The following is a 259,840-nucleotide window of genomic DNA, read 5'->3' as shown; positions in this document are numbered from 1 at the left end:
CTAAAATTTTCGATTCCCTGAAATGTAGATTTCCATCATCACTTCCAGAGAAATATTCCAGATCTTCAGAACAGTTGAATTTCCTATCGAATCTATTCAAAATCGCACCCTTTCCTACAAATAACAAAAAAAAAATCATCTCCAAATCGCACCCTTTTTACGAAGGACAAAAAAATAATTTGCAAAACAAAGATATGAGTCGTTCTAAATTTTACGAAGATGGAAAAAATAAAAATAAAATAATAACAAAAAATGGAAGGTGGATTTAGCGACATTTTTAGGTTTTTTCGAAATTTCTAACTTCACAAAAGCCTCGTTAGCGGAGCTACCAATAAGAACCACTCGTGAATGTTTTTGCAAATTCGGAATTGATCTTATTTTCCTGGATTCTTTGCAAAAGCCAGTCGCACTCTGCAGCTGAAATGAACCACGAAATCAATTTTTAGGGAAACACATGGTTTTTTTGCTGGTTCTATGGGTTTCTATGGCTCCACATTTTTTGATTAAAAATAATCCAAATTTTTTCACGAATACAAAATGTCTATAGCATCCGAAAAAAATGTCGCTAAAAAATCTTGTGCACATATGTGTAAAGTCCAGATGTTGACTTTCTTGTTGAAACTATGCGTAAAAATTTTCATTCGTTCATCTCAAAGTCCAACTGGAGTCGAAGACCGATTTAACGAACAAAAATTTATTAATAATTAATAATTTTTAAGGGAAATGTTTTGTTTCCAACAAATCTATCCACAAACTTATCTCGCACAAAAATTATTTAATTATATTCTATATCATAATTGTATATGTGTATTAAGGAAGATGTTTTGTTTGCAACAACTCTGTCTCACTAACTTATCTCTTAGCTCAGTTCTTGGGCGGCAAAAAAAAAAAAAAACTGGATTCGAGAAGAATCCAGTAAAAAATTGAGTTGAATGAAACTTAGGACCTGACCAGCTGATTTGACAGAGCAGATTATTTCCCATGAAGTTGGTAAAAGAAGGAAATTCTCCGATTTTGTCAGGTGAGATTTTGTTGTAGCGTAAACTTTCCTCATACCTCCTTCACAAAAACCAAAAAAAAAGAGGTTAAATCCTCCCCAAGGAAAAGAAATTCCATCGGTTCTCCTCTAATTCCCTAGATACTTTGCTAATGGCTTGATTTAAAAAAAAAATCACGAAGTAAAAAAAAAGGATTGAAATGCGAGGAGTTTGCCCGAATACGACGGATACAGTAGCTAGGTTGGAGAACTTAGTAGGTGAAAGTAGACCTCCCGTTCATGAACAAAGCAAGTAAGTAGAAAATGTGAGAAAAAACATCAATTTTAGCTACTTTTTTGATTTTTTCTTTTTTTTTCTCTTGTAATTATCCATAAGTTATATAGTCAACCAGTTTATCGCTGTACAACAAAAAATGTGTCGCTGACATCGACAGAAACTCCAGGTCCAGGTCCTGAATGGAAATTCTCTATTATTTCTCTATAAATTAAATTTCTCTATACTACAAGTATGAAGTGCTAACCATATATGTGTTTGCGTTTAGCCCTTAAGTATAATACATAGTCAGCGCTCCTGGACAAAAAAAAAATTGCATAAGACTGAGAAATTTTTCGGGAACCTCTAAAGCCTGAATGTAGCCACTTGTAACTCAGTTTTTTTCATACTTGGTTATTATTTCTTTTATTTTTCTACTTCTTTTATTTTTCGCATCCTTATTCTTATTTCAACTGCTGGTAGCTCAACTAATAATGAATTCCGTGAAACACAGGGAAAACCAACAACGAGAATCCATGCATTGCTATTAGAATTGGAAATCCGTCTGGATGCGAAAGCTACTCGTTTGATGATGAAATTTCGTTACATTTCAAATTATGATAATAATAATAATAATAATAATAATAATAATAATAATAATAATAATAATAATAATAATAATAATAATAATAATAATAATAATAATATCGAATTGATTCATTCCACCACATCATCAATTTCGTTATTACTGTTTTTATTCGATTGTATCACTCACAACAATAATAATTTGCAGTAAAAAACTAATATATACTAAGAAGTGAAGAACCATTTTAATAATAAAAATAAAGTAAAAAAGAAATTAAATAAATAGAATAAAATAGAATACTAGTGGAATTGTGAGCATTCACCTTCAGAACTACCTTACAAGACTTGGTGAATTCCTCGAATCATTTGAAATGAAAAAAATGAAAAAAAAATTGAAATTGAAATGCAAGATAAGTCAAATTTTATTCCGTTAAAATTTAGAAGAATCATGGGATCAGTTTTAATTCTAATTGTTATAGTCCAGGCAATAGAGTATTTTTTCATAAAGAATTTAAAAAATCGGCTCAGGTTCAGGATCAGCGAGTTCCTATTGAGGTCTGCTCCCTACCTTACGCAGCTAAGAAAGTGCGAGTGATGCAGAAACAAAGCAATTAGTTTGAAAAAAGAAGAAGAATCCTACCACGACAATTACAGTAATATAAATGTGATTGTAGGTGACTATAGTGAAGCAGCAGCAGTAACCAACCTTGATTCCGGTCAGCAGTTGTTATTTAGGAATGTGGATTAGCGGGGGCTTAGATGGAAACCCACAATAGGCGATTGCATAGCGAGATGAAATCAAAGCACCTACCGCCGTCTATTACTCCGGAACTCAGGATAAAGGTGTTTAGAGCCTATTCCTATTCCTTTTGGGATACGGTAACAACAAACAATGGTAGTGGCACATGAATTTCGCTGTAATTCAATGTAATTCATAGGCATTGATTGATCATTTCGCTCCGGGCCAATCATCAAGTACACATATCATTTTACATTTTTGCATGTTTATTTATTAATATTATTATTTTGCGTTTTTGCATAAACTTTTACAGTTACATTTTTTAATTTTTTAAAATTTTATTTATTTGTATTTTTATTTATTCTTTTTTTTACATATTGTTAGTACCCAAATGGGACCCCGTTATCAAAATCTCCTATGGAATAAGCTAGGCAAAGGACATTGATTGATCATTTTTGCTCCGGACCAATCATCAAGTACACATATTATTTTACATTTTTACACTTTTATTATTGATCAATATTATTATTTTACGTTTTTACATAAATTTTCACATTTACATATTTTTAAATCTTTTAATTTAACTTTTTTTTGCTTATATTTATTTTTTTACATATTTATAGTAGCACCCAAATGGGTGCCCCACTATCAAAATCTCCTATGGAATAAGCTAGAAATTGTTGTTGTTGATGAAAACATTCGGGGATGTTTGTAAATAAGCTGCTTTACGAAGAAATAAGTCTTATATACGTATGTGCTGCGCTCCATTGCACATTCACGACCTGGAGGTGGAGACAAACATCCAGAGAAATGCATGGGATTCGAAGGCAGTAGCAGTGACGGGCTCGTATGAAATTCTAGTGATCACTTAAAAAATTTGGAATTCGTGAAAAAAAATTGAAAAAATTCGTTCGCATCGGCTAAAGCGAAGCGCGCGTGAATTAAAACTTTTCCCAAGGAAAAAAAAATCCATGGAGCAGGGAGTTTCAATTAAGCTATGGAATTCAACACAGCACCCACACACCCACAGCAAAGCAATCACTAACCCAAGGGCCACCTAAACAAAACAACAACATAAACAAACGTCTAACGTCCATATGAGAGGTAAAACAACGAAAAAAAAAACGAAAATAAAAATATTCGAGAAAAAAAGTGAAGCTATGAACTAATAAGCACCGTTTTATTGAGCATCAGAAAACTTCTCCGTAGATACGTACGAATTAGAAGAACAAGGAGAAAAAGTAAACAACAAAATTTGTAGGTAAACAATTATGTCACTTAAAATAGATCTTAATCTCTAATGATTCACTAGTTTCATAACTAAGCACTTAGAGCACTTCTGATATGTTGGAAAGATTTAAGGATTTTTGAACCGCTGAGCAAAAAAATATGATTTTACAAAATACTATAAAGTAATCTAGAAGAGCGAAAAGTAATAAAGTATATACATAAAGTTTAAATATAAATATTAAAAAAAATCCAAATAATTTAACACAATATAATATAATATATGAATGAAAATAAAACAATAATAATAAATATAATTTATAATATGTAATACAATATATAAATAAAAATAAAATAATAATAATAAAATAGCAATGTAGGTAAAATAATAATAAAAAACTTAAATAATGATATAAATAAAAAATCAAAATTTGCAGAGGATATTGCGCTCTGCTCCGATTGAAATTCGAAAATTTGAAATCTGCAAATTCTGAAAAGGAGAAAAGAAAAGCATTACTGCTGCTAAGAATCCTGCTCAGCTCCTCACTTAAGCTGTGTCCTTGAGACGCCAGGAGAAAAGGAACACGCCGAAAAAAAAACCTTAACGTGGAAAAACTGGGGCAGCTCAGTTTCCAATCTCGAGAGAAACGTCCACAAATTTCTGGCAAAACGACGTGCATGCGACCAGGGAATTTGTCATAGTGTCAGGACATAAGTTTTTTTTTCTGAAGTGATTGCTGAAGATAATTACATAGTTCTTTTCTTTTGTACTTCACCTCAAAAATTCGAACGAAATGTCAATGCGAGGAAGTGTGAGGAGAGACAGGAGATCTTTTGGAAAAAAAAAGTCTTTCATGTGAAAAATTTATTGAAAAATTTAGATTAGTATCGCCAACAATTTTGGACCATGTCCTGGTTGAACGTAGGTGTCTCTTACGTGAACCCGAGACCCATTTCTATTTTATTCTATTTTCCTTTTTTTCATTTATTAACAATGCCTGGTCCGTGGCGAAGAAGTCGAAGCAGGAGGTCCAGAAGCCGAAGAACACGCAGGAGAAAAAGTGCATCAATGAAGAGATACGGTAGATCAGGATCACGAAGATCAATAAGCTGGTCTCGTTCAATTAGATTAGTATTATCTGAACAACGATGGTGTCAAGATCCAGAGAAGTTATTTCGATTTAATTAATTTAAAAGTAGTCCGACCGTGCATATCAAAAAAAAAATACTGGCATATTAAAAATTATACATTATTACATATTAGAAATTCATATGTTAAATATTAACAGTTCAAATATGTAGCTTGGTATTCTTCGAAGTTTTAAAAGTAAAGAGTTTGTCCTTAGTCAAATAATTCCTAAACAAATTCTTTCAAACTTTTCCGCCAAGTAATTTCCCCAACATTCTCCTTCACTCTTAGTAGAATTTTCTTCGAAAACGTGAAGCATAATTATTCTCTCGCAAAAAATTCACCACTTAAAAGTAGCTGGCTTTTAAATTTGTTAGCATCCTAAAAAAAAACTTCACTTAATTTAAAACTTAACCTATAATTTTATAAACCTTTTACTCTCTCTCTCCTTTGTTTCTAAAATGAATATTTTTACTTTTAAAGATACCGAAAGGACACTGAGAGACGAAAGAAAAAATTACTCAAGGATTTGGGTAAAAATAAGATAATAAGATAGAAGATAAGCATTTCGGCCAAATGAGACTTCTAGCAAGTTCAAGAAAATGCTAAGAAAAAAGGGAGAAAAAACAGACTTTCTTCTAACGCTACCCACACAAAATTCATTTTAAGGGGAAGAAATATTGAAATTAGCCGTTGACACAAACACAGCTGGACTCAACGTTTTTTTCCCCTTTCTGCTAAATTGAAATGGAATAACGTTAACACTGAAAGAATGTAAACAAAGCTCCATCTATCCGGATTTGAGAATCCTAGCCATCTAGCAGCAAAAAGTTTTTTTTTCTCATCCATGCCAGCCGAGGCATTTCGTTCTCATAGATGTAGCTTTAGAAAATTGTAGCCACATACATACATCTACGACAACAAATTTGAAGTGAGTTTGGAAATCCTTCGTGAACAAAAAAAAACTAATAAATAATAAAAGTAAGAATAAAAGGAGCAATCAATAATAAAAATTAAAAATAAATTTGGGAGAGTTGTTTTCTTGGGATGACCGAAAACCTGCAATGAGAGTATCAGAAAAAAAATGAGAGGATTAGCATTTGCGTCATAAGAATGAGAAGCTGGAATGATCCAGAGCTCCGCCTACTTTGGGAATGTGTTAGAAAAACAGTGTGGATGATTTAATTTATTTTATTATTTTGCATTATTTTATCTTACTTAGAATTAACGATTTAAACTTCAAGGGAAATCAGAAAATCCAACGATCCGACTCCGTTTTACGTTCCAATGAGCAACATTTAATTTATTTTATTATGTTGCATTATTTTATCTTACTTAGAATTAACGATTTAAACTTCAAGGGAAATCAGAAAATCCAACGATCCGACTCGGTTTTACGTTCCAATGAGCAACATGAAATCCACAAAAACGATGAACGACGATGAGCGGAAACGAGAGGAAAAAAACTGAAGGAAAAACGATGAAAATGATGAGCGAAAACGAGAGAAAAGAAGAAAAAGAGCCCTTGAATCAGGGAATAATTTGTTAAATAGCTACGTAGAGGAGAAGAAAGAGTGATATCCACCTATGTAGGCTCAGGATTCATTCCCATATTACTGCCCCGGAGCGCGGTCGGCGCTTATTGGGGCTCTCTAAAACGTTGTTCATTCATATTTAAGTGCTCTCTACGGGCACCTCTATTCCACGCCTTTCCAGTCTTTTCAAAAATATACTGGAAAGACCTACGGAAAAAAGAAGTATAACTGGCAGGAAAAAGGAAATTTCACAAAATTACACCCTAACATTTGTAATAATTTGACACTGTTGGGCGAAAATCTCAAAATTCTCTTCACTTTTCGGATCACGAAAACTGAAAACTAACTTCTCTAATATTCGTGGAAAAGCACAAGAAATTCACAAGAAAATGCATTCCTGATTTTCTAATTTTGATTTCGATTTTGATTTTAATTTTGATTTTCAGAAACATAAAGTCCTACGGCTACGGTAAATATGGAGGAGTTGTTAATAGTAGTATCCACAGGAAGTCACATCCACGCTAGGACCTAACATCCATCAAACAAATATTCCACAAACATTTTTTCGAAAGTTGAATTATTGGAAACGGATATAAAAAAAACCAGCATTTCACCGGATAGGTAATTTGTTAATGGAACTAGAAAATTCCCGTCGAGAAAATGTCTCGTCGTTTTTTTTTTGTTCACGTTTTTTTTTTTCATAACACTACAATTCTAAAATTGCTGAGTGGATTGGTACGTTCATGCAGAGAATATGAAGCATAATTGAGCCTGTTTTTAACGTGCGACATGTTCGCGTCAGGACCATCGAACATTGTAAGGATAACGCTAAAAAAACGTTTGTGAACGTTTTTCGCTTGTGCGTGTGTTTGTGTTGTTTTACAGTTCAAAGAGGCTCAACTTAAATCTCATCTTTTATTTCTTTTTTTTAATTTTCTTTTCTTTGTTATTCCTATCTTATTTCCTACGTGAACTGATCTATTAAAACAAGTTATCTTTCCTCGCTTTTAGTGACTCAGGAGTGATAAAAGGTTTAGTTGGCCTTGAGCGGAGTCGAACTCGAAAGGTCCCTTCTCAGCACTGCAGAATAAACAGTTTCCTACCAGATAATTTTTTCTCTGAGGAGAATCACTTGGATAAAAAGAAAACTACATAGAGTAGCTTTACTGCAAAACATTTTTATTTTATTTCATTTTTTTATTTTTTCTACGTATTCACCGTTAATTTCTATTTCAATACATAAAAATCTGCAACAATCCTGAAAATTTCAGTGTACTTTTTAAACAGAATAAGTGAAAAAAATAAGGTCGTAACGATGTGACCCAAATAAACAAAAATAAACAAAGGCCTTAGAAGACAGGGTTTTCGAACGTAAAACAATTGAACAAAAATGAGCGCTGTGAACCAAAGAAAAAACGTAGACGGTCTCATAAAACGAAGATTTTGAATCCAGAAACATAAACATGGATTTGGTTTTAGTGGATAGAAGAGATTCGAATGTTTCAGACTCCCGCCAATTTCAATTTCTGTCGAGAGGATCCATTAATCATTAGCTAGTGATGACTGGCTACTTGGATTTCCACCTAGAATTATTTTCTTCTCAAGGGGGCGCATCTAACGACAATAAAAAAAAAACGAAGGATTTTTTTAAAAGGAATTTTCTATAACAGCTTTCCTTATTTTTAGAAGAGATGATTTAATGATGCTGGATTTTTGATAGATTTTTTTATTGACACATTGTGAGCAGATCCGAGATCCGTGCCAGATCTGTTAATTCTGGCCACCTTGAAGAAAATAGAGGCTAAACAGCTCTCGTTTCAATCTGCATGCTATGATTTAAACTAAAAAAAACAAAAAAAAAATCTTTTTGTGAAAAATTCGAAACCTATGCACCTAGGAATCCGCCTCAGGAACTTTCCGCGAACATTCTGCAGTAACCCTCAAACAAGCACTCAACACAAATGTGAATTTGTCCATCGGCTCGCGATTAAATTACATGTACTATATTGTATACACATTTAAAAAATGCCATAAAAAATACTGTCAATTAGGCCAGCCTCAGTACTAACCTCATTATACATGAGGTTATCTCAATTATTTTTGCAAATTGGTGTAAGGTTAACAGCATTTCCCATAATGGAAAGTGCCATCTTTTTGATTTTCATGTTTTTTCTACCGTTGGAATACGATTTTTAGTCCGCCAACGGGGTAAAAGTGCCTCAGAAAACGTTATTGAGGGGAAAAAAAAGAAGTGAGAGATTCTTTGTATTATTTTCCTCGCCTACAAATGTTATCGTTGAGTTAAAAACATTGACAGAGTCATAAAGCAATCGCCTTTGTCTCTACTTCACCGTAAATTGTGCCCTCTTGTACCGCTGTACAATTGGTAATAACAGTGACGTTTTCAGGAAGAGAATGGAATCCTGAAATACATTCCCTTAAAAGTAGCGTATCACTGAATTGACGTAGTGTGGAAACATAATGGAATACATAGAGTTAGGTACGTAGGTTATAAGTATCAGCGTGGCCCCACTTATTCCTCCCTTGATCGACCTAAAAAACGAGGTTTACTCCTGAGAGGCACGTTTTCCTACCGAGACCGGGTACCGCTCCGATCACTTCATCAGTCTTTTAATTCGTTTCACTCAATTAGGCTGCCGAGGAGACCCCATTGATCTTCGGCCGCTCGCTCCTGGACGCGGCGCGTGCACAACGGCGGAGCGGTTTCACGTACCTCATAGGAACAAACGCAATTTCCCACGCCGTTTCTTGGGAAGATTAGGAGGAATTTAGAGGGGTCGTGCTCAAATTTTACCGCATGTTTATCACATCTATGTTTTCCTACAGGTTCCCATCTATGTCTATTTCATGGTACGGTGCCTTTAAATTATGGAGTGCACGAATTTCACAAGAATAGAGTCCGGGACCAAGGCTCGTTCCAGGCCAACCCTGGCGTGATCCACCGCCGGAGGCGCAGGTTCTCAAGCCAGTACTATGTACAACCACGGTGATCCATATATCAAGGATCTACTGTTGCATTATTATTGTATTTATCCATTTATTGTGTACATAATGTGGTTGTTATGTGCGAAGTATTTTATTCGTAGTATTCGCTGGTTGTAAACCGAGGTTAATCCATTATATTCTATTCTATAGTAGTGTCTTAGTATGGTATACCTAATTATACTGTAATATTCCCTCAAGGATAAAGCTGTACGTCGCATGATGTACCATATGATACCGAGACCGCGGGACCAACCAGCTTCATCGTGGTGAGGGAGGTGGAAGGGAAGAGGATTCGGCGGTAACAGAGACGTTGTATCGAGGACTAACCTTAAGGCCGACAAGATCCACAAAGCATGTGGATCCAGGAGCCCCGGCTATACGCCCGTATGGGTCCTGAGGAGTTAGGACAGTGTAGGCTTTTCTGGACCAGAGTGCTGTTGTCACCGGGTTTCGCCTTCGATATCCACTAACTAACATTGAAGCGGTCCCGGCGCGACGCGATCGTGGAACTCTTCCCTCTCTAAATGTTGCACTCAGAGACATCTAATTGCTACTCACATATTAATATTAACGAGTGGGGTGTGGCGCAGTCGGTTAGAGGTCCGTTGTAGCCACACGGTCGTTGGTTCGAAACCGCTCTGGTGCTCACGAAGCCTTTCATCCATCCGGGTTTGATAAATTGGCGTCAGACCTACCTGGGAGGATAAAAACACTGACTTGACACAAAAATTGTATGGGCCAGTTACACATTCGTAAACCTCAAACGATCCTGAATTGAAGTGAAGGTGGTGGTGGATCCCAAGCGGATTGATACGTCAGCGGCTATATCCTTTATAAATCCTTTCTCTTCTTTATTTATATTAGTGATCCAGCTAGTGGTGATTCAAGTTTTCTATCGGGGGTACTGTACTTAAATTCAAAGTTATTGTAGTTAGTAACGAAATGATTTACTCAAAAATGTAAGTTGTGGGCTCTGCTGAGAAATTCTCACCATTTTTTCTTATTCGATGTAGATATCAACAAATTACGAGGAGGCGACAATTCTGTGTACTTGCACGTTTAATTTCCTCTGATTTGTACCTTTTCAGGAAAACTCACTTACTCAGTTCGAGGGAATGTTGTGCTGTGCTTTGTTTTTGTACATCACGTGCCGCTCAGTCTCCGCTTAGTTTCCTGACCTTGTCGTAGGAATTTTTTTCTATGTTTACATGGCTTCAAATTAGGAAAAGTAAGGGAAAATAATTTTTTTCCAGAAAAACCTCCCTTATAATCAGGGTTTAGATATCTAATGATTTTTTCCAGAGAAACTTCCCTTATAATTAGGGTTTCCCCTTCCAGAAACCTCCTCCTCTATCGATCGATCGGCCGAATCAACAGTAAAACGAAGAAAAAAAAAACAAAGACAGTAAGACAAAAAAAGGCACTATCATATGGGGTGAATCCCTGGAACCATGGACGAACCGAAGAAACCGTCTTTGCATACAGGAATGTAATAATTCTAAGAACTATACCGAACTTTTCTTTTATTATTCGAACATTTCAAAGAATATTGCAGAAGTACACATACCAAATTATGATATGTGCATAGAATTATGTTCAAATAAAATGAGACCGGTTTCTGTGTTCTAGGATTTTGCAGAGAGACAATGAAAAATGACTGTGTCTACATACCGCGCGACGTCTAAAGTTCTCTCGCCGCTGTATGATGTGCTGATTGTGTTTGTATATGTATGTTCGCCAAGGAAGAGGTCACGGACCAAAAAAATCCAGGATATCCCTACAGGTATCGAAACTACCTCAAATTTTGAGAATTATTTCAAGAGAGAGAAAGTGAAGAAGAAAATAAAAGAAAGAAAACGTAAAAAAAAATATGGAAAATATCGTAGTTATATAGGTGAAAAAGACAAAAACACGTACCGAAACTACCTCAAATTTAAGAACTAATTTTAAGAAAGAGAAGGTGAAAAAGAAAATAAAAGAAGGAAAATAAAAGAAAATAATGTAGTTTTAGGTGAAAAAGACAAGACAAGACCGATCCGTTCCCCCAAAATCAAAATCAAACTCAAAATTTCTAGGATTTCCTAAGAACGATTCCATATTCCAACGACAACGACTTCGGGCGCAGGATTCATTACCATTCCACAATCACGTGATCACGATCCATTTAAAACTACAATGATATGAAATTCGCGCGTGGGACACGAGCACAAGGCATTAAAAATAATGGAGTGCATTGAGGGCGACGCGGCGGGAAGCTCGACGATGAGTTTAATCGGGCGTGAACTCCGTACGAAACGTACGTGGAGGGCGAGTAATTTATTAGGGACCGTTGCAATGGATGGAATTGAAGATTATGCCGAAAAAACTGAAAGGAATAATTTCTTTTATAAAATAAATAAATAAAATAAATCCTCGTCGACAATTTCATTGGGGAAATTTTTTTTTAAATTACTAAAATTTCCATCAAATACATCTTCTTATTGTTTCCCGCCTGTTTCAACCACCATCCGGTGGATGAGTTGACTTGGGTGGAATTCAGGCAAGATCCACCACGTATCAGACCTCCTATGCGAAATTTATGACCGTAAAAAATTTAAATTTGAGTTAAATTAAATACAATAAATTGAATTCAATAAATTCAATATAATAAATTTGTAAATTCTGGATCATGCCTTGACTAATTCTGCATTCTGCAAATCTATGCACATTTATTTCTGGCGTCATTTTCTGTTTTGCTCTGGACAAATTTCCCTTCATCCACCATCCGAGTTCTTCCCAGTTATGTTGAGTGTGTTCGATAAGGTGACTTTTTGAGAAGTTCGCCCTTTCAGCGAATTCAGCAAATGTTATACCGTTCTTTGAACTTGTGAAAAAGTTCTGGGGGAAAAAAATGTCTAACGATTTTGTTGATGACGGTATTAACGTTATATAGGCAATTATTCAACGAGAACGATCTATGCACCACGATAACGATAAAAAGAATGAATTTAAAGAAGAATTAATGAATTAATTTAATGACGAAGAAAAAGAATGAATAGAATGTAATTTTTCCAGAACAGTTTTTAATCGGCTAAAATAAACATTAACAGTTTATTGTTGTTTTCCTCAGTTGATCGAATTCAGTGTCGTTTCATGTTCCCATTCTCATCGATGGCCACAAAAGTAGAGGCAAAAATAGAGGTCCCACTGTACGTACAACGAATTCTCATTCAATAAAATCAATAAATCAAGAATAAAAATTGATAATCTAAAGGATATTGCTATGAGGATATAGTGAACATTCTCTTGAACATTTTGAACTTCTACAATAATAATTCTCATTTTTTATTTTTCTTCATTTTTATTATTTATTACAATTATTATTTTATTATTTATTATTATATTTATTCATATATCAGTTATTAGTATATTTATTTATATTTTAATTATTAATTCATTATTTATGATTATATTTATTTATTTTTCAATTATTACTTTATTATTTATTGTTATATTTATTTATTCAATTATTGTTATTTTTAATTTTCTAATTTTTTTCTGGGCTGGAACGGCGTAGGCGTAGTTCTGTGACTTTTGCAGTTCTCTGAAAAAAAAAACAACAAACATATAAACAGAGCAGACGACAGAACAATATAGATCGCGAGACCAAACGAGATCTCTTTGAAGGTCCCATGATCAACGAATAGAAATGAGGTTGTGGTTTGTTGCCATCGGATTTCTATGAAATGACTATTACCGTGGAAAAGAAACGGTTTGGTATAAAATTACCTACTCACCGATTCGGAAGCGATTGAGGTATATCGCGCATCTCCGGGCGCTCATCCGGGTTTGTCCGTTGTACTCAGCCCCCCTCCCCCCCCCCCCACCTCTCCGCGAGCCCCGAGTTACTTCTTCTTTCTTACCGTAAACGTCTTGACGTCTGGCTGGCTGGCAATGACATTGAGGCGATAATTTATAATAGGACTGTGCGGACCGACTGTTTCACTTATTTTTCCTATTCACATACAAAAGAGAACCCTGCTACCTGTTACACAGCGTTACTGTACACATTTCAGGTGCAGGTCCTCGAGCGAAAAGAAATCTCTATTGTTTTCCACTAAACAATAAGGTTATAATTGCGAGATTTTAATTTTTTTTACCGTATCTTTTTGTTGTATCATCAAATGGTGTTTGAGTTACAATTTAAATTAAAGAAATTGAAGAATTAAATACTAATTAAAGAATTACAAATTTTTTGCTCAGCCTGATAATAATTCAGTGGGTTAGAAATATGTTTTTTGAAAAAAGTTTTAAAAAACTTCAAAAAACGTTTAAAAGCCGATGATTTACTACTGGACTATTCACATGCAGTTTATAAAACCCTATATACTATATGTTAAATATTATTTCCTGATATAGTGCTAAGGATTACACAACTGTACCTCCTTTTTTGGATCTAAGCGATACTTATAAGAAAAGAAAAGAAAAACGAAATTCCTCCGGCTTTTCCCCGAATTTGCCGATTCAAACAAAATTCTTCCAGAGGAAAGGCAGTGGAACTTTGTAATGTGTTCCAACGAGAACGAGAAATGAAATCGATACTTCTGGCTATTTTTACCGTTACCGGCCGAGAACTTTTCCCTATGTCATAAAGTCGAACGACTTTCAGTTTTGTGGAACCAATGAGGTAGTCAAAGGGCGACCTTAACGTTTTTAATTAATTTAATTTGAAAATTTCTTTCATAACTTCCTCCGATGACACAGGAGGAATTCACTAGTAGTCGATTCGTTAAATTGCACTTAGTTTGAAAAATATAAAAGGGAAAAAGAGAAAAAAAAAGAAAATGCTAAAAAGGATAGATTTCTTGGTCTAAAAAAGTTTCTGCAAGTTAAAAAAGTGAGCGAGTTTGAAAAAAAAATATTTTTTTTTATTAAATAACAAAAAATTTCTCAGAACTGTAAACAAAGGGTAGCATAATTCATTGGGCAATATTTAGGGCTGCAAAATTTTGTGTTATTATTTATTATTATACTTTACTTTTAGTTTTTATTTCTTATTACAATAATGAGTATAATAATATAATATAATTATAATTAATAACAATTTTTCGTTCATCTATAGCGAACAGATAAAGAATTTGAAAGAAAAAAATTTAAAAAAAAAATAATTTTATTGGATAACATATCTCAGAACTATAAACAAAGTGTAGCATAGTTTATTGGGGAAATATTTAGGGCTGCAAAATTTTGCCCTATTATTTATTATTATAATAATATAGTTAATAGTAAAGTATAATTATAATTAATAGAAAATTTTCGTTAATTTGTAGCCAAGAGATGAACATAAAATGCTGTTTAGTTTCTGTTCTGCCCCGTTAACAGTGCAAATTCTCTAAAGAGAAGAGGAGGGATTGGTTTTTTTTTCTCTTCAAAGGGCGCAGAAAAAAAAAGAAACACTGTGGGCATGTCCAAGTAGTTCTCTAACTGGTTTTCTCAAAGGCATGTTCCAGAAGTGTTGAAACGTTGTGTAACACACTGTTCAGCGAGGACATTCCTCTTCATCGTATCACATACGGTCAGAACTCTCTGTTTTGAACTGTTTTTCCATCATAATTCACCTCTCCTATCCTTAAATACTGACTGTGTTACTGTATTAACAAATTTGTTAGTTTTTCCCGCTATTTTAATCGCTTTTATATAATCTCCCGAAAGTGATTTCACTTGGCTTCTTCCAGAAATTCGCGCAAAGGGACACGGCACGGGAAGTTCTTATGTCATTCTTTCACAGTTCATCTAAAAATCCACCTCTTCTCTTCTATCTTACGAGAAGAAGAAAAAACTAGCGGAATCATTTTGATGGATTACTCCGATCGCTTTACTGCTAGATACTGGATTTTTTCTCCGTACCTTTTCCTGAACTCATTTTTACTATATAATAAACCAAATAAAGTCGCATGCCGTGTGTTTTCATACCTAAACTTTGACTGTATATCGAAAAATAAAACTATAAAACTATAACAAAAAAACTATAATAAAACTATTTACTACATATACTAACTATGTAAAAGTATAATAAAACTATTTAAAAATAAAACTATCCGCATAAGGACGGAAACCATACCCATCTTTTCTCGCTTTTCACAATATTTGAAGAGGAGTACTCACGGTAAAACCAGCAATGAAAAAAGCTAGCAGGACAAAAAACGATAAAATTTGAAGGATGATTTTTTTAGTGTGGAATTTTTCGCAATATTCACTTAATTTCTGGGACGCACGGTGCTTGACAAGGATCTTTTCCAGTTTTTCTTTGCATTTCCCCTCGGGTTTTCTTTTGTTCAAAAGCAAAATTCAATTACAATTCTATCTATGTATTTGGAATATTTTTTATAAATAGAAGGCTGCAGTTAGGCGGGGGTACGTCGAGAACAGGTGCTGCCTTCGTGGATTTGCGGACTGGGGGCGGTGGAAAGGACTGCAGACTTTCAGTGTCACCAGTGGTCCGAGACATAATTTTTAAAGTTGGCTTTTTTTTCTACGACATATGAAATTCTATCTCTACTTACTGTTTTCGGTCTATGAAAAGAAGATCTATAAAAAATAAACTCAAAAAATAAAATTAAAAGATTTGGGACAAAATGGGATTTTTTCCAGAATTCTTCACACCCATCGCATTTAAAAACAACCCTTCCGTTTTTGAACAAAAACAGACAACCATTAAAAGTAAGAAATAAAAAAGATAGAGGCTAAATTGAAAAGGTGGATCGTTTCGCCTCATAAATTTTTAAAAAAAAACTTGAGGACTTGCCTCATTCTCAAATGCTCACTGGTCTATTTGCTGCTGTACTTTGACTCCTTAAATGAACTTTCAACAATTACGCCTGCAATTTGAAAGGAGAAGATTAGGACGCACACACACACACACAAGTTTTCCGCGTGATTTCTCTTACCTCAGAAATTGTGGAGACATTTTTCTCAAATTCTTAAACGCTCCTAACATTTATGACTTCTAGTTTTAGTATCGTCCTTTGGTCCTACCATATTTTCTGCTAAGAGAATGGAAAATTTCTTTTTTTCTTTTTGTTGCAGGCGATGCGGTACTGTTTATTGTTGCTTTTCGCCGTCAATGCTCATGCAGCCAAATCGTCAAGACTTGACAAGGTTTTGTTTTTTTCCCATCGTTGGATTTTTAATTAAATTCAAATGAAATGTAGGAAAATTCCCGAAGAGTTTAGCTGACCGAAAGTGCAATGGAAATTTTGGCAACAGCCACATCAGGTACGACAGTTCGTCAATGTTCATGTGCCGAAGATGCACAATGTGTGAAGGTCATGCAGGCTCAGGTGAGGGTGTTGGACTCCTTTTTTCCTGAAATCCTATGTAGGTTTTTTTTTTCTAATTTATAGGATTTTTCCATGTGAACGTTTTCTCTGTTGCACAAAATCCAGATCACAGCAGATCGCGAACAAATCTGGAACTTTATTCCCTAATTTTTTTCTTCCTTCCGCCCTCATTCCCCCCCCCCTGACCATCTGAGCTGTTTATTCCAGCGACGAAATGTACTTGAGGGAACACTTGAGGGGATTTTCATCCCTCTTCCTCTAAATCAAAGGAGTTCCATATTATTTATTTGTTCTCTGAGGTTTCCACCTGTTTTTCGCATAACGCGTCCTCGTTTCAACTTTTTTATTCTCCGGAAATTTCTTTGGTAAATTTATGTAATCATGGGGAAAATGGTGTAAAAAGTTTAGTTGATAGGTTGTTCGCATAAAAATGTCTACTCTCAAAAATTCAAGGACAAGGAACTTTACGACATCCTTCAATTTTCTTAAAGTAATCGTAACATGGACCCAAAGGTTACTCCATCCGTTAACATTACATTTAATTTTGTTTTTACTCTATTGAGTTTTTTCATTCACTTTTAGTATATAAAATTTTTTATTCTGTTGGCTTAGCCTTGTAGAAAAATATATCAAAATAAAATAAAATAATATAAAAAATAAACAAAAAATAAATAAAAAAATAAATAAGTAAAAAATAAAAACAAAACATATATAGAATAAAATATATATATATAGTATATAAAAATGTTTATTCTGTTGGCTCGGCCTTGTAGAAAAAAAAAGAATGAAAAAAAAACAGAATGGTCCAATTATTTCCGCATGTGCAGCCCCATTCCTTTAATTTTCCGTACAAAATTTGGTACCTTTAGTTCCAGGAACCCCGTACGCTTTTAAATTCACTAATAGCTTGAAAGTAATAAGAAAGAATTTGGGAAAATTAGTTTGAAAAAAGAAGAATGGTCACAATTCTTTCTTGCAAAAAAAACAACCTTATTTTTCAAGCATTTTTCAAACGAATTAGCTTTTTACATTGAAAATAAAAGTGCAATTTTTACAGCAACATATCTGGTAATATTTTATTACTTTTTACTTTATGTATACTTTTTTGTTGCTCTACTATTTTTCACGAGAATAGTAATCAGATCTTTAGAGAATTGCTAAAATTGCTGAGATCGAGGTGGGACCCTTATTTGCACCACTCACCGATGCAGTTCGCGATGGTCCCACCTCGATTCCAACCGTCAGCTCCACCGCGTCGCTTCGCTACGCAACAGCTTGCGTGTCTGCACTGAGCTTTGCGTCATTTTGAACCGACTGTAGCGCCAAATTTCCATAAATTTTCTGTCACTGTTACGGTACTTCAAAAAGATTCAGATTTCCGGATTACGATAATTGTTCTCATTTCAAAAAGATTTGAATTTTCCGACAACGTTAGCTTCTCTCACATCTCCTTGCATTTTCGTGATCGCCGTAAATTGTGGGAAAAGCAAGGAGTCCTTCCACAATTTTTTTAAGATTTTTCAAGGTTTTTTTTTTCAACTTTACTGTTTTTGTTAGAGTCTACTTAGTTCAATAGTTCTCTCTTTTCAGGCTAAGGATTGTGCAGATCATTGTTGGAGCGCATTTTCTGAGGTGAACGAAATATTTACACTCGTATAAATCGCGTAAATAAATCCTGAACCATTGTATTGCAGATCACCAGAAATCCACAACAGCTTTACAGTTGTGTCTCATCAAAAATGCCAGTGGTTAGTACGTTCATCCGTTGTATAAGCAGTCACCTGAAAAGGTTAGTTTTATTCTAGAGTTTAACAGTTTTCTTATAATTTTCCAACGAAAAAAAAAATAAGAAAAAAAGATTTATCGCTTATACGGATTGTCTGGAAGATGATGTACTGGACCCTCTCCAATATTTTCATGGATCGTGTAAAAGCGTAGGTGAAACGGTTGCTAGCCGCCCTAAAATTGGACTCCTATCCCTAAATCTTAAAATCCCAAAAAAAAAATCAAAAAAAGAAAAAATAGAAAAAAAGAAATTTCATGGGGCAGTTTCTTTTCTCGAACTGGCAAAACCAACTTACTACATACTCAACGTACAACGCAACGTACGTAAACGCAAAGTCGAATACTGTAAGGCGTATGCTGAACGTATTTCAATGCGCTACGAATTCGTTGGGCACGTTAGAAAATTTCTGGAAATTCGATGCGCAGAGAATTTGCGGATCTCTTGAAGTTGTTTCACCCACCAAATGGCAGTCCTGAAAATGGAAATATGAACATCGTACGAAAAAGAAAAGACGAAGACAAAGAAAAAAAGGGAAGAAAGGAGTGTGATGTGTTGAGAATCGAGAAAAGAAAATATAAGACCTCAGCAATATTTTAGTACAGAATAGGTATTGATTCCTAAACAAAAATATCGTAGAAAAAAGAAAGAGAACAAGAAAAAGAAAACAAGAAAAGAAAGAGATGTGATGTGCTGAGAATCGAACAAAAAAAAACCTTAAGACCTCTCAATACGAGGATAGTCAGGACATAGGACAGGATAGATAGTGATCAGAACAAAAGGAAGGAATTTCAAAGAAATGTTGAAAAAAACCCTTTCAAGAAAACTTTTCGGATACCAAATGATTTGGAAAAAACTTAAAGTGTATGAATACAGCAGCAACATTCCAAAAATTTCACTGCAGAGCAAAAAAAAAATCCTTCAAGCATTTTTATCGGAAATTTCAGTTGTGTGAACACACCAACTGGTCCAATGATCCCAAAGGTTGATCTACGTATAATGTTTGACAATGGGGAGCAAAAGTTGCTCGCAAGTCGCGCCGAGATCCTCAACAGTTTGGTTGGAGGCAGTATGAGGTAAGTGTAGTGTTTGAGATTTGAGAAAAAAAAAATAATTTAATAAAAAAAATTCTATTCAACCCGGGAATTTTAGACCTATCGCTGAAGCTGCTATGAAATTTGGTGGATGTGTCAAGCAATGTTTCGTGTACGAGAAAAATTCTCATGGTTTCTGTTATGATGGAAAGAGGTGGGATTTTTTTCTGGACGAAGGGGCGGGTGTCGAAATGTGATGGCCATCATCGTTTTATTATCAAATTACAGTTGTCAACCGCTGATCACTCAAAAAAATCTTCGATTTGCGTTAAGGACGTGCCTATCGCAATCCAGTTGGAAGAATCATGCGTACGATTTATGCGAATGCGCTAAACATGCAGGAGTGGAGTGAGTATCCGTGGTTTTCCCAATCTCTAGACACTTATTATTCGATCCTCGACGAGAAAAAAAACATTATTCGAACCTCAATCAAAGAAAAAATTCGGAAAAAAAATCGTTCCCGATTCATAATACCTTCAGAAACACAGATCACATTCATCTTCTCTCTTCTTTTTATCTCTAAATTTTCCCAATCTCTGCATTTCCTAAAACACAAATCCGAGATTTTTTTTCCTGCACTCGCACCATTCTATCATTCTTTCTATTAGCAATTAAAATCCTAATCGAGACAGATCCTAGCAAATATTCTAGGTGTTAAGAATTATTTTCTATTTTTTTCTTTCCAATTTTCAGCGATTCGGATTCCACTAACAGCTCAGCGAAAACTCCAAGTTTCCGGAAAAAGTGAGAGTAAAAGAAACCTTATTGATTCCTTAACGATTATTAGAAGACTCCTACTCCATACGACCTTAGGACTCACCTTTCACAAAGTGAAGCATTAACTGCCAAACAAATTATCTAAGATCATATAAATTAAAAAGATATGTCCTCTAAATAAATTAATTTGTTTGTTACAATTATAATTTTGTTTTTTTTGTTTTTTATTACAATTTTACATTTTATTATTTTTTGTCACAATTTTTTTTTGTTATAATCACAATAAAAAAAATTAATTTAAACTAAAAAATTATTGGAATATATTTTGTCCTTTATTTTTCTCCCTTTCCAAAAAAGTATCTTCTCTAAAGAAATTAAATTTTTCGAATAATTAAAATAATTTATACTAAAATTTGCAAAAATGATTTTCTAATTTTCTTTTTTTTGTTTGATTATTCTTAAAATTTAGTTTAATAAAAATTGATTCTATTGTTGAATTATCCGCTCAATATTCCGTGTTAAGGGGCCTAAACGACGTATGCTCGCTACTGAATGCTGTTCGAAACGGATAGTTCGTGGATTCGCGCTACGTAATCCTTCCTTTCTTGTACACATCGAGTTTTAATCGAGCTGTATTAACAACACGATTCGATGAGATAATAAATATTTGTAGTACAAAAGAGGAGAAAAAAAAGCATTCAATATTACCGTATTCGCATCCTAAAACATTGCACACAGTTCAAACATACATACATAACATACATACTTTTTCGAAGTGGCAGAAATGCGCCCACAAATGCAGTTCCTTAACGTTATCCAGACACAAGTACTTAAAGGCATCATATTAGATTATGGAGAGGATAGAGGAAAGGCATTAGATTATGGAGAGAAGGGTGATTCCGTCCGTTTCTTCCTAATCGCCGTAAAAAAACGGCCCGGGAGATGCGGCGCCGTACAAGGCTGGCGCGCTCCAGTCGAACTCCTTGTAGAAAATGGCTCCCCGGAACGCCTGAAGCCGTATCTTCCAGGCGGTTTTTTACGGTAATTAGGAAGAAATGGACGGAATCACTCTCCTCTCCATAATCTACGATCCCCTATAAGAATACTCCACCTGAAATCCGTACCATCACAGATTCGTGGAGTGATGCCTTTAAGGATACAGTGCGTAGATCTCATTCGCCTTGGTTTACCAGAACCCCACTAGTTGGTGAAAGTGGTCAGTTGTTTTCCTTTTTGAAGGTCTTGCCTTGATGTACTTGGAACAATATCGAGGCATCGAGGCCTGGCGAGGAGAGAGGAGGAATTTGATGGGTTTGATGCATGGTATCAGAGACCTCGAACCATTTTCAGGCCTCTGAAAAAGAGGAGGAGTTTGTCGAAACGTCAGGCCAATAGAAAAAAGTTCCACCTAAACCTCGTTGGGATAACAAGGAAACATAAACACGAAGAAACAGAGACTATTCTCATGAATAATGATGTTGAAGTGAGTCGTTAATGAGAAGAGAGGAGGGGAAAAAAGTACATTGGTCACAGAAACATGACGAATCCATCTTGTTCCTGAAAAGAAAATTATGGTCGAATGGCGGGAAATACTTTATATGCGTTCCCCAATGTACTTTGTTTTACATGGGGAAATAAAATGATATGTTACAGTTTGATGGTTAGGAAGAATTGTTGTATTGTACTTTCCCCTGGATGAGAACAACAGAGAAACTCTGGAAACCAGGGATATAATAGGAAAACTGTTAGTTTGAAGAATCACAGAAAGATTTTTCGATTCCCTCGGGTTTTTTTTCTGGAAAAAAAGTTCTTAGTGGCTACATCTAATCTACTTTTTCACCTTTGTTTTTTTACGATACGGTTTGCCGTCCTCTAAGGATAAGGATAAAGTGTCTGATTTTAATCAATCCGCTTGGGATCCCACGGACTCACTTCAATTCAGGATCGTTTGAGGTTTAGGAAAGTGTTACTAACCATAGAATGATTTGCGAGGGCTAGCCCATGAGTCAGGTCAGTGTTTTTATCCTCCCAGACAGGTCTGGCACAGCTTTATCGACGCCGGAGGGATGAAAGGATTGGTTGGCACTAAGGCGGAATCGAACCTTCGATCTATCCCTCATCAGACAGGCTATCCCCTAAGTACATAAAAATTAACATCACATGTGGCCGAACATGCTGATCATCCCGTATTTCCCTCAGAAAAATAGAACGGAATCGTTCCTCATTTCTCTCTTTTCCGAATATCTTGAAAGAAAAGTATTGCACGAGGTATTAGCGCATGTAGATAGTTTTTATTCAAATAGTTAACTCTAAAAAGGTTGTTATAATGAGTAAGTAAGTACTATTATAGTAAAAGCAGTTAACGTAATATTAATATAATATTGTACCGTTGTAATATCGTTACAATAAAATAAAAAACAATAAATAAAAAATATAAAAATAATAAAAATAAAAAAATAAATTCGCTGTAAGAATTGTAATATCGTTGTGAATCGTTTTCTGAAAAAAAAAACATTTTACCCTTATTTTATGTCCGTTTATTAAATTAAGAACTGCCTCTTTTCTGGATTTCTTCGCGTCGTTTACAAATACAGGGTTACGCTGCACCACTCAGCGAAGCATTCTTCATACCATCAATTTTTGCGTTGACCTTTACTGAGGTGGTCCCAACATTTTTTTTTGTAACAAGAACTGGGTCCTGCAAAGAATTCGTAATGATGCTAATTCACAAAGCCTTCAATGATGTAGTATTCATTCAGGAATCCGCAGCCAGTTATCCGAAAACACCATTTTTAGCGACGATTTCTAAATCGATAATTTTTTTGATGCTGCTGAAATTTTTTTGTAGATTTTTCAAAATATTTTTTAAAGGTTTAGCCTCTTATCTTCATATTTTTCCTCTTCGATAACTCTTTTTAAACGAAACTTTTAAATGGAAAAATAAGCTGACATCAATACTTCTGTAAAATATCTTCACATTTTAAAATTATTCTTCTACTCAGACATGAATTCCCTTGTTTAGGTTTTTCCATAGAATTTCCTATCACCATATCTTCCCCTTATTGGAAAGCATAAGATGGCTAGGGATCACATAAACAAATGTTGTTTTTTCCCCCGGCATGTTCCGAAATTAACCACTGAGTCAGTGTTGATTAGCCTAGCGCCTGTGCTAATTACGTTAGATCATAATCAAGTCATGGGAACTGCTGAAGAAGAGACGCAGGCGGATCGTGTCGTCCAGAATTTGATGCCGGAGAAATTCAAATGAGAATTCGACTCTCACATCAACCAATTCCCTTTTTGTTTCATGATTACTTTAATTTGTTTTTACTATTGTTTATTTTTTATTTTTTATTATTATTCCATTATTCGGCTAAATCAAGTTATTTTTTTAAACAAACTGATCCATGAAGTGATTGATGTTTTAGGTCAGCCCTTTCGGAAGCATCGCGTTCCTCTTCAATTCAGAATCTTCTGGAACTTCCTGAGCACGGAAATAGCCGAAAAAGTGATTTGTGTGGGCCGCCAGCAAGTCTATCAAGTGAGTGGATTTGTCCTCTCGTAGAAAATTCCGATTCATCCTCCCAGAAGGAATAAACCCTTGGTTTTACAGGGTCGGCTTCCACCCACGAGGAAACGCTGTAGAACATTTCACCACTGCCCTACACCCCTTTTTCTTGAACCGTAAATCATTTCAGTGAATGTTTAAAAGTTAAAAAAATATCCAGAAAAAAATTTCGATTTACAAACGAAGAACACGGGAATAACTTCGATTGAATTTAACCGGCTACTGTTTCGCTGAGAAAGTTTTCCAAACGCTTTTTTTAGGATTCAGTCCTAGAAGGTTCAGTCTTCCCATCGAAAGATTTTTCAATCAACAATTGTGTAAATGTAGATTGAAAAATGTTTAACAGTTAAATTTTTAAAATCTTTTTAATTTTTCAAGACTTCACATCCTAGTCTTTTCATAGTTAGCCAATCTCAGAATAAATTAATTTTTAGAACGAAGCAACCAAAAAACAAAAAACAACTCACATCTGCTTACAATAGAATTGCGGTGAAAACATAGAGGAAAGTTTCTGCCTGATATTAATAATTATAAAAAATTTTTCTTAACTAATAATTCCAGTAACTAGTAATTCTTTACTGTTTATTGCTATAAAAATTCAATCTAGATTCAGGAAATCCACGTCAGGCGCTTTCAATCAGCATCCATCATCATTACGAGTCAAAACGCATGCTATTCTTTCTTATAACTCAAAAATAGTAAGAGAACAATTTTTTTTTCCTTGTTTTCAAAGCTGCAGAATATATTCGTAAGGTCCATGGAGCTACAGTATCATTGTCTTAACAACGTACTCAACAGCTGAGTTGCTACGCAACCTATCGTCAATTATTTTCTTATATTTGTTAAAACATCCACGAATTCCATTATATTCACTGTGATATTTGAAAAATATTTAAAAAAAAATCTGTAGCTTATGTCAATTTTATGTGTGTAGTGATCGCAAATCGTTATTGATCGGAAATCCCCATATTTTCTCTTTTTTTTGACGTTTCTCATGTTCTTTTTCCATGTTCTTTTGTTCCTCCGTCAAATATTATGATTTTTGCAAAACACACTGAAAATTTTCATTGCCGACGAAGCACGTGATAGAAAAATGCGAGAAAATCGTTAAGAAAAGTTATGTTAGAAGTAGATCAAAATTTATTTTCAATATGGATATATCAAATTTCCAGAATTTCAGATTTACTGCTTATTTCTGTGCTAAAAGCTTTATTTCATCCATATATCCGATTGATTTGGATAAAATCGATAAGAAAAAATAAGAAGTGAAATCAAACAATTAAAGAAATCAGTTTGTCTCATGAGAAAAATGGTGGATGCAGTCAATCCGACTTGTTGGATCTACTGAATATGAACTAATTACGAGAAAAGAAGAAGCGGTTCATTCAAGGATTATTATTTTAATATTGTTATTTTTTAGATTTTATCCTAGGACATAGGAAATTTTTCCCAGATTTTTTCGCGAATTATAAACGCTTTTGATTTTTTTTATGGGTCAAAGTCAGCAGAAAAAGCAATATCCACTGGTTTATTTCAACGCAACATCAACGCGATCAAATAGCTATTTAGTGCGTGTTTTCCCGGCAATCTCAGCCTTTTAGTGCTTTCAGGATAATGAGGCGAAACGTTGGAGAAATCGAATTCGTCCTCTAATCTAACACCGCTCGGACCCGTTCGCTTTTTGCACTCATTTAGACGATATCTCATTTCTCCGCGCCCCCACCCCCTCATTCATTCCAAGCTCCCCTATTTCGTTTTCCAGTTAATAGAAACTTTCCCTCCGGATCATGTTATCCGCTTATTTTACGGATAGCTATGGACAACTAACGCTTCCCGGAAGTGTTTTTTGAATTCATTAGGACGACTTTAGCGCCTAAACGACAGCCGAAAAGAATAGAATTCGAAACCAACGAGGCAGTTTGAAATGCAGCACGTATGAATTTATTCATGATTCCTGAATATTTACCCGGATCCCGTTGTCAACCGCTCCTATGTGCCATCCTTGAAATCCTACGACAAGAGGAAAAAATTAGAATTTCGGATGGTTATTTCGTTCACACAAGATCTTTTTTTTTTGTTCGTAAGATTCTCTAAATCAGACAAGGTATGTTCCGTTTTCTATCTTTCTTTTCTGGTGCACCATTGGTGTATGTGAATAAATAAATAAATAAACCTTTTATCACAGTCCTCGGGCTCCGAGATCAATCCCTCCTTTCCTCAATGAGTTTTTCTAATGAAATTTCTTCAGCTCTTTACGATTTTGACCTCACATTCCCTAACAAAATAACAAAAACTTCACCTTTTTGGATAAAACTGTCCGGGAAAAAATTTAATGTTGGATGTGTCGCTAAATAAATAATAATATAATATGGTTTTTTTTTTTTTTTTTTTTTTTTTTTTTTTAAATTTTTTTTTAAAATTAAAAGGGTTGGTTTGGGGGGGGTTTTAAACCTCCGTTCGTTTTTTCAGGGGGGGGACCTCTTGTGAAGCCACACCACCCAATAATATAATACTACAAAAATATTGCAAATGATGTTACCAGCAAAGTTCACCTGCTAGAATATTTTAACGAATTTATTTTTTCACGAATTTAAAAGGTAAGTTATTTTGTGATCAAACTAATTGTTAAATTAATTAAGTTTAAATGTAGAGTAATTGATTAACAAATTAGCTTGTGTTCAAATTAAGCAATCATCTAATTTTTCTTTTTTTTTTAACCTCTGAAATCGACTTCCTTAAATTTTGTACTGAACGTGAACTGAAATTATGAAAAATATCGTGAAGAACTTTTTTAGGTCTATAATCGTAGAGGATCGTAGATTAGCCTCAAAAAAATAAAAAAAGGAACTTAATATGACTGTATATCTAAATAATATCCATTAAATAAAAATTATAGTGAAGTTAAATTCACGGAAATAAGATTTTTTTCAGGATTTTCTACAGTCATATTTGCTAGCTTCGGAAGAAAGCTTTGAAATTCCAATTCCTTCGGAGAACATGCAGTTTTTTTTTTATATTATATTGATTATTACGCTCTTGATTGTGGAAAAGGAAGTTGAAATATTTCAGGATTTTTTCAGGAGCTCGACGGCTTAAAGGCAATAAGCAAAGAAAGAATAATATGCCTTTAAAAACAAAAATTAAAAATTAAAAAATTAAAAAATTAAAAATAAAAAGTGAAAATATAGGAATATAAAATAAAAATAAAACAAAAAAAACTTTCTAGAAAAATAACTAGCTGATTTATAGGGACCTTTAACTGATCCTCAGTGTTGTTTAATCCCACAACTTCTACACGGGGTTACTCGGTTAAGAAATCCATTATGTCATATAATAGGTGTTTGAGCTATTAAAACTGGGTCGATGTGGTCCTTAAGTCTCGAGGGCGGGGCGAGGTCACGATGTCGTCTAAGTGTTACTATTTTTATGACACCGAAATGTTTTGTGCACTTATGACCCTCATTTTCTGAATAAACCGTTTCCTCTTTTTCTACATTTTTCTCCTCAACCTCAATTTTCAAAATTAGTTTACTTAAATAGTTTCTCAATATTTTCTGAGAGCACAGAAAATTTGTCAACCGATTGTGCGACGGTTACGGAACCTATCAAGAAAGATTGGTTTTCCAGAATAGCGCCTGGATAAATTGCATTTTCGTTCATTTAGCAATATGAACTAACGAGAATTTCCCTATTATCTTTTTCAAGGAAACATTTTTGTCTCAAAAACCGCCTTGAACCTAATTCTTCGAAGGGTGCTCGTATTTTTATGTCTTTTTTTATTTTGTAACGATACCCTATTATTACTATTATTATTATTATTATTATTATTATTATTATTATCATTATTATTATTAAATCCTATCAAATCCATGAATCCTTCTCCTACATCCTTTCGAGGTCTGGAAAATTTTTCAAATAATTAGCAAGAAAAAAAGAAGAGGATTTGGAATTTTTCCGTAAAAAAAGGCAAGCACCTACAGGTTCACTCATGATCCCCTCGTTACTGTACATAGTTCGGAAATTCACGCAAAATAACCGAGAAAATCGCAGATTTCTGGATAATTGGTACCGGTCGTCATTAGCGAACGTTTAGATGGTACGGTACGAACGTAAGTACGTAGTGCGTAGTGGTGATGGGTGATCTCTTTTGTATATTGAAAAAAAGAATAAATCTATTAATATCCACCACCATCACATGTCGCTGAAAACCTCAGACATCTCCTCTCCGCTCTCACACTCTCCATACAAATTAATAGAATCCCGAAAAACACCGGTGTTGTGTGGTGAAATGTGCCAGTTCCATTTCACCATTGGTTTTCGATCCACAATCGCATCTCATTCATATTCCCCTTTCTTGAAATAAGAAAAAAAACGTTCCTCAGCGTCATCGCTCCTCTATCCGTTATCCTGTGAATTGATATATTATTTTCGTTGCTGTAACACTCGAAAACTTCTATTTTAAAGTGATATTTTTGATGAGACGACCATTTGTCAAAGATTTTCTTGAAATTATCATCTAAGAAGTTCTAATAGTGCAATTAAATATATTATAAGAAGTAAAAAGTTCTGAAAAAGTAAAAAAAAAAATTTCGCTAGATGTCCATAGTGAGCCATATTCAACAACGTAAACATCAACATCATGAGATTTTCAAATTTCCATCAAAATGGACAAAATTTATCCAGAAAAAACGACGCATATTTGATTTAAAAAAAAGGTCAGTCCTGACTAATTCTAATTTCTAATTTCTAGTTTCTTTTTTTCTAATTTTCCTGTCGAAATAAAGCGAAAAAACAATAAGAACTTTTTACTTCACCTGATATTTTAGCTGCTTTACTTTGTTGCTGTTTTTTTTCCCTCAAATAAATGCCACACACATTCTGAAATGAAAAAAGCACTAACGGTCGTTTTTTTATCTTTTTCTTAAATATATTTTAAAGAATGGAGTTTTTTTTAACAAATTAAAGTTAAATCACCACTTGCGGACCCAAATTCCTAATCCCGGAATAGTAAAATATGTATTTGATTGCTTTAAACACTACGATGCTCAGTCGAAATTTTAGGAAAAATTACTTGAATTCCGAGAAATTTAGTGATTTTTCTAAGGAGTAGAGTCATGAGTGAATGCCATTTTTTTCAGGGCAAACCAACGTTTAAGATTCGAATGATTTTTTCAATGAACGGATACGTCAAATTTTCTCATCTACATAGTTTACTAGGGAAGAACTTAAGAAAGATTGCTAGGGACCCTATTGCTGTATCGCTACAATTGATGGATTGCTTCATCCTAACCTAGATCCATACAGCATAGAAATTCGTTAATGCCTCAGGAGGGAAGGAAACGAATAAACCTCATTTTGACCTAAAATAATCATTCTTTCTTGAATATTCATTAAATTTCTAATGACAGTAAGGTAATTTACTTTAATTCCTTTCTTTTCATCTATAGTTTCTGAACTAATTTCTCGGTAGTTTAGATCCCTAAACGAGTCGAAATTAGCTCAGGAAGCGATTCAACGAGCAACACCTTTCAAATAAATTGCATTTTGTCTCGTTTTTCCGTCCCGGCTTCGGCTTAGTCTCCGCCGCCACAGCAAAACATTACGGTGACTGATCGACTGGCCGTTCGTTTAAGAGCACTTTGAACCTTTGAACCATGATATTAAGAGGATTATCGTCTAATCGCCTTCTTCTCATCTTTTTCGGATTGATTGCGATAACAAATTTGTGGAAGTCGCAAAGTTTTTAACCTCACGATCGAAAATATAAGCACAAATTTTAGTGGATACTTATACAGGATGAGTTCCATGTAGTTCCATTTGTATACAGGAAGGATTTCCAGTAATTCTTCCAATCGAATCTTCTTTTGTAGACCTAGTTTTCTCATTTAAAGACATTATCCCACAAATGTGGGGTGGTACGGGTTTCAGGTCGGTTGCCTTTAGGGGGACGTAGATGATGTGCACTAGGGTGAGATGGTACGGATTTCAAGTGGAGTTTTTTTTTTATACAGGATAATAGATTACGGAGAGGGGGTGATTCCGTCCATTTCTTCCTAATTGCTGTAAAAAACGGCCTGGAAGATGCGGTGCATGCACAAGGCTGGCGTGCTCCAATCGAACTCGTTGTAGAAAATAGCGCGCCGGAACGCTCGAAGCCACATCTTCCGGGCAGTTTTTTTTTACGGGAATTGGGAAGAAATGAACGAAATCACCCTTCTCTCCATAATCTACGATCCCGTATACGAATACTCCACCTGAAATCTGTACCACCTCAGATCCGAGGGGCGATGCCTTTAAGTTTCGTTAAAAAAAAAACTACGAAAACATTTACTGAGAAAATAAGAAGGGAAATCTCATCGTTCTTCTGGAAATTAAACGTACATTTCACATTCCACGTTTCTTCTTCAAGGATTTGCTGGAACTTTCTTGCCTGCTTCCTTCCTGAATCGCTTCAGGGGATAATTACTGATGTTTTGTGATTTAATTAGCTTCCTTTGAATATTTTCTAAGCTCTTCTTTTTTACGATAAACAAGTTTACATACATACACGCTACATACCATGGCTTTAATGTCTTTATATTATTCTAGGATCATGTATGTTTTTTTCACACGCATTTACTCTCCGTTAAGGGATCAAGTAACGTCTAAGAATAACAGGGATAACAGGAATAGCAGCAGTAATAACTAGATTGAATCCTCGCAGAGCTTATTGTCAAATTCTTTTCTTCCCTTAAACCATTTTCTCCGGCTTTCAGAAGTGATGTGGATATTTTCGCTCCACAGAAAAAAACTACTTAGCAGTCAAGCAGTAGTACCGTGTTGCAATATAATCGTAGAGTTCTACGAGATTTTAAAAGACTTAGTTGTTTAAAATGGTTATTCATGGGAAAAAAAATTCCATGTCCGATAGAAAGCTGGAAATCTGGAATCACATAATTCCTAACCTCTATATATAAGAAAATTCCTAAGAGATTACAACCACTTTTTCGTCTTACAGCCACTTTTTCGTCTCCACTAATTTCTGGATTTTCATGGATTAAGTCGTGAAATTTTCCTGTGGGCAAACAACAAAAAATGCTTCATGCACTAACGTCAAATGTTGTTCAAACAACAATGAAATCTAATGATTTCCAATAAATTACCAGAATTAAAAAGCAGAAAAAGATATTCGCAGCTAAATGATAAGACGAAAAACGCCCAACATCGGAGTGCCTGCTCAAAAATCATTCGGTTTCTGGAAAAACCGTTCACGTTATCGGTTCCCGTCTATTTGTCGACGCCATTCAAATTTTTTCTTTGTATTCTTTTGGGTCTATTTTTGTAAAACTCTGAAGGAAATCATATAGGAAAAGAGTTTCCATTTTTCCGCCCTCTTTGATTTAGCTAATAATCGGTATTTCTTATGCACTTATGTACATCCAGATTCATTCCCATAAATATCCTAAACCCAAGTTCTCGCTGTCCCGCAGATTTCCCTCAATCAGGTCTTCTTCTTTCTCTTCTTTATACAATTTTTTTTTCTATCCAATGTACCTACTGTATATAAGCAAGTCATTTACCAGATGTTCCTCTCCAGAATTTCTATTTTGTTTTGAATTTAATCAAATTTATCACTGACTACCTAATGATTTTGAAAGGAATATTACACATTTTCGTAGTTTTTCTTGCGATAGGTGTATTCTACTTCGAAGTATTCGAGATACAACATGGATTTAACGGATTTGGAGAGGATGTGGTTCCTCTAATTTATTTACGTTTTAAGACCGATGTGTCCACAAAAATTGAGCTCACTCACGAAATCCATAAGCGCTTAGGTGTCCGCGAAACTCTTCGCTACAAAAAAGGATAGAGGATAAAGTTTCTGGCGTTAGTCAATCCCCTTGGGACCCACCACCACGTCTACTTCAATTCACAATTGTTTGAGGTTTACGAACGTGTAACTGGCCCACACAATGACGTGCGGAGGCCACACCGATGTGTCAAGTCAGTGTTTTTATCTTCTCAGACAAGTCTGGTACCAATTTATCGACCACGGAGGGATGAAAGGCTTGGTGAGCACTAGGGCGGATTCGAACCTCCGATCGATCGTGCAGGTAGCGGAACCTCTAACCACTACACTACACCCGTCCCACGAATATGACAATAATATGGAAATATGTATTTTTCCACTTTTGTACTACAAATATTTATTAGCTCAGTTATGATTAGCTGCTATTCTTCGAATATGGAAGAGAATTGAACTTAAAAACAAAGAATTCTTCTGTGCTACGATCCTGTACGGGTCCAGGATCGTACTGAAATAATACGGAAAAAGGTGTTAAAATAAAATATATTAAATGATATATTAAAAATATTGATGTTGAAGATAAGAGAAGCAATAAAAGCTACACAAACAGCAGCGTACGCACCCACTGAACACAAGGATCAACGATCACTCCGGCTGCCGCCCTATCCCGAGCCTTTCCCAGGTTTTCCAGAAGATCCATTGACACTGATCGATCAGAATACTTCGGAAACTGAGATTTTTTTCCCGAATCTCATCTCTTTCCCGTAGAACTGACCACAGCAACATCGGGACCAGGGGGAAAGTGATGTGGTGGAATCCAGAAAAGCGTTATCACCGCTTCCACTGCAATCATCCCTCTGCCTTATCGTTCCCATTTCAATAACGGCCATAACGGTCGTGGACGTGTAATGTCGCGTGACAAAAATCAGTCCCTATGGATCACGTAGTCGTTCATTTTATCGCCTTCGTTTTCTTTTTTTTTTCCATTTGCTCGATTTTCTTTTTCCTGTACTTTTGCGTACACTCTTTTATCGCTACCGTCTCCTTGTCACCTGGGGTTTTTTTTCTTCCCTAAAACGAATTCTATGGTCGTTTATGGTGGTTAGGGCACGTGATAGACAAGGAAGTGACTGACATCGTTGCGCCGTTTATTTATTTATTACTCACCGAAACTTCTGGATTCATTCCTGAGGCTTTGTTTCACTTTTCTGGATCAAAAATCAGTTATTTCTCTTCTTAGAACTAAGAAATGGTGGAAGGCTGTCGTTCTTCACAGTAGTCACTAGTAATTTTCTCCTTAGAAAAAAAGAAAAAAAGTTGAGCAGAGGTTTTTTTTGTGGGGAAAATCAGGCAGCAAAGGTGGTTATACTGTTAAGCTCAATGTTAAATTCAATGAATAAAAAACCCAATAAATCAATAAAAAGGAATTCAATGAACGATTTTTTTTCTTCAGAATTAAGCCTTTACACCGTCCAGAATTTGCCTTTCTCTGAGTTCGGCCCACATTTTTCTACAGCGTTACAAATTTTCGATTTTGAAGACTTCAAAACTTTTAAGACAAAGATTTTAAGAGAACTCTGGAAAGAGGTGTGAATTCCTTCCAATTTCCTTCTTTTCCTAGACGAAAAATAAGAAAAAGTCCCTGATAATGGAAAAATTTACAAGAATGGCTGAGAAGGTAAAGAATTTTCTGTAAAAACTGTTACGAATTCCATGAAATACGCTATCTGCGCGACTTGGCCGAAACCAATGAGTCCTAGGACCCGGGATGAGGGTAGTATGTGAGTTCCTAAATCATGTCGGTTGGTCTCAATGCTCCTTCCTTAATTAACACCTGGTTCTTAATCTTTAAATTCCCCTTGATATATAAAAAAAATAAAAAGACTCGTCAGAAATGAAAATATTTGCACTTCAATGCAGCTGATTAACTAAAGATTACTGTAACCAACTTTAGGTCACTATAGCATTAGTGATTTAAAAGGAGAATCGCTGAGTACGGTAGTAGCCTTTCGAAAAAAAAAGTTCCACTGTTAAAAGAAGGACTTCATGAAAAAATGCCGGATTTCCACATCAAAAATGCTATTATCTCATAATTTTTGCATCTGCAGCAGCCGATTGGAAAGTGCTTCGAATTTTTGTCGGCATAAATTCTTCCCGAATTCACTTTTTTCCTGAATTTTTCGCTCTGCACTCCGTTACGAGAACGAGTCGTCATTATGGCTGTATAACTGTCTGAATTTTATATGGAAAATTGTGTGGAAAACTTTCTTTGACCTTAAATCCCAGGGAAACAATTTGTGCTGGATTCTTTTTGAGAAATTTCTAACATACTAAAAATATGGATTTCATAGTTCCGCGTTTGAAAAATATGTACTCTTGATCCAGACAAATGGTTTTTAGAGATTTTTCTTCATCCAATTAGTTGCATACTGTATGTATGTATATCCAATCAGTATTCTATTTAAGAAATAAATATAAGAAATCCTGTCGCGTTATTAAATAGTTCATTAAATTCTCTATTATTTATCTAATATTCCAAGTAGAATATGAAAAGATTTATTACATATCTACATCTTAAAACAGACAACAATTTATTGTTTTTTTTTCGAATCAACATCTGAATTTGAGATTTAAATTTGCACCTTCAATCAAATAGCTGTTTATTGTTTTTTTTCGAATCAATATCTGAATCTGAGGACATTTCACAACAAATTTTCAAATGCAAAAGCGAAGGTGAAAGGTCCACGAATTTTTTCATGTTAAAAAATATATATAAAAAGTAAAAATAAGAATATAAAAATAGAAATATAAAAATAATAAATACTAATATAAAATAAAGAGTCCGCTGAAGCTGTCAGCAGATATTTCTCAGATATCTCCAGGAATGATTTAAAATAATTTTCAATGAAAATCTTATAAAGCGTAATATTTAATGATGAGATGTAATATGAGATTTTTAAAAGAGTTTTTAATTTTTGTATCCGAAAAAGGAGTGAAAAAGAAGAAGAAGAAAGGTAATGAGCCTGAAATTCAATTTTTTTTCTGTATACGTCCCTGTCAAAGCTATACAGTTGTATTTACATACGCAAACATATGTGGAGCGGTATTATCCCCATGAGATTTCCGCTTACTCATTTTCTTGTTGATTGTTTTTGACGAAGCGAAATAATAGATTAGTCAGAGGAGAGAGAGAGGAAAAAAACAACAAAACATCTTCTACAAAAATAGAATTAATTCATGCCTTAACAAAAATATTTCAAGGGATCATGACGATTCTAAAAATAATATGCATTTTATAAATTCAGACACTGATAAACGCATGTTTCCTTCATCTTTCCTTTTTCTTTCTTCATCTTTTCTTTTCCTTTCCTCATTTTTTCTCTGTTTTCTTCGTTTTTACTTTCACGCTTTTAAAAATATGAGCATTACACATTTAAATTTTAATCTATGCATTTTCTCAACTAAACTTACCTATCTTATTCTTTGTTTTATTCAGTAAATTTATAGCACATTAAAAATTTTTCAGCACTGGTATTTAATAAAATAAAAATTTCCAGAAATAAACTAAAATAAGGCTGAAACTAAAATAAACTAAACTAAAATTTTTAGCTTACAGAAATCTTGCTTACACAAAGAAAAAAGTCCAAATCCATGGTTTTCTTAGTTCATCGTAACTTTATTTCTCTATTCCTGTATCCAAGTCCATGCCATAGTGAATGTCAAATATTTTCCGGTCTCCGGATATATTTTCTCTGATTTATTTTCTCTATACTTACTATTTATTCATGTCAACATCGTGTTCTTTATTCTACTGACAACATGACTGATTCTTTTGCTGTCAATTCCTTTCTTCTTGTGCTATGTTCCAGAACAACGAAAAATCCAACCTATTTGCTTTGTTTGTTTTGTAAATAACACCACCATCCACACTTTGCTATAACAAATAATCTTATATAGGGATTTTATCCTTGAGAAATCTTAGCCTCATTTGCATGAACGCGTGTTCAGGATGAAACGCTTCGAAGTGGGACGAGAAAATTCTCGTACACCAATAATTTACAATTTGTGGAAAAAACATCACACAGTTCGTATCAACAACAGTATCCTCTGGACTATAAATCTTTTATACTCTAAAAAATTCTTTTTAAAAAATGTTCTCTAAAAAATATGATGCGTTTTCTCGGAACAACAACATTTTGATTGGAATTGTGCGTCTTTTTATGCTCTTGCAGAGGGAAGAAAGTTTTGTAACTATAAAAAAGGAAAGATAATTTCTCCAGAATGGAAATATGATTAACACCGTAAAAGAATGATATCTTATCTTTTATCTTTTTGCCCTACAAGTACAACTAATAATTTTTACGGAATATAAATGCCCTTATCTTACTAAATGGTGAGGTCCATGAGAAAGGCGCAAGTTGCCACATCCTTGAGAAAAATTGAGTCCGATGTGAAAGCGCGTTAAAGTCATCACTCCACGAATCTGAGGTGGTACGGATTTCTGGTGGAGTATTCGTATACGGGATAGTAGACAATAGAGAGAAGAGTGATTCCGTTCATTTCTTCCTAATTCCCGTAAAAAATGGTCTGGAAGATACGGCTTCAGGCGTTTTGGCGCACTATTTTCTACTGGGAGCTCGATTGGAGCGCGCCTGCATTGTGCGGCGCCGCATCTTCCGGGCCGTTTTTTTACGTGAATTCGGAAGAAATGGACGGAATCACCCTCCTCTCCATAATCTACTATTCCTTATAAGAATACTCCACTTGAAATTCGTACCACTTCAGATTCGTGGGGTGATGCTTTTAAAAAATTGAGTCTAATGAAAGTGCATGGTACAGGTGCGACTGTATTGGAGTGCACTCCCAGTTAAAACCTTCAGTTCAATCATTCACATTTTCGTATCCTTATTACTACTTTATATTTACTCTTTTACATTTTATTCTACTTTCATTCATTATTTGCCGAACTTTCATCCACTGCTTGCTTTATAGGGCGAAAAAGAAGAAGAACAATCCTCTCAGTCGTTCGAAGTGCTTCTTTATGCTCTCGGCAACCAATAGAATGCAAAAATCCTCATCTTACTGGGTAATTTCTGCCCAATTTACTTTCTCAAACTTTCGTTTAAAAAAAAGTTTTCTAATTTCAAATAATTTCTTATTTTTCTAATTTTCTAAATTCGGGACATTTAAAGGAAGCAATAGAATTAGGGTCTCACCAAAAAAAAGATATGGTTAAAGGTATAGTTTACGAGTATAAGCGTGACGACTCAATTTTTTTTCTTTCAATTAATTCTTAAGGTCAATTTTTCCTAGGCGTCCCAAAAAACAGCGTGGGTAAAACGACGTTCTTCATCGAATATTCTCCTACGATGCACCTCATAACGCCACCGTGACATTTCCCTTAACAGCCTATCCATTGTTTTTACTTGAGTATGGTGCGAAAATACAGTAATACCATATCGTGATTATCGTCCGCTAGCTAGCAAGCGATGCGACGTGTGCGCAGAGACGGTGTGTTACAAGGTGCCTCGTAGTGGAATTAGTACAGAAAGGTGATTTCTCACGCCTGTTTCCTTAAAGGCGAAGGGAAACAACGCTGTTACGCTCATACTCACAATATATGTACTCGTAATCCTATCTTTTTCTGGAATGATCGTCTATATGGTCTGTTTCGTGGTGCTTTCGGAGAAAAAAGACCTTAAATTACATAGGATGTAATAAAATAGGAAAATGAGAGAATAAGCGTTAATGAAGGTCAAGATAAGTATAAATATATGTAAAAAAAACAAAAGAGCAGACAATTACGCTGCCAAATGACGCACGTGATTTTTTTCTTCCTGATTCGCTTCATTTTTCTTTACGCTCTCTCCGATGACGTATATGAAGTATGGATTCGAAATCCTACCCTCTGGATCTCGAGTTAAATTTCTTTGCTCCAAGGAATGAATTCCCCAATTTCAGCAAATCTATTCCTTCTAGAACTTCTCAAATTGTCACAACACCTCAACTTTCGTGGGAAAATGAGTCACATTAAGGAAATTTGCAGCCGATTGAGCACCTCTCGGCTCTGCTGGTAAAGTTTCCGCCGATACACTTAATTTCGGTCCCAATTTGAAAGCTAGAAATAATCAGTTAGTTTTAAAAAAATAAAAATGATCAGCTGATTTTAAAAACTAAAAATTTCAGCTTGAAAGTCAATTGAGAGCTGGAATTCGCGAATTAAAAAGCTAAAAAAAAATAAATAAATAGGGAGAAAAATAAAAAATAGTAAGAAAAGCAAAATCCTATGTTATTTCCTTTGTTACCACTTTTTTGAATAGGAATTCCTAACTTTCTTAACGTTGTTTCCTTGGAAAAAATTCTTCTTAAAAAAAATTAAAGATGAGATTTACTCACCTGCATGGAAATTTATAAAATTTGCTCCATTGATTTTCTTTTTTAATGTCACTAATATTTTTCTAAACTGTCCTTTAGTGATTTTTCTTTACGCTCTTTCGTCTTTATCATTTAATTTTAATTGAATTTTCGATTTCCTTTTTTTGTATCGTGCGCACTTCAAGTGTATTCAAGTAGATGATTAAAAGTGGGACCCACTTCATTCACCACATCTAAAACTATTGAAATGAAGCTCGTTTCTCCAGGATTCCCTCACGGCCGAATAGATTGAATGTCCGAATGAATTTTTTTGCTCGATGTATTTCGCGCGTCTATGGATCTTCAGCTGTCTCTTGAGGCGATTTCTTTTCGGGACGTCATTGAATCCGTGATGAATGTTTGAATACGTGTGCATTGAATTTTTCCAGAGATTTCCAGCGCTGATTTCTCTCCCAGAATAATAGCCTTCTTCCTCTATCCGTGGATCGGTAATCAGGATAGTCTACGGATACCTTATAGCTCTTTTTTAATTCTGTAGCCTATCCGTAAGACAGCTTGATAGGAAAAATTTGGAAAATCCACTACAATAGCTTGTCTTGTTAGTTATTTTCTTTCTGGATTCGTCTGATTGAATGGATGGAGGAATGAAAATTAGCAAAATTTTGTATTGATTGACAGCGGCGAATGCTCTTTTTCCACTTTTTCCCGTTATTCAGAGAAAAAGAACTCATCTGGTGAGGTGTGAGGTACCTAGGTGTGCTCTAAGAATAAAAACAGAATATGAAATGAATAGGGGAATGTGTTTGAGGAGGTGCTTTTTCCCGGGGAAACAAATCTTCAACTTTATTTTTATTTTAGTTTCAATTTTTTCCCATAATTTTTAGAAAACGAAAGACCTATTGTTTTCAAATACGCCTGGGAATTTTTGCTCACTTTTTATGCCTATAGATAAAAATACATGGGCTTATATTTATCTGCCAGCATTTTATGATTCCTCTTTTTAAAGAAAAAAGTCTTTTGTTCCGTAAAACACCTAAAAATCCTCATTGTCCAGGAGATAACTCAGATTTCTATCCATTTCTGCATTCCGTTATTATTGGAAACATATTCGTCTGGGATAGAAATAATATAGAAACCGCATGATAGTCGTTAAACAGGGCTAAAGTTCGTTTTTCCTGTATATTTATGTAGGTCCTATATCGACATGCATACTGTACTTACGTTCCGGGAAAAAATTCAAAAGCTAAGAGCAAATTTCAGAGAAAAAAAACCGGAATGACTGCGGTGAATGCTATATCGTTACCTACCTTTTCTGGATTTATGTTATCGTTGTACGTTTCTCTTTCGCCATAATGAAAATATATCGGTAAACCCTGAAAATTAATGAAATCCTGCATGAGTATTTCGTATTTATTATATTTTTATTTTATATTTATTATATTATATATTATTTTTATTCACATATTTTGTTATATATATATTTATTATTATTTTTATTATTTTATTTTTATTTTTACGTGTATTTTTATTTACATTATACACTGCTATAAAGTTGTTATTACATTTATTACATCTATTTTTTTCTTCTAAATTGTTCCTCTTCTAATCTTTTTTGTGCTTTCGCTGCATTTCAGATGAATATTCGATCTATTCGAAACAAAAATTAAAAGGATTGTACGAAAATGTCCAGTCAATCAGTTAGCAACAAGCCGATAAAACCAGTCTTTGCCAAGGAAATTTTGTTAAACTCGGAAGAAAATGAGAATCCTGAATTTAGTGACGATCTGGATCATGAAATCTTTGAAATTTTCTTATTTATTCATATATTTATTTATTTATTTACTTTATTTACTTATTTCACTACATAATTCGTCCGTTGAATACTTCTGAGAATCCATCATAACGACATTAACCGTAGCACGAAAACAGAATTTTGTGCAAAATTGTGCAAATTTTTGTTGTGCGTCGTCCTGAAGATTAGATTCTGCAGCAGAACAGCTCATCCTCTATTTTGATTCCTCCTCGAATCCATTTGCTTCTTTTTTTCCCGTATCCATAACCTTTATCCTTGTGTTTGCGTTACGTTTTTTCTATCACACCCATAAGCGCATGGATGATCCTATAATTGCCGTTCTCAGGATCTCGAACTTCTCACGGATATCAACAGCGTTACGTCGTTTCTCTGGGTTTTTTTTTATGTTTACACCATTAGAGAATGAACTGTTCTTATTCGAACGTGAACATCATTACAGTACTGTTCCTTACAGTACCCAAGGGAATTGAGTGAGGTTTCACAAGAGAATCCCACACTTTGTGAAAGGCTCAAAGCTGTATCGGGATTTCAGAAAACAATTGCTTGTTTTTCTTACGTTTAATTTAGTGTTCTATACTACCAGAAAATTGAAATAAATTTTCAAAAAAAAATCCAAAATGAATATAAAATTACGACCATAAGGCGAAATAAGAACGTTTTTAAAAAGTAAAAAAAAGAGAAAAATAGAAGTAAAGGTAAAAAATCCGTAAAAATAGAATACTAAGTAATATAATGCTACCAAAAAAGAATTAACGTAAATTTTCAAGAAAAATCCACGAATATAGAAACATTACTAAAAGGACACAGGACTTGAGCACAATAAGAACGTTTTTTAAAAAGCAGAAAAAAAAGAGAAAAATAGAGGTAAAAGTAAAAAGTACGTAAAAATAGATTACTACGTAATATAAGGCAGTAATAAGGACGTGTTTTAAAAAGTCGCCGATCAGCTGAATAGGAGCACTAGAAATAGTATAAATGTATATGTATATCACATTATTACGGTAAATAACATTTTGATAAAGTTACCGTAACGAATTAAGGGCAAAACTCGTGATAAATGTAATGTCTTGTCTTTCTAGTGTAGAAATAGTCACTGACTTATATTATATACTTATTATATTTATATATAAATGTATAATATATATTTTATTATGCATTGTCTTATTTTTACATCTTGTTTCGTGGTAATATAAATTAGATACTGTAAAAGTAATAGTTAACGATGTTTAGGTAAGAAATGTTTCATCTTTTTGGACTTTTCTGTAAAAATTTATGGACATTAATGAAGCAATAATGTGGAAATATAGAGTGAAATTTCTGGAATTTTTTGATCTGCTAGGATTTGGTTTTCGTTGAGGAGCTACGTAACGTTAATGACTGTTTGCACTACACTTAAGTTACGGTCATACTGTAGATGTGCATGTCAGACAAAATGAAGGAGTCCAGTACAATAGTTCGGGTAATTTTCCTCAGTTCTGTCTTCAACGTTTTTTCTTTTTGGAACTCCTCTCGCACCTCACCAGAATATTTGCTTTTACTTCTTTCTCTTCACTTCGATCATCGCATCGTCGACAGGTGCCATTTCTTTTTCCCCGTCTCAACGTTTGGTCTTTCATTTTTGTTTCTGGATCCGGCTCGTTCGGGGGATTTTCATGGGTTTTTCATTTTCATGGATTAGACTAGGATGTGAGCACGTCTTCAATGCTAGGATTTTCAAAATATGCATTTGCGGCCTTGGCTCCTATCTTCGCTCTCATTCCATTTCATCTCTCACTTTTTCTTATTTATTTCCCCTTTATCTGCTCTCAGCTCAAATAGGAGAAATTCTTTTTTTCCCGGATTTAATACTCTCGCACAAGTCCAAATACACAGAAAATTAATGAGTTCCGCAGATTTAGGTCTGAGATGTGTCCGAGAGAGGGAGGCGAAACGACGTTGCTATCTTCAAACTCTCATTATTCTTCCTTTTTTCCCTCACCCAGAGAGGCCACAAATAAGGGCACATTGCTATTTCCTCAACGGGAACAACGCGGATTTTCGAATGAAATATATTTCTAACTAGCACTTTAGAGCCGAAATTCAAAAAAAAATAGCGATTTTCGTTTGAAATACATTTTTAGCTGAAATTAAAAAAAAACAACGATTTCCGTATGAAATATAATTCTAGCTAGCACTTTAGAGCTGAAATTCAAAAAAAAACAATAGCAATTTTCGCGTGAAATATATTTATAGGTGAAATTCATTTAGAAAAAAAAAAGATTTTCGTATGAAATATATTTCTAGCTAGCACGTTAGAGCTGAAATTCAAAAAATAACTATTTTCGCATAAAATATAGTTCTAGGTGAAATTCAAATTTCCAGCTAACACGTTAGAGCTGAAATTCAAAAAAAAAATACGACTTTCGCATAAAATATATTTCTAGGTGAAATTCAAAAAAAACAACGATTTCCGTATGAAATATAATTCTAGCTAGCACTTTAGAGCTGAAATTCAAAAAAAAAAACAATAGCGATTTTCGCGTGAAATATATTTATAGGTGAAATTCATTTAGAAAAAAAAAAAGATTTTCGTATGAAATATATTTCTAGCTAGCACGTTAGAGCTGAAATTCAAAAAAAAATACTTTTGCATAAAATATATTTCTATGTGAAATTCGAAAAAAAACAACGATTTTCGTATGAAATATATTTCTAGCTAGCACGTTAGAGCTGAAATTCAGAAAAAAAAAACAACGATTTGATGAAAAAAAAAGAATTTTTCACCATCGAATCGTTTTTTTCCCCGTTTCATCGCATATATAAATAAACACTAAGAGTGCTTATTCTCTGGTCGCTATGTTTCGTGATGTATTCCTTTCTACAGTTCGGCTTCTTGTCCCCAGATATCCATAGAATTCCGTACAACTTTTTTTTTTCGTATTTATTTCTTATTGCATCTAATTAACTTTATGCTAAGAAATGAGAAGGCGAGACATTTTCGCGGAACTAAACGTGTTTGTTCTGCCATTTTCATGAGAAAATCCTTATTTCTTGAGTAATTGTTTATAGAAGTAGTGGTATAGGTCTTGTCTGACGAAGCGGATACGATTCCCGTTGTCCACGACTTATTTTGCGAGTAAGTTCATTTCTTGAAGATTTTAAAAGTCCGAATATGCGAACTAATTGCGCCTAAAAGTATTTATGGGGGAGTTTAACTCAAAGCAGAAGCAAAAGCCATTTTTTTTTTCAAACAAACCAAAGAGTTTTGTTTCGAGAAAGGAAAACCATGGAAAATCATAGTTCTTTTCTATAATTCTCTGACTCAGACAAAGTGTGTTCCATTTTTTTTTTGTCTTTCTTTTCTGGTGCACCATTTGTCTATGTGAATAAATAAATAAGTAAATAAACTATGGATTTTTCTTGGAAGAGTGGTTAGACACTTTTTTTGCGCTTTTTTGCTTTTTTTCTCGACCAAAAACTTTTATACTTCGAGTACCGAAGTACCCCGAAGTGAAATAAATCATCGAAATACTGTCACAAATTTAGTAAAAGGAGTATTTCATGGAAATAGGTCAGCTGAGTTGAATTTTCCCGCTCTTTTGATGTTGGTTTAATTTTACCAAAAAGAAATTCGGTTTCTATCGGATTGCATAAGTTTTCTCATCTGCCAGGATCATCCCTGCCCAAGAAGTCTTACGTTTTCCCCTGGAAATTTCAGGGAACCATCCAATTTTAGCAAAAATGTCTCTCATCTAAATTAAAACCGAAGAGTCTTTCCTCCATTTCTAGTTTTTGAACTACATTAAGCTTGATTTGCCTTTTTCACGCCGATCTCGCATTTTCCAATTGTAAATAAAATTTTTAGCATCATTATTTGAGTTCCAAGACACTATGTATAGCCTCAGCAGAGGTTCATTTGAGTTTGTCGTGAACCCAAATAGGTAACCACATTTTTTCTTAAATCTTCAACTATGGTTACTTTCTTAAAGGCCCTTAAAGGATTTCTATGTATAACAAACTTATAGAGCGGAGTGAATCCTTTGAAATTCATGGATTACTCACTTTGTGTAGTTGTGTAGCATAAAAAGAAGGATTGGAGTACAACTACGGAATATGGAATGTACTTTTAATTTCCAGAAAAACGATAAGATTTCCTTTCTTATTTCTTCAGTAACTTTTTTCTTAGCTTTTTTTCATGCAACTTAAAGGCATCATCCCACAAATCTGAGGTGGTACGGATATCAGGTAGATTATGGAGAGAAGGGTGTTCCCGTTCAATTCTTTCTAATTGCCGTAAAAATTCGTAAAATTCTGAAATCCGTACCACCTCAGATTCGTGGGGTGATGCCTTTAATATTCATCAACGGGTTTTTGGTATCACATTCTGGAATATTCGAATTTTCCCATTACACTTCCAGCGAGATAAATTTGCTTAGGATCTTCAAATTTTTTTCGGTACCTCCTCGTCCTAGCTCCTAGAATCACGAACACCTCAGCAGTCCACCTGAATTTCTGATGCATACTGGCTGAATGGGCCGGATGCAGCTCTGTTCCGCTGTGGCTACGCGATTGATCGGAAGTTCAAATCCACTCCACTGCCAACAGAGCCTTTCATCCGTCTTAGGATCGATAAATTTGGTGCTAAACCCCTAAGACTTAAGAGGAGACAAACGCTAGCTTCACACATCCGTAGGTCATCGTAAGTTCATGCGTTCATAAACCTCAAATGGCTCTAAATTAAACTTGAACTCGTAGCCGCATTCTCCATAGGAATTGATCTACGTCGTGCACTTTATCCATAACCTTTCAATGGCGAATAAAACCATAGTAATTAGATTTGGTTGGATTTAAAGGTTGAGAGGATGATTTCTACCTTATTTTCTGTGTCCCATAGAAATAATAAAATGAAACTACGCTAAAAAAATCCCGGAAGTTCTCGTCTTTCCTCGAAAATCCCATGTTTTCTATTTTTGTTTGCAAGACAGGTTCCTTTAGTAGGGATGTTTTTGTGATCTTTGATTAACGTCAACCGATAATTGGCGATTATTTCGCCTATTTTGAGCCACAACCCTCGCCCTTCAAAGGATTGAACGACTCTTATGTTCCTTTTTCAAACATCTCCCTCATAATCGTTGAGAAAGGAAAGGATATTTTGACTTTTTTTTCCTAGTCGTCCCAGTATTTTTCGTTGTTTTTTCTCGTTGTCATGGATTTCTTTCGATTTTGCACTTTACCACAAAGTACAAAGTAATTTCCAGCCACTAGAAGATTTATGGTGATTTCTTATAGCTTTTTCTTTTGCAAATGGGCTTGCAGCCAGGATTGAGAAGGACAAGCAGAAGTGAATTTCGGAATTTTTTGAATATTTCATAGTCAGGGTCATTTACCTATCCATCCAGATTCCCTTTATTGTCATTTTCCAAGTAAAATAGCGTTGTATTTTGCTCAAAACCTAATTTATATGGTGTTAATGATCAAGTACAGTTCATTTTTAACCTTTTTCAGTCGTTTTTTATGGCTGGATATGATTTTTCTGTGGTCGGGCGCGTTTTGGAATTCGTCTATTTCTTCTGAATCATTTATTTCATCTTGATATCTCAGAAAGGTTTTTTTTGACATTTGACGTTATTGGTAAGAGGTTCGGCTGTGACTGCACGATCGATCGATGGATCGAATCCGCCCCAACACCAACTAAACTAATCATTGCACTGATATCATAAAACCATCATAAAATCATTTTAAAAAAATCACACATCATAAAAATACTGATCCACTACATTGGATAGCGCAAGTAATTCTGTAGGCGTTTCAGAACTTCAACGATTAAAAATTGCCGAAGGACACGTTCGCGCATCCCAAACGGATTGATACCGTATACTTTATCTTTTATAAACATAGATCATGTTCGAAACATTGCTCTCCTTATAGAATTCTTCCAATTTCAGGATTTCACTAACGATCTGATGACCGGGTCTCATTTTGTGTTCATTAAAAGTGAATACTTGTATTAAATCACGATAAATCTACTATTCAGGATATTTCTCGGATAAATTCATTCCTATTTATTTGTTTATTTATTTATTGAAAACACTTGCAGGTGTGCCATGAAACAAAGCAAAAAACAAACAAGATGGAACAGAGCTCACTAGAATTTCGCCTGAATTTTACACAACAAGACTGGCCCTTCATTACTATTTTATTATTTTATAAGATAAAAGATAAGATTTTATAAGATTATATATATTATATTATATTATTTTATTTTATAGGATTATTTTATTTATATCTTCGCACACAACTGTACATCCGCATCCCAAGCGGATCCATTAACGCCCCGGACAATTTATCCTTGATCACATGACTTCCTCGCTGACGATGGGCTGAAATTAATGGCTAAAGGAATGAGACGGATTCGGATTCGAAGAATCAGGATTCTTCGGAAGAATTCCGGGATCACGAACTGTGTGGTCGGTGTGTGTATGGTGGTCTTCACAATTGCACCCACTGACGCCGCCATTCGTGGCGCCGTTCCTCTGTGATTATCGCAAAATTGGTTGTCATCGGCGACATTTATGGGTCATGTGAATCCTAGAGCGGCTATCATAACGTTTTTAGGACTATCTTACTTAGTTCTTACAGTTCTTACAGTTCCGCTTTACTCCTTCCGACGTTTTTTTCGACTACAGTATTCTCTGTGCTCCATGTACATTTCGAACGGAAAGTAATCGAGGTGAGTTCAGTTAGAAATTTCTGGAAGTTCCGAAAAAAAGAACAGATAGAAATAAAAAAAGAAAAAACAAAAGTAGAAGGCCAATAGATTAACGGACTTTTGAACCTTTATACGTATTCTAAAATGCGAAATCTCTAAAATAAAATAAATAATTCTTCTGATCAAATCCAAGTATGTACAGATCCGGGTTTTTCTTAATTGTACAAAACCTGGTCTCTCCGCCACATCTAATCCTTTATTTAGATTTTTGTTTGATTTAAATTATTTAATTTAAATCAAACAAAAATTATTATTATTATTATTTAATTTTATTTTAAATTAACTCATATTATTATTTTGTTCCACATTATTATTTTATTTTAATTTTCTCTTGAATTTTAATTAATTTTTTCCCCTTTTAAAGCAGATATCCTCCAAGATAATCGTCTAGTGCATTTTCATGGAAAAAAAAACAGCTTTTGAGTTTGATTCACTCGAATTCCAAGAGTATCAGTGCTGTGCGGATACCAAATGCAACCAATCCAAGCAATTATTTCATGAGCGAAGAAATTTCTCCTCTTTTGCTTCAATTTTAGCAAATTTTTAAAAATCATTTAGGCGTGAATGAGAGCGGTTGCAGCACGAGCTAGCAGCAGCGAACCGGTTTGCAGAACTTTTTCTTGTTTTTTTTTTTGTTTATCCACTTCGATTCAATATTTTATATGTTAACTGCACTCATATAGCAAACATTTCCCGCATGCCCAACTTCACAAATTTTCGAATTGGCATTTTGCCAGAGTCATTTTATCGACCTTATATGGAATTATTTGTTTTTTTTTCCCGGACTCCTAACTGCTCTTTCTCTTTCAAATGTGCATCTGTTTGCATTCCGGAAAAGGGAAAAAAGGGAAAAATAATGCTCGTTGAAAGATGAATTCCTAACAAACAAAAACCAGAAGCAGGAAAAGCATTTGATTCCACTTTGTAGTTTTTTTCCTATTCAATTAAATAAATTTGATGTCCTTTCTGACTTTTTCTTGCACATTCCACCGAAATTACCAAAAGTACACAAATTTTCTAGTTTGAACACACAGAGAGAGAGCCTATTTAGCAGAATTTTTTTGCTAGGATACATCAATAAATTTGTGTGGAAATGCCATCATTTAATATATAATAATATAATTTAATTTAAATTTAATATATATCATGAAATTATCCATTCCTTTTTCATAGTTTTCCAGTTTTCCATCTGAGATATACGAATATCCAGCTCAGTTACTCCGGTTACTCCATCTTCCACACTTCTTGTACTTGTTTACCTTACCTTTTCATGAATATTTTTTTCATATCCTAAAATACAAAATATCTAAAATAAAATAAACTATTCTTTTGATTAAGGACTCGTATGTACAGATCGTGTTTTTTTTTTCTTTTATTGTACAAAAACTGGTCTCTCCGTCACATATAATCCTTTATTCATTTTTTAATTTAAATTACTCATTTCTAATTTAAATTAAATCATATTATTATTTTATTTTTTTAGAAGCTCATGTTCTCTACAGCTTCTCTACATCAAAATCTCTTCTTCATCCATACCTACCCTTTATCCGGTTTTTGCTCCTCATCATGTTGTTGATTCATTTCCTTCTTCTTATTGTTCCTCTCGCTAACAATTTTTGTTTTTCTCTTTCAGTCAAGATTCAATATTTTTTTATTCGAATCATTTAAGTCTTGATTAAAGGATAAAGGATAAAGTGTTTGGCGTCAGTCAATCCGCTTGGGACCTTCGCTAACACGTTCACTTTAATTCAGAATCGTTTGAGGCTCACGGAAGTGTGACTCAAATCAGTGTTTTTATCCTCGCAGACAAGTCTGATACCAATTTATCGACCCCGGAGAGATGAAAGGTTTGGTGAGCGCTAGGGCGGACTCGAACCTTCGATCGACCCTGCAGTGACAGCGGAACCTCTTTCTAACTGCGCTACATCAGCCCTTAAGATCTCTTTACAACACTGAGAATAAAGAAAAATATCTTGTTAACATGTGTTTTTTTCCATTTTCTCGCCTGATATTGGGCCCTTCATTAATTGCTTAAATCAGTTTTAATCAAATAAGTAAAAATACTCTTCAGAAATAAAAATGTGGACTCGGGACATAGAAAACAGCAAACGTCAGACTGAATCCATTCAAAAGTGGCAGACTTCCTTCAGTTACGTCAAATATTTATTGACAAATGATGTTAGGAAAACAAAACAAAGCAAAAACATGTTTGGCAGCTGAACTGACTGTTGAAAGTAGTTTTTGCGAAGCAAAATATACATATTTTGAAATTCAAATATTAAAATTTGAGATATGTGTCGCATTGTTTATTTAGGAGATCAAACTGAAAAACAGGATTTTCGAACCTCTTCTTTTTTTTTCCTACGCAACCATCTATGAATTATTCAAGAAGGATTAATTAGCGTTCATCTACGTCATGTTCTTAGCATTCACTGAGGACTGGGAGAAAACCTGGTAATCCTCTTTCTTTTCCCTCCTACTCTTTGTGTTTTCTACTGTAACTTCAAGTCTGCAGATATTTTTTGAATAGCATTAACATGTGATCTGACCGTTATTAAATACAACAAGGGAAAAAATTGCTACCGTATTCCATGCTGTAGCAGCACCCCGCAGAAAATAAGCTGATAAGCGGTTCTGGGAGCTGCTAGTAGAATTATTGCTACATCTGGATCACGACGGAAACTTATACGGAAAGTTTCACGGATTTAGGATGAGCCCTTAACGCTTTTTAATCTTAACTCTTTTAATTTTTTTCTATAGATGGATCTAAGATCCTCAAAAGTGATTTGAATTCCAAATTTTCGGCCGCTAGCTGTCCGCGAGTCGCGAAAGCTCATCTTTAATTATTCTTCATGGTCGGATGACGATAGAAATTTACACGAGCACAAGGATTTCTCTTCCTTTCTTCTTTCGCTTTTCAATTTTTCCCTCCATTCCTCAGCTGTCGTTACGGAAGCCGAAAACATGTTTTTCTAATAGAAAATAATGGTGATGGTTGATCTGATGTGGTTTTATCAGAAAATCCATGGATTCTCAGCTTAATACGTAGGATTATGAGGAAAATAAGCCAAAATCAAGAGCTCCTATGTCATCCGCTGCTAATTCTCGATGCAATCTTCCCTTATTTGGTTTCCTAACTTTAATCCACAAATGGGGAAATTTTTCCCGTCCCCGTAAATCATCCTTAGAAGTGGGCTTACAGTCAAAAAACTACAATTTTTATCTGCCCGGTTCCCAGTGCTTCACAAATTTTTTCGTCGAATATATTTCAATAGGGAAAGTTTTTAAAAACTCTCATATTCTCTATATGAACTCCTTTTTTCCTTTTCCTCTTTCCTCCTTTATCGAAAACGTTTTGGTACTACAGAGCATTAATCTTTAGCGGACAATTTTTCTCTTCCATTCAACAAAAACCTCCCGTTCTTGAGAAAATTTTGTTAAAAAATCGTTTTTTTTTTCTCGCGTCGGTGAATGAAATCACGTGACTGAACTGACGTGATGCTGCTGTTTACTTTTCATATTTAGACTCTTGGAGCTTTCCTTCGTTGAAAAATAAACAAAGAGAATTAGAGTTCGTGAAATTTTCTGACTGAATTTTCTGCCTATTCTAAAAAGAATTAACTTCTTGAAAAAAAAAAAACACAAACCGAGTGGCGAATTCTGCCTGAATTTAAATGATAAAAATTTCCAAACGGCCCAAATATGTGATATTTCGTACAAAAATATGACCGCATATTTGATAAGAAAAAATCTCATATTTAAAGGAAATTGTTTAGAATAACTCATAATTTACAAGGAACTAATTTAAAGAGCAAAAAAAAATTCGGAAAATTATTGGTTTATTCAGCGTTCGCTATTCGCTCGGAAAAAAAAACCTCAAGCTGTTTCTTTTCGCTCCGCAACGTTTTACGGTATGTGCACTAACGAACACCACCTTCGTTGGGTACCTCAGGTACACTTCATCGGACCACTTATATTTCCACTCGAGTCAATTCTAACCGAACAATTAAAGGGCAATCGTATCACATTCTCCATCCGTAGGCCCATTAAAACACATTTATGACGAAGTGCACACGTGCCTCTGAAGTTTTTTGCCCTTTTTTTCTTTTGGAGGGGAAAATTTTTACTGGAGAATATTTAATGGGGTCCTGGCTTCTGATAAGGGCTAAGCACTTCTGTTCGGGCGGGTACACATTAAAGTCTCTTGCGCTGCCTTTACGATGCGATTATCGGGTGCTCACAAAATCGTTCCTGATTTTCAAATTCCCGGATTTAACCCCGGAATTTTTAGCGGAGAAAATTCTGGAAAATTCGTTATTTGGAAAATTATAATTTTACTCATTTAACTGGAATTGCTAAAAGCGTCGTTCAAATGATTGTCCGTAGAATTTATAGGATTTATATCACTGTCGCTGTCGCTTATATGGTCCAATACGGTTCTTCAACTATTGCGGTAGTTCGGATTTCTTCCGAACACTTTTGTCTTCCGGACGTTGTTCCGGACGTACTTCCGCATTCCTTCAGCCACTAATCTCTTTACTTACATCATACCGTACTTTATTTTTTAGTGAATCCGCAAATTTTTAAGATTTTGATTTGCGATAGCGCGCCATTTCGCTATATGTGTTGCCGATTTTAGCAAACTACTGCGGTAGTTCCCATTTCTCCAAGACATTTTTGTCCCTGTTATGATCCTTAAACTGAGATTTCTCGTTTTCTTCCTGGTTTTTGAGTCATTTAACCGTGGAATTCCGCTTTTAATAATCCGTTATTTTCTGCAAAATGCGCATTTTGCTGTGTGGCGCTTATCTTCGATTGTTTTGTTCAGCCGTTTCATTTGGGACCTTTTTATTCGTCTGGCAGATGCCCTCATTTCAACGCGGTGCTGTTTCAGTTTTCCTCATTCCATACTTAAAATCTACGTAGGTCTGGATAGTGTAATTGAGATATCGTATGTCGGTGAATACAACAATAATTCCAAGACATCTGATATCCAAGATATGTTAGAATTGAATTTGTGGCTCTTCTCATGAGTCAGGCAGTCTCGTCCTCCTCATTCCATCATTTCCTTCTCGAAATTTTCCTCTATTACATAGAATTGGAATCGCATTACAATCTCAAAACGGAACCTGCCACTCCTTCTGTCTTTATAATTATTTGGGTGGGTTCCTTACGGTTAATTACATGGATCTGAGTGTTAATTATGTCCGGACAAGATGTGTGTGTGTGTGGTTCGTGAGAAAAACATGTTTGCCGCCGTTACACCATATTTCAACGCCATTAAAGCAATAGAGAAATCCTTACAAATTTCTCTGCTTATCCCTCCTTTACTGGATAAAATTATCCCTGAATTCATGGAAACAACTATGGATCACCCGACGCTGGCGCTGCTGAAAAATTATTATCAGATCCAAAAGTTTTCTTTTCTTGAAAACTCAGCATTCTTCTGTCGATATTTTCTAATAATGTGCCTGCGGGGTTTCTGGTATTTTTACTATTTACCGTTTGTTTACCTTTTTACTACTTAAACGTGTATGGTCCCGTTTTCAATACCTAAAACGATTATCGGAACACTGACCCGGGGATGGTGTGAAACTTGAGAGAATAAAGAATAAAGAAAGAAGAAAAGACTAAATAAAATGAATAAATGAATAAAGAATAGCATTTTTCTAATTAAACTCTATTTGATCCTCTAAAGACGGAGAGAAATCCAAAACGTCAAGCGAATAGAGGTCCCATCTCCATAAAACCTCGCAATGACAGTATTAGAAAATATCATCGGATCGTCTATGTGTTTACTAGACCACACCAGACATTATTCAGGTTTCAGAAAACTGAAAATGGTTTACAAGCTTCTTTTTATTGAAATTTTTATACAAATAAGATCATCACTAAGGTCATCGGAGCCTAATTTTTACAGTATTCTGATAGGAATAACGTCTCTTGGATACAATCTGCCGCATACAAATTAAACAAAATGTGTACTTTTCATCGATATTATCGACTAAGTAAAAGCAAAATAAATAGAACAGTAAACAACAGTAAACAAAAGCAAAACAAAGCAAAATAAACAGCAAAATAATAGGTTTATAAATGAGCAACAATATAATATTGTAATAATAAAATATAATACACTTTAAACTATTTTGTGTACCAAAATTTTGGCGAAGTTCTCTATTTTGGTTAAATGCGTAACTCAATTCGGCTTACGTAGACAACAAGAAAAAAAGCTGGAATAATGAATGATTGAAATCCCTGTCTATGAACGCGAAAAGTAAAGAAGTACTGCGTTCGATCAACTTTTTACTTTTTCATGTGATCGCTTAACAACTGCACCCCCGCACCTCCCCAATTTATCATTCATCTCATTTCCATTTTTTTGTTCTCTTCGGGAACTACTGATGAAAAATTGCGGTCCACGTGAATGTGAAAAAAGTTAGATCCGAACAATAAAACCGGTTCGTTACGATAGCGATTTAGTTTTTCATTCCATCTTCATTAGTTTCTTCTTTTTTTTTTGCTCTCTTTCACATTTCTTTTAACATCCGAGAATGGATGCTAACATTTTTAACGGTTTTAATGGTTTTAAATCACTAGAAATTATCCAGTGGGTGAACATCTCTAAATTATTTCACGGAAAATTTTGGCCATTTGAAATTTACTTCTCAACCTCATCTTTCTATTTTTTTTCTACATATCAAAATCGATTTCTCTGAAAATTCTTAGCTCTTGAGAAATAAAAGACAGACACCATCATTCATTTATGAGAATAGGAATGTCTCATCCAGCAACAAACTAAAAATACTTCTAGAAATTTGTGATTTCTTATTCATTTCGATTCGAAAGAAAATAATTCGCTTTTTTCATGTTTCTCTGCGGTATTTCTATTTACATTTTCAGATCCAGTGTATATCACTAAAAATACTCCCGGATGCTACTTTTTGTTGACTAGTCACGTGGTAATTTGAGAAATTTCCCGGAGTTGTTCGCGGGGATCTCCCCGGATCCTTTTCACCTCGAATAACATGACACTTCTGTTTCTCACTTCTTTTTGCTTTCGCCAAAACGACCATTAGTGATTTTTCCAGAACTTTTAATTCTGTTCCTCAGCTCCTCTTTTAACGAAGAATTCTCATGGAAATTTCTGTTTAATAACACAGGTTCTAATACAAAACTACAATGAAATTCTCCTCATTCTAACATTTCTCTCTTCTTTTTTCCTCAAACCCTCCCATATTTTTCTTTTTAGAGAAGGAGAGAGAGAGAGGAAAAAATATCCGTTTTTAAAAGTCTTACTCTCAGTCTTTGGTCTATTTTGTAGTTAACTTCTTCTTTTTATTAGAAAGATTTTTATATTTTTTTTATTTATTATTTATTTTTTAGTAGATTTATGCGTGTGCCCCCAAACCAGAGAACCTGTTCGACAAAATATTTAGAGGAGTAACTGTTTTAAGGTTTGTTTTGAAAGGAAGAATTTCTTTTTCTTTCACTAAAATTGGTAATAGCAGCCATTTTTCTTCACCGTCTCTTGTCATTTTGTGTTTTGGAGTTCCATAACTTGTTCTCTGGTGCATGACGAGTGAGAACTCGTGATGCAGTGCACTTCTATCTTTCCTTCATTTATCACCCTATTACTTTTAGTGAACCTCCGAGTTGTTGACGTTTATTTTTGTCTTATGATTCTAGCGCCAACCTGTTTTAGGGAATTTTAGAAGATTTCATTGTAATTTGACTCCTTCGCATGATTCAGAAATAAGATTTGATGAGTCAGATGAAGAAAGAAAAGACAAACGAAGTAAGCTATAATTTTGAGATTTTCGGCAAACAATTGCAAAAACAGTACATTTGTCTTTTTAGGATTGATCTCATTTATAATATTAGAAACTGGTAAAACAACAAGAAAAAAACTGTAGATGCTGGAAGAAGGGAAAAAACAAGGGTCAAAACGTATTAGATGCGTGAAAGAGAAGTTGAGCAGATTCATTCAATCGAAACATTCTGCGAAAAAAAAGAAAGAAAAGTAAAGGTTTTGAGGCAATGAACCTCAAAGTTCTACACTTCTTTTGTTACTGGCTAACAATTGTTTTTCTCTTTTTACGCATCAACAAACACAAACAATTTTTTCCCTTGTGTTTATTTTTTCATTCTTCTTATATCCAAGAAGAGAAGCGTTTCCTCCGAATAAGAAAACGTTCGTTTTTCCTGATATAAGAAGGTACGTCGGGCTAGGATCAATTTCCATGTATGTTCCCAGGAACTCCTTCATTCACTAGTACTGGCTGAGAATTTTTCTCTTATTTACAATGGAAGTTTTTCGTTTCTTATCGTTCTTTTTTTTGTTTTACAATGGAATTTTTTCGTTGTGACCCTCTTATGTCCACGAGGACCAGCATTTTTCGGGATAAGAAAACATTCGTTTTTCCTGATACAAGAAGGAACGTTGCGTTAGGGACCCATTTCTTTGTATTTGTCCTCAGGAAGTCCTTGTTTCAATATGTAACTGGCAATGAAATTTTTTCGTTTCTTCTGGTTTTTTTTGTGTTAGACAATGGAATTTTTTCGTTATGACCTTCCAACAAGCTTTTTTTTCCTCTTCTTCCATGTCGCGTTACTTACGATTTATTTCTACGTCCCCAGGAACTTTCCTCTCGTTTCAATGGTGCTCGTTCAGTATTGCAAATGAGCGTCTTGTTTGCCTCTAGGGCTCGATTTCCGCTGTGAAATTTGTTCCTGAGTATGTAGGATGCGAGATACGTCGTGACGGGACACCGATGTCATCGAGGCCGGGAATGATCCTCGATCCTTGTTTTGTTATTCGAACTCTTTCACTCGTTTCCGTTCTAGGAATATATGAGCGAATACTTTTTTCCATCTTTTTTTTTCTTTTTTATCCATTTTTTAATGTTAATTATTTTCAAATTTAATGTTTAATGTTAATGAAAATTACTGAACTACTAATTTTAAAGGACTCTTAGCTATTCATCCGGTAAAACGTTCGTCTCACTGACATATCCGGACCCATTTCCCCTTCCGTTTCATATCGGCATAAGGGCATCGCTACGATGTGTAGCGGCACCAATTTTGAAAGCATCGATTCCCCTTCTTATCGAAAATCTTGTCCGATTATTTGATCGTACTGCCCCCTAATTCTTTCTTCTTCTTTTTTTTTCGAGGAAAATTTTGTTTTTCATGGTTAACTAACAATTACTAAAGGATATAATTTACTCGATACGTGTTCCATATTCAATTAAAGTTGTCGCAAAGATCTGAAGACGTTTTTAGACGAAAAATAAACATTTTGGACGGGAAAAAAGAGAAAAGTTGTTTAGATATTGTTAGAATCCGTTAACTAGAAATATCCAGAAACAAGCGGAATAAAACTTAGTCCAGGTTTTGCTGGAGTGCTCCTCCTTCAATTTTTTTTCTGAAAAAAAGTGGTTGAAAACGATTTTTTTTCTTAATAAAATAGAAAACTGGTGACTAAGCGATATAACCTTTAACATTTTCATTCCCTTTTGTTATTTTTTATTTTTTTATTTCGTTTTTTTTGCAAATTTTAAATTACATTTCCATGATTTTTTTCTATTTAAAAATGCACATACCTGGATTCTGTGCAGTTCTCGCGTGGATCTTTTAATTCCAAGTACGGGTGCAGAGTAAAATCATCCATTTTTCACCATGCATCATCCGTCAATCCAGTGCTTAAGCGTCTCCGATCCTTTCAAAAACGAGGTGGGCAGATTCAGGGGAGTATTCGCATACGGATGGGAGACTACGAGGTGGAGGGATTCCGTCCATTTCTTGCTAATTGCCGAAAAAACGGCCCGGAAGATGCGGCGCCGCACAAGACTGGCGCGCTCCAATCGAACCTCCTGCACAAAATGGTGCGCCAAAACGAATGAAGCCGTATCTTCCGGGCCGTTTTTTACGGCAATTAGGAAGAAATGGACGGAATCACCTCCCTCTCCGTAGTCTCCCATCCCGTATACGAATACTCCACCTGAAATCTGCACCACCTCAGATTCGTGGGGTGATGCCTTTAAGAATTTGTCAAGGAACGCTCTAAACGCTAAACGTTGCAAGTGAGGAAAATATAAATGGTTTAACCTCCTCTCCTCGAAAAAACGAACTCAAAATTGAAGTGGAAAATACGATTCTCAATTTCATTACCGCCATTATATATGGATGGAAGAGACTTCCTAAGATCGAATTTCTCACATTTATATCCAAAAACGCGTTTGTGATTTCCCATTCTGCAAGATGAATCCGTTCCTTCCGGATACGAGAAAAAAATTCTCATAACTTTCGCATTACTCCAGTAATTGGATTCCTCAGGTCGCTCATTTTCTCATTTCCTTACGTCAACAGCTGAACGTTTCGTTACTTGCTCTTATTGGTCTCGATTTAGATGATGGTCTCAGATCGTCATCAGGATAACGCGGTCAGATTCCGGAGCATCATTTGATTTCTTGGACTACATACATACTTAGCAAGCGTGTTAAGTACATATGTATTTATTCCGTGTGCTACTTTATTTATTTATTTATTTATTTATTTATTTAAAAACACCCATAGGTGTGTCATAAAACAGAACTAAGAAGGAATGGAGCTAGGATTTAGGAGTTTGTTAGGTTTTAAAAGTTTTATTCTCAATTTTCATTTTTAGTTTTTCAAAATTGGCCTTTTATAGCATATTTTGTAATTTTATTATATTCCTATTATTTATTAACAATTATTTTTATTATTATATTATATCTTATTTTTTTACAATTTTTTTTTTCGTATTCTCTTATGGAGATATGCAGCGTTGAAAACGATGCGAGTTTTTTTTGTGCAAAAATGCAATGAGGGCTGCTCTTTTTCGGGTATTTTTGGTTTTTTTTGGACAAAACTGCGATGAGAATGGCTTACTTTTGGGGATTTTTTAACAGTATCATTTTTTCCGGTTTTTTTTTTCTGGATGCACTAAGTATCGAGCGCAGTATGTTCCCATTTTTGCTGAAAATCCTTCTCCTCGGGAAACACTGATGGGTATCTGCACTTTTCTCGTATTTTTTTTTCTCTTGTCCTTTTTGACTACGAGAATTCTATTTTCACAGACGAAAGGAATAGGACAAAATTGACTTTTTAGGATTTCTTCGTCTCAAAATTTTCCTTTTTTCTACTGATAATAAAATCAGTGGTGCAATGTCAGTTTCCTTCTATGTTTATCGATGCGAAAGTACTTCCGGATAACACCATTACACACGTCCACGAAACAAATCACATTAATTTTTCACACACACTATTTTGGGAAAATTTTCTCTCGCCGGCAAAGTTTTGCAAAACTGCATAACTCTACGGCACAGGCTACGTGTTTCTAACTTCCCTAATTTTTTTTTAAACCTAGTTATAGAGAAGGTAATTTTTTCAATATTTTTGAATTTTATATATATATACGTTGATTCAACAGATACAAAAAAATAATGGTGCTGAGTTAATTTTTCGTTGAAAAAATGCCGACAACCCTAATCACCTCCAAAAATATCCATTAGAATTATTTAACATTTTTATTGTCAGTTTTTTCCCCGAGTTTAAGTGCATTAATCAACTAACGACTGCGAAGTTTTTATTTCACAAAAGCACTTAGAGCCGGGAAAAATTTGTAATTTGACCAACACCAACGCTGCTTCAGTTAGCATTTATGAAAAAAAATTGTGGTATTTGATGAAAAGCAAAAAAAAAAACACTTCCTGAAATATGTCACTAAAATTAACAAAGTGCTAGGCTCGTAGCCGAACCTATTAGGAACATTTGAAGGGAGCTTTCATGGAATTTCCTCCATTCCGTGAGGACCCGCAAGTAATTTTTATTGCTGTTTTTATCACATTACTGTTGTTTGTATATTACTGATTTTTTACATGATTTTTTTATTACTGATTTAATGGCGAATGAGTGAGATGAGCGGTTTTTTGTGAATTTTTTTTGCATTATTTTTTCTTGTGAAATATATTTTTTAGTTGTGAATTATCTTTCAAACTTTATCTACTGTTTAAGAGACCGTGAACTCGCAAAGTCTCCTTTGAGCTCTCTTTAAAAAATGCAAAGAAAAAAAACATAAAGAACAAAAAATAAAATAAAATAAATGACAAAAATAATTATAATATAAAAAGTCGACTGTTTTTCCTTTGTTATTGGTTGATTTATTGTCCCTCACGAGAGTTTCAATCAACTGAAATTCTACTGTTCCTCTCCGGGTGCAGCTGGACTTCTAAGAATCACAATTCTTGCTAAGCTGCAATATAATTCTGCACATTTCCACCATTTCCCATTAATTAAACCTACCAAGTACTACTAGTAAGTTCAGGATAAGAACAAATAATAGATCCTTGTAATTTGTTAAGGATATTCTTTGTATTTGTATTTGCAAAAGTGCAGAATTTCATTAACGCCGGGCCGGGTGTGTAATTCTCTCACAATCTTTACCCTAAGCTGGGAACTGCTCTGTGCAGAGTTGATAAATTGTTTTCCGGGAATTTTATCCGGAGTGCAAAGTGAAGGGACGCATATACGTATTTTTTCCCAGTATATTATTTCTCTCACAATCTTTATCCTGAATATTTTTCAATTTCAAATCTTTATCCTGAGTATTTTTCCTCTTCCAAACTAAACCGTCTGCCCTTTCAATGGCCTTATTCATCCGTAATTTCTTTCTTGTCTCTTCTGGGCGCCCAACTGATTTTTCACTTGTCAGGTGAATCCGGGGAACCAGTTCCCATTGCTCCTTCCATAATTTTTATATTTTTTAAAATTGCTCTTTTTTTCCTTACATCTCTGAACTGGTTTCCCTTCTTCACGATCTCCTTGGGCTCTAATTTTGATGGAATACAAGTCCACGGCAAGGGAACGTGACTTCCCAGTTCTATGGTATCTCGTCTGGACAAATTTAGTTCCCATGACAGAAAATTACTGAAATCGTTTGCCTGCACGTAGTTTAAACTTAAAAAAAGATAATTTATTATTTGATTAATACATCAGTTCTCTGGATTTTGATTACTCCAGAAAAAAATGACTTAAGGATTAATTTATTTTCATATTTTCCAGAGTGTAAATAGAAAAAATCAAATGTTGTTTGATTCTATCAAGAACAGTTTTTTCGACTTTCGATTCGATTTGCCTCAGAGGATGAAGCATCGCTAGGATTTTTGCAAGAACATTGCGAGTTGACGACCTCGATCAAATCCAAAAAAAAGTTTCCGAATCTCCATGTCAGCTGTCTCCATGTCTTAAATATATCGTTCACTATTGTAAAAATCCACGGATATAAAAATGGAAAAATGTGAAAGAAATGCAAAAAAAAAAGAAAAATGTACTAGCCTCTAGTTTTTTTCCTAATATGAAGGTATATTGTTTTATTGTGGAATTCAGTTTCAATACCAGTTTTTATTACTAAATTTTCATTAAAAAATAATAATTTCTCGTAGCAACTCCAATAAAAATTTAAAAAAAAACTTCTTCCGCAGAGAACTGAAAGTCTGTGCTCGACGTGGATCAGTCCCTTGGGATGTGTTCATGCGTTCGAATTTAATCGACGGGTTAAGTCAGCATTTTTGTCCTCGAAGACAAGTCTCGTGCTTCGATCAGATCAAAAAGAGATGAGGATATGACAGACCCCAGAGTGATAAAAAGCTAGGTTGGCTCGGAGAGGCTTCGAACCATTGACCATCCCGACGCCGGTAGCGATACACCCATTCCACCTACGTCTTCCTTCCTAGATTTATTATTCCCCAAATAATCATTCGTTCCGCTACCGCTTCACGAGAATTCCATCCAGGATATCTGTTGACTTTAAGCCAACCTATGCTGCCTCCTGAGAATTCAGTGCCAATGTATCCAGGATTATTCTGAGATAAAAACATAGAATTATAGATTTTGTTTGCGCAACAGGCAAGATAAGCTTCGAGCGATCAGATAAATGCTTGGCGCTGTTAATTCTCGGATAACGTTCGGATTTCTGGTACTTTTGGAGGAAATACCATTGTGAGAATCCTTTTGAAACTTCAAAAAAATGTCTGAAAATAAAAGTCAATAAATCAACAATGAATAAAAAAATATGCGCAGAAACTCGTTTGTTATATCTTCTTCCGGAACTAGGCAACTAATTTTTTTCTCATTTCTTTGTTGTTGAGAACTTTTAAAGGAGAAAATTATTAATAATGTGACTTTAACTCAGGATATGTTTTCTAATTTTGATGTAATTATATAAAAATTAAAAGTGGTTACCAGAATAATGCATCCGGGTATGAAGTAAATGACCGGAGTCCTCTACAGCTGAAATGAGTAACGCTCACAGAGTCATTTCGAACTCCTGTGATATGAAAAAAATCTAAAAATCTCGTCTTATTTTCCTTGTTTTTCCTACTTTTTTCACACTTGGAAACTTTCTAGGACATGAGGATTTTTCTCAGGATGATGCGGATTTTTACCGTAATCTTCCGTAAAGTCCTTTTCCCCAAAGCCGTACGAAATTCGCCGAGGAAATTGCAAATTCTGAAGATGTTTGTGAGCTTTTGCTGATTCTTTTCTACTATCAATCACCGTTCATTGCCTGTCAGTCATTCTGTCTGATCTCTTAAGCTCTTCTGTCACATTTTTTGGGTATGGAATGTGTTTGTTTGTTAGTCAGTTGCCTATTTGTGTCTTCGCACTTCTCACCTCTTCCTTTTTTGGTCATATTTCTTTTTTTATTGAGCGACGGTCGCTTTTATTGACTGCCCAGACATCCATACGACCGCCTTTAGCTCCTTATTTTTCCTTTTCGAAAAAAAAACATCTCCTTCTATTCAAGACTTTTCCCTCTCTTTCCCTTTCCTTTCTCAATTTATTCAAGTCCTAGCTTAGCTGTAAACTGTAATCCAGTATAGTAACTCGTTAAAATCGCAACCAGTCATTTGCTTAATGGTTCAGATGAAATTAAATTTTATTTTCAATTAAATTTTAGATACTTCTAGCAAATAAACCAAACTTTTCACTCCTTTATATCACATTTTCTTTTCTTACTTTCTTACCATACCATATTTCCATAGTTACTTTGTACTTTTATAGTTTTTCCCTACCTACAACCGTTTATATTTATGTTTTTTTTTAATTTTTTCGAATTTATATCTCCTCGTATGTTTTTTTTAATGGCAGATTTGTAGTTAAATTGTAGCTGGATTCCCTGTTTACTTTTGTGGTTAGTTTTTAGAGCGAAAGTGATACTTGGCATAAGATTTTTTTAATCATAATCTCTTCGCTTGACGGTGCCACTTAATCGTTCTGTAATGTGGAGTTTCGCGACAGAAATCTGCAAATGGCAAAAAAATGCATGTTTTTTTGATAGATATGAATCATTTCTGGATAAGTGGAAAAAAGACGGATATGCCTTCAGGAATATAGGATAACGATCGGGTACAAATGAAGAAATCAAAAATTCAAAAAGAACAAAGATTAAAAAAATCAAAAAAAAAAAGATCTTAAAAAAAGGAATCAAAAAGAACTTCAAAAATTGATGATATTTTATGTGACAGTACTGTTCCTTTCTATTCTATTATTTTGAGAAGCCATTCAAATTTTATTTTTTACTAATAATAATATTAATAATACTAATAATACTAAATAAACAGTAATTTTTCTATGTAGATATGACTAGATTGTGATTTAATTTTAGAAAAATGTAAAATAGAAAAAGAATTAATCATGGTTTCTTTTTGAAAAAATTTCGTTACATTGATTTTGGTTCACAGTGATTTTAATCGTAAAAATTCAACGTACCCCTAATTAATGAATTCCTCAGTAGAATCACATTTCTCATGTCTTCTCGGATTCAGTTTTCCTGGGTGGAATATATAAGAAGTATATAAATTAAAATAGATAAATAAATATGATACAATAATATATAAGAAAAATAGTATTTAATAATATATATATTAAGTATATAAATAAATATAAATAAAGAAGTATCTAAGTCGAACATAAACTTCCACTCCTCCACAATTTATTAGCTGATGTAGAAACTTTCCACGTTCCATATCTGCTCTGATAAAAAATCATTCTAACAATATTTTTTTCTTTTTTTTTCAACACAATATTTTTTTTGGAATAATTTTACTAGATACTACCTGACCCATTTTGTTCCCCGATGAATCAATGAGTTGAGCAGCCACGTTCCGTTTTTTTTTCCCCTAAGCACTTTCTATAGAAGTGACAAGTCTTACAAATTCATTAATTGGTACATAAAATATTGTAGCCCCTAATTTTTTCTTCTCCTTACCTTTGGTCATAAGACGAACTCCTCAAGACTACCAAAATAAGAGTATTATTTTTATATACTTTATATTCTATATTTTTTATATTTTTTTATTTTTGACTTCAAAACTAAGGGGGAAACTTTGACATCAGGCGAACTTCATCGATAATTCAGAAAAATGGTGATGAAATGAAAATGTGCCGCCCGATTGGTGAATATTAATTTGAAAAATAGAATATTAATTTTTCTACGCAGAAGATAATTTTTTTAATCATTCACGTGGCCTCATCAGTAATATCGATTGGTCATCTCGAATATTTCATCAATTTCCAAAACTGTTACTGTAAAAGGAAATGGTAATCGATGAAGAAACTTCAGAAAAAAAGAGAAGAAGTAAAGAAATAATGTTTTCAAAGTAATTTTTAAAAAAAGAGTAGTAGCTAGCAATAGCTGTATTTATTCAATTTGTTGGGATTTAATTGCATAAGTTCTACCGTATGTAAATGGGTTACTTCACAAAACAAATAAAATTCCAGAAGAGAAAAACAAAAACGACTGCAAAATTCTTTTCCATGCAACAATTATACCGTAGTTCTTGGTAATTATCGACACTTTAATGGGATTTTTTTCCAGGCACATATTTATCGAAAGCATACGTCAAGCGTTTAGAAATGAACCAACGAAAATTGCTTAGAAATGTTTTTTTTCTCGTACTTGCACAGCTTAGATTTTCTAGTCTGCTCAAATAATCGAAGTTTTATCCTAGAAATTTGGACTTTTTCTATAATCAGCGAAAATGACAGCAACCTTCAGTGAAAACCATAAAATTTTCTTGTTTTGGAGTTTAGAACTGAAAAATTTAACATATTTGTTAATTTAATAAAAAAAAATTATACCCCGCTATCTCACTATTATTATCTACAGTGCAATTATTTCCTGTTGAACAAGTATTTGAATCAATAAATAAATTATTTTTTTCTTTTTTCCACTAATATAAACGATATTTAAAAATTGTCGGAGGTTTTACTTCTAGTATTTGTCCTAGAACTTAGTCGTAAATGTCGTTAGCGCATTTATTTGCACTAAGCCTTACTATTGATATTATTCACGGTTTTTTCTCCAGCCAAGTAGTTATACGGTAATAGCCGGTTATTTTCCGAAATTTGATTGCTTGGAAATGTCTGCAATTGCACTCTGTGTGTGTGCAAATTCACCTCAAAGCGAAAACATAGTAATAAATTTCCAAGAGCGTAGTCTATCGCTCCAACCCACCATCTGTGGAAAAAAAACGTGGTGGTAGTGGTTTCCGATTTCTTTCTCTCATCCCGACATTATTCAACGAATTACCTGTTATTCTCATTTTTTTCATTGTAATTAATAGCTTTCGGACGGGTTCTTTTCCTCGGCTCCGCCCACGCCTTCGTCTCTACAGTCGCGGTATCGATGTTGAACGCGGTCGCTTCTCCTGCCTGTAATTCGCTTCGTGATTTCTTGGCGCGGAGCCTGGAAATTCTCGGATAAGCGTGACCGGAAATTATCCGAGATTTTAATTTCGCCCCGTCTCCATCCAATACGTCTTCGATTCGTCCGGCACATTCCTGTTTTCGTAAGTATGCGCTTCCGCGTTAGCGCTAATTACTGCATTTCTACATTTTATTTTTCAGAGAGAGATAGATTAGCTTCAACTTTTGATAAAGTTGTTTTCTCAATTTTCTTTTTTTTTTTTTCTTTTTCGACATTAAAAGAGCAACGCGTCAATCAATCATTTTCTTCCTCGTGCCCTTTTTTTCTTTTTTTTTCTACAGAAGTGTCTTTAACAGTTTCCTCCTTAGAAAAATTTGTTGATAACCATATTATGTATTCATACCATTTTTCCTTTTAAAGGATATAATTTACAACAATTATAACCTGAAAATGCCAACAAAAGCAAAGTAATAATTGAATTTAAACTTTTCGAAGTGTTCACGTGTTGCGAATGTGGGAAATAAAATTGCACGAAAAGATTGAACCAAGGGAAAATAGCACCTATCCAGTACTGGTATAGAGCGCTCTATGGATGCTACTCTGATCTTTTGAGAGGTGGATAAACATACAACCATTCATCCACTAAGAGCCTACGGTTTTTTTTTTCTAAAAAGATCCCTTCCGCTTTGAATTGAAAAAAAATATTTGCTCGATCGTCAAAGAGCTGCTTTTTTCCCTGAATGGAAAATCCTGTATTGAAACCCTGTAGGTTTAGAGAAATTTTTTGAAGTTAGCGTTTTTCTATTTCCAGGTGGAGTTTCGATCCCAATTTTCGATTGTCAGAGACAAAAGGCCTCGTAATATGCAGAAGTCCTATGATCGACGTCGGGAACAGATCTCAATGTGTCAAACGATGCAACTTTTTACATCCGTAGGATTGACAAAGTAGGATCAAATAGTTAAGAGTTTATTACTTGTACGAGTGTAATTTTCTAAGACCACTTTGGGAAAAAAACTCTTAACACCCTTAGAAAAGAACTAAAGTGTTGGATAAAAAAACTTTTAAAAATTAAGCTAATTTTAAAAAATGTCAGATCTCAGCAATCTATGAATTAGAAGTCTCGCAGGTAAATTTGATGATGATGGGACCCTACCAGTAATTTCTAGTATCGTGGGATGTGAACTTTGGCGTTTTGTCAATCCGCTTTTCGTTTTTCTAATACCTCCCTCCTCCATCCTATAACTTAAGTTCTTGAGGCAAAATCAATCCCTGAATACAGTGGATATTGCATTAGGATACCAAGAAATTTTCTAGCATCCAGCACGTAGTTTTTTTTTGCCGAGAGATATTGATCCTGGTGGTTGGTGTAGAGATCATAACCCAACTAATATTAAAAATATTGGTGAATTTCACTTTCACTCCTTTTCATTTAATTTAGAAATTCTGAGACGTTATTGTTGAATTCGGGATTTGACGTAGTACATTCAAATGATTCGTTTATAAACAATTTATTATTTTTGTTTATTTTTTGTTTATTTTTTTATTTCCTTTTTTTTCAGCCTCAGGCAACTGTCATTCAAAATTTCATTCTCCGTTTTTACTACATTGGACGATTCTCGAAACATTGAGCCAGGGTAATGTGGAAATTGACAAAATAAACGTAGAATGGTTCGAATTAACCTCAAAATTTAAAAAAAAAATTGAAAAATTTAACTAAAAAAATTAAATAACTAAGTGAATTTAAATAAATTAAAAGAAAAAAATAAAATTTAGGCCTCTGAAGACTCCGAAAACACGTCAGATAAATAAAGGTTCCATCCAGAAAAAAAAATTCGTTGGCACACTATAAGAAAACATGGACAAAAGTATGTATGTTGAGGTTTCAAGACGTTCAAGAACGTTTGAGTTGTCGTTGGAAGTGTTTTTTGAACTTTTCTTCTAACTTTTCCTGAACTTTTTTCCTTTTCTTTTTCCATCAATTCATTTTATTTCTGCCGAATTCGTCTTGGACTCCGGCAGAGATTCTTCGATCTACCGCAATGTACTTGATCACTGAATCCTCCTTGCTCTTATCTGTTCCGAGTTGTTCGCCGAGTCAGCGTCGAGCTGACGCCATGGCGATTAGCAAATGCTGATTTCTTGTCGTGTAGTTGTAGCAGCAGGAGAACTCGTCCACTAGATCGTAGTAAATTAATGGATCAAAAAATCCCTAATCTTACTCCTATTCTCTACATGTTTTTCTCGTCTCCTTTGGAATGCGTCAGATGTTTTCTAGCCGTAATTAGCAGCGAGGATCAACTGGTATTTTTCACTACTATTGTGGCTTTGTTTTCTGAACACAGAGAGACGTGAAAGCAGATCTGGTCTGTTGGTCTCTGATATTTTCTGGATACCTTCTGTGTTACTCATCTCTGCCTCATCTTTGTTGAAACTTCCTCAAAGTTTAGCTGATGTCTGCGGCTAAAAGGGACCAGCCATGAATCTCCATTCGCGATTCATGCGTAGTCTCCGAGATTTCATTGAGTAAACAAAACCAGACCTAGGCGTAGGCTTTGGACAATATATGATGTATGCAGATATGAAATATGATAGCACTATGTGAAAGATCAGCGAGGAAATTACAAATTTTCCGGACCAGCACACGATATGGATGAGCAAAGATGCTCGCGATCTTCTCAGTCAGACTCTTCTCACTCCGGAATCGCTTCCGAACGTTTCTCTGCGTTTTGTTTGAGTAGATAGAAATTTTTATGCATGTATTTAATAGAATCATTATGTATAAATTGAATTCCCCGAAAATTTCTCATACTTCTGAGAAACCATATTTAATTTCACCTATGGAAAAGGTCAGGATTTATCATCACATACTGAGAAAATATTACCTACAGTGGCGTTGGAAACAAGTGCTCGCCTAAATCTGGCGTACAAAGGATTTAATTTACTGGAATTTATTATTTACTTTCTTGGAAAAGAGGATTTAATCTACTGAATTTTCTCGGAAAACAATTTTTCACCTGCTCTCACTTACTCCTTTTACTCATTTTACTTGTAGAATAATGATAAATAATAAGGTATTTAGTAACTGTTCTTTTTGATGGAGTTTGACGCAGTCATAAGGGAAAACTCCAAGGCCGTTCATGGTTAATTTTTGCAAAGAATCGCTTGCCGCTCGCTGCGCTTTGCGGAGAAATTTCCTTAAAGTTTTTTAATGGCGATTATTTCCCCGTATTCTCCAAACATCTAGCTTTTTTTAGCAGATGCATTTAATAGTTTTTAAAGTAAATATTTTTAAATATGGTGATAATTGCATAATTAAATTAGTAGTAGTATAATAAATAAATTTTTAATATTTTCAAAGAAAAATAAATAACAATAAAGTTTTTTTGCTAAATATTCAGCTTTCTTTCACCTTATAGCCCAATCGATTATCTTATCTGTTCCTGAAGTTTCTTTTTACTTCGTTTTCGGACTGATTTATTACTCCTTCTCCTCCCCTCTTTTTTTCTTTATTTGTAATTTTATGACCTCTACACCGTTCGAACATCTTTCATCGTTCATCTGAACGTTCTACGCTTCCATCTAAAGTTTTCTTCTAAAGACAGAAATCAAGGAATTTCGCCAACATCTCCGGTGTATTGATTCCTTCTCTTCGAGACCTATCGAAGATCCAGTGAATTTCATTGGTTTCATGCCAACACACACACACGAATTCTCAAGGACGTATTCATTTGTTTGTTGTCCGACCACCGACCACAATCACATTGTTGCTCACAGTTCACTCCGATATGCGTCTTTGTGTTAGATGTCCAAGATAGTAGCTGCACACTGTAGCCACCGTATCTCCGTGTTCTATTTATTTTCGACGTTCTTTCAGGGTTTAAAAAATTGTAACCATATGTATCTTACAGGAAAGGGAAAAACCTGGATATCAGAATTGCTTCTAAAATCAAATCTGCACTCAAGTCAAACGAGCCACCATAATTCACACACGTAAAAAATCGGTTAGTGATTTTTTTTTTGCTCCTGAAATTTTCTCCTAGCGTTTCTTTTTTTCCAGCTGAAATATTTCTGAATTTTTACTTGAAGAAATCATGCCCCATAATTATTTATTTGACTATGTGTTTAATTCCCGATGCGAGTTTACCAACACTGATCGCTGGCCAACTAATCAGTTCGTAATCAAATAAACCGCATTTTTTTCCTCATTTTGTGCCAGTTGTCCTAGTTACCACGTAGAGTTCGTTGAGAATTTTTGAGTATCACTCGAAAAAAAAAATACAGAGAAAGCAGTAGTAAAAACATTGGAACTGAGTTTTAAGTTGCATGTGTTATCTAATTAAATATTTCTTTGAAATTTCTTACATCCGCTCACTTCATGGAAATTTTATCGTTTAAACCACTACACCTGCTCTCAGCAACTTTCTGTATGTATACTGTATGAAACCGTAACATACAATTGGCTACTGAATTGATAAGACCCTCTTCTTGTCATATATTTTTCTCGATCCGATCCAATTTTTCTCAAGAACAAGAATTTTCTTTTTTTTCCCCTTGGACAAAAATGCAATAACCTTTCTCTTTGATGTCAAAATTTCGGAGGTTAAAAGTCATCGTTTCGGAGAGAGTTAAATAATTCTGTCCTATTCGTCGATTCGATCTTCTCTTCCAGGGATCTCTCGCATTCCTTTTTTTTATTATTTCCTTATTCTTTATAATTCACATAGACGTTTCTCCCACTTTTCTTGCTGCTCCCAAGTTCCTTGCAAATCATATTATATATATATATATTGCAAATCATATATACAAATCATGGTCAACGCTTCTGCCAACTTTTTGGATTTTTGCCTATTTAACCTATTCCATAACATTTACTACTTTGAGCAGTTTTTTAAGTAAGTAAATGCTGGTGGGGCGGTGTAGTGTAGCGGTTAAAGGTTCCGCTGCCTGCACGATCGATCGGAGGTTCGAATCCGCCCCGGTGCTCACCAAGCCTTTCATCCCTCCGGGGTCGATAAATTGGTGCCAGACTTGTCTGGGAGGATAAAAACACTGACTTGACACATTGGCTAGCCACCGCAAATCCTTGTATAAGCCAGATACACGTTCGTGAAGCTCAAACGATTCTGAATTGTGGTGGAGGTGGTGGCGGATCCCAAGCGGATTGATTAACCCCAGACACTTTATCCTTTTCCCACTTCATACCTACAATAATTATGTTTACACAAATGTGGGCGGTGTCCGGAGCCCGTACTGTCGTCACCGTTATAATGGTAGTGTGTTGACTGTCCACATCGTCTCACACAGTCCGCTTATCTGTTCCATGACACATCTGCAAATAACGTTTTATGCCGTGAAACCTGTCTGAACAGCGGTCATATGTATCACTTCAAGCACCACCCACGCATACATCATCCCTGGAAAACATCCATACTTTATTTGTCTATTTATTTATTTTTTACATGGCAATCCGTGTGTTTACGAATGAAGTATACAATGAATAACAAATAGTACACAAATATGTATCATATGTATCACTTCAAGCACCACCCACGCATACATCTGACTTTTGCATCATCTCTGGAAATTATCCATACTTTAGCTACTTGTTTGTTTATTTGTTTATTTATTTATTTATTCTTTACATGGCAATCCGTGTGTTTACGAATAGAGTATACAATGAACAACAAATAGCAAACAAATAACACCTGCAAAGCAATGGTAATGTGTAGATACATAGGCTACTGATTATAAAGGATAAAGTCCCTGACGTCAATTAATCCGCTTGGAACCATCGCCACCACGTTCACTTCAATTCAGAATCGTTTGAGGTTTACGAACGTGTAATTGGCCTACAGAATGACTTCTGGTGGCTACACGATGAGTCAAGTCAGTGTTTTTATCCTCCCAAACAAGTCTGGTACCAATTTATCGACGCCGGAGTGATGAAAGGCTTGGTGAGCGCCGGGGCGGATTCGAACCTGCGATCGATCGTGCAGGAAGCGGAACCTCTAACCGACTGCGCTACACCCACCTCCTACCTCACCACTACACCCTTAACTTTATCCTTAATCATATAAACGTTTTGCGCTTCCCTCTGGGTTACTAAAGAAACCTCTAATTACCTGTTTCCTTAAGGAATCTGTTAGAAGCTTTCTTTAATACTGAAAATTTATTGGAAATGGGTATTTTTAGGAAACAGTAGGAGTAGTCCGAGCCAACTCTCTTCTGACGAAAAAGTGTTTTCTCCATATACCTCATTATTCCTCTTTTTTTAACTGTTTTTTTTAATTTCATTCATCATCGCTGAAGATATGAAAATTTTAGAAAATGCTCAATTTGACGAACATCACTAAGGTGGTCGAAGAAGACTGGATGGACCTGTGCGAAGAAGGATCGTTGCTTGATCAAAACGCAGTACGACTCCCATTGATTTTGATCTACCTATTTGTTTTCACCGTGTGTCTTCTTGGTGAGTTTTCTGTAAATTCTCTCTTCAAAAAAAAAATGTGCTGAGCATCGGAAAAACGCTGTGGTAGAATTGTTGGCGCTAAAGTTAAAGTGGGGCTCGTAAAAAAATAAAATGAATGAGGTGCTATTTATTTTCCTCCACCTGTTATTGACTCATGACCAGATCACGTGATTCACGAACGTCTCTTCGATTTTTCTCGAAAACTTTGGGATCATTGAGACCTATTTTTGGATCTATCTAGACTTTTTTCTTTACTCAGTTAACTTTTTGTGAGTTTAAACCATATTATTTTGTTTCTGGAAGGATTTGTTAGGAATTTAGAAACGTTTTCTGTTCACATATACACAGATTCTCTCCTGAATCGAGATCCTCTGTTGATGAAAATGTTTAATTAGTCGTTAGCCGTTTATTTTTATACTATATGAGCTCCGCTATCTATGAGATTCTGGAAAAAAATGTACATGCAGCTAGATATGGTAGTGTATGTATAATGTATGTACTTGAGGAATTGGAAAAAACGAGGAATAAGAATCCTTCGGGGTAGAAACGAAATATTTTCCACACTTCCTACAGCAATAATTTTTCTTAGCTTTCTCATACTTCTCTACTCCTACTTCTATGCGGTGTATGTACGGCGCCAGAATAAAAATTATGTATCATTTGTCTTTAAACTAGTTAGCTCTGTTTAATCACACTTTACGGATTTCTTTTGCTCACATCCAGAACCACAAACAATAGAGATTTTTTTTCTGTGTTTCAATATACTATTATTAATTTTTATCATATTGTTGTTGCTTATTTCTTTATTCTAATTTTATTTTCTGATATTTTCCGTGGGAACATTGTCCGGATGCAATCACTGTGCAGGACTCTGTCGTCTGTCTCCATACAGACACTAATCACTAAAACGTGGTCCGCTTTGTTTTGAAGCGTATTCGTAAGAATTATCCAGGACCTTATTCTATTACTGTGTGACCATTAGGTTACCTTAGCTACGCATAGTGGGGAAATTTTAACGTCTTCTCGCCTCATTCACTCTAAAAAGCTTCTCTACAAATGTTATGGATGCGAAATTCAAGATACTATGTACTCGAATCTAAATTTCTAATCCTCTTATTGAATTTTCACATATTCTCATGAATATATGACGCTAGTTTTCAATTTAGGGTCCTTATTACCTTTAATCAAAGTGATTTACTAACAAATTCTGGTATTAATTAATTTTTAAATTAATTCTGGTATAAATTAAATTAGGATACCATTTTAGCCCGTATTTTTCGACGTGCTCATCCTTTTTTTTCACCTTTTTAAAGTGTTTCAACTGTTTCTTCGGTACGTTTGCATCCTTCACATTATCGATTTCAGCACAATAATCCGAATCCACTCGCCCCCCCCCCCCCTTCCATTGAGCCTCATTGAGGAAAGCACTTTTGCGAGAGTGAAGAGGGCTAATGATACCTGCATATGTACCTTCTCGGGTAACAGAACACATGGAGAATAAAAAGAAAATGTGTGCTTTTTTGAACTCGAATAGAACTGTTGTTATTTTAAAAAAAATAACTAATAAGTAATAAATCAATAAATTGTCGTTATTAACAAAATAATTAATAACATTTAATCTCATCAATAAATTGTTGTTATTAAAAAACAATTTTTGATTTCTTTTGATTTTTGATTTTGATTTTTTTTCCCTGAATTCTGGAAATCTACTGATACGAGCTTTTTCTTGCAGTTTTCATGCATCCGTTCTCAAAATGGACTCAGTTTCATTTTTATTTCACAAGAAGTAAAACTTCTAAGTATTAAATATAGGATAGTATACTGTAAGGAGTTGCGTCTGCATTATCGTCATACCTTTTAATATAATTTTTTCTTACGTTTAAAAAGGAGCATTCACTTGCGCAGTGCCTGAATTTCAGGGAACTTCTTCACTATTGTCGTCATTGTGTTGCACCCAACTATGCGTACTGGAACGAATTACTTCCTGGCGAACTTGGCATTGGCTGACTTATTGGTTGCTGCCTTCTGTATTTTGCAGAATATGGTTCATATTGTAGGATTTGACCACGGGAATTGGACTCTAGGTATGATCTATCAATGCGGATGTTTGTGATGTGCCCGATGTTTTTATTTTACAGCTATTTTTTTCGGTTTTATTTTTATTTTGTAAATATTTTTATTGAAGTGTTCCCCAGATATTGGTGGAATGAATTGAGTAAGAAGTAAAAGTTTTAAAAAATCTTATAAATCATCAACACTTGCTATGGTCAAAATAATATTTTCGCTCAAAAATTATCTGCACCTTGTCTTGTCGAAAAAATAGAACCATTGGTGTAAATATTGGATCACTTGGAAAGAAACTGTTCAAGAATTTTATAAAAGGTAGAATTACAATTATATTAATTATATTATTATATTAAAGTACATTATTCGGGCCAAACTTTCGTCCACGATGAGGTGTGGATTTTTTTTTACACAAGAAAAGTTCTTGTTGATGTCAATCCTTTTCCCTCTAAAAGATAGATTTAAATTTCAACTAATCAAGGACTATTTCGTGACGGGACCTCATCGTAGTCATTTTCAATACTGTTTTGTGTACTGTTTTTGTACTGATGGCACTAATATGAGGTTCCGCGAAATTTTTCACGAGGCACAATGAGGTCACGCACGCTACGCTTGTGTCCAAAAATTTTCCGCTATCTCTAGATTTTTTTCTTCTCCGATACTGCGCCACTTCTCTAAAAAGCTCTAGAAATATCGTGGGCAGATGCTAAAATCAATATATCGATTTTTAGGTGAGGCTATGTGTTACATCTACGTTTTTATGCTTCATTTCATACCATGTCTAAGCGTTGGGATATTGGTATGCGTATCGATCGAGAAATATTTAGGTAATCTTTACTTCTCTACGGGAGAATTTTTGACATTTTTTTCCTGAATTGTGGAAATCTATTGATGCGAGTTTCTTTTGTTTTTGCAGTTTTCATGCATCCGTTCTCAAAATGGACTCAGCAGATCCTACGTCGCCGAGTTCGCTTCATGATGACCATGGCCACATGGGCGTTAAGTGTCGCCTCCAACATACCGTACGCTCTGAACACCCGTCTTTATCGGTTCAGTGATACCGCAGCCGCATGCGGTCGAACGGACACGTAAGCAACGATCGCGTGGTTGACGTAGAGTCGTGGATCTGGCCCCGAATATCCATGATTTCAGGCTACGAGTTTGGGTTACGGTATCGTTTATCCTCTGGTACATTTTACCGTTAACCGTTCTTGCACTGATGTACACGAATATTGGTATGATGCTATGGAGAAGTGGAAGCTGCGTGATTACAGTAACTCGACCGAGTACTGGTAAGTTAACGAGAATTTTTTAACTCAGAGAAGGTCAAATGCAAATTAATGCAAATTTTTCAATTTAGAAGAGATCATCAACGAATTTTTTCAAGAAAATCAAGTAATTAAATGGATTATCGTTGAGAAGTTTATTTTGCTAAACAAATAAATAACATAAATTAGTGGTGCCACTAGTTATTGTTTGGAGGTCTCTTGATTTAATGTTGCTTATTTTCCTCAAATTCGAATTTGAACTAAACAAACGTAATATACAAAATAATCTATTATTTAATAGTTAATAATATACAACTAATACATATTTATTTTTTTCTTAACCTCAGTATTCTAATTCATTAGCAATTATTTGCTACTTGTTCCTACTCGGATCTGTAGAACAAATTGGATTTAATTTTTAAAAAAATCCCGGATTTGGCACAAGTGAAAAATAATAAAAATAATAATCTTCACCCAGGGCCTCATTTAAATATAAATCTATCTACTCACAAGCCATGATTTTATCAATATCGTGAGAAAATTGGTCTCCTTCCTCCATGCCATTTACTCATGACGGATCGAGATCAGGTTCTAATTTTCTTTGATTCGCCCACGCATTTTTTTCCATTGTAGACGTTCTACGTAAATATTAGTGAAAACTGCTAGAAGATCTAGAAAAAAAAACTAAAAATGAAGAATGAGAAACTGCCGAAATTCAACTACCGAAAAATTGTTTTTTTTTGTCTCCGTCCACATTTTGGTGCGAAACACCAATCCACCAGTGTAGTTAACTAGACTTTAGCATTGGATAAAATATAAGAATTAAATATTAAAGCTTTGGCTCCACATTTTTTTAAATGAAGAACCACTCAAATCCACTTTACAAAGATCCAAACTGGATCACATTTTCTTATGGGACCTTTCAAAAGTACCACAAGTTCATTCTCTACATCACTAAGTCTATTTTCTCCTTTAATATCGGAATTTTATGGAAAAACTTATTCAGATTCACAAGGTAGCGCTCAAACTGGTACATCATGGCAATTATCAAACGGAAGAACAATCATCTACAAACAAGATTCCCTGCTTCAAGTTCCAGAAGATCCACAAGTGAAAAAACGACAGCGGGATTTGACGGAAAGTCGCCGAAAGGTTGTGTATATGCCGCCTGCACTTCGGTACTACGATAGTGCTACACCTGCATGGGTTCGTTGTTGTGTTGTGTCACCTCACTAACACCGTAACTCACTTCAATCCACATGTAGCAGCCACATGGCATGGCCAATTCTCACCGTGCTCTTCTGCATGCGTGATTTTTTTTCTTTCTGTAAATTTGACAAATTTAATTTCGAGGACTGTAACATAAAGGCATCACTCCACGAATCTGAGGTGGTACGGATTTCACGTGGAGTATTCTTATACGGGATCGTAGTTTGAAAAAACGGCCCGGAAGCTACGGCTTCAGGCGTTCTGGCGCACTATTTTCTACGAGGAGTTCGATTGGAGCGCGCCAGCCTTGTGCACATGCCGCATCTTTCAGGCCGTTTTTTCGCGACAATTAGGAAGAAATGGACGGAATCACCTTCCTCTCCACAATCTACTATCCCTTATAAGAATACTCCACCTGAAATCTGCACCAACTCAGATTCATGGGGTGATGCCTTTAACAGTTGAATTTTTATTTTTTAATTCCTAATTTTTTTAATGTTTAATTTCTTCTCTTTTACGATTGATGAGGGAGATAGATTTCATTTTTTTCCATGACTATGACTGCATGTTCGCACGGGATCACCACACTATCTTCTCTTTTCCAAAATTTGTTCCGACATTCGCCTCGGAACTACTATTTCTATTCTTTCTTCCTCGTACCTCTATCCTGTATTATGTTGTTTTTTTTTCTTTTTTTCCTCTCACCGGAATCTTTCTTTACTGAAACAACAAAGTAATAGTAGAGCCCACTCAAATTGACTTTTTGCCAAAGGTGATGGGTCGGCAATCGAATGTAGAAAGAATTTTCATCGCGTACACTGATATGCCTTCGTTTTAATTGATTTCGTAGCTTTTACAGTGAGATTTAGTTTCCGGAAGCAGATATAGTCCGCGTCGGCGTATCGTGTCAAGCCCTCTTGGGTCCCTTTCTTCCTCTCGATAGGACGATGACACCAATGCGCTTTTCCCAGCAACTTTTTTTTAAAATAGATTTTCGCTTTTTTTTTCTTGATAGTGAATGAAAAGAAATACGTTGTATCAGCAAATTTTTTCGTTAGTTTTGTACTTTTTTTAGTAGTCAGGACTTTTCCTCAGAGATTCTTGGATTTCAAATTGCAGTTTGTAGAAAAAGAACTTCTTTCCTCTTAAAAGAGTACGATCTAACAAGAAAGCATTTTCCTAAGATTACAATTATTATCATTGTTCATCGTGGACAATTGCAAATGGAAAGATTGGAAAAATGTTGCAGAAATCCTATTCCTACAAAATGAGATCTTAGAGGCGCCTGAACAATGAGTCAAATGGTAAAAGAAGAATTTTGCTGGAACTTTTAAGTCTTATCTATCCATGGTTACCCAGTAAAAGAAAGAAATTTATCAAAATTAAGAGAAAAAGCGCCGGAGAAGTTTGCTGTCGTCATCGTCCTATCGATCACAGGAGGCACCCTGTGCTCGGCAGAGGACAGAGTAACCCACTATCCCGACAGAAAACATCTGACGCCTACCACAGAATCGCGTTGCTGTCGCTGGTAGTGACATCGAGATAGATGAGGGTCCACTAAACTCGCAGGGGTTTGTGGATTCCCTCGTGGGGGGTATGGATAACCTAGTAAAAATCGATGATGTTTGTAACGCTGTGATCCTCGAAAACCACTTCGTAAATAGAGAACGAATAAAAAATCGCATTTTGCTTTACCTCCTGATGCATGTGCATGTGTTTTAATTTCTATAAATGTGACTTATACATGAAATGATTGTAGTGTCATTTGGAATGTCGTCGCATGGAATGAGCGCTAATTTTTTAAATTTTTACAGGTAGTTCGTTTGTTGATTGTCCTCGTTGCTTCCTTCGCAATCTTGACGCTTCCTCATCATGCTCGTCTACTTCATACAGTAAGTACTGTTAGCTCCTAAACGAAATAAATTAGTCGGGGTTTGGGGAATTCGTGGATTTCGTTATGAAGACAAAATTCTGGATAATTAGTTATGTCCGACGTCAACGTCCAGAAGGAATTCTAGAGAAGAACAGGGTTTGTGCTTCGATGTGTTTTTTTTTTCAAGTAAAATTAAAGCAAGGATTTGAAGTGATCATTTGAATACATCTTTCTCCAGTTCGAACCGATCGTATCACAACAGTGCGCATCCGTTCACATTTTAATTTCACTCGGTATTGAACTTCTGCTAGTTTTAAGGCAGCGAGGAGATCACAAAACTCACGATCTAGGGGCCTCAGCGGCCACATACAGTGTTCGGGATGTGGATTACGTCGGATATGAGCATGGCCCCTCAGAGTTTCCTCTGATCCTACTAAAAAACGGCGTAGGAGCCGCCTTAGTTCCTGCGAGATGCGTTAAAAAGTGCACTTTATAACACATTCCGGCTCCTCCAGCAGCTTATTCACTGATTTTACATGAATAAGCTGTTGAGGTGACTTCATTGATTTTCCAACGCTCGCTCATTAATGCGGCGCGTCCGCAATTGTGGCGCTTTTTGGTGTACCTCGTAGGTATAAATGCCGATACGCTGTCTATTTTTTAGGTATATCAGAATCACTTCGCACTCTATAACACCAGTTTCGTGACACTCTTGGTTTGAACATTCTAAAATGCATTCATTTATCTGTGAAGATCTTAAAAGTTTGAGTTTGGAGGTAATGACCGAGTTGTGATGTTCATTATGTAGGCCTGGAGATGGCAGGAAGATCTTAGAAACAAAAGAAATGGAAGTACAGTTTTCTTCCGCTTTATAAGTGTTGCAGAGCAAATTGTTCTAAAGGTGTAAAACATCGTCCCAACCATTGTGATGTGGAAAAATTGCTGGATATTCCAGGATTAAACATGCCATCCAATATTAGTTTAGAATTATTTATTATTAGTTTACTCTTATATACGTATGCAGTCCGCACATCATTTCCTGTACGCATTTCCGTTACGTCACCGCTCATAAAAATATTAGCGATGCTTAAGGGCATCACCCCGCGAATTTGACGTGGTAGGGATTTCAGGTGGAGTATTCGTATACAGATTATGGAAAGGAGGGTGATTCCGTTCATTTCTTGCTAATTGACGTAAAAAAACGGCCCGGAAGATGCGGCGTGTGCACACGGTTGGCGCGCTCCAATCGAACTCGTCGTAGAAAATAGAGCGCCGGAACGCTCGAAGCTTATCTTCCGAGCCGTTTTTTACGGCAATTAGAAAGAAATGAACGGAATCACCTCCCTCTTCTTATTCTACGATCCCGTATACGAATACTCCATCTAGAATCCGTACCACCTCAGATTCGTGGAGTGATTCCTTTAATTTGAGCGCATTTTCTAGGGTTGCTATTGCTTCATATTATGGATTGTGAAACAATTCCCACTCAATGCTGAATATTTCAGATGTGGTCCACGACTCCACAATGCAATAACGACTGGTCAATACTGTTACAACCTCTCAGCTACATCTTCTTGTTCCTCTCAAGCGCCATCAATCCAATCCTATACGCATTTTTATCGAAACGATTCCGCGAAGCTGCTAGCGATATCTTCCACTGCAAGTGAGCCAGATTCAGAAATTTCTCGGCATTCGAATTTGCATAGTTTTCTATCAGATTTCCCGTAATTTCCATTTCATCATCTAGAACTTCTATTAGATTCGTTTCCTGTTTAGGACACATATTCAAGGATAGGAAGCTATTAACCCTATCTAAAACTCAAACCTCAAAATCACCAAAAACAACCCTCCATATGTAGCCATGTTCGCTGCTCAATTTAAATCACCACATCAAAGCCATTCACCCTGTTCCTATTAGCGTTAATATCAATCTGAAATGCAATACACAGATAAAAAGAACCACATTTCGAGAGTTGTTCAAATTTACACCGTTCTCAAAATCCCAGAGATAAAAAAAAATTGGGATTAATAGAAGCGAATTAATTTCGTCCTCTTCTTCGACAATTCCCATCAGTCGATGAATCAATTAGATCGAGATATACGGTATTTTGTGGTATATATAGTCCTAAACCTCAACTGCTCTTGAGAAGTCCTTTACTAGGCCCATTTTGTCAATGAAATCCAATCCTATAGCACCAGACCGCAAACCCAGGGGTTTTTTGTGAGCCGATCGAAGTGACGGCTCGACTTTCAGGAGAGCTGTGGACTACCGCTGTCGCCGCCGTCACTCGTCGGCATATTTAAACGTTCAGATAGGAGCCGCATCCAAAGAAGAGCGCGGTCCACGTAGGTGACATTGGTGTGGTGATTGAGTGTCAGCTTCTTACGGGAAACACGACACGTCCCATAAGTAGCTCGATCATATCATGCGCCACTTATGGGACAGTATGCATGCTAACGCACATGTAGAATAGTTCTTAATGTTCTGTAAAAATCTATAAAGTAATTTTATAGATTTTTTAGTTCATTGTTCTTTTAGGAAAGGTCTCCTATCACATCTCAGCCGTTCACGATCACGAACAAGAACAATCGTCTCTGATTTACCGGAGGATTCGCGAGCTTTGAATCCATCAGGCGGTACGATTCGTATGAATCGCTTACGGTAGTGCATATCAGCGCGAAATTCTTGTTGTGCATTTGCTTGTGTTTCAGGTTTTTGAACATATCACTAGATAATCTCCTAAACCACATATCGATTTGTTGTGTGTGTGTATCTGCCAGGAATTTATCTTAAATTAGGACAAACAACTTACGCGTCTAGTCAACTGTGGTCTTCGATTAACAGCACTTTTTGAGATATTTGTTGAAGTAAAGTCCGTCTTTTCCAAATATTTTAGAATCTCTAAATTTCCAGCGGCTTGTATACATTTTTCCATATCAATCCGTACCTCAAATCTCATTCACCTGCCCTTTTTATGATTTCATCGTACCTTAATTTCTGTTTTTTTTTACTCATTTGTGATCCCCTTTCTCATTTTTTCTCAATTTGTGATTCGAGTACATACATATGAACTATTGCTTGAAGAGAGCTTAAAGAAGAAAAAAGAGGTACTATTAAAGTTGTGGATAATGTCTGATTTTTTTTAATGGGTATATTTTTGAATACTTAGTTTTCGAATATAATTTGTGCACATATTTCGTCCTATTTCCTAGCAATTCAGTTGTAGCTTACTCCTATCGTACTCAATTTGGTGAAGACAATCAAAATTGATTTGAATTTCCTTGATTAATTATTGATGATCAATTATTTTCCTGGTAGTATAGAACGCCATATCCGACAGAGATCTATGTGATTTATTGCCCCGGGTGACTTTGTTGTGTTTCTTTTTCTGTTTTGTGACTGTATAAATGCATATATTTGTGGTCGAGTTGTTCGTGAAGATAAACATATTCTCAGGAAAAAATTTCTAACAAACTCTTTTATTAAAAAAAAGAATAACAAAACAGTAAGAGTTGAATGTGAACCGTCCACACATTCAAATGAACTTATCGTGCCCCCGGTCCGCTCTAAGAAGGAGCGCCAGGCATCGGTGGGTCGTACTCGAGACCGTCTGCTGGATCCACAGGAAGTCGTCCTGGGCTAGCTATTACAGCCCTAGCCACTCCGAACCCTGTGAGCTCGCGCCCAGGATCCCGCCCCTCTTCCCCCCCCCCTCTTCCCACCCCTGTGAGGCCTCGGTACTGCCCTCTGATCCCATGCCCCAACCTTTATGGCCTGCGGATCAGGTGATATACTGTGGTAAAACGCGGTTTATAAATTTCGTTTACCCTAATGACAGCAACGCACAGCAACAGCAATATACACGACATCACAGATGGATCAATAGGGACCTGTCAGTTGGCTACGTGGCTGTAGCTCCCGGCCCTAAGATGGATAGCGCTGGCGGTTCGGATACGCAGCACCCAGCCGCGGTATTGCGCCTTTAAATGGTATTGCGCCTTTAGATGGTGAATGGCGAGCGATCGAATACAAAACACGAGAGAAGAACGCGCACCATAAAACGGAAGAAAAGAAAACTACATCCCGACTGCTCAGAGCCAGCCCTTGTCTACAGCGGCTGGCGCGGGAGCGCAACCGTATTACTTTGCCGTTGGCAATGTTTCCCATGTGCCGCATGAGAAAACGTGCCGGCTAGCTGGAAACATCGTGCATGGAACGACAGAACTGAGAGATATTGCCAAAAACTCATCAAATACAAAATGAGGGAGGTGCATCTATTTTGGAAGTTCATCCAGCATAGTAGTACCAAAAACAATCAAAGTGACCGTCGAGACGACAGCGAGCCACAAATAACTTTTTTCTCTCACCGATGTTATTGTTCCGGAAAAATTATTGAACAAATCTACAGCTGTAGGGAGCATCAAATATTTTCAAAAGCCCCATTTGAAGTACTTAATCGTTCAAATGGGGCTTTACTTCAATCAATTAAGAACTTTTGATTTCCTCTTCGAAAAATGCAAATAAACATTTCTACACTTTTTTTTCGTGGAATGAATAGGTGAACTTTGCCCCGATTTTATAATTTTGATTCGGAAGTTGAGTTAGATGGATTTGAATCCTGAATCAACTCATAAATGTTTGGATTTGATATAAGCTCTCATTTGCAAAACATGACATAAAGATAAGTGTTTTTAAATTTTTCGCTAGTTTTGCTAGTTTTTTTTTAAATAATATTCGGATAAGCGGATAAGATACTGAATACGTCGCTGAATGTCCCTGAATAGTTTTTTTTTAATAAAAGGAGGTAGGTTAACTCGTCTTGCTGGGATTGGTTATTGTCCTGAAGTTAAAATTTATGTAAAAAAACTTAATTCAGGTCTAAGGCCCTAGAGCTGTTTGTGTTTTTAATACCTTGACAGTATCAATCGATAAAAAATAAGTGCGTTGCTTAGATAACAAAGGCTTTCCCATACGTACATTTAATTTTAAGCTTATAAGCTTCTCCAAGGAGATACTTCAATGATAAGGGGAAAATTGCACGGGATGTTTGAAATAAAATAAAATCTGACGATGATAGACGATTCTAAGATCCATAAACAAATCTAAGATCCATAAACATGGGTGACAAGACTCTTCGGCAAAAGACATATGCCAAAGAGATCTTCAAAGCGGCTTGAAAGATCTGAACTGTTCTGGACCGCTCTTCGTTGATAGCAGTTATCAGCCTAATCACCCTTATCGCAAAATACGTTTCGCTGCCCTAGCGTATTGCGCCTATTTACAGATGCGTTCACAGAAATTTTTATTTACTTTACGCCGCTTTACCTCACTTCACTTTTTTGTATTTCTCTAAAATTCTAATTTGTTTAGGATGCGGGCATGGATCGCCTACCTAATTCTAGCCGTAGGCGTTGCGTTCATCATTGCCGGTTCAGTAATGTTAGGAATAGGGATCTCAAAGTACAATTCGTCTAAAAATCTTAAGAACACCACACCGTCTATCCGTGTACCAACCTCAACTACATCAGCCACTACACCAGGTACTCCATCAACCACTACTACATCAGCTACTACAGCAACCACCGCTACTACATGTAAAAATTTTTAAAAATTTTTAAAATTAAATACTTAATTTAATCAATTGTAATTAATTTTTTTTCTGAAAAAATCTTAATTAAACGTCTACGTCTTAAAAGAAAGGACGTACAGGTGATACAGAAACTTTCCAGCTCTGTTGAAAAATCTTTTTCACTCAGATTCTCAGAACACAGAGCCGATTTCGCAAAAGATCCAGAACAACATCGATCCAGCAGAGATCAAGAAAAATCTCCATGACTTCACCGCATCACCACATATGGCCGGAACGTCAGCGAATGCAAAGGTTGCAGATTCTATTGTTGCTAAATGGATAGCGGCAGGATTAGAAAGTGAGTATAAATCCTAGAAAACCATCTGCTTAAGTAGCACCATAAACTGATGATTAAGAATGGAAATGAAATTTTCATATAAAAATCATTTATGGATATTTGGATTTCTAAGGAGGATAAATGACTTCGATGTCCGTTAACTAGAAGATAATCCAGAATAAAAACCTTAAATTTTTAAAGTTCCCACAAAATCAACGTACCGCTCAATCGATTCAGCATCATGAAGTGGAAATTAATTAAGTAATTAAGTAGATCACGAAGTTAAAACTAAAGTTTATCATTTTACTTAGTAAATTCGCTAAGAAAAAAGAAATATTCTTTACAAAAAAAAGTACGAATAGGTTATTATGGATGTACATAATGCTCTAATTCATATATGAGTGTAATTTTAAAGTAAATTTAAAGTAAATTTAAAGTGTAAAAAAATATTTCGAATATTTTTTTCTTGCCAAACCTAAATTCACAGTTAGGATATCGGATGAAAAAAATAGTCGAAGTTAAGACTTTACTCGAACATTTCCAAAACCTTAGCTAAAATTAGTGTTTACCTAAGTAGATACTTACGCGTATGTGGTATTCTGTTCATTTATATACATATGTATCTGTTCCGTTATTTTTTAAAAGTTGTTCCTCTATTGTTTATATAATTTACTCATTTATTTTCATTTTTTCATTCACTCATTCATTTATTTCCGTAATTTATTCAAGTTGCTCTCTGTCTTCACCCTTAATAACCCATTTCTTCATCAATCTTCTCCAATCTCGTAACGTTTTATATTTTACAAAGTTTTTGAAAGAAACTTCCCTACTTCTGTACCTGAGAATCGTAAAATTACAGTACCTCAAGGATTAACTGCAATTCCACAATTGCAGCAATTCATATTTTTCATACTTCCCTCATCAATAATGGGACCTTGAGCTCTCGAATAATTATTGTCCTAGTTAGATTCCATCAAAAAAAATCAATAAACCGATCTAAAACGCTTCCAGATGTGCACAAGGTTGAGTACAACGTGCTGTTATCCTACCCGTCAAATACGACGAATCCTAACTATATGACTATTGAGTACCATAATGGGACAACCTTCTACAGAAGTGAAGGAATCAGTCCACCAATTATTAAAAACGAGCAAAGCGACGAAGGTAAGGTCTGTTACAATTTTTTTAAAATTTGTACTTTATTTTAAAAAAATCCTTTGTTAAAATATTACGTTGGCAGAGGCTGGAATGCAGTGGCTTGCTTTTTCACCAAGCGGCAATGTGGCAGGAGATATTGTTTATTGTGGATTTGCTACCGAGAAGGAATTCCAGACTCTTCAAAGTCTTGGGATAACACTGACGGTCAGGTTTGGTTCAGGGATATTTACTCACACATATATTTTTCTCAATCTGCTGTTTTTTTTTCTGTTATTGTATTTATATTTCTTTTATTTATTCTTTTCTACCTGCACCCTGCTCCTTTTTTTGAAAAAAAAACAACGATATCAAATAATTCCTTCATTCTCAAAATATCCTCCTTAGAAGGTTTCTTTTTCTGGATATGTGTATTCCACCTTGCTTTCCTCAGCCAATACCTCTCTTTCTTCTCAATCTGTCCTAGAACTTTGAGTTTTTACCAACGTTTCAGAGCCGAATAGCTTTAATCCGTTACGGCGGCACATTCCGAGCCGATAAGGTGGCGCTGGCGCAGAAATATGGTGCTATTGGTGCAATTCTGTACTCTGACCCAGCGGAGGTGGCGCCATATGGAATCCAAGACGGTTTCTACAGTAATTTCACACAGCAAATATGCCCCCACATTCTTTTTTTGAATTCCAGGTGATGTTTATCCGAATACGGTCTATATGCCGGCGAATGCTGTTCAACGTGGAACACTATATACTGGAACCGGTGATGTACGTTCACCTCTGTATGCTTCGAAGACAAATTTATGGAAAGCTGGATCGGTTCAGGAGGTATCGATTATGTAATCCTGGCCCCACCTTAGGGTTTAAGGTGCTGCGTTTAGGCTCTGCGACATGGGATACTTCCTTCGATACCGGCGATCCCGATTTCCTATCATTCAGCTCAACAACTGATCTCTCGATTGGATGGACCTCCAGCGCCTGCAACATGGAAAGGTCCCATTAATTGAGAATTTTTGTTTGTTGATTGAAAAAATGCTTTTGACGTTCTGGAAAAATCGATTATCGACTGCCTTCCGTTCACCTTATTATAGGAGGATTTAATTTCACCTACAATCTTGGGCCTGGGCTTAGAGACGGCTTGAGCACACGAGTTACTGTAAACAACTATTCTGCAAACAGGTACATTACTGTAAACAACCATCTTGTAAACAGGTACAGACTACAATTTCGAGGAACAGCAGATGTAAAAATAATCTTTTTTTTTTCTCATTGCTGAGTCAATTACTGTAAATTTCTCCAGACAAATCCAAAATGTTATCGGCTACATAAATGGTGTCGAGGAACCGGAACGTTATGTGATCCTAGGAAATCATTACGATGCATGGACATACGGTGCTATGGATCCGAACGCAGGAACCGCTGTTCTGGCAGAAGTTGCCAGATCTACAATGAAGGTGATTAACGAGACCGGATGGCGACCAGGTATACAGAATATGAAAATGTGCTCCAATCTCAAGATCGGATACTGTATTTTTCAGCACGAACGCTTATGTTTGCCGCATGGGACGCTGAAGAGTTCGGTTTGATTGGATCGACGGAGTTTGTCGAGGAGTTCACAGAAATCCTCACAAGACGTGCGGTCGCTTACTTGAACATGGATTGCCTTAAGGGAAACCAAACCATGTAGGCAGTCCCGGTTTCTTACTTCTTTAGGAGTTTTTTTTTTACTTCTTTCCTTCTTTTTCTTCATTTTCTTCTTTTCTCTTTTTTCTTGCTTCCTTGAAAATAGTTAGTGGATTTTTCCAGATACGTGCAATCCTCACCGTCACTACAAGATCAGGTTGTACTCGCTAGCATGCACGTCGCAAATCCGAGAAAGGATGAAATCAAAGCGAACCGCACAACCGTCTACGACACATGGTGATCAATATTAATCGATTATTGATTCTAGCGTCGTTTATAAAGTGTAAAATTAAGGATAAGTTTAATGAAAGACACAGAGTATCTTGGCGTTCCTGACATTCCCATTCCAATGGGCGGTTCGGATCAGAAGCCGTTCCTGGACTACCTAGGCGAGTTCATCGTACGTCAATCAATTTATCGATTTTTATACGTCCCGTTTATTCACGCTTATTTAATTCTGAACAAAACGAATGCAACAGCAACACATATACTTTATTTCCAGGATTTTTTGGAATAAAAGTAGAAAAAAACCGACAAACCGACAAGCGCAACCACATAAACTCAGCAGTTTTCCGGAAAATTTCAAGGATTCAAGGATTATTTTAGGTGTTCCCTCTGTGAATTTTGCATGGATTGATATGGACAAGCATCACACCTATCCCTTATATCATACTCTCTACGAAACACCCTTTGCAAGCGAACATCTGATGGACGTTGATAATTTTGCGGTACATACCATCATGGGACGGGCACGCCCATTTCTGTTTTTTTTTCGTTTGCACGACAGACACCTATTCAGATTCATCGTGCTATTGGACAGTATTGGATTGAGTTAGCTGTTCGCTTTGCTGATGCACCCACGATACCGTACAGGTGAGTGGTTATCGTATCCTCCAATTTTCTGGATTAGTAAGGATTATGGCGAAGTTTGTGCCTGGTAGTTACTGTAATTTCAACTGTAGCTGTGACATTTCAGCTTGTCTACGCTTTCAATGAGAATTCAGAGGGATTACATTCCGGCACTGGCTGATTCGATTCAATCACTTAATATGACCGCTTACACCACTAGCGGATATAATCAACTCCAAGAGATGGCGAAAGTAGCTGCTGTGGGTGATTTTTCAAGGATTTCTATCAATTCCTCCCTTCATTTTCCATTTCTCCTACGCCCACGTCTTGAAAACCTTAGCCCAGGCACAGTCTCTGACGTTCCTGGTCTCTTGGACGTCATATTCTCGATAAAATTTTGTCCCACCGCTCTCCCACCCATGCGCTATTCCCGAAAACGTTCCCATGATTTTAGGATCTTATAACCGTCACCGTAAATCTTGAGAGTCAAGAACTTCCCAGAAATATCGATCGATTATGGAGGAGTCGTTACAATGATCGGCTGATCAAGTACGATACGAGGGGCTTTGATAGAGACCTAATCGAACTGTGCATCAAACAGGATTTTTCCAGCTTTGAACGATGTTTCGTGAATCCACGCGGGAGCCCGGATGACGCTGCGGCTCGACATGTGCTCTTCTCTACCAGTAAAACAGACAGTTATTCTGGAGAAGTTATGCAACAAGTCTATAAAGTGGTAAGTCTCCTTAAAATTAAGCTATTTATTATGGATTTGGAAAAATATACGCACAATAATAAAAAAATAGAATAAAATGTTTAAAAAGCTTACAAAATGTTTTTTTTTTTCAGTTGGACGATATGGTTGATGCTCAAACAAGTCAGTTAGGATCACTTAGTGACGAATTGGCTAATCAAATATCGATTGTTCAGAGCTCATTACAGTGTGCACTTAATGTTCTTGCAGACTATATTTAGTGTAATTGTATTTGATGCTCAATTTTTTGCTATTTCCATGGATAATGGTGGATCAAATTAAATCTATCAGCAACCTTAAAACATTTGAAGAGGTTCAATTTGAGAAAAATAACCAAAAAAAAACTGATAAAATAAATAAGAAAAAATAGATACAAATATCTCTTCTAAAAAAAAAGACTTTCCACATTTTCATCAGGAGAAATCAACTTGAGTATACTGTCGAAATCGTGTTTAGTTTTCTTTTTTTTTAATTGGCATGGAATAAAAAAAGGAATCTTCACGAAAGGACACTTTTTTTCTAGACACTTTCTCTTTGTATTAATCTACTCAAAGATGAACATCACATCTTAGATTTGTTAGAAAATTAGACTGGAAGGATTCCAGGAGAGGAATTTTTCAGCTATCAGCTATCTCATAGGAATTAGGCGGACATAATTTCTATGATAGCTATTAAAAAAATTAGCAAACAACAATCGTAATTCATCTATAAGAAATTTCGTCAAGCAAATCCACTCGGTTCCACTAACATTTCAATATTTTAAAGCAGGAATCTACCAGAAGAGACAAATTTCATAGCGGAATGTGTGTTCTACGGAGCCCGAAATGGATGTGGATCCAAAAAAACAACGTGTTACACATTAGTTGGAAAAAATAAGATTTAGAGGGGATGATTGTTCTGGAAAAAAAACTGCACTTAGTAATCGTTCGAAAATATTCGCAAAATTTAAAATTATTGCAGCAGTATACTTCAAATCTAATAATGTATACGAGAGAAAATGGGCTATTATTTACGCTAGTAAAGTAAGTTGTTAAAGTATTTTCGCTAAAGGGTCCCATTTAATGTGTCGAAAACATTTTTTAACAATCTCGAACACAAAAATGATCCGAAAAATGGTGTCTCTTCATCCGCTGTAAGCAGCGGAAATCCGAAGAAAACACGGAAATTTGCTGTGCGGCGCGTCACAACAATTCTCCTCGTGTGGGAACTCGTCCGCACCGCAATCATTCGACCCTATAAAATCCTCGGCGCAATCTCTGACACCACAAGGAATCATTTAACCATATGGTTTCATATTCAGGATATTGACAAGTGTAAGAAATTTTATAGCCGAGCCGTCAAACAAAAGCGGTTGGAATCCACCTCGGCGGCAAGAATCCATCATATTTTTTTAGAGAAAAAAGGTGTTTGGTGGGTGTACGGTAGGGAGAAGCACGTACACAGAAACGTGCACAAATGGTATTCGTGAATAAAGTACGGTATTCTGAACTGCAAAGCTTACCGTATTCCCAGGTGCTCGAAAAACGCTTGAGTAGTTGTTTCTTCTCAAAAATAGAAGAGAAATCCACCTTGTATAGCAAAGGGTGCGAATACAGTAAAATAAACAAAGTTAAATTTTTTTCAAAAATGAGATTTTTTTCACTGTTTAGTTTCCTCCCTTTTTCTCTTGTTGCTAGTTCTTCCTCTTTTTTGTTTGTTTCTTCTTCTCGAAACTTTTGGGATAAACGGAACGGTGCCACATGCACATAATTTTTATTTTATTTTTTATTTTATTATAATACCACAACAATACCATAATATTTTTTTTTACTTTAATTTCTTTATTTTGTTATATTTTTTTACTCACTATTTATCATACTATTTATTATTTATTTAGTTTGTGCTGCATTTTTTGTGCAAAAAAAGAAGAAAATTGGCGATGTTTTTCAAAAAAAAAATACTTGAAAATACTTCTAAAAAAAAATAAAAAATAACGAAAACACTTCACAAATTTCCTCTTCCCTTGCAAATGTTTGGCAAAGGAACTCTGAAATGAATTTTGCAGTTTATTTTATTATTAGTGTAGTTAATAGTATTATTACATTGTTATATTATTATATTAATAGTTGCCGAAAATTATTATCATTATAATATTATATTATATAGTATTATTATTATATTATTATCATATTATTATTAGTATAGTTAATAGTATTATTACATTATTATATTATTAGTTGCCGAAAATTTTTGTAATATTATTATTGCTGAGAATTCCCTCAACACTAAAACCTAATAATAATAATACTAATTACTAACTAATAATATAATAATCTTCTAAAAAGAATGTTGAGGAAATTTTCGGCAAATTTCAAAGAAATTCTTCAGGATTCTCAAAGTCGTCACGTCTCTTTTCAACGTTTCTTCTCATCACTCGACATATGTCACAAGGAATGCGGTTTCGAAAGAACACTAACAACTGTTCCAGGGCCTGGATCAGGAAGACTATGTAGTGTATCCACTGATCGTTTTGCACTTTTCATGAGTATTTTGCAAAAATACTGCAAATCTCCCCCGGAATCACGCGAGAAATGCGAGAAACGGGAAGCGCCTCTGGGAATTCGCCCCGAGAAAGTCAACACACAACAAACGCCACCTGTTTAATGACACTTGTTGGCTGAGTGTGAGAGAAAAATGCGGACCAAAAGGACTTTGCGGCCGTGGATTGCGGTGTGATAAGAGTATTAGGCGAATAAACAATGGATAAGCGTTCTGGGATGGGTCTGGATCTGAATGTACTATGATGATTTTCTTGGAAAGTTTGTTTGTTATCGACTGAGAAACGAATGTTGTCTTACTTTTTTCCTCATCATTGTCGCACATGACATGTCAGTTGACGTATCAACGATCATATTTTGTTGTTTACCTTGAAATTTCGGCACGAAAAAATAAAAAAACTCGGAAAGCTCAGCGATGGATCCCGAGGAAAATTCACTTGCTTCAACTTTGCCTTTAAATATTTTATTTGACCCAACTTTGGCTTATTTTAGAGGTTTGCTTCGTCGTTTAAAAAAATCAAATCGGAAAGTCACAGATGTGTACCTTTGGCGAATAAAACTATGGAAAATTTCATTGTCTTTTGATTTTTTTTTTGAATTTCTAGTATGCAGTTCCTTATTCTCTCGGATTCTTTAGGCAAAATCATGCATCATGTAACTGGTAAAAATTGGTAATAAGTAACTGTAATTTTTATTATTTATTAGTCCCCTGAACATCATGTTACTACATTTCTCTCTATATTTCCGACTTAGTGTTAGGATCAAATAAATCTTAATCACGATCAGCGTTAGGATCTAATTAATCTTAATCACGATCCGGAAAATTTTCACAATCCAACAATTTGCCAGAAATTCCTGCAGCTCTGATAGGATTGATAAAGAAGTTTGAGTTCCACCCTTATCCACCGTATCTCGGATCCGCGTTCAATACAGGAACGAGCTCACACCGACTGGAACAGTATCTTGGATTCCTCGATGAGATTTCGGGAATTTTTCCCACTCCATGATCCCCATTTGGAGCAGTAGGGAAATAGAAGTATCAACACCGCAAGGCTGTTTATCATTGTGCTCAAAAAAAAAATTGGATCCCCAGGAAAAATTCCTTCACATTCCCATTGTTACCACCACGAAAATCGATTATCTTTTTCCGAGACATTCTTGACGATACCCGGATGAGATAATCCGTCGCAATGTGCACTTGCCCGAGAGCGCTTTATCCATATCCGAGAAAAAAAAAACTAACGGAAGATCATGGATTGTGTACATGTTGTAAACTTCTTTTTCGATCCAGCGTATTTTCCGTCGTTTCTCAGTCACTCAGACCATGTGACCACAGCTTCTACTATGTGTAATATACGCTCTGGCTTTGGCTCAGCGCCAACAAATAACTCATTCTCTCCACACTCATCTCATCCCTTCCTCCTTCTATACGTTTTATCTACGACTATCTACTGTAACAATGAATAGAGACTGTAAACGATCGATCAGCATTCCTTTCGGCAAAAAATGCTGGTGATCTCTTTTCTTTTTTTCTTTCTGGATTTGCGCAGGCGGTTGCCATTTGTTTCGCACCCCACTACAAGTGGTGTTCTCGTTCGCAGCGAAACGCACGTACGGCGGCCGGCAGCCCAGGACGGGTTTAAAACAAATCCGACGACATTGTGGATAATCAACTTCGCTTATTTTTCGAAGAATTTTAAGACTTGGGCTTAAAATATTATATTATAAATCCCCATAAATAATGTAATATATCATAATGTTATAAAATTATTATATTAAAATATTATCGCGGATGTGGATACACGCGAAAGTGCTTGTTGATCCAGAAAAAGTGTACAGTTTACATTGAAAGCACGTGAAAGTTATACCGATCGTGTGGTGCTTGCTATCACATTGGAACTCTGTGAGGTCTTGTTAGCTGAGGTATCCTATGATAAGTACATAGTTGTCTCACTGGGAGAAATAATCGAAATCCATGTGAGAGCAGTGAATATACTGAAGCTGACACTACTGTACAGTCCAAATCACATCGCTCAAATTACTCCAGAATTCCAAATTCTCCTATTTCAGCCGCAAAAAAAAAGATTCCGGATAAAAAATGGAATTTTTATCAGGATTGGAGAGAATATCATTGCGTTCTTAACCCCTTATTGATGTTCCCTTATTCAATACACGTAAAAAACTCATTCAAATAATTTTTTTCAATAATTTGTCAAATACTCATTTATAAGAGTCGCCTTTCAGCAGATCCAGGCTGAAAGAAAAGAAGTTGACAGTGGATTTTGTATCATAAAGTAGTATATTTAGGGTATTCATTCCGTTTTTTTTTCCAGCTTTTTTCCCCCGTTTTTTCCAGCTTTGTTGACAAACAAATCCTTTACTTTATAATCAGTGCAGAAATTTCCTGCTTGCCATATATGTTAGTCCCGTTTTCTTTCTTCAAAAATGTGAGTTTCCAACTGTGAAAAAAAACAATCAATAAGCAAAGTAACAGCTCTCCGTTAACCTTCGTTTTTTTTTTTTTTGAAAGTAAATTTACACAGACTTTGAGAGCAAACCAGCAGAGGTGGTCGGGAATGCGAAATGAGAAAAATGAGGAAATTATAATCACCTATGTGGTTAAGATCCAAAGAGATCCATTAAGATAAAATCTTCTAAGACATTTATAATACCTTTAATCATTAAAAAAATACCCGAAATTCTAAGTTTTTGTACAGAAATCTATTCAATTTCTCGTACAACCGTCAAAAAAAAATATTGATACGAGCGCTAAGGATGACGGACAACTAGACTTACAAATAAAACGCCTTTCATTTTTATTGTTTTTTTTTAAATGAAACATATTTCTGCAGATGAAAAGCAACTGAAAGGAAAAAAGTAAAATCTCCGAAACTTTGATTGATATGGGAAAACAGCTGTGCAACTGTTGATTAAACAATGCAATCCACCAATCCTGCAATAGCGGAACTTTCGAAGGTTTTTCAAAAGACGAGAAAAAAAAACAAAATTGTTTGCGGCCGAACAACATTCTATGTACTGATTAGCTTCCAAAGAACTTTTAGAGAATTTTTCTTCCATTTTTTTCTGGAAATTCACACCATTCGATCCAAACTACTACTTAAACGATGTGCTTTTCAGGATGAATCGAGTCTCTTGTCAGTAATGATTTTTTCCTGAATAATGTATTTTTCTGTTCCCCTGCACAATTACTTTCAGTTTTTCCTAAGAATCTGCAGGAAAAATACTACGATATTGATGTTTTCCCCCCTCGTATTGCATTTTGCCCTTATTCTGGCGAAAAAAAAATAAAAGTAGTCTAGAAAATTAACATTGAGAGGTTCTTACATGCACCACATGAATATTTTGCATTGCGATTTTGCGTACCCAAACATAAAAATTTTACCACTTATTATTAATTATTTAAATATACATTATGTATTGTATTATTTATAAATTTATATATATATATATATATTATTTTTCTATATTGTATTATTATACATATTATTTTAATTCTAATTACAAATCTTAGCTGCACGTTTAAAACGACTTCTTCAGAAGTTTTCTGTTTTTTGAAATTTTTGTTGAGATATTCTAAGATCTTAATAGAAAATCAGATCATATCACTTGTAATAGTAACGAATTCTAGGATAATAGAGTATTCGCAGTTCATCGCAGGAAAAATCCATACTTTCTCTTCTTCTGCAAAAATTTTTAAACTGGTAACGAAAACGAGGGGGAGTCACGAAAATTAGCAACTATGTATGTATCAGCTGACAGAGACTTCGTACGAATGAGCTGCTCAAGTGTACAGTACACATGCGCTCATGATGTGGATATGTGCGTTCACTGTTCCCTCGCCCTCCGGATCCCCCGGATCACGTCCGACTATCACGTTCTCACATCGTGCAACTTGAGGTGAAGGTTTGCATGAGGGAAGAGGAGCACCAAAGAAAACACCTCAAAATCATTCGAGAACCTCAGAAAACAATGTTCGAGTGGCACCACTGCTGAACGCTGCTGACTGATGAAGCAGCTCTTCAGATAACAAGTTAGCCTCCTATTATTTTATTCAAAAAAATCTAACAAATTCTACAACGGTTTTATCCTGAAATAAAACATGAGAGGGGACAAATCCATAGCCATAGCTTTTATCTTGAATTAAAACATAAGACGGGACAAATTCGTAACCTTTAGTAAGAAATAAAACATGAGATGGGACAAATCCGTAGCCTTTAGTAGGAAATAAAACATGAGATGGGATTCCATATCAGAGATAGCTAAAATCATCCATAGCAGATAGCTAAAGAAAATTGGTAACTTTCCTACATAATCGATTTTCTACGATTCTAAAATATCCAAATTCCAAAAATTAGTATAACTGGTCTTCGCAGAACAAAAAATATATATAATGTTTTATAACTGCTTCACATCACCAACTTCTCTTCCACAGCGATTTTTGATTGCCACTCCAGGATTTTATGATTAGGATGCGATAACCAGGCTATATCGGAGGTGAAGCAACTCCTATAAAAAGAGATATAAAATACGAGTACAGAGCTCAATTGAAGTGACAGCAATGGAATTTAAAAAAAAGGATAAAGTGTAAGGTCTCCAGAGTATCAATCCGCTTGGGATACGCCAACGCATTTGACTTTAATTCGGAATCTTTGAGGTTTTATGGATGTTTCATATTCGCCTATACATTGACTTATTTGGCGCAGCCGATGTGCTAAATCAGAGTTTTTATCTAATTTAATTTAAACTAATTTAATTAGTTTCATTTATGGGATCCTAAAAAATAATCCGAAGTCAAATTTACTCTTTTTTCCACTTATCTTTTTACTTTACGATCTACGAAACTGAGGAGTGAGAGATCCTCAATACGGCATTCACGAATGATGAACAGCAAATGGTGGAAGAGTGCAGTATTATGGCGGCAGAAGAAAACCAGAATTTTTATCCACGAAAAAAAAATTCAAATAAAAAAGAACCGAAACCAACGAAAACACAGGATCGTGTCAAGCATCGTGGTAACTTTTATGTAAGGATCCAGAACCTTTCAAAGGAATCACTCCACGAATCTGAAGTGGTACGGATTTTAGGTGGAGTGCTCTTATACGAGATCGTAGATTATGGATAGAGAGGTGATTCCGTCCATTTCTTCCTAATTCCCGTAAAAAAACGGTCCGGAAGATGCGGCGCGTACACACGGCTGGCGAGCTCCAATCGAACTCGTTGCGGAAAGTAGCGCGCCGGAACGCTCGAAATCGTTTCGTCCGGGGCGTTTTTTACGGTGCTTAGGAAGAAATGGACGGAATCACCCTCTTTTCTATGATCTACGATCTCGTACACGAATACACCAGCTGAAATCCGTACCACCTCAGATTCGTGAGGTGATGCCTTTAAAGACTCATTCACAATCAATCAGCAATCGTGTCGAGAACCACAGTGTCACAATTTTTGCTACATCTTCATTTTACTCGTCTAATGAACGACCGTATTAAATGGCTGTGAAGATGCGATCACACCACAGAATCCATGTGATCGACCTCTTATTATCGGGAAGAAAATCCAGAAATTGTTTACTGTTAAATTACTGTGGTCATTATCTCATCTTTGTTGCTTTTGATCAGAACTCGACGAACTAAACACAACAATGATGGCCAGGTGTCTCAGTGCACGGAACAGAGCCAATGAAAACAACGGAACGTGTCAAAGCAACGAGAAATGATCTCACGGTAAGGATTCACATGATCCTACAGACATTTTTAAGTACGTACAGTATGTACAGTATGTACATTACACACTATTCAATTGTTGTCGATCATCTTCAACTCTTAACGAGGGAAAAAAAACCATCAAAAACTGAGCACATCCACTAATTTTCTTTTTTTTCCATGGAGAAAGCCAACAAACGTATTCCTGAATCTCTGAATCGGGCAGAAACATCTGATGGTAATTTTTTTTTTGAATTTCTTTTTGCTTAAATTCTCCAACATGATATCTGCACCTTTATTTTTGCAGGAAAATAAAACCACATAAAATCATAAAAGCTCAGATATGAATAACCACACACACACACTCAATACTAAGTCGATAATTTAAAAATATAAAATATGTTTCGTTTTAATGTGATGATTTCTATATACATAAAATTTCAGACAGTTCAGACACAAAACACATTGCAAAGAGTGAATTGATGTCACTATTGTCAATCAATACCGATCAATACCATCCCCATGTTTTCATGTCAGCGTACGCCTTCGCTAGTAATGCTTCCCATTCTTTTTTCTGCTCCGGTGTCACTCCACCGGCATTTTTTTGCATTGCTGCCAGGAATGCATCCGTCACTTTCTGCAACAATACAAATCAATACGGATCAATAAAATATTCGAAATATTTAATAAATAATATGAATGTGCTAACGTTGAATTCGTTCATCGGAACATTATTGTCGCTGAATGTCTCCTTAAAACTGCTCAACGCACTACGCCATTGTCGATCATCGTTCATCACATCGGGAAGCCTCAAAAATACGGATATTGTGCGGTATTGATTGATTCAAGACTACAGAATCGACCGAAGAAAATAGTAAAGAAATACCTGAAAAAGAATTGCAGCTCCTGTTGTCCTAGCATGATGAATTTTTGAGCCTACAAAGAAAAACATTGCTCTCGTAATGATTTTATAAAAACAACGTTATGACCGTACGTGTTTATACAATGGATTTTAACGAGCGGAAATGATCAATAACCATGTTTTGCATTTATTGAAACCATATTTTAATTATTTCCTAATTTTTAACGCATTTGTTTTCGTTAACTGCGAGAAAATGAGGTCCAGAGGTCACGGCTTCTCGGTTTCTCGGAGCGAAAACGGAAATACAGTTTCAAACATGATAATTGGTGACACAAACTTGTCGCTGGAAACCACTTTTAGCATTGGAGCGCGAAATTGCATTCGCATTCAATGCGTTCTGGACTCATTCGCCATTTTAACAAGGATCCATGGAATCGCGATATCACAACGGTTCGTTTACCATTTTATCTTATATTTTTATGCTCTCTGGACCAATTTCAGTCTCCACCCGCAATTTTTCCTCAGTTTCCCTGAACTATTGCTGCGCGAAATTTGAAAAAAAAAACACAATTTTGTGATAACGCTTGATTTCTTCTAAATGAAGTGCGAATTAAATTATTAACATTTAAATGAATTTGCTTTTAAATGAATTTAAGAACTTTCGCTTACCTTTGGAATACTGTCCGGATCGATATCCTCAGCATCATAGTACTTTGCAATCTCCGGATGAAGCGTAAATAACCTGAAATTTGAAAATTGACCTAAATAAACAACATTTCTCTGGACGTCTGCGTTTCTGTCTTAAGAAACATATCTCGTTTCTGATGCTCTCTCTCTGTTTTCTACACTAAGAAATTCGTAAAACAAATAATAAAGCGCATCCTGGGTCATTGAATTTGTTTGGCTTCCTTGAGATAATTTTCTAAAAAAATTTAATTTTTAAATCAATGTGTTGGGGAAAAACTCACTGTTTATGGTATTCTCCTGCAGTGTCGCGCGTCAGCTTGTACTGACTTGCATGTTTCTTGAGCAGATCCGTGTTAACCATGGGGTTAGTCTAGATATAATATTTTTAATACCCTTAGTGCAGTCAAGCTGTTTAACGATCGACAATGACGAAGTAGCTTTAAGACTTTCGGATCGATAATTGATTGCATGGAGCAAACTGTGAGAAACTTTCATCTTAGCGTTTAGGTGAAAACGAATGATGGCTGCAACTGTTCCATCAAAAAAATCCTTTCAGGTATTTATGCGGAAGGGAAATTTATTTATTTTCTTCCGGTCTCCGCTATTATAGTAGTATTCCCTTATTATTTATATTATTTATTCTTTGGATACACTAAATTAAAACACTTATGTTCCGGACTTACACAAAAAAAGCTGTGGGGATTCCGAGATTATTTTTTTTTAGGTTCCAAAATACATTTAATTCCATACCACTGGAAGTGGAAGAATTCTAAGAATTATCGTGGAACTAAATCAAAAAGAAAAGCAAGAAGGAGTATTGTGGAAATTTTCCAAAATAACAGAAAAATCAACAGAATTGAGAGTTCACCAAAGAATGCTCCCATAATTGCATGCAAATCCAAAAACATTGCCGCACTAGGTGAGTTTTTCTATTATTAAGCTCCAAATTTTTCTGGATGGGAGCAATTCTTATTCACCTCAGCCTTGCCGAAGATGTTCGGTAGCTAAAGAAAAAATTTTCTATCGAAACCAATATGATACTGTGTAGGCGAAATTAATGTTTCTTCCGGGATTTTTTTTTTGTTCTCGCATTAATTTCAGGGTAGTGAACTTTGTGAATCACATGTTTAGATTATGACAGTTTTTCTTGGAGAAAAATTACAGCATTGAAATTAGAAATTTTTTTTTTCTCGATGGAGTGGAACTTTACCGAGCGAAAACGTGATTGTTGTTGATAGAAGAAGGAGAATATTTAAATTCAAAGTATTTGGTCGAAAAAGTAAAGTTCTAGAGCTGATTTCAACTAGAACTACCTTTAGATTAACCGGAAAAGAGGTCACGAAAAATCCCCAAAGCTTTACAGTATATCTTATGAGGAAATTGGTCGGCCGGGAAGCTGAAGCCGAAGAATAGGCCGACCGCCGCCGTTGATGTGCTGCATCGGTGCGAAATGCACACACTCACACAGTTGTCTCGCCGAAGATTACTCCGCCCCTTCATCCTGACTAGATGTTCGGCTGCTCGAATAAAAACGTCATCCCCCCGACGAAAAATTGTTGAATCCGTCACATGGTACACACTTAAGTCACGTTCTCCGCATTTACTGGAACTTTGAACGATTTTCCAGCGTCGTACGTTAGGATTTGTGTTTCAGTGCAACTCACATCCTTTTTTTTATGGATTTGAATTCTGCTCAGATAACTATTTGGCTGAATTATGAAAGGATGATAGGGGTAGATTTATGTTTTTTTCCCCTTTTATTTGCTCACAGTTTGTTTTTAAAATAAAGAATTCCAGAAAGAAAGTTGTTGGAGCCTTCCTCATTTTCTTTATTTTTCCATCTCTTCCTAAAGACTACAGTAATCCCGAACACAAATGTGCTTTGTCCAAAGTTTTCCTGTGAGGATACACTAATCCATAACACTTAGTGTACTGCTACTGATCTATTTATTTACCTACTTCCCACACTGCGAAAGAGATTCGTTGCCGGAATAAATGTGAGGATCCGGAACGAAATAAAGGGAACAATTTCAAAACAGAAAATACGTAAGAGTAAGCTATGTTCGAAGGCATTGCACCACAAAATTGACCATGTTGGGATCTTTCCAGGGAAAGATAGAGTTCAGGATCGGGATGAGTTGTTCGGCACGAGGGTGGAGTCTCGTTCAATCCCTTTAAGCTTCCCTAAAAAGCGGCCGGTGGAATCTACTTCGGATTAGAATTTTCCAACGATGCACTTTAGAACACTACCCATGTACACGCGCCGGTTTCCCTAACAGCTTATCCTTTCGCATTAATCGAGTGGACTGCTGGAGAAACTTTTTTTTCTCGATTTTCGTCCTCTTGCTTGCAGACGCTGCGCTCGTTGTAACGTGCCTCGTAGGTAATTTCGTACTCGATGACTGATTTCCCACGCCGTTTTTTCTTTAGGAAGATTGGAGAAAATCGAATGTGAACACCCTCATACTCTTAATTTCTACCCCTAGCGCTTTTTTTCTGTCGTGGAAATCCCAACAGTCAATTTTGTGGTACGCTGAATATGATCGTAGATTTCAGGAATCTCCGGGAGTAATACACAATTGTAGAAGATCGGCGATTAGTATGTGGTGCGTAGAGTTTTGCAAACACTTTGTCCTTGTTGTAGCGTTTATACTTTAGAATCTCTTTGGATGTCCACCACTAAGGGATCGATATAATTTCTCATAGCTTAGAAGGACTTGATATATGTCAGGACCATGTGTATCTAAAGCTCCAATCGCTAAGGATCGGCGACATCCGCAGTCTGCATCTTAAAAACGTTGCGAATTTTTAGGTTATCCTCAATTCTTATTTGGTTATGTTCAACATTAACGCAGTTTTTTTTTTGCTTATTATTTACGAGAATTTTTCGGAATGTAACAGGTCTAATGTCCTAGAAATTTAAATTTAGAATTTATCTTTAAAGGGATTTAAGACTCTTCATATTAGCACTGTTGATTTTATTAATTTCTAATTTAATAAAACAGAAATGATGCATAATATAAATTTATTCGTGTTTAATAACTAAACAGAGCAATGCAGCTACCCCTATACTATGTTTTGTGGAAATGAGTACATCTGCAAACAATGCGATGCACAACTGTCTACTGGATCATGATGCCTGGAGAGGCCCTGTGCCGGATTTCTCGACTATAAGCTTTTTTTACCGTCCTACATCTCCACTCGGTACGACCACGAATAGGATGAAGCGCAAAAAAAAAACTTTCTTCAAAAACAAGGCATCAAACAAGGAAGAAAAAAAAACGAGAAAGTTGAGGTTCCGCGAACACAACAGCTGTGAAAATTTCGGCCACATACCCCTCATTAGAAAAAAAAAAGATGAGATGGACGAGGAAGCATAGTTCGTCAAAGCTCTTTTTTTTTTCAGCAACACTTCTTACGTGGCCGTGCAGCATGGATTCCGCCGTATTCACTTCGGAATCGAACGAAGAGCTCCGAGTGAAAATCGACAAGTTCATTTATTGAGTAGAATTTTAAGGGAAATGCGAGCGTAGTTGGAAAAAAATCCCTAGGTCGATCGTAAACAATTTGGTTGCAAGAAAACGCAATGAAACCTTGACAGTAGGTTTCGAGGGCTTCAGGATGCTCGGCTCCCAAAGACGCATTTTCCCTAGACGACTTATCCGATCGCTCAGTGCGTCAAATTCTTCAGGAGGACCTTCGTTTCCATCCGTAGAAGATGCTTATTGTGCAAGAATTGACACTCGACTAGCACTCACTAAATCTGACGCGCTGTGATTTTTTATGCCCGCATATCCCGGTTTCCAAACATACACTACAAATCTGATTCAGCTGAATAAAATGATTTGCTAAAAAATTGAACTTCAAAAATAAAATAAATCAAAATATTTAGATGGAGATGTTGGGCCGTAAGAAAATTACTTCAGAAATTTGCTGCGTTGGATTCGGAAAGGCGAGCTATACCTTCAAAATATGCTGTTTGAAATGTTACGATTTAAAACTGTGTTACTTCAGTCAAAAGAATTAAATTTTATCCGCCAACAAAATTTTTTTCTTCATTAGTCTTCGTATTTTAAAAAAAAAGTGAGTTCTTCTCCGTCAGTCTCGTTAAAAAAAATGAAAATTCGAGGAGGCATCTACGGAAGAAGGATGTTTCCTACGAAGTGAATTAATCGAAATATTGTGTTTATTCTGAGGAGCGGATTTTACACAAAGGCTGAGCTGTAAAGTTGTTGAACAAAAAAAAAACCCTATGAGGTCTAATCTATGAACACCCGAGGTTTCAGGAAGGACTGCATCCTTGTCGCGTTCCGGAAGGTGGTCACCTTCTGATCAATCCAATATTGAGCAAAATGACTTAAATCGGTTCCGATGCAACACGCACCATTTGAGAAAGACCACACATATTTCCTAACTAGTTTTCTTTTTTTTTCAAACCAATACTATATCATCCTCATACCTTTTAATGTAATTTACAATAATCCATGTTAATTTTTTTTCCACAGAAAATATGTAGATATTTGGTGTTATGTGAAAAAGAAACATTTTATTTATAGCGCATAAGGTTTGGATGTACCAGGTGGATCAAAATACCCTACAGCAGGATTGCCAGCAGCTGCTGGCTGTGGACCTCCTGGTGGACCTTCCTGAGGTTTTTCCGCCGATTTCTTACCTTCATCAGGTGTCTGAAAGATAGAAATTGATAGCTTAATATGAAAATTCGAGAAATACAACCCAAAGCACACGAGTCAATAAAAATATCCACCTTCTCTTGCGGTTCTTCCACCAATGGTACTGCTGTGATACGATAGAAAAACCTTTTGTACCAAACAAAAAAGGCGACAATCAGAAAAAATGACACGGCGTTGAGGCATCCCATTATAACAATCACACAAATGAGTCTCTTAGATTTTTGTTTTTTTCTCTTTAAATCTTTTTCACTTGGTTTTTGTTCTGGATACATTCTGAAAAAGTGACATCTATCCTCTGTAGAAGAATTAGTATACAAAGAAATAAGTAGAACACACTTATCGAATTCGTCATCAAATTCCTTCCACCTATCAAATATGGCAACTTCTGCCAATTCTGGTTTGGGAACCGCCGGCATTTTCGATTCTAAAATAAAATATATTTGCTCATCGCTCACTATGCTTCAACAAAACAAGTTTTTACGCTTTACTTAGGCTCTAGAACCTCACTCTATTAAAAATGAATATGGGAACTTTCTTTCCGTTTCCTATTCTTTACCCATCAATCCTGAAGAACTAACTCACCTAACCCAAAATTTCTTCTCATTTCAGTAATAATAGCATGAAGAAAGAGGTCTCTTTGTTCTAGATTATCGTAAAAAGTGTCAAAGGCGTTGTTGAAAATTGATTTCAGTATGTCGGTTTGTTCTTTGTTCACATCTTTATCCGCAGGCGTCTTCGGTTGATTAAATTTATAAATTCCCACAAGAAAAGCCTAGAAAACGAAAATATCCCACTGTCATCCACATTGTTCCTAAAAAAAAATTCATGTTTTCCATTACCAAAAGATCTAGTGGTTTCTTAAAGCAGGCGTCGGAACGACAAACACAAAGAACACCCATGGATCCAACATGACAGAACGGCCTCATCTAAAAAAAAATTAAGAAACTAGGAAAGTTGGTGTACACGAAGAAAACTCGAAAAAAACAAATCAGAATAGCTTGCTCGTACCTTGAACAAATAATCCTTTGGGATGTATACAGGGCGAAGTACTATGTCATACAATACGATATCCGTGGATATTCCAGATGCAGTATCTTCGCCGAAAATGATTACGGCTTCGCATACAGGGGCCATTTTTTCAAATTTTGTTTTATAAACCTGAAGCACTAGAATTTAATTCTAACAACAATATGTATGTAAGGAATCCATTTGGAGTTTTATTGGATGCTACAGTGTTCCTGATTGTCTTTTCCTAACATCCGGAGTTTGGTTTGAAAAAATGTATAATTTCGAAATTAAGTGTACTCAGTGTAGTCACATCTCTTCAGAGAATAGCGTCTATAGAATCTAATCGTTTCAGGATCAATCTCCTCAGCGATCGATACGGATTTTTCATGTAATTACGCCTATTTCAATTACGCGATTATCATAGAATTTCTGGTTAACACCAATTAGTCCTCTAAAATACACAAGTTTCTCCTTCTGTTAAATTTCTCTTTCCAAGGGGTGAGTGTAGCGCAGTCGGTAAAAGGTTCCGCTGTTTCTGCACGATCGACGAGTGGTTCGAATCCGCCCTAGCATTTCATTGCTCTGGGGTCGATAAATTGGTGCCAAACTTGTCTGGAAGGATAAAAGCACTGGCTTGAGGCATAAAGTAGCCCCCGAAAGTCATTCTACGGTCTAATTACGCGTTCGTAAATTTCAAACGATTCTGAATCTGAATGGAACGTGTGCTTCCAGTGCGGATTGATTAACGACAGACACTTTACCTCTTATCCACAGTTTATCATTTTATCCTATACGAAAAGTCTTCCTTATCATAAAGTGTATAAGTGTTAAAATTAGAGTTTTATGTCAAAGTGGCTCTCACTGAATTCTTCTAACATCTTCTACATTATCCTTTCCAAATAAAACTGGCTGTTTGAAGGCATCACTCCACGAATCTGAGGTGGTACGGATTTCAGGTGGGGTATTCGTATACGGGGTAGTATATTATAGAGAAGGGGTCATTCCGTAAATTTCTTCCTAACTGCCGTAAAAAACGGCCCGGAAGATACGGCTTCAAACGTTTCGGCGCACTATTTTCTACAAGGAGTTCGATTGCGGAGTGCGCCAGCCGCGTGCGCACGCCGCCTCTTCCGGGCCATTTTTACGGCAGTTAGGTCGATGATGTTCATTTCATGTTAGCACATCATCCTGTGCTAATGGTTGTGGAAAAACAGGAGAAAATCCCATACTTTAATTAATATTTTCAAATTATGGCGGTATCGAAGGAACATAGGTGTTGTAAAATCAAGTTTGAATATCTCCTAAATGCAGCAGCGCCGCGTTTAGGAACTACAAACTCTTCCATTACCATGCCTAAGATCCTTTAAAAACTAAGAAATCGTTGTTTAAAAGAAGAAATTCAACTTAGTGAGTACCAAAAAAGTCTGAAATATATAACATAGTCTGAAACACGTAAACACTAAAAATTGTCGCACTTGGACAATCGCAGATATAATTCGGATTACCATCATCCTTCAATTTATAGTAGCATCGATAGGAGCACCGATGCAGCCAAAGTTGTCACTTACGTTTTCTTCTGGTCTCTTTTTTTTTCTAGATTTTCAAATATGTTGGAAGAACTGAGCACTGTCACGTCTATATTCTACTCTACTTCTATCAACATCGTCAGTTTCGTGATAAGAGAACTCACCTTAACTGGCTTTACTTGAGTAGCATTGCGACGAGGATCGAATCTACCTCTCGCACATTTATCGACAGGTACCAACGTTTTAAAAAAAGATTCTCTTTCGAATTTTTTCATTGTTTCAACGTATTCGTAGAGGAATATCATCCATAAATAAGCGAAAATTGCTGAAACAGTAGGGAATCGAATGTTGTGCTGGAAGCAGTTATCCGGTCACGTTATTACGATCATTGTTAAAGGCATCACCCCACGAATCTGAGGTGTTACTGATTTCAAGTGGAGTATTCGTATACGGGGTCGTAGATTATGGAGAGGGGTGTGATTCCGTCTATTTCTTCCTAATTGCCGTAAAAAAAACGGCCCGGAAGATGCGGCGCATGCACGAGGCTGGCGCGCTCCAATCGAACTCCTTGTGGAAAATAGTGTGCCGGAACGCTCAAAGCCGCATCTTCCGGGCCGTTTTCTACGGCAATTAGGAAGAAATGGACGGAATCAACCTTCTCTCAATAATCTACGATCCCGTATACGAATACTCCACCTGAAATCCGTACCACCTCAGCAGAAAGGAATGGAAATCATTACAGTCGCGGTCGCATCACTCATCATCGTTCTTGTTCCCGTTAGAGAATGGTAGAATCGGCGCCGAAGTACATCACTCGCCCAACCGGGATGCATGTTTGATTATTGTAGGACAGATGGGAAGGTAGAGTGTGAATTTCATCAGAGAAAACGCACGTTGTGTTTTTCGGCAGATGTGTCGTAGCCACTAGATCGAAAAATGCTGGCAACAACTGTATATTGACCTTTAAAAACAGTATCTTCTAGGATCTCTCACAACCACAGCGGGCAGCAACTGTTGAACTACCTCTCTCTCTCGAGTGATCATCATTAGAATCGGAGAACCAGTGCTGTCCTACTGTACCTTTATTCGACGTCTCCAAAGCAGCCACACTGTAAGCGAATTGGTAGTCGTTCACCTAATCGCGTCGCTAGGATCCAAATCAAGCGGTAATACCGGCACGAACAATTTGAATCCAACGATTCCCCAGTAGATTTTTTTGATTTCGACACAAAACATTGATTCTTCGCCATAATAAATCTCTAGTTTTGCAACTGATCGCAAACACTTCTGTCACAATCCTTCGCAGAAGTGAAGTTTTCTTATTTCTTCCTGTTGTTCCCGTTTCTAATCCATTTCCACCTGGGATGCTTCAAAGGCAGCGTGTAACGATTTAAACGTGGTGCGGAACCCATTGCGAGATCTCAGGTAGTAGATTGCAGAATCCAGCGTAGCAGCGCTCATCTTTCAGTAATCGTCGTGAAAGACGGCGTGGGAATCGCTTTAGTTTCTATGAGGTAGGCTAGAACCTGCTTCTATGTACACGTTCAGATCTCCACGACAGCCTATTCGTTTGTCTAACTTGAATAGGGTCGGATGTAGACATCACTAATCCTCGACGCTCTGACTTGGATGCGGTGCATGCACGAGAGTGGCGCGATGAAGCTGAAATCGTAGTGGAAAAAACCGGCGTCTTCCACGCTTTTTCACGACGATCAGGGAGGTGTGAGCGGAAACACCCTCCATTCCGCCATAGGTACGATGGGAAGGAGCCGGACCCTCCTCGGGTGAAGGAGATATAGCTCATAGGCTGCAGCGGGAGTGGTGAGAATCCCTTCGCAAACGTCCAAACGTAAAGGGGTCCCTTTGCCGACCGTTCAAAAGTGACGGGGGTGCTTTCGCCAACTGTCCAAAAGTGTGAAGGGGTCGGAACACTGGTTCTGACTATCGTATCAATGGGTCCCGCAGTCCACTATCCAAACTCTCCACGCTTCCGCTGTAGGTTCCGCACCACGTTAAAATCGTTGTTCGAAAAAAGTCGCCGCCTATGGCAGTTCATACTTTGCGAATATGCCGCAACCTCAGATAATGCTTGCAGTCATACATGTTCTATCATGTATGGCTCACCTCCCAAACAAGTAAGAATATCTCCCAAACAAGTGAGAACGTGAAAGAACATGTAAGCGCACATTACCTGAAGTCGTGGAACTTTCGCATGGTGCGAATTCTATCATTCTCCCTGATTCTAAGGCGCGCTGCTAGTTGTGCCAACTTTTCTTATGTATTAGCCTAAGCGAAGCTCCTACGCTGGAGATCTATCTACACATAAGGACCGATTCATCTGCGGTTGGACGACTGATCGCGATTTGACCCATACGACTGCACCTAAACCATTGAGCAGTGTTAATGACTATACTCACCATACTTCATTTTCGATGAGCTACCAACGTCTTCCTACCGCGCAGTAAGAAATGAGTCCTACTCTAGCAATGTTTTCAAATAATATTTTCTTTACTTCTACCACTTAATAGTTTATCAACTTTTTCTCGTGTTAACAGTGGTGAAGTGCACATCTGCTTCATTTCTTGTGAATATGAGCAGAATGTGCAACAGCGGCGGAGTTACAATAAGAATAGAAGTATCTCCTGTATCACCTGTGCTTTCTTTGTTCATCGAGCTCCAGCGGGCACCAGTAATACTTTCATTTGTCCCGATCGCGCGCAACGGTTGCCCCGTGACTTCCCTTCTCACGAGCGAAGAGCATCGTATTTTTTGAAGGACTTCGTAAATAGGCCTGAACATCGGGTCGGCGGTCTTCCTGCGGTACGTTTGATGTCGCGAGGTATCTAGTCGCTGGTCTAACGATTGTCGTTGAAAAGCACCTGATTTTACTTTCCTCGGCGTATGGGAAGGGTCTCTGATCTTCGATCGGTGACGTACGAGTGAACTACGAATCCTTTCTTTCAGCTGCGTGAAGCAGGTTACTCCTAGCATCACCCTTTCAATTCCGCGGTTTATGACGCTGATCGCATTTTCCTCCTGTATGCGAAACCCACACGTTTCTGAAGCGTATGTAAAAGCAGCGAGAACGGGAATGTGAACACATGAGCACGAAGCTCTATTTTCTTAACCCTCTTCACTACAACCTCGATGCACTTATATGCTGCCACAGCCGCTCGTTTCCTATTGCCCAGCTCGAAGATCAAGTCGTTTATCATGTTGATTTCCTGACCTAGATATACATAGCTGAAGCATTCAGATATACTCGTTCCATTGAGCATGGATGGGGCATCAGAAACCCATCCGCTGCCAATGAGCAACGTCTCTTAGGTTATGTTTTATGTTCTTTCTATCCTGTTTAGGTTTACTCTGTTAAAAGTTTGTAGATGGCAGACAGTAAGCAGATTGGGCGATAGTTGACGATGTCAGGTGGGTCTCCTTTCTTGTACAACAGCACGGTTCTGCTGGTTTTCTACTGCTGTGGAACCTTGCATCCCGACAGATAACGAGTGGTGGGCCTCGTTAGCGTGTTGATGAGGACTGACGATAGGCTCTTCAAATGTTCAGAGTTGATTCTGTCGGGACCGGGTGAAGTATGATTTGTCACCGACATGATGGCGTATCATAATTCGTAAGGGAGGACCTCTAGAATGACATGTTCATCCTTCCTCAGATGGTGAGAAGGCAGGCAAACGTGGCTATCGAAGAGATGTGAGTAGAAATCGTGAATGACCTTCTCCATCCCTCTTCTCGATGATTCAGTTACTCCACCCATATTCCGGAGAGGAGTCATTTTCACGTTTTGTTCCACAACTGGCAAAGTTTCAACTTTGTGAATTTCGCGGTTTTCTCGCCTCTCCGTGTGAAGGAAAATCTTTCTTAAAGGAGAAAGGTGAGGCGAAGCAAACGATTCACATTGACTGACGCTGTAATCAATTTTTTCCTTGCGTAACACATCCGTTTCGAAGGGAACTTATTCTTCTAGGATAATCAACGATGCGGATCACGAATGTCCATGTGCACGATGCCCCCAGGCAACTGTCGACTCTATTGATCCTAACTTCCTTTTCTTGTATAGAAAGAACTTCGCCATCTGACGTTCCTACACGTGTTGATAGCAACTTGACGAGGAACATTTGAACGTCTTGGACCTTTTTACTATACACTTCAATTTGGTTATTGGTTGTTTAGCGCATTGCTTTCTCATACCATGGTTACGTCAAAACTGCTTGAAGGTTGGTACAATTGCGTAAGCGCATTTTGTTCAAAATAAAAGAAGTTATAACGAAAGATTCAGTCAAATGCACTGTTTTTGCTTACTAGCCCGCTCATATCATCATCATATCGTGATTCTTTTATTTGATTTCTCAGGAAACCGGAACAGCGAGTTTTTGAGAAGTCCAGCGGGTCATCCTGGGCTAATTTTGTTTATACAGACCATCTAATGTTCTACTCGTTCAGAGATATTGCGCTTCTGGCAATTAATGGGAAACCATTCAAATAACCCGGTTACGAAGTGTGAGCCCTAAAATCTCCTTTAGTACTTGGTTAATGTGTTGTTTCTAGTATTTTTTTAGCAAATGCAAAGCGTTTGCACAGCATGACACTCGAAACGGCACTGACACGAATCCGTTTTTCCGTCGATCTTTTTCTCTGGACTCACATCTAATTCCATGCTACGTCCCGCCATTTCCTGCCCGCTTTTGCACTTCTCACATCGATCGCTTTGTAGCCGCCTTTGTTTATATCGTCATATCGTGAGTCGTGACTCTATTCTAACCGTATGAAATTTTATTTATTTTGCTACTCTGAAGGAGTTTATCTTTCCATAGACAGTTTCATTGGAATTGAGCTTGCGATATCACATAGGCTGTGTTTTGTCTATTTTATGAAGGTATTTATCGAAGCAAAAGAAAAATATCCGCAATGAAATGCTTTTTCACACCCACAAAATATTATCCTAATAAAAAAGCCTAAGCCAAGCTATATGGAATGTTTTACAAGAAGTTGGATATCGTGTGGTTACGACCTTAATTGCCTAAATCGTTGCGAGATTGATGACCTCGATAAATTAACTTTTATGGATTCAACATGCATATTATGGCCAGTTAATTTATCTCCCAACTGCAAAAAAGAAAAAACAGATTGAAATCGAAAGGAATGAATGATGTCGAGGTGTTTTGCCAGAAAGTAGATCAAAACACTGAATATTTGATCAGACGGACATCTTGGATGTATGTATATCGCAAGATAAAAGTGAGAATGCTGAACGAATCTTTTTTCCACGAGTAGAAAGTGGTGAGGGTTTAGTCCATGAATAAATGAATACAAGCGTTCTCACGCTCAATTCCCCGTAGTAGTCTATACGAAAGTGCGTGAAACAGCTTAGACTGAACCAGTCTCCCCAACGATGCAACTTATTACGGTGAATAGAAGGACGACAGTTGTACAAATCACGTGTACGATTGTGTTTTTGTGTAGGTTGTGGAAATTCTGCTGCCTATTTGACTTATATTAAATGAATTGCAGACGTTAGACAATGACAGAGTTGCCCGTGTTCTATCGTGTAACAAGTTGCATTGTAGGGAAAATGAGTACAGCTAAGGTCATCTCAAGTGCTTTTTTCCCCAGATTACTAGGTGGATCTGAGCCAGATGGCGCTCCTCTGTGGTGAACTGCACCCTATATCGGTACCTACTCGTGGGCAGATCATAACGTTGTCGATTTCCTGACATCCTGCCTTCATGTCATGCCCAACTCTTTCCGTCTTTCATTCTTCTGCACGTTTTTTTTTCTTTCCCCGTCCTAAAGAAATGAGTACTCAACGCAAAGCAAAAAAAAATTCTACACACGTACATATATACAATAGTTCTTGACGAACTTCTAGTTCTAGCTTTCATCCATTAGTAGACCTAGTTCTGGATGGTCTACTAATGGACGAAAGCTATGTATAGCGTAAATCCACTGTTTCTTGCATTGTATCGGTTTTCTATACTCTTCTACACGTCTTTCTTCTAGTATGAGTTGTTGTTGTTTGAGTTTGTTTGAGTTGAGTTTGTGTTGAGTTTGTTTTTGGATTCTTGAAATAGATTTTAAGTTTTTTCCTAAAATATCAGCACCTCATTTGCTTTCAAATGCTATTTTTAGAATGTAATTTTGCCTACTCCCAGAAATTCCGACGGTTTTGCCACGGATTTTGGAGCAGAAGTTAGTAGCGGTGTTGTATTTCACTGGATAAATTCCGCATGAGACCTGCACTTTTATGAGTAGTGTCTTGTAAAAGACCTCCCCGTAAATGATGAAAAAAAAATCGAGATCCATTCCTTTTTTTGTACGCATCGGTTGAGGAAACTGTAGTCGTTAAAAAGATTTGTGAGAATTATACATGAGATTAGTAGCACTGGCTATCACTTTCATAAAGGAATTCATCAACGTTGGTACATTATTGATGTAGGTCAAAATTTTATGCTCCTGTTTTTTTGTATCATGTTTTCTTAGTGGCCTTATCAATGAAGATCATTGAAGCGATAATGTATCTAACTTTCAGGGACAGTAAAATTGACATATTTGAGAAACACACCACATTGATTCACAAAATTTCCTGAGTTTCTCCATTTCCTTTTTTTATCCGATTTTCTTTGATTCTTGTAATACTAGATACTGAGTTTCTTTCTTTTTTACCCGATTTTCTTTGATTTCCTGAAAAAAAAAACCAATGCACCCTTGATTTACAATCGATGGAGAACACCGGATGCACCTGAATCAATCAATTCACACACTGACCATTCAAAGACTTTGGCTTTTTTTCATTCGATTTTTTTTTTGGTACCATTTTGATATCTTTTTTTAAAACTCTTCTCACTTTATTGTAAATTTTCCCAAAGACTAAATCAATCACTAAATACAGTTTTGATTTACAGTGTTGGTAGCACCTGATCATGTTACTTTCAACGATGCTTCGATCTAATTACAACACTCGCGTTCAAGTGCTGAAAATTTGTCGTCGTATGTTGTCTTCGTGAGAATTTTCTCCATTTTCAAATTTTTATTGGTGTTTCATCGTTAAAGAGTTGTTTTTTTTTTTAAATAAAATCTCTTAAGGAGAGCCACAAAATACAAGCTGACCTATTTTGACGCTCGTGGAACAGCTGAAATCGCAAGACAGGTGAGCCTTACAATAGAAAAATATTGTTGCTGGAGCGTTATTTCGTTAGATCTGTGAAATTTTCTTATATTTTGCTTCTGTGATACCAGATATTACGTTTTTTTTTTATTTATCAAAGGGAGCGCCGCAAAAATATCCGTATTTACGGAAGGTTAGTCGGATGCGATTTGTTTCGATCGCTTTCCAGAGGGTACAATGAGGGCAAGAACCTCAATTTGATAACACGAATTCAAACCAGCACGAGCAAATCCAAAAAGTCCAAAATACAAAAGAGACCAATCATAAATATTCCAAATGTTTAAAACTCCAAGGCGTCCCGTAATTGTGGGGGAACAGGCGCACCCTCAAATTCAACCTCGTTTCTACCTCCTCGTTCCGAAATCCAGATGAGCGGATGAGTGCAACGCTTATGTTCCAGCACTGCTGTAAACATCCGAGTCAAACTACATAACGATGGCTCGTTTCGCTTCATAACGCTTAAGAGCGTAAATAATTGACAGGCGAAAACTGGTCCTCGATGCACACTTGGTTGTTTTTTTCCACCATTCAGAGTGATGTGGGAAATAGAAAGCAACGATTGTAACAAATCTTCAATTCAGAAAGTGAGTACTGTACTATACCCCCTCAAAAAATGGATTAGTTGTGAAACGTTCTAAACAAAAAAAAACGTTAGCTTAAGAAAACCGTTTTTCGTCATTTATATCGATTTTTTTCTTTTTAGTTCATAAAGTATCGCATCTTATCGATCTCTAGAGATCAAATATCCACATCATTCCTTTCATATAATTGTAGTTGTTTGGAATAATTTCATATTCGTTAAAAAATCCTTCCGTCTTCGTATATTCTGTCCCATTGTTGTCATAACGTCCCTTTTACGATTTAAATTTGTCGGAATCAGATTTCTCCACCACTTCCTTCTCAATTCTGCATGAATATGGATATTCCAACGAGTATAACTATGAGATAATTCTTTTCATGCCCCATTTTCACTTTTTTTTTAAATATGAAGCAGAAGTTCACTTGCTATCAGATAAAGCCTGAAGGGTGCCGTAATTGCAAAACGGACGGTAACAGTAACGAAAAAAGATTTTCTTAGAATTATTTGGTGGAATTACATTTTGAAAAACAAAAAATTGTTTACAAAAATGAGTAAATAGGAGCTCAGAGCAGCTTACCGCACCATCAATCGATCAACTACCCGGACAGAAGGAACGAGGATGTAACACGTCACTCCAATGTATGTATGAATGACTGCTAATTGACTACAGCAAGAGCATTGATGGTAAAATTCATAGTTCTGTACAAAATCCTTCTTATTTCTTTTCATTTTAAAACACAGTGTTGGGGACCAGTTCTCGCACTGCGGCGTCGTGCTTAATTTCGATTATTTAGCCCCGCTGGAATGATTTTGATGGAAGCTTACTTCCTAACGTTGCTCATTTAGCACTTAATTGTAACTAAGCTCTATGTAAAACGACTTTTTCAGCTTTTTGTCCTGGCCGCCGAACCATACGAGGATATTCGAGTTGATAAGGCCGATTGGATGAAACTCAAACCAGGTTTTGCGGTTTTTTTTTTGTTTCTGGAAGAAGTTCATCGGTTCCTGGTTCTAATCGCTCATTTTTTAGAAATGCCATTTGAACAGTTGCCTGTACTTGATGTGGATGGTAAACGCCTCGCACAGTCCTACGCTATTTGTCGTTTTTTGGCCAGACGGTTTGGTGGGACACACAAAGCGTTCCCTCTTCCAGGATCACTACAATACTAGAGTTATTTCGTTCTTTTCCAGGATACACTGGTAAGACACCGTTCGAGGAGGCTCTCGTGGATTCGGTAACAGATCAAATTAAAGACTACATGTTCGAAATAAGGCCGTTCCAAGTCATAGTTATGGGATTTGTGGCTGGTGACCTGGTAAGGTTGATCTGAGGATTCCAAAACTTTTCCATTCCTAAACCGTGTTTTTTTCAGGAAGCACTAAAAAAAGATTTATTTCTACCAGCACGAAAGAAATTGTTCAACTATATGAAGAAATTCTTGAACGAGAGCTCATCAGGTAAGTGGGCGTGGCGTCAAGTTAAAACACCGGACAACTGTCACTTCTAGGCTATCTGGTTGGCGATTCTCTGACTTGGGCAGATTTATATTTAGCGGAACATGTGGCGGTCTACGGAGAAATGTTTCCTGAAATGTTGGAAGGATTTCCTGAGGTTAAGCTTCAAAGTTTCTTTGATTTTAGTAGATTTATTCTCTTTCAGGTTGAAAAGTAACCCTACCAACTGAGGTGCTCTCTAAAATTAAGAATTAATGTTATTTAGAGATGTATGCTTACTTTCTGTTGTTCATATTCCATTTTTAAATATTTTTTCTTCTAGATTAAAGCTCACTCGCAAAAAGTTCGCAGCAACAAATTGCTGAAAAAATGGATAGCATCTCGACCAAGGACAAAATTCTAAGAAAAATATTTTTTTTTTCATTTTTACGAGCTTTTGTGTGATGGATTTGAAATTTATGCATGAATGTCATTAAATAATGGCATGAAATATTGGCTTTGTGTATCGTGACGGCTGTTTACTACTGTATCTCCCATTTTACTACCCATTCGTACTCGAATTGAACGCTGTTTCTTTTGTTGTGAATGTTTTTTTTTCCTTTTTCATCCTTTTTCATTTTTTTTTTCATGCGCGGAATAAAGAAGAAAATAAATGAAGCGTGTGGATTGTGGATCGCTTCCGCTTACTGCACTCAGTGCGTAACTGTTCCTCCGCGTCATGTATTCAAGAAATTGTTGGAATGAAGCAAGCATCCATATCATATTATATTTTTCCAATCTCCTGTAGATCTTCATGGATTGGTCCGTGAGATTGTTAACGTTAGGTGTTGTTTTCCTAGGAAAGACATTCTGATACATCTCTTTTCTACGCGTACTATTTGTGCTTTTTTTAGCTTGCAAATCTTTTTTTTTAATTTTTAATCTCATCCATGAAAGCATGTAGTGTCTTTGATGTCTTTTAAAAACAATGAAAGTAAAAAATGTACTATAAAAATATATAAAAATGTACTGTTCGCTTAAAAAAATTCAATGTTTCCCCTGAGAAGTTCTCCTTGAATTTTTCTCCCTTAAGTTTTCGCTTTTTTTTCTGTTATTCTTGTTATTTATACAAGAATGCAAAGCATTCCTTTTATTGCATGATTCTGTCGAATGCTTCTGAAATGAACGTATTGAATAAACAATAAAAAAACAAGATATGTTTTCTACCTGGAACTGTTCCATTCGTAAAGTTCTTCGTTTCTTTTTTTTACTAGTTTACCATCTTGTGAGGAATAGGAATCGTTTTTTTTTGGCCATTTCGTTTCGTTTAAAATTTATTGCTTATCCCAAATGAGTATGGTATACTGTTGAGGATTCGTGAAGGATTATTGTTGGAAAAAAATAGGGATTACCACTGACTTTAACACCCTTACTGATTAAGTGTATTCGAAATGTATGCACTGATGGAATCACTTGATCATAACTTCATGAAAAGTTCTAGATGATCCTTCTTGTCGTGGAAAACTCTCTGTACATCTTCTCAAATGTTTTAAATCACTCATGCTCTATGGATTTGAGTTCAATTCATGTAAAAAAATTTACGTACGTAAAACATGGCCACAGATATATTAAATTTATCCCTTCTCAAATGGACCTCGAAAGTAGAATTGGACCGGAAAAGCATAGATCACTAACCAGTCGCTGATATCCGCACATATCCATCTTTTTTATCCTTGAATCTTCTTTTTCGTCATCTTCTTGTATATCTACTTATTTTCAATGACAATAAAAATAGTTACATGCATCTTTATTTTCTTACAATTCATTTTTAATACAATAATTTCGTTTCCATCCTCTCTCTCCTCTCCATTACGGACCCAAATATTAGGGAGTTGACAATATTAATACATTAATAATAATAATAATAATAATAATAATAATAATAATAATAATAATAATAATAGCAAAATACCACACTTATATAGTATTACCAGTAAATAATAGGCGATAAAAATGCCAACCAAAATAACAAAACAAACCTCAGTTTTAATAATGGATAATAAAAGTAATAAACCCAAGGAATAAAATAAATAGGCGATAAAAATGCCAACATAGCACTAAAATAAACCAAAATACTTAATATATTTCTCACAAATAGTGTTCTATTGATATTAATACAAATTGATTGAAATTGATCGACACAACTCGTCGATCATTAAACCTCATCCGCTCGTTTCTCCACCAAAGTAGCGTTCTTCTCACAGATCGAGTAGAATTCCATGCCGCACGAATAGTAAAATGTGTACGAGTTCCCGACTTCACAGTTATAATGACCGACGCATCTAGCCACCGTGTTCATACCGTTATTCTCAGCACTTCTCGGTGAGCTCAGCCAATCCCTACAAGATAGCGCCGTCAATCAATATGCATGATTTTCACGGAGCAGCCGCACTCACAGTTTGGAGACTTCCAATCCGTCGGCTTCTGTTCTCCACTTCGCCTCCTTCACCTCATCCTCGTATCGGAGTCCAACCCATGTCCAATAGTTCAGCGGTGAATGCATCATCACTTCCAGCTGGAAAATAGATGAAGTAGCCGAACTATTTTAGGAATACAGTTGACGCTCACAGTTAGTTACGGTAGCTTACCCATTCCTCTACAGTATCCGCTACGAATAGTTTTGCTCCTCTTTCCGCACAACTGATCTCAGCTCGTGTGAAATCCATCTTTTTTAATTCCATATAGTAGCATGAATCGTGGTAACGCATCCAGCCATCCTGGCAACGAAGTAGCTGCAAAGAACTACCCATAATAGTTGCCCTTCATTTCATAGAGAGAAAGCTTAAAAAAGAAGAAAATGTTTTGGGAAAAAAAAACCTTGTTTACCTTATGAGAGGAGTCCCTTTTTGTAGGTAAGGATACGGTAAGACCGAGAATAAAAGCAATGAAAACAATCCTGAAAGCGACGAATTAGAAGAACAAATGAAATAGCACTTAAAAGAGATGAATCCTACTTACTTAGAGAGCATGATTCCTGATTTATTCCTAGGCCCGTGATGCACCCTTTTATAGGGCCTCATCCAGGGCCCATGACCTCATTATCAGCCCTACCTGGATCGGCACCTACTATTTAATTGCAGTTAGTAGCCTGAAGTAACTCCTCTGGCCAGAGATTGTGGCAGCGGTATCTTTCTCATCCCTCTGAGGTGTCCCCAGCAATGCTGAGGTGTAAAATTTCCCTTTATGGCACATCCGTTGGGTAGATGTTGACCTCGAAGATTGAGGGATACGGTGTCACCCTTGGATCCCTTCGAGGAAAAGGGTAAAGAGGAAAATAAAACTGAAAATTTTTGAGTATAACAAAATAGGACTTCTGTCGATTTTTATAAATTTAGCTTTTTAATTAATTAATTTTTATAAACATAATTTTATAATTTTTTTTATGATTTTTTATAACTTTTTAATTTTAATTTATAAAGCATACGGTGCAATTATGGTTGCAACCACTTCAAATTTAATTCACATTTATAAGTTCGAATCAATCAATGAATTGCAGAACACTTCTATTCCAATCAATCAATCAATCAATCAAAATTCTGCAGATACACCACATTTCTTACTTACTTTTCTGCCTTCTTTTCTTTTTTTTTTGATATTCGTTCAACTACCCTTGTCTTACTGTGTCATCAGTAGAAGTAAAGAAATGCAAGAATATTTTTAGAAAAATAATGGTGTGATAAACAAATATTTGTATTCAAATCGTATGACACACAGCATTTTTCTTCTTTATTGTTGGTTTTCTTAAAATGCTCGGACAAATAGATGATTCAGCATAAGGGAAGTTTTTAGGAGTTCGCCCATCTTTCAAGGAAAAATACGTCGATAGAACGGAAAGGCAAATGAGTAAAAATTAATTGTACGGTTCTATAACACAAACCAATTATTTACTTCTGGGATGTTTTACTTTTGAAAATTTCAGCCATCAAATGGTGAAAAAGTTGAAAAAGTTCATATTTTTTAATTTCCATTTAATCTCTTTTCGAGGATTTAATGCATAGTCATATTTAGTTCCTTTTTATTTATCAACTTCAGAAATTAAAATACTTTTTAATTTACTATGGTTCAACTATTTTGCAAATCCTTAACAGTTAAGTCGTAAAGAAGAAAAGAATTGTTTATAATTTATTTTAATAGTGCAGGTTATTGTCAGTCGTAAACTATGGAGAGTATCAAAATGTGGTAAAATTTTCTCTAACCTTATAAAAAATTCCCCCGTGTTACAGATTTAAATTTCTAGAAAAATTCAAAAATTTTCTGAAAGGTTTCTGATTCTCACGAAGGATTCTTATCGCTGGAAACTATAAGATCGAAAAAAAGTCTGAAATCTTGACAAGTGCATTGCAAAAAAAAAATTTGCAAAATCCAAGAGAGCACAACATCGTTTTCTTCCAGGAATGCGTTTTTTTCAACAAAAAAAAATGCAGCGAATGAATGCAACACTTTTAACGTTGACCTAGTGGTTGAGAGATGCTGCTTGCATTTTTCTGAGCCATCTCTTTCTGTTTGTCTTCTTGTGCTTCCAAATTTTCAAATATTTTTGAACTGGATATTTTGTTTTGGATTTTTTATACAGAACCACCACGAGCTCGTAGCTTATGGACATTCCCGAGATTTTCTTCAAATATCCCTCGCTAGAATTCTGGTACTAAAATACCAATTTAGTAGATGAAAGAAGAAAGAATAAAAGTAAAGGTAAAAATAGAGTAAAAAGAGGGAGAACTAAAAACTCCTTTAAAAAAATCCGAGTCTTTTAAGCAGAACAAAACCAGGAAGCCGGAGCGGATCCCTATAAATATAGCAAACACGGGTACGGGTAACTGTACACATCATTGAGTTCGTATTAGTATTTTTCCCTATTTCTATTATTTCCCTTTTCTATTTATTTATAATTTTTATTTATTTTAATTTTTGAATCCTTTGAATTCTATCGATCAAAAATGTGGATGTGCCTATTCACCAAAAAATTTTTTGCCATCCATTTTAAAACTGAAATCGTATTTTGGAGGAAGGTTCTAGAAGCGATAATGAGAATTGTCGTTGATGTATGAAAAAACTCGACTGGTTTGTTGCTGGTTTTGAACTATGGATCTTCTCCGTGTCCAAAAATGATGACAAATAGTGCAAAGAAAAGAATTTTCCACCCTGAGATATAAAAACATCCGCTTCATTGTTGCATGACTCGTCGCTTTAAGCGCTATCGTCCTATCTATCACCGTATAGACCATCAATTAAAGTGTTTTTTCTATTTTTAAAAAGAAACCCATAAAAATTCACTCTGCACATTTTAAATCGAACGAATGTCTCTCATCATTCCTTCATTGTTCATCTATGCTCTTGCATAATTCTCCACTGTTTCCATAGGCGTATAAGAATTTTTCAAAAATTTAAAATTAATTTTTCGTAAAAGCACAAATTGCTGCGGAAAACAGTAGCATTTACTCGTTGAACACAACTTTTTTGTTCGATAAAATTTCTCTTTTAGTTCTAATTTTTAATTTAACTCTATTAACTCAATTTTTTTTTAAATTAACGATAGTTTCTTGTGTTAACAATTCTACTAATTCTCAAATTGTTCTTCCATTCTTCGTTCGCCAAAACCGACCCAATAGAAGCTATTTTATATTATATATTTATATTTATTAACTATTACTGTTTTTACCATTTATTAATTATATTAATATTATTTTGATTTTTTAATCTTTTTATAATTATTAATTTATTATTTGTATTTTATGAATATATATTCATACTTTTTTTGCGAAAATGACTGAGAATAAAAGCTGTGTTTGCTATTCTCGGAAAGAGTGATTCAATTCAATCGAAAATTTTTGCAAAATCCTAAAAATTCCAACATTCTGTTGCGTTTATACCAAAATCAATTACTTTTACCTGTGAAATGTTCCTCCATTTCTTCTCCTTTAATAATAAAACGCTTTGCATTAAAATTCTCGTCAGCAAACGAATCCAGAAAAAAAGTAGCCACGAAAAGTGCAAGTTTCGTGACAGAAGCTATTAATTACCTTGTTCACTGAAGGAAGGTTCAACTTTAAAGTTTGGAAAAACATTAAAACAAAAAAAACTGAAAAAAAAAACAAAAACGAGAGAGTTGATGAAATGTTTTCATCGCTTTTCAACCTTTATTCCTCACTACATTGTCTCAATACTCTGCATTTTCCCTCATTTTCATAATGTTCCTCTTTATTTTTGATTACTGCTCTTTTCTTTACTTATCTTATTGAGATAAAGCCCACAGAAAAATATAATAAGTTTCCGGATGGTCCATTACAAGCTCACCTACTTCGCAGGCCGTGGACTTGCTGAACCTATTCGCCAGGTGAGTCCCATACGCTTCCCATAGTTAGTCATTATCCCTGCAACCGTTGGTGCTTTTCCAGATTTTCGCCCTTGCTGGTCAAAAATATGAAGATGTTCGTTACACCTTTCAGGAATGGCCCAAACACAAGGATGGTTAGCATTTTTTTATTTTTACCTTAATTAAAAAAAACCCCTATTTTACCTTAATATCAGAGTAAATCTTAAGTAATTCTTAGTATCATAAATAGTAAGTTAGGATTTGGACTCATATTTTCACTAATTGTTTTTATTTACATACTTTGTTTGTTTTTATATTGTTTTATTTGTTTTTGACTTTTTTATACTTTATTAGGTTCATCCAACTATCCATTTTTCAATTTTTTTTCCTCTACTTTACTTATTTTGCTTTTATTTTAATTTAGAAAAAAACCCTAAAAGTTCCTTTTCCAGAAATGCCATTTGGTCAAATACCAGTGTTGGAAGAGGATGGTAAACAACTAGCGCAATCATTCGCTATCGCTCGTTACCTTTCCAGAAAATTCGGTACCTCTTTAGGAGGCGGATTTTTGCAAGAAACTGTCGCTTAAAAGGGTTCTTTAAGGTTTTGCCGGAAAAACTCCTTTCGAAGAAGCCTTAGTCGACTCGGTTGCTGACCAATACAAGGACTACATCAATGAGATCCGTCCATACCTCAGGGTCGTTGCAGGAGTCGATCAGGGAGATCCGGTAAGGAGGAGGAAAAGCTAAAATGTTTTTGTAAGCGGCCTATTGCGACTACTAGTGCGTATACCCTGTGTCTACTTACTTGTTTTTGTGTTTTTTTTTCTCGGATACCACCTCCTAATGAAAAGTTCCCTACATATTTAAACACAAGAAGTTTATCAAGTTCTCCATAATATTTGTAGGAGAAGCTTTTCAAGGAACTGCTCCTTCCAGCTCGTGAGAAATTCTTCGGTTTCATGAAAAAATTCCTTGAGAAGAGCAAATCTGGTAAGATTTTGGTTAAAAAATATCTTATAATGAAATTAACAATTGAAATTAATGAAATTTACAGAATATATAGTATCATCATGTTCGCTTGGTAATATAAGCAGTCTGTCAAGTTTTTTTTTCTAAATTTTTCTATTTCTTTTTCTTAACAAGTTTTATTTTACAGGTTACCTCGTTGGTGATTCGGTGACATACGCTGACTTGTGCTTAGCCGAGCACACATCTGGTATCGCTGCGAAGTTCCCCAGTATCTATGATGGTTTCCCTGAGGTATGTGTTTCAGGATTTCTCTCTTTTCTAACGAAAACAGTCGACGATCGAACGTAGAAATTTTTAGGGGAACTTTTCCTAGTTTTTTTTTCTCTTAAGAGAAACATGAGATTGTTAACTGGAATTTTTCGGCTGGTATTTTTCTGGTTTTCTAGCTCATATTTAAAAAATTTATTGCAAGAGAAGTTGCAGTCCCATAACTTGGAACTATCGCTTTGATATATGCAATATCGATGGCTTTGATTTGCTTTTTAATTTAGAACGGTAAAAAAATAAAAATAAAAGGGTAAAAAAATAACATTCCTCCGACAAAAAATATTGAAATGAGAAAACATTAGGAATTTCGAGTAGATGATGGATAGTGCATTCAAATTTAACGATATGCCGATATTTTAACGATATATTTTAACGATTTTAACTATTTGTAGTTTTAAAGATTTAACGAAAAGAAACTTAGCGAATGTTTTTTTTTCTTCAGATCAAAGCTCATTTATTATTATTATTATTATTATTATTATTATTATTATTATTATTACTATTATTATTATTATTATTATTATTATTATTATTATTATTATTATTATTATTAAATTAAGTATTATTATTATTATTATTATTATTATTATTATTATTATTATTATTATTATTATTATTATTATTATTATTATTATTATTATTATTATTATTATTATTATTATTATTATTATTATTATTATTATTATTATTATTATTATTATTATTATTATTATTATTATTATTATTATTATTATTATTATTATTATTATTATTATTATTATTATTATTATTATTATTATTATTATTATTATTATTATTATTATTATTATTATTATTATTATTATTATTATTATTATTATTATTATTATTATTATTATTATTATTATTATTATTATTATTATTATTATTATTATTATTATTATTATTATTATTATTATTATTATTATTATTATTATTATTATTATTATTATTATTATTATTATTATTATTATTATTATTATATCGAAATCCATTCCCCTGTCCAGATGGACTGTTACTAGCAAGAAAATCCGATCGGAAATTTCTTCCAAATCCAGGTGGGTCGAAGAGTTAGAGCCATCAAACAGCGAGTATGGGATGAATGACAGCAACGATGCGACGACGATCAGATACGACTGCTAGTCCTGTACTCTTACTTCCTGGATCAGCCCGTAATCCCAGAGGAACCGAGAGAAACTATCAAAATTTCAAAAAAAAAATTATCAAAAATGGGGTTTTCACGGTGTTATTCTCATAGATTACGCTGCACGGAAAATACCGTAGCTACACAAGAGTTCAGGGATGGAGAGAGAGAGGAAGAAAGACAGAAAGAAACAGAGGGAGAGACAGAGGCAGAGACAGCGAGAGACGGAGGAAGAGAGAGGGAGAGTCACAAGAGCTTTTCATTGCTACCGTAATACTGTAGGTTTCTAACTGTCTTATTAAAGTCTTCTGGTTCTTATTAAACTCTTCTGGTTTCTAACTACACCACAAGATCAGTTCAAGACCATCATTTCAACGCTGACTGTCTCATTCGCAAGCTTTATAGAACTTTTTACTCTCAGGCATTTATAAGTAGTGATCTGTACAGGATTTCTGGAGTGAACTCTTATCTTCTGACAAAATTTACATTTCTAACAACGTTTTTGGCGCTTTTCCCCATGAACGAAAGCCTGAAAGTACGAAAAGATCAAGGATTGCAGTGTACAGTGGGGATGTTCCTGTAATGTGTGAAAATTTGGGTTTTGGCACTGATTTTGTTCTGTGGATCTTCTCTTTGTTCAAAAATGCTGACAATTAATCAAAAGAATCGATTAGAACTATGATTTTCACACCAGTATAAAATAATTGTGTTCATCGATTGATTCCTTCTCTAAGCCTCTTTATCGCATTCCCCTAAAAACCTTCCAACAGAATCTTTTTGTATGAGGCACAACCTCATAGTTCTAATCGATCGGAGACCCTCATTCTTCCTCGGATCGCATACAGCATCATTTAACGGTTTTCCAAATTTTATCGCATGTATTTTGACCGAAAGGGGAGGGTGTCGGTTAGAGGTCCGTTGTAGCCACAGGGTCGAGGGTTTGAATCCGTCCTTGTGCTCACCAAGCCCTTCATCCCTCCGGGGTCGATAAATTGGTACCAGACTTGTCTGGGGGAAAAAATTTTTTTTTTTTTTTTTTTTTCCCCCCCGGGGTTTAACTAAAAAAAGTTTTTTTTTAGGGGGGTTTTATTTTTTTATTTAAAAAAAAAGAGAAGAAAAGGGGGGGGGGGGGGGAGAGGAGGAAAAGAGAGTTTTTTAACACAACAAACTTTTTTTTTTTTTTTTAAAAAAAATTTTTTTTTTTTAAATTTGTATAAAGGATTCAGATCATTAACTCCATAAATTATTGATCACCGTATTAGATTCTACAAAATTCTAGAACCCAGCAATGCATCAGTAATAGAAGAGAAACGTACTTATCTCAGAATCGAATGATCGAAATTTCTTTATTTTTTCTTCCCGTATTGATAAGGGTCGTGTAAATTTATCAGGAAACGGAATCAAAAGTGCGATGTGATAAAAATATGACAAAAATTGTGTAACCGAACACAAATTCTAAAGAGAAAATAGGAAATCGGACTGTTCTGAGAAACTGAGTTCTTTATAGAAATCAAATATTATCTTCTTCTCTTTTTTTTTCAAATTCATCCAGTGGAATTCATCGCTTCTTCAGCTTGGAATCTTTTATTCGTTGAATTATTTCAATAATATTTCACTTTTTCCTCTCACTTTCATAACGGTCTCGTTCATTTTTATTCAATTCATATATGTACTCAGCAGCCAATTCTTAGCGAATCACAGCAGAAAAAAATACAGTACTTTTTTCTGACAAAAAAATACGAGACTTAAAATCAGATTTAGTTTGTTTTGCTTTCTTAACATTACGACAACGATGCTTTCATCGTTAACTGATGAGGTTCAATCGAACTCTGAAGTTACTCGGCCGAGTACTGGGAGTGAATTCAAAATCAAGAAAAAAATTCAAAATCAAAAATTAAGGATAGAATCGCGTAGAGGTAGATTGTGGTGGACAATCAACAATTCCATCTTCGATTAGAAGGTCACAGAGAGGTAGACAGATAGACAGATGGATTGATTGAGTAAGTAGGAAGAAAGAAAAGAAAGAAAGAAAGATTTAAGAAGAATGAATCCAGTAATTCTTATACACAATTTATTTAATTTATTATCGTTATGATTAATTTATTTAATTTATTATTATTATGACTTTTTTGTTCCTAGACTTTGCCTTCTTCCGTGTTTCTAAACACCTTTGTTAGTAATACAATTAAATCAGTTCAATCAGCTTCTTGTTTGTTGTTGTTCTTGTTTATTAAGTTCTTGTTTTAAGATTAAAATAGAAAGAAATACTAAAAATGGTATTAAAAAATAAAGAATAATAATATTAATGAATAATAACATTTAAAAAAAGAAATATTAAAACTAAACAAAATTATAAGAATTAACTACTCCAAAGGGATAGAAGGTTCCTTGGGATTTTGGTTGTGGAGGTAAGTGAATGGACGCTTATTGACTTTTCTTCAGATCAAGGCACTCGCGGAGAAGGTGTGATCGATTCCGGCGCTGAGGAAATGGATCGAAACTCGGCCTGACAGCCATTTCTAATTTCCACTAAAAGCGTTGCATCAGCTGAAAATCGTTCAAAATAAGTGTTCCCAATTTCTTCCATCGATAATTACTTGCATTCTCGCATCCCAATACTCCACTGTGAATTTTTTTACAGGATTTACCGCCTTTTCTGGTTGTTTACACGAGAACACCTCGTTATTTTCTACTGATTTCCCATTTCGTTCAGTCCCGTTTATTTTTTAAAGTCAATCTAAAAATTACATGCATTTTTACTTTTTGAGTTCAATTCAAGTTAAATTACTCGAGAAAAAAGTTCTACAATTATTGTGACTGATTCATGGATCAAGATCCGAGAACGATCAGTAATCAAGATCCGAGAACGATCAGTAATCAAGATCCGAGAACGATCAGTAATCAAGATCCGAGAACTATTGCACTGTTCACGATGTACATACATTGAGGAAGTCACGAGAGCAGTTTCATGGAAACATTTAAAGAACTGACGCTTGGATTTCTGGAATTGGATGAAAAATCGCTCGGAAAATCCCAGGCATATGTGAAAATCAGATCCACCCCTTTGAGTGGTGCCCGTTTGACCAACCATTCGATGATGGAGGCCGAAATCCACTGCGCCTCGTCGATTCCCTGTTCCATTTTTTGTTTCTTCGCGGGTCTTTATCGGTAGATTTCATTTTCCTTTCTTCTCTTCTGTGAGCGTGGATAAATCCAGAATCTTTTTCTTTCTCGATGTATTCTGTTCGGATCCACCATCCTTTCATTAGAACCCCTATTTAATGCTTTCTAATTTGTCTTGGTGAAATTTTGTGAAGGAAGTCTCTTCAAAAATTAATGCAAAAAAATCAGCTATCCTTATAAAATCTATCTCAAAAAACTCACTAATAAATACAGTTACTCATTAAATAATATGATATAAATTGAAATAAACTAGTAATTATTCAGATTTTGTAGTTATTTTGGAGAGAGCGAGAAAGAGAGAACATTTTTTTCTTTCTTACTAGAATTTTCGATCTCTTAGGTGATAAGAGAATTAGTGGGGAGCTGCACCACCAAAGAATGAAAAATTATCAATGGTTTGCCGGAGACCATCTATGACTGATTTTCTGCAGAAGTGCATTGTTTTATGTGATTCAGCGACGAAAAGAGACTTTACATTTCTTAAGGGAAAACTTTTTCATAAACCTCTCATCTTTTTAAGTTTTTCAATTGAGAAAAAAAGTGTATCAACGTTTAAACAAAACCGAAAAATGGAGCGGAGAAAAAATCTCGAACTATTCATTCGTTTCACCGACAAAAGCAAAACCGTTCATTTTGAACTAACCGTTTCTGGATGGATGGAAAGCTAGGTAAGGACAGAAAAAAGACCCAACGGATATCTTAATTAACAGTGGAGAAGTGAGAGACACAAGAAAGTTTAAAGGATATAGTTCCCGGAATCATCCTGACCGTAGCACGTATCACATCATTAATGATTTTTAGTTGTTTTGTACAAATCGTGCGTACAGTTTTTTTTTTGTAGAAATTTTCGTTCACAACTGAAAACTTTACGCCCGATGTATAATAAGTATTTCTCAACTTTTTTTTTTAAATTTAATCGAAATTATCCATTCAAATGAACACGCACACATGCGACGAATGCATGGTCAGTTCGAAAAATTAATTTTTCACGAAAAAAAGTAGATGTAAAAATGTTAAATAAATACGAAAACCTGTAAATCTGGATGAAATACTATCTTTTTAGCTTTCAGAGAAATGACAACGAAGAATTCTGGACTCTTCCTTTTTCTGTTCTCTTTTTTTTTGAATTCTGAATTTTTTGAATTTTTGAATTCGGAATTTTTGAATTTCTGAATTCTGCACTACCAGCCATGTACATAAAATGTTATTGCATTGCATTTCAGAAGGGGTTATATGTCTGACATTCTAGATTTAAATTTTTGGATATATTATAATCAACGAAAAATAGAATAGAAAAGATTATAGGGAGGAGAAAAATACTGCTACTCAAATTCAAAATTAAATTCTGTAAAAAAGCAACAAGTTTTTTTTCTCCGTAGTTTTTACTCTACAAAATTACGTATTTTTGTAGACCTATGTTAGTTAAATGGATGATAGAGTTCGTAAACGTCTCCACAAAAAATTTTGTCACTCTCAACTCAATTAAAGCCTCTAGTTTGCAAGGATATGATCTGATTGCGCTCAAATCAAAAGCGCAAACTTGAAAGAAATCTACTTCCAGGAGAAATCGATAAAACTCATCCGAAGAGGGCACGTTCTCTACACTATTTCTCATCGATTTTGATTACAAAAAGGTCAGCAAAACCCGAGCTGCTATCAAATCAAGTGTGCATTTGTACGTACATCAAAAACAACTAAAAAACTAATTAAAAACTTTTTAAAACTTTACTTTAAAATTTTTTAATTACTAGTTGCGATATGTGTTTTTTTCATCTTCAATTGATCGAAGATCACCATATAATCGAATTGCAGGGCTATTTGAAGAAAAAAAAACCGTAATAGATTTGTATTAAACCTGTACTTGGACTGAATTAACAAAAGTACTGGCTTAAACAGTAATTACTGTAGAGACTGAAATACATTGCAAAATTTCATGATGGTTCCTTCTCCTAGGAATTCATAGGAATACGCATGATACGTAATTTTCTTTCTTTTCCGAGAAAAAATGGTGGAGAAATTCTTTCGCCGTGAAAAATGGTACAGAAAACAAGTGTTTCAGAACATTAGGCGCCATTTTTCACTGCCACTAATCAATAAAAAAAAAAGAAAATAATTTTTTAACATATGTCGCGTGCTACTCTTTCAGCAGCTATAACAGCTTTTTTTTGAAATTATTGTCAATTCCAAGGTTTTTTGGTCCTATTTTATTTTTTCTCCAGATTTAGAGAATGAATATAACTTTTTGATATAATAATATAATAAATAATATAATAAATATAATAATATAATATAATATAATAAGTAATATAATAATTATAATATAATATAATAGTAACATATAACTGTGAGGGTGAAGCTTGAGGGTAAAGGTAAAGAAAGGCTTGGACTATGGTTTAGCTAGATCCCCCTCCCACAGTCTTTCCTGTCGGTAGCTTTTTGAATATCCGCCAGCCTACTGTTCTACTATTTCCATCATCAAGCAATTCATTTTATTTTATTTTATTTTAACCGACAATATAGTATTTAGAGGTATTCTAAATGTTCAATGACCATTTCTTGTATTTTTTCTTCTCTTCCGACTGGCAATATGGGATCTTCTTGTCTCCGGTGTACCTAAATATAAGAAATATAAAAACATTTTAATTTTTAGACATCACAAACACGAATCAACGAGAACTTTACGACGCAGAAATACTCAGAATTATTTTTCTTACTTACCATTCACATATGAGGAATTGCAGCTGATCCATAATCATTTGCTCGCTTTCCAATGATATACCGTTGATAACTACCCAAGGGACGTGACGGTGCTTATCTGGCCAAACGTTTGCTAAATTAAAATGTATATTTTTTTACTTGTTTCTATTATAGATCCCAGAAGCATAAAATAGACGTAACTCATGCGGACAGCGCAAGAATTACGAAGAGTTTTATTCTTGCTTCTTAAAATTAAAGTTAGTTTCCTGAACTTTTTTTTTGCAATAAATTCACGGTGTCTTACGCGATCCTTCGCAACGTGAATTCCGGACACCCAGCCAGACGTAATTAAACGATTAATCCAGAAGTATTTAAACATAGATTATAACATGGACGGTGTGAGATCCAAAATCTTATTCAACGAGTATGACCTAACCAGTGGAGTCTGTCAGAGGTCCACAACAAACTTCTTCTGGTACATTTTGGTCTGATTTTAGGTAGTCACTCAGAAGAAAACTTCTAACGATCTCGTCCGACTGTAACCCACCCGCAATTAGAAACCCTGACGATCTCATCTTACAGTAATGCGCCCATAGTTAGACGTCAATTATAATCCCAACTGTGTAGGGCACGGAAATAAACTCTACTCTACAAACATGGCAGGACCAGGGTCGACAAGGCCATCAGTGGCGCCTATCAGGCTTCAGAGTTACTAACATATAGTTCCGTTACCAATCCTTACAGATTAAACTTAGTCAGGATTACCTCCACAATTACAGTATTATAAAATAATGTTTTTGCAGCAAAAGACTGTGAGTCTAGGAAAAACACGCATCCATCCAAGAAATGCAGTACCAATTTTCAAAAAAAAGGACATGGCTGAAAGTTTATAGCTTTTAAAAGGGTGTGTTTTCATCCTCACGAGTGTTTCTTGAAATTTCTACTACTTCTACTGTATTTTTTTGTGCTGATCTGGTACAGAAACAGATTAAAAAATGAATGAAATAGAAACAGATTGAGAAGAAAGCTGGAGACCAACCTGTTCGTTCAGCTGCCTTCTGTTGAAGTCGTTCACCAAGTCGCGAAACTAGGCAGGATCTGAATTTTTGAAGCAGTATGATTTAAACGAAGTAGGGGTTCAAAACTAGGAAAGCGGTGAAAACCATTATCAACAGTCATATTACCATAATATTAAAATATTAATATAAATAAATACTGGCATGAATCTATAAATAATAAATTATAAATTATAAATATCATTGTAAATTAATACAATAATAATTGATTAATCAATTAATATAATATAATATTAATATTATTTCATAATAGACGTGCTAAGTTAGAGAATTTAGAAAGCTTGGATCGAACACAGTTTTTTTTACCGAATTTTAGGAAAAGTTTGCAATGAACAATGAAAAAAAAAACAGCTACATAATTCTTGATTGAGGGGAAAGCATTCGACTTGTATTTTTCAGCACTTTTTTCAACTTGTCACAAAATTTCTTCTAATCAGAATAGAAGAAACAACCTACTGGATCATTCTCTGGATATCCTCACCAATAGAGAGAGTTCGGAAACATTTCGAGGATGCCTTGTCGAAAGGAACCTTTGACTAAAATCAGTAATATGATTTGTGGGATACAATACCATCCCTCATCACGTTACCTCCAGAAAATAAAATAAAAAAAAACAACTGAGGTAAAAAAATCACATATGTCAAAAAAAATTTGCAAATGATGTTGTCAACACCTTTAAGAGAATTTCCAGAAATTTACAAGTTAGAAAATTTGCTCGTAGAGATTTAACTGCGTATTCAGACACAATTTCCCTACGATATTTACTATCAAACAGAATATTTCCGTGTTTCTTGCAAGAAAATCCTTAACTGTGATCATTTTGGAAAAAAAACTTTGAGTAGAAGGGTGAATCCTCCTTTACTCGTCAGGGAACACCAATTCAGCAATTTTTTCAATAGCAAAAAGTATTTGTTAATAAAATATAGCAATTCAAGCATTCGAGCGAATTAAAATTGTATAAATTAAATATTTACCATCAAATTGTTTTCTAGGCAGTAGATCAACGGCACATATTGCTCTTGAGTTCCCACTGAGTCGATCACACACGATTCGAATCGATTAATGGAACATTCTTCAGCCCCATGTTGACATTCGATTGAGCCGTTCTATAGGAAAAAAAAATGTTGGAAAAAAGTTCTTTTAAGTGATGCATGAAGTATAAACGCTAATCAGTTTACCACAATTTTCGCATTCCCATATGGGATAAATTCAATGTTGACAAAACCAGCGAAATTCTTGTAGATTTTAGGATACAGATCCTCGACGATGAATCGTTGACAGTCGGGGCAGAGAGCTTCGATGAGAAGAGTGATGTTGATGCGTTGATTGTAGGTGGCCGTATGGTAGCTAAATCTCGCTATAAGCGTCAATACGATTGAAATTATTTAAACTTTGTTTAAATTTGCTTGTTTAAAAATTGAAATTTGTTTTTAAAAAAAGTTATTTAAAAGGAAAGCAGAAATAATCTTCAGCTTTAGTAAAAAAAAATCTTGGCGAAAAGGAAGGTCATTGTATAGCCCCGAGACGCGTCCTAAAACCTCTACGACTACGAATTCCAGTAAATTTGGCGTTGATGCATCCCAAGTGGATTAGTACTTCAGCGACTTTATCCTTTATCGATTTATAGCAAAGATGTGGAGGTTTAGTTACAACGCTCAACTTTTCTTTTAAAATTCGCTCCCTCATTGATCCACGTTGAGGTTTCACCAATTAATTATATTTTTCAAGAGGAACAAGTTCAAAAAAAAAATGCCACACGCTCACCAAGTTTTTCACCAGAATCATCGGAATTTTTGTAAATAAACGAAACAAGCGGCAACTATGACTTTCAATGAAACAGGCGTGAGAGAAAATTACATTTAAAGCTGTCTTTTGCAAGTTGAACAGAATTTTTATGCAGTACATGGCTCTTGGAAAAAATAAGCTCCTGATTTTTATTCTTTGTCCATTGCTGTGGTTGCTGACATGTGTAGATTCTAAGTAAAGACTTCTTTTCGCGAAAATAAATACCCTGATTTTTTTTTTCGTGGTAGGAATGAAGGTAAGAAAAAACGGATTTTTTGTGGGTTTAGAAGAATTATTCCAACTTATCGATAGTCAACTTAAAGCAACAGCCAAGATTGTTAATTATTTAATTTATTTTATGTTTGTTTTTAATTAATTAATTAATTGTTATTCCAAATTAGCTCAAAAAATCCTATAAACAAACCGAAGATAGAAAATAATAGGAATAGAGAAACAGAATAAACAGACAAAAAAGTGAAAAAACGAAAAAAAAAGCACACCGATTGCAAAGATTTGCGAAACCACATTCCTTGGCGAGTTCTTTACTGCTGCACCATAACGATGGAGGAACGGTGGCGCATCGATCAGCATAAATCGAGGAGAATCCAGCAAGAGACACGAACAAAAAGAAGATCATCTTAATAAAGTAATAATTATGATGAAAATAAATAAAAATAGAAGGGGAATGAGTTAGAGAAGACCGCAGCGGTTCGCCACCAACAACATCCGCCAGCCACCTCATCGATTCACACGAAAGATCATTGCAGACGATAGGCGTAGTTTGACGAGTTGAGGTCAGAGTTCGAATGAGAATCGAGCGCCTTAGTTGAAAATTGAGAATTTGAAGCAAAAAATGGTGAGCTTGAGGTATCCAGAATAAAAGTATTTACTTTTTTCGAAGAGGACAAAAAAAAAAACAATTTTTATTCTAACATTTTCCAGAAGCAAACACTTTGCCCGTTTTAGAGATGGTAACGAGCGGTCACGCCTGAATCACGTATTTTCTCATTCCTCATTCTTAAGAGAATTAAGAGAGGGATTTTAATGAGATAAACGATCGAAGCAACTCGCAAACTATGCTAAACGCAAACATCGAACGAGCAGGTGGTGGTTGTCAGGTGTCCTGGTCACTATCGTGTCGGGAAATCCATCAAATTGGAAGGCACGGTGATTACCAGAAGAAAAGGTGACGCAGTGCTTTGCAGAAAGGATGGATGGATGGAATTCTCATTTCTTCGTGTTTTTAATAAATGAACAGTCTTGAGTCTTTGCAACTTCGATTATTTAACAAATAATTGTTTTGCGAGAGCTTCAAGGCTCGTTCAAGTAACGAATGAATGCTAAAAATTTACTTAACAATTAATTTCATTCTTGAAAATCCTTGTTAAAATAAAATTTAAATGTTTTCGTCCTTGTTTATGGAAGCATACAGAATGTTGCAGAAAGCCCTGGAAAATTTTAGGACGTCGTACTAGTTGCTGAGGTTTTTAGTTTTTATTAGTAGTGAAGAAGTTTTGCGGTGCTTAGAACATTCCAGAAGTATCATGAGTTAAATTTACGCCATTCATTACACTACTATTTACTTCCGCAGCTTATTTATTTTGTTCTTCCACAATGGGCGGGGCGGCTGCTGTCTCTGGATAAACTACATAGTATTTATACGATCCATTCACATCGAATTTTTACAGGATATTTTTTTCTCATTTTTTTCAATTTTTAATTCTTTTTTCAATTTCAAGCTATCAGTTTGTCATGTTGTTAACTATGGGGTCCATCCCGGTTCACCTCACAAACTGATGGCTTTGAGGTCTGGTAGGACCAGCGTTCGATCACAACTCCCTCGCTCTGTAACAATTAAGGGTCAACGTGGTCCGATCGCATGTGTATTTGATTTTATATCGGCTCATCCAGCAATAATTCCTTGTATTTGTATTTGGTATCAATTTCATGTCAATTACTGTAACACCCAATCGTCAGAATAAAATCTGAGATCCTAGGTTTCCTAGGTTCTTTTCACATAAAAACTCACATCTTGTAAAAGAACAACGAGAAACAACGTAGAAAAAGGGTAGCTTGCAGCTCTAGGATTTTATTTATTACTAGTGTTAGTTATTAGTCATTAATTATTTTCTAAGAAGCTGCATGAACCATTTTCAAACAGCCGTGAGAGTCTTCCTTAAGTGAATACAACACCGCTACTAACTTGTGTCCCAAAATCCGTCGCCGACGGATTAATCCGTCGGAAACCGTCGGAATTCTTGGAGGTGGGGAAAATTAAATTTTGAATATAATGAATATTTTGTCCAATTTTCGAGAAATAAACGCAGGTCCTATGAACAGCCCTTCCCTCCATGGAGATGTATCCTCGGGATATGCAATGCAATCCAATGGCAGGATTGCGGATGTGTGAAAGTAATTAACGGGGCTTGAGAAAACTTTGCCCGTTTTCAGGCCACACATTTGTCAAAAGTAAATTCTCGAAGCATATTTGAAATCAGCAGCTCATTTACTTTCGATTGGTATTTCCAAAATTTAATTTTGCTCACTTCCAAGAATTCCGACGGTTTGCGACGGATTAATCCGTCGGCGACAGATTTTAGGACACAAGTTAGTAGCGGTCTTATATGGTCTGAATATCGTCTGCTTGTCATTTTACGGTTGTAAACGTAGTGACGTCCTGCTCCTGTTGAAGAGTACAAGTATAAATACTTAATTTAGAGGATATAGGGAATGGAAATACGTATGCCCACAAAATATGAATACTCCAGCTCTATACACTTAGACGTCTTCTTCATTTCCTCCAAAAATAACCAAAAAATAATAATAACAGGTATATGTTCATAGATTATTTTGGAAATTCGGAAGAATAAACGTTATCCATAAAAAGCGATTTTATGGTTTTTCCTGTCTATGTCAAATAATTCTCTTTCGCTAGATGCACTATTATTTATTTCTTTTGTGGATGAGTCCATAATTTGAGAAAACATTAATCACATTTACAATCAGGATCAGGAGCAGTGGATTCCTGGGATGGGGGATTCGATTGCTCTGTGATAGATATCGGCTCTATAGGTTCCTCCGTGGTAAATGCTTTCTCCATAGTCTGCTCGACATTGACGTCTGCTTCAGTGTTTTCGTTTCGTTCCGTATCAACGGTAAAAAATTCTTCTATGGGTCCTTCTTTTGTTGTTGTTGTTGTTGTTGTATCTGATGTCGGCGTTGTTCCGGTACCGTACCACCATTCCATGATCGTATCGAATAACCATGCTTCGGTTGGTACGATATTTAATCCAAATAGGATAATGATTATCTAAAAATTAAAAAAATCTTTTTTTTTGAAGAATTAAAAAACCTACTATAAAATTACCAGTGAAAAAGAAGTAATGATTTTCATTTGGATGAAGGGACGTCTCAGCGGCACAAGCAGAGCTTTTATTAGTGTATTTGTCCTCCTATTATGATGATTTTATTGAATAACGTCAAATTTCCATAGAATTGTTATCCGTAAATATTCTGACTGCTCAGCACAATCACAGAATCTGTTTTTAGTGCATTTAACGTACAGTCGCTTTCAAGCAACTGACTGACTTATAGAAACGAATTTTGCTTCCTGGTCCTAAAAATTGAATATTCCTGAAAAACTGAACATGCACTGGAATTCTTTTTAATCTAATTCCACCAATTTTTATAATGAGAGAAACGAAATAATACCGTAAAACCAAGTAAAAGATCGTGTTCTGATAGAACGGAACGCGGAAAAATAAGGCAAGAACGGCACTTATTCGCTTTTTTTAAAAAATTTTTTTTTAGTATCGGGCTCTCTTTGACAGCAGAAACGATTCAGGACTTTTCGCATATGGTTTTATTTCTTTTTTTATATTTTATTATTTGTATTGTTGTATTTGTTTTTATTTATGTCCCCAGATTCATAGGATTGTGGTAGATCTGCGTGGAGCTCAGATGCTTGGAAATTACATCGGAATTTTTTTCAAACATTGAAAAGAACATAAAATCAAAAAAAAAAGTCGAAAAGCTTCTCGGGCGATGCGTTTAATGTGGAAATACCATGTTGTGCTTTTAGAGTGTGATTTTCTAAAATTACGTTAATCTCATTGAAATAAAATGCAATTTCGGATAATATCTTTCGTTTTTAAGTTGAGCGGACAAGGAGGAGAGAGTGCGTGTCGAAAGAGAGGGAGAGGAATTGCAGCGGAAGACAGGCGGCCTTTGGGCTAAACATATTCTGCGCCGACGGCACCTGGGACGAACTAATGTTCTTATAGGTGTTTATGTGAACGATTCGGCAACAATATCCACTTAATGGATGGAAAAAGTGAAAAAAATGCCCCGTGCCTGCACTTCTACACAAAAGCGATCCAAAATTAGAGGTTGGTGTAAACGCAGACTAAATGTACTAAAAACACAGTATCCACTGTAGTCGGGAAAGTAGTGGTGGTAAACTGTGAAAATTTGCATTTCTATAAAATCCATAATAAAAATTACAGTAACAGGGCGGATATCCTTCAAAAAAAATCACCGATTAGTAGGATTTCTACCACCTTACAGGCATAGAAATCGGCCGAGCTCTTTTCATAGAAAGTAGTGAAAAGTTTCTTAGTCGCCGGTCGAATGAATTTGAAAAAAAAATATTTAAAAATTATTTTAAAGAAGAAATAATAAAAATATCATGAAAATTATCATAAAAAAACAATTATGAATTTGAACGAATTTGTTTCTCAATAGCAATCTTTCTATTAGCATATTTTACGTTATCAAATCCCAGAAAATGAGGTAAGCACTACCCAATGTATTGTCCTTACCTGTCGTTATCAAATACCTATCGTTTGAATGCTTTCTGTAGGCTGATGAGCAGTTGGAGATAAAGAGGCGAGGATAAATCATTAAATCATCACAAAATAAATAAATCAGATAATAGATAAATCATCAATCATTTCTACTAGGATATTCCAGGATAAAACCTTGATTTTCCAGGCTTCTGAAGAATGGAAGAACACCGAAACGTTGACTGGTAATAAAAATCAATACCATTCTTGGCTACTGCTCAAGCAAATCAATAAGAAGCTACGTATTCAACCCGCCAAGATTCAAGGATAATCGAAAATGGGCAATATGTACGCTCTAGCATAGTTGTACTAGAAAGGTCCAGCTATAATCTCTGGAAAAAAATGGTTGTTCAACCTCCAGAAGCAGGAAATGTTCTTCATACACTATTAGGTGAAGCTTCCGCTAACTAAAGGCAGAATACTACGAAGTCGACGGTGTTGGGACTCTTCCAGAAAAAGATAGGATTGGGGGTGCAGGTTATTCCTATGTCCATTATAAAGTCTCCCAATCGCCCCTGAAAAACACGTGGGAAGTGTTTTTCCCCGACGATGCACCTTGTGACGCCCCACCCCCCGTAAACGCGCCGTGTCCGCTGGTGAGCGACCCAGCGAAGATTAAGGAGGTCTCTTTAGTAGCCTATTCATATAGGCAGTAGAATAGGCTGTCTCAGGTACCGGATAGTGTACAGAGGCATGCATACGCGTGAGGATGCGCGTTCTGAGGTGCCTCGTAGACGGAATCGTAACGGACGGTCGTTTTCCACGCTATTTTTCAGGACAACCACGCAGAATGGGTGGTCACCGTCATGATCGTAATCGACACCCCAACCCTGTCCTTTCCTGAGAAGATTGCCATGCCGTCAATTTTGTGGTATGCCGCTTTTGAAATAGAAATTCACACAGAGCCAACAACACAGATCCAAGCCTCTTAGGACATCACCAGATAAAATTGGATTCGCAGCGCTTCAATGGACATATCAAGCGAAACTGTAACAGTTACTGTACCAAGTCAGAGCAAATACAAGTTTCCTTCCTCACTTTTCCTCTGGATATCTTCCGATAATTTTTCTCTTTAAAAAAACTTTTTTTTATAAACTTGCAGTTACACCCATCGGTAACTGATGCAACTAACTGGCATCGACGTATTTTATCGATAAAACTAATTTATATTTATTTAAAGACTTTGAAAAAATTTTTACGGCAGGACTAATCTCGAATTAAGTGGCAGCAGAGACGGAAATAGGAAAGAAGCGTACAGTTTCTCCGTATTCGGCAGTTTTAGGATTAGCTCGTAAAATTTCCTAATAGTTATTCGAAAAGGATAGAGAAAAGCTGAAAGATTGAATTTATGAGCAAGCATTCAAATTAATAACAAATATGTATAAATATATGATGGGCAAAGCGAGAACGACGAGTTCGAGGGACCAGTGTTCGGCAGCACCCTGGTGAGAAGTCGGCAGTGGACCTTATGCGAAAAAAGAAAAGAGAATGAACGGCACAGCACATGGATCTGTGGAGTCGTAGCCGTTTTCCGGGAAATTGATGACTTAATTGCGGCCGGCATTGTTTACTGTCGTCGTACTAGTACTGGTAGCCGTTGTTTTGCGGTGGGCTGATCGTTCGATGATACGATTCTGTCGTTGTCGTGACCTGAAAATAAATCAATGAATAGTACAAAAATAAATCTGGATAAATTTTAAAATAAATTTCTGATATACTGCAGAAAAACTTCCCCAGAGAAAATTATATCGACTAACAGCTCCGCCTAACGCAAAACTTCTGTTTTTCTCATTCTCTGACGGATTACGGTGGATGTCATGGAACGTTTTTCAACGGGAAAAATAAAGCATAAAATTTTCTACTCTTTACAATTAAAAACTACTGCCCAGAAACTAAATTTTTGAGTTTTTTTTTGATAAGTTACACAACATAGAATTTTCGAAAAAAACAGTACGGAACTGTATGCTTAATATGAATGTGAAATATAAGGGAAATTTTGACCACGTTCAATACAATGTGTTCAATTCAATACATGTCATGCTCCAAAAATTCAACTGATATTTGACAACAAAAAAAAAATAGAAAAGAAATAAAATGATCACCGAATTTCTGCTGCAATTAGATCAAAGTACCAGTTTTAGGTTGAGTAAGAAAATTAATGGAAGCTCTTCCGGAGAGCCCAAATCAACCGGAAACAGTGCACACAAAAATTCTAGAGCTTTTAAAAAACATTTCATTTCGGTTCCTCCTGTGTGATTTATTTTCTCGACTGAAGTATATGTTTTGTGCAAATTTCTCGTTTTCTTTTTTTTCTTTTTTTCTTCTTTTTGGTTTATTTAATTCTGAATGTTTCATTTTGTTTTTGTTTTAAAAAACATGGGAGGTTGAAGTTCTTCACAAAGTGCAGTTCATTTATTTATTAAGTATTATTTAATTAATTATTTAATTAATTATTAGTTCGATTTTTTGTATAAAAAATACTAATGCGAATGATGAAACTCCGTTAAATAAGTCCTCCGTTTTTCAAAATAATCTGCCATTAGGAAATTGTGATCCTACACTCAGCAGATTGAATTAAAATCCTTAGATTCGTATTCCATTAAAAAAAAAGCAGAACTCGATTTATCTTGCAAATACCCTCAAAAATCCTGAAACTCACTTCATACTGCCGGTCTTGACCCTTTCGATGACGTGGCATGGTCTCAGTCTGGGGGACGTCTTCCTCGTACATCCTGAAAAAGGGTTGAGAAGTAGGATAGGGAAAAATTGGCCTACGTTGACTGACATAGAGGAACACTCACACATATTCCTCCCTTACAGATGGTGCCTGTACTCGAGGTAAACGGAACCATGAGAAGAACGGCGAGACACGCTCTTCGATCACTGGAGTTTTCTCGACGATCACATGATAGACCTCTTGGAAGCACAGTACACAATAGCACTGAACACACAGGCGACTGCATGGATAGTAGCACTGAGCTAGAGCTCTATGATCTCACGATAAAGAACTCACGAGGAAGAACGCAATGAGGAATCCTATCAGCCATCCAACCCAGATATCTCGCCAATGATTTTTGTAGCCGTTTATACGAGAGAATGAGTCGACAATAGCAAGTCCGATGAATCCGAAAATGAGGAAAGGACGCAAAAGTGGCGCGCCGCGAAGATTTATCATGTAGTAGATGTAGCACTGAAAGTCAGGAATCATTTAAGGATTCATGAAAACGACGATGTTGGAATCTATCCAGGAATAGTTTGGAGTATTCACAACTATGAATCTGATTATTTAGTTGTTCACTCATTTATTATTCATTATTACTTATTTATTATTCATTATAATAAGTAAAATAACATCATTCGCTTATCATTTATTACTGTTTATTATTTATTATTGTTTACTAGTCATTTGCCAAATATTTTATTATTTGTTTTACTTATTTATTTATTTATTCACATACAACAACGGTCCATCAGGAAAAAAAGAAAATAAGAAGTGATTATGCTTATTTTTTGATAGAAATCCTGGAAAAAAAGGGGCTGAGAAATAGGTTTGGCAGCACCCGTACGTCCAACAATACAACTTTTTACGCAGTAAAATGAAGGCAATTCCGTCCTCGCCCAACGTCCATAATCCATCTCTGTTCCCCGTTCAACTTACATTAAGGAAACGGGAGCAACCAGAGCTGTTTCATACGCCCTTTTCCTGGATTACCAAGGGAACTGAGCGTGATCACGCCCATAATCCTCAACCGCCCCCCTTACTTCAATCTGCTCCAATAGAAATCACAACACTGTCGTCGTGATACGCTGCCTTTATTAGAAGGAACAATTTTTCCTTAATTCCAAACAAAAAAAAATAAAGAGTATAGGAAAAAAATAGCTTGAAATCAGATCGATAGAATATCATCTACATTAGAAAATCAGAATAGTTTTTAAGGCCAAATCTATCTTACTCTTCCAAACTCCAAAAAAGTAGTCCTTTTCAAGAAAAATTTTCAGTTTTTTTTTAAGAATTCAGTCTTACTACATAATATACATATACTAAACTTCCTTCTCTCCTACGACCTTTTAGTACCCTAATAACCGCACGGAAGAGGTAAAATTTGTTCAGAAATAGAGCATTCTGGAGGAGAAACCAGTACGGTACCTAGAGAAACGTCATTGGAGCAAAGACAAACATTTTTGAATTACAGCCGCATTTCTTAAAAAAAACATAATATTGTAAATCCAAATTATTATTTCCAGAGATTAATGGAAAACATACCGAGGCAAAGATAGCCGAATAACTTGAGAAGGCAGCATGGAGTGATGGAAATGTGAGCCAAGCGTAACGTAGTTCATCAGCGCCACGGAAGTTACACGCAAGATTTGGCGAAGGAGACGGGGAATGCTCGAGCGGAGCTGTGCAAGCACTAAAACTAGACCTTTTAACGTGAGAAAAAATTAATTTCAACCAGTTTTTCACCTTATTGAGACATTGCAAAGCGAAAGGAAGTAGGGTCGTTGGTAACCAGTCATCAACTTGATGGTATCCACAAAAATCTGCGTCACCAACGCACCGCATAGGAAAACAGCTGAAAAGAAAAATTCCGCAATGGATAAATGATACGGTAATAAAAGTAATTGCGTGGATCTTTCCTTTAAAATCTAAGTGATAAAATTTCACAACTTTATAATTCTATCTACCATATTCAATACTATTTCTCTTTTATTTTTCAATTCTATCTATTCTAATCTATTCTTTTCCATTGTTTTATTAAATTTGTAGAAATAATCACTTATAAAAGAACTGAAAACCCGGTTTTTTTCGTTTTTTTGCTATCTTTAAATCCACAAAATCCAGCAGGTTTACCGTTGTTCACGATTTACCACGTTTCCTGGATTGTTCTTTAAATTTCTTACCGATAAATCGTAGAAGTCTCCTTGTGAAGAGGTGCACCTTACATTCGGCACAATTCGCATACACGGTCTTGCGCGGTTTCGTTGAGAACAACCAGAACATCACCTCACCGATGAACATCTGGAATCAGAATCACTTGTTTACAATGTGGAAACGGTGAGGAATCAGATTTCTTTATTCGTAGAACAGAGGTGAAGAAATAATTTCGGGAAAGTTTTTCCGACAGCAGAGTAGACCCGAAAAACCGACTACTAATACCTCAAATGAGTCAGTGAAAAATTTAAGCACTTGCTAAGGTCACCGTCCAGAGAACTGTTTTTTTCTCGCGGAATTATGCCAAACTGATTGCTCTGGATCATCTAATGATAAGTTTCCAGGGAAGAGGTACAAGATCGCAGCTTTGCACGCAACGAGGCAGTACGCTTAACAGTAACTTGTTGAGGACTATCCCTGGCTCTATAAGTACGCATCATTTATGACCTACCAATTTACAAGTGTGCATCAATTATTACATTCTTATTATATCGACTGTGGCAAGAAAAGAGAGTTCTTGAAAAATTTTCTTCCATGTAAAAGAAAGTATGAGAAAAGACTTCCACCCTTGATCAATCGTTAAATAATACCATCGAAAAAATATTTTGAAGTGTTTGAAATGCAGAATTAAATAGGTCTGCATAATACATGATGTGCCAATTTCCCTATGTAGATATCAATAATCAAAAATTAGAAGTAAACAAAAACATGGTCTCAATAATTTTGCAGTGATATTGCGAATTATCTCCAGGGTACCAAATATGGGAGAACAATTCTTAAAATAATTAGGATGACGACTTTACATACACAAATATATGGTACAAACTTAAGCCAATTTTTTAATTTTCACATAATCACAGGAAATCTGGAAAATTTGCTGCCGGCTCATCGTAGAACCTCCACTCCTCTCTTAACCAACCACATAGGCTTGATTTTTATTGAATACATTTGATCCACAAATTTTTTCGTTAAAACTTCCATCGCGCAATCACCGTGTACTTACTTTCAATTATTGTTTTTTATTCCAATAATCATTTGCAAGAAAAATGGCTTCACTATTTGTTAGAAATTTCTTAATGGAACATTCGTGTAGAGTTTTTTTTTTCCTCACAGGAGCTTTTCTGAGACAAAAATTCGAATGGCTTTTTGAGAAACGGGTTCCCTTCCAGGGTTTAACGAAAAAGTGGGAATGTTTCGTTGCATTAAATGGTCCAAAATCATTATTACTCATTATTCAGTTATCTCTACTTCATTTTTTAAAATTTCAACAACCATTTGAAACGTAAGATGGCTTTACTATTTGTGAGAAATTCCTTCATGGACAGTAAGTTTGCAGTTTTTTTTTCCGACCAAAGTTTTTCTACGACAAGAATTCCTGGCTTTTTGAGGAACAGGTTCCCTTCTAGGGTTTAGGGAGAAAAAGCGGGAATGTTTCTGTGCATTAAACGGTGCAAAATCATCTAATCTCCAAACAATAGCGTTCCTTCAGACACTCCTAGCAGCTCGTATGTAAATATTGAGCATCTCGCTAGACCATTACGCACTGAAAATACAGCAAATCTTCGAAAGAGCGAAACGTTCAGCGTACATAGCACAAGATCTTATGTTCCTTCTTTTTTCTTCTTTTGTTTCAGATTGATGGATCGGTTGACAGATCCGGAATAGAGAGCAAATCACAAAGAGCTTAATCAATGAAAAACAGTGAAATAAAAACGATTTCTGAGACGGGACCATCCTTCACCTGATTTTGACGGGGGCTTTTTGCCGATAAATCCAGTCTCATCAAACAGGTGAGCAGGATTTCTATTGTTCTGAAGCCTTTTACAGCTCTTATTTTTAAGGATTTTATGCATTTTAAATAGAATCCTAGAATAAAATGAGTAGAAAAAAGCTAGGATTATAAAATGAGAGGAGCAGTCATAAGAAAAATTTGTCTGTTCTACACTATCAAGCACGGAGCACATAAAATTGAAAAATATAGAAAAAAATAACTTCACCCTCACAAACTTAATTGAGTTTGTTAAGGTTTGATCTGGTAATGATATATAGTTACTCTTGAACCATTTATAAGTAAGTTTTGATCATTGAAAAAGTACTATACATAGTGAGTAGTCCTCCTAAGAAGTTCTTCTATGGATAAATTAATTTTTGGTGCTTAACCATTCACTTATCAACCAGAGAAATCGTTTTTAGAGATATAAATGCCACTTTCAGGTCAAAACCAATCGTCCTCTTCTCTTATCCCTTGTCTCTTGACAATTTTTAGCGTTACCCCACGCTTACTTCCTCGTAAACAATCAGTATGAGGATAAACAAAATGTTTATCCGTCTTTATTTTGGTAGAGTCCGTGGTGACTGTCACGATGAGCAAGTGAATATCCGAGAATCAATCCCATCCGAGAACATGGGTCTCATATTTATTTTTTAAAATTTATACCATTATATTATATTTATATTTATTTATTCTGTTGTTTATTTATTTCGTTAACTTCGGGCATGCCAATCAGAAAAAAAAGTGATACTAGTGCATAAGTTGACAATAATAAGAAATTTCCTGCAAGTTGCGTTCAAAAAGACAAACTTTGAAAGGATGAGTGTGACGAGACTTAGTTTCAAGTTTCGAAAGAAAAAAAAACTCCTAGCTACTAAGCAGCAATGAATATGTGGAGCGAGGAACTGTCAAGTAATTTCAATTATGATTGTTTAATTTAATTAATTTTAATATCAATCCACTTCTCAGGAGTAATTTTAGCGCAGAAGATTGAATTGGAGTGGTAAGCTTCCACTCCAAACATAAGAAAACAAGCTCATAGATCATTTCTGGATAGTGAGGGAAGTCCCTACCATAACTATAAGGACTTTAATTAATTTAATATTAATTATTATCATTTAATTTAAGGAATACAATTACCTCTTAGAGGTAATTACAACTCAAAAGCGAATTGAAACCTTTCACTTTAGGTTATAACACAGGGTCAGGGTTTCTTTTGAAATACTGTAACCTTAGCTATTTTTCACGCTCCTCAAATCTTTCACGTAGCATTTATAAGGGCCTCAGTTTCGTCCATTTAGTTTATTTATTATTTTCTAATCACATATTCAAAAAATTAGCACAAAATTTCTTACCACTAGCGGTGGAAGAGTGAATCCTAGCGAATACAGAAGAGGATATGAAACGTAGACATTGAAATCTTCTGGAACATAATTCGGCTTGTAAAGGTGAACATCCCGGCAGTAGAACACGCGGTGATGGAACGGAAAAACTGTTGTGAATCTGAAATTTGATATTATGAAGAACCGCGAAGCATCCGTTTCAAGAGATTCCTCTAATCTTTTGATAAATTGATCCTTCCACCTAGCTCAAGAAAAACCTAGAAGATACCAAAGAAAGATGCGAGGTTTTTCTTTTTCGTAGTTAGTCCTATGAATCTAGGGAATAAGGAGGAGAAGGATAACTTTTCATTGAGGCGTAAACCATGAAACTGTTGATGATATTCACAGTTTAAGACTTATCGAAATTAAAGTCAAGTAATCAAACCTTTAGAAAACTCTTTTTTAATTTTACCTACAGGAAAATTATTTTTGATTTTTTTGGTTAAAAAAGCTTCTTTTTTATCAAATTTCAAATTAAAGTCAAATGATCAAGGCTTCAAAAACTGTTTTTTTAGCTTAATTTCAACAAATTTACCCCTTAATTTTTTAATTAAAAGGATTTTTTTTAATCAAATCAAAGTCAGGTAGTCAAAGCTTAAGAGAACTCCATCCCGTTCGAAAATCTAACGAAAACCAGCATGAACAAAAATTTGCTTTTCTAAGTAAAATATGGAGACGAGAAGAGGTCATGGAAATATATTGAGGTAAATTTTTACACATAATTCTACGATTTTATAAATGTAAAGTTCGAATGCCTTCATATACTTTTACAAGATAAATTTTCTCCCAATTATCCAGGAGTAAGAAGGGACTCATCCAGCCCAGAAAGTTTTGGAGAAAAACCAATTCAAACGTACCATAGCACCGGAGAATTTTTGAAGAATTTAACTAGGTAATTTTAACTGGATGAATTTAAAAAACTATAAAAATTAAGGTCCCATTGCTTACTCAATATCAACCTCAGGTGCTACCAGCCATTGACTCATATCTCCTCGCGGAGAACGTGGGAGGATGTGCGCAGATAGTTAGCATTAGCTCTAATTTCTTCCCTCTCCCACTCGAAGCTGCTATGAGATGCAAAAAAAAATTCTTAGAGAAATGTTTCTCCTCGAATATCGTAACGCTCCGTAAATTACAAAAATCACACACTCACTCCTCCAAGAAATTTCCATTTCGGGCTTGCCTCTGCAAAAAAAAAGACCCGGCGCAAAGATAGCGCAGGTAAATAGAAAAGGGATTGCTGAACTCAATAAAAATTCACACAACACGGCAGTTCCCCCGCAAGTTTTGCCAAAAAACCAAAAGGTAGCGATGTTGAAGTGAAATCGTGGCATTCGGCAATTCGTCCTCCACCACCATCCTCAAAAACCTCCTCGATCCCTCTGCTAAGAGCACTGGAATTCGCCGCGTTCCCGTTGCGTTGTTGTGCGTGTGCGTTTGCGTGCGCGTGTGTGTGTGTGTGTACACTAACAAACACTGAATCATGCAAGAAGCACTAAGCGCGTCCGACGAGAAATCGCGAATTTATCGCGTTCGCTGGTGGCTTGGATGGATTGTGGAATGCTCTCTGAAGCCGGATCGATACTCACCGTAGATAATACCATAGCGCCCAGAGACAAGCCAGACCAACAACGTGTAGGATGAAGGTGGGTAGAATGAAGTAGTTGATCGGTGGACGTGACGGCGGCACAGCTACACCGCCATGTTGTGATGCCGAGAACACCTGGAAGAAGGGATTTTTATAATTTTTTGATTGTTCATGGTAACTATAACTATTACAGTTGTCCCTATGGTTGTTTGACAAATAACGACCATAAGAGGGCAGCTTGGTGCACGCAAAGGTGATTGTAATCTCCTTTTGGCTTTCCCGACCAAGATGGAGAAGTAACCCCACTAATTTTTTGAGACTTCAGAAAAAAAATAAAAGGTAATGAAAGTAACTAATTCTTAGAACGTGTATTTTATACAGGTTATTTTATTTCTCCAATACAAAAATATTTCTAAGTTTTTGCTTTTCTTTGAGATAAATGTGAGATTGCTTGAGATAGAGCGATCAAATCAGAAAAACACCCTTTCATACCTACAAATAAATCTGGTTCTGAAACAATAATTTAAAAAAAACATCTTCATGTCGTTGTCGTGCACTTCATTGCACGTTATAGTTCAGCACCGTCCTTTTATAATAGAATCAACATCCGATGCTGCGCATAATATCTACTTTAGTCCCTGGACACCATAGAGTTAATTGAAAGAAACAAATTATAATCACAGGACATGAAGCAGCGTATGTGTTGTTTTCAAGGCTGACAAAGGTTTCATAACGACCACCACCGGAACCGTATTGGATCTTACTGTGCTTAACAGAATTGAAAATGCTGAACCCAATACGCATAGCTTTTTCTCCCTCTTAATACTGACGCGCACGGGTAAGAACATTATTGAGGAGAGCTTCGTAAGCTGATTCCAGATTTGTGTATGCAAAAAGAAAGTAAACAAAATTCCACAACAAAAAAATGACTATAGAGCCAAAATTGCGTTAGTTGGGTACTAACGTACTTTCAACTTTTCTGTGAGGAAAGTAAATAATGGCACAGACGCAGCTACATATACACATAAAAATTCGTAAGAGACTCTTTTTGAACTTAACGTCCAGAGCTTATCTCATGAGCAAAAAAAATTTACTAACAATAAATCATGCAATGAAACAAAATAAATCAATCTACATATGAAACGATAAAATGTTCAATAAAAATTAGAACGATACTGTTTCTTTACCTATAATGATTCCACGAAACTATTCCTTATCGATGACGGAAGGTATAGAAGTATTAGTGGTAGAAATATCTACAAAGCAAAAAAAAAATTCAATTTTACGAAAGAATGATCCATATTATTTTGTCGATAATCAATTTAGGGATAATTTTTTCTCGTGAAAAATCTAATGCTTGCTTTTTCTGCACCACTAATTTCACCGCTGATTATTTCCTCTAAAAAAAAGAAGGCAAGGCTTATGGATAGAAATCCGTCGTTCCTGTCTAGAATAAGGAGAAAAAATAGATGCCCCTCAATCAAAAACTCATTTTTTAATCAACTATCTATATTCATAGTTGGTTTTTATCCGTTGTGAGTCCTAAATTTTGTGGTAAACCGGCGAAAGTCAGTTTCCACTCTTATCCAAGACAGGCTGAGCAGAGAATACGAGAAATATGCACTTAGTGCACTTATTTCCACTACTATGAATGTTCACCTGCCCGTAAACGACCCTATAGCAAAAAAGTAAAACGTGTTCCGGGACAATATTCCTTCGTTGTTTGGATAACAGCTGATGTGACATACATCGTTCGTTCGTGATTCCCGTCTCCAAACCAGTAGCGTTGATCATTTTGTAGGCCTATTTAAAGGGATCACCGCACGAATCTGAGGTGGTACGGATTTCAGGTGAAGTATCCGTATATGGGATAGTAGATTATGGAGAGGAGGATGATTCCGTCCATTTCTTCCTAACTGCCGTAAAAAACGGCACGGAAGATGCGGCGCCACACAAGGCTGGCGCGCTCCAATCGAACTCCTTGTAGGAAATAGTGCGCCGGAACGCCCGAAGCCGTATCTTCCGGGCAGTTTTTTACGGGAATTAGGAAGAAATGGATGGAATCACCCCCCTCTCCATAGTCTCCCATCCCGTATACGAATACTCCACGTGAAATCCGTACCACCTCAGATTCGTGGATTGATGCCTTTAAGTCTTCACCCTCTCTAAATGTTTCAAAACGAATTCATATCGAGTGCTTCTAAACACTGCGACACAATTACATCGCGCGAACTACAAACGAACATTGTCATTGGCTCGGAAGTATGTACACCGCTGGCTGATGAGGGGTTTGTTTGAGATGAGTGCCACCAAGGTGACACTCGCTCTCACACCAAGGCAAGTTTTCGGTCAACAATTCACTCCGACTGTCAGAGTCACAGTGAGAGAATGAATTGAAGAATTATCGAGTGAAGGAAGAGCAGAACAGAACAGCGAATAAATGCGTGGACGATTGAGTGAATGAATGAATGAATGAGCGAATGAATGAATGAATGAATGACTGAATGAGCGAATGAATGAATGAATGAATAAACGAGTGATTGATTGGAGAAACAAGTAACAGAAAAATGAAAGGAAAAATTGAGAAGAATAGCAAAAAGTGGAAAGATCGAAGCTTAGAAAAAGTATATTCGAAAGAAATATGTCAATAAAATATTTTATGAGAAATAAAATCAAAGGTAGAACGAATTGTGACGAAGTTACTAAGCAACAGTGGAAACGTGCGAATGGCAGTACGACTAGCTCCTAGCGATTTTGAAAGTTATTTTTTTTCTAACAATTTTTAGGATAAAAGAAAAGTTACTGTGATGGATAAGTAATAGTAGAAGTTTGGCAGTTTTTTTTTTCCAAAAAAAAAATCCTCTTCATACCTTGTTTACAAACTTTTGAATAGGAAAACACAAACCTCCGAATGCGCCCGCGAAGGCGGTATGGACATCTTTGTCGCCAGGCTGTTGATCACGTGGTGATTAGAACGATAATACTAATACAACAGAGGAAAGAGTGCGAATGGCAGTCGATGATGGGTAATCGTTGGCGACGGCGGGTTGGATGACGGCGGGGGTGGGAAGAGGAGGGTCCCTGGTACGGTGTGCGCAAGGCGCTCGCGAGGGTGGGGCCCGCTGAGCAAACAGCTGACCGGTCCAGCCGAGCCGTGCGCGATGATCGTCGAAGCTGGAGCAGCTAGAGGAGCTACGTATGTTCGTAGTAGATCTTCTTCGAACATCATCCAGGCAGTACTGGATTGCATTCGCCTATCTGTCAACAATGATGGGCGATTAAAGGAGGTTTGTCCACATTGACAAGCCTCTCTTGGAATAATAATATTGGAGCGAATACTTTGCCAAAAATAATTAAAATATCAGAATTAAATATTAGAACGGTTGAATATAGCTCTTATCTTTCTATGCCGCAAGAAACTCCTCCAATGTACCGTGCTTATTTGGCGCATGTTACGGTTCGAGCAAATGCTTCCGGACCCTACAACCAGACCAATGTTTGCCGAGCGAAACGGGCAAGGTGTAGATAGAAGTCCCGACGGCTATGCCGGAAATTTGAAGGAGGGGGAGCTAAGACGGTCATTGGGAAGAACTCTGGACATCATATAACTTCTATTTGCAAGGATTAGATGACTCTAACGTCGCAAAATGGACAGTTGGAATACTGCAGCATCTATAGCGTGTCTTTTGTCCCCTTGAGCGATGTCCACAGTTTTACATAATTTATTGAAGGTCCCCATCTAATCACGTATAATGGCATGCTTCTCACATGCAGTATTCTTGTAAGAAAACTTAAAAAAATCCTCATCCCTCACAACCTCACATCATAAGAAGTTAAACACCCTTTTTCTTATACTTGTCAATAACAGTCCTACAATTAAGGTCTACAGTGCCCTGAAAAGTGTCACGATTCTCGGAAAGAAAGCTGGAGTAATCCACTGAGCCTGTTTGGATAAGGTGCAGAGCTTCTCTACTCTACCGACTATTACTCCTCACTTCTTCACCGTTTCCTTCTTTTTTTTGTAAGTAAACCTTGTTTGGTTACTGATTACTATAAGTAGCACTCACATTATAAGAAAGAAGATGAAATTTGCAATATTCATGATTTGAATATGGTTTTAAGTGCGCCGCTATACGGTGATCCATTTACTCTCAAGAAATTTATGATCGAGAGAACCATGTTCTTCTAGTTTCTGGGCTTATCATTTTATGACTGAGAATTTTCCTCCCAGTAATATCTTCAGTAAAACGCTTCTTTGTGCAGTGTAACCAGAAATTAAGAAATTGCATAACGATTAAATATAACGTGAGTGTTACATTAACTTTTCTCTACAATCCTTTCTCTTACTCTTAAGTCCCTCAAGTATGTTCTCTCTCAGTTCACCAAACTAGTTCCAGAAAAATTCAAATTTTGTGTTTAAATAAGAGACCAAGCCACACTTACCAATGTTTGTTGATTGGTTCCGAAAGTTACGCACGAGTTCATTAATACAAAAAGAGAACCAGAACGAAATCTCAATGCGCTACGTGGTGTATTAACTGTGTGGCACGAACACTCGGAAGAAACATTCAAAGCGGATATCCATCTCAAGGGACATCGTGAGACAAGCGAGATAACAACGAAGAAACTCGTGTAGATCAAAGCTAGGAAGAGCAACGAGGTCTCAAAAATTCAAAGAAAAATAACAAAACGCTGAACAATTAATTTCATAACATTGCGGCTAGAAGAAGTCAAGCCTATTCCAATCAGCAGGGTCGGTTATCCGCAGGACGTGGTCGAGGAGCGCATTTGATGATGTCGTCTACACGAAGAATTTGCTCTGCTGCCTCAGCAGCACTGGACACCATACACATCTTCACGTTAAGTGATTCCACGATGCCCATGGCAACAACGTTCGCAATCTCACCATGCTCAACATCTGAAAAAAAAGCCTCCAAATTAGTGCTAAATGCAAAAAATAAACATTGATGTCGCTAGAAAAAATACACACCGATTCCCATATTGTGGTGACCATTCGCATGTTCTGCCCTGAGCCTTGTAACGAGATCGGCACTGTCCAGACCAGCATTGTCACAAATTATGGTCGGTAAAGCGGCAAGAGCACGCCCGAACGACTCCACAGCCATAGCTTCTTTTCCAGCAACCTTGGAAACCAAACAACCTTATTCCTTTCGCACAGCTTAAGGTCCATACTTTCAAAAACTAGGTGGAAGGTAATGCGAACCTTTTGACTTTCGATAATGACAGCAGTACTCATCATGATTTCAGAAGCACCAGCTCCAGCAACAGTTTTTGCTTCCTTGACATGGGTGATTAGCACGCAAAGCGCATCATGAAGAGATCGCTCTGCTTCTTCCAAGATCTGCTGAGTAGCACCGCGCAGGACAATCGAACAAGCCTCACCTGTAAATTAAAAATAACTCCCACACCGGCAACCAAGAGCTTCCAGAGTTTTGAGGTAAAGAAAGACTTAAAAAAAAACAAAGCGATTTTGTAACAAGGACTGGTCAGACATGTGGAAGGAAAAGTCGCGTTATCTAGTCGAATAGGAAGAAGGATATTTGAGGAGAACTCACCAAGAGGAACACCGCTGAAGCGCAATAAGCGATCTTCTCCAATCATTACCTCTTCGATGAGGTCGCATGATCCGAATCTGACATTTTCAGGTGTGTCAAAGGTAGAGACAATTTCTCCGCCTGAATACGGAAAACGAGTAGTGAAGCAAATAAATTATGGTAGAGATAGGATACAGCACCTAAAACGAGCGCAAGTCTCTCAATCCCTTCAAAATCAGCATGTTCTATAGCCATGACTCCAGCATCAGCGAACAACTGTTCAGGATAGTTATAGATAAGCTGCCTGTTGATAAACACGTTTGCCTTGTGCGCGAGGATTCTGTCAACCTTGAAAAACTACCGCTCTTAACGGTCTGAGAAAGACTATGTACCACCCCTGAAGGAAATACCTTTTCTTTCATCTTCAGCTTCTCCGCTGCCTCTAATTCCGCCACTTTAGCAACGGAATCTACACGCACACGAGATCCAAATACTTTCACCTGAAAAATTTTAGGCGAATATAAAAGTGAGGAGATGAGAAAGATTCTTTAAGATTGCGATATTTAGAGTTCTACAAATAAGGAAAATATACCTTATCGGTGTCCATGGGAGTGTTTGCAATGAGAATTTTTGCTTTCTCCATTCTTCTTGGTTGATACATACCAGGTAATTTCTCCAAGAGAAATCCTGTCAAATGCTAAGTTACGACTACAAGAAGATTTCACTACATTTGTGCTGTAGCAAATAAAATAAAATAAAATAAACAGCAACAGAAAAACGCACCGTCATCAAGATATGACTCATTCATCGATCCTCCAAGCTTCTTTATTATTTGAATGGCATCCAAGTTACCTGACCCCTAAGAAAGCCAGTACTAATTTTCATCTGGAAGACAAAAAAGAGAAGTACTGTCCTCTTAAAATGATTTTATGAAGAGATTAAATTGCATCCTTTGCTTTTGAAAAATTAAATATACATCTTATCTTCAAAGCTCTTGTTATTAACTCACAGTAATGATGCTATAAATATAAATTCGTGCATAACTAATGGGAACAATGAAAAGAACCTTTGTTTCGCTATGATTGAACTTCATCAAATATTTTTAAAGCGTTCCAGCAATTTCCATTTGGAAATGACTAAACACAAGTTATCCGCAACAAAATCGGCATTTCATCCGAAATCCAAAATGAATGACGCCCACCTTGACTAGAAAATGACAAAAGAGAAAAACACGCACTCTGAGAAGTTATTACAGTTTCAGAGGTTTTCTCATTAAAACAAAATGCGTGCAAAACCTATAAATTTTCGATGATGCATAGAAAACTCACCTTCAATCGCATAACAGCATCTACAGCAAGTTTGGCAAAGTGTTCCTTATGTTGGTTGAGAATTTTTGATCCCAATGTCGTGCGTGCAATTTTCAACAAATCATTCTTCAGATTGTCTCTATAATTTGATAAATAATAATGTAAATGAAACACAGATTCTCAACAACATTCAGTGAAAGAAAAAGAATCAACAACAACAATGCTAACAGAAATGGAACGCCAATTTTGTTCACTTGACACTCTACTTGGACGACCAAAAAAATCAATGTCTCAAAGATCAAAACGCAGCTAAAATGCAAAGAAGAAACTCGCTATCAAATCATATAAAACATTATGACAACACTTACTACTTCTTTCTACATTTTCAAGTTTGGAAAAAAAGTTCACAACTTATCCCTCAACACATATTGAATAGCAAACACTTTCAAACGAATAGACTGACTTCGCCTCTTTTTAATTTTAGTAGTAGTCTCATAATAACGACTATTCTGTGAGATAAGTAGTTGTAGTTTCAAGGCATTTCAAAGTCGTTATCAATTTCAAGGGAAAAAAAACACAGAGATACTATTGGCGCAAATACATAAGGAAAATTATAAAATGTGTTTACCCTGAAATAACACATGTCGAACGGAGAGCATTCTGAGCAATTCCTAGCGCTCTACGATATCCAGTGATTATTGTTTGTGGATGTATACGCTGATTCACCAATTTCTCAGCCTGGAAAATCGCTCCTCAAATATAAGTCGGAAAGAAATTTAACATCTTAGTTTTCGCTGTTCGGGCAAGAAATAGAGGAAGAAAATAAAGAACAGGAAACATTTAAGATATTCCCATGTGATATCAAAGATAAGTCTAATGTAGTGTCTAAAGGTGAGACCAATATTCTCAGCTCGTCCTAGATGTGCTTTCAAGATATATTTCATTTCTAATTTCTTTCATTTTTAATATGAAAAGGTGAAACCGGACAAGAGGAATTGTTTTTTTTTTTTCAGTGAACTCGATAAGGTGATGCAAAATACGCGAAGTTTCTAATGTTCACCGCGTAAGGTCAATTATCATTTGTGCAACTGCACGGACTGCGAAGTCCTCTTAGTCGCGAACAAAAGAAGCATCCTTGATCCATACTTCCAAAACAACTAAGAATAGACAATTTCATGACCTTCTACGCTCGGTGAAACGAAAAGAAGGTCTTGCAATTCTTATGATGTTCCTACAATATACGTTCGTGTTTACGTTCCAGAAGTGTAAATGTACATAAATAGTTGTTTACCCGTTCCACATCTAATTCTTAACGGAGAAAAGTAAAACTGTAAAGTGATTTGACGAAACTAACCTCTTTAAGAAGCTCAGCAGCAAGTACAGTGACTGATGTTGTTCCGTCTCCAACTTCGTTGTCTTGAGTCATTGACATATCTGACATAAACACGAGGAATACGAAAATAATAATATCAAAACGTATATACGGAGAATGTGTGAAAGAAATTCTATGAAGGAAATGACTTCAAGACAAACCGACAAGAACTTTAGCGGCAGGGTTATCTACACCAATAGACTTGAGGATGGTCGCCCCGTCATTGGTGACTTTGATGGCTTGATGTTCCCCATTTCCGCTAATAAGAATTTTATCCTAAATGATATTATGGAGACTCGGAAAACAGTGCTGAAATGAATGGAAACGAACCATTCCCTTTGGGCCTAACGTGGATTTCACGAGGTCACCGATGGCAATGGCCCCAACGAATGAGCTAAGACGTGCTGATGCTCCACGCTCCTCCTGTGCATGATCCTTCAGAATTTGCACAGGCAACATCTTCTTCTCTACAATGCAAATAGTTTAGAAATCGGCGAAAAAGTATATTCGCAACGGAGGGAGAATTGATCATGAGATTCAAAAAACATCATAAACGACATTTTTGCTAGTGCTTACAAGCAGCATTTAAAAAAAGGAGCTGACACATATAAATGACTCCCAACAAGGAATGAATAGAACAAATGTCAAAGCTATATCCAGTTAATGTATGGTCCTAAAGATGGCACTCAGGAGACTCGAATGATCGAAAAGAAGAAAAGACAACTCAGCCCACTGATATAACAGCGAAAAGGATATGCTTCGAATCTTTAGATAGAATTCTACGGATACAAACATTTTCGCTCGCTTTTCTCAAAGACATTATCAAATGATGCGAATCACTCAGAAACAGTTACGAATCTATCTGTTTCTAAAAAAAAAACCTAAACAATGCAAACCAAAAGCATACGAATAACAAAAAATCTTAGGATGGCAGAGAAGAATAGTGGACAATCCAATGGCGCAGAATGCCCGAACATTCGATGAGCGTGCAATTGTGCGTCGAATCCACCGCATTAAAACAACTTCCACGTATTATTGCGGAGAACGGAAAGCTGGAGAAAAATAAAATGGATATCCATTCGAGTTGACTTATGGTCAAATTGTTAATGGAACGTAAGTATTCATAATTGTTACCATTCTATTGACATGGCTGTTTACTTTTAGCAAAGCACTTAGGGGAAAAGCATAGTTTTTTCTTTCCTTTTTTGTGGGGGAAGGGGGAGAATTAACTGTGCTCTTATTTCCGGAAGTGAATAACTAAGGAAGTTACTAGGCGCCTTAAAACCTAAGTATTGATCTTGGAGGGTCTATGACATGTAGGCTAAGGCTACTAGGCCAAAAAAGGAAAATAGAGCTTCCAGAAATAAGAGCGCGATTGAGTCCCCCTCCCTCCCAACTACATTTTCCCTTGTATTCTTAACAGTAGTGCAACTGAAGCAACTCAAAACGGTGGGGAACTTAGCGACGTAAGAAAGATGTGGATGGATACGAACCATTTAGAAGTCCCGAAAATGCAGGGGGAACTTAAAGTCACCATAACACGAACTGTTAGTGATAGAATCTCTCCGCAAATAGATATGGAAAACAGGTCCAGGGCGATGACGCAGTTTCCCCACTTCATTTTTATAGGTAATTAGAGGGAAGTGAGCGTGATAGTTCGTCCTAGCCCTGTATTTCCGAGAATGAATCCCAACACCCTCAGTTTTGTGGTACGCTGGCTTTAAAAACATCCAGAGAATCGCTATGAAAGTGAAGTTCTTATTTAACGAAGTGGCCTAGCTTTGTGATCAAGCACCTGCACCAGTAGGCTTCCGATCCCAGATCATTCTGGACCTTCTTGACGGGAATCATTGAAGTAAATATTGTTTTGAGTATAAAATAGTAATTAGACTTCATGGCATGCTTCATTGGGACCCTACAACTATGGCGCTTCTCGAAGTTATCAACAAAGTTGATAAAGTACCAGTTAGGAACTTCGTTAGATCCCCTACGTTAGACCATCTAAAGAATTACTTTCTGCGCATTGTTCAGAAGTCCTGATATTAAATAGAAACATTCTCTTCCAAACAAGATCGAATATTCACTGTAATCATTCGCTTCAATTCAACTTCGTTCAAATGAATAAAAGTAGTATTCTACAGAAAAAAGAGAGGGATTTCAATAGATCATTTATTTTAATCCGTGGTATTATTACATTACCGAACCGCTGCTATTAGACATTGATCCACAACTCTTCCCCATTTCGGCGATGCGACGTTGTTTTCCTTCTCAGTCACTATATACGAATGATTTATGCTACCAACTTAAAGGCATCACCCCACGAATCTGTGGTGATGCGGGTTTCAGGTGGGTTATGCCTGTACGAGGTCGTAGATTATGGGAAGGAGGGTGATTCCATCCATTTCTTCCCAATTCCCGTAAGAAACGGCCCGGAACATGCGGCGCGTTCCAGTCGAACTCGTTGTGGAAAATAGCGCCCCGGAACGCTTGGAACCGCATCTTCCGGGCTGTTTTTCACGGCAATTGGAGGGAAATGAGCGGAATCACTCTCCTCGCCATAATCCTCGACCCCGTATAGGCATAACCCACCTGAGACCTGCACCGCTCCAAATTTGTTTGGTTCGCCTTTAATGTGAGGATGATCTCGAGTCAGCGAAGAGGAGTTTCATCAAATTCATCCGAAAGAATAAATCTACTGAACCACACAACAGTAAAGAAGAAACGAGAGAATTTCTTGTAGTTCTACCAGTTCTTCATAACGAGGACAATGGAATCACTTCTCTCTCTATCTGGTTTGGATACAATTACTAGGATTTGACCTTGTTTCAATGTCGACAACCACGATGTAAAGCCTTTGGCCGTTTTATATTCAAAAATACCTAACATATTATAATATATTAGGTATTTTTGACCTGAAGCTCGGACAGACGGATGGAATGATCATGTCAGGATAGCGAACTCATCTCCTCACCAAAAATACATATGTAATCTCTCATTAAAGTTGAAAGTAGAAGAAATGGAGACACGTTCGCCGCCGAACTTACTGTGTCGATCTGACGTGTCGGGTACCCACTTCATCCGATCGATGAGAGATCAAACGATGTACACAGTCACACAAAAAAAAAAACAGAAAAAAAAGACCCAAGAAAACTTGTCAACGTCGTAGGTTTTTACTCAGAAAAACAAATATTTATTGGACTCAAAACCTTGCAAAACAGTGCAGCTTCAAGAAATGAAGATGCATTAGGAAATGCTTATCCTTCTTCTTCGTCTATAGTTCGGTTGTACTCTTCCTCCATGTTTTCTGCAACAAAAAAAAAACACATACACTTTTTGTGATAAATCTAAAAAGTTTCAAATTGATAGCACACTTAGAACATACAACATTAAGAAGACAAAGCTCTAGCGTCTAGAAATAAGTGAGGGATAAACATACCTCCTTTTACGGGAGGTTTGATTTTATCTCTGACGCATGCTGAAATGAAACTTGTGTGGATAATAAAAACGATTGAAAGGGGAAAAAACAATGAGGTAATGTATATATTACAGTTTATTATCAAAAAATATAAATAAAACGAACAGAACCTTTCTCGTATCTATCCATACATTTCGCATGTGGTCCTGTTGTCTTGAAATCAGGTGATTTTCTCCACATATCCTTTAAGGTAATATAGAGTAGATGGGAAAATATTCAACAGTCGAAAAGTAGTTTTTAGCCTGGGAAATTTTCCTTACACTCTTGAAAGAGGCAGATCAATTGAGACCGTATCCATACTATGCAGAGTGAAAAATAAATAATAGTAATGGTAAACATTTGTTTCGTGTTTCGTCGCAGAGAAAATGCTACGGGGCTAAGCTTTGGTACTTGCGTGTTCAGCGGAAGGATCGCAACGCGACCGCTTCAATTAAAATTTTCTGTACGAGACACTCTTTCCGCTATTTAAAGGGATCATCCCACGAATTTGGGGTGGTACGGGTTTCAAGCGGATTATGCCTTTACGGAGTCGTAGAGTGAGGGGAAGAGCGTGATCCGCCCCGCCCCCGCCTGCGATTCGTCGAAAACCCATTCGGACGAATTGCAGGCGGGGGCGGGGCGCAATAATTGCGCATTACAACAGAAGCCGTCGTAAGAAACAGCATTCCGGGGCATGCCTTTACATTGATACAAGAAGAGATAAATGGAATCACCCTTTTCGCCACAATCCACGACCCCGTATAGGCATTACCCGCCTGAAACCCGTACCAACCCAAATTCGTGGGGTGATGCCTTTAAAAAGCCATTTGCCAAAACTGGGAACCCCTGCAGAAGTGCTGGATCATAAAATAACTACGTACCACTATATTAGTGCAGTTCGTCGAGCAATTATCCGTATCGCATACGCATCTGACCTGAGTTCCATGGTTCGGATCAATATAGCACTCATTTCGTCTCTGGAATTAAATACAGATCACCTTCTTGGGATCGCAAGCATTTGCAACTTTAACTTTGAAATTCACTGCTCACTTTCGATAAAAATTCGACAGTGGTATAAGCAGAAAATGAGATCTTCCTGGTGAAACATGGGACATCCATTCGAAAATGACACTGAGTCAAGACACCTCTCTAGAATTTCCATATATTTTTTTTTTCAATTTTTCAAACTTTTTGCTCAAGAAGTTATCTTCTAATTGAAATTTGTACTAGGACTTACTATATCAGGACTGACTTGTTCGTTCGGCAAACGATCAAGGTGCCATAGCCAGCATTTAATTCCGTTGGCTGATTGAAAAACCGAGAAAACGAAGAAAATGAGCGCTAAAATCCTTTTTTTTTTCTTAAAAAAAAACCAGCAGATAAACAATTTTTCTACTTGTGGCACATAATAGTAGCAATCTATATTTTATCTAGCCGAAGTAAAAAAGAAACCTAGCATTATTTCAGTTCCATAGAGGACCCAAATGTTTACTCTTTGAGCTGACTTTGAGGTTTACTTAAGGACTGTCGATTAGGTCAAACTACAGTCTCACAGATAAAGTCTAAAGTCTCACAGATGACTCAAAACATTAAATCCCTGGGTGATTTTAAGGGAAACAGGCGTGAGGTCAATTTTTCAGCAGATAATATAAAATACCGGCTCGAAACAATGGAAAGTCTCCCTCTTAGGCTCCTCTCACAGCCATCAAATAAGCTCCACAAAAAAATCTTTGTTTGTTAGAGTTCCCTTATTACTTCTAACTCATTTATCCTCACTTTCATGGTCCTTGTTTCTTCTGTTTGGGAATCCTTAATGTTAGTCGCTTGCTTTGGTTGTAGTTATGGTTACCATGCATTAGTAGTGAATTTACATGACGACACAACTGTTTACACCTCGCAGAAGAGGTAAAATTCGAGCTTCAACCTTGCATTCCATCACATAGTTGTAAAGAGTAGCTTTATCGGATGGACGGATCCGTCCATATGATCCAACTTAGTTACGTAATCCTTGAAATTTATACACCAAGCCTCATTTATGGAAATAAAGGATAAAAAATAAAGTGTCTGGCTAAATTCCTGGATAAAGTATGTTAATCAATCCGCTTAGGACCCACCAGCACGTTCATTTCAATTCAGAATCGTCTGAGGTTCATGAACGTGTAACTGCCCCATACAATGACCTGCGAGTGCTACACGATGAGTCAAACCAGTGTTTTTATCCTCTCAGACAGGTCTGGTACCAATTTATCGACCCCCGGAGGGATGAAAGGCTTGGTGAGCACCGGGGCGGATTCGAACCTCCGATCGATCGTGTTGTCACGGCGGAACCTCTAACCGCTACACTACACCCGTTGATCATTTATGGAAATAATCCTATAAAATCTCCCCGAACGCACCTTCTACTGTCAATAAAGGGTGCGTTCAGCCTATGCTGAGCACGGTAATCGTGAGAAGTAATGAACTCACGCAACATCATTCGGTAACCTCGCGCTGCAGCTCAGGAATGAAGTGACCACACTTATCCTTTCTATTTTCTGTGATATAAACTGAAGATGTTGTTTGTTCGAAGCTGAGCAACGTAATAAAACGAAGAAACTTGGAATGATAAAATTCGAACCTTGCGGAAGTTCCGCAAAATCAGACAATTATTTGTTTGCAGAGGCATGTTCTAACATGTTTTCACTTGTCTGGCAGATATCAGGTAAGAACAAGTACAAATATACGTGAGGCTCCTCCTCCAGTGGATCTAATGGTTGAATCCTGGAGCGGCACCTGAGCTTTGCATGTAACGTTCTTACGTGATATCTCCTAAACAAGTAAGAACATGTTGGAACTGGTAAGCCTTCAGTACCTGAAGTTCCGGAACATTCGCAAGGCGCTTGTATTCCATACGTTTGTAAGCAAAACGTGTGAGTCTTGGTGGATTTTAGAATGAGAAAGCGGTTCGTTGAAACATTTTGACAAATTAAATTCCTTCGAATTTTCTCGTTGATCTTTTTTTCCCTACTTTTCAGACATAAAGACAGGGAACAGCCGGGGACATCAATTGACTCGATAATCTGACGTTACAGATACAGAATTGACTAAGGAGATCAAAAGAGTCAAAAGCAAAAAGTCAAAGAAATACTGAAGAAAAAAAAACGAAAGAAGAGCAAGAAGAAGGGAAAGAGGAAGAAGGAGATGATGAAGGAAGCGAGGAAGAGGAAGAAGGACAAGAGGAGGAAGAAAAAGATTAGGAAGAAGCAGAGAAAGAGGAAGAAGAGGAAGGGGACGAAGAGGAGGAAGAAGATGAAGAAGCGAAGAAGAGTAACAAGAGAAGGAAGAAGAAGAAGAGGAGGAAGAAGAAGATAAAGAAGGCGAAGAAGAGAAGGAAGAAGAAGAGGAAGGAAAAGAAGAAGGAGAAGAAGAAGAGAAGGAAGAAGAAGAAGAGAAGGAAGAAGAAGAAGAAAAGGAGGAGGAAGAAGAAGAGGAGGAAGAAGAAGATGAAGAAGGCAAAGAAGAGAAACAAGAAAAGGATGAAGAGAAGGAAGAAGGGAAGGAAGAGGAAGAGGAAGAGGAAGAAGAAGAGGAGAAAGAAGAAGATGAAAAAGGCGAAGAAGAGAAACAAGAGAAGGAATAAGAAGAACAGTCGGATTCCCACAGACTCGCGGACATATATAGGGCTCCGAAAAATGCCAACGATTGATGAACTGTACTTTTATTAAAATATTGTCACATAAATCAGCACAATTAAAATTCCATTTTGTAATAGTCATAAGAAAAAACATCGCCATTGATTTCAAATGACTGTAGCATATTTGTTATCAAAAATCACCACTAAAGAATGTAATAAATTCACTTTTATGTCATGTTAAGGTCATCTCCAGTGATGTTTCCACATTTCCGATCAATACTCGCCTGTTTCACTGCCTTGAAGCCTCTGAGTACGCGAACTCTTGTAGAACTTCGAGATCCCCAACAGTTGGAGCCATGGCGTCCATTATTCCAGGTGGAGTTAATAAAAGCTGTTCTCCTGTTATATTCCTTCCAGAATTTTCCTAGTATTTTCGATAAAATGTAAGGAAATTTCTTTACGGTTACAGAAATTCGCAATTTTAATCCTCAAAATTTCTAGAATAAATTAAAGGTGCTTACCTTAACAAGTTTAACGACAGTTAAGTTACGACAAATTTTGACTTTCCACTGAGATATCATCATATATTTATATTTGAAATATTAAGTAACATGGAAAGGCATAAAAATCACAAGAAAAAAGAAATATCACACAAATTCACAATACGACGCAAATTAGTGCGTATATAGGATGAAAAGAAAAGAAATGAGATTGAATTTCTTTAAAGCGATCATGATTCAAAGTGATTTGATGGAAGATGGTTAAGTATGGATATCCTTCGAATTCATCGCGAATAATTTTAATACTGAAATATGCGAACCTGAATGGAATCATCATATTTAGAATTCATAGTGAAAGTAAGTAATTGAACTAGCAATCAAAACTACTAGTAATGAATCATCTTACGACTGTCACGGAGAAAAAAATGTCCTAAAATTTCCTATGAATAAATTATAATTAGCTGATTTTTTTAAATTTGTGATAAACTTGCTAATCTCGGACGAATACACTCTGTAATATGAATTTGAAGCAACAGACGTGAAAGAGTAAAAAAAAGCATTGAAAAATAAATTTGAATCACACAAGAATGGACTAGATCGTTGTGGACCAGAGCATCAAGGCACTACACATTTGTTCGTCCGGCAAAACCGGGAGTCTCTTTCTATGTACCGTTGTAGTATGATTTAATGTAATGAACAGAGCACCTTTTTTTTGAAGAGTTAAAAAAAATTATCAATCCTTGTCTTTGCTCCTGAATCGGAACGCAGGAAATCCCCATTTGCTGCGTTTTTTCTCTTTGTCTGTCGACATGGTCCCATTAGCAGAAGAAGACATGGAACTGTAAAGAAAACAGCTTAAAATTTTTAAAGTTTAAAATAAAATAAAACAGTAATACTAGTGAGTAACCCTAAACAATATGATCTATGGGCTAAGAACTCACTCAGCGCTATCCACACTATCCTGCGATTGGAAAGCGGAAAATTTCCTTGTGCTCACACAACTCGCCGAAGGGGAAGGTGAGTCGACGGAACTGCTGAGCATGGAAGAAACCCCGGGACGAGTTGCGATTTCTCGCGGAGCTGACGAAGATGTCAGAGAAGAGGAGGAGGGGAGAGAATCAACGGAATGTAGTTTCCGGTCTTTAGAACGAAAAACTGGTGCCATCCGGGTGGACTGAAACCGAGACAGCAATTGACGAAAAGATGTTTAGGTTCTTAAGAAACAATGAGTTCAGCTCTACAGATAATAAGCACAATAAAACCGAGAAAGATTCTTTGACTAAGTATTTGCTTGAATATTTGACGAATAAATCCTGTGAAATTGAATCCTTATGAAAAATGATCTTTACGTTTTCGTTTCATCCTATCTATTTGAAAATTCAGATTAAAAAAAAAAACAAATTCCATAGCCTGACGTCATTGTTTCTGCTCTCAGAAGCAATGAAATAAATGAAACCAAAACATTTAACTTTCGCGGAAACTTATTAATCAAAAATTTTGCAAAGAAATGTCTGTTGTACTTGATCATTACTTTTTCCAGATTACTTTTTCTCCTGAAAAAATCAGGAACGATCGTTTTCTGTTTGAGGGCTTCTAGAAAGCAATCGACAATTAAAAAGTCAAGATTCAGAGTAAGTGAAAATATCTGTTCTCTTCAATTCTGTACAATTTAAAAGGAACGTTCCTGATTAGCGGTACGAATAAGAAAAATATGCTGAGAAGAGGTAAAAAGCGATAAATCCCGAAAAAAAAAAAACAATGAAGGGATGAGGGGCCGACACAAACCTGTAGGACGCTGTGAGCAGATTGTATCAGAGTGGAATCGGACAATTTTATCATTTGTACATCTACCAGTAAAGAGGACAATTCAAGTTCTTCACTGAATTGATTGAGAAGAGGTATTGAGCGAAACCCTAAATGAAATCTCTTCCATGAGCTTATCCTCCATCCTTCGAAGCCCCTCGGTTAAGTTACTCACCACATCGAATACAGTCGAGAGGAAAAACGGCTTGTCCTATGAATGGATCTGTCTTTGGGCCCACAAAATCCCCGTCTTCTACGTAAAATCTTAGCAGAGCAACTTCAGGGCAAGTCACATCAAACACTGCCGTTTGATTCCACATCGGATTCAGTCCGTTAGATGCTGAAGTACATCATGTAGATCCGAGAAGTACTCTAAAGTACGTGAACGCTTCTGAAACGTTGAAATATACCTATGGTTCTCGTCTTGAACGTCTTCTCGTCACAAGGTAGCCCAATAACTTCCACCTCGACGAATGGGGAACAGATTCCCTTATGCTTATCGCGTCGCGACAAATGACGTCCAGCAATCACTTGGACCGTGAGCCGTACAGCACAGGATGTTGTTACCTTAAAGGATAAAGTGTCCGGAGTTAATCAATCCGCTTGGGATGCGCCACCAAGTCCAGCTCAATTCAGAATCGTTTGAGGTTTAGAAATGCGTAACTAGCCTATGTACCAGGTCAGTGTTTTTATCCTCCCAGACAAGTCTGGCACCAATTTATCGACCCCTATAGGGTGAAAGGCTTGGCTGGAGCCAGGGTGGAATCGAACCTCCAATCGATCATGCTGCGGCCACAGCGGAACCTCTTACTGACTGCTCTACACCGACCTTATCCTTTGCTGTTACCTTACCAGTAAATTAACGTAAAAAAAAACAGTGGTAACCATAAAAGCGGCACACTTACTGATCCAGCCCGAGATGGATCGAAATTCTCGTCAAGCATATACTCCGGCTTCAGGACGTAGCCACATCGTCCATTACCCATGAATTTCCCCTGATTCAATTGCATAGGTTTGTCACCCGTTTGATAGTTGAGAGCCACCTGAAATCGCGGAATAAAGGATTAGGAAGCGTGTGATCCAAGCAGAGTGAACCGCAAAAACTAACCATATGGCAACTTGCATTCCACATTGGTACCGGGTTATAATTGGCGGAGGTAATCCGGGAACCATGTGGATAAACCCGTGATAGTTGTCGAATATTGAATGTAATCAAACCCTGAATTGTAGAGTTCAGAATAAAAAAAACCCAACTTCACCTTTAGCATCTATAAATTTTGCTCAGGAAAATCCAATACAATATTTGAGACACTACAGAACTCTTTATTCGCCTCAGAAAGTCTTGCGGAACATTTTTTCTTACATTTTACTTCACGAGATTAAAAATAGGAGGAAATATAAACAGTCAGACGTGGGAAATCCCGGAAACAATGACTTATCAAGGCCTAATTTGTGCATATCAAGCTGTTTCACTCTACAACACAGGTAAATACAAACATCAACAATTCATTTAGGCGTATATATCACAATTACATATTCTGAGTAAATTTTTTTAGCCGATATGAATATCTTGCTGTCGTAGCACCACAAAAACTTCGGCAAATAAGAATGTTGACTTCGTTTTTTGGTTCATAATACCCTGAGTTATGGTACTGGCAGGATGTAAATTCCTTACAAGTATGTTTGCTCGTGTTTCAATTAAAAAAAAAATTCTGTACCAGCGGGGACAAGTACAAGTTCACTGGGGATTTTTTCCTACCGTATTGACAGTCACTTCGGAAACTAAGAATAGACAGGAAATATTGAAAGAGTAAATCAAATGAAATACAAGAGGACATGCAGAAAATCCAATCACCGGGAAAACCACTGAATTTACCTTCTCTAGCAACTTATCCAGCTTATTTTCAACGAATGAGCACATCTCGTAAAATGATCCGGTCTGAACATGGGTTGGATCGAAGGGCACCGCTTGGCAATACACCTGAATGAGAGATGAAGACCGGAGGTAGTGAGAGGAGAAAAAAAAGAAACAAAAAGAAAATTAGGAAGGTATTTGGAACCGAATAATTAAAAAAATACAACCTCTTTTGTTTCAGAATTCACTTTTAAGATTTCAACCAGACAACTAATAGGAGAAAAATAGATTTTGTGAATAGATCATTTAAAAAAAATCATATAAACTTCGAAAATTAAGAAAGTGAGACAGAATAGTGTTCTCTCTTTAGGTGGAGCAGGACAGTACTCGTTTCAAAAAAATTTTCAAATCTCTAATTTTTAAAAGCTCTTCTTCCAACTCAGATTTACTATATAACTTACCACAAGATTCGAAAGTTCTGCAGCGATCCGAGCACTTTTCTCCTTTGTTCGTAAAACACTAATCTTGTTATTCACAGATCGTGTCAAATCCCAGAGCTGATTCTGCCAATCATCTGCCTCCTCGACGGCTAAATAACGAAAAAAAAAACATAAATGAGGAAGGAATGACAAAACAGTAAAAATTAAAAATTAAAAACCCCTCAGAAACTCACATCGAGCGGCGAGCAGCCAATGTTGTCCGCTCCATTGTTGAGCACTATGCGATATTTTGATAACATGCTGTTTCTCTCCGTCCGTAACTCGTTCGATTACGGTACCGGCGAGCTCAATAGTGTTGTAACTGCTCGCCACTGAATATTTGCTTATTTTTACTAGCTAAAATGTATTAAACTGATAAAATTTGTGATCTATGATGAAAATTTCCCTAGGATTCCGTATCATCACGATTCAATCGACTTACCACCTGTTGTAGTTGTCTTTTCTGGTAAAATTTCTTGCACGTAAGAAGCAGGGAACCATCCAACCGATGAACCATAACGACCTTAACAATTTGTAATAGTTACGAGGTCAGAAAAGGATCTTAAGAAAGCAACAAATAAATCCAGAGGAAAAAAAACCGTGCGAACACCACTTTTTATCGAAAAGGATGGCACACATATAGTGTTTCCTCACTACAGGAAAAGCAAAAGTGAATTTATGAGAGCTCTAAGTTTATTTCTTTAGGAGTTCAAATGCTAACTGCTTTTTTAAGGAACATACATGAACATCGAAAGGTTCGAACAGAAGAAGTTTCACGATTTTTTTTTTAATTTGTCGGTAGCTTTTTCTTGAAGAAACCCCGATCCTCACCACCTGAAACACCAGCTATCTTAAAAATTGCTCTGAGAAATCTTAGTCGGAAGACGGAATAAATCTCGAACACTACTCAGAACAATAAAATCTACAAACTACTCATTTCTGAGTCGGGAGAGATTAATGATTAAAAGTTTTCAACCCAAAATTTGGAAATTATCGTTTTTTATTCAATTTCATTTTGAAAGAAAACGAAAAAGGCTGTATTCGCGACAAGGACACGGATTTTTTAGTTTAAAAACTTTCCTTTCAGTAGAAATAACTTGAAAAACTAAGGAAAAAAAACAGCAACAAAAACAGTAGCATACAGAAAAATATCAGGAACCTGTCCAAAGCGCTTCTTCTTTTCTGAGTACTGTAATGATGGCGTTTGCAGGGAAGGAAAGATCGTCATCGCCGGTGCCTCGGTACGGTCGAAGTGCACGAGCTAAAACCTAAAATAGAAAACAAAATAGTATCGTTCTTAAGCTGCCATCAATTTATAAATCCAGAATTAGAGAGATTTCTTTCACTTAATTAAAGACATTAGTAAACGAGCAGATTCTCAGCACTTAAGGACAAATCGTTTGTGATGGAAGAAAGATATAAGGAGGAAATAGAAAAAGTAGAAAGGAGTATGGAAAGAACGAAATTATTAAATTAAACAGCATTACTTGCCACTGAACCTACTTTTTCTTCAAGTTGAGAAAGTTCCTGGTAACTTCCTTGCGCTATCTCCAGATGAGCCGGTATAGCACTCATGTCGTTTTCGTTCACCTAAATCATGGACTATTTTTGTACTGATTTTGTCTCGAAGATCCCTTAGAACGCAATGTTTTTGGGGCAAATTTCCACTCCGGTGTGAACTCAAAGAGGAAATTTCAAACAATTCATTTTCAGCAATTTTTCGAGCAAAAAAAATTCATGCGATCGTTCTATTCGACTTATTTGATGCTCGACACCACTCGACCTTATATATTTGAATACAAAATAGATGAAAAGTACGGGATTTTATGTCACAAAGAGAAATTTCTGTCCATGAGGAAACTGCATTACCGTATATAGGATTTCCAAACTATTTAAACTTAAACTCCAACTTCACTTTGCGGTTCTTGTACTTATTTTTCTCAGGGGCTTTTTTTAATTAAAAAATAAATATAATACAATAATAGATGGGATTAAATTAATTTAATTTAAACAATGAACAATTCCTTTATTTTTTAAGATCACTTCGAAATAAAAAGAAATAAGAAAAAAGAAACATTATCGTTTATTTGCTGAACAACATCACGATATAACTTTGATTTATTGATCCAACAATTTCGATCGATATTTTTTCCACCAAGTCACAAGTTTTTACAATTTTTTCTTAAGCGTTGGAATCACTTTGCGGTTCTTGTACTTATTTTTCTCAGGGGCTCTTTCTAATTTTTCTATACTATATCTCGCTTTCTTTCAAACTTGAAACAGAATAGCAGTTGAAGGAGGCTCTATGTATAGATGAGCAAAAAACAAACAAACAAACAACAAAACAAACTCACCGGGAACCGAAGCGGAATTCCACGAACAAATTCCCGTGTACGATAGTACTCAACGATCTGATTAAGATTTTCAAAAACCGTTTGATTCACGACGAAAATCCGTCCATCACGTTTCAGACGGTAATGCCAGATCTCACCATCCACTCTGGAAATAAAAAGAATAATAAATAGAAAGGAGGAACGCGTGTAAAATGCAATATTTCTCGATAGAAAAAAAAACAATTCTTGGGCAACTTTTGAGAAAAATTGAGTTTTTTAGGTCGCTAATTTCCGAAGAAGATCATAAACAGTGAATTGCAATTCAAACATTTTTCAAAAATCCAAAAGAAACTGTGAATATGGCATTGTTCCAAAAGTTTTGAAGATTACATTAAATAATTACTCACACACCTTTATTAGTTATTCATATATAAACTGTTTCTAGTCACAAATTCTATATTTACCTTATAGATAACACAAAGACACTCTTATCGCTGCTTGAGTATCGGAGGAGGAAAGCACCATCCTCCGGCACCTGACTCAGCAATGCTTCAGCCTTCTCCTTGTTCGCCGTCCTTGAAAACCATCTGAAAGCGTTGGTGTCGCGCTGGATGCAGAACACGAGGGAAATTCATGGACCTACGGTTGATTCAAATGAGGTTGCGGTTGTGGACATGGTGTGGTTAACACCATTTTAAACGTCGGAGTGGTCAGATAGTGGCGTGTATAGTACGATACCAGCTCGTACAATGTGTCGCATACCTTATTATCCATGAAATAATATTTCTTCTCTTCTAAAAAAAATGAGACTTTGTTTTTTTTCTTCTTCGAACAAAAAGAATAGAGCCACTCACTGTCAATGATTCGTGTCTTGATCCGTACATGATGAACTTTTCCGTCGTGAAGTATGGTAAGCGAGTAATCCCCGATAAAGAGATTGGAATCTCTCACCATAAATAAACCGTTCCCTTTGTCCTTGTGTTGAAGAATTCGTTCCTTCGCCTCCTGAGAAAAATAAGTGTACAAGGACAAAAAAAAACAAGTGATTTCAGCGCTCGAAGGAAAACTGGAAAACTGGACTCTCATACGATAATTCGACGAGGACATGACTTGGTTTTTTTTTCAATCAAAATGTTGTAACATGGAAAAATGTAATCATTCTTCATTAACAACGGTAAATTAATGAAGTTCAGTTTTTTTGCAAACAAAAATTCTAATTTTTTTAAAATCGAAATTAAATAGAAGCCCAAACTGTCCATCACATCCATAACAAAGTCAGTCAAGTCAAAATGAGTCGAGTTTCGAATAAGTCGAATAACACGATCGCTCGAAAAAAAAATCGAAGAAGATTATATAGTTGAAAATATTTATTTCCCTTTTTTCTATTTTTTTCAAATAAAATCGGGTAAAAAACTTTCCAAACATCCCGTTTAATTCAATTATTTAGGTCTATTTAATTATTTATTATTTATAATTACAAATGGAGTACAGGCTCAGTGAATCTGACTACTTCACCTTAAACGAAACGAACCGAGTTTTAAAATCGAGATACTCAAAAAATAATTTATTCTTTGATAAAAAAGAAACCTCAGAATCTTCAAGAAATTACACTGAAAGTCCCTGAAAGATGAATTATCACAGAAGAAATGCAATCAAATTTGTGTTCCTCATGTGCTTGAAGAAAACGTAAAAAAAGAAGAAGAAAATAGTGGTAGTGCAAATCAAATTAATAAAAAAATGGGGTTGATTTGAAGGCGAAACTCTTACAAACTCTTACATCTCGTTCACAATGTCCATGAAACCATTCCTCAGTGATATGTTGCTCTTCTGGACGAACACCAAATCCAGCCAAACTATCCTCCTAACAGTCAGTTATAATTTTTACAATAAAAGTGAGTGCAAAAAAATAGAGGACAGCATATTAGTACCTCTCTATCATCGTCGCCCATCATGCTAATTGTGTCCTCCTTTGCAGAAGAATCATCGCAAGTATCCAGAAGATAACAAAGCCGATCCGGGAATAGTATAAACACATGTGATGACCACTCCTGGGAAAAGGAGGAAATGATAAAGATTTGCTCCAAAGAAGAAAATTTAACTTCAAACTTTAAAATTTAAAATTTAAGAAAAAAATTTATTTAGCACCACTAAAATGGAAACTCACATGTCGAACGCTGTCTAATAACGAGAGCACACCTTTCTTAATGCATTCCCGTGCTAAGATGTCAGTATCCTGAACTAAAAAAAGGAGATTTTTTCACGAAGACTATGACTATGACTGGTGGATTGCAGAAAAACGTATGGAGAATGGCATAACGAACATTCATCAGTGCTTGCGCTCACAAAAGTCGCCAAATCCTCGCTTTCAATCGGTAACTTCTTGTGCTTTAGGATGATTTTTTTCTTCAAAGCGGCTGGTGATGGCAATTCCGTTTCGGCGGGGTTGATCTGAACATATTTGAAAATAAAATTTGAAAAATTCAACATCTAATATCGATCATATGCATGATCGATATTAGGTGTTGAATTTTTCAAATTTTCATCAATCTAATTGATCCAAATCACTGTAGATCTATTATGATTACCCGTCATCAAAGGCATCACCCTAGGAATCTGGAATGGTAAGGGTTTCAGGTGGGTTTTGCCTATGCGGGGTTATAGATTGTGGGGAACAGGGTGATTCCGTTCATTTCTTCCCGATCGCTGTAAAAAATGGCCCGGAAAATGTGGCGTGCACATGAGGGTGGCGCGCTCCAATACAACTCTTCGTAGACAACAGCGCCCCGGAACGCTGGAAGCCTCATCTTCTGGGCTGATTTTTTACGGAGATTAAAAAGAAATAAACGGAATCACATTCTTTCCCACATTCTACGACCCCGTATAAGGCATGGTCAAGATTTCAGTTTTTATACGGGGTCGTAGATTCCCATTCCAGGACCCACCTGAAATCCTTAGCACGCCAGATTGTGGTGATGCCTTTAAGGGACCATTCACGATAAATGGTTATTGCAGCACTATTTATTGTTATTTGTTATTTTAGCACTTTGATTGGTACAAAAGAAAGGCTTTGAAAAAGTTCTTGGCTGTAATTTTTCGTTGTATATCGCGTTATTCTTCCTCACATAAGAATAATAATAAGAAAATAAAATAAATATCAGTTTCACACGTTTTCTCACTTCACTGAATAACGTTCCCAATTTAAATTCCGTCAAAATTTCACGAACTCCTTGAAAAAAAAAACCTCTCATTGTGAGTATTCCTGAGCAAATATGAACCAACACCCTAAAAATCACTGTCGCAACAAATAAGGGACGCTAAAGTAGAAATGAGTTAAACTAGGATGAGTCAAACTTCTCAAATCTCGTCCCCTTCCGGTGATTGAATCAGGAAAAGACCTGTACATAAAACAAGAACGAAAAAAAAATACCGGCTGGGTGAGTAGATCATCCCCTAGTATTTCCCTAATCTCTTGTGCTAGCAAACGTTGAGCAGGAACTGAACAGTTGTCCTCGATAGAAAGAATAACTGGATATCTGGAAATCTCAGAGCTTTTTTACGTCCGTTATTTCCAGCTGTGCTAAAGAAGCAATTTCTTTCAATGTTATGAACTCGAAAATTATTATAATTTAGAAAAGAAAGTTTTTTTTTATTGTGGATAATTGGTGTAGAAGAAAAAAAACTCACACACTAGTTATAAATGCGTAGTGCTTTATGACGTAAAGCACATCGCGTAGCAATAGTTTGGAGGTCATCGTGTACCCGTGATAGATTACAATATCCTGGAATTCCTGCGAATTCGCCTTCCGCTGCCCATCCCAGCAATCCACTATAAGGATAGCGATGGGAAAATCTTGCAAAACGTAAAGGAATCGAATCTGGACTTTTAGAGACAATCGTAAAAATTGAAAAAAAAAAGATTTTCATAAATATGTCAGGTAATATGAGTAATTCATCAAAAAAAAAATTGGAAAACGGACAGAAGATTAAGAAAACCAGGAAAAAGGAGAGCGTAAGCAAATCATAGAATTTTCAAAAAAAAAACCTACTGACGAAGAAATTGGGCAAAGGTATATTTTGTATTTAGAAGGTATATTTTAGAAGAATAATTCAGTATAACCTTTTCAGTTCAGATTTTACGGATAATCAGCTAAGAGCAAGAATAATCGGCTGATTCGTGCAGTCCGTTATATCAACCAGAAATTTTTTTCTAAATTTTTATATTGCCGTTATTATTTTTATACTATTATTACCATTGTCATTTTAATTTTTATCGTATAATAATTATTTTAAACTTACTACTATTACTATTACTTGTTATGGCTATTATTATTTTTATTCTTATTATTTTCATCATTAAATATTATTTCTTCCTATGAACATTGGTGTAAATCATTCGTATGTGTTCGATTAATTAATCCATAAATTCTTTTTCAAACAAAAAAAAAACAATTCTGCACAGATCTCCTGATTCGTCACAGACATCGCTGCATTTAAATGGGAGTTTCCAGAAAAACAAAAATTTACTTTAGACAGAATCGATTTTCAAAAAAAAAAACAAAAAGAAAGAATCCAACGATGAAAATACTCACACTCAATGCAGCGACATCCCATAAGAAGAGCTTGGGCGTAGGAATCGAGTGAGGAGTCAGAACGTAGTTGATCGCCAGTCAAATATCTGAAAAAAAAATTATCGATGAAAATTCCAAAAACCAGGGAAACAACCATTTCGACCGTACGTGTTATGGCTACTCGCAATCCAATAATGCGACAGCGGTCTCGTCATGTCATGGATTACCTTCTCATTCATCGAGTCCCATATGGAATTCTCTCGAGAGAACAGAAAATCGCAAAACTAGAGGAAAACTTATCATAAGACGAAGAAAATATCTGTGCTGTGCTGGAAAAGCCAAAATACCGTACCTCCATCACAGAAAGCGACGGTTCTTCGTGTGATACCTCGTTCAAATATTCATCCAAGTTCAGAAACCAAAAACAAAAAGTTTAACACTACGCCATAACGATGGAAGAAATCAGCAAAATCTCACCTTCTAAGAAATTCAATCACACGTGTTCGGTTTGAGGCAATTTTATCACTTTGCATATTTTCAAGGAATCGAATGAAATTGTCAAAACTCACGGTAGTGCCGTTTTCAGACAATTCCGCAAATCTTGACAAAAATAACTAAAAACACTCATTTATTTCATTCATCTTCATCTCATTTATTTATTATTTCATAGGGAACAAGATAATAATTGAATAAATGTAATCTAACCGGTTGAGAATGTATAAAATTCCTGGTTGCCTTCGAAAACTGTAGCAGATTCATTTGATCCTCGGTAACTTCCTGAAGTTGCCTCGATGGGACCTTGTACTGTAGAGAAGTTTGTACAAACGGTTTCATGTGCTTTCTTGCCACACTAAATGTCCAAAATTTTGCAGCGAGATCAATTTTTTAGGATCAACTACGGCAGCTTACAATTCGGATCCTGGTGTGATCAGCTTGTAGAAGTGTTTGGCTATGAATCGTTCGATTCGCGCCGAATGACTTGAGGTGAAGCGATCGCGAGTATCCAGCATCAGATTGTGCACTCCTTCGTTCCATAATCGACACGCTTCAGCTGATTCAACTGGAAGCGGATGACAATCAGTCCTTATTTATTATTTTAAATTTTTGTTTATTAAAACTTTTTTATTCTCGTACATACTTTCTTATTTCGGAGTTGAACCAATGGAATCACCTCCACTTAATTCTCGAAGTTTCACAAGCAAGTTTTTTTGTGAAAACGATTCTGGATGATAAAGGGAAAATTATGGTTTGATGGAATTAGCGCCAAGAATTTCCATGTGGCCCCATATCGAAATCTATTGCATATTTAGTGAAAACTGATCGCATTAGTAGAAATCATTGACAGTTCATTCATGGTAGTCTCAATTTAAGGAAATTTACCCAAATTTGAAATAAAAATCATGGCAATAATGCATCTACCCTACAAAATTCTTTCATGAAAATCTACGAGAATGTCTTCGAATTGCTAGTAAATTTAACCCCCGCTTTTAAGGTCCTAACACTTTCAAAAGCTGATCTGGGACCCTATAAGGAGAAATTATAGGTAGCTCAGATTTTCTTACGATTAGATGATGCTCAAGCACCACCAAAACGCCACATGGAAATCTTCAATGGAGTGGAATCATTCTATTAAAAAAATTACTTTTTTTTTAAAAGAAGAATAGGCTTAGGCTGCATGCGTAAACCTTAGAGGGTTCTGGGTTAAATTCAAAAACGTTGGCGCTAAAAAGAATTTATTATATATCTTACTATTTAAATTTATTATTTATTATATATTTATCGTTCATATATTATTTATTATATATACCTCATTATTTATTACAAACAATTTATTTTATACACTACTTAGATCAAGGAATTTATCTTCTATCCTTTATGCTAAATATTCTTTATGTTTCCTTAGTCTTTACTCCAAATTCTCCTAATTCTTAAACGCTTGTAACACACACGTTGAGTGTGAAATTAGACAAGACTGGTGGTTTAGTGGATATTTAAGTAACCAATGGAAAAAAAAATTAATTAAGACAATTAATTGGTCATATCTGAGAGCCAGCTACACAGCCTTCCATATTCAACGAAACACTAGACACGATAGAATAATGGAAAATTTTAAAGCAGATTACAGTATCCTGGTCATCTCAGTTACACAGCCTACCGTAATTTCTCAGCTTGACTCATATCTACGTGTCCTCTAAAAACCAAAAAAATTAAATTTTCTGAGTATTTCAGTTCGAAAGTAAGGGTGACGCACGTTCGACGTGAAGATTGATGTAAGGCAATCAATCAAGGCGTTCAATTTTTCCCAAAGTTAATCAAAGAAGAAGAAATATTCTTCCGTAAAATAGACTTAATTTGTTGTGCCCCTCCGAAAATATCATCGTTCGGTTAGTCGAGCTTCGAATGTAACCTAAAAGAAGTACGTAAATATGAATGTGGCTTCGGCGGAGGGAAAAAACGTTACCGTTCCCACGATCCATTCTCATTCGTATGCAAATATTGCACGCAAGAGTCAAAAGTTGGGCGTGGGCTCAGTTTCAGTGTCCCACATTCACCACAAACACAAATTGCTACTAACAAAACTCGCTAAATAGAATATGCGGAGGCTCTGGAACATTTTTCCTTCTTTTTTCAGCTTTTTTTAGTGTCAAAATAAAACCTAACCTAAACTAATTAATTGCTTAGAATAAAGCGGTTATATCGGCGAAGATGAGAAGAAAATCACTATCCAAATCACATACAGGAGAAGGAGAAAAGGAAAAGGAGAAAAGAAGAAGTAAACAAAAAAAACCACCCCTTCCCTTTCTTTTTCTCACTTAACAGACGAGATTTTTTCCAATAAAACTTAGGCTCCCAGAAAAAAAAAACCTAGTTTTCCTTCCACCAACGTCTCTGTAGGGAGAAAATTCGTCATGGATACATATTTTCAAATAGATCAGGTCGCAATTCATTGAAGTACACATGTTCAAAAAACTATTTCTTCCCCATCTTCCTTTTTTCTGATTCCTTTGCTGGATCGGTTTGCGGATATGCTAAGTCTTGTACGTAGTTGATCGCTTATTTCATTATTCTTACTTTTTTACACGAATTTTTGCCATTTTTTGCTCTCCACGGGCAGCGTGGCGCAATCGGTAAGAGATTCCGATGTGTGTCATGCACGATCGATCGGAATCTTTTTGTAATTTTTTTAATTTTAATTTTTTCACACTTTTTTTTACAATTTTAAACTTTTCCACATTAATTTTTTAAATTTTTTTTTACACTTACTCTTGTTATTTATTTATTCTTACACGGGCAGTGTAGCGTAATCGGTAAGAGATTTCGATGTGGCTGCATGATCGATCGAAGGCTTGAATCCGGCGAAGTGCCAACACGGAGCCTTTCCCCCCTTCAGGGTCGACAAATTAGTTCCACACTCGTCTGGGAGGATAAAAACCCTGGCTTGACATATTGCCTGGCCCCCACAAGTAATTTTAAGGCTGCAGGCGCATTCATAAAATTTAAACAAAGTTTGAGTTGAAGTCAAACGCGTAGGCGGCGGCGCATCCCCAGAGGAGTTGATTAACGCCGTCCACGTTCTGCTTTTATTTGTTCTTCTCTATCTCTTTAAATATTTAAACAATTTCTAATTTTTTTCTTTTCTAATGTAATGTTTTGCTTATTTCATATCTATCATTAACATGAAAGAACTGAATGAATGAATAAGCGGGCGAACAAGTAAACAGAATCAGTAAATAAATAAATAAATATAGAACAGTTCATAATTCTTATACTAGGTCCCGACGAAGCGACTTACAGAGTAGTGTCCATTCCTTAAGGGTGAATTGCGTTCCATAAGAGATTACTAGGATCTTCAACGGGTCAAAATTCTGAATCTCTCTATCCCTCTTCCATTTGTCACCTATTTGAATAGCCGAGAGTTTATAGTCCAGCGTTTGGACTTCACGCACATGTCGTAGATCCAGTACCGTCGGTTTACTTCTGGAAATGGGGATAATTTTCATTTGTATCATAATTAGGACATTAATTGGATTATTATATAGTTGAATTAAAAAAAAACGCGGTCAATTTAGGAACACATACCGTACAGCTGTTTGCTCAAGTTTGTTCAGGAAAAGTTGTCGTGTCTCCATGTTCAGAGTTAATAGTTTGTAAGCAGGGTCCCATTTTTTCAGCACGTTGATCTTGCAAACCTAAGTACGAACTCAACAACACTGAATCCTCGATGTTTCATTTATTATTAAATCATTCGTAAAATTACGTACTTTATGCCCTTTTTGCATGGCAAGGTAAATTTTTGCAAAGTCTATCTCATGGTGTTTATTGTAATTACGAAGGGTTCCAGGGGATGGGCCTGAAGACACAGTGGTCTTCCTCCCTGGAACGCCCACCACCATCTTCGAGCAAGCGTTCCGCTCACCTACAAAAATAAAACAGTTTGCCTGGTGGTCCTGGCTAATTAAGCAATGAAATAAATGCGTCAAAATATATTCGAATAATCGAGAGGAGATTACGGTAGCTACTAGTACATACCAATCCGAAAAATGAGATCAATGTATTGATTCTTTTTTCACTTAGATCAAAAAGCTATAGAAGTAAAATTCAAGCGTAATTCTGGTACTTTGAAGTAAGAAACTCCCAAAATATGACAGATATAGTCAGTAATTTTCTCACGTCTTCTAGGAATTCTAGGAATATTCTGGAAGCAGTTCCACAACGAATAATAAGAAAAATAAAAGCACAAAGTGAAAAACAGAGACGGGAAAAGGATTGAAATCGAGATTGAGGCAACTGTGACTAATAATGGAATCAATTCTTCTTCCTTCGTACAATATCTGAGCAGAAAATTTTTCTTCAAAGGGCGGAACACAGACAGAAGGCGAATGAAGGGACGTCAACGACATGAAATGCAACTAGTGGAGCGCTTCCGTCTCTGAATAATAGCCGGAAAAAAAAGCAAATGAAACGAAAAAGTGCTTCAAATAAGTGATCTCATCAAGCATCTTCAGATAGACGCTTAATTAAGTTCTTCTGGTGGAGAAAATTGCTTTTCCGCAGGAGCATGCAGCCACTCGAAAACCTAATAACTGGAGGAATTTAAATGTTTGATGGGAGACATATAGAAGCTCATACAATCTCAATACAATTTGAGAAAGAAATGGATGAAAAAAATATAGAAATGATCAAAAAAAATTTCCTGACCCTTACTTTTGCTTCTTTTCACTTTTTTCGAGTAGAAAGCATTCTTTTCTGGTGCTGATCAACTTTAAAGAGGTTACATCCAATGGTCCTACAATTAATTGAAGCACTAAGACGAAAATATTGATTTTTTTCTTTTAGAACGAAGGGTTTAAATGCATCACCCCACGAATCTGAGGTGTTGCAGATTTTAGGTGGAGTATTTGTATACGGGATGGGAGACTACGGAGAGGGGAGTGATTCCGTCCATTTCTCCCTAATTGCCGTTAAAAACGGCCGGGAAGATACGGCTTCAGGCGTTTTGGCGCACTATTTTCTACTGGGAGCTCGATTGGAGCGCGCCAACCCTATGCACGCGCCGCATCTTCCGGGCCGTTTTTTTACAGCAATTAGGGCGAAATGGACGGAATCGCCCTCCTCTCCATAATTTACTATCCCTTATAAGAATATTCCACCTGAAATCTGCTCCACCTCAGATTCGTGGGGTGATGCCTTTATGCGCAATCTTCAGATCTACAAATCCAAATAATAAAAATAAAAAGAAAATACAACACATAATTATACGATGCCAAAATTCAAAGGAGATTGAGCTTGGGACTTATTCAACAAGAAGAAAATAATTCCAATGTAAAAATGATGAAATAAAAAGAGAAAAATGAAGTGATGAAAAAGTAGGGAGATTTTTTGGTCTCAGTGAGACTTTCTTCAAATAACTCCCCATAAAACGAAGGGATTTCCGAAGAAGAAGAAGGAGGAGAGGAAGAAACGAGAAGCGAAGCGCGACTCGTTACTAAACCAATATCCGAGGAAGGCAGAGAGGTAGAAGATCGGCTGCGTGTAAGCACTGAACCATTCTAAATTGCATAAATTCCCTTCAGCTACGCCAAATTTTCCCGGAAAATTTACTTGTGTCTCCCAATCAGTATGCAAATCATTTTATTTATTTATTTTTGCCTTTTCAGAGGGACGTCTTAGTCTCTACATATACGATTTCACTACGACACACATGGGATCAAGATTATGGAACGATTTCTTCTCACTTAGAAGAAATCTTACTTTCTTGCTACCGTAATGTAGTGCTCGAGTCTGAAAACGTTCACTACACATCAGCTTTCTCCTAAATTCATAACTCTACCTTAATAAAAGACAAAAAATTATAATAAATAAAAGAATAATCACTCGAAATTTCATTTGATAAAACATCGAGTAAATTCGCTAGAAAACTATTACAATTCGGTTCGATAGCTCCAGGAAATCTTTCAAAAATTTTCCAATAAAAGAAGAAGAGTGTGCATCAAATGAAAATTATGAATAATGATGGTTTCATTTACGCCCACGCAACGGCGAATCGGCATAAAATTCCTTCTGACGCTCAAGAAAACATCTCTCTCGTTCCCCGAACAATTTAACATTTCGATCTTGTTCGATTCCAGTTTTTTTTCTCTTAACACCAAACTACATGGTGCAATTTAAGTACTTGTTTTGTTCATGGATGGGAAATAAAAAAAGAAACGACGCAAGTTTCTTAATTACATTCGACATACATCCTGAAATACAATAAGTGAATTCGACGAACTTGTCCTCGGAATTTGTTTCTTCTTCGTTTTTTTTTTCTTTTTGTTCATTTTGAAATAAGAACGACGTTTTATAGAGGAACACAGGAGAGAGGAGGGAAAGGAACAGCGAATGCGACACCAACGACAGCGATCAATGTGGAGGAATTGTCAGGGAGAAGATTAAAACTCAGATATAATCCCATTCGATCGATTGACCTGCGATGATGATTTTCATTTCGATTTTGCGAGCACTTATGCGAATAGAAAAGGAGAAAAGAATAAAGAAATAGGTAAAATAAAATAAAAGTAAGTAAGAAACGAGTGAAAAAGAAATAATAAACAAGAAAAATAACAATAAATAATAAGTAAAATAAGAAAATTTTCCGTTCAGTTGCAAGCATATGTGCGAATAGAAAAGGAAATAATAGAGAAATAGGTGGAATAAAATTAAATTAAGTAAGAAACGAGTGAAAAATAAATAATAAAAACAAAAATAACAAGAAATAATGAGTGAAATAAGTAAAATAATAATAAAATAAGTAAAATAAAGGCTCCCGCGGTTGGGGTTGATCCCGTAAAGATTTTAGTGACAGCAGAAATCGAGTGGAACTAAGGAAGAGAGTGCATCCATGCATCCATAACGTGAACGATCAACTAAGAAATGAAAGATCAATAAAGGTTAATGCTGGAGAGTGCGATTGGCAGATTGCGCAAATGTGTGGCAAGGACACACGGGCAGGTTGTACAGGCTAAGATAAGCCGACACACAATGCCGACAAAGTTCGGATCAGCAGAATTGCTTGATTGCTGGCGGAGAAGGAGGAGACGAGAGAGAACCAAATTGATATCGAAACGCGACAACTTCACTTCAGAACACGCACTTATCACACTTCTGACGACACGCTGCTATCTTTCTGTATCTGTCTGTGTGTTTGTGTGTGTCTCTCTCCATATATACACATTGAAACAACCAGCAATTTCTCATGTGTATCGACGGTTAGGGCTCCCTCTGAACGCGGACACACACACACCCATACACACCGACCGAACGACACTAAGCAAACAAGTTCTGAAACGAGCAATACTCAATATGAAAATCGAATTCATTCCCTTCTGCTGATGATTACAAGTTTCTGGAATGTTCCATATGAATTGAATGATGCACACAACTTTACAGCTTTGCGCTAACTTTTATACGACTAGGCAAGACCAGCTGATGAAAGAAAACCTCACAGGAAAAAAAAGCGTTAGATGACGACCCCAGTTTATTTCCAACAGAAGAAGTAAATTTTAACTTTAAAAAATAGAAAAACAAATAAATAAACAGGTGCACTTACTATCAACCTTTAATGAAAAATTAATGTAATGGTCTCAGTTGAAAATAGAAAAGGAAAATGGAAATAGAATGAAGAATAGAAAAGGTAAATTCAAAATTTTAAAAAAGAAATTAAATGTTCGACACATCACATTGATGAAGATGGCTACACAAGTTATAGTGATACAATAATTTTAACCGATTGTAAACTCAAGATCATCCAGAAATTTCTGGAAAAACATTCAAACTTGTCGACTTGGAACGAACGGCACCAAGTTAGGATATGTACATCAAATCAATATCGATACGTGCACTACTTTCGTAGATCATCACGCGTACACCTAAGAAAGTCACAAAAATAATTTCAGTTCAAAATAGAAATTCTAAAAAAAAATTTAAATTCTCTTTTTTTAAGAATAGGCAAAATTTGTCTTAGTGAAAATACTAAATAAAAATACATAAATATCAATAAATAAATATCAATATATAATAAATACATAAATATAAACACATAGTAATAATAATATGAAATAATACTCAACTATAAAGTATTCTGTGATTTTACTTACTTTATTACTACAACTTTATTTTACATATATTCTCAGCTTCAGCATTAATTCTTAAGCCAATGTTATTGTCGATGAAGTGGATATAGCAGGTGACTATACGGCGATCTTTTGGATAGATATCACAGACTGTAGACCACACGGTAGGATAGGATTTATTTATTTATTTATTTATTTATCCATTACGCTCAATGACGAGTCAAAAAGATGTGGCAAGAAAATACATAGTAAAAAGCAGCAAAAAAAATAGAATAGGTAAGGATTAGTCCCGTGTATGATTCTCGCACAAAGATGATTGAGTGATCAATCACATATCAATCAGTAATCAATCAGTAATCAAACGCATCCAGAACTCAGGAAGTTAGAAATTAAGACCTGAGAAATCATAAACGTGTAGGTAGAGTATGGATATCAATGGGATCCATTCACATCAGCCAGTAAGATGTCCTTTTCAGAATTATTTCCTACGAAGTTGCAGCAATAAAAGGCCGATTCACCGATTTATGACCGCCTCAAGGCTGAACCTAAAGGCTGCTTTGGAATTTTTGCACTTCGCGCTAAGATTAAAATATCCAAACAGGAGGCACGGCCTATTCACGTGAAGATAGCATCGCCAACAGGAAAACCAAGCATGGACATTTCCAAGAGTTTCCAAGATTTCCAGAAAGGACCCGGAAGCAGAATAATAAAATGTCAAATGGGTATTAATCTTCGTCTTATATTTTCCTTTATTTCTTTTTATATTTTGTCTTATTTCTTTTTATATTTTGTCTCGCTCTAGTTTCTGCCATCTTGATTCAGCTTCTTCTCGATAAATAAACGGTGCTGTAATTTCAATAAATGCATGGGAACGAAATTCGCAAAATGCCGACCACGACATGACTTCATTGCTTCTCACCTTGCAATGAACGACTGGGAACGATATTATGCTTCGATCCTTAAAGGCATCACTCCACGAATCTCGGGTGGTACGGATTTCAGGTGGAGTATTCGTATACGGGATCGTAGATTATCGAGAGAAGGGTGGTCCCGTCCATTTCTCTCTAACTGCCGTAAAAAACGGCCTTGAAGATACGGTTTCGAGCATTCCGAGCGCTATTTTCTACAAGTTCGATTGGAGTGCGCCAGCCTTGTGCACGCGCCGCATCTTCCGGGCCGTTTTTTTACGGCAATTAGGAAGAAATGAACGGGACCACCCTTCTCTCAATAATCTACTATCCCGTATACGAATACTCCACCGGAAATCCGTACCACCTTAGATTCGTGGGTTGATGCCCTTGAACGGAAAAATGTAGAGTTGATGATCTAAGAACGGATGTAGCGTGGAATTGCGCCGATGCCGATGCTGTGAAACTGTCGATTCCATGTCATCTCCGACCACTTTTCCGTTGTTTTTTTCTTAATCATTTAATTAAAGCACGACTGATTCTCCGAAAGAATGTTGAATCAAAATGGCAAACAATAGACACCAAGACAAAATATAGAACACGATCAATAATCATTCAACATTTGATAACGGCTTCAGAGTCATGATAGAACCCTGAAGAATATTCAGGAAAATTCTGTAATCAAACAGAAGAACCGTCACCAGCTCAGCAGCATATTTATGTAAAAATTTACCACAATTTTTTGAAGGTTACTTCCGTTTGTGTTTTTACCAAGCAACCCCTTTAATGAATAAATAAATCCCCAAGCAAGCCCTAAGTCCGACCTCTTTTGAATTTTAGCATTTTATATAGACTTGAATCGTGTAAGAAGAAGTATAATAAGTCCCTAAGCAGTCGTTATTCTAAATATTTACTAATATTGTGCCTATGAGGTTTTATTTTCTTAAGATGGAACTTTTATTTGCCTGACGTTTCCGCTTTTTCCCGAGAATATCCCGAGCTTTCAAGACAAGAGAAGGTCCGAACCACTACGTAATTCTACATCTATACCAAGATATACATAAAAATAAATATAAAATATACATTAAAAAACAAAAAAATAAAAAATAAAATATATATAAAATATACATTAAAAATAAATAAGCAAGTGCACATATAATGCAAATTTTCAATCAAAAAAAAAAACAGAATGGACAAATTTTTAAAGTATGTATGCTTTCCTTGACGCACTTTCACCAAACCACTGTAAAACCGATAAAAGTAACATAAGTACGAAAGGAAAATTAGTTTAACATCACTAAAAGCATTCCATCGTTTTAGGATCCGCAAAAAGTTTCGGGAAATGAAATTTTCTTCAGTTAGCACTGGTGAAAAAGACAGCAAGGAAATGGCTGGAAACTTCCCTTTGCTAATGTTTATGCAGATAATTTAAGGAACTAGAGCGGCTCCTTAAAGGATAACTGTTAGCTAAAGTCCCAACCCAAAGAGGATAAAGTACAATAGTATGCATGAACATTGAAAAACACACAGTGCGGCACCGTCGGCTACCGTCGCCCGTTCAGTACGTGCACAAAAGTGAGGATTTCTTTAAAATCTTTACATAGATAGATTTGACTCGTTGAGATTTGTTTAAATATATATATATGTATATAGATGCTTTGTCTGTTTATCTACGTTTTAGTTATTGTTTATTTATTTATTTGTTTTTGTTTATTTGTTTTTATTTGTTTAGATACGAATTTATATCTAAATTATGTAGACGAGCGGAATACAATGCTTAGAAAATTACGCTTGAAAATCATACCAATTTAAACCATTTAGGGGTAATTACAACAGATTTCGAGAAGAAAATTTATTGTTAGACTGGTAAATTTATTGCTAGGTGTTATATTTGATTATTTCTAAAGGTAACAAAAATGAGTTCAGAGCAAATTAAATTTTTCATTGGAATTATTCCAAAAAATATTAATCAGAGCTTCAAAAATGGGATTTTTTGGGTTCTTGGGTGTACAAGCATGACCTCATTGACGTTATCTCATAGAAACAAAGCAATTTCTCATTACAGCGACTAAGAAAAAGAAACCAGGAACAAAACGCTGTCATCTAAAAAAAAAAGAAACGCGCTGCACTTCATCCTGAGTCCAGTTGTGGAGAAAAATCCTACACCTTTTCATCGCCCTTTTTGGAATAATTTATTATCATAAAATCATACATCACCTCCAACTTAAGGCATTTTTATAGGAACTTTATTGGAATCCTTACAGATAAGCCTGTTCCCTCAAGTAACAGTGATACCATCTGGAAGATTCGATTTAGTTCCTCTTATGCTTAAGGAATTCCATAAGCATAGGTGTAGACCTGTTGCCTAAGCAATTTAGAGACAATCGCGCTTAACTTAATAGAAATCTTCTCCAACATTATCCCTCCACTTCTGGATAACAGGAACCCACATCAAATGGTATGACTGATCTAGAGACAGACGACCGCACTGTCCATAGGAAAGAACGCGCAGCCAAAGTGTCAAAGGACGAACTGTATGCGCGTAGAGAGGGGGGAACTGAAGATCCGGGAGTTTACAGGATGGTCAGCATTGATAACTCACCACCTCCGCCACGGTCGTCACATTTTTGTATGGAATTTAAAAAAAAAATGAAGGATAAAGTGTCTGGCGTTAATCAATCCGCTTGGGACCTTCGCCCACACGCTCACTTCAATTCAGGATTGTTTGAGGATTACGAACGGGTCCTTAGCCTATACAGTAACTTTTTGGAGCTAGCCAATCCGTAAAGTTCAGTGTTTTTATCCTCCCAGACAAATTTGGTACCAATCTGTCCACCTCGAAGGGATGAAGAGCTTGGTAGGCACTGGCGCGGAACCGAACTTCCGATCGATTATGCTGAGCCATAGTGAAACCTTTTACCGATTGCGCTACACCGTCCCAAATAAAAAAATAGTGAAATAAAAAATAACATCTGTCATTTGATATGTCGTTAGATGAATCGCACGACATTCGTAACTGATCCAAAAAAATTCAAACTTCTACCACACATTAGGAGATTTTTTCGCTTAAGAAACTAGTTGAATATTATTACAAATGTCATATTTCCCTCAAATATGGCATCCATGTTGAGTTGACAGTTTTCCCCAGCCTCCGTATAAGCTCTTAAAGGTCGTTATCATCTAATCCCGTCACGAATCACTTGATAGCAATATAATCCTCGAAAAACTGTCAATTTGTGGTAGGCAAAAGTTTTTTTTTTTTGAATTTTTACAACAGTAAAAGTCGATTCCTAAATTTTTACCAATGAAAAAAGAGGATTTTCTAATACTATTGTTATAGTAATAGTAAGTGAAAAATCACAAAGAACACTAAAGCGACTACATATTTATCCGGGAAGGATCCCCATCACAGAAGTCTTTTCTGATACCTTCTCTGAACCAGACCTTTGATATATCGCAGCTCGGAAAAAATACATAAGTAATTAGTAAAATACATTAGTAAGTAATTTCATACTTTGTCCAACTCATTCCCCGTATTTGAGGATGAAAATCCAGAAATTCGTTCTACGTAAATCGCCAATGTCATTGAACAACGACACCTTATTGTTGTCATCCATCATATATAATGGATACTTCTTTCTGACTTTCTATATAACCTCACTGTTGTGCTCTTATGAACAAAGTGGCCGCTATGAATTCCTATCCTATTTTTCCCGTCAAAATCTCTACCCATATATCAACATTGCACATCTACAGCAGTGCTCGGGGACAATAGATCAGCAAAAAATCCAGAGATTCTCTCGGTTTCTATTTCGACTCCATTTTTCCTGGAAATGAATCAAGAAACTCTCCGCTTTTTGCGAACAGATTGAAAATTTCGACTTTCAATAATCCTCGACATAGTAAGATGTTGTGTTAATTATGGATCGAATCAATTACTATTTGGATCCAATCCAAAAACTCTGAAATTAACCGCAGGTGGGAATGTCTGTCTATGACGGGGGAACTCGCCCCCCATATCTCGGATGGTTGGAGTTTAACTGTTTAGTCGTTGGGGAGCTTTGGTCGTTTAAATTCTGAATTGAATCGCCCATTTCAGGCTCTGAAGAAGGCGATTTTTCATCAAAACATTAGCCAATAATTAATTTTTAGATGGTTAATTTTTAAATAATTAAATAATTTAACAACCTCGGGTACAGCTCACTAAAAAATCAACACGATATCTAACTATGCCGAGGTTTATTGAAAGTCGAACTTTTCAATTGCTTTGCAATCTGCCAGCTGAATATTATCGGAATTGAAAATTTCGTGCTCCACCTTTAGCCTCCCGGTTCATTAGCTTCGTGTTTCATTTTTTTTTCGAATATTCATTTTAGAAACTCAATTTAATTTGAAATAAATCTTTCAACATTGTTCTCTGTTCCGGTTTCAATGCCTCTCCACGGTATCCCATAGAAAATCCTTGACTCACGGATTTTAGAAGCAATTAGTTAAACATCATCCACATGCGAAAAAAGATCCCGAACGATGAGGTTGGTTGAGAGAAAAAAATTATACTTCAAAATTTTCGTGCAAAACAACATGAGTAGCGGATGGGTAGTGTCATAACTCATACTTGGAGACGAGCGCATATTTCGAACAAGTAAATAACTTTCCATGAGCTTCAACAAACACAACTACTTGCGATGTTGTTTAGCATCGTAGTTGTACACATAACTGTCACAATGCGCTGTCACATCATGTCACTCACATATAGAAAGAGAATATCACAATGACAATGACATAAAGTTCCACAGAGATATAGGATGATCTCGAAAACATACATATCTGGCGGTACCGTATCCCTAGCGCAGCTTTGATTCCTTTGCAAATTCTATCGAAAACGTTGTTTCACATGTGGTTCACAAAATCTAATCTTCCTGTGTGATGATGTTCTCGCCGAAAAAAAACTTTGCACTTTTTGTTTCTTTTTTTATAGCACAGTTAGAAATTCTTAACCTATCCCCAATATTTCCATAAGATTTTCTTTCTAACTGTTATTGGCAACAACACGTCGAAATTGTACGTATTTTTCTTCTCCTAAGAACATGCGCTGGCGCTAAAAATCAGGGGGCTCAGGAAGAGGATTTAAAACCAATTACATCCACAAAATAACGCTCCTGCAGTTTTATTCTTTTCCCCACAACGAGAATATTTCAACTTTTTTCCAAATAGTTCCTAAAAAAAATCGCTTCGGATGGCCTCAGTTAGTTATGTTTTAAGTTTTTTTTTTGTCCAATAAAGCAATCTTGGCTACAGCTCAAGAAAATCAATTAAAAACTACGACATGCCAAGATTCAAAGACAGTCGAACATGAGCAATACTTAAAGTTCAGTGTTTACTAGGTTAAATTTACTAGTAAATTACTACCCTCTGAGTGCTTTCAGAAAGCTCCAGTATTTTCCGCCAAAATAGAGCTACACAAAAAAAAGCCCAGAAAAATAACCTGAGAATTTACTAGTACATTACTACAACCAACTGTTTTCAGAGAGATGAAATTTTTTCGTCCTAACATTTAAAAAAAATTCTAAAATAGAGTTACACAAAAAAAGCTTAAAAAATAACCTGGGAATTTCTGAAGAGAAATACTCGTCGGGCATAATATATTTCCGGATAGTCCCTTTATATTGATTTCTAGTTCTCACAGAGTTTTTTCTTTTCAAAAGGAGCTGACCACGGAGAAGGCTGACTTTTGGGGTCCAAAGGAGTAACGCGTGGCTCCGTTTCGTACGAAGGAACCGTTTTCCCGGTGGGTCGATCGGCGTATCGCATCGCGTTGCGATGGAGTCCCATCACGAATCGTCACTTGAACGATTAAACGATTATTTTCTTTTATATGTTATTCCACTAGAAACGTTCCTTTTTTTTCTGGCCTTAAAGCAGCACATTAGCGCAGGATTTATGGAGCAAAGATTGACCTCGTATTATAATTGGCCCGAAAGATTTAGGTGAATGTTTCTTTTTGAATCAGAGAATGTGGGGGTTTTTTTACGCTAGATCATGAGACAATATCGTTAGATAGGTCATGCGTCATTACTTTACAGCAAACCAATGAAATGTTAGCCTGAAATCCATGGAATAACATGGAAGATTCGTCCGATGCCGAGGAAATAACAAGTATTGATCATGGGTTTACCAACAAAAAAACGGACGAAATTTGCAGGATTTCTCCACTAAACGAGTAAAACTTTCAACTAGACGAAGGAAAAAAAAGGGAAGTTTGCCAATCCGTCACGTTGGTTCTTAAGAATTCAACCACGGTTACAAGATTGTTTAACAAAACATACAAACAAACTTCGAAGGCGTTGAATCACGAATGTCTTTGATCCTAAGATATCAAATATCGATTATATCTTCTGGAAAATATCAAATAAGCAGCAAACTAAGCATATACCATTTCTAAGTGGCCACGAGTTCAGAGGGAAATTTCTTCCATCATGAGAAGTGAAAAAAAATGAGCGAATTCTTCATGCATGTAAATAACAGATGGAAACTAACAACGGTTAATGATGAGTAGAAGTCTAAGGTAAATTTAGGAAAAAATCCTAAATTTCAACGTAAATCCCAGTTCTAAAACAAGCATCCAAAAGCAGCGCCCGTCCTCGAAAATGAATAAATGAGGAAGGATCAATACGTTGGATTCATTTCCTTAATGGTTTCGCTTAAAATTGAGGATAATTCGCATTTAACACATTACAGCACGTCCAGAAGCAAAAGTATACATTGTTTTTATGAAACAACATAATAAAATGAGTTTATATCAAGATTTAAGAGAAAAAATGGAAAATAGCCAAGTAAGAAAGGCTTAGCTGCAGTAATACAAGTACTTTTAACAACCGCCTACGCACACATCTGAATTTCCCATCAAAAATCCTCGCATTTTCTTTTTTTTCCAGCGACAAAATTGGAGACCATGAGTTGTGCAGAGAAATTCCCATCAAAAATCTCGCATTTTCTTTATTTTCTGAGTTTTTCTTTTCTGAATTTTCCATCAAAAATCTGGCATTTTCTTTTTTTTCCAGCGACAAAATTGGAGACCATGAGTTGTGCAGAGAAAGTGTAAAAGGATGTGAAACGTCATTCGAATGCTCAAATGCATCAGAAAGTCATCTCCTAAAGAGAAAAAAACAGCAAATTCCAATTTTCAACCTGAATTAAAGGCCAAATTCAGGAAATTCGAATGATTAGTGGTGGTATGTGGCGATGAACTGGTTCACATCTATTCGTAACTCCATTCCTCCGAACATCAATGTCACCACTTTTCATTCCAAAGAAAGTGATGAGGATAAAAATGTAGAATTCGAACTGGACCAGTGAAAAAAAAAGCCAAATTTTCATGAATTCTCATAAATTAATCCATTTCTGAGAATTTTACAAATATTTCCAATATTAAGCGCAGAAATCCTAAAAAAAATATCGAAAATTTTTAAGAGTAGGAAGGAAGCTCATTCCACCACTTTGTTCAGCAGCAATAAATTGACACCGCGCCTGACTTTCGAACATATTATGGAATATAAATATGAAATCGTACACTAAGATTTTTTTTTTAATTACAACTACATTTTTTAAAATTATCCCTATCAAAAAGATTTCCACCACAGCTTTTTGGTTCTAAACGTTACAAATCCATAACATCTAGGAGAATTCGATAGATCCCCTTCACAAGAGATACCTCCACTCTATACAGTACAATTCCAGAAGCGCACTGTAGAAAAAAGTGGTTAAGAAATAAGCCACCAATGTATTTTGTCGTTTTTTTTTTTCTTTTTGAATAAGAACAAGGCCACAGAAGTTGGTAAAGGCTCATTCATTTTCTAATTGGAATATGATCTCGCTCTCAACTCCTGGTCTGATATCACCATGTGAACGTTCTAATCCATGAGGATATGGTTAGACATCGAGTTTGAGCGATTTTTTAGCCGAAAATTCCCAATTACAATTTATTTATGTGGACTTTTGTTTATCTTTACATCTGTAGAAGTCAATAAGACGAGATCAAGCTCAAAATCAATGAATCAAAAATCCAGAGCTAGTCTTCTATGCAAAATCTCAACTCAGAACTCCTCTCAGTTTCTGAGAGAAGTCGAAGATTAGTTGTCGCCGTACTGCGGAATGTTTCCCTGAACCACAAACAACATCTTCGGTCGCCGTTCAAAAATGTTGTTCTCTCGACCACGAACATTTTCGCCACCACTATCTCAACTTATCAGTGGTGTTGCCGTCTCGAAACTGACTGTATCGTATGATTTCGTTCTTGTAACACTTAAATTATGCTTCTGATAAAATTTTCTGTTCTCTGACAGACGGGATGAGAAGGAAAAACTCGCGAAAACCATGCTGTTCAAACTTTATTCACATGAATGAGGAATTTTGCGTCGATAAAATCGCTGGGAAAAACGCTGTCCGTGCTATAAATGTCCCACTGATATCCGAACAGATGTCAGTGTCGCTAAATCACCTCAAAATATCTATTTTAATTCGAAGATCACTACAGAAAGCATCCGCATACGCGTGCACACGCAAGCAAATAGGGCGGAGCTCGGGGCACAAGAGGGGGTGGGGGCGATAGAGGCTTCGAGTGAACTGCCCGACGGCGGCATAGGTGTCTATGCTGACAAACCGAACCCCATCACATCTCGCGTCATCCACAACTAAATGTTGACGTCAGCACTAACTACCTTAACAGCACTTAGCACTGCGATTCTCGCAGCTCCTATCGCAGAACGTTCATTCGTGGAACAACCGGACGGTATGAGCAACGGCACAATGTATTCGATTAGTGATTTCTCACCGAAAGTATTCGTAAGAACGGATGAATTCGAGCTGAACTTCAAATCATGTATAGAATTCAACTATAAATTGCTTAAGAATAAAGTTCGGTAAGTTTTTCGATGTCTACCATGTTTTCATTTTAATTCTTCTTCCATACTTTTCACTGATCGTTCGCATCATCGCAATATTTCGATTCCTTCGACACATTCGAATGCTAAATTTATGCAGGCCGCGCCAAAAAAAAATCAAAGCTGACCGTATTGCGCTGACCGAAATACTTTCATGTGAATCTCAATTCAACTAGCCTCATTCTTAACAATTTCAGCGGATCGATAATCACATATAATACGTAGTTCTTAGAAAAGTTCAAATGTTCTCATTCCTTGCATTTCACTCCTCCTAAATGGCGCTTATATTCTTATTTCATGCGTGAGAATGTTTCAGCTTCGGTTCATCGTTGTTTACTTTATCGTTGACACACGTCACGTACGATAAGCTGGGGTATCACAAGTTTTTTTTCTTGAAGTTCATTTAAATTCTCCCTCAGTAGTATTGCCAGATCCGATAGATTACTCTTAGAATATTTCCTCTGAAAAAAAAAATCCTCAAAAGTAGCAAGTTTTGACTCTCATTAGGGAAAAATTGATGAGCCGAACGCGGGTCCCGCTTATCATAATGAGAAGAAAAAAAAAAACGCAAGCATTTTATCATCAGCGAACGCAAAGCTCAGCACTATCGATTGTTGTTGTCCAGAAAGAAGTTCCATTGTTTCGGGAAAATTTCATCGCTTCCCAATCACATTGTTACGCAATGATACGCTCAGAAAAAAAAACACTGGAACTAAGAAATCGATGAGATCTGATCCAGAATAACTTAGAAAAATGAATAAATTTTAATTTTTAGTCTTCGCGCCTACACTTGTCTCCTGTCTGAGGGAGGTTTCTGCACATTAGATAAATATTCCTATCCGAAGGATAACGAAGGATGTGCATACCTACGACCTTGGCTGTATCCATTTGACAGGTTAGCTTATCTGATCAGTGATGGCTTTAATTTTTATTTTATTACTTTAAATCCTCATGGAGTTACAGATATTCGTTCTACTTCGTATTAGAACGTCGTCAACGAAAATACAATGATCCGAAGAAACGTGGACGTCGAGTCTCAAGGAAGACCGGTCGATTATCGGCGACACCATTCGGTCATTTACAACTGATCGGTGTGGTCCCATGTGAAGAGGTTTGTGGGAAGAAGAACAAGGAGAATCGTACCGGTTAGCGTAGATTACGTAGATTACGTGATGTCGATCGGAATTGTTGATCTATTATTTGTATTTACCGCCCTCGATACCGCTCCATGTATCTATTTCTAATATTATTTGTTGCGCCAATATAGTGACGCTTTCGCATTTATGTGCCGATATGTCCCTCACTTGCCCTCCTCTTCCCCTTGCTTTACATTGACTGCTTGGTGCCATTTATTGTGTTTTGTAGGTGTGATCGTAAAAACCGCCGACGTAATTTTTTTTCTAGGTAACACTTTTTTTTGGGGTTTCTTATTTTAAGTGAGTGATTCTTACAGATTGTCGTTCAAATGAGACGGTTATATGAAGTGCTTAGTCATGAGAGCATTATTCGTCGTCCTCTGCTTCTTCTCCTCCTCTAACCATCTCCACCGCGAAGTGTTTGCCTTTCATTGGAACGAAGCGGTTCGCACCCGCATAGATCGCATATGACTAATCTATACCACACAATGCAACACGCTTCATAATCAACATCATCACGATTCATCAGCGCCGGCGTTTCCGCTTCGTATTCCGCCAACTTCGGCTGCTGCAACTTCGTCGAGAGCGCATTATGGTGGTGCTGACGCGATAATTCCTAATCAAAACTATGTATTGTTAGCGCGTGTACTTATAGCACGCTTGAAAGTCTCTCAAGTGTGCGTCCGGCGAGATCCAGCGCTGAGCCAATAGAGGAAGCGAGTTCATGGAGTGAGGTCGCGTTCCTCGCATTTCTCTCTTCGTTATGTCAATATTCGATTGAAACAACAACGCTGGAGCACGCTCAAATAGCCGTAGGAGATCGGCAACAGCGTGCAGCTCACGACCCAACATCGCTCGAATTCCGCCCGATTCTGCCATAGAAGGGGTAGCCGACGATGACTGACTTTGCTCTCTCTCCTCCCTCTCTCTTCATATATTGCCCTTTTCCTCTCTCACTCTCTCACTCTCTCTCTCAGCACTGCTTGTTGTATAAAGGATGTATCTCAGATGTGTGATATAAACCGTTTTCTACTGTTCGACGCGTTTTCGATCCATGACTAAACCGTTTGACTTTTCCGCTTACTGAATCACAACGTGCTCACATACGGCAACGTTCTGCTAAATGCGCACACTAAGGGTTAGATGTGAGAAAGCGTCCTGAAGAGAAACATATTCCGTGCATGGAATTCCCATGAAACTTCTCGTACGATGTACGATTTGATAGCGATCACATTGAAAACACACCAAAGAAAGCATCGCGTCGTTTCACTGTAGTACAGTAGAAGAACCACCAGGGTAAGCAGATTACCCTTTTCATCCCCTTTAAATCTATAGATTTGAAGAATCATATTTCGAGAAAAATAAGTAGGACTGAAAATTTTATAAAATACGATTAAAATGCCCATGAGAAAAACATTCCTGCCCACCTACAAACTTCTCTACATTTCTCCAGAAGACGTGCTACTGCATCCCCACTACTTTTTTCATGTGTCGCATCCACATTCCACTTTTGTCATTCGATAATTTCTCTGTTATCTTTATATCAACTCCTATTTCTTTATTTCTTATCCCAATTTAATTAGAAATATTCCAATATTTGAATAATAAAAGGCAAATAGGGGTTCAGTGAGGAAATCACCGGATAAGGGATGTAATACAACCACCTAAAAACATCAAATTTTCGCTGACAGAAGAGAAAATTGGGTCCAAAGATGATTGAGACTAGGAGGTCTGCGGTAAATAAGAGAAATTATTGCGGAAAAAAATTATCAGTTGCTATGCAGAGGAGCCGACAATATTCAGAATTGCATGTAAAAGCTTTAGGATACAGCCATACCAAAGACAGAAAGAAATGAAGCGCAAAAAAAAACCCTAAGTTCAAATATAAAAGATCGGAGCGGAAAGCAACAACAACGTTCCAGGAAATCAGGTGATTCACAAAAAAAGGCGAAGACAAGTGGCTTTGTGAAAATGATGAGTGGAAGCATAGAAGAAAGTTAAACATCAGAATTTTGGCGAAAAAGCTGCTGGAGTTCCAGTTCCTGGTTGCTTATTTCGGGAACTCATAACCCTCTATTTTTACAACCAGCTCAGAGAAGTATTTAGGACAAGTCCGAATTTTTTAGGATTCGAAAACCAAACACTGGTCACACTTACAAGCATGTTCATCGTCTGTTCCTAATTTTTAAAAAGAATGAGCAATCCAGAAGACTCAAAAAAATCTTTTAAATAACCTTTTAATTGACTTATTTGGAAATTTTACCACCTACAGGAACAAGTAACTCAGCCAGTTAAGGATAGAAGAAGGATAAAACTAAAAGAAAAAGAGTAGTACTAACACAAAATTGTTCAGCTGAATCAAAAAAAAAATCAAATCAATCAAATCGATAATTTGAAAATTTGTAGAGAAGTTAATATGTATTTCCTTCCAAATATGCTCAAAAGTATCCGGAGCTCAAATGTAACACATTCTCTATTGTAACACAAAATTATAGAAAAAAAAATTTAGAAACTTCTAAATTCGTATACGAATCAAAATTTTGTCCGTTTACAACTTTTACCACCTACAGGAACAAGAAAAAATAAAAATAAAGAAAAGAAATCGAGAAAAGAAAGGAGATGAACGTTGAAGAACAAAAAAAGAGGTGGATGTTTCGCAGTAACATTTCCCATCGATAAAGTAAAACCGGACGCCCACATATATACACACAACAACATTGAACAAAATTTTCTTGAGAGAATTTCACAAAAAAAAAATATGTACAGATACAAACACGACCACACGCACGCACCGCACACATATGTACAGTATAGTACATGGAACCTTATAGATACGAATATTTATTAACCAATAATACACCCAGAAACAAAAAAAAAACACACACACATAAGAAAGAGGAATCGAAGAGAGCGTTGTTTCACACGTTCACGCGGAGAAATCCAATTTTTCAAAATTTAATTCCTAACAAAAAAAAACCTTCCGTTCTGTCAACTCATAGCAGAATTTACTAGACGAATCATCATTCACTTTCCGATTCCGACGCATCAATAGCGAAATGAACGAAAGATCAGTGATATTTGCATTTGCATTACGCGATCGTTTACTGTTCTTCTATTCGTTCTATTCGAACTTATAGTGCACTCATTTCCTCCTCATTTCGTGCATATCATTTGTTCTTTGCATGAATAAACTAAAATATTATGACTCTGAGTGAAATTTTCATTTGTTATTCGTTGTTATGCACATCACAAGGTAAAGCTAACAATGCAGTAATAGTTTTTTTTTTATGACGTCGAACGCAAATATTCACAGCAACGTCGAAAAGCGAACAACAATGCACTCTGGTGGAACTTAGAGGAATCAACAATTTCTTTTTCGAAAATCTCAGTAACTCAGAGATAAATAATGGAGGAAAATAAGTGATTATGGTCTCGGTAAAAGTACTCGAACACTCCAAAACATTTGCTAAACTCACGTAACAGCATCCTAAATTTACTCCAAAAGTTCCAAATCAAAAAAAAAAAAACTGTGTTATGGAGCGGCTGATTATCAATTCAAGCGTAAAAGAAACTGAACTGAGCAATCGAACGATTTGTACAAAGTTATGCATCACCAGGCAAAACATTTTCGCGATGCAACGTGTAGAACAGAAAAAAAAAACGATTTCCAGTTCTTCTTTGTACAATTTTATGAACATCAAATTGATGGCTAAATAGCTAAAAATTTTTGTGCACACAGAAGGAAAAAAACCGACATATCAATGAGAAAAAGCTCATCTACCATCCCCAGTACTACACTGTCTGTTGATGAAGCAGAGATCGGATGGAAAAACTTTCTTGTGCATATGTGCGTAGAATATGCATCGGCTTCTTCGACTTCCGGCAAAAAAAAAATCCTCGACGGGAGTGATTCTTTCCGTCGTGTAAATGCCGGCGCTAGTTCAACCTTCCCAAAGTGTCGAATCGTCGGCCCACAACAGAATCGAACCATCGCCAGCGCCAACCACCAAGTCCCCGTTTCGATAGTCGAAACGGCATGGATCACACTCAAAATTCAACTCAGCCAGCACTGACGGTCGAACTCCGATCGTGAACGCCTACAAAAAAAAATCATTTTATAATCTTCTGCCATTTTCTTCCAAAGTTTTTTCATTTTATAATCTTCTGCCATTTTCTTCCAAAGTCTAAAGAAAATTACTTTTGCTCGGAACAAACAGGGTGAGGTTGTAAAAAATTTCTCACTGTCCTTCCGTCAGAAAAGAAAAGAAAAAGGAAAAAAAAAGCGGAAAAGCGGAAGGAACTCTACCTACACAGATCTTAGGATTATTCAACTGTTTAGTTTGTTATTCCCATAAGTGAACTTCAATTCCTTTAAAGCTTTGAAGGACTTCTCTTTAGAAATCATGACGACAAGCAGTTTTTTTTTAAACTTCTAGTACAATCTCAAATTTGAGGTCAATTCAGAAAACAAAACTTGTATGACTCACAACTTTCCCATTTTTCAAAACAAACTTTGAAATTTTAGAAAAAATGATAGAATCAAAACAAAAAAAAAGGAAATCTCACTCTTTCCTATGCAAAACACATTCTTGAAAGAGTCTTTGTCCTCCTCCTAAGAATTCTTAAGTCAAAATATATGGCAAAAATAGGGAAACCTGTTTTAATAATATACACATCTTTAATATGTAAAGTTTCGACGCTTTGTCAATCCTTTTCACAACAAGATCATTAAAACCAAAGGGTATAGATCGGAATTTTCGTAAACACTTAGATTGAATATACGAAAAGTTGTTTTGTAGTGAGAATTTTTCCTGATAAGAAAAAAAAACTAAAAATAATTGAGTAGATAGTGAACAGCTTAAACTAACACATCACTGCTAGAGTTTGCTCTCCTTCTTCAATTTTTTTCCACTTTTTTCATCTATTTTTTTTCCTGGAGAAAAGGAATAGCTGTATATTTTTTTTCGTTCACTTACTATAAGCTCCATTTTACTAAAATAGCGCTTTAACATTACATATCCCATTCCCTCTGAGAACAAAAACTTTTCACCTCAGCCAGACTCTGAGTCTTCACGACCACCTTAACTACTGCTGCGTGTTGTCGCGAATTCGAAGGCGACAGAAATATCGGTCAATGGTTGTAAATTTCCATGCAATGCAAGGGAAAGAAGCAACGATGTGAATGCAAACGTGTGAGAATCACAAAGCATACATTGTCCACGAGACTGTGCTTGGAACTATTCCATAGGCAAAACATATAACATCACATCTCTGGGAAGTTTCCATATATTTGACAGACTTTTGGAGGACAGATTATAGAAATTTGTAACTATCGCTACGGAAACGACCTTCAGCTTGGCATTTCTTTTCTTTTTCAAAATCATTGGCTTCATTAACAGTTCAGCGGAACCATAAACTCAAAGGCTAATTAATGGATGCAGAACATTTCTCACCAATTTCAAGATGTTTCTCGTTAGTTTAATGCGCGCTAAAAGAAATTAACATTACAGTATTCTGATGACTAAGGTGAAGAAAATGCTTAGCCGGCATCACAACATTTATTGCTCTTCATCTTAATGCAGTTTAAATTTTTGATACCAGATGAAACCATGGAAAACGAGGAATGAATGGACCAACATTAATGCTTAACCTGAACGCATATTATTTCTATTACCTTTGAAAAAAAGAAACGATTCTTATTCACCAAATCATTGCAAAACATCATTATGTAACGACGAACATAAAATCAAAGTCACTTACGTTCAATGATTCTCGGATTGTGCTTAAAAAAATTTAAAAAATATATACATTCTATGCTCTATATTTTTCATTATTCTTCATTCTTCTATATGCATTCTATGCTCTTCATTTATATATTATATTTGTTTTATATTTACTTATTTATTTTTATAAAAATATAGACAAATATATATTATATACCACTAAGATGTATATCGCTGAATATTGTCAATTTTATCGCGACAAATTCCACTTGATCGGACATCCTTGTCTAAAGACTTGTCTACGAATTAGGTGATAGGATTGAAACAATTACATTACAATAATTACTGCAAACTCGGGAATAAAGTGATGAAGAGCTGATGCAAAATTCAAATCATGCAATTTTTCCACTTCAACTAACGATATTTTCTGACAAAAGTTCGCAGTTTCAGAAGAACGTAAAATAAGTTCATTAAACAGTGGCGCACTGGTGCCATTTACTGAATTGAGAAATTCCACGGTAACTTTCTCTACCTCACTCTTCTTAGACATTACTAGGATGTTTTCGCAGTGAAAGCCCTTCAAATAACAGAAACAGACTTCAGAAAGTCCCCACAGAAGACGAAGAGAACTAAAATTATGAGTTTGGATGGTCTAGAACTGTTTTTATAAGATAAGAGAAGACAAGAGTGAAAAGAAGGACGCGCCGAATGTCAATACAATGTCCGCACAAAAAAGAGCGAAAGGGGAACTTCTACCATTTTACTTTGTCACCAAGACCTGTTCCAACCGATTCCTATTACCACATTGTTAAAAATTCCCTCCTATCGATCAGTTTCGAATAATTCGAATTGATCGAGAAAAGAATAGGGACCCTCAAATAATCTAGCGCAAACTAGATAACGTAACAAGACCATCTTTTGGCGGAACACAACTTTAAAAAGGAGCTAGTGAGAAACAAATTTCTCTCTTTAATTTCTCACTTTCATTCTTCTGAAGCACTTGCAACCAAACGGGATGTGGAACTACGTTTTTCGACCTTTCATTATGTTTGCATCCATACGCATGAGTAGTTTCTCTGGATTCGCTTTAATCGATTTAAAAGAAGCGGAGGATGATCAAGTTATTTATCCAGAGACTTGGCCAGACAATGAACGAAATCAGCGACGGGGACGGTGTGGAATTCAGCACAAGATAAAAGCAAAGACCCTCTGATAATTTTTAAGATTACATCAGAAGTATCACCCACAAATAAGCCATTTCTATTCCCAAAAAATACAATTTTATTTTCACAGATGAGACACTGGAGCTCAACGAAACTGACTTTGTTTGAGTCTCTACCACTCAAAACCACGTATGGATACAAGTGGCTCTTATGCCAAGTCTCACCAACTCAGATGAAGAATTACCTTCAAAATTCAGCTGAAATGCAAGGCCTATTTCCAAGACCCAAGCATCAAAAACCGAAAGATCTTGAAGTTGGGTAAGCAGCGGTAGAGATGAGTGCACAATGTTCATCTGACTATCTCCGCTAGAAGAAGATTATAAGGAGAATATACCGCTTTTGTAATTTAGAATAAAACTGTCGCTTAGTGACTGGAATCTCTCATCTATTGTCAAAAATCGAGAGAAGACGTCCTAGCCTTCGAAATGAAAAAGCAGCAAGCAGATAGGGCAAACAGGGGACAGTTTTTCCAAAGAGACAACAACTTTTCGCAGATATCAAGCAAAAAGGCAAGAAAATTCTTTGCTTCAGCGATAAATGCTATTGAGAAAAAAAATCGACCGAATGTAAACTCTTTTACTTGAAATAAGCCCCTAATAGACTGTCCCAGCCCTATACAGTATCTTCAGAGTTCAAATGAAAAATGACATGCAGACATAATTAAATGTTTTGAAGCTGTTTCTAATGTCAAAACTAAAAATGCGCAACTAAATCAAATCCAATCGATAACGGGAGAGGCGGAAAACAGCAAACGGAGTTAATTTTAATTGTAACATATCTAATAGAAAATTGATGGACTAGCATTCATAATATCAGTAGAGTAATTAACGGAAAAAATGAGCTATGATTCCAAACCTATACTCTTTTTATATGTTACGTTGATTAGAACATAAACAACTAAATTTAGAAAAAAAAACATTCAAGATGAAAAATCTTTTCTATATAAATATAGAAAGAGGGGAAAGGATGCAGCGGATAAGGGAATATAACGACTTCTTATGCAGGCAGTCAGATCAAGACTATCCTACGAAAAGAAAGATGAATCGCACAAGAAAAAGAGCGTAGAACAATTTTGTGGGTAACAGAAAAATCATCTACTACCTAGACTGTTTTAGGAATTAACTTTCACCAAAAACCAAAGTATAAATTACCAACAAACAACGACAGCAGCAACGGGGGAAGAAAAAAAAGAGCAAGGAGTTGAGAAGGAAGAGCAAAGAAGCATAAATACACAAAAGAAGTGTCAGATTCAAGGAACACTATGTTTTTCTATATGCAGATCTACCTGCCGAACAGCATCAAAAACATTTCTGAGGATTTCTGATCTGAATTTTGATACAAAATAAGCATAAAGCCTTCAAAAGTTCGAGCACGCTTCGAGAACCAAAAAGAATAAATCCCGAGAAAAAAATACTGTTGAATATCACAAAAACTACCTTGAAACTCCGATCTCTACTTATTTCAAGCACAGCTCCACCCGAATGTATCACTTGTCGTACACCAGTTGAAACCTTAAACAGATACATGAAAGAGCGGATTTCAACAGGACACTACAGACGCACCTGAAGTCGTGAGCAAACGCTCAGGTTATCAGGATTAAGTACGGCAATCATGCCTAGATTCGTTCCACAAATGAGCTGATTATTGCGAAAACACACTGAGCGCACATAATCATTGGCCCACTAAAAATAAAATAAAATAAAACAAATACGGTTTCTGGAAACAGTTGGAAATGAGGCGAAAATTGTTAGAATAAGATCAGACCAAGAACAAAGATGAAGAATAATTACAAACCAATCCAAAAGCAGGCTTGCTTGAATTTCGGATATCCACCATAACAATTCTTCGGTCCTCTCCGCAAGAGTAGACAAAATTATCCTGTAGATAATTACGATAAGGACGGCAGTAGAGGTCAAAAAATAACAAAAACTGTTCCAAGTACACAAACCTTCATCGCTAGAGTTAATACAGCACCTTTGTGATGAGCGTAGTTTAGCACAGGAGCGAGCCCATTTTTTGTGTCTATCACAAACACCTTGAACAAAAACAGAATTTTGGAAAAAAAGTTTGATTTAAGCTAAACATTGGCTTATAACGGCGAATTCATGGCAGATTTTGATGTTGAATGTAAAGTATTCTGAATCTTCTTTCCTTCATAACCGTTTCCACAATTATAAATTAAGAATTTAAAAAGAAAAACGCATGGAATATCGCCAATGTCTTTGGAGATTTCTAGATGCCATCAAATCTATTTCTACAAGTCAAAAGTTTCCATGAAATATATAAAGTTGAATAGTATGAATTGACATTATTTCAAGACAACGTTTTTGTTTAGTGAACAGACTCCGCTCGTCATAAACAATGCATCGCTGAAAAATTATGGCAGATACGGAGCTTTACAAACCTAGTTTGAGAAATAGCTCAAGTTTTTGCCTTGTAGGTCCATAAGAGAACTGATGTCAGGCAGCAGAACGTCAAAATCAAATCATTGGGCATTTTCAAATTTGTATTTTGTTTTCTCGTTCGCTACAGGCGGTCAGGAAAAGCAAGGCACAGCATTCTAGACGAAAAAATACAGCGTAATCACATATTCTTCATACACTCCTATACTCCCTGGTAAATACTTCAAAAAGGAGACGAAGAAAATATTCTCAAATCTATTCATGATCAGATATTTCACTGCGACTGAACGCCGACTATCTGACATAGTGCAGCTTAAAATATCAATTAACAATTCACTCAATTATCCAAAATCACCCACAGGTAGAGATGAATTCATTTAAAATCACCCACCTTCTTTCCAAAAGTTGAGCAAGCAGCGAGGCCATCAGGAGTATTTCCAAGGCACATTCCGGCAGATCCCAACTTCGTGCTTTCGAGAGGCTTAAGAACATAATTTGAACTCAAAACGCAATCGAAGAAAGAAGAGCGACAGACGTATGACCTACTTCAACACTTGTAGGAGTGATCTGCCACAACTTTACAGTGCAATCCCAACTACATGAAAGAAATTGATCCGGGATTCGGTTCGACTGATCTAGGCACCATATCCAACCCTTAAAAATAGCTATTTCAAAAAGGATTAAATTGTCATAAACACCGAGGATTAAGAATAATAAACTACCTCATGAGCGTTTTGTATATCTACACAAGGTTTAGTCGGTGCAGAAGTACTTTGACTAGCCTAGATTAGCAATAATTGAAAAATAACGAAGATGGTATGCAAATTTACCTGTAGATCGTCAATACTCCAAAGTTTGATGGCTCTATCCCTGCCACCCGAGAGACAAAATCTCCGGCTAGAGCCTCGATTAGCAAATAATCGAAGAGCATCAACTGTAGCAATATGACCAGTTGCAATTAAACTGAAATATTAATTCATGCATAGCCGATGAAGGGATGAGAAAGGGAAGTTTAGAAACTCACTTTTTACTGGGAATCCATTTTCCCCAACGCTGTGTCTCTTCTTCAATAGCTACGAAACTTCGTGCAGCGTCAAAACTCGTGTCTTTCATTTCCGACTCAGAAAGTCGGATGTTATGCGGCATTTTCTGGAAAAAAAAAAACTAAAATAAATTAAACTCGTTCATTGAAAGTTCCCAACAAAAAGAAAGCTCGAAAAATGGTTGTGTCAACGGAACTCACATGAATTCTGCTAAGCCACCATTGTTGGTTGGCCAGAAGGCTGTGAAATTTCTTGCATACCAGACGAACATTGTTAATCAAATGTCGTCCACGTACATGAGTAAAAATCAGAAGAAGTAGTTCATTTGGCAGTTGAAGAAGCATATTCTTCGCTTCATCGTCTTCTGCTCCCATCCAATAAATGGTCTGAAAATATGTAGACGGGCATCACATACATATATACCACTGAATGGCTATGTAATAGAACACAAACGGCAAAACTATGACATAAGAAGACATGGTTGTTGTAGAAGAAATTTCCAGTCCTATTCAAGACAACCATGGCAACTAGTATCGATGTAAAATAAAGGAATACGTGTTGAATGCGTAGAATGTAACACGCGATGCGGTGCACCAAGCTTCCGTTCAGCTACTGCGTGTACGATTAAATCCAGTTATTCTTGTTCCACGTGCTAGAAGAAATGTAATGAAAAGTTGCGCTTATTGCTGTTATGTTCTATCACAAATGTTCTCTTTCGATTAGTTGCGGTTATGTACAACCAGTTTCGGCGTATGGTATATCCCAACCCAACATTCCTTCTCATTAGCATCATTGACAGAAGCTCCTGTGTGAGCATAAAGTAACAAAATGGATAGAGGATAAAGTCTGGCCGTTAATCAATCCGCTTGGGACCCACGTTCACCTCAATTCAGAATCGCTTGAGGTTTACGAACGTGTATCTGGCCCATACAATGAATTGCGATGGCTAGCCGATGTGTCAAATCAATGTTTTTATCCTTCTGGACAAGTCTGGTGCCAATTTATCGACCCGGGAGGGAAGAAAGGCTTGGTGAGCTCTAGGGCGGATTCGAACCTCCGATCGATCGTTCAGGCAGCGGAACCTCTTGTCAACTGCGCTACACCCGACCTAACAAAATTCGACCCTTATTTGACAAAATGAGGAAGACAAAATTAGACGGCACAGCATCTGAAACTATCATTTGAAAAAGGTCCTCATGTATCACGACTACTGCGCTGCTAGATATTTTATTAATACTACATTCAAATGCTTCCTAATCAGACCAGGGAATGCAGTATCGATGTCCAAAAACGGAGTTCAACCTTTCAAAAGACCCAGAGAGCTAGATCCAAATGTTCCCACCGCAAAATGCTTTCCTTAATGAGAGCAATGTTACCGCAAGAATACATGACGAAAGAAATCCAACTCGTTCATCGCAGCATGTAATTATGGATATCTTATTTCCACTCGGATAAGACATCAACATCAGATTTAGGCAAAGAACATGAATACCGACGTAGGTAAATATTTGCAACGGCACATTCCTTCGAAAACAAATCCAAATAAGAGCAAAATTTGATCTCTTCAATGATCAATGTGTGCGCAAAACCACTGACCTACTCATACATATCGCACTTATATATTAAGGTTTTTCCTTTTATTTACTTAAGAGTTCATAATGAAACATTGGATTCGCTACCGCAAATCTTTAAGAACGCTTACTGCGTTAATATGAGAAAATGAAGAGATTATTCGATGTTTTTCCAGTATTTGAGCAAAAGAGCATCATCACAAAAGTTTGATAAGAGTATCATTGTATATTTTTAAAGGAATGAATGATTTGAATCGCAATATAAACAATATTGCTCAAAAAAATAAAAACTGTAGATATTCGTGTCCAAGAACGAGCTGCTAAGTAACGGCAGCGTTCGCTTGAGAGACTGCAAATATCCAAGCTCAGATTAGAGTTTCACTGAAATGGATAGCACTGGAACACTCAAAACAAAGTCATAATTTTAAGCGAGGACGAACCTGAAGAACTAGACTTCAAAGGAAAAGACAGGCAAGTTAATCAGCCAGCAAATTCAGAGATATAATAGTAATTACATTGCAATACGTAAGAGATTTACATAAACCAAAACATTCATGAAAAAAAGTATCAAAGAAGAGAAAAATCCAAAACTAGCCAACAGCTGGTGTAGAAAATAGTACCGTTATCGGCAGCGCATTGTCAAGCGTTTAGTGAAGACCTTATCAGACAGAAAAACAAGTTTGAATAATATATTCATATGTTATACACAGTGAACAAGTATATAAACATGATTAAGAAACTATGAGATACTTGAAGCATACCCAATGTAATGTAAACTAATGTAAACAAAGTAAATATTTCTCTACTATATACAACTATTTCATTGTTAATTTCAGCTACAAAATTAGATATAACAATTCAATTTGAATGGATCTAGGACTGTGACATCAAACTTTGGAGTCCATTTGATTCTGTCGGGGTCAACGATCCGTCGTCTTAACATTGACAGTGGTAACTTGTAGGCTCGTTTCTGAAATAGTGAAAGGAAAAAGTCATCATCCACCCTGATCGCGTGTCACTTATTAGCAATGCATGAACTTTCATTCTATCGCCACTATGCGAAAACAACATTGTCAGTTCCATTAAATGTTGAATAGAGCACGTCAACTGTTAGAACCTACCCATGTTCTGAAAAAATAATTTTCATCCTTCATAACCAACAAATTGTCATGCAGCAGTTGATTTACAATATCTGTTGGATGTATGCGAGTTGCAAGACTCATGTTCTTAAGCGAAATGGAGTGTGAATCCTTGACCGATCTAAAAAAAAAGTTATATACTCGACAGATGTAAGTGGGATCTAAGGAGAGCGAAGAGTAATAAGCTAATTACACAAATAATTAGTCGCTCAGGTGCAAAATAAAAAGTACTGAAACATTTGCAAGCCCAATTCAGACCTCTCTCGATTTCAAGACGACTACGGGCTACACACACTCTAACGAACTTAGCTTCATCCAATTAGGGGTCAGATTTTATGAAGTAACAAACATACATATAAACACACCTCAAATAACATAATATACTCGATCTCCAGTACTTCCTGTAGGTAAGAAGTCCACGGTCAGACAACGGACGCTCTGGGCCACCAACTTTTCTTTCTATCTTGGACAACTGATAGCCTAGAAAATAACACTTCACACAAACTTCAAGTTTAAAGGAGTAAAAATTCCAGAATGAAAATTCTGTCTGAAAAAAAAATCCGATTAAAAAACAATAAGAGATCTTTTTGATAGACGAATTTAAGCAACAGCCAAGATTGTTAACCAAATTTATTGCGGCTAACGTTTCGGCATTGTCGCCTTCGTCAGAGCCTCAGTAGCCGCATTGCCGTGATGTTAGCGGATATCCGCGTGGCGCAATCGCTCCGATTGCGGCTACTGAGGCTCTGACGAAGGCGACAACGCCGAAACGTTAGCCGTAATAAATTTTGTTGACAATCTTGGCTGCTTCTTAAATTCGACTATCAACAAGTTGCAATCTCTATGCCAAGATTCAAGGAAAGTCGAACTTTCGCACTTCTGGAAGATGTACCAGCAATTAGAGATCTGTAAGGAACCCACTCATATCGATCAGCAGTTGACCATAGCCACATCGCTGCTCGCTAGGAAGTGTCAACAAGCAAGACAAGTTATAGTTCCTACTAGGATTTTTCTCCTGAAAAGGGGTCCGATTTAAATAGAAAAGGGAAATTACACTGCACTTAAACTTGAGGTACTTTTCAAAAGCTAAGGAAGAAAAACCAACCTTCGAAAAGTATCCAACGATCCGACAGCCATCCTCCTCATTTCGTGTTAGTATGTAAAATAAAAACGTCGCAATTTCGCTATGTCTCGTTTTCCACGCCAAAAACTGCATGGCGAGTAGGCACAGGTTGCGGCAATAAGTCTAAAGCTCATAACAATAAAGAGGCAAGTAAAAGAATATGAAAAATCGAGAATAAACATAGTGAGGACGGTGAACTACACCAGCTGAACCCTTTACATCCCAGGCAGAACCAGAAAATGGTGCCGGTTAAACCTTTGCATTCAAGCAATTCAGGAATCCGTTCCAGCAAAGAAGAGTATTTTCAGTACTAACTCAACTAAGCCAATTACACATACCCGTTCCTCAGCGCCGTCTACCTCGAAAAATGATAATGACGAAGTTGCATCGCGATAAATTTCCCGACCGGGCGGAGTAACACGTGGACAATAGTCCTATAAATATTATATTTTCCAATTCATGACAAACCACATGAAAAGAAAACCAAACATATACATATACAAGAAAACCAAACATTTAGCTGCTAACCTGATGAACAAAGAACGAATCACGTTCACTGAATGGTTTTAGACAGAACGAACAGACAAAGAATAGTGGGACACTTTTTATGTGTTCCGGATAAGGGCTATTATAAAGCACCTGAAGATTGAAAAAAATAAGGATAAGTGGGGAAAACAAACGGACTATAGCAACAGAAAACGCACTTTTAAATCCATGTCACCTCCAAGATTCACCCACTGTTCCTTCTGTTGTTTTTCTGTTTCCTCTTTTACTGACAAGAGAGATTCTTCAGCGCTTAATGCTCTTTCGAACCTAAAATGGATTAAAACAAAGGAAACGATAGTCCTAAAAGGTGAAGGAAAAAAAACGAAGGAAAGAGAGAACAGGAACATACAAATTTGCATCTTCCTCTAAAAAGAGTGAAGCGGTTCTTTCGGAAGATGTCTTCTTTTTAGGGCTTCGGCTGGATTCTCTCCTGTTCTCGTCCGCCATAATAATAGCATTATGCAGCTCATCGCGAGCTTTCAATATGGCCAACGACCTATCTTGTTTCGAAGAACTGTAAGGAGTGGAAATTACATGATTCTGTTTAGACTTCGCATTTTTAAAGCTTGTGGAGAGGGAAGAAATATCAGATCTTCCCTTTGGAGCAGTAACAAGAGTGTTTGCGCACTAGTGTTGTAGAGCCAAGAAGGACCACGTATAAAAAAAAAACGCATGTTTTTAAAAGCGAAAATAAAATAGGTGGTGGAAGGTAAGAAGATGCATACCTTCCAGGGGCGGAGAGAACCGAGGACAAATTTTCTTGCGAATTCCTCTCGCGTCCCCTCTTCCTTCCTTGTTTCCGAGGAGTACTATTTGAGTCGTCATGTACAATTGAGGCTGATGGAGACGGTAACTCAACCGAGGCAGAAGAACAGCTCACAGACGCATTTCTTCTAGAAATTTTAGATAGTAAATTATCAAGCAGGGTAGCCTATTCTGCGGTAATTATGACTGGGATAAATGTAAGCGATAATAAATAAAAAAATAGCGATGTTGAGAAGCTCGTTCAGCTTTGTTTAAGTTCCAAATGTAGAATTTAAAATTTAAAAAATTCCAAATAGAATTTAAAAATTTAAAAAATTCCAAATTTAAAAGTGCTGACGAAACATTCAGCTGAAAATGTATAAAAATGGAAACGAAATGAAAAACCAATTTCAGCGCCGATAAAGAAAAAAGGAGCAGTAATGTTCTACCCCTATACATCGAACAAGACGCAATGTAGCACATTTCGGAACTTTTCTTTAACGACCCAAGCAAATCAGGATGATTCCCTGAGATTTCAAATATTACCTACCTGGATGAACCAGATGGACTTGAATCAGTTGCACATTGCTTGCAGTACCACAACCGATCGACTATCTTCCCGTTGGTTGGCATGCAAGCACCGTGCCATGCTCGTAAACATGTGGCACATTCTACATTTGAAGGATCATCTATCATCAGGTTACATGCAGCGCATAGAACACACTATAAAAGTACATGTAAAACAAACAGCTATAGAGCAACCACGTCTTTTAAAACTGTTTGTAATTAGTTGGCCGTTAGTACAAACCTTAGGACAAAGCCAACTTCTTTTTTCCGCATTAGATGCAACTGCTTCAGGATAAAGAATGCACTGGCGTAAATGATCTGGAGAAAAAAAAAACAGAGAAACCATAGAATTCACTTTAAATATTAACATAAACACGAGGAATTGAAAAAAAAAATTACATAATTTATGACACTGTATGCATCCGTGAAGATCGCCTTTAGAACTTTTGCAAAGAGTGCATCTAGATATATTGAGTGGTTTTCTGAAATAAGATTAATTATGGATATCATGTATAGAAAGAATAACAAGAAGGAAGAATTGACGGATAAATTCACGATTTTTGAAGCAGCAGACGTGTTTTGATCGGAGACGATTTCGCATCAGATTTCATATTTGGTGATACCATACTTCCTGATATGGTTTTCCTCCGATCCCTCATACTCTCTTTTCGACATCTTTTAATGTAAATTCGAGCAGACGATGTAGACACCTTAATTTCTTGAGTTCATGAGTTCCTTCTCGAAAGAGAACATCACCTGTCACATTAGTCTCCATACACTTTTCAAGAAAAAAAACCCTCCTTGTCATATTTATTGCTAGCGAAGTTACAAATGTTGAGAACAAGGAGCTTAGTATAAAGTTCGAAATCAAAGCACAGAGTAAGCCACTCATCAATTTTGATGAATAATTCCAACATTGGATGTTCCTTACTTATGGATTATTGTAGCAGTGTCACTACTATAAGTTTCATCACTACCGCATGCAGTGACTGCGAGGGAAAATACCAAAAAGACAGTTAATCAGCCCAAACTTATATTCCAGTAGAAATAAGAAAATTACTCAACTGCGACATGGTTTTCAAAGTGACACAACATATTAAATGTATGAATAGTAATTTACAAGAAAGGAAACGAAAAACAGTGCAAACAACTTTAGGAGTAAAAATTTGGAAGTGTTCTGACATATTACTTATTGAGTTCTCACAAAAACAATTTATTATAAGCAGTTTTTCAAGAACTGAGGCGAATAGATGCTGTTTTCCACAAATGTTCTCTCAAAAATTTAAATGCGATAGAAAAATACGTTCCAACTTACTTTTACATCAAAAAATTCATAAGTACATTAGCAAACTTTAGCTCACAGTTGGATATGCTTTTAACAAAGTACTGAGTTAAGGGGTCCATAATATTTCTTCAACGAAACAACTTTTCCTCGAGACCCTGACCGTAAAATCAGAGCAAAAACTTCTCAGAATAATGAGAGTTCCTGACGAGGTTCCCACCTACTTCTACTAGCTCCAGGTCAGACTGGCCTAGAAACATCAGATAATAATTTAAAATATGAATCACACTTACTTTTAGTGGAGATCGAGAACTCGCAGATTTAACAGGACTTTTCTTTGGTGTAGTTTGTTTCTTCCGTTTGATGTCACCACTTCTCAATCGATGTGATATTGAACCACGTCCAGTAGAACGATGAGATCGAAGTTTCCTCATATTTTCTGCAAAACAACACCGATGTTTACAAAAGGGAAAGAATGAAGGGTAGGAAAAACTCCTGACGAAATCGAACGAAAGGTGGCAAGAGCATAATTTCGACGCAGTTTCTATGACTACGAATAGATACTTGGAAAAGAAAAAAAAACACAGAGAGAAAATATCGCTTGTGGGAGAATAATTCCTAACTCAACACCAACATAAATGCTAACACTGCTAAACTTCGCCGTAAAAACAAGTCAAAAGGCTCTTGTGAAAGGAAACGGAATCCAAACAAAGTAATTCTAAATAAAATAAATAAATAGAAATACATAAATAATTTCGAACGGCTGAGTAAGGATGAGGAAGTGGGAGGATTGGATTTTGGCAGCTCAACGTTCAAGTCACGTATACATTCGGAAAAAAAAAGGAAAATATGCCTGAAAAAAAAAACACAAACTGCAAATTGCAGTGGATTTTCGAGCAAGCACAGCGCTTTCCCCATGATGTTATTCTCAATAGAGCGCGATGATGCGATGCTCTACGGCGAATCAAGGATGCGAGAACTCTGATTCTCGCTGCGCTCCAAACTCTACGTATGGTCGGCTATTTCGTGCAATCCTCCGAGTGCACCTGATCAATACCGGCCGTCGGAACCATCCGGTCATCTTTTTCAAATTTTTCGATATCCTTTGGTAGGGCTAGCTATGGCCTTAGGCGATCGGTTTTTCTATGGAGATTTCTGCTCCGCACAATAATCTTCTCCACAATTTTTTTTCCCTAGTTCTGACAACTTAGGGAAGTCCTTACTGTACTGTAATCACCGAGATGTTTATCGCGTGGTTTCCGTTCCCTTGATAAACCTTAGGATCAACGCGATGATGAGTAATAAGTTTCGAAACGATCGGAATATGCTGGTGATTCATTGGAAACAAACGGCACGCAACAGTCATTGCTTTATGTTTTGGATTTTATTTTTCTATATTCGAATTATTACTCGTATATGCCCTGTTATGTGTTACAAAAGTTCTTTTTGAATAGTTCATACACAGAAAAGTCTCTGTGCATTTCTATGAATCCGAACGAGTTCTTATACGTACGGGTGAAGAGTTCCGTGCCCATCCGTTCGACTCGACAGTTCTTCCAGCGTTCTGGTAAGCAACGAAGACAGTTAGTGGACACCGCTGCCATGTCTAAGCAGCTATTTACTACTCATAGAGCCCTTCGGAGATGTTTTCTGAAGGTGTTCACAGCTCCGACTAAAGAGAAATGTCCCGTCTTCGCAACTCGCAGAATGTATATCGAAATCAAAGCAGAGATGGCCGGTCACATTATGAGAAGAATCGACGATTGATGGACTAAAAGAATCCTAAGTAAATAAGTATGCGAACTAAGTTAAAGGCATCACTCCACGAATCTGAGATGGTACGAATTTCAGGTGGAGTATTCGTATACGGGATCGTGGGGAGATTATGCGGAGGAGAATGATTCCGTTCATTTCTTTCTAATCACCGTAAAAAACGGCCCGGAAGATACGGCTTCGGGCGTTCTGGCGCACTTTTTGCTACAAGGAGCTCGACTAGAGCGCGCCAGCCTTGTGCGGCGCCGCATCTTCTTGGCCGTTTTTTACGGCAATTAGGAAGGAATGGACGGAATCACCCTCATCTCCATAATCTACTACCTCTTATAAGAATACTCCACCTTAAATTTGCACCACCTCAGATTCGTGAGGTGATGCCTTTAAACGCCCTCAAAGGAGACCGTCAACCAAATGAGCTGATGAGTTCGCTATGCGGATGGATCAGCCGTGAGCTCAGCTGGATACGACCCGAACACCTCGCTAACGCCAATCACAAAACTTGTGGACATCTTCGATGACTACCGCGAAGAGAATGAACGGGAAACATCCAAGGACCCGCACAGTGCAGTGGAGACGAGATATCTCTAGTCGGATCAAAACGACATGAAACACGGACAGTTAAAATCAGTTAAAATCAAGATGGGACCACGGCGAACTGAAGAGATGGGTAGCTGTAGCGAGGGTCCTTACACGATCCTAACTGCCATGCTCCAGCGCGCCGCTTCGAGCGTAGCTGCTTACGCAAGTGTCCGTGCTTCATTGCATTTTGACTTCACTGTAAATATAGTGGCGGCCAAAAATCAATTGAATTGAGAAACGGTTTTTTAAGGTTTTCCCTCCTGGTTTTTCCTTCACTTAATCGTCCACAAACTTGCACCAAATATGTCATTTGGAATTAAAAGCTTACTCTGGGAGATAGGTTTGCTTTGCTTCTTCAGGACTGGCATTATTTTCGAAGAAGTACAAACATTGTTCTTGCAGCAAGCATTCGGTCACGAATTTGATTAGCACGTTATATTTATTCATTCTGCGAGTTTACAGCGCCGCCTTTCCACGTCTTATTCACGTGAAATGTTCGTGTATATGTATCCATTTATTCACATGCATGAAATGCTCAATACAAGTAATGGGAAGCGGTGCTGTGCAAACTCGTCCACGACGTTGAACAGCCTTGAATTGAACGCACTTTGCTGTATTTCGATTCCTTTACTGTTAATGTATCATTGATTTAGAGTGATTTGCTGCTTTCACACATCGGTACAGTCCTAGTCGATTTTTTGTGACCCGAATACAGTTAGATAGAGGCTTTTGCTTTTCAAAGTTCAGGAAGTTATTCACACAACATACAAACACTAAAGTCTACGACAGAAATTCGCTCCAAAATTTTCGAATATTCGAATTCTATTCTAAGAAATATTGAATCATTAACTGATTCGTAGAGGAAAAAAAAACTAACTTATAGTCGAGTTGAAACGACCTGAAGTCCAGTGTATTCGCGTAGACAGCGAGGGGGAAAGCGGTGCGATAGGGGTAGCGGTTGGGATCTGCACGGGACCTTCGCTAGCTCCACTCATAGTTGCAGTTCGATTCGCTCGCGACCGACGGCTCAACCTCAACTGCACCGAGTTTCAGGTCGTTTTGACCCGATTATGTCCAGTCGAGCAAATTTTACTCCTCATGACATCCTTGTCGTGGGGAAAGGTTACCGTGAATTATAGACCCACCGATAATCTTACTGTTCTGTAAATTACAGCACTGTACAGTTATGTGCACGTAAAATGTCTTCTGGTTTGGTAATCTTCCAGACTTCAAGACAGCTCTACTAACAAACATTTGATTTCCTTTTCTTCTCATATTTGTGTGGACTGTACGGGAATTTCAAAGAGAACCAGATAAAAGTGGTTGTTTTCACACTTCTCCTTTATTTTTCTTTTTTGATCAAGAGAAAATAAAGAAAGAACAAATGTAGAGAAAAATGGCTTGAACAGGTACATTATAGCAAACACCACAACAAGAAACACCAAAGTTTGAAAAGCTACTGTGTATGCCTTCCACCTCTTCACCTTACTTATACTTTTGAACACAGAGTTGGAGCTAATGTTAATGTGCTCCCCAAATTGCTGAGAATGTTTTTGCTTCCTTCATTCCTTGTCGAGCTAATTGGAGCTTCATTAACTTTTCTTAATTTAGCGAATTTGGAAAATTCTTGAAATTTTTTGAAATTTAAACTTACTCGATGAGATTGCCGAAGTCCTACGGGTCCTCATTCATTGAGGAGAATAGTAGAGTTCTCAGCTCCCCTCAATTTCGCTCACGGTTGACGTCATCTATTTTTGAACAGAGTAACAAGTAGCCGCTGATTAGATTACCGTCGAAAGCTTGCGAATTAAAGGCATCACCCCACGAATCTGAGGTGGTGCAGATTTCAGGTGGAGTATTCGTTTACGAGATGGGAGACTACGGAGAGGTGGGTAATTCCGTCCATTTCTTCCTAATTGCCGTAAAAAATGGCCCGGAAGATACGGCTTCATTCGTTTTGGCGCACCATTTTGCAGAGGTTCGATTGGAGCGCGCCAGTCTTGTGCGGCGCCGCATCTTCCGGGCCGTTTTTTACGGCAATTAGCAAGAAATGGACGGAATCACCTCCCTCTCCGTAGTCTCCCATCTCGTAAACGAATACTCCACCTGAAATCTGCACCACCTCAGATTCGTGGGGTGATGCCTTTAGGTTCGAAAGCACTTAACAACGAGACACTTGTGAATCGAACGCCTGGACACGAACACATTTAATGGCTAGAATCGCTTGTTATCGTGGAGAATCTGCTGGAAATCCCAAAATTTTAATTTTCCACCCAACAGCGCAGAAAGAATCGAGATATTTTTGCGACCTCTATGCTTAGTACCCCTTCGGTAAACATTTTTTTTAAAACATCACCCCACGAATCTGAGGTGGTACAGATTTCAGGTGGAGTATTTGTATACGTAATAGTAGATTATGGAGAGGGGAGTGATTCCGTCCATTTCTTCCTAATTGCCTTAAAAAAAAACGAGCCGGAAGATGCGGCGCGTGCACAATCCTGGCGCGCTCCAACCGAACTCGTTGTAGAAAATAGCGCGCCGGAACGCCCGAAGCCGTATCTTCCGGGCCGTTTTCTACGGCAATTAGGAAGAAATGGACAGGATCACTCCTGTCTCCATAATCTACGATCCCGTATACGAATAACCACGTCAAGAATATGTACGGTAAATGTGAAGCAAAGACGCGCGGGCGCTGCAACAGATGCGTTGCGGTCATGCAGTTGAACAAATTTAGCCCCTATTATCACCTTCGACTTTTTATCTGGAGTGAATTATCTGCCATATTCCTCACCGCGTTGTTGTTATCTTTTCAGAGACCCGCCCGCTCCCCCCTGACTCCGCTGCTGAAAGATCTTTCTCAGTGGGATCTCCCTTCCTATCCAAAAATTTTTGTCCTTTCATTGAGAACTGGTTGGTTTTTTTTCGCGAAAAAAAAAACCCCGCAGTTCCGAATATTCGATTCACTTCCCGTTCAGCATCTTCGCCACTGTTTTCCCTCCATGAACTTCGAACATTTATTTTCTCTGCAGTCTCATTGACTCATTGCAATAGCTTATTATATCATTTTGTCCATAATAATGCCCATAGCTTTTTCTACCGGCTGGAAAACTTGTTCACCTTTCATATCTATGAATCAGAAGCCGGTTGCTAGCAGTATAAACTCATTCGATCTCATGCTAATTTCACTTTCTTTTCGTACCGTAAGCGAAAAGCGAAAACATGACTCCACTGTACTTCTGGCCTCCCCGCAAACTCCCGGTACACCGTATCGTTCCGGTCCTTGTGCTGATCTCTCAACTTCATTCGGCACGACGGCGGCATCCATTGTCTGGATGGATTCTCAGTCCCCCCCCCCCCACCTCGCACAGACCGCATATACGTTGAGGCAACAGGTTTTCCCTTCGATGCCATAACTCACCGCGCCACCGCCTTTCCCCTCCCAAGCATTCGTTCGCTAAGCGAAACCGACTTTCCTCCCTTCTGCAAATTCACGATTTTTACGAATAAAAGTGAATCGTTCCACATACCTCTGCAACTTTCCTCTAACGATCAACGTTTAATAGTCAGTCATTTGCGACTATAATTCCCTGGAAATTTCCGGATTTCTCATACTTTTTCTCCCAAAAACTGGTCGTGGATTCTTCTGGAGTATTCATGTTTTTCTGCGCTTTTCGTTGTCGTCGGCGGTTTTGTTTTCCTAACAAGGTTTCGTGCAGCAAAGCATTTTTCTAGGACATTCTGAAGTTTCATCGAATTTTTTCTTCCCAATGCAAATAACGCTGGAAAATAGCGCAACTATGGAAATTGAAGGAATTTTTGCGTATAGTAAGAAAAAGCAGCTTCAGCTCTTCTAGTGTTTACTTTTATTTTTTTCTATTAATTCTGAATTTATTTTCTTGGTACAGCTGAAATAAAACAGATGCAGATGTATTTGTAAGAGGTTCTATACTACATCAAATTTTTACGACGAATCAGTACATATAATACATATCGATTTTTATTTTGATCCTACATGTTCATTACTCAATCAATATTTCTTCGCAATATTCTTCATCTATTGGAGAAATATTGTGTCATTCAAGCTTTTTTCCCCATCCACAAGAAATCGCATAGCAAGAAGGAGCTAGATTATACCCACTCTCGATAAAAAAAATAATGCGTTCATGCGAAAATCCTTAGGAAAATACTAAGAATATATGAAAAAAAAATAAAAAAACGAAAACACTGGAACGAATCCGCTATAATTGTAGTTCTTGAAAGTAGAAATAAAGCTGCGAAGAATCTACTTTTTTTTCTAATTTTCTTTCATTTTTTCCTCATTTATTTTATAAGGAGAAAACCTTCAATTTCTCTTAGTCTACGCGTGGAATTATAGTGTCCAAGCAATGTGGCCGTGCTCGAAATGACAATAAACGATGGAAATGTCGTGAGATTACCTCATAGTTGATTTTTTTGCAAGAATTCCCCTTTTTCACTGTTTTCCGGTGCGATACAATGTTAGAAGTTCGTGGAAATGTGCGCTTTTTTCTTTTTCGTGCGCAATCAAACAACATTTCCTGTCGGGTACACTAGGCTACCCTCTAGTTTTGCTCGACCATGGATTTACCCGTACCCGTTCTAATATATTGTAAATAAATTAATTAAATATTTTAAAAAAATAGAATTAAAAACAAATTGAAAACAAGTAAAATTAAACAATAAAAAATAATAAAATAAATTAATAATTTCTAATAAATTGAATATACGTTCCACATAGGTTTTTCCTTTGAACGCTGCTGCACAACATGTACCTTCCCATGGATTTCCCTCTTATTTCATTCTTTTCCTTCTGCTGTAGAAATAATCGTCGATTTCTCTTCTATTGTTTCACATTTCCCATATAGCACTTGAAAAAAAACCAATGAATTAATTATTTCTGTGAACCAATTAATTAATTTGTTTCTTTCTGTTTCTGGCACATTTCTTCGGGACTACTGTTATGAATTTTCCCTCAACATTTACACAGAGAATCGCTGTAAAGTTGTAGTTTTCGCCAACAACACTTATATATTTTGTATTTATATTCGATTTTAGATTAGATTTTTTTAAAATAAACTTCAAATCACGGAAGAAAGATCAATTCACAGAACAGGATAGTCTTTATAATCGATCGGAGTACATAGGGTTGAGAATTATGTATTTATTTTTATTTTTATTTTTATTTTCCGCATAATTTTATTCGATAAAAACCGATTAACGAACGACAGCATATCGTCACATACCATTGAAAAGAACTCTGCGAAAATTAAATTTCATAGAACATTTTTATCTCGCCAAGAATCTCCAAAAATTTCTAAGTATCCGTTAGGTTATCCGGATTCGGATCGGAAGATCTAATGACCACTACCGTGGAGATGAACCATGTAATAATTGATCTATCAGTAGAAACCTTCCTATTTGTGGTTTTTGGACGACGGAGACGACTTTTTTTGCGGGAATGGTCTTGGACGTATAAGCAGACGCTATGGTTTAGGGGTTCTTCAAATTATTTCTTTTCTGAGTTCCTTTACTTCTCATCATATTCCGAAAAACTTGGATTTCTTTCCGAGAACTTGAATTTCCGGATTTGGAAGCGAAAGTGTAACGCATTCTCATCGACAGCAAAACTCGTTGAAGTTGTCAGAAGTGAAGGTATCCGGCGAATTTGGGATTTTCTCTGTTTTCTTCAATCTTTTTTTTTTGAGATGTATGAAACGATCGACTTTTGCCCAGTTTTCTTTCGCGCGCTCCATTCTCTTGATTTAAAAATGTAGCATAAAAAATATTTAATTATAAATGTACTTCTTGTTGTTTTCTTTCTATCGTTACGGTATGATTTGCAGATTTGTTTCGGAAAAGTACTATTTCACTTCCACCGATCGAAATAACAGATACCCGATGCAAAAAATTTCCAACCTTCAAGGGCGTTTTAGGGCAAAGTTATCTCTTTTTTTCGAAGAAAATTGCAACAAATTCGTTCCTGTTATTTTTGAAACTGTTCCGAATTTTTGATTTCTTTGTCTTTTCATCAGTTCGTCAAAACCTGTTCACCTACATACATACATAGTACCGATGTACTTCGTTTTCTTGCTGAGAACTACAACCCTCTTCCGATTTATTGGTTCCAGCGTACTCCACGGATACGGTGGTTGAACTATTTCTTCTCTCCTACCCCTTCCACTTGTATTAGGTATTTTGTTCGATTTTTTTTTTGAAATTCGTTTTAATTCTGTGAAATCCTTGCCAGTAGAAAGCTTTATCCTGGATTTCTTTGTATCCAGCGAGGTAGCATTTACCAACGTTTACAGCAATTGCAAACCAACCTGCAATTCTTTGTATTTCTCCCCTTGAACTTGAAAATTCTCCCCCTGACTGATTCTCGGATAGAATGTTAGATAATTTTGCGAGCTTTCAAATTGCCGCCTTTTTTTTTCGCCATAAATATGAGCGCTGCAGAGAATAGGAAAAAGCCGTTCTACTGCAGTCAGAAATCTTCTGTCGCTCTATTCCCGTTCAGAATCCAAACTCCAGGGACCGATTTGGAAAAGATGTTGCCGTTCTTCTCTTTAGACTTCTTTTTTGTCTTTTTTCGACATTTATTTTTTTCTTTCTTTCATTTCCATTTCTTTTTTTGCTTTCTTATTGATATATGTTGTTGATATTATGTTTTTTAAGTATGTATGGAAGCCGTGACTAAATCTGATAATTGTTAATTTAGAAAATCGTCTTAATTGTATGATTTCACGTAAAGCGAAATTCTCTGGAATTTCTCCAAAAGAATTTAGATCTTTAGATGGTCCCGTTTCCTCAACTCCCTGAAATTTTGTTACATGTTACATAACTTCATAATCTCCAGTCCCCATTTTTACTTTTTTATTTTTAGATCGGTTCTCGAAGGTTTGCGATTGGACTGAAAACTAACAAAACCTTTTGCACAAACCGAGTAACAAAAACTATCCAAGAATCATCAATCAATGTTCCCATCAATGAATCAGACACTTTTCTGCTATTTCTTCGACAACAAATAACGAAAATCTGCTATCGTAAAACTCTTCAACCTTGGACGCAATAAAATTTGTCGCAAATCGCGATGCAAATGTCTGAGTTTTTGAAAGAAGAAGGTCGATTCATTGATGTAATTTATCCATAACATTGATTGATTTTTATTTCAAGAATGCCCTGATCATTGCTGGCCGTTCAAATCGGTATTGTTGTTGTGAAATTTTGCAAAAGAAAAAAAAAACAAAAAAAAAAAAACTGTTCTGTTGTTTTGTGTGAAGACTATGCAAACTATAATACATAAGCTCCTGCAGCTCGCTACACATTTCCTACGGCTATAGTTCTTGTGAATTTCTCTCTTTTCTTCCTCCTAATTCCCTTCTCTTTTCTTCAATTTATTTTCTTGGTGTACATGAAGTTCTTACTGGGCACGCTGCACTACTGTAACCAACCCTGACGATTTTTCTTCCCTTCAAGAGTTCCCTCTGTTAGTGATTGATCACGGAAATAATCAGATCAGTGCTTGATAGGCTTTATCTCTAGATCCTCGGAGATCCTGAAAGCGGTCAGGTTTAACTGTTACGTTGAGAACACTGTTTTGTTTTGTTTGTTTGTTCTCTCCTTGAAAAAAAAAATTACACTCACTTTTAAAGTCTCAGAATGTTTTCTGTTTCCATCGGAGAAATACCAAAAAAGCTACGGACAATTTCTATGGGAAAATGACTCGGAATTGGAGAAAAAAGCAAGGTACCGGTGAAAAAATACGCATAATTACATACGTTATAAGTAAGTTTATGTAATTTAAATGAATTTTAAGTAAGGTAAGGTGAATAAAGCTTGATGTACGGACTTTCTCTTGAATCTGATCTGGTTCACATGATTTTTTTTTCGATCTGTTCTCACAGCTTCACTCCCCATTCTTCTCCTTGACTGTGTCCCGACTAGAAAAAGGCAAATATCGGAAGATTGGAGGAATGGAAATGCGAATTATCGCTTCGGATCCGCTTTTCTATTTTATAGCCATGTTTTCTCCACATCAGCACCCTTGATTATGAATTTTAAAATGGTCCAAATTTAGCATTGGCTTATAATTGTGTGAATGCGAGTTGATTGATGCTTTAACATTAATGTCAGTCACCTTTTTTTTTTTGTCATGAAAATAACAACAATTATTGATTCAGGTGAAGAGAAAAAGGGTGGAAATTGGATGTATTTGTGGTGCGAAACCCAAAAATTCAGCACTAATTAGTAGTAGTACCGTACCTGCAGCGTGCTGAGCTTCTTTAACAAGTGGAATCTCTGGATAGATCGCTGATGACTACAGCTTGCCTTCTTTTGGTGGAGAGTGGTCCTGAAAAGAGGTAGCAGACCTCTTTGGCCCTATAAATCATTGGTGCTTCCAGCAGCGTCAAAATTTGAGCGTAGAAATTCCCCCCGTCGGTCCGCAAAAGCTCGACGGAACCCCCGCCCAACTCTTATCCACGTCGCCAACGCAACCTATCGCGCGCGACTCCGCGTTGCGATTCTCACGATGCATCCATGGACACGCATCATTAGTACTTTCCGTTCTTCTTTCGATGCAGATGTTTCATTGACGCAACATTGATTTACGCAGCAGATATGCTGCGTAACCCGTAGGCGGTGATTGCGTACGGCAGCAGGACCGCGCAGCGGTTAGCGTAAGTTCGACATCGAAATCGCGTTTCGGCTTAGATTCTATTATAATGCGTGTATGACGTCATTTATATTCATAAGTTTTAAGATTCCCCCTTAAAAATACGGGTGGTCCCGCATGGATTTCTGACAATAATCGTCCACCTAACCCAAACCCATGTCTGAACGTGTTCCCCGTGTTGTCAAAGAAGTTTTATCATCAAAAGTTCATTTGCTTGGATGATCACTGTTGCTACATCCAGTACCATTGAGCGGTAGGTTTCCGTGTCTTACCTAAGAACCTGCCATAAATCTCTGGAACGTTAATTTAGGTCAAAGGCATCACCCCACGAATTTGAGGTGGTACGGATTTCAAGTGGAGTATTCGTATACGGGATCGTAGATTATGAAGAGAAGGGTGATCCCGTCCATTTCTTAATTTTCGTTAAAAAAAAACGGCCCGGAAGATACGGCTGCCGGCGTTCTGGCGCGGTTTTTTCTACAAGGAGTTCGACCGGAGCGCGCCAGCCTCCGGCGCCGCATCTTCTTGGTCGTTTTTTACGGTAATTAGGAAGAAATGGACGAAATCACCGTCCTCTCCATAATCTACCATCCTGCATACGAACACTCCACTCAAATCCGTACCACCTCAGATTCGTGGGGTGATGCGTTCAAGTCAAATAAAAAATCTTCCCGGTTAGCAGCAAAATCCTTCACCAATCCTTTTGACTGACTTCAGTCACGTTAACTTCACGAGGATTTTCGCAGAATCTGCGAGATTAGACAGCTGTGTGGTCAGATCCGTAAACTCTTAGTATATTAAATATTTATCAGTCTGGAACTTCCGGGCAAAGCTGGATTTCATACTTCTTGCGGTGATTTCAATAGAAATTAAAAGTGGTGGCACTCTAGATGTAAATTGTTGCGACGGAGTTAGTCTCCCCCCCCCCCCCAAAAAAAAAAAAAGAAAAACGCTTCATTCTTTCGAAGAAATTGAAGCATTGATTAAATTTCTTAAAGTTTGCTTGCAAAAAGTGTCAGTACTATATTTGGAGAACATCCGTGATTTTAAACTTATGCTCCTTCGATATTGCTACAATTTGAGAACATAATACGATGAAGTAAGAATTCTTCTCTTTCCTTCTTTCTTGTTTATCTTTTTTTTTTTTCCAAAAATTAGCACGAAATGATGTGCAAAGTATAAAATGACGTGAATGTCTTCGTCATGCCAATAAAAATAAGATTTTACGACACATCATGTGAATGTTAGCCGTTATTTAAGCAGCCTTATTATTATAATTATTATAATAATAATAATAATAATTATTATTATTATTATTATTATTATTATTATTCAAGCAGTTATTTGCGCGTTAAAAAACTTAATGTTAAAAATTTCTGGAAGAAAGAGTGTTTCCAATTCGATCGAAGAGGGAAAAGAGGTACTGCTGTACCATTAACAATTACTCTGATTCTAATATTAACGCTTGCGCTTCATTTCGGCCATGCTGTGGGACCCATCTCACCCCATTTTATCGCTTTCTGACGCAGGATGCATCAATTCGACGCAGTGGGACCCGGCTCACCCCACAGGACCGCTTTTTGACGCCGGAGCATCGGATTGACGCTGTCTTACCTGTCTCTTTTTACCTGCTTCCTGAAATTTCGCTTCACACACAAGCATAGATACACGTTCCAGAATAAGCCCGTTACTATATAGCATGATAGTCCACCGTATTCCTAATCCTATGAAAAAAAAAAAATCATTCGACGACACGATTATCCACGAAACTGGTAACTAGACTAGTTGTGAAGTTCGCTTGACCAAATTCTCCTTTTGGTTTGCGGCAACGATCACGAATCCTGGACTAGAGTCGTGTGGAATGTTTCCTTAACGATCGACGTTCATAGACGCATCATTAGCGCAAATTAGGACAATTTTCGTTCCACGTCTTATGTCTTGATTCTTTCGTTTCTGGCTCCGTTCATCGATGTTCATAATTTTCATTCGTAGAACTATAATTCATGTTCTTATCCGTGAAATATGGCATGACTTTTATCGCAGGATGGTTTCCCGACGGGGAAATACAGAGACGAAACCACCTCGGGTAATTGTGAACCTGATGCCCGAATCCAACACATTGGTCATTCTGTTCGGTTGGGCTGGATGTCATGATCGGTATCTGAAGAAGTATGCGGACTATTATGAGAAAGCGGGGTTCGTTCATGCTCTTTTTTCCTGCCTTACTAATTTTTCAACCTTAAAATATCACCTGGTAATTTATATTTGAAAAATCCTGAGTTTGAACTCATTCTAGCTCCCTTTTTCGAGGGAACTGACACTCGAATTCTTGTTTTTCTCAGTCGATCTTATTTGACCTCAGGATTTCAGGATTTCAACTATTCGTTACACCACACCAATTCGAAAAGTACGCGGTTATCCGTCCTATCATCGATTCGCAAAAAAATTCTACCGTGAAGTGTTCGAGAGAGAAGAGTGCCCGATTCCTCTCAATGTATACTTCCATTGCTTCTCCATGAATGGTTGCTCGACGTTCACGGCTTTCTGGGATCTGCTGGACAAACGAACCGATGGAGATAAATTTAAGGAACGAGTGCAAGGGATTTTATTTGATAGGTGAGCAGTTGCTTTCTTATTCTTATTTTTATTTAATGTAATATATGGCTAGAGAGAGCTTTTTTTCAAAAATTCCAGCAATTTTGCACCTATTACCGCTTGTACGATTACGGTCTATTCTCTGTAAGGCTTAGAGAGGAAGCCCGATTTCGTCCTCATGTTTCTGATCAGTTTTTCCTCTATTCTTATTGTTATTATTATTTATTTATTTATTACTTATTAATTTAATTTTTAATTATTGTCATTTTTACTGACAAAAAAAGGATTACTGTAAAAATCCAGAACGATTGCAGTAATTCTAGATTTTTTTTTAATTTCAAAGGTATATGGATGGCGCCGGATACTTTAGGGATTGTGGGGACCATCATGCAGTGTTTCCACTGACGCAGTAGAGAGGAAACAATGACTCTGTGTGAATTGAAAAAAGAGCAGGCGTTGGGCAGAGGCGTCGCGTTCAGCCAGTTGAACTCATTTAGTCGACTGCAAATTAATGCAAACTATAGGACCATGAAATTTACAGAAATAGAGGATATTTCTGGTTTTTTCCGCCAAATTGCACTAGTTTTTTTTTGCGTAGATGGCGACAGGTCTTAATGAAGGAGAAAGAATCATCCTTAAAGGAAACGTACCACGAATATAACGTGGTATGGAATTTACATGGAAAACTTCTATACAGGATCGTAGATTAAAAGCATCACCACACGAATCTGAGGTGGTGCAGATTTCAGGTGGAGTATCCGTATACGGGATCGTAGATTATGGAAACGGGGGTGGTTCCGCTCATCTCTCCCTGGATCACTGCAAACAGGCGCCTCAAGAATGCTGTTTTGTACGACGCCGTCTATTGCAACGCTCCACCCCTTGCGCCGCCTCCGCCCTTCGATTCGTCGAAAATCATATCGGACTGCTCCGATAGGCAGTAAAGGACGCTGCGCGTGCAAGGGTGGCGCGCTGCAGTAGAAGGCATCGTACAAAAACAGTATTCAGGTATGGCTGATTGCAGTGATTCAGGAAGAAATGAGCGGAACCACCCCAGTCTCCGTAATCTACGACCCCGTATACGGATACACCACCTGAAATCCGTACAACCACAGATTCGTGGTATGCTGCCTTTAAGGAAAACTAGGTCGTTCCGCTCATCTCTCCATAGTCGCTGTGAAAAAAAAAACAGCGCCGTTTTTTTACGACGGCTTGTACTGCAACGCGCCACCCTTGCGCGCGCGTCGCATCAACGAGCGAGCCTTCGAGGATTAACAAGAACTCCTCGCCATCCTATTCAAGTTAAGAATAAAGTTAGGAACCTAAGATTAATGAATATACTGCTGAGCGGGACGGAATGTGCACACACAGGCGAGTTCTAGCGCATCTCGTAGGAACTAAAGGGATTCGCATGCAGTTTCTTACGACGGTCACGGAGAGATGAGCGGAACCACATGGTTCTCCGAAATCAACGACTCCTTACAGAAGCTTTCAATGAGAAATCCATAACACGTCAGATTCGTGGTTTACTGCCTTTAATGGCAACTAAAACCATTTGCCGTTTATCCATCTGCACAATTTTTTTGGCATCTTTAACAACTTCTTTTGAGTTTTACGAAAAACTATGCTTAAGATTAAGTTTCTCATAATTACGGAATTTGAAGGCAGAGAAATTTTGAAATATAAAGCAGATAAATCTTTTGTATAGTAATTGTTATATATTACTTGTTTATTTTTATAATTTAGTAATTTTAAATATTTAGCTCACCTGCTTTTACAACTCCATCTCAATCAGCTCATGCAATCTCGTTCGCTTCAATGCCACCGGCTAGATACCATGCCGCACTGAGAGAAGCCTATAGAGCTTTCCTTTACGCCTACTTTTCGGTTCATCAGTTAGTTTTTTTTTGCTTAAAATTTGGTTTTTTATTTTAATAAATAATATACTGTCAACAATATTTTTCAAAGAAAAATCCCACTGATGCATTAACTGGTTTGTGAAGTCAAAAAAAGATTTCCTAGGTCAAAAAAGCCAAATCTAGGTGCTATTCCAAAAAAAAATCTAGTCTAAAAAAAAGAAAATATATTAGAATCTGATTTTGATGGTGTATCCGTCTTATCGCTGAAGTTCCATATTTATTTCTTTTCCAAGAAGAATAACCCGCTTCACTTCTCGATTCAAATCCTTCACAGTTCTGGAATTTTTCAGTGCAACAATTATTTCCCTAAATCGCTCATGATCTGCTCTTTCCAGTAAAGTTATCCCTCATCGATATTTTGTGAAAGAGAAATTTTAAAATGTGTATTGTTCATTGAAATGTAACCATTTCCTTTTTCGTTTGATTTTCCGTCCGTAAAAATTCCCTTCTTCCTTTTGTTTTCTCGAAATTCATCACGTTAAGTGTTCTAAGTGGAGCCTTTCTTAGCGTACGAAAAGATATCCAGCTTTCAGTGAAAATTCCTAAACCGATAGCTGTGAAAAATAGAAGAAGTCCACGAAAAATATTAGGAAATCATCTGTTAATCTTTTTTTTCTTTTTTTTTCCTTCACAGCTCTCGCTTCGAGATTTCTCACTGAAACCCGTTTTTTTAGAGGCTAAAGATGAAAGCTTCAATTCTGAAGCAGAAACTGCTAAGCATTTCCAAAAATGTAGCTAGGACGTAGAAAATTTCCTTGTAAAAGATGATATAATTCTTGTTTCAGTGGTTTGGTATGGATGTGGTCGCTTGTGGAAGATGATGTTTACGAGAAATTCTACGCGTACTACCGTATGCTATCGTTAAAGGACTTACCAAGGAGACAGATTTATTTCTACGGCCCCGGAGACGATGTAAGTTTCCAGGGAATTAGCGAAAAATCCATCAGACTGTCCTCAAGTACTGTTGAATTTCCCAACGGAAACATTTCGGCGAAGTGAGCGACTCGAAAACATAGGGGAAGCTTCAAAAATGTGATGTTGACCGGAAAATTTGCGAAAAACAAGTACATTGATGTTAATCCCAAGAGGAGAAATAAAATGAAATGAAATATTCAAAATACACTGTAAATTTCCGATTAATTTGAGGAAATTTCGTTTTAGTTCTTTGGAAGGAGAGAGAGTTCCTGGAGAGAATGTGGCAGCTAAGCTGAATCTATCCTAGCACAAATCTGACCACAATAACTTAAATAGCTTAAATAGTTGGCCAAAAATGTTTGTTTAGAACGACAATACTGATTTATTTCAGTAAAATTTGGGCTTTCGAGAGGTACACCTCGGTTTTTTTCTTGAAATGAAATCCAAGCTATGGAAAAGCTAACGCGTTCGGCACGTTCATATTCGTATTTAATTTCGAACCTTTTTGAAAATTTTCCTGAGAACCCTAATTTTTGATAAATGTCTGTGTCCTGAACTCTCCTTACTGATTGTTGCATGACTACCAGTAGCTATGAAATGCCACCCCTAATGATTCGTCACTGGAGTTTAAAGGCATCACCCCACGAATCTGACGTGATATGGATTTCCAGTGGTCAAAGATCATATGGGATCGTAGATTATGGAGAAAGGGGTGATCCCGTCCATTTCTTCCTAATCGCCGTAAAACATGGCCTAGAAGATGCGGCTTCGAGCGTCCGGGGCGCTATTTTCTGCAACGAGTTCGATTGGAGCGCGCTAGCCTTGTGCGCTGCATGTTCCGGGTCGTTTTTTTACGGGAATTAGGAAGAAATGGATGGAATCACCCTCTTTCCCACAATCTACGGCCCATATAGGCATGACCCACCTGAAATCCGTTCCACACCAGATTCGTTATCGGGTTATGCGTTTAAGTTTAAAAAAAAATGGAAAAAAATAGAGAAAAAAAAATAAAATAAAGAGAAGAAAAACGGAAAGAAATCAAATTTTTCACGACAAATTCAGAATATGGCTGTTATTTTGAGACCAGTCACTCTAATTTTGGACGATGTGGACGAGTTTACCAGCGTCTCTTCGCTCTATTTGTGCACGTCAACGCACGTTGACGTGGCTGAACATCACGTGAATTTAACGTGAACTGGCATGGATGTGAACTCGTACACTAGTTCAACGTGATCCGTAATTATCAACTAAATTTCACGAAAGAAAGAGAAGAAATTTGTGAGAGCATAGAAATCCACGGGATCCACGCTGATTTTTCCATGTTATTTTCTTTTAAAAGCCTTAAAATCTCAGAAAAGTCTCGAATGTGATTATAAAGAGATCATTCTTCTTTTATTCTCTTTCTTTCTTTTTTTTTTGCTCATATTTTTATATGATACCTCTCGTTTCATGCGCTCGTCTCTCAGTTACGGTATTTATCCGCAAAAGAAACAGCAATGTGCAAGAAATTGGTTTCTGAAAAATCTCACTGTTTAAAATCTTATTCTAATAGTTCTAACCAGTAGCACCCGTTGTTTAATAATTCTTTAATTCTTTAATAAAAAAAAGGTCGATACTATAAGGATATAGCTCCTTTGAGAAAAATGAACTCCTATAGAAACGAGCAGTTCCACAATAATTGGTTTCTATGGTGAGTTTCACGTCCCCTTTGCTGCTGGGTACTCTGATGCTCGAGTTAGATAGGGAATAATTATTTCAAAATAATTTTTAAAAAAGAAAACGACAAAAAAGAGATGAGGAAAAAAGCTACAGAAAAATGCCAGGAATGCAAGAAACTGCATAAAGAAGACTCGAAATCTCTGGAATGATGATTCCGGATTCGCGAGCCACGTGTAGATGTCGAGAGATATGCAGTGATGTTGTGGTTTTATTACCAAAACATTCGTTTGCTCCCGGGAATTCGTTTGCTCCTCGTATAGGATGTGGCAAAGGTCAAGATGCACATGAAAAAAAATTGAAAAAAAAAATGTATTTGAAAAAATTCCACAGCATATTTCCGAATTGTTGGCTAAGATAGGAAGAAAATCTGGGTGTAAAAGTCCGTAGGAAGAAGAGAAAAAGAAGAAATCTGAGGATGAATGTAAGTAATTTTAAAAAAAGCAAAAGATGAGTTGTTACCAGAAAGCGGGAGTTATTGATATTAAATTTCATTAGTTATTAGTTATTTTATTAGTAACAGTAGAGAAAAACTTAGGTAAACTCTTTTTCTGAAAAAAAAATGAATTTAATGATGGTCCCATTGACATTTTTCAAAGTGTTCCAAGTAAAGTCAATCTCAATCCGCTTTCCAGTGATCTATTCCAGTACGATTGTTCGTGGTTCAATATATTTTTAAAAGCAAAAAGTGTGATTTTCTGATCAAAGCAAAATATTCTCAGATTAATGGGAACTCAGATTTATGTAGGAAAGTAGAAAAATGATTTTCTTTTGTACCACTGCCATCATAAATTCTTATTTCTTCTATGCGGAAAACGATCGTGTCCTCAGGCTATTTTAGAAAAAATTTAATCTTTTCTACTATTATTCACGTTTAATTACAATTGAGTATTCGCATTGGGATGCTTCAACAAATATCATCTTTCCTAATTGCTTCAATATTACACTTTTAAAAAAGTAATACAATAAATTGTATCCGCGTAATCAATTTTTTTTCTATTAAAAATATTTTCTTAGAACTTTCACTTTGTTTTAAACATGATTTTAGAGCTGTCTTCTAATATATATGTACTTGTCTGAGGTTCTTGGAGTTATATTTTCGTATCCATATGTACTTTTTTAGAGTTTCATTCTAGTAGCCGTAGAATTTCTCAGGATTATGCGTCCTCTTATCATTAATAATCAGTTTTGAATGTTCTTTGCTAACCAACACTTCAGAAAACAAGAACACTATCAAATTATCAATGGAAGTTTACACTCTGGAAAATTATCCATATGTTGACGAAACAACAGGGAAACACGTTCTTGTTTACATCATCGTAGCGTTAAAGGGTTGGTCATAAATTCTTATAGATTGTATAGGGAAGTTTTAGGAAAGTGTTTTATCTAAAAAAAGATCCAAGATGGACTTTTAAGAACAAGAAACAAATCGGATCCTTTTTTTTTTGGAGGGAGGGAGGAAATAAAATTTCACTGACATGTTTGCAATCGGCGGAGTACATAGGTTGTGAATACGCACATAATTTGACTGTATCAACCAATTGTGCCTCTTTTAGCAAAAACTCTGTCTTATTATTTACTTACTATTACTATATACTTGTTATTTACTTATTTTTTTACTTAATACTTATTATTTGCTCTTTTTTTTGGAAAATGGTCCTAATCTTGTTGAATTGTTAAGTTTAACGAGATTTTCTCAACCTGAATTTTTGAATTTTCGAGTATAATTAACGAATATTTATTTGGCTATATTTCCGCTACCTTCTGTCATCTACATTTCTTGAGAATCTTTTTTATTTTTGAATTTTAAATTTTTCGTTTCTCTGACTTTTTGTGCGGTTTTCTGGTTTATCTATCTCCTATTCCAAACCAGGAAGCACTCGTGATGAAAAAAGCTGAGCTGAGGGGAAGGAAGGAGTGACAGTTGACAAAAAGAGAGGGAAATGGACAGATTATAAGTAATATTAAACAAAGAGATTCTATGAAAAAAATGAGAAAGAAAATTCAGATAAAGATTATTATTATTATTATTATTATTATTATTATTATTATTATTATTATTATTATTATTATTATTATTATTATTATTATTATTATTATTATTATTATTATTATTATTAAGATAATCCTTTTTACTGAGAAAAAGATATCCTCGGTTCCGACTACAGACGTTTTATAGCGCTTAGAACAAGGAAGTGTTTGTAATTGTTGTGAGAGAGGTAGAAGATAAAAAATTAAATTAACTAATTAAAATTTCGCTTGAGAGTAAGGAGAGAATCACATGGTCGACATACGAGGAACGTACGTAATTGTATTTGAAGAGACGGTGGAAGTATTTCCTCTTGTAAACACTATTAACAACTTTGAATGTCGTTCTCTGGATAATATCTCGTGGAAAAAAAACCCCGTTTGAGAATTGTCCATTTCCTTATATGCATCAGGGGATCTGTTTGTGGAATTTTTTTCTGTGAACGTAAAGGAAACAGTGCGGATTTACGTGCACATTTTCCATCATCATTATCAGTGTAATAATTACTAAACTAATTACCAAACTAATTACTTACCTAAAACTAAACCTAACTAAACTAAACTAATTACTTACCGCTTTTTTTGCACCTGGAGTCATTTACATAATTAAAACGCTTGAAATTTCCAATGATCACAATGATCAAACCTCATTTTTTCCCCCGTTCCAGGTGTGTTCTGTGGATTCAATCGAAGCATTCGCTAGTGTTCAAGAAAAACAAGGTGTCACAACATATAAAAACATATGGAAGGATTCGTTACATTGTCAACATTACCGTAGTCATGGTGAAGAATATGAGAAATATTGTCTGGATTTTGTTCTTCGTCGAGACGAACGCGACACCGACGTGAATGCTGCCGAACTGAATGAACCACCATTAGTTGAGCTTTGTAATTAGCTTTGTAATTAAGTGTTCAAAGCTCTGCTTAAATGAGATTATTTTCTATTTATAGTCATCCTGTGTGTGTGTGGTTTACTGTGGTGATTTACTTATTTGATTAGAATTAGTGTTTCGAGATAAGTTTGTGATTAGGAACAGTCGACAGTCCCCAGCGACGACAATCACTCGTTATCTCCGTGTGTGTGTGTGTGTCTCTCCGTAGCCTCCTTCCTAGATATTAACAACACTGATGCTATTCATTCTATGTGACTATATATTCAACAACCTCAACATCCTCCTATCCGTTCCACCTACGCATAATCCTTTCTGATGATTTTGTAAAAATTTTCTGTCGAGGTTATGTTTTTCCTGAGATGAATACATATTGTGTTGTGGATTTATTTGTATTTTGTGCCAACGATGGCGTGATTTCCGAGTAAAACATCAGTAAAGAGGTCATGATGATTTTGGTCCTGTTCACATCACATCTACACCTATCGTCGTCACTGATCAACACCACGACACGATTAAATACGATGCGTTCTCGTTTCTCTACATTTTACCTACTATTTCGTTCACTCCCCCCCCTATCCGAAGAATCTGGTTTTTGCGCACACACACACAATGCTGCTGCAGTTCACACACACGCGTGTAAAGTATGAAGATTGATCTCTGCAACACAACAGATACTCCGTATAAAACCGTCTCGTATAAATTCCACTTTGAATTAATTAAAATATGAAAAACGAAAGAAACGAGGAAGAATTTCTTCAATGCGTTTCCCCCGGCAACAAATCACATCAGCACAGACGCTTCTGGGTGCAAATGATTAGTGTGTATTAGCGCTTGTTATCGTCACCTCTCTACCGTAATCGCGGATGACTGTGACGATAGTAGCGGAATATCATTCGTTTTTCTCGTCGTAAACCATCCCGTTCCCGTGTTTTTGCTGCGTTCGTGCTGCGTTTCATTCGTTACCCCGTCCGTTTCGCCAAATCGCCAAATCCTCCTTCCTCGCCGCCACCCAAGCCCTTCACCGAATCTTTCACCCCGCCTGCGACGTCATCGAATACTACTATCAGCAGCGCGATTGCGTTGCGTTACGTTGATGTGTAGGGAATACGATTGTTGTGTAGCTTTTTGAATGCGTGCGAAGAACGTCATATGGCCACGCGCGGCGCGACGATCGAGCGCGGCCGCACGTGCGACGTCGCGCGACGACGTAGCCCACTCATCGATCTGCGCGCTAGAGACTGCGAGTGATTCAGTGTGCGACGGTGGAGCTGGCTGGCTGAGTCATGGACGGCGAAAAGGGCGAGTTCCAGGCCCTCGGCGGATCGCTGGCCCTCGATCAGAAAGGCGAATTTCAAGCCCTACGGGGCACACTATCGTTGGATTTATCCGCTTGTAAACTTCGAAATCCACCACCTACCACCAACAACGCCACGAATAATGGTGAGTTATTTTGTTTTTTTTCTGCTTCATTCTCAGGGTTTCGGTGACTTTTTATGCGATCGGCCGCCATAGTTGGAGGAACGATTAGGATCGTGGGGTTTTTTTTTCCACGAATCGACGGGGTCAAAAGGCGGCTTGCTGCCAGTGCTTACCCCACCACCCGCATCGTTGAACCATGCAAAATGGGGTGGCGGTGCTGTGAGTCTCGTGATTTTCGACGTGTTTCAGAACCGCGTACCGATCCAACGCTCGAACAAAAGCAATACGCACAAGGATTTCTCGGTTCGTTACCACTCATTTCATTCCCATTTCTTTTTCCATAATTCTTATCCTACCTTCTTTCTTTCTTTTTCTCTCTGAAACACTTTTACCTCTTTTTTTTCCGAATTGTTCACTTCCTATGTCTGTGAATTTATCTCAAACTTTTTGTATTCTGATTCTGTTCCATACGTTTACAGATGCACTTCGTACGGTTCAACAAATCCATAATTTCGAATTTGAGAAAAAAGTACTATCACCTGGATTTATAGCGCCACTGGTCAGCACAGAGTTCCTCACTCCTCTTATTTCTCCTTCTAGTCGGTACGTTCCGTTGTTAAGGATTCATATAAGGATTTTCTTCTGGATCACGTTCTGCCAACGGTATTCTAGCCAGAACGAAAGCTTCTGTTCCCCCCGAAAATTAGAGTGTGTTGGTACAGCGCTGCGGTTGAACAAACAAATGATAGAGTAGCGACATCCGGACTTGTGAGACTTTGTTCCATTGCGGTCGGTCGGCAAAGGTGTGAAAGTGTCAGCCACACATTTTTTTTTGTCAGCCTACTTCACCTCTACTGTGACTTATTAACTTTACTTTACATCGCGTGAAATTCGTTACCTTGAGTGAATGTAGGAATGAAAAGTTGAGGTTAGATGAGAAATGACCTTCTATTTTGCGGTATTCTTCTTATTGTACAGTGATGATCGAACGAATGAGCGACAGATAGTCGTTTGATAACGGCTTCGGAGGGTTATTAGTCACAGTTGTCAGTGATAACGATGAGGCAGCCACTTCAGCGCCAGAATTGGTCATGAAACATAAAACATTGAACGGTGGGGGGAAAAAAAGCATCGACGACGACGTGAGGGGAATTACATAGGTCGTCGAGCGCTGAGAGAAAAAAAAAGAAAGAAAAAAAAAAGAATTCAACTGATCCATTCCAGAGACTACCAGGCGATTCTGAATGCTATGGTAGCGAAAACACCGATCATGCAACCGATGGTTGGGACATCGGCAAGTTCAAATCTACCTTCCGGTTTCCCAACGGCAATGTCCGTTGCCGGCACTTCATCAACCACTTCTGTCGGACCGTCACCATCCACTTCGGCTACTGTCCCAAGTGCTGATCAGCTTATCACATCAAAAGTGGAGGTGAGAAGAACACGTTATGTACGTACACAGCAGTATAATCTCACTATTCCATTGCTCCTTTTTCTCCTGTATCCAAGAATTCCAAGACTTTCCAAGGAATTTTTCTATAACTTGTACAAGCTATCGAGATATGGCACTAAAATTTGCACGATTTCCGAAAATTTGTTGGATTTTTTTTTGTGTTAATCCGCGGTTTCCGTGAAAATCGACAGGATATTCATATATTGGTTTGAATTTTTGTGTGAAAATTTCCCATGGAACACACAAAGCCTACATGTGCCCAGTCGATGAAACAACCTACCATATTACCTACAAACCCATATGTTCAGCAGAAAGAAGAAGAGCAGAAAGAGCGCTGAACGTCTGTGTTTTGTGTGCGGAATCATTGCAAAAGGGGAAACCTGGATGGGAATTCATTTCACTTTTTGAAAAAGTTTATTTCTGTTCATATGGCGAATGTAATGTTGTAATAATGTGAAATTCGAAAACTCATCGATGAAATTTCTTCGTAGATTCTTATTGTGGTTTGTTTTAGCCCTACATTATTCAGATTAAACAAGAACCTCGATGTGTTTCTGAGGATTCCACCGAGTCGGACCGATCCAGAGCGTCAAGTACAGCAACTCATAATCCTAGGTCGAATAGAGTGGAATTAGAGTGAGTTCTTTTACCGACCGTATGTGTTCGATGCTGTTTTTACAGTGCTATCTCGAAACCACGTGCTTTCCTACGACAGTTTTTTTTCCACCCGTCTCTTTCTTCTCGCTCAACTCTCCGCATGAATCATCCGTACATTTTCTGGAGAAGTTCGAGAAGAGTCTGAAGTAAAAAAAGGAAAAAAAAAACTCCCCATCTAGCAACAATTTGTATCTGAGTAATTAATCCCAGCCACCTAAAACAGAATGACGTCATCATTCGTGTACTGTATCGTACAATTCACAGGAACCGCTAGCGTGGTGAAATCCACGATTTTCTCAGATAGCCAAAAAATTGGCGCTTTTTTTTCTCGCCAATTCTTCCTCTACAACACTTATTCGTCATTTTATCTTATTCTCAATTTTTTTCTTCCCATCTCTTCCTACTTGTCGAATCGTTCTTTGTACCGTACACTTACAGTTCTTCACCGGAAACATATCTTGATGATGATGATGATGGTGATAATGCGACTGAAAAATTCCACAGTTAATTTCTATTCATTGAACATTTTATTAGTCTTCCTGTCGGTTACCTTAAATTAATTCCATTTAATTAATTAATTTATTTATCGATGGAGCTCCAGTAATCTTCTATGAACTATACAACCTAACAGTAATTTGGTACCAACTAATGTTTTTTTTTCGAACCCGATACGCGATTAATTAAAGTAAGTTCTAAAGAATACATCTTTTGGGTACTTTTTTTTTATAAAATTAACTTCACTACATCCTCTAATAAGAATATGACAATTTTTCTTTCTAAAACTCTACGGACAGACATCCCAGGAGCAGTTCGAATATTTTTTTCGATGTTTTTTCGTTCAATTCGGAAAGCTCTTAAGTTGATGATTGCGCTTCTTTCCATTGTTTTGAATCCTTTTGCATTATTCATTGTTTTTTTTTTGTGTGAATTTGTTGATCGTGCGATTTTTTACGTTTCTGATGATTCTAAGCTCTTCTTTTTCTATTTTTTTTTCCATGCTGCATCCTTATTTCTACTAAAATTAGAGCTACAAAATTAGGTTCTTCGCATCGAGGCTTCCTTTATGCGAATTTTTTTTGAGGATTATTTATAGTGAAAGGCTTACTCTGCTCCTTTATTCTACCGTACTTCCTTTATGCTCGAAAACTTTCATATGTACTTTTTTCTTCTTCAAAAAAATTCTATCAGAATTCTGCGAATTTCCCTAAAAATTCGTATATTTCGTTCCAATATCGTTATTTGCTTTCCACGATTGAATCTCGCTCAGCGTTCAAACATTTTGGATCATCACTAAAATACATGGAAATTTTATGGAATAATGGCTCGAAACAACATTAATCGACAGCATTTTTTGAAATCGGTGTTCCCGACAGTGGTGTGCTAACCACACTTTTCTTCTCAGAGGTTCTCAGAGGTGAACTTTATGGTTCTTGCCAGTTTTTGTAGGTTTTCTTAGATCAACGTGAATAATCCTCGATTCTTTGACAATCATAGGCTTGGATTTAGTATTTAAGAAATAATCACGACGGGAAATCCTTAAGATAAATTGTTGATTTGATGCCGGTTAGGTTTTTTTTTTTGTTTCGTGAATCACCGACCCGGTTCAGCTCAAAAGTCATCGCATCTAATCGCTCGTGAAAGTTCAGCTTTCGACCATCCGACAACAGCACCACCTGTCACCTGTACTTAAAAATTAAAATTTTTGAATTATTCGTGAAATTAACGTACATACATATAGTTAAAAGTAGTATTATGTTCTGTCAACGTAGTATTAGAGTATTTACTATTAGATTCTTATGTTTCCATGGCAATTTTCAATTAGAGAGTTGTTTTCGAGCAAGCAGCAGTAGTGTATGTAGTGAGATAGTAACGAAAACATTCTCCTCTCATTCTCAACGATCTCCAACTCCGCTCCGCTCTTCATTGAGCGAATGAGTGAGTGAGGAGGATGGAGGGATGGAGGGATGGAGGGAGGGAGATACATCGGAGATAGATCGCATCTTGCAAGATGTTATGTTCAGCTGTCATCATCACGAAGCGATCACGAACGATGGGGGGAAAAAAACGAAAGAAACGGTGTGATACCAATGGTCACGGTGGTGGTGGTGGGAAAACACACAAGGATGCTGTGGAAATCTAATCCGGAAATCAGCTCGTGCATAAACAAAAAAAAAGATTTAAAAAAACGCATATATAGACGAGAAAAAAAAGAGATGAAACTAAGCTAACTACTGCTGAAATGAAGTGAATAACATTTTTGTTTTTTTTTCTTTTTTTTTATCTTTTATTTTTCCTTCTAAATTATGAGGCTAATATTATTTCGAGGTGATTTTATTAAGTTTTTTTTTTCTAGCATAATGTTATATCGCTACATTCCTCATTCAATTTTCACTTTATTAGTTTTTAATTTATTAGAATTTACAGTGAAATGTTATTCATAAATATATATATATATATATTTCATATACTATATTATATTTTTATTTTTTATTCTTTTTTTATATTTTACATATTATGTTTTATACATTATATTTTACATATCACATTCCGGATTCAATTTTCTCAGTAAATTATTGTTTACTAATTAATTCTAGTAATTAATTAATTAATTCTAGTAATATTTTTAGATAAGGGAATTTTGTTTTTCCCTCAAACAGCCAGAGTTATCCATATGTTCGTAGTTATATGATTCATCTAGAAAAGTTCCTTTTTCCTCAAATTTTTTTCCCGGGGGGATTTTTTTTCCCCGGCGCAAAATTTTCGCTGAATCACACAAGCAGCCAGGAGGTGAAACAAATCACCAGGTCATTTACGCAACATGTACGAAGTGAGAAAAAAATTTGGAGGGGCATTGGAAGCATCCTTTTTTTTCTCCTCTCCTTACTTTCAAAAATTTAATTCTTTATTAATTTACCTTGTTATATTTTTTTTTCTGGCAGAATTACTGCACTGTGTTGAAGTGAATCATCATCAGCTTTTTTTTGGAATTAGTGCAAGAATGAGCGAATTCATCACAAACAGGTTTTTCTGTGCTGAACATGGATACAATGGGGGAAATTTCGCAAATTTTAGGGATATAAATTATTGAACGTTGAGAGACTTTTCGGAAAATCCGACAACTTGTACTTTGGAGCATGCTTCGAAACTTTCGCGAATTATATTCGACATCGATGAATACATTTTGAACCTTATCCTCCTTTTGAAATATCATCTTTATAGATTATTTTATTAAGTATTGCTACATATTTTTATTTGATTAGTTCGGATGTTTGTTTTTATTATTCCCAGTACAAATTGGTACCAAAAGGTGTCGACATGTGCTGTGAATTCTTTTTTCTCTTCGATTTCAGTTCATTTATTTATTGATTTTGTTTGGAGGGACACCACGTGCGTTCACGCTTGAAAGGGACCGTTGAGGATGTGTGCCGTTGGGAAAACTAATCAACATTAATTTTTCCCCCTTCTAGGATCCTTTTATTTCTTCAATTTTATATTTCCACATGTGATTTCCTCTGCTATCCGCGCATCCACAGTTTTTTTTTTCACGCAAAAAGAACTTTTCAGTAGCTACAACGTAATTTTCATTACATTACTCAAATTAAGGTTAGCGTTAGAAAGCAAAAAAAAAGGTTGGTATTTGAAATGAAAAGAAAACGAGTAAAATCCAACCCCGAAGTAAGGATTTTTTCATTTGATTTTCTAAGCAAATATCAAAAATTTGTACCTGTGGCTTCAGACAATTTTCTCTCCATAACACATTCAGGATGTAGGATGTACTTTTTTTTGTTAGAATTTTCGATATTTGTTTTTGACGCATTATTCGTCATTGCTGGCCTTTTTTTTACATAACCCTTTCAATGTCATAAAAATCGATTTAAAAAACAAAAAAAGACTAAATTAATAAATTGATTTAAAGAGATTAAAAGGTCCTGGCGATTACGCGTGCTCAAATTCTCCTACAGTACTCCATTCCTTATTTTTGTTTTTGTTGACGGTATTTCGAGTAAAATCCTATTCTAATACTTTGGATTCTACGTGCTTTTAATTTTTTGTCAGAATAGTGATCTGCTTTTCCAGACTAAATCTCCAGGAAATTTTTTCTGCCACCTGAACTTTCCTCGCAATTGTCAGGGTTGATTTTTTCAGTTTCATTTCTCTTTTATTTCTCACTACACTTAAAGGTCACCACTGCTTCATCTTTCTGGACTAAAGAAACTTTTTCCAGAAAAAGGAATATTTTTTCACCCGAAAGAAACAATGCTGCTCATTCTGCTCATGAAAACATAAATTTGCATTTCTGAAGTATTGCTTCTCGAGAGAAAATGTTAAATTCAAAGTCTCGAGTGGAATTTCCGGTCGATACCCCAAGAATTTATGCTGTGCACTTGACAGCTGATAACTATGACGACGATACGCTTCGTCTCACAGTTTAAGACAGCGGTCATGAAACGTTCCGTTCATTATCTGACGTGTACATACTTCTTGAAATGTTCAAAAATAATAGGAAAAGATGAGCAATCGTTTCCATATGTGGCAGCTATGACTAGCACTAGAAGGCGCTTTTGTATTGTATTAAAATCAGACAATTGATTCGCAGTTTACGTCAGCCTGAAAAGAAGAACCCGAGGGGTTCGTGGACATAAATGCCCGGGTTTTTCCGTTTTTTTCCGGAAGTTCACTTTACAACCCGTAATATCTTAAGCGTTAGTGAACTATTCTCGTTCCTAAAGTTCAATTTTGACGAGAGAGAGGGAGAAAAAAAAGTGAAACGGCATTTTCGTTGAAGTAATCAACACAGGTGCAATACATCGAAACAGGTATTCATTCTCGGTACTTAGTTACTTTCTTGAAAAGGCATCGTCTCGATTCCGATGCGACGGTTCTCTCCGTCATTGTTTTTCGTCATTAACTGGACAAAAATTCATCATTAAATCACGATGTTCTCGCATGTTCCAACTACAGTAATTAAGCAGTAATAAAGCAAATCATCTGGCAGGCGCTGCGCTTACTTGAAGATCTTCAATCTAAAATTGCTATGGAATAGTCCACCCGGTAGTTACAGTAATCCTAATGTAGTAGTAGGCCCCTTCTAAAAAGGGTAGTATAGCTCATAAATGAGCAAATATGTAGCTACTGGATGGCTATTTAATCACAGGCTGTGGCCCCGGAAGATGTTTTTTTTTTCTCTCTTGTTTTGAGGAATTCCCCATCTCTTGAGTTTCCCTTAACGTTAGCGTTAGGAAGTTTCTGGAATTAATTTCTATTTTTTCCTTCTTATTCTCTACTTCGTTTCACTTTTATTCCATTTATTTCTTTTTTTTTCTCCTCTCGCATATTTCACTTAAATTGACATTAATCGAACATTTATGTTTTTTTTGTTATGCCAAAAAGGTTTAGGTGAAAAAAGCCCAATAAAAAGTTTCACCTAAACCTCGTTGGCATAACAAGAAAACATAAATATACTATCAAATCGCGAGGTTTCAAGAAGAGAGGACTTGGAGGACTTAATAGAACATTTTTATTTTTAATATGATTTTTAAAAATGGTGAACCTACAACAATTTGTTCGCAAATATGTTCGCATGCGCGGCTACAAAACCAGGCACAATTAGGCACTGCGACGGCGCCGCCGTATACGCGCCGATGACGAACGGTTGTTTTGTAGCTGGGAGGAGGGGGAGAGGGGGAGACGGTATGAGACGGTGATTTGTCGGCGCGCTTCGGCGCCTGGCTCGACCAGAAACGAGGCAACCGGCTGAGTCATTGCGACAACAGCACCATTCGAATCCTTATCACTCACATACTCTATATAACCTGTGTGCACGATCAATCTCACGCCAAGCGTTGTACTGTACGTTGTGTGATGGATTTCAACGTGTTCCCGTCAACGTATTCCTCGTCCTGCTTTCATACGCCACCACCTGATCCGAGGACACGAGCAGTTGAGTGAGTCTCCAATGACGAATTTTTTTTCCTCTTCCGACGTGAAATTAACCATCAACGCAAGCAGAGATCGCGTAAAGAAGTTCTAGCTGGATCAAATCTGTTAGCATTCAACGGGACTTCACTTGGAAACAAAAAAACAAACCTCATTCTATTAATTAATTCATTAATTATTAATTTAATATTAATTCTATCACCTTAATCTTTCCGATTTTTTTACTGTATTCATTTTTTGCTTCAGATATTTCTAAATATTCTTTATTTTTTTTCTAATTTATCACTCCAAGATTCCTTTCTTGTTTCTTATGTTTTCTGAAAGGAATTCACTTTTTTGAGTCATTTTTAATGGTACTATTGACAGAATTTCCTTTGTTTTGTCTAAATGTCGCTTAAGATAGAGATTGTAGCTTGGGATGCGTGTAGCGCAATCGGTAAGAGGCGCGCTGTAGCCGCACGGTTGATGGTTCGAAACCGCTCTTGTGCCGACCAAGCCTTTCATCCGGGATCAATAGATTGGAACCACACCTGTCTGGAAGGAAAAAAACATTGATTGACCCCCACAGGTCATTGTATAGCCCAACACACATTCCCAAAAAAAACCCTAAACAATTTCGAATTGCACTAAAAAAACGTGCTGACGTATCCTGAGCGGATTGATTCACCGGAGACTTTATCCTTTATTTTTTCTAAGGATAGCTTCTCTTAATGACACCTTCCATTTAGTAATACGTTTGACTAACGCCATATTATTACTATAATACCAGTTCATTCAGTGTTAATGTCATTCTTTTTTTTTTTGAAAAAAAGAAAAACTATTCTTGAATGATGCAACGACATGTCTGTTATTTTTTAGGAATTTTATAGACGTAGCAATTATCGGAGGAATTTGTGAAAGTGTCGGCTTACCACTGCCCATTTCGCAGTTCTTCTTTCAGATCATTCCGATCACTTTGTAATTTCTTTTTCATGCTAATTTTTCACATTAAGATATCATTAGGCTCCACATCCATCCAAATTTAAATCCGACTATTTGTTATTTTGCACTTTTCACCTGATTTCCTACAAACATATTGACCATCACTTCTAAATTAGGTGAATATTTAAGAATTTAAAAACTTTACTCGATTAATAATGAGTCCAAAAAGTAATGGACCTTTTTTTGTGAACATTTTCCGTATAATTTTTTAGTTAACTTTTAGTAAATGGACGTATAAATAGAAGGGAAAGCGGGGGAACTCCCGTGTTTTCTGACGGATCCAGGCATCAACGCTCTCTTTTTGACGTAATCCCCGCTGTCAACGTCATCACTTTCCGATGACGTCACGGACCTAATCAGTCCCACTTAACCTTTTAGGCACTAGGTCCTTCCTTGGCGCTAATTACGTCTGTCTGATTTTTTGAATAATAATAATAATAATAATAATAATAATAATAATAATAATAATAATAATAATAATAATAATAATAATAATAATAATAATAATAATAATAATAATAATAATAATAATAATAATAATAATAATAACAATAATAATAATAATAATAATAATAATAATAATAATAATAATAATAATAATAATAATAGTAATAATAATAATAATGATTTTGAATAATAGATAATATATAAAAATAAAAATAATAATAATTTTGAATAATGGATAATATATAAAAAATTTAATAATAGTAGTAATCTAATAATAATCGTCCAATAATCCAATATATATATATATAAAATCTAAAACAAAAATAATCTTGGATATAATTAATAAGTGGAATTCATCCCACCACGCCTACTTTTATCCTAATATTCAATACTTTCCATCTTTCACTGGGAATGAGGCTCTATAGTGCTGTGGAAATTAAATAATTTTTTTTCTGGCAACTATAAAGGACATTACTGTATACGACTACGACTAGAACAATATTAAAAATTACCTATTTTGATTTCATTCCTGGTTCCGCTGTGGTTGTTCATCTATGTAAGTGACCGATTCCTTTCAGCGCATAGAAGCGCACAAGAAGAAAAATTAAAGTTTAAACATTTAAAAAAATTGAAATATTTAAAGTAAAAAACCACAAAATGAAATAAAAATATGAAATAAAATATTAAAATATTATTAAAATATATAAAAAAGTTAAAATACTAAAAATTAAATTAACGTTAAAGATGGACTAGGTGCTCGAATGTGGTTATTTATTTATTTATTTATTTATTTGTTTATTATGCTCAATGGCGTCTATAAAATTTTTCAAGATGAATTTCCACCATAAATGACATGGAAACGCTTTTACAAGCTCAATTGAAAATGAATTAAGACTAAATTGAAATTCACCCGCTCTTAATTGACTCATTTTCAGGTCATCTATGTTTTTTCTTGGCTTTTTTCTTTAGTTGTTTACTTCAGTAATGCAAAATTCTGACCTTAAGCACGGTGATGTGTAGATCTTTCGTATCAGTGCACTTCCTCGTGCAGATCTCTGAGGGAACTATGAGGTAATCATCGGCAAGGAGGCAAATTGCTCTCTGAAACAAACCAATCACCAACAATGATGTGACGTTCGCATCGCTAATCGCTCCGTTCCAAGGTTAAGAAACAAAGTAACGTTTTTGATCCTACGTCACACCAATTTACATAGATCGTGCTCAACTTGCTGAGTCATAAGCTCAATAAAACGTAGCTTATCATTATTGTGTAACTAGGATTATTCTTTGTGCATATTCATAAAAGCGGAAAAAGAAAAAAATATGTTTATCTTAAGAAAAATATGTATTCATATGTTTAGATTTGCCCGGAAATTTACCTATTTCATTCTAATTTACATAGATCATCTTGAAATCCAAAAATCACAAAGTTACTAAAAAGTAATTACTATAAAAGGTATTACTCTCTGCACTATTTTATGTATATATTCATATTAAAGAAAAATACATATATGGATAGGTTTGCAGGGAAATATAAGATTTTTGCAGACTATTTTTGACGACTGGGTTTGATCCTGAGCTTATGGTTTAGGATTTATGAGCGGGTTAGCTCCGATAAGCATGTAAACAAGTCAATATTTCTGTTCTGCTAATAAACAGTAATTTTTTTTTACATTCTCCCATAAAACGCATAGGCTCCGACTACGGAGGGGATGAATACGTCAGAACGGTTTCAAATTTATTTTTCTTCAAATTTACTGTCATTTTTACGTCGCCTCTTTTTCGTTTTATACTCTGCGCAAAGCGACTCCTAAGACTAAGACCAGAGAATATCTCAGTGTCGTGCGTCATCTCCCCACCGATCTTCTGTATTCTGAAGCAGTATGTCCGGGCTGGACTCGGACTCGGAGGTCGCGTCGTCGTGGTGGCGGTGGGCTGTGGCGGGCGCGGGGTGTGGTTGAGGGTGAGTCATGCGCGATTGCGACGACGCTCGCCGTCCGACGCGTTCAAACCCTTCTGCCCCTCGCGATGAACGCGCGACTACGCAATCCTCCACTCTACAATATCCAGCATCATGCTCCGCATAACGACTGGTCAGTTACCGATGCGTCATTTCACCAATAAACGCCACATGCGGTCGATTTTAGCCGACATATGAAAGATGAAAGTTTTCCTCCTCCTTCCTTTTTTTATATTTTACACATTACCTTTACTGAGACTTTCAAACCCATCTCAATATTTTAGTGTCAAAATTTCTGAGTGTAGAAAACTTGAGGGAATTAACTAACCTAAGCTGGTTAACCTCACAGAGTTCATAAGCAGGGATGAAATTTACTGGAGGAAAATGAGATCCGAAGATCAAGGAATTAGTCCAGATCTCCTTTTCGCATGTAGTAAAGCACGTGGTCGAAGATAGGCATAAAAGAAACGGGGCAGAACCGCCCAAGTTTTTTTTCCCCTCTCTTCCATATTTTATTGTCTTATGTGACACGTTGAAGAATTCGCTAAATTCAGGTTAGCAATGGACGAACAGGAGAAACGGAAGTTGGATCGAAAACGTGCTCGTAACCGAGCTGCAGCCACAAAATGTCGTCAGAAGAAAATCGATCGGATCCAGGAACTCGAAGGACTGGTACGCGTATTTTTCCCCCTCATACACTTGCGCTGCCCGACACGTCATCCGTACGTCCTTCTCGCAGCCCTCCCCTCCCGCACCCGCTTCGAGTTGGTTTTCGTTCGTTGTTCCATTTGCGCACTTCGCACCAACCATGCATGCACACCTAAAACTCTGTTATGTACACTTTGGATTTCGATCAATAGCGGGCTAGAAATATTCCTCAAACAGCTCGATCGATTCGAGTTCATTCGAATTGTTGTGTTGTGCTCGTGTATCGTCGTCGTTGTACATCTTGTTGATGAATCATTGCCGACCAAAGAAATGGTGATTCAACGACGACGACATCGCAAATAGAATCCCGCTGCTTACGCGCTATAAACCATCCTCAAGTATGGATCGATAACCTTATTTGAACCTATGGCCGATCGAATCCTATCAGAGACAGAGTCGCGAACCACTTTAGAACTAGATTCTGTCCGATTCCTCGCATAGTTTCTCAAACCTGAACTCCACGGACCTTGAAGAGATTTCTCCGAAGTTTTTGAAGTTAGCGCGTTAATCGAAAAGGTCAACATGAATATAGCACAATTTTTGAAATACGTTGAACCAGTCAGAAAAATACCTTATTACCCTTTAGCTGAGATTCTCTCATATAAAAATATTTGACTTCTTTTAAAAAATTGCCTTTTCTCATGGTTTTAGTTTTTTAAGAGCCAAAGAAAAGGTTTGTTTTACATGTAGTTGCAGGGAACCACAACGACTATGGAAATTTAAGATACAGAGACTTTTATTTTTTTTTTTGCATTCCACCTCTGTAGAGATTGGTAGTGATGCTCCTTATCCAATATCCTTATCCAATACTGTTCTGTATCTTATTTAAGCAACTCCTTGTCCACTTTTTTTAAATTGTTGCATTCAATTTTTACTAGAATTCGAAAAAAAGACCAGAAATCGTTAGTTACACTCTAAGACTTTCATATCTCTCGAGAATCGACGAGAACGAAACTATTTTTTGACAGTATCTCTACTGTACGAAGAGCACTAACTTCCAGAAGTGAACTAGCTTGAATTCAAAGAACTGCAACAACCAACCCTCATTCCTCCTCGAGAGTCATAAATGCGCTGCGGTGAGGTCCCCGTTCAAAAACACATGTTCGTAACGTAGCTTGCGTCTGATTTTCACAATTTAATTGCTCTTTTATGGAAGCAAAGTCCTTTTTTTTGAGGACCCATACGAATTATGACCTCTGTAGATTCTGGTGATTTTAACGGATCGTAGTTTAGCAACTCTGAAAAATTACAATCTAAGGGGTCCGGAAGATTCTCAAGAATACAAGTACTCGTGAAAAAAAAATCGAATTCACCAACCTTCAAGGATTCTTATATCTTCCAAGAAAAAAAAACTCAAACCAGACCAGCGGCGCAACTCTAACAGCTCGTGGTGCGCTAACATCATGATTTTATGGTTATCAAGGCTCTGAAGAAGGCGATGACGCCGAAACTTTAGCCAGAATAAAGATCAATAACAATCTTGGTTCTGTTCAAAAAGTAGCACACCACAAAACTGTACAATGCCAAGATTCAAAGAAGGTCGAACTTGGGACTCACTCAAAAACTCAAACCATTCATTCCAGGTAGCGACAGAAAAACAACGAGCTCAGAATTTGGATTTAGAAATGGAGAGTTTGCGTAGTACACTACATCAACTGCAACAATTGATACAAATGCATGAACAAAGAGGCTGCGCACGCAGCTGATGATCTCCTCCTCTTCCCCTCCTCCGCACAGCTCCTTTTTTTCACATCGCATTTTTTTTCATAGTTGTAATGAGTAGATTTATGTGTTTTTTTTTTCTTAAATGAAGATTCTACCTATCCTATTGAATGTTATATGAAGAATTGAACATGGCCGCTACTACACATATTTATTGGATATTCAGAAATTAGGCAGGCGATACTCATATGCGATATCGATCCGCCATGCCGACATGAAAACCTGGCTGTTGAGTTTTTACCTTGTAAAGTTCCAGTAATAAAAACGGCGACTGTAGCGCAGTCGGTTAGAGGTTCCGCTGTGTCTGCACGACTGGTGGTTCGAATCCCTCCTAGTGCCAACCGAGGCTTTCATCTTTTTGTGGTCGATAAATTGGTACCAGACTTGTGTTCGTAAACCTAAAACCATTCTGAATTAAAGTGAACGTGGAGTTGCGTTCCATACGGAGTGATTAAGGCCAAACACTTTATTCTTTTATTCATAAAAACGTCCCCAGTGTAATAGAGTTTGGAACTATTTTTGACATCCTTAAAATGGTACTGTATATAGAGGTTTCTGTATATGCCTTTGGCATTGACAGTTATAGGAGGAGCCTAATGTTGAGAAGGAGGCGCGCCAATGAACTTTAAGAAGTAGCACCCGTGGTAGAAGGAATCACATAGATTATTATGAATTCCTGCAGGTGACAATCCATATCGAGCGAACACAGAACTACATTGTATTCGTTGTGGTTTTTTTGAGAAATTTTCATTCAAAAATTCACCTTCTATTCACGCAAACGCTGTTGCTATACTCTAGCGTTGCTGGCGACAACTATGAACCAAGCGAAGCGCTGAGCGCTGGCGAGGAGACGCGGTGGGGCCAGAACCACCTGATTTTTTTGGCAAGATTTCAAGTTTTTGCTTTGGTTTTTAGTTTTTTTTGTTTTAATTTCAAATTTTCCTAAGCGGCTAGGCACGTAGTGACGCGGTGGGACCCAGCCAGCTCCGCAGCCGACTGGCAGTCCCATCGCGAGCGCAGTCGACGCAGTCGTTTACGCAATTACACCATAATTTTCAACTCCAATGTATGTATTGGTTATGGGCGGTCCTAATTACGAATGACCACGCCCATTATGGCATCTACAAGTAAGAGCAGCTTTAGCAGTACAGTATAGCGACGGTAAATGGGTGGATTTTTGTATTGGAGCATAATATTCATAATATGCTCGTGGATGAGTGGTCAGGTGTTGTGGATTATGCCGCGATCACGTCCTAATAGTTGAAATATGGTGCACCTTACTCTAGAAGCCGACATCTACTGATTTCAACCACTCCCGAGGGATTTCCAATAGTTATTGGTGCTAACCGATATAGTTCAAGCTATCAGAGTCCCCGAAAATATCAGAAAACTTTGTGTTCGTGTGTTCCACCTTTGACACATTGACTGTCGCGGTCATTCTGACGCAACTCGCATTTTTTGGAAGCGACCTTGCTGTGGCAACGTTGGTTCCAACGCATGAACTTGAGAAACAAGAGTCTTTTCCGATTTTCTTAAGTAATTGTATATCTTTCTTTTTTCCTAATTTTCTTTGGCAATTTTACTATTGTACTTGTTGTAGGATCTTCACTAAAAATGACAAAAATGACAATTATTTTAATTTTTGACAAAACTGCTTAAGAAATGGTCTCAGGGAGTGATAAATACGAGGGTGATGAGAATTTTGAAGAAAATCTAGTAGAATTCCGTTCGGTGAGCTTTGAGAGTGAATCGCGGGAAATTAAAGATCCTGAATCTGAGTATTAAGGTTAGTACTATAGATCACGAGTAGAAGCGCCACGCCAAATTTCCCCTGATCGTCCTGGAAAACGACAACGTGGGAAACGGTCTTGTGGATCGAATTTTCCTACGATGCATCTAACGACGTGTCACCAGTGCACGCCTCCTTTTCAACTACACAACCAAATACAAAGTAAAACTATGAAATCCAACTCTCAGGAGTGTCTTCTGCTTCAAAATGGAAAGACCTACAATATAAAAGTGTGTACATTCTGAGTAAAATGCATGATGACATCACAGCTATCTCGGTGAGGAGATGCTCTGGTGACACGTCGTTAAATGTGTCGTAGGAAAATTCGATCGACAAGGTGTTCCCCGTTTTTTCAGGACAGTCAGGGGAAATTGGGTGTGATCACGACGATGCTCGTTATTCACACCGTAACCCTTTATTATGGTGGAGTGATCCCCATATCGTGTTATTTCGTTTTTTATAACGTGAATTTCGTTCCCGCTCCATTGCTACCTTGACTAATATAAAAATTTAAAAAAAAAACTATGAAAAATATTTTTCATAGTTTTTTGAAAAAGAAAATTTTATGAGATTTTCCAAGGAAAAAAACTAGCAGGTACTCTTTGATGCACCACTATAAGTTGATTTTTGGCAAAAAGAGATAGAATTTGAATTCCATCTATAGCCAGGTTAAAACGACATGAAGCGCGAACAGTTGCGTAAGCGGCTGCGCTCGATGCGGTGCGGTGGAGACAGCGGTTGGAATCGCGGGGGGACTATGGCGAACTGCTGAGATGGGTGGTGGTAGTGAGGACCCTTACACGATCCTAACCGCTACGCTTCACCGCGCCTCTTCGAGCGCAGCCGCTTACGCAACTGTTAGTGCTCCATGTCGTTTTGACTCCACTATAAGTACGGTAGCGGCCAAAAATCAATTGGGAAACGGTTTTTTGAGGTTTTCCCTTCTGGAAATCACTGAATCGTCCCAAACTTGTCATTCATTGTCATTGTCAAATTATTTGTGTCATTTGGAATTAGAAACTTATTCTGATAATACGTTCACTTTACATTTTCAGGATTGGTATTATTTACGAAGAACTACAAAAATTGTTCTCGCAGCATTCTTTCAGCTATAATTAACACTAGACTGATTAGCTCTGTTAGATTAATTCATTGTACGAGTTCACAGCGCCATCTTTTCACGTCCTATTCACGTTCCTTCATGTTGTTTTGACCCAACTATAAGGGCATTCATAGAAAAAAAAAGTTCATAACATTTTCATCGTCCGAGAGAGTCGTAAAAACACGACAACAGAACAACCTTCACCACAGCCCAAAGCTCATTCTTTTTCGTTTCGTATCCGTGCAATCTCTGTTCTTTGCATAGACGTTTCAGCGAAAATATCCGAAAACTAATGGACTACAGCGGAGGTGTTTATAACAGTACACAAGTAGTTTAATGCTATAGTTTCATGCACTTTTCATTTGTCCATGCTAATCTCCTTACACAACCCATCCGTGCATTCACAATACTACTGTACTACTGTTTGTCTGCAACTAAGCCAATTGACTAAAGGTCACGGTTATGGATAAAATACACAGCTAGACGTACACTTACACTTCACTTACATATGAAACTGCCCGGGGAAAGCTGACCGCGCTCTTTATTTGAACTACATGAAGTCACAATGCAGTGAGTGTGTGAGTTGCTGCGGCTGCGTTGCGTCAGCTCAGACAAACATAAATAAACTCTCAAATGCCGAGGCTTCAAGAAGAGAGGACTTGGAGATTGTTGAACACAAATACTATTTGTAGTCGAATATTAAAGATTAAAGACAATCTTAAAGAACGCGGTGGTTTACTAACCCTCCTAGTCGGTGGATCTGGTCAGTTGTTTAAACATAACTATTTGTGTTGGTTTCCAGAAATTGCTTTGTTCTATCGATGACCGATGACCTCAGAAAGTTGGTATAGTTGAAAAATCCCCTTTTTACGTCTCTTACCTTAGTCAATTCAGGCGGAACCGTTTTTATAAGCCTTACTATCATAACCATTCAGCACATTAGCATTTCATGGGATAAGGCAATTTTTTCCCTCAAAAACATTGAAAACCTAAGTTTTTATGGTCATCTCACAAATTCTAAATTTTATTTGGACAAAGTAAGTAGTGAAGAAGCTACGACCTAAATAGTTCTGAGGAGAATCGTTCTCAGTTCTCTATAACTGCCGCAAGTTGAAATAAAAAGGAACTGAACTACAAGTGAAGTTCATGTACAAAATATACATATATCAAAGGGAGATCTCGTTTACAGTTGTACGGTAAAAGATGTCAGTTACAACAACTTTTCCGTTCGAGAATACGGGGAAAAAGTTATGTTTCATCAAAACATATTACCGTAAACGAATTCTAGGGTCATTGAATTCATGAAATAATTGAGAGCAACAACAACAGAATCACATATTCCGAAAAAAAAACATCAAAACACGAAAGAGAACAACATTGCGTTATAAGAAATAATTTATGCACATGCTTTCGTCTCAAAAACAACTCCAAGCCGGAACAAGCAGTATCCTGCAATATATGAGTACGGAGACTACCCAATATACAACGCCCACACCAAGACACTGGAAAGTCTCCGACTCTCCTACCGTATCCTCATAGAAGACAATCAGCAACCCTAATTCCATGAAAACACATCGAACCCCACCTCAACTCCTGAATGGACCACCCACGACGAATTCTAAGTGTTAAAAATTGTCCGAGACGGTCACCGCGCTCCATCGTCAATAGTTAAAGGTTTCCGGTGGGCTCCTGCGACGATGGCTCGGGAAAACTCGTACAACTTCGGAGTTTCTTTGCCTTTAAAATTAATTTAATATTCTAAAACATTGCAAATTTCTCAAAATTTCCCAGAAACATGCAGGAGATGTCGTTTCTGGATTTCTTGTGTCTGCTATGATCGTTACCTCCGTTATCGAATTCCTGATCGTGCACTACGGCCTACGTCAGAGGACGAGTTGTCATACTTCATTTTTAGGAACATTGGAAACTTTTGAAATCCACGACATTAGTCCTAAGTAGGTAGTAGTTCTCGTTCCTCTTTGCTTCTGAACCTTTGCATTGGGCGAGTGGTGGAGGTGTTAGCAGGTCTTCCTTGTTTTGGTACTTCTATCGTACTGATTTTAGTATGGAGGCTTTTTATGGCCCGTTAAGTCCGTGTAGGTCCTAAATTAGCCTACTGTCGCAGTTTTATCGCCAAGGCAGTAGAGTTAGAGTCTAAGTCCCCCATCGCGTGCTTAAGATCTCTATAAATCTGCATTTGTATGCAGCATCTACCATATACGAAGAATTCTTCCTATTCAGATCACTATGATTGGAAAATATCGTCATCGTATCCACGGTAAAGGGAGGGTTCGTATTCCAAAGGGAATGAGGTATGGTTCTACAGTCTTTAGGATCATTCAGTTGATTTACGGAGTTCCTATACAGTAGCGAGAGTAATCCTACGAAAAGACGTCATCGCAATGCTGCTGAAGCAGCTCGGAATGCCTCATTATCCACGGAGCCAATGGTTGCCGTTGACGATCGACCTCATGATCAGGCTGCTGATATTCTCCTCGATGATCTTGTAAGCGTCTTCTCGCATTGGGGTTTTTTTCCTTACTATTTCTACTTTTTAGCATTGTCCTTTTCTTTCTTTTCATATCGCTTATTTCGTTAGGGATCCATGAAAATCGGTCGTGAACAAGAATCATGTAGCAAAAGTATGATCTCTGAAGGAGGCGTTTCGAGAATCTCTCAATTCACATCCTGTACCAATCCCAATTTCGATGTCGTTCATCGTATTTGGAAGTACGTTTTTTGCAGAACGATTTTAACGATTATCCGCATACTGTTATGTCAAAACGAGCAAGGCCGACAAGTTTCTCTTGTTCAGGTCTGGATCCTCCATGCAAAAGGAGGTTGTCTCGGTTTTGGCTGCAGTTGCAGAATTAATCAAAGAGCGCAATGGTAGGTCAAACATAAGATGTTTAGGTCTAGGTACTAACTACTTCGATTCAATTTCAACACAATATCCCATATTCCAGAATCTCTTGGGGAAATTTTGCCGAAACTTTGCCAACTGGAGTTATTTGAGGGACATATATGAGATAGGGAATGTTTTTGAAAGTTCACTTCAGAAGTCAGAATACCACTACTATGTTGATGACGTCTCTAAAAATCCTGTGAAACTTCTTTATTTGAATTATATAAGGCACGAATCTGAATCGTAACACCATTCTGCAAATTTGCAATGTATGTTGATACATTCGTATTCATCTACGCGTAGATTTCATAGCTCCATAGAGGTTTTCTCTAGATTTGCGCTTATTTATACTAATAATTGGATACAATTTATCACGAAATTGACGATTTTGAGAGCTGTTCATGTATAGACAAAGGTATAACCCACGATTATGAGCTTGATAACCTTCAAATAAAAAAAAATCAAATCCTTCAAATCATCACCCAATAATCAGGAGAAAAGCATATGAAATAGCCCTGCATGATCCCGTCTCCCCAACGATACCTCTTACGGAAAATAGAACGAAAGCAATCTGCAACGCGTCCGCTATTGAATAGGGGGGACAGCTTCTGCTGTTTATTTGAGTAAGACTATAGTTGGGTCAAAACGACATGAAGCACGGACAGTTGCGTAAGCGGCTGCGCTCGAAGCAGCGCGGTGGAGCGAAGCGGTTGGGATCGTGTAAGGATCCTTCCTAACGCCACCCATCTCTGCAGTTCGCCATAGTCCCCCTCGATTCCTACCGCTGTCTCCACCGCACCGCTTCGAGTGCAGTCGCTTACGCATCTACCCGTGCTTCATGTCGTTTTGACCCAACTAAACTTGGATTGCGGAATGTCGGATTACGATAGTGTCGCCATGTAATAAGTTGCTCTTTTGAAGAGAGGTGATCATACAATGCTGTTTCACACGCTTTTTCCGGACTACCAGGAAGTATTTAGTGTGTTTACGTTCATACTCGTAAAGTGCGCCCCAAATCATACCTATTCGAGCAGGTATAATAGATTTCTTTACTCTAAGGGAATTTCTTCACAATTTTATTTAAATGACGCAAAGGAAACGTACAGGGGGGTTTCATATATAATAATAAATAAATAATAGCATTTAATTTCGTTAAACACTGCTTTCAAGATCACGATAAGGTTACTGTAGAATCTATTCGCTTTCTTTAATAATTTTACACAAACGCTCAGAATGGACGAATCTTCAGCTGTGTTATCTACTAGAATATAGGTTTCTATGTAAAGAACATGTTAATTCATAGTTATTCGTAGTCATAGCTATTAAGAAGCCTTTTTGGGCAGACTTTGAATTTTTTTTGACCATTCTTGTGCCTCCTCAAATACGTCCAGTTGGCAAATTTTTTTCATTTTTAGTACAGTTGAATAATGTGAATTGTAGAATAGTTCTTTGTTGAGCGCAATGACGAGCTTTTCTACTTTGTTATTATTTTCTCATAGTTGATCTGTTATTATTTTCTCATTATGCTTTCAAGGAACGGAAACGGACGTAGAGTATTTCGCTGCTCTTATGACAACACTCGAAGGTGCTAGTATTAACGAGCCAAACAGAACTGCAGCTGTTGCCTTCCTGCTACAGTTGATCGTAAAAAAGGTTCCAAAGGAAGTGCTACAAGCTCAGTTTATGAGAACAGTACAGGTACTACCTTCGCTATCTTACAGAACGACTCCACTGCATATTTTCCTTCCAGATATTGTACACGAAAATGTTAGAAAACTCGGAGCAAAACGAAAACTCTCCACTCAAGTATTTGTTGTCTATTCTGGGTGTTGTTCTGCGCGCACAGCCTGCGCGAGTTTGGAATAACGCGAATACAAGGTATTCAAATTCTCTACTTGGTATTTATCGACTTCTGAATGTATTGTTGTTAGGAATATGGTGGTATCTGTAGCAGCTCTTTGCGCACACGACAAACCGTGGGTTCGAACAATGGCTCGTCGAGTTGTTCGTGCAGTGTTGACTGATCCTGTAACATCGACGGATAACGGTCTTCATGCAGCTGCTTCTGGTGTTGGGATGTTTGTTCAGCAACAGCTACAGACAGCTCTTAGTGAGTTTGTGTTTATGTGATTGTGATGTTTGCCCGTATTCTTTTATGAATTCAAGGTTCAAAAAAAGATGACGTGACCACTGTGCGTTATTTATGTCTCCTGGAAGGAGTTATGCATAAAATGCCCTCTACGCTTTTCAAGCAGCTTGCTGAAACAATCCTGAAGTCGTTCACCGTTGCCGATCCTATGGTGAGTTTAGCCACACTCTGTTTGTTTCTGTGAATTGTAAAGTATGCTTTGCGGTATATTTCAGGTGAAATGCAGTGCTCTACAATGTTTGTATCGTTGTTTGCAACGTCAGCCTTGCGATGCTGCTCTTTCTGTGGAAACAAATGCGTTACTAGTAAAAGCCCTCACTCAGCTTTCTCCTCCATGCGAAGATGTTACTGTATGTGCGTATTGGATGCAAGCGCTAGCAGAAGCTCACGTGTGTCTCACCGCTAAAGACCCTTATAGGTATCTTTTTAAGTTTGAGTTGAGTTATCTAATTCTATGAGAGGTATTCTGCTCCAGATGATTTCATTTTCAGATGTTATTCTTTGCTCCCCTCAACCTTTGATATCCTAGTCAAATTCTTCGATAATGGTGATGAGCAATTAGCTCAAGTGACATATCAGGTACCTTATTTGCTTCTTTCATCTGAAGAAAAGTCATTTATATTTGGTTTTGGATGCTTATCGGACTCATCTTAGATTCTTGCACGGATCATCGAGAGATGTGTGCAGGATAATGAGGTTTGCGCGAAGAAGCTACTCTTGCTGCTTGACAGCGCACTAAATGTGCAATCAACGACGGTTTGGAAATATGTTTTGAGGTGAATGGAAGAATAGACTGATATAAACTGTTCTCACTAACTTCAAATATTTAAGGTCCCAAATGCGGCTTTTCGAAGCTGCTGGTGCGGGAATTATTGGAGATGAATTTAACCAAGCATTGAAAACACTGGCACTTCTAAGGGAGAGTGATGATTGTTTCTGCAAGCAAGAAGTCGATTTTGTCAGTATTTTTTTTACCAGTCTTAATTTCACCTTTGTTACCCTATGTCTTGTTTTTTTCCCGAAGTGTCATATTTGATCTATAACGGTACTTCATTTCCAGACAGTTGGATGTGCTGTCCGCCATGTGGGTGCACCAGCCGTGCTGTCAGTCATACCATTGGGGATAGATCCAACTGCAGCCGTCCTCAACACGGAGTTCACTCGTTCATGGCTGATTCCTGTACTTCGAGTGAATCTGCACAATGCACCTTTAGCTTTCTTCTTCTCTAATATTCTCCCCGTCGCAGTCAAGATTTATAGGTAGGGCTTATCTCGCAGATTTCCTTTTAACTCCTCGTAAGAAAATGTGTTTGGTTGGTTTATCTATTATTTTTGTGTTCGTTCAAAATCCAGCTGAGCAGGAAAGTAACTGACTCTTCATGGAAAGTTATGAGCGGAAAGAAGGGATTTCGATATCAAAGTCAAGAGCTTAATGCGTTTCCCTCACTTCTTTTGACGTTTTATTTTAGTTCTATTTTTTTATTTATTTTAGATGTATACATATATACGACTTTTACAAGGCGTTGAAGTACAGTTGAGTATAGATAACAATAATCGTTGTAGGAGACTCGAATCCTTGGATCCTGTGCCACAGCGGCTGTACTCTACTCTACAAATGCAACTATGGGAATTATTGCCTTCATTTTGTGATTCGCCTTCAGACCTTGAAAAGTCCTTTCCACAACTTGCTCCGGTGAGTTACTGCGCTTTGGTTTCTCATTTCAAAAAAAAGAAAATCTATAATTGATAGTGTCACTTGTAAGGTTCTTGGTGCAGCGATGAATGAACGCGATGATCTGAAGCTTCCAATACTTTCCGCTTTGCGTCGTTTAGTGAAGTTCTCCCTACAACCAGATGCTCCAGAGCGTGCTGAGGTTTGTTACTTTTTGGGAAATCGATCATTGTTATACAGTCAAAATAATGACTAAAGCACATACTTCACGTTTTTTAAACACTGATTCTTTGAGGTTGTCGGTGCTTACGCAAAAAATTTCATGCCACTGTTGTTCAATCTATATACCACAAACACAGAAGCAGAAGTGGACGACAAAGGCATAAAGTGAGTCAAAGAAGCCTGTGTTTTGGAATTTTGGTCCACAATGTCCTCTGCTCCTCTACTCTACACACTACGAACAAAAAAGGAGCGGATGTCCTTATCAAAGTACTGTTTTGTAAATGTCGACATTCGTTTTTCAGGATGGCTGTGCTTGAAACAATTCGTTCATATGCAGAGGTAGCTCCAAAGGAGTTGATTGCGCAGTTTGTTGATGCTGCCATGACGAAAGCTAAGGATGCATCTGATAATCCCGTTAAACAGGTACACTCATCCTTAATTCATCACTTCATCCATTTTTTTCTCACATTCTTAGTCAATGGTGGTTCACTTGTTCGTTCGACACAAACATTAAAAGCCGGTTCTCTCGTGATTTCAAAAAAGAGCCTATTAGGGCTTTTTAAGCACATTTTTCATTGAGAAATTGGAGCTTAATGTATGGCAGTTTTAACTATTAAAAACCCAAAACACTCAAATCGTGGTTGTTTCCTTTCATAGCAATTTCAAGTATTTCGTTTCTTGTTGTCAGGTATCTTTTCCTTCCCCAATTTTACGCTTCGTTTGTGGTTCCCTAGTTATTCCTACTGAGATAAAATTTTCAGGGAATTCTACTTTAGTTTTGGAATCTATTTTGTTTCTAGATGACTTTGTTTATAGGCGCGCATATTGGACATATTGTGCGCTCTCGCAAGAATGGGAGACTGCTCTACGTTAGAGAAAATTATGGGAACAATCAATTCATGGTTTGCTATGACTAGCACCCCAGGTCTGCAGAAAAAAGCTTTTCGTATTTTGGAGGAAATTTTGTTGAGAAGGTATGAAAATATTTTGAAGCACCTTTGTTATGATACTTGATACTAGTTGTTCTCAGAGGCTTACCTGAACTGGACAATTTCTTTATGTCATGGTCTTCGGAGATAGAAAACGCCTTGTCACGTCCTATCGAAACTGTTGCCCTACCCGCGCGTGCAGCTTTTGTGAGTGATTATCTTCTTATACCGATTGAATGCTGGTTAATAGATTCAATCACGTTCCTTCCTGAATCTCTTGCTCGGATACTACCTTGACGAACAACGATTGGTCATTTGTTTCGTTCAGTGTGCCTGTATCACTTCAACTGTTGATTCTTTCGCCGACCTGAGAAGACTTTCCGAATTCTGTCTTCGATCACTTGATGCTGTGGTTTTGTCGCTAGACAAAGTGCGTTCGCTAATAGTTGTGTTTATTGTCTCCACAAATTTTGAAATTTAGGCGAATAGCACGCACACACGTTCCAACGCTAGCAAATGTTTGCAGCACATGTTGAACAGATTGGTTGAAGTGGGAGGCGAAAATGAGTATGTTTAGTGTCGTGTGATTTGCTAATTACTTTTTTTAAAGGAATATTTGAAAGTTAGGATGAACTGAACAAATTATTTTCAGGGAACATCCTTCAGTGGTACTTAATGACTTATTATCTCGCATTTATGAACTAGCTACTCCTACTGCTGGTGCCGATAATGGTAGCATCGAGATGAACGTTGCAAGATCAACTTTTGTTGCTTTGAATATCGTAGCTCAAAAACAGCTGAAGGTGCAACGCAAGGTCTCTTGTTGAAGTCTTCAAATTAAATCAATGGATTTTTGTTTAGGTACTGAACGGATGTCACATAGCTCGTTTTATTGCACACGCATGTTCATGGATTGGAGATGGACGACCACCTGTGCGAATTTTGGTGATCAGGTATATTTACCATTTGGTAGACCTACAGTATAGTGTATACTCAGCAGAGTTTTGCAGGTTACTACGTGTGCTAGCGCAGAAACTACCTGAATTTGTTTTGCAACAATACCGCGATCTTTTGCTTACTTCTGTGTTCGAAGGACAACTCACTTGTGACGTGACGTCCAAGGTAATAGAAATTATTATTAATGCGAGCACCTCTGCAAGGTTCGCGATGGCCGCGAAAGTTCTACAGAAGAGTTTTGCATTTCTCCCACTTTTCTGATAATTTTGCTCAAGGGAAGTGTTTCCCACTAACCAATATTCCCATTTGTGATAGCTGCGCATTCCTTTCCGTAATCGTTTCCGAGTTCTCTGCTGTTGTTTGTCTCTTAGTAGATGTGCACACAAACGAAGAAATTCACACTGTTTTGTTTATTTTTCTCACAATTGTTAGTAAATTTGTAAATGAATCTCCCCGAGGCACCATTATGCACTGAGTATATCGATTTCAGGTGCGTAAAGCAAATCGACTACTTTTGGAAGTGTTAGTATCACGATTCGGTGTCGATGTTCTGTTGAAGTATACGAATAAGCCAGATTGGGTTAAGCAAATGAAGAACATCGAAAAGATCAATAGAAGGAAGGAACGCCAAACCAGCAATGATGCAGTAATGAAGGACAGCGATGATGGTATGACTTCTGTTTTGTGTACGCTGAGAAATTACCCTTATTCAACATGACCTACTGGAACTCACTTAGAAGGTGCAAGCGAAGTAGCGTCACGTATGACGTCTCGCACAGCTGGCGCTGATACCATCTTGAAACTATTGGAAGACAGTGACACGTCCGAAAATGAGGCTGAAGGCCAATTGGCAGAAATTCGGAGTCGTACGGGCAGCGTTTGGTTAAAGGAGGATACTGATATGGGCGACGTTACTGATCTATTGGACCGAAACAGCATGATATTGAAGGTTGACTTGCTTAACTTGACTCTTTTTTGTCACTTAGAAGGTATTTTTCCAAAATTGTTCAGGTCACCACTTCGGACCCAGATCAAATGGCGAAGAAGAAAGCAAAAATTTTGGAGAAGAAGAAAAGCAAAGAGTCTGGATTCCAAATCACAAAGGATGGGAAATTAATAATTGTTGATAGTGGTGAGTTTTGTGGTTTTATTCCCTAAACAGTTCTTCGAATAGAAGTCCTGATGTACGGAGAACCTCCAACTTTCTCTTGGTAATCTTACTTAATTTCTCGTATTTTTCACTTGCTTAGAGAGTTGTTTCAGATGGTGAAAATGAACAAAAACGCAAATCCAGAAAAAGAAGAAACGGTCTAGATGACTTGGAGGATGAATATCCGCAAGAGGACAAAAAGAAAATGAAGAAAGCAGTTGGTGTCGAGAGCGATTCAGACGATGACGACAGCGAAAATCTGAATCCAAAAGTGAGTGAAGTGAAAGCCAGAAATACTGATAGATCTCTTAAAGAGTTTTTGCAGAATACTGCAAAGTCTTCGGTAAGCCGAACAACTAGTTGGTGCCCTGGTGGCAAAGGCATTCATCGCGATACCAACTTGAAGGATCGATCTAGAAAAAATGACGGAGATAGCAAAAAGAAGGGGCAAAAACTGCAGCCATACGCCTATGTACCATTGAGACAAAAAGGAAAACATGTACGTTGTCTGGACAACTAGATCAAGTTACATTAGATCAAGTTAGTTGCAATTGCTGATTCAAAACATTTCAGGATCTAGTAAAGGTGTTGAAATCTCAGGGAAAAGCCGGGCGAACCAAGAAAGTTGTAAAACATTGAAAATCAGCTAGTCTATCACCTCATATAGTACTGTTATTTGTTGTCATGTTATTCATGTTGTTTTGATTTTTTTTTCACTTTTATATATTTTTCTGTTTTGTTCTCGATATTGCTACCTACGAGTATTTTGCCAAATAGTAAGAAATCTTTAGTTTTCATGTATAGAAAGTTTCGTATTTAATTTTTTTTCTCGTAACCCTCGGTTTACA

At 36.6% G+C, this 259,840-nt stretch overlaps 23 protein-coding genes across 39 annotated transcripts; 11 read left to right on the top strand and 12 right to left on the bottom strand.

Moving 5' to 3' along the window:
- Nucleotides 1-9,687: 9,687 nt before the first annotated feature.
- Nucleotides 9,688-20,956, top strand: RB195_020789 (uncharacterized protein; the record flags this gene model as incomplete). Of its 2 annotated transcripts, XM_064189255.1 has the most annotated exons (8): nt 16,540-16,608; nt 16,683-16,790; nt 18,381-18,422; nt 18,485-18,579; nt 19,521-19,649; nt 19,726-19,821; nt 19,896-20,015; nt 20,908-20,956. In XM_064189255.1, 8 exons carry the CDS (start codon nt 16,540-16,542, stop codon nt 20,954-20,956), a joined length of 708 nt encoding a protein of 235 aa, XP_064045137.1. The 2 variants fall into 2 exon arrangements, with proteins under 2 accessions (XP_064045136.1, XP_064045137.1); XM_064189256.1 differs by lacking the exons at nt 16,540-16,608; nt 16,683-16,790; nt 18,381-18,422; ... (1 more) ...; nt 19,726-19,821; nt 19,896-20,015 and adding exons at nt 9,688-9,737; nt 14,950-15,025.
- Nucleotides 20,957-65,145: 44,189 nt separating this feature from the next.
- On the top strand, nt 65,146-80,009 carry RB195_020788 (uncharacterized protein; the record flags this gene model as incomplete). Of its 3 annotated transcripts, none has more annotated exons than XM_064189253.1 (12): nt 65,146-65,170; nt 68,370-68,407; nt 70,731-70,875; nt 72,795-72,959; nt 73,671-73,766; nt 73,856-74,027; nt 74,092-74,231; nt 75,214-75,359; nt 77,231-77,308; nt 78,795-78,952; nt 79,829-79,926; nt 80,002-80,009. In XM_064189253.1, 12 exons carry the CDS (start codon nt 65,146-65,148, stop codon nt 80,007-80,009), a joined length of 1,269 nt encoding a protein of 422 aa, XP_064045133.1. The 3 variants fall into 3 exon arrangements, with proteins under 3 accessions (XP_064045133.1, XP_064045134.1, XP_064045135.1); XM_064189254.1 differs by having other exon boundaries at nt 75,214-75,413; XM_064189252.1 differs by lacking the exons at nt 65,146-65,170; nt 68,370-68,407 and having other exon boundaries at nt 70,734-70,875.
- Nucleotides 80,010-82,661: 2,652 nt separating this feature from the next.
- Nucleotides 82,662-87,851, top strand: RB195_020787 (uncharacterized protein; the record flags this gene model as incomplete). The annotated part of the gene is made up of 18 exons (XM_013443200.2): nt 82,662-82,830; nt 83,047-83,217; nt 84,208-84,360; nt 84,437-84,558; nt 84,845-84,977; nt 85,036-85,172; nt 85,226-85,337; nt 85,436-85,523; nt 85,645-85,826; nt 85,883-86,027; nt 86,151-86,264; nt 86,322-86,416; nt 86,634-86,755; nt 86,827-86,900; nt 87,004-87,136; nt 87,331-87,425; nt 87,489-87,612; nt 87,726-87,851. 18 exons carry the CDS (start codon nt 82,662-82,664, stop codon nt 87,849-87,851), a joined length of 2,295 nt encoding a protein of 764 aa, XP_013298654.2.
- Nucleotides 87,852-96,395: 8,544 nt separating this feature from the next.
- On the bottom strand, nt 96,396-107,876 carry RB195_020786 (uncharacterized protein; the record flags this gene model as incomplete). Of its 3 annotated transcripts, XM_064189251.1 has the most annotated exons (14): nt 96,396-96,524; nt 96,597-96,696; nt 96,774-96,823; nt 97,419-97,491; nt 97,718-97,806; nt 98,750-98,832; nt 102,013-102,121; nt 102,202-102,400; nt 102,464-102,551; nt 102,710-102,899; nt 102,967-103,053; nt 103,136-103,285; nt 104,826-104,986; nt 107,079-107,088. In XM_064189251.1, the coding sequence occupies 14 exons, from the start codon at nt 107,086-107,088 to the stop codon at nt 96,396-96,398; spliced, it is 1,518 nt and encodes a 505-aa protein (XP_064045131.1). The 3 variants fall into 3 exon arrangements, with proteins under 3 accessions (XP_064045131.1, XP_064045132.1, XP_064045130.1); XM_064189249.1 differs by lacking the exons at nt 96,396-96,524; nt 96,597-96,696; nt 96,774-96,823; ... (2 more) ...; nt 98,750-98,832; nt 107,079-107,088 and adding exons at nt 105,685-105,796; nt 107,715-107,876 and having other exon boundaries at nt 101,987-102,121; XM_064189250.1 differs by lacking the exons at nt 98,750-98,832; nt 102,013-102,121; nt 102,202-102,400; ... (4 more) ...; nt 104,826-104,986; nt 107,079-107,088 and having other exon boundaries at nt 97,718-97,797.
- Nucleotides 107,877-111,596: 3,720 nt separating this feature from the next.
- On the top strand, nt 111,597-114,279 carry RB195_020785 (uncharacterized protein; the record flags this gene model as incomplete). Of its 2 annotated transcripts, none has more annotated exons than XM_013443203.2 (8): nt 111,597-111,676; nt 111,760-111,823; nt 113,310-113,382; nt 113,452-113,544; nt 113,613-113,737; nt 113,795-113,879; nt 113,930-114,033; nt 114,199-114,279. In XM_013443203.2, the coding sequence occupies 8 exons, from the start codon at nt 111,597-111,599 to the stop codon at nt 114,277-114,279; spliced, it is 705 nt and encodes a 234-aa protein (XP_013298657.2). The 2 variants fall into 2 exon arrangements, with proteins under 2 accessions (XP_013298657.2, XP_064045129.1); XM_064189248.1 differs by having other exon boundaries at nt 111,612-111,676.
- A 1,791-nt stretch (nt 114,280-116,070) lies between these two features.
- Nucleotides 116,071-116,935, bottom strand: RB195_020784 (uncharacterized protein; the record flags this gene model as incomplete). 2 transcript variants are annotated; one of them, XM_064189246.1, is made up of 5 exons in its annotated part: nt 116,071-116,254; nt 116,312-116,430; nt 116,504-116,647; nt 116,742-116,811; nt 116,874-116,935. In XM_064189246.1, 5 exons carry the CDS (start codon nt 116,933-116,935, stop codon nt 116,071-116,073), a joined length of 579 nt encoding a protein of 192 aa, XP_064045127.1. The 2 variants fall into 2 exon arrangements, with proteins under 2 accessions (XP_064045127.1, XP_064045128.1); XM_064189247.1 differs by having other exon boundaries at nt 116,874-116,884.
- A 3,254-nt stretch (nt 116,936-120,189) lies between these two features.
- On the top strand, nt 120,190-125,177 carry RB195_020783 (uncharacterized protein; the record flags this gene model as incomplete). Of its 2 annotated transcripts, XM_064189245.1 has the most annotated exons (8): nt 120,190-120,249; nt 120,311-120,383; nt 120,681-120,773; nt 120,832-120,956; nt 121,136-121,220; nt 121,387-121,479; nt 122,087-122,581; nt 125,110-125,177. In XM_064189245.1, 8 exons carry the CDS (start codon nt 120,190-120,192, stop codon nt 125,175-125,177), a joined length of 1,092 nt encoding a protein of 363 aa, XP_064045125.1. The 2 variants fall into 2 exon arrangements, with proteins under 2 accessions (XP_064045125.1, XP_064045126.1); XM_064189244.1 differs by lacking the exon at nt 122,087-122,581 and having other exon boundaries at nt 121,387-121,490; nt 125,110-125,136.
- Nucleotides 125,178-128,384: 3,207 nt separating this feature from the next.
- RB195_020782 (uncharacterized protein) lies at nt 128,385-132,045 on the bottom strand (the record flags this gene model as incomplete). Its single annotated transcript, XM_064189243.1, has 7 exons — nt 128,385-128,463; nt 128,569-128,680; nt 129,587-129,645; nt 130,080-130,159; nt 130,598-130,729; nt 130,802-130,970; nt 131,909-132,045. The coding sequence occupies 7 exons, from the start codon at nt 132,043-132,045 to the stop codon at nt 128,385-128,387; spliced, it is 768 nt and encodes a 255-aa protein (XP_064045124.1).
- Nucleotides 132,046-134,394: 2,349 nt separating this feature from the next.
- Nucleotides 134,395-134,802, bottom strand: RB195_020781 (uncharacterized protein; the record flags this gene model as incomplete). 2 transcript variants are annotated; one of them, XM_064189241.1, is made up of 2 exons in its annotated part: nt 134,395-134,718; nt 134,776-134,802. In XM_064189241.1, 2 exons carry the CDS (start codon nt 134,800-134,802, stop codon nt 134,395-134,397), a joined length of 351 nt encoding a protein of 116 aa, XP_064045122.1. The 2 variants fall into 2 exon arrangements, with proteins under 2 accessions (XP_064045122.1, XP_064045123.1); XM_064189242.1 differs by lacking the exon at nt 134,776-134,802 and having other exon boundaries at nt 134,395-134,655.
- A 3,031-nt stretch (nt 134,803-137,833) lies between these two features.
- Nucleotides 137,834-150,411, bottom strand: RB195_020780 (uncharacterized protein; the record flags this gene model as incomplete). The annotated part of the gene is made up of 10 exons (XM_064189240.1): nt 137,834-137,902; nt 138,912-138,984; nt 139,054-139,193; nt 139,266-139,442; nt 140,517-140,664; nt 140,718-140,826; nt 141,155-141,272; nt 144,312-144,459; nt 145,928-146,061; nt 150,370-150,411. The coding sequence occupies 10 exons, from the start codon at nt 150,409-150,411 to the stop codon at nt 137,834-137,836; spliced, it is 1,158 nt and encodes a 385-aa protein (XP_064045121.1).
- Nucleotides 150,412-150,671: 260 nt separating this feature from the next.
- Nucleotides 150,672-157,238, bottom strand: RB195_020779 (uncharacterized protein; the record flags this gene model as incomplete). Of its 2 annotated transcripts, none has more annotated exons than XM_064189238.1 (14): nt 150,672-150,844; nt 150,917-151,070; nt 151,151-151,329; nt 151,503-151,622; nt 151,682-151,829; nt 151,892-151,981; nt 152,074-152,168; nt 152,265-152,340; nt 152,810-152,927; nt 153,417-153,526; nt 154,143-154,222; nt 154,322-154,436; nt 154,491-154,627; nt 157,205-157,238. In XM_064189238.1, 14 exons carry the CDS (start codon nt 157,236-157,238, stop codon nt 150,672-150,674), a joined length of 1,629 nt encoding a protein of 542 aa, XP_064045119.1. The 2 variants fall into 2 exon arrangements, with proteins under 2 accessions (XP_064045119.1, XP_064045120.1); XM_064189239.1 differs by lacking the exon at nt 157,205-157,238 and adding an exon at nt 155,956-155,986.
- A 176-nt stretch (nt 157,239-157,414) lies between these two features.
- On the bottom strand, nt 157,415-160,090 carry RB195_020778 (uncharacterized protein; the record flags this gene model as incomplete). 2 transcript variants are annotated; one of them, XM_064189237.1, is made up of 7 exons in its annotated part: nt 157,415-157,464; nt 157,597-157,635; nt 157,746-157,818; nt 158,496-158,591; nt 158,665-158,763; nt 158,852-158,955; nt 160,081-160,090. In XM_064189237.1, 7 exons carry the CDS (start codon nt 160,088-160,090, stop codon nt 157,415-157,417), a joined length of 471 nt encoding a protein of 156 aa, XP_064045117.1. The 2 variants fall into 2 exon arrangements, with proteins under 2 accessions (XP_064045117.1, XP_064045118.1); XM_064189236.1 differs by lacking the exon at nt 160,081-160,090 and adding an exon at nt 159,913-159,973.
- Nucleotides 160,091-160,287: 197 nt separating this feature from the next.
- Nucleotides 160,288-161,233, top strand: RB195_020777 (uncharacterized protein; the record flags this gene model as incomplete). The annotated part of the gene is made up of 2 exons (XM_064189235.1): nt 160,288-160,315; nt 160,929-161,233. 2 exons carry the CDS (start codon nt 160,288-160,290, stop codon nt 161,231-161,233), a joined length of 333 nt encoding a protein of 110 aa, XP_064045115.1.
- On the top strand, nt 160,439-161,233 carry RB195_020776 (uncharacterized protein; the record flags this gene model as incomplete). Its single annotated transcript, XM_064189234.1, has 2 exons — nt 160,439-160,450; nt 160,934-161,233. 2 exons carry the CDS (start codon nt 160,439-160,441, stop codon nt 161,231-161,233), a joined length of 312 nt encoding a protein of 103 aa, XP_064045116.1.
- A 1,227-nt stretch (nt 161,234-162,460) lies between these two features.
- RB195_020775 (uncharacterized protein) lies at nt 162,461-173,123 on the bottom strand (the record flags this gene model as incomplete). Its single annotated transcript, XM_064189233.1, has 26 exons — nt 162,461-162,566; nt 162,669-162,901; nt 163,513-163,640; nt 163,706-163,870; nt 163,941-164,097; nt 164,436-164,573; nt 164,639-164,749; nt 165,407-165,511; nt 165,847-165,974; nt 166,059-166,196; nt 166,307-166,387; nt 167,024-167,132; nt 167,368-167,454; nt 168,219-168,363; nt 168,662-168,784; nt 168,841-168,991; nt 169,052-169,202; nt 169,975-170,058; nt 170,126-170,245; nt 170,362-170,435; nt 170,519-170,645; nt 171,625-171,730; nt 171,882-172,023; nt 172,787-172,872; nt 172,934-173,049; nt 173,118-173,123. The coding sequence occupies 26 exons, from the start codon at nt 173,121-173,123 to the stop codon at nt 162,461-162,463; spliced, it is 3,117 nt and encodes a 1,038-aa protein (XP_064045114.1).
- Nucleotides 173,124-173,238: 115 nt separating this feature from the next.
- Nucleotides 173,239-177,159, bottom strand: RB195_020774 (uncharacterized protein; the record flags this gene model as incomplete). The annotated part of the gene is made up of 6 exons (XM_064189232.1): nt 173,239-173,379; nt 173,471-173,615; nt 173,675-173,825; nt 176,559-176,743; nt 176,846-176,955; nt 177,028-177,159. 6 exons carry the CDS (start codon nt 177,157-177,159, stop codon nt 173,239-173,241), a joined length of 864 nt encoding a protein of 287 aa, XP_064045113.1.
- A 13,820-nt stretch (nt 177,160-190,979) lies between these two features.
- RB195_020773 (uncharacterized protein) lies at nt 190,980-192,374 on the top strand (the record flags this gene model as incomplete). The annotated part of the gene is made up of 3 exons (XM_013443209.2): nt 190,980-191,203; nt 192,000-192,119; nt 192,188-192,374. 3 exons carry the CDS (start codon nt 190,980-190,982, stop codon nt 192,372-192,374), a joined length of 531 nt encoding a protein of 176 aa, XP_013298663.1.
- A 3,927-nt stretch (nt 192,375-196,301) lies between these two features.
- On the bottom strand, nt 196,302-203,125 carry RB195_020772 (uncharacterized protein; the record flags this gene model as incomplete). The annotated part of the gene is made up of 11 exons (XM_064189231.1): nt 196,302-196,457; nt 200,743-200,817; nt 200,869-200,988; nt 201,101-201,184; nt 201,255-201,341; nt 202,100-202,189; nt 202,255-202,362; nt 202,431-202,490; nt 202,539-202,671; nt 202,733-202,857; nt 202,952-203,125. The coding sequence occupies 11 exons, from the start codon at nt 203,123-203,125 to the stop codon at nt 196,302-196,304; spliced, it is 1,212 nt and encodes a 403-aa protein (XP_064045112.1).
- A 2,041-nt stretch (nt 203,126-205,166) lies between these two features.
- On the bottom strand, nt 205,167-210,157 carry RB195_020771 (uncharacterized protein; the record flags this gene model as incomplete). Its single annotated transcript, XM_064189230.1, has 15 exons — nt 205,167-205,292; nt 205,444-205,582; nt 205,827-205,941; nt 206,383-206,476; nt 206,567-206,707; nt 206,923-207,018; nt 207,113-207,223; nt 207,289-207,397; nt 207,480-207,644; nt 207,856-208,023; nt 208,425-208,597; nt 208,683-208,759; nt 208,841-208,923; nt 208,997-209,151; nt 210,017-210,157. 15 exons carry the CDS (start codon nt 210,155-210,157, stop codon nt 205,167-205,169), a joined length of 1,893 nt encoding a protein of 630 aa, XP_064045111.1.
- A 10,828-nt stretch (nt 210,158-220,985) lies between these two features.
- Nucleotides 220,986-230,836, top strand: RB195_020770 (uncharacterized protein; the record flags this gene model as incomplete). Of its 2 annotated transcripts, XM_064189229.1 has the most annotated exons (6): nt 220,986-221,020; nt 222,811-222,963; nt 223,138-223,383; nt 225,126-225,257; nt 226,067-226,193; nt 230,609-230,836. In XM_064189229.1, 6 exons carry the CDS (start codon nt 220,986-220,988, stop codon nt 230,834-230,836), a joined length of 921 nt encoding a protein of 306 aa, XP_064045109.1. The 2 variants fall into 2 exon arrangements, with proteins under 2 accessions (XP_064045109.1, XP_064045110.1); XM_064189228.1 differs by lacking the exon at nt 220,986-221,020 and having other exon boundaries at nt 222,812-222,963.
- Nucleotides 230,837-232,116: 1,280 nt separating this feature from the next.
- RB195_020768 (uncharacterized protein) lies at nt 232,117-246,101 on the top strand (the record flags this gene model as incomplete). 4 transcript variants are annotated; one of them, XM_064189225.1, is made up of 7 exons in its annotated part: nt 232,117-232,273; nt 232,502-232,555; nt 232,732-232,855; nt 233,477-233,684; nt 234,235-234,341; nt 244,242-244,359; nt 245,979-246,101. In XM_064189225.1, 7 exons carry the CDS (start codon nt 232,117-232,119, stop codon nt 246,099-246,101), a joined length of 891 nt encoding a protein of 296 aa, XP_064045104.1. The 4 variants fall into 4 exon arrangements, with proteins under 4 accessions (XP_064045104.1, XP_064045108.1, XP_064045105.1 ...); XM_064189224.1 differs by lacking the exons at nt 244,242-244,359; nt 245,979-246,101 and adding an exon at nt 234,801-234,870; XM_064189226.1 differs by lacking the exons at nt 232,117-232,273; nt 232,502-232,555; nt 232,732-232,855; nt 233,477-233,684; nt 234,235-234,341 and adding an exon at nt 240,225-240,307.
- Nucleotides 241,680-243,699, bottom strand: RB195_020769 (uncharacterized protein; the record flags this gene model as incomplete). The annotated part of the gene is made up of 2 exons (XM_064189227.1): nt 241,680-241,995; nt 243,587-243,699. 2 exons carry the CDS (start codon nt 243,697-243,699, stop codon nt 241,680-241,682), a joined length of 429 nt encoding a protein of 142 aa, XP_064045107.1.
- A 101-nt stretch (nt 246,102-246,202) lies between the features above and the next one.
- On the top strand, nt 246,203-259,631 carry RB195_020767 (uncharacterized protein; the record flags this gene model as incomplete). 2 transcript variants are annotated; one of them, XM_064189221.1, is made up of 31 exons in its annotated part: nt 246,203-246,229; nt 251,250-251,320; nt 251,376-251,514; nt 251,608-251,738; nt 251,824-251,897; nt 253,448-253,611; nt 253,664-253,791; nt 253,845-254,023; nt 254,080-254,213; nt 254,278-254,480; nt 254,554-254,641; nt 254,717-254,838; nt 254,894-255,020; nt 255,123-255,322; nt 255,626-255,755; nt 255,826-255,936; nt 256,030-256,121; nt 256,259-256,379; nt 256,773-256,930; nt 256,987-257,092; nt 257,214-257,315; nt 257,367-257,452; nt 257,538-257,688; nt 257,747-257,838; nt 257,896-258,007; nt 258,333-258,510; nt 258,580-258,791; nt 258,854-258,974; nt 259,106-259,263; nt 259,318-259,491; nt 259,566-259,631. In XM_064189221.1, 31 exons carry the CDS (start codon nt 246,203-246,205, stop codon nt 259,629-259,631), a joined length of 3,957 nt encoding a protein of 1,318 aa, XP_064045102.1. The 2 variants fall into 2 exon arrangements, with proteins under 2 accessions (XP_064045102.1, XP_064045103.1); XM_064189222.1 differs by lacking the exon at nt 246,203-246,229 and having other exon boundaries at nt 251,256-251,320.
- Between the last annotated feature and the right edge of the window lie 209 nt (nt 259,632-259,840).

Source organism: Necator americanus, chromosome II, assembly GCF_031761385.1.
Source record: "Necator americanus strain Aroian chromosome II, whole genome shotgun sequence".
NCBI classification, from domain to species: domain Eukaryota; kingdom Metazoa; phylum Nematoda; class Chromadorea; order Rhabditida; family Ancylostomatidae; genus Necator; species Necator americanus.
Note: the sequence above shows the minus strand (reverse complement) of the source record. Positions and strands in the feature narration are given on the sequence as shown.